This window comes from Cheilinus undulatus, linkage group 1 (genome assembly GCF_018320785.1).
Source record: "Cheilinus undulatus linkage group 1, ASM1832078v1, whole genome shotgun sequence".
Taxonomy (NCBI): Eukaryota; Metazoa; Chordata; class Actinopteri; order Labriformes; family Labridae; genus Cheilinus; species Cheilinus undulatus.
The window spans coordinates 35,974,604-36,224,148 of record NC_054865.1 but is presented as its reverse complement, the minus strand read 5'-3'; the positions used below and the strand labels follow the sequence as shown (position 1 = coordinate 36,224,148).

Genomic DNA, 249,545 nt, shown 5'->3' with positions numbered 1-249,545 from the left:
CAGCAAAACTGATTATTTTAATGTGATATTTAAAACTTTCCTGTGTGGGGAAGCCAGTTTTCCTTGTGTGGCTTTGTTTCCTGTTAGTACATTTATTACAAATTTGATTTTTTAATGTGTTATTTTAATCTGAGTTTCAGTATAACAGAAATACGTACTGTTCAAAAACTTGTAATTTTGCTTTATTTCCCAGTATAGAAACTCCTGCTCCCTGTCATGGTGTCCTGAGGCTAATTTGAGCCACCTATGGCACATCCTAGCCTGCATATCATCAAGGGAGACCATTTGACAAAGATGTATAAATAGACAGAAAAATCCTCATTGTTGATGCACCAATGACAATTCATACTCTAAGGTTTTGAGTTCTAGAAAATACAGACTAAGTTTGAAAACAAAATAACTCTATCCCCCAGTTTTAAAACTTGGCAGAGACTTTTGATACAACGTAATGATGGATGTACAGGTGCATCTAAAAGAAATTAAATGTCATGTTAAAGTTAATTTTCCTGTGATTTACTTCAGAAAATTACATTTCCACATCCTCTAGATTAATCTCATACGAAAAGAAACTTAAAGATTTTTGTTCTAATCTTGATTACAGTTCATGAAAATGGAAATCCACAAAAGCACAATATTGTGAAAAAGTCAAATTTGCAAAAGGTTTCTTAAGCCTCCACTCTCATGCTGGTTTAGTACACACAAACACAATCATGGGGAAGACTGCTGATTTGACTGTTGTCCAGAAGACAACCACTGTCATCCTCCTCAAGGAAGGCAAGCCACAGAAGATCACTGCTGAAAGGGAAGGCTGTTCTCAGAGTGCTGTATCAAAGCATATTTCTGGAAAGTTGACTGAAAGGGAAAAGTGTGGTAAGAGAAGGAGCACAAGCAATAGGGACAAGTTCAGCCTTCAGAGGATTGTAAAACAAAGCAGATTGAAGAACTTCACAAGGAGTGGACTAAGGCTGGAGTTCAAGAGCCATGGCACAGGCAGGTCCAGTATGTTAGTGTCAGACCAACTGAGAACCACAGACAACATCAAAGCTCACCTGGGCCAAGGAGAAAAAAAACTGGACCATTGCTTAGTGGTCAAAAGTTTTCTTTTCAGATGAAAGCAAATTTTGCATTTCATTGGAAATGAAGGTCCCAGGGTCTGGAGGAAGATCAAAAAGGCACAGAATCCTTCAGAGCTTGAAGTCCAGTGTTCTCAGTTTCCTAAGTTAATGATGGTTTGAGGTGCCATGTCATCTGCTGGTGATAGACCACTGAGTGTTATCAAGTCCAGAGTCAACGCTGTCAGCCATCTGCCAGGAGATTTTAGAGCACTCCATGCTGCCATCTGCTGAGAGGCTTTATGGAGATACTGATGTCCCTTTCCAGCGGGACCTGGCGTCTGCCCATAGTGAAGCCAGAACAACCAGAAACTGGTTCATTGAGCATGGTATTATTGTGTTTGATTGGCAAACCTGACCTGACCAGAACCTCTGGGAAATGTCAAGGGGAAGATGAGAGACACTAGACTCAACAGTATAGATGAGCTGAAGGATGCTATCAGGCTTCATAACACCCCGGCAGTGCCACAGACCTTTTGTTTACTGATAAAAGTTTTTTTCAACATTACATTAAGCTTCTGCCCGACAAATTTCATTCCCGCTATTGGCATTAGCCATTCAAAATAACATTTAGCTTGTTTCTCGGATTTTTCCTACCCACCATTAGCTGTTTAGCGTCAGCCATTCAAGATTATCTTGAGGTTCTTTCTTAGATTTTTCAAACCCACAGTTAGCAGTTCGGTGCGGCCGTTAAGCATTTCAGCATTCACAGCGCAGTTTCTTCAGAAATTGCATTCTTTAGTTTGAAATGTTCTTCCCCAGAAAACCTTATAAATGGAAACTTTGACCTCAGAAATAATCCATTGTAAGTCACATTAATCAGTTTGTTTCCCAAACTTTTGCGGTAGGTTTTAATGGTCAAACTTAATTGACCACCTTTATTTTTTTCTTTATATATTTCCGTTGCCCTTATTTGCAATTTTTTCCCTTTTTACTTTTTTTTTTGCCACTTTAAATCAATTTCTGCTGCTTTTAGCCCATTTTTACCACTTCTTATAGCCACTTTTCAACCATTTTTGCCATTTTTCATCAGTTTTAACCACTTTTATTCTGCTTCTTTGCAATTTTGTTAACATATAAGCTACCTTTTGCCACCTTTTTGCCCATTTTAGTTACTTTACACTCTTTGCCACTTTTTGATCACCTGTAACCCATGTTTTTGTGACTTTGCACCCATTTTTTGCCACTTTTCACCCAGTTTTGTCCATTGTATACCTATTTTGTCCGTTTTCAGACCATTTTTTGCCGCTTTTTGCCCATTTTGCCACCTTTCACTTATTTTCATTGCCACTTTAACCCATCCTTGCCACTTTTCACCATTTAGATTGTGGCTCTTGCAAAGGCATTTTTCAACAATTTGGCTCTTTGGTTGAGCAGGGTTGAGTAACACTGGTCTAGATAAAATGTAGAGGCAAAGCTTTCACATTTGAAGTCCTGGGATGAGAACTGGGATGTTTCTGTTTCCCTTGACAGGTGCAATATGAGATGTTATAACTGACCCCAGTCTCCCCTACCCCTTTATCAACTATGCTAAGCTTTTGAGGGAGTTACATTTGCCATTATTGTCACTTGTTCTGAACGACATGTGGCGCTATTTTCACACTTTACTCCCTTTACCAACAACACCGTGTTTTATGACACATTTACACAGACATAACGCATCTCAGACTCACTCACGTCTATCTACCAGACCTGTTTGGACCTTCTCACGGACAACATGAGGCTTCGTGATGAACTCCTGAAGACAATATGGCACGCCTTCACAGCACTGGACGTGGATCACCGTGGAAAAGTTTTAAAGTCTCAGTTAAAGGTGCGTTTCAGTTCTGTTTTCTTTCTGTTTTTCAGTTTAGGACAATGGACAAACTCAGACCGTCATCTATAGACGTTTTAAATACCGCGTTTCACCTTACAGGTAATTATAACTTTGTTTGGCTTGTTAACATTTTTTGCCTCACAGCAGAGAGTTAGACATTTTAGAGATACAAAATTAAAGGTACGCCAGTGAAAGCTTAGACTAGCATATTTATACCAAAGTACAGTTTTATTTTACGCCAGTGTTTTAGTAATTTATCTTTTAGAAATACATTTATGTTTAACTTTTACTTACTACATAATAACATTAAAATACATGGCCATCTTTTAGTGGCAGTGAATTCTTCACTTCAGCATATGTTAATCTACTTTAAGTAGCCTTCTTATTGTAGAATTGAAATACTACAGGAGTATAGGGGTTCAGCATCTCAAAGACAAAAAACAAGAAAACACACTGAATCACAATTTAAGACACAATCAGACAAAAAACATCACAAACCAATATTGCAATTTTAAAACAGTCAGACTTCAAGGATCCTGCAGGGTTTTTCATTCCTAAAATATGCACTGTGAACCCTGCACACCTTATATTTTGAGTGACTTATTTATGGTCTTAATTTCCCTGTGATGAACATTTTAAAGCTAACTATCCAGCAATTATCTATATTAACACTTAAGACTGACAGAGCAAAATGTTTGCAAGATGAGGTTACAGAGAAGGACCCTAGGCCATATTTATATGTAGCTATCTTTGCGTTATTATAAAAGTTAGAGTTGCATGAACATCTTTTTCTAAAAGGGGAACATCCTGCTTCTTATCAGATGAGACGCTTGGCCAGCCATGCCGATTTTAAATGATCTGCAGCTAAAAAACTAAGTCTGTTCTTTCACTCAGTGTGAACCTCCCAGTAAATTGAATTGTATTTGTTTTTTAGACCTATGTCTTCACTGAAACACTTTACCTTCAGTGCTTTTGTCCTATATTAATATTTGGAGTATTATGTTCCTTTAGGTGCTGTCTCACAATCTGTGCACAGTCATGAAGGTCCCCATTGACCATGTGGCCCTTGAACAACATTTCAAAGACGATGACGAAGGGCCTCTGTCCAACTACGGATACATGCCTTACCTCAACAGGTTTATTCTTGACAAGGTGAGGACAGAGATGCTTAAAGAGTCGCTGAATACATTTAAATTATTAGCCTAAGGACTGGCCTGGTATTGTTCCTCTTAGTCTGCAATTACTTTTAAAGTATAGCTTAAATAATGCTTGCACAGATGGGAAATAAGGCCAATTTCTAATTCTGCATTTTAATTTTAAAATGCCACTCTTGGATGTCTCTTTTTGCCCTACAGTACAGCAATAAAAGTGTAACAGACATTTTCCACATGTTTGTTCAAGTGTTGTGGCATTAACTCCACTGTCAGCTAGCAAACGGGTTCACTGAGTTTCCCTCTTTGCTCTGGGTCACTGCCTTTCCTCTGAAGGCTCTGACTTGAATTGAAATGAGGCGTTTAATGACACCAGGTTTGAACCTCACATGCTGAGGGTGTTGAAAGGAGACAAACACCAATCTCCTAGTTAGGATTTGAAAACTGATGTGTTGCTGACTACTTTGATTTGACTGAATGCTGCTTTTCTTGTTGACAGGTGCAAAAGAATTTTGATGTACTAGAGTTCAACAAGATGTGCTGGACTCTGTGTTACAAGAAAAGTATCTGCACCAAACGCCTGCTCATCTCAGATGACGATGCTTTCAAAGTCTGGTGCATTTTCAACTTTTTATCAGAGGACACATACCCGCTGGTGATCGTTACTGAAGAGGTGAGGACAATTGTTACACTTTGTTTTTCACCAAGAGGTAAATAAATAAGGGAGGGTGATTCTTTAATCACACATGACTTCAAGCCTCTGTGTCTGTCCTTAGATTGAGTACTTCCTAAGAAAGCTGACAGAGGCCATGAGGAGCGGATGGGTCGAGGAGAAGTTTGCTGAGTACAAGCTGCAGCTGCATGCAAAGAAGGAGTGCCTGACTGTCTGGGAGCTGATTGAACTAGTGGGGATAAGTTACTTTAACAAGTCCATGGACCGTCAGACCATTTCCTTGGGCATTAATGAGGTCTACCAGGAGCTCATACTGGACGTGCTTAAGCAGGTCAGACATAACGTTGATCTGACTCGTACTGTTCAAGCTGGAATCCAAAGCTAGATCCTGATAGTTCATTAAGACACAAAAACAACCTATGAAAGAAAATGCTGCTCTGATCCTGCTGACAAATCTCAAAACTTCTGAAGTCATAAACAATAACAACTCCTATGTTACTTTTTTTTAGTTTCACACTTCCATTGCCTTCAATATTTCCATCAGTTTTGAAAGCCAGAGAAATTCTTAACTCTTAAATATGTACCAGAACCAGACCTGCCTTGAGAATTGGCTAGGCTCCTGAAAAATCTGGTTTTCCTCAGTTGTGATTTATTTATGATATCAATGCATGTGAGTTGGATCAGTAGCATTGATGCTAGCTGGCTGTGTGTCAGAGTATTACTGGGTTTCAGTGTTGGAATAATTAATATGTGCTACTTTTTTATCACTTTAAACCCATTTTCACCACGGTTTCTGCCCATTTTTGCCACTTGTTTGAACTGTTAACCCATTTATTTAGATATTAACCATTTTTTTGCCACTTTTGAACCCCTTTTCACTGATTTATGTAGCCATTTTTTTTCACAACTTTCTGACATTTGTGTAACAAATTTTTGCAGCTCTAACCTTTTTTCACTACTTTTACTGCCAATTTTGCCGCTTTTAATCCATTTATGCCATTTTTAACTGACTTTTTTCAATCATTTAATCATTTTCCCCTTACAGATGGGAATGGCAATCCTGGAATGCTTTCTGAGAAGGGAAGGCCAATTTTAACATCTTTATTCCCTTGTTATGTAAAAATAATTCATGAAACGACACAGTGGTTTATTGTTCAGTAATACATCTTATTTAGTTCTTTACTAAATTCTCAGTTTTCATTTCAAAACAATAAGTAAGCAGCAGAGGTGGGCAGAGCTGAGCAGTGAGTCTCTACGCTTCATCTTTTGGTACAGTTCTGACTGACAGCCCCTTGTAATTTACACACTGTTGATGTAATAGAAAGCAGGTTACATAACGCAGAGCTAATAATAGATACATTTGTACTAAATTTTCTTATAGTGTTTGTTAAACTGTCATTATTAATGAAAATAAAATGAAATGATGTCAGATTAAAAAAAAAAAAAAACATTCAATAGAATTTCAGTTTTTAAATTTGGTATAACACAACAATTTTGCAATATTTGCTGAACCTCTCATTTGGAATAATTCATGTGTTTATTAATGTAAACACAGTCAGGAACTTCATATAAATGCATATTTTACAACAAATTATTATATATAACTTGAAAATCATGTCCTTTTGTGATGATAACTGTTTGCATGAATATTTAGCATAACTTGCTATTTTGAGTATAACACAGTGGTTATTACAGACTAGTAAAGTGTTTTTATTGACCTCCACACTGTATTTAAAGGGCTACATGATGAAAAAGGGCCACAAAAGGAAGAACTGGACAGAGCGCTGGTTTGTGCTTCAACCAAACTTTCTGTCGTACTACGTCTGTGAGGATATGATGGAGCAAAAAGGAGAAATCATCCTGGACCAAAACTGTTGTGTGGAGGTAATAACTGTTTTCTTTATCTTAGGTTAGGTTATTTATCTTAATTACACAATAAATACTTTGTACTGTAACTATGCGACTCTAGTCAGAAAGAGCTATATAACAGACATGATATTTTCTAAGATATTTCTTATCACTGAGAGATTGTTCTTCACGGCAGTGACTGGTGTTTTGCTCTACTTTAATGTGACTGAAAGTGCTGTAATTGTTCCTCTCCTGCAGTCTCTGCTGGATAAAGAGGGGAAGAAATGTCTGTTCATCATCAAGTGCAGTGATAAAAGCCTTGAGATTTGTGCATCTGATAAGAAGATGAAACAAGAATGGATTCAAGGTATCGAGAAGTTAGATGAAGAGCCTTGCCATGCTCTCTTTGTGTTTTTTCATCTGTGTTGAATTTGTAGAAGTATCTGTAGTAAGGTTGTTGTTCTCAAAAAATCGGATTCCAAACTTCTTTGGCCTCTTCCTAGCTATCCAAAATTGTATCCAGCTGCTGAGGTCGGGTCTGCTGTCTCCTCCCCGTGAGGCTCGGTTGAGGCGCAAGGAGCTTCGCCAGAGGAAGCAGGCGGAGGAGGAGGACCTGATGGAGAGGATGAAGCAACTCCAGACAGCCAATGAGCTCAAGCAGAGACAGCTGGAAGAGATGAGAGAGGTACTGTTATAGACTCAACTCTCAAAACTTAACCACACACTTATAAAAGGAGGCTGATGCACTAATACAGGTCCATTTATCATTTGTGGGCTTTAAGTTTCATAGACAACCATCTTTGTTAGGCCATGTTGCCTTCCGTAAATACACTGGTCTCCAAAACAGTGGTTCCCAATCTGGGGTCTGGGACCCCCTAGGGGGGGCGCCAAAGACCTCAGGGGGGGTGCAAGGCTTGCTCTGCTCTGAGGTTGTCATAATTAAATTTGCAGTAAAATCATGATAAAACACTTAATGAACAGTTTATACAGTGATCTTTTGGTAAGAAAAACGCATAGAGCCAGTTTCTTGGGGTTTTATCAGTGGAACTCTTCCATGGATATTTGGCGCCGATATGTTGAGAATTTTTTGTGTACGTTTTTGGGGGGCTCAGCTTTGCTTTAAATATGAGTGGGTGGGGGAGGGGCTCCAGCAAAAAATGGTTGGGAACCACTGTCCTATAGTAATGTTTATACTGTATAGATTTACAAAAGATACAATGGCAAATTTACTGATAAGTCTGAATAATTCCTCTTTGATTTTAAAATAATTTTAATGCAAACCCAGAGAAAACATTTTGGCTCTAAAATGGTGATATACGGATGTCTTTGGCAGCTCCAATGTAATATTTTGTAAATGTAAACATTAGTGATACATTGTTGACACATTTTAATCCAGCAGTGTTAATTCAACTCTGTAAAGAGTCAACTGATCTAAGCTCTGCCCACTCAGTTTTCAATGTGTGGGTATCTGTGGGCAGAGTTCCCAATCATGCCCTTGGGCATGATTACTGTTCACTGTAAGACCAAGCAGTAAGGGTTGTTAAAAATGAGTTGTGCTAATTTGAAAAATCAAAATAGCTATTTCAGCTTTATTTTTCTGAGTTTATAGTACACATTTTTTAGTTTTGAGAACTTTTTGTAATTGTTGTCAAATTATTTGACAATCATCCCTTAATCTGTAGAGTTTTCCCAGAATTCCTTTGGGCATTAGACATTTTTGCACCATGAGTGAAGTTGCTGACTCAGTTAGTCAAGTCTCGCCTGTAGGGAGTAACCACAGTACACAATGGATGCTAAACTGAACATGATGGAAGAGGACTTTCTGGTTCAGTGTGCACCTTTTAGTTAGAATCACATAAACACTAAAGTTAGCCTAGAGTAACATAAATGCTAGAGATTAAAGTATGTGACATAAATAAATAAATAAATAAATAATTCAGTGAATAAGAACATATTATTTTTACAAAAAATACCTAAACATGCTGTTTTGGAATGGATTTAGACAGAATTGTGAGAAGTGTGAGAAAGTTTCTACCGTGTAGTTTAACTTTAGTTTAGTTAAAGTTTAGTTAATCAAACATAAATGCATGAGTAAAACTGGGCTGATATAACTTTAAATGGCTAAGTACCTGCTACTGAATAAATACTGTTTTTTTCCTTGCCATTTTTTTTAAGCTAGATGAATTTTTTAGGTAATCATTTGCCTTTTATGTTTTTGTTTTTATTAACTCATCAGGGAGTACTCAAAATGTATTTCCACTACTTAAAAACTTGACGTAATCAGTTTCAATAAAAACTTTGAGTATTTTCAACTGTTCCTGTTTGTCAAAGACTTCTTCCAGGCACACACATACAGCCCACTGAACCCAGCTCCGCTTCCCACTTTTAGCTCTCAACCTAAGTATCACTTCTCTACAGGATGTTTAAGCTATCAAGGGAAGGAGCAGTGTGGCAACAAGCTATGATCTTACTTACACGGCTGTTATATCTCCATTACTAATGAAAAGTTTTGTCCCTTTATTTTTTCTATAACTTGATTTACAATAACTTTAACCACCCTAATTGAAAAAACATAATCCAGCAGAAATTTCACAGTTAAAGGGGAAATAAAGCCTGCTATGCAAACTACTAGAAATATCAGTCAGAGACACCTGCAGCTGCTTACAGGCATGTCATGCAGATGATTTTCAGGGCTGCTGCTCATCAGTAAAGGCTTCTCACTTCTCTTTTTGCTTTGCCAGATTTTTTTTTAAGTTTCAGGAACTAATTTAACTTCATGAAAACACCTCTAGAAGTATCAGTACACTTGTCATGCTTGGATCTTATTAAAAACACAGTTTTTCTCAGTTATTTGACCTATGAAAGCATAGATTCCTCTCTAACCAGCCCAAGGTTTTCTACAATGTTTTCTTTGTTGTCAAAGGAGACAACAACCCTTGTGACCCTCCATTAAAGCGAGAAAGTAATGGCTTTTTCCACTTTTGTGCTTTTCAGAAAATGGAAGAGGCTGAGGCCAAAGCCGCGGTCGAGGAGCAGAGGAGGAACAAGACTCAGTTAGACCTGCAGGATCGCTACAAAATGGACCTGGAGAGAGAGAAAATGGTAACAAATGAGTCTGAGTTTACGTCGAGCAGCCCTGATATTTTGTCCTGAATTTCTGTGGGATGATAAGTGGGACACAGCATTTGTGGTGGCACACAGTCCTGTCAGAAAACAGATGTTTTCGTTAAACTAACAGGGTCTTTTTGTTCTTTTATAAAGTCTGATGAAGTCACTATCAGTTGTTTATGGCTCTGTCCTTTCAGGAAACACATGCTAAAAGAAGTTATATAAATGATCCACATGATACTGAGTCATCTTTTGTCTGAATGTGAGCTGCACCAACTCATTAATCATCATCCCACTGTGAAGAAAGAACACATGCCATCATGAATTAATCATGTAAAGACTAAAATCTAAACCTGCACAGTATCAAACATAAAGATTTGTTGTGGATGTGTGCTTTATTGCTTACTTTAAGGTCTTAGTGTACTGCAAAATGTGTTAATGTACATGTTTGTTGTTTGTGTTTGCTGTGTCAGGTGCGTCAGCAGATGGAGGAGCAGGTGGCTCAAAAGTCAAATGAACTGGAGCAGTACCTGCAGCGTGTCCGGGAGCTGGAGGACATGTACCACCAACTGGAGGAGGCGTTAGAGGACGAGAGACAGGCCAAGCAGGACGAAGAGGCCATGCACAAACTGCAGGCCAGGTCTCAAATACTCACACAAAAACAATCAAATACAGGAAGTAAACACAGCGATATGAACATCTGTGTGATAAATCCACACCCTGTTTGAATATCTGCCAATATTTTTTAGCACTAATAGTTTCCTTTTTGCATGTAGAGCAGATTTACTTTCAGGATTTTCTCCTTTTTTGATATATTGTGTCTCCAGCTTTTCTTTTCCCACTAAGCAGGACTTAGCTGTGTAGAGAGAAAATCAGGCCAAACTTCCAGCATCACGGTGGTGTTTTTAATCCCAGGCTGCTGGAGGAGGAGGCAGCAAAGAGGGCTGAGTTGGAGCAGATCCACCTGCAGCAGCAGAGGGCGCTGTGTCAGACCGAGGCTGAGAAACAGGAGCTGGTGGCTGAGCAGCTGGCCAAGGAGAGAGACCTGCAGGCGGCCACGCTGCAGCTGGAAAGACTGGAGAAGGAGCGGAGAGGAGCACTGGAGCAATATGAGGTCAGGCAGCACATCCAAGGGTTAATGCTGATGGTAAAAAAGTCAGGCAGGGAGCTCTCAGTGTGGAAATATTCCTTTGGTCTAAGAAAAAATTTAAGTCATTATGTTGAAAAAGCTGAAGTGAGTGTTTCTGTAAACTCATAAAAAATTCTTGTCTCTTCTCAACTCACCCTCACAAGATTAGTTTTATTATTTATATGTATTTTAAAACATGAACATAATAGATAAGACTCTGCTGATCCCTCTGCTGGCCTATATGTCTCTTTAGTCTCCTTTCTCAGCTGTCTTAAATATTAAATGACCTTTTCTCTGTCTCTCTGTCTCTTATCTAGGAGGTGTCTAGAAAGCTTGAGCGAGCAGCAAACAAGACCAAAACCTGGAAGGACAAGGTGACCAAACATGAGGGGCTGGTGCGTCTCATCCAGCCAGGTATGGAAATTCCTTACTGGTGTTATTGATTCAAAAATGTTCATTCAGACAGGATTTTAAGAACTTAAAGCATCTAGTTCTTATTGATATCATATCCAGAGTCAAATAAAAAGCAAGGAGAAAAAAATTTGGCCTAAATAGGAGTGATGTTTTTGAATAAATTATGTTCTTAATCTTGTTTTTTATATGTTTAAAACATTTTGAGTAACTCTATTGATGCATTGCACTCTATAAATAATCTTACCTGACCTAGTTTTGCCTTTTTTATACAAAGAAAAAGACATTTAAATTTGTGATGTTGCTTGTCAGCACTAAGCTCTGATCTCTGCCAATCAACCACACAAAAGCATTATACGTACCAGTAGGGGAGCTAGATTCCTATGAACTTGTATAATTTGTGCTGGAAGATTCAGATGAAGTCTATAAAAGAAAAAGTCCTACTTTATTTAATCTCCTATAAACAAGTTTATTGTCTAAATTTTCTTGATTCAAGTCATCTTTGTTAGAGCTCCAGCTAGCTGGCAATCAGGACAAAAGTTCAGCAGTTCATCTTCAGCCATGTTTCCAAACATGGGCACAAATGGTTCCACAAAAAACAACCAGAAAACAGTCTAAATACCAAATTTGTGGTTTCAAAGGTAAGTCTGAACAGAGATGGTTGAAGTTAGTGCCGCTACCTTCACTTCTTGAACACTAACACAGCTGTCGTGGAATGAAATCAATGAATTAATCGTTGGATTGCTTCCCCTGGGTGTGGACTGAGTCTCTGACTCAGGTGAAGGAGTTCAATTATCTCCGGGTCTTGTTCATGACTGAGGGTAAAAGGGGGTGTGATAAAATAATCATTAAACCAAACTTTATTGATACTCAAGACATCCTTGAGGGGGCAACCCTTATTTACCACTAACTTATTTGTTTGTAAGGACCTGCATTTACTGCAAAATATCGACTGAAATTTTCATATCCATCGATACCAATATCAGTCTAACATGCATGCCTAGAGAAACTATCTAGATCAAATCAAAACTATCCAGAAATGCCTCCTAGAAGAGTGATAGCTTTTAAGGTGCAGATTGATGCCTGTGTTTTACAATCCTGCATGAATATACTCTGCCTGTGCACGTATAGTTGTAGTCAAAGAGCTGAGTTAATGCAACCATGCTTTAGTGCTTTATTTTGTTTCTGAGTATAGTTAAAAATAAATGCATGAGGATCTCAAGACTTGACGCCTTTTTTTAATATTTTTTTTTTATTAAGTCTCATTTAATTTAGGCTTGATTGAAGTAAAAACAAAAAACAGTTCGGCTAATCTATCTGTAAATGGATGTTTCATCTTAGATAAGCACATTTTTATTGTTGTTGTCTAAATTTTGCCATACAAAACAAACCATCACCCTCCCTTGCTGTTTCACCTGGTTTTTAGGTCATAAAAATCCAGTGATAATGACTAACTGGGGTCCTGCTTCTGTTACCAACACTGAACTGGAGCTGAAGAAGAAGCTGTGGCAGGAGAAGAAGAATCAGGAAGCTCAGGCTCAGACACAGTGAACATGACGGCTGGATCAGGTTGATGATGTATAATCTGATGGTTGAAAACGCCACATCTGTGGATTTGAAGAGGTTTGACACATTAGTGAAAAAGAAACCAGCAGAAAAGTGATTTAATTTGTGTTGATTTTAAAAAGTAAGTTACTAAATTTCACCACTTTGCTTCTGTAACAAAAATGCCTTTACAGTATTGAAATGTTATTTTTTTACCTGAAAATTAATCTTATGTAAGGTCGGCTTGCTGGCTTTTCTGCAGCATTTTCTCCTTCAGGACATGTGGTTTGAGTGAATTAGCTTCAACAAAAAAGAAGCAAAAGAGCCCTTACATTTTTATTGTTTAATAAACATTTCATATTTTAACAGTTTTTTATTGAGTACACATTTTACTTAATTTTCTGTGTTAAATTTAACTACTGTACTTGTTCTTCTTTATATGTCTCATAAAGATGATGTTACACAGTAAGTTTAAAGCTGTGGTTCTCAGCTGGTCAAGGATCAGGACCCACCAACAACTCCTGAAGGACACACTGTAACCTAAATTCTTTAAATTTTCCAATCAGCTTATTTTCTTCAGTGAACAGTGGGGAAGTTTAGACCTGAGATGGAAGAAGAGGTGGGACAGAGCACAGAGATGGAGACATATCCTTCAAAATAAAAGTACACATGTTTTTTCCAGGACCCACTTTTTGGTCCCATCCCACCAGTTGAGAACCAAGACCTAAAAGGTTGATAAACTTCCACTGTATTTAAGTTTACCTGCAGATATAACAGCCCTAGCTTTAATCTTAAAAATGCAATAAAAAAAACTATTTTTGTGAATGCTGATGTCTGTTTTGATTTTATACATGCACATATTTCATAGGCTGAATAGAGGCAGTTCAGGATTATAGAAAAGACATATTTACGTATACTTGATAATTGAGATTGTCCACCAGAGGTCAGCATTTAAACATGATCCTTATTTAGCACTTAACAGCAGCAGAAGCACAGTAGCAATGTTTAACAGTAAAATCCACAACATGGATAGACAGTCTCTGGTTTAAGTGCAAGAAAATATGAAAAATGGAGAACATTTTTATTCACAGGATTTTCCATTAGCATCAATGGTTTTCTTACAAAGTTGCAAGACTTCTCCATAGTCATTGGTGCTGTCATGAATGCTTTGTTACATCCAGCATTTCACAGCTCTGACCCTGATAACCCTGTCTGTTTTAATTTTATAGATCCATATTGAGCAATTACCCTAGTATCAAAGACAATAAAATTTTATTTAGACACAACTCTCACTCTAAAATAGACATTCTCACTAACTATCCCAAACACACTTTCCTACATAAACCATGTTAATATTTTATCCTGCCCTTTGTCAGAAAAACACCATCCTCTATGTTAACTTGGCTAGTATGTGTCAGAGCCACAAGGTGGCACTCCAGTATCACTTTACCTTGAAACAAGGGTTTCTACACTTTGGAGAAGCCCTCAGCAGTTTTATCAATGAAAATGTCAGTGCCCTTAATGATTCATGGATTCTCTGGAATGTCATTAAAGGTTGTATAATAAATGGGGCTGTTTACTTTTTCTCTTATCTTTATAAAACTAAAAAAAAAAAAAAAAACGTGAACAAAAGGCTACCGGGAAAACCACAGCTTCTCAGAGGATAGGAAAAAATGCATTTAATCCATCAAAAGATAATTAAACTCCCACTTGAGAGCCAGAGCAGAATTTTTGATTCTTAGATCCAAAAGAAACTATTGTTCGAATGAGCCCGGGCCAAACTGCCTCTTAGCTCTAAACCTGCAAAAATGTGAGGATTTTTCTAGTATGACATCCAGCTAACCTTACCAGAAAGTCAGGTGTGATCCTGAAGGGATACATTTTTATTACTCCACTATTAATCACATTTCTGAAACAGCTTTTGATGAAAATGTAAAAACTTGGTCATGAAACATCATCGTTTCTTTGGACAAGTCCAGGATAAATAACACTAGAAGAACTAGAAGGAGGCATTTCTGAGATGAGAGGGGTAATAAAAAACCTGGATGGGATGAAACTGCTCCAGGACTCTACTCCACAGTCGGACATCAGATTAAACAGTTTTATAGGTTATTATTGGCTGCACTATTTAGAAATGTTTTTTATGAGAGAGAAATTTAGCCCTGTTATCTACATATTATTATCTTTAATATCCCTACTAGAGTTATAGATGACCAAATTAGTGGCCAGACAGGTTTTATTAACTCATAACTGGCTTCAGTGGTGCATGTAGAAGTGAGTATACTCCTAATTTATGCCCCAAATCATTGTTTTGCAGCCAATGATCAACAGCCTGTGTTGGACTACTCCTTATTTAGCTCACCTAAAAACAGGCCTTCTGTATCGACACACATTTTCAGCTGCTTGACCTCAGATACTTCAGGGTTGTTACGAAATCATGGCGAGGGAAGCAAGCTGATAGAATGGAGTGCTGCTACTATCTTTTTTGTAGGTAGATAACTCAGCAAACTTCCAAGAAAAACCACCCTGCTCTGCCTCTGATTTGCTTACGCCTTAAATTCTTGCCCGACCAACCAAAGAAGATGATAACAAGAGGCAGAGCGATGGTGGCCTTCGTCATCTTTAAATAATGCAGCATACTACTGGACGATGTTAATCAGAGCAGATACGGGAGTGAGTGAAACTAAAGGAGACTAAAAATGCAATGGCTTCTAATCATCATGCATTCTGCCAGTGATAATATGACTCTAGTTTACTTGTGGTTATATTAGAATGATTACAATGACCCTACACTGGTGGTATTGTCCTATCTAAAATTCTGAACACATGCTGCCATTTCACTCCGTCTTTGTTTGCTTTGTTTCCTGAAACCATTTATCCATAACTCTATTTCCCTTTAACAATATTAATCACTTAATTTTCTTATATGCTTTCTTATATGCTGATGAGGTTTTCTTATATATTGACAAAGCTGCTAAATCAAGGCACTTTTAGAGATTGAGTGTCTTTTCATAATATAAATCAAATTTGAAAAAATCAGCTTTATTACCACTCAATCAACATCTGATTTAAGAGTTAATTTCTACCCAACATCCCTACTGAATAGCCTTGCAAAGCAAATGGATATGACTGTTTCTGTGTTTCTCACTGGTGAATCCATAGTACTTTCAGGCATGGCGGAGTTGTGACGTAAACAAGCAGCAACAAGAGGTCGGTGCAATTATGGTGGAAGACACTAGCATTGATGCTGCTAAAGTGCCAGTTTAATCAGAACTTGACATTTCTCCATTAAAAGAAGAACAAAGAACAGCAGTGAGTTGTTTTCTTTTCAAAAACAACAAAAGTCATGTACTGACATTTCTACAGTTGCCATGGTTTGCGTTATGCAGCTCTCTATGGAGTTTACCAGAGACGTTTTACTTCTCGGTAGCGGCTACATCACATCTTTTGTTGCTCTGATTGGCCCGTGAAGTTGTGACAGACAGAACATTCATCCAATCACCCTTTAAAGTTTTTTTTCAAAGCCTCTGCCCTTTCCCAAATGCTGTGTATGAGTGGTTTTCCAGATGGGTGTGTGAAACAAATCCACCTGGTGTGTCAGGTTACCTACTGAATGGATGGATTTATCTTCCCAAATCCTCACAGAGTAGGGCTACAAAAGTTAAGGATATCCTCAACAGGATAATCTTTTTGCATCTGTTATCCCATCCCTTGACATAACCAAAGTGACTTTTGATAACATCTTCAGTGTTATAGATTAGTTTGATCAGGAGAGACTAAAAACTAATTAAAAATGATTTTTTTTCCCCAAATTTTGATGAAAGAGAAACATTTTGACAATTAGACTCCATGGTGATGACAGAAGACGACTGTTTTTGAAAGGGTAGTGAGGCTGACGGCAGGAATAGGAACTCCTTATGGAGTCTAGACACTGGTGGTGGCATTGATGAGGGATGCAGGATCAGATGAAGACCGGGACAGCGATGAGGTGGCTTGGAGGAAGAGATGAAGAATGAGATGAGCAGAAGACCTGTGTGGATCTGCACTGGGTGATGATAAACTAGAATGGAGGTGGTTGGGGTGGAGGAGGGTTGCATTATCCACACTGAAACAACACGCATGATGATTGGTCAAACGAAGCTGTGGCAGAATCTGATTAGCTTACTACTAAAGAGAGCAAACATCCTTAATCAGCTGATCACCAGAGTGGAAAGAGAGAAAGAATGGAAGATGGGAAAGACATAAACAAGTGTTGATGAATGAATAATAAACAGTCTTCCTGCTTGAACGTTTTTGTGATCAGCTGATTCATTAGATCTCATTGAGCTGTTTTGGTGCCACAGGCCTCATGCAACTTTCCATAAATATTATCAAAATGAGTTGACCATTGAATATTTTGCTGGTTTAAATAAGTTGTAGAGAGAGAACACTGGTGTTAGTTTAATTCTGGATGTTGGGCTCTGAGTATGCGTGGCGACAGAGATAAATATTGGTCTTACGAATCCCTAGTTACCTGTCTGTTTGTTTGAAACGTGAGCATGTGCAACACAGTGTGACTTTATTCTTCCAGTAATCACAGAACAGATGAATCATCCGTCATCATTTTTGACTTCACTTTTTTGTTGCATCCCTGTGTCAAAACAAATCAGTTTGTGCAACAAAGGACCAGTGTCCTCACACGTACAGCTCACCTCTCTCCCCCCTCATGTTACAGTGAAAAATGAAACCAAGCTGCAGGAACGCTGGAACTGGGTGAAACTATCAGCTGAGGGTGCTCGTCTGTCTGGCGTCTGCCAAGCAGTCAGCCGGCACAATAAATAACTTCCTCTCAAAGCACCTTTACCTGTTCTTCTTTCAGAGAGGAGCTGGAAGGAAAGAGACGGTTCATGCTGAGTTCAGCATTGTCAGAGCAGAAGATGAGATAAGTACCAGCATTCATACACAGATCTCTTTATACCAGCGTGTTTCTGATAAGATCAGCTATAGAGATAGATTGCCCAAAACTCTGAGCTAACACTGTAACCAGGAATGTGTTAAACAAGCAAAACACATCATGCTTCTCCTTTTATGGACATCTTTCTTCGTGTGATTGACATTTCCGTAAGTGGTGCACCAAGATATCATTTAACTCTAGATAATACACCAAAAATACCCATAAAGACAAGAGTAAACTGCTAATAATCAAAAGAATTCAGGACTGTCTCAGCAGTGTTTGTCTTGAATCAGTAATTTTGTGTGTGATAAATAGATTTGCAGTCCACATTTCTTTTATAGGAGATATTTATATCCCAGAATCTGTGAAAAATGTGGCGCCTTTTTCTGTGCAGACGTTTCTCAGAATTGGGAGTTTCTAATCTCCGCAGCTAAATTGCACAAGCCCTTCGACATACCAAAAATAAGGACGTCTCTGGCAGCCTCGACCCCGCCACATGTGTTCGAAAAAGTACCCCAATGCCCCATGACCAATTCATCTGCTTCCTGTCCAAAACATCCTCATCCAAACTGATTTGAAACACTAATATTTTCTGGGATTGTCTGCTGGTGAAAAAATGTCTGGCAGACTTAGCTGTTTTCTGGGTTAGATGGCTTCCCACAGTGACCTCACTGCCCGGAGCATTTCACACGGTTGAATGGGCCGTGGGTTCAGCTGAACAGAGGGGCTGTGGGTGAAAAACATCAGGGTTTTAGACGAACAAGCACAAGTGGGCCAAGAGAAAATACGTTAAGGCAAACCTCACTACTCTACTGTCATTGGTGTAACTGCGCTGCTGTACCCCGATGTGATCATCAGCAGTCAAGTGAACTCGTGCATTCTAGCTCCTGTGCTGCGGGCAGCTGACATCACCCTGCTTTGAAGGGTGGGACTTCATAATGTGTGTCGAGCCGATGAAATTAGGGTCCATGTACTGTAAAAGCTTACATCTTGGAAAGTATATTTGTCTAATTTCAACTAAAAGAATTTTATTTGTGGAAGCTGTAGTGTATTAATCCCTCAGCTTTTACACTCTAGTACTGAACATGAAAGACGTCAGAGTGAGGGGGCTGTCCGTGAAGGAGTGCCGTCTGAGCAGATGGGGGTCTGGTGCCTTACTCTAGGCCGCATCAGCAGTACTCAGGAAGGGAACTGGCATCTCCAGCAACCAGATCAGTTTCCTGATCTGGGTCCACCTGGAACTTGAACCAAAGTCCTGACAGACCGAGCTACTGTTTGAAATTTATGCAACACTTAGGCATATTCATTTGACAGGTGAATCCTATTTTGAGGTATGACATGCTAAAAAATAAGGACCAAATTTCTTTCAATCAATAAATTACATAATTAAATACACTATATAGACAAAAGTATTCACCTGCCTGACCATCACATCAACAGGGACTGTAATGACATTGTATTCAAATACATGTACTTTAATACGAAGTTGGTCCCACGTTTGCAGCTGTAACAACCTCCACCCTGCTTGGAAGGCTTTTCACAAGATTCTGTGGGAATCAATGCCCAATCATTCTGTGTAGATATATGTAGTCAGGCACTAATGTTGGATGATAAGGCATGGCTTGTCATTTCTATTCCAATTCATCCCAAAAGTGCTCAATGAGGTTGAGGCCAGTCAAGTTCTCCCACACCAAACTCATCAAACCCTGTCTTTATAATCTTTTCTTTTTGCACTGTGGCACAGTCCTGTTGGAATAGAAAAGGGTCCACCCAAAATCGGTGTGGTTTACACTTCTTAATCCAATGCCTGGCATTTTACTTGGTGATCTGTTGCTTCCATGTAGCTTCTTTCATGAAAATCCAGTCCTTGAAGCTCCTGCTGCAGTTTCTGTGCAAATATTTATGCTAATGTAAGTTTAGAACTTTTCAGCTATGAACTCAGCAGATGTGTTGGCAACTTTTCTGCACCATGTGCTTCAGCAGTTGTGACCCCACTCCGTGACTTTACATGGTCTTCCACTTAGTGGTTAAGTTGCTGTTATTCCTAAACTCTTCCACTTTATAATAATTTCACTGACAGTTGACTGTGGAATATCATTATCAATGTCATTTAGCAGACGCATATGTCCAAAGGAACCTACATCTGAAAGTAAGTACAACTAAGCAAGGTTCTAGACAGGAGAGAACAGCATTAGTAGGTGGAACCAAACTCCTTCAAGTGCCAGGGACAATGTACCCGGCATATCAGAATGTGTAGAAGCAGGTTTCCTCTTTCCATCAGCTTGACTGCTTGTCCAGTCCAGGGTTGCAGGGGGGCTGGAGCCAATCCAGCTGTCATAGAGTGAGAGGCGGAGTACACCATGAACTGCTTACCAGTTAATAACAGCACTGACAGAGACAAACAAGCAGTCACGCTCACACCTGCGGCCAATTAAGAGTCACCAGTTAACCTAACAAGTATGTTTTTGTCTGTGGGAGGAAGCCAGAGTTCTTTGTGAGAATCCACACGTGAATTTGGAGAACATGCAAACTCAGCATGGATAGGTTCTGTCTGACAGGGATTTGAACCTGCAACTTTCTTGCTTCACAAGGACACTACATCCGTGTGAAGCAGCTACTTTTGTTTTTTACAACAAAAATCTGCTAACCACTCATTTTTGATTTGTAATTCCATTTCAAAAATAAAAATCCAGTGAAAAAAAGGTGCACAGGCTGATAAGCATTTGGAGCACCTTATTTCAAAGCAGGTGCTTTGGGGCCCCCAGCAGCAACAGTGACTCAGCTCTCCCTCCGCCGCAGAGGCACACAGGAAATAGCTCCTGCTGCACAGCTCACATTCATTTCAACTGCTGAGGCTGCATTTGGAGGATCTATAAAATAAATTGGTATCATCTGTCAATGGGGGACCACTGAGAGGCCAATCAGTTTATTTTTCAAGCTGTTTTCGTGCGCCAGAAGCATTTAGTGCATGAAGCGTGTGGGATCCAAAACCAACAGATACGTGCAAATGTTAATTTCTATGGACTGCTTTTGATTTGTTTTATTTAGGACAGCAGCAACCTAATCACACTGAACCCAGCAGAAATATTTTTCGTGGTTACACAATATCATTTACACAGCACTGATTTAAATTAAAAGGAGGCCTGTATTAGGGAAAATAGATGCCTTCATCAATAATTTGTCTTAAGAGGATAACTGTTTGCGTGGGCAGAAATGTGGCCTCATTCACGGCATGCTTATGTAACAGTGATTGTCTTTCATCTGCTTAAAGCTTTGTACGTCTCATTTGCATGATCTAGTCAGATCCAGAGGGAGGAAAACAACTGTGTGGAATCAATAATATGGCTGTTGAGGAAAGCCAATCCGGCCTTAGGAAATGATTCCTATCATGCCATTCCTCACAATCCTACTGGAGAACTTCCGCTTCAGCCCCCCTTTTGTGGGCAGATGTCCTAATCTCCATACCCAAAGTGGGAGGCTAAATATGGAGAAGACTGCCAGAGGCTCTGCCCAGATGTTGGCCTGCTGCAGCTCTGCACCTGCTGCCAGAAGAGCCAGCTGGGAGATCGTACAGAGGAACAAACACCCATGAACCAGCCCTCTCTCTGCTCCTCTTCTAACCTCCAGCTCACAGACAAGAGGGAAACTTACAGAGACCTGAGGAGATCTGTTCAACCAGGCGCCACATAGCCCGGTCACATTATATTCATTGCTGGCAAGTGTTACAGCCATGATCTACCTTTCCAGGAGTTGTTGGCTCAGACGAATAAAAAAACAGGCTTCTCATGTTACCTTTCATTGAGAGAGAGGAAAAAGACAATGTGTGGAGAGGAGGCTAAAAAAAATGCAGTTTTTACACGTGGTTTAAGCATGACCCTGTGTTTGACTCATATTAATAAGATTAATAACTACTGCTGTGCTTCAACTGTAAATATCAGTCAAAAACCTTTAGCCTAATCGTAACATTTACCAGTCCTCATTGTACTGTCATCATGGAAGTGAATGTTAAAATCGCTCACATCAGTCAATAATCATTCATTATTGTTTCTGTTTATTACCACACATACTTTTACCATTATTCCTGGCATTGTAGATATTAATCTGTGATTGTCCATCTCTTTTTCTTTCGGGCATCTTGAAGCATTTAGGAACAACAGCAACTCTGCCACAAAGTGGAAGACCACATTAAATTAGAGTGGGGTCATCGACTGCTAAGGCGCATGGTTCGTAAATGTCGCCCCCACTCTGCTGATTCCATAGCTGTAGAGTTACAAACTTAAAAACTGTGCCGTGAGCTTCATGGAAGTGATTTTCATAGCCAGGCAGTTGCGTGCAAATCTCACATCACCAAGTACAATGCCAAGCGTGGGATGGATTGGTGAAAAGCAGCATTTCCAAACTTTTTTACTGGCGACTCACTTTTCACAAGGTTCAAGCCATCATGACCCAACAACTTAGTTTTCTACTGAAAGCTGGTGCTAGCTTCATTTAAGCCAATCACAGACTTAATCTGGTCCTAAACTGGTGCTTTCTGTTTTACAAGCTAGGAGAAGCCACTTTACCTCTGTTACACAGGCCTTCTTTAAAATAATTGACCCCTTGGGCCCTCAGGAGTTGTCTGGTCTGGAACAATGCGTTTCTGTTTTTATTAGCAATCAATAACTGTGACTTTAGCTCTTTTGCATTTCAGTGGCTGGTAGAGCCTTGTTCTGTGTTTTATTATGGTGGAGAGGGTTAGTGATATAGCGTAGAGCCCCTCATGTAGCTATAATGTGTACTGCAGAAATAATTGTCTTAATGAATACTGTGGCAACGACAAAATGAAAAGTCATTTGGCAAACCAAAAAAATTTCCTGCGACCCAACTTTGGGAAAAAGTGGTGTAAAGCACACTGGCACTGGACTATGGTGCTGTGGAAAAATTGTTCTGTGGTGATGAATTACGATTCTCTGATTGGCAGTCAAATGGGTGAGTCTGGGTTTAGAGGATAGTCGGAGAGTGTTGCCTGCCTGACTGGGAGGTTTGGTGGAAGAGGGATAACGATATGAAGCTGTTTATCAGGCCCCTTATCTCCAGTGAAGGCCATTCGTAATGCTTCCGCATACCAAGACATTTTGAACAATGCTATGCTTCCAACTTTGTGGCAATAGTTTGTTGCACAAGCAAGGACTATAAAGACACAGTTTGATGAGTGTTGTGTGGAAGAACCTGACAGAACCCTGGCCTTAACCTCAAGCAACTTTGTGATGAATCAAAACGTAGATGGCGAGCCAGGCCTTTTTATCCAACATCAGTGCCCTTCCTCATAAATGCTCTACAGAATGAATGGACACAAATTCCCACAGAAACACTCCAAAATCTTATGGAAGGCCTTCCAAGAAGAGTGGAGGCAGGGGCAATTCTATATTAAATACATGTATTTGAATACAATGTCACTACAGTCCCTGTTGGTGTAATGGTCAGTCAGCAGAACACTGTTGTCCATAGGGCAGGTCCACTGAGCCAATGATTTCAATCTTGATATTCACTCCATACAACAAGAACACAAGAGACTGATAGATTCAAGTATGTTTGGTTTATTTTCCAATAAAGAAAAATTAGTGTCACCAAAAATGATGGTGAAGATAAAATAACGAGAAAGCCTCTGACATCTTCGAATAATTTCTGTGTTGTCTTCTTTTCACTGAAGCTGCAAAAATCGCACAAAGAACGGGTGACATGAGGATCTCTGAAAACCACAAAGTCTCACATGAAATAACTGTTTACTTCTTTAAAAAAAAGCCCTTAAAAGACACAGACACATGCCTGGATGATCTGAACAGTGACAAAAAAGGGTCTCTATTTCTTTTTCAGAACAATGTTTCACAAACAGGAACAGGCCACTCAGGTTTTTTTTTTTTTTTTGCACCGGTAACGACAACATAAAAAACGTAGACTTGTTGGTCACATTAGAGTTAGGTTAGAAAAGTATACTTATGTTTGGTACATACAGTATATAAAATGAAATGTCACACAGGTATTTACAGAACATACATGAAGCCACCACACTTACACTGTTACACTTTTAATAAAAAATAATAATTTACAGTACATGAGACAAATGTGTTATCCAGAGTCATTAACACTCAACTAAACAGAGAAAACATCACTTCTTTAAATAGAAAAATGTCACGCCACTCTTTTGAACTCACTGTGCAAATTCTTTTCACCGACTCTGTCTTGTTGAAACATCTTATGTACACTGTAAAGAAATGCCTTTAGCCTCTGCCTGCATCTGATAGAAAATCTATATTTGATAAGGAGTGCATACTTTAGAGCGAAGTGCAAACAAATTGCTTCTCATGTTGTGCATTAAACCTCTGAGTTTTTGGTGGTTCTTAACGTTTCTTTAAGCAGCAATAACCTTGTAGTAAAATATCTGATAGAAATTCTTTTATAGGCTATTTTCTATTTCTTTAGAGTCTAAAATTGAACCCACAGTTTGAATGGCCAGTGATATTGCTTTGATCTATTTACAGCTTAAGTAGGATAACATTTCCTGTAGTGCAGTCTCCTTAAACATCAGCTTATCTTCACTTGATCCCTGTCGGAGGCGAGGAGGCGGCTGACAGCAGAGACGAAAGTGTTCAACTCTGGCTGAAGAGGAGTGAGGTCAGCCTGGCTAGCTGCTAAGTAACAGGCAGAGAGGCGGATGAACACAATCCATCCTCTGCTACCAGGCACTTTGTTCTCTGTGGTCCCACGATTTAAGACATCTGAAAGCCGAGCACTCGTCACGCCTTTGCTCGACGCCTCCTCCACAGTTCACTATGTCGATCTCCGTGATCAGGCGTCAGAGATGCAGTTCTGGATCTTGTCCATCCACAACTGAGCGCTGGGTGCGTCTGAGGCGCAGAAGTTGTAGACTCGCTTACTTGTCTTCAGCTAGAGAAAAATCAGAAAACAAACATTAAAATGGTAAATGGACTTGAGCTTGTCACACTTACCCATTCACACATGGATGTGGAGGCTGCTACACAAAAGTGTTCATTACTAGTAACTAATGCCATTTGTGCATTTTCACCATCACCGATGGTCAAAAAGCATCTGGTTCTTTTTTACTCGTACTCTAATCTCAAAATGCTCCAAGAAAGTTTAGTTTACATTCTACAAAAAAATCGACTTGCATTTTTTTTTTCTTTTGTCACAGTCTTTTCTTACTATCAGCACGAAACATTTATGTAACTGTGTGTTTTATGTAACTGGTTAGAAATTGAAGATGTGATAGGTCTTAAAATGTATGAGGAGGATCTTTAAAAGGACCATTAAAAGTATTAAATCAAATGTCCAACACCCTGTTAGTACTAACAGCATGGTTTTTTGTATTTCAAAGGCCTAACGGGAAGAACAGCATCTAGTAAACCTAATGATGTTTTAGAACACTATCAGATCATTAAAAACCATTGTAAATAGCTGTTGTGTAACCCTGCATAAAACAATGAGTTGTTTAAAGTACACATTACAGAGGCTCTTGAGTGATTTTGGCTGATTTTGCCTCTGAAGTGGTTGCTTGGAGTAGCTCAAAGGATGTTGGTTATTTTGGTTACATAAAGGAGGATTCTTGTGAGACAAAGCAACCAAGAATCAAAGAAAACAAAGATCTACTTTCTCATTTTTGAGATTTTACGAGCATGTTAATAAATCTCACCACTTTTTCTTCCGTGATTAAGATGGAAATAATAACCTGCTGATGCATACTAATCTAAAAAATAAAGTAAATGACAGGGGTGAAGCATTCAGTTAGCTAGTTTTTCTCATGACAAACCCTTCTCTGCTATGCAGAAGGAAGTCTCTGTTTCCTTTTTGCTAGAAAACAATATTCAAAAATAAAAGCAGATAACAAAAGCTATAAAAAGCATCCAAAATCCCCACATTCCTAATGATTAAGGATGTGTTTTCAATTAACTTGTGAAACACAGACACTGCAAACAAAACAACTTAATATGTGAAATATGGCTGCAGAGGAACACATGCTCTGCTTGGGGGCAGATTGTGAACATTTTTTTGCATGAAAGCTGTGATTTGAAACTTAAGATGATTTCCCTCTCATTCATATTGACACATTTAATTCATCAAAATTAATTCCATACTTCCAACCAAAACATGGACATTTTTCAAACAACAACATGACACAGCTGTTCACAGGCACTCACGTCAAAGAAAGCCTTTTCACTGATGTGTTTGGGAGCTCCGATTGTAGGGGCGGCGATCACCACCGACTCCACCTCTGCCAGGTCAATGTGGCCTCTGCAGTTGGTGTCCTCGCCAGTGTCGTAGTACCTCAGCTGAGAGGAAACAAACGTTAACCATCAGACTGTCACTCAGACCACTGTTTGGTGTTTCTGAAGCATGAGTGTGGTAAAACTTGCTTACCTGGTGTTTGGTGATATCCAAAACGAACCAGCGAGGTTTCCAACCTTTCAGCAGCGCACCACGTTTATACAGGATTCCCTCATAAGACCTGAAAAACAACACACTGTGAGCTACAAGAGGGTTAAGATCAGGGGTGTCCAAACTTTTAACTCAAGGACCACACAGATAAAATTTAAGGACAACTGGGCCGCTTTGATCTATAGTGTATTAAGGTTTGTAAAACCAGTCCAGGATGGATGAAGGTATGCTTCATATTTGAATATGCCTCTAGAAAAACAGCTTACATCACAGATTTCCATTAAGGGCTGACAAGGCAAAAAGCCTGCCAAGGCATTATCAGTACAGTAACCACCACTGATTGGCCTTAAAAGATGGCTTCAGTAACTAAGAGACTAACTCTACTCAGGCTTCATTCCACTCTTTTTACAGCCTATGAGTTTGACTGAGTTTGTCTGTTAACATGGAGGAGGCTGAGCTGATATAATATACTGCAGCCAGTAAGCTGGGGAAGCTCTAAACATTTTGGCTTCACCTTCAGGGAGCTGTTGTGTCATCCATTTTTTTTAACCTGGTACACCCGACAGACTGTTTATATCTCCATATCTCCACTGAATAGGATTTATTTCACATTCATCTGGGAAACCTCCCATTCTCAGTAGGTTATTGGATGAAAGTTCTGTCAGTCACATTCATTACAGGCAAATCAGAGTGATGAGACAAAATGAGATGATGATGAGACAAACTGGAGCTGCCTTAGGTTATGAATGATGGAGCTTGTTGGTGGATAAAACTCGTGCTGAAGCCAGTCAGAAGAAGTGCAAAAACATCTTCTCTGCTAAGAGAAGCTTTGCTCTTTTGCTCTTGTTTTAACAAAGAAATATGACCCAGTTCTGATAAAACTGCCACTATACTATAGCTACATCTGAGCTAATCACTACATGGGAAACACCCATTGTGCATACCAGCTTACAGTCCAACTAAACCCTTAACTATTACAAACTCATGCCAAAGCAGGTTGGGAGTGAAGCAAAAACATCTTTTCCAGAATGAAAATCTTTTAGTGCTGCTCTTTTCTCCTTAAAGGAATTTGGTCCACTTCTGATAAAACTGCCGACATACTACAGCTACATCCAAGCTAATCGCTACATCAGCAGCAGATTTTGCTATTCGCTTCCAGTACAGCTAAACCCTGCCTGAAGCTCCCTCCTCGTTCTCCTCACATGACCCTAATTGGTTTGGTCTCTTCTCAGAGTGGGTGCAACTGTTTCAGACTGGAGCATTGCAAGATGGAATTTTCCAGATGACAAACATGCAAACTAGCCAATTCATCTGCTTTTGTAAGGTTTCCATCTTTTAATGGAGTGTAGGATTTAGACTGGATGTCTCTGCCATGTTAGTTTCAAATGACCCAACTAAAATACAGTGCGTTCAAAAACAACCCTAAATTTTATGTATTTATACACCGCTTTCCACATTATTAAGCAAATGACATTTTTCTCTTATTTTCCTAAATAGTAATGCAAATGACAGTCTGAGTATTTTTCAAGCCATCAGCTGTTAGAGCATAATTCAAATTTTTTTGAACAAACTTCATAATGACAAACATTGTTTTTTTTTAAATAAAAACCTCAAAATGCTCTTTTCCACATGTTCCACATTATTAAGCAGGCCACAGGTTTCAGCAATATGGGAAAGAAAAAGGATCTCTCTGCTGCCAAAAAGTGTCAAATAGTGTAATGCCTTGAACAAGGAATGAAAACATAAAATATTTCATGAAAAATTAATCGTGAAGGAATTTGTGGCCGATTCAGAGCACAGACCGGTTTGGGTAGATAAAGGCATAATGAGGAAGGTTTCTGACAGACAAATACGTCAGATTAAGAAAGCAGATGCTAAAATGCCATTACAAAGTGGCAAACAGGTATTTGAAGCTGCTTGTGCCTCTGGAGTCCCACCAACCTCAAGGTGTAGGGTCCTCCAGAGGCTTGCAGTCATGCATAAACCTACTGTTCAGCCACTCCTAACCAATGCTCACAAGCAGAAATGGTTGCAGTGGCCCAGAAACACATGAAGACTCATTTTCAAACAGTCTTGTTGACTGGTGAGTGCTGTGCAACCCTGGATGGTCCAGATGGAGGAGTAGTGTATGGTTGGTGGATGGCCACCATGTCCCAACAAGGCTGAGACATCAGCAAGGAGGAGGCGGAGTCATGTTTTGGGCCGGATTCATGAGGAGAGAGCTGGTAGGCCCCTTTAGGGTCCCTGAAGGTGTGAAAATGACCTCGGCAAAGTATATTGAGTTTCTGACTGACCACTTTCTTTCATGGTTAAAATAAAGAGCAGTTCCTTCTGTAGCAAAATTTTCTTCATGCATGACAATGCTCCATCTCATGCTGCAAAGAATCCCTCTGTGTCATTGGCTGCTATGGGCATAAAAGGAGAGAAACTCATGGTGTGGCCCCCATCCTCTCCTGACCTCAACCCTAATGAGAACCTTTGGAGCATCCTCAAGCTAAAGATCTATGAGGGTGGGAGGCAGTTCAGATCAAAACAGCAGCTCTGGGAGGATATTCTGACATCCTGCAAAGAAATTCAAGCAGAAACTCTACAAAAACTCACAAGTTCAATGGATGCAAGAATTGTGAAGGTGATATCAAAGAAGGTCTCCTATGTTAACATGTAACTTGGCCTGTTAAGATATTTTTGATTGAAATAGCTTTTGATTTCAGTAAATATGACTTCCTAATGCTGTAAATTCAAAAAATAACCATTTTCAGTTCTTTACAACCTATAAAATTTTTAAAAACTCTGTTGTGCTTAATAATGTGGAAAAGTGCATTTTGAGGTTTTTATTTTTTTAAAAATAGTGGTTATCATTATGAAGTTTGTTCAAAAACATATGAATTATGCTCTAACGGCTGATGACTTGAAAAATACTCAGACTGTCATTTGCATTATTTTTAAGAAAATAAGAGAAAAATGTCATTTGCTTAATAATGTGAAAAGCAGTGTAATTTTGATTCATTATTCTTGTTTTAAATAACAGCTTAAATGGAGCTTATCGCATCAATTTCAGCAAAGTAAGACAAACTGGCAAACAAAAACCTGCCTGGCCTATATATTCATATGTTCAAGAACAACTCTTGTGCTATCTGTACATTGTGTTCCCTTATGTGTAAAGAGGTCAGAGCAGGGATAGTTGTGTAACTCCGTGATAGTAAAGACCAGAATATTTTACATATCTTCTGTCAAAGGTCACTTACAGAGAATTCAACTTTTGTACTTTGGCATGCTTGCTGCTCTGGAAACCATTTACATGCTAAATATCTAAATCATCAGCCTCAACCCAACACAACCTTCTTAAAAACAGAAATGTGTATTGTTATTTGACTGTGGTGTGGAGAGGGAAAGTGTGAAGCTGGTTAACATTTGTGATAATTTAGAGGATTATGTATAATAGCTCACACAGATAGAATGAAACACAGATGTTGGTGCATTCAGCGGTCTTACACTTAAAATATTGTTGAAGTTAGGGTTTTTCTTTTTTAAGACTCATTTTTAGACTTTATGCTTTTATTTTGAGAGGCCAGAGCAGGAAATGAGGGCGAGAGAGTGGGGAATGATGTGGGGGAAAGTAGCTGCAGGTCAGACTTGAACCCTGGCTGCTTCTTAAGAGGACTATAAACTTTGTACATGAGGCTTGACCTAAATTACTAGGCCACTGACGCCCCCAAGTTCATTGTGTCTGATACCCAGCATCATCTGTTGAACTTTTGCCTGTCAAAACATGACTTGGAATATGAGACATGGAGAGCACGTAGAGAATAAAGTCAAAAAACATAACATACATTGAGTAGATTTATATCGCTGTTTATCTAACTTAGAGAACTTAGAGGGAAATCTCCAGACATCAGTGCCAAGAGACTGTACTTTAACCTTTGGGTAATTGTAAAATTACACGCGCCGAGTTTAGTAGAGAGCAGACAATCCTCACAAACATGACACACAGCATACCTCAGCCCTGACTCATCTTCTAGAGACTGGTCAAGCCAATCTGCAGCAGTTTCAACTGAATAAAATGTGGGTTCTTATTTGTTCCAGGGACTCAGGAAGTTCAAACCCACCTGTTCTCCTCACTCTTTGGGGTGAACTGGTTGTAAAGTGTTGCAGCTCGGCGGTTGATCCCATTGGCTGTGGTGGTGCTGCGGTCTTCACCCAGCCCGCTGTCTGGCAGGTGCAGCATGGAGCGCCGCTGGAAAGCCTGGAGGCTGGACGTGGGAATAAGGCCTGAGATTGACAACGACTGTTTACGGAGCTGCAAACACACAAGATAATAAGAGATTTAAAGAGAGACTAACAGAAAGAACAGCTTCACACATATTAGTTTTTTAGCATTACTCTAACACGCACGTTTCCTTCTATGGTGAGGTCATCCTGAATGCTGAGTCTGACCCTCTCTAAAGTTGTCTGCCACTTCTCAGGAGTCTGGTTCAGCTCACCCTCCAGCCTCTCGATGTCCTGCAGACATAAGATGAAAAACTTCATTTATGATAGGAGATCTAAATCGATTCAACCCTAAGATCTGAGTTTTACATACATTTAGGAGTTTGGTGATAGCATCAGGCTGGGCACGGCTCACACTGCTGTAACATGGCCACACAATCCTCCTCTTACTGTTGGAGAGTGTTTCTGCCTCCTCTGAGCTTTCTGATCTCACGGCCATCATTCTCCAGTCGTAACATGGCCCCGTGGACAGAGTCTCATCCGTGAAGAAGTCCCATTTATTCAGGCAGGGGATGCTGATGGACGGCTTTAGGGTCACCTGCTAAACAGGAACCTTACTTTAGAATCAGATGCAGTCATATAATGCTCTAACCTGACACGCCAGATGGATGTGTTTCACACATCCATCTGGGAAAGCTTCAATAGCAAACACTTGAGAAAAGGCAGAGGCTTTGAAAAAAACTCCAGGTGTGATTGGGTGAACGTTGTCACATCTCTACGGGTCAATCAGAGCAACAAAACACGTGATGGAGCTGCTATCGAGCTGCGCAGCTACTGAGAATGAAGGAAAACATGGCGACTATACTTTTTGAAAAGAAAACAACTCACTGCTGTTCTTTGTTCTTCTTTTAACAAAGAAATGTTGTCAAGTTCTGATAAAACTGGCGCTTTAGCAGCATCCACGCTAATCTCTTCCTCCATAACTGCACCAGCTCTTGCTGCTGCTTGTTTACGTCTCTGCTGCGCCTGAAAGTACTGCCCCTTGTTGCTGATTGGTCCTGTCACTTTCTAACTGGGCCCAATCGGTTCAGATGGGAGCTTTGCAAGATGGATTCACCAGTGAAAAACAAGGAAAGGGGCGTATCCATCTGCTTTGCAAGGTTAATAATGCTCACCATTTCAATTTTTTGATGAAGATAACAAAGTCTAAATAAAAGCTAGTTAAAAGAGTAAGAGAACATCTGATCAATAAACATGATAGACTCTTTATGATGTCTAAATTACAAAAGGAGTGTCTCATGTCTTTCTCTGTTTGGCGATGGCTTTTACCTGCTGTGACTGCAGACTAACCACTACTAGATGACTGGTGCCTGCTTACATGTTTTCTAAGAAATGTAAAATTCTCACCCAACCTTTAACAGCAAAAACTACTCCAAATTCAGGCTTTTATCATCACTATAATCTTAACAAATTCAGGGAAGAGATATAGCCAAAACAAACAAACTAACTTAATTTGGTAAAAAGAAAACCAACAATATCAGTTAAACATGTTCAATTTAAAATACATGCTTTACTTTGTTTTTGGTTTGCAACTTAAGAGCAGATTAAAAATCCAGTCATGTTCACGTCACAATTGAAGGTAAAGCGAACATACAATGATAAAGACAGCAGATGTAAAGATGGACACAAACACTTACATCACTCTCTGATGGGGTGTACAGGTAGTTCAGAAAGATGGGACTCCTCTTGTGCATCCTGTTGATGCATTCCCAGATACAGATACCTTTCCGGGCCTGTTTATCTCCTTTATCCTCAAACAACAGGCCTGTGGGACATAGCAAAAGCACAACACAATGCTCATATATGTTGTAATCTAACTAAAGGGTTTGAGTGTAGGTTCTGTATGCGGAAAGGTTAAGTCTGGATCTGTCGAAGGTGATAAAACTTTGAATCAGAGTGCATTAATGGCAAATTGATCTTTTTTATTAAAACCAGCATTACTTACCAAGTTCTTGTACAGAATTTAATTAATTCATGCCAAAAGATACTGACTTAATAGTTCTTATTAAACACTTAAAGGGATTTAAGTGAATGTAGCTGCAAAATCAAATTCATGGAAGGAAGAGGCATCAGTGATATGTTGAATTTGTTTTTTTTTAAACTTTCAATTACATTTGTTCCATATCTAGCTTCTATAAAGCAGAGAAAAAACAGAAAACTGGCATCTGCTTTTGTTAAAATAATACTTTCTGCACATTACCCTTTATAAAAGCATAGCCTACTTCTGCTTAAGTATCTTTAAGTCACTTGTAAGGCAGCATTTCCTTGGGTTAGAAGAGATTTCATAGAAAAAAAAAACCCAATCCCTTCTGATTTAAGCTGTGAAGGACACTGACCGTGCTCCAAGCGCTCGTAGTCTGAGTCCAACAGGAAGTTCTTGAAGCGGTTAGAGATGTGGTGATAGGCCAGGAACTTCAGATAATATTGATTAAACTCAAACTCCAGAGGATGTTGTTCCAAAATCTGTGAAGACATGAGGAGATGGTCAGAGATAGTCTGTGACAGAGGAGGACAGGGGGGGTCAGAGTGTATCCTTGTGCTTGGGGCTTCAAATCCCTGCAGTGAATAAAATGACTGATTAGAAACAGGAAAGACCCTCTTCTGTCCTGCTTGGGTCAAAGATGAGTGATATCATCATCACCAGACATGATCAGGGCCGCTGCTCCATTGTTCCCATCCAGCAGTGTGAGGTGGCCAACAACAGTCAAGTGTTGAATATTTGAGGCCACCTGGGTCTATTGGCAAAAACAACAGCTGTTTGGGAGATGAGGCACTTCTATTTTCAGCTCTTGTCTGAATCTCCCCCCACCTCCCTGTTTATAGCTCTCCAGACCCCTAGGACCCCCGCCAAACAGCCTACACTGCCAAGATTTCAGTTTCAAAAGACAAATGCAGAAACTATGTGTTGATGTAAGTGTATGGGAGTGGGTTTGTGAGACCCCAGGGGACACAGGAAATGACATTCTCTGCAGTTAACATTTCAGCGCGGACACTTCTCTGGACCTCAGCTGTATGAGCTTCATTTTTAACTACACTCCACCCCCCCAGCTCTGAAATCCTGAGCACACCCAAAGCCCTCCTCTATCCCCAAAACTACATACTTCCACATGCAGTTCTCCGCACACACTAGAATGACAAGGGATGCTGAAACACGCGAGCACAGAACGCTCAATACTGATCAGCAGACCATCTGGGCAGCAGCCTCCTGGGTGAAAATCCACTGTTGAAATCACACATCCAGTACTTGGAATAGAAAGTGCAAAACTAAACCAAATGTATAGACACTGACAGCTGGATTTCTCCCCTTTCCTCATCTGTACTCTTTTGAGGAATGTGATGAGCTCATAGACACAGTATAAAGATGCTAAGTCATGGAGGGAAAGCTGAGAGGAGTCACACAGCAGGGGGGCAGAGCAGCTCCACAGAACGGTGCAGCTGTGGTAGAGTATATCAGTCCTCACCTGGTGAACACAGTCCAGGAACTGCAGGAAGATGGGTGTGAACCCACTGCCCTGGCTGCTGGGACTCAGATTGCTTCGCTGGCTGAACTTGTGGCCAAAGGAGAGCCACTCTTTCTCCAGCAGCACCTGAAAACCTTCAAGAGTCCGGTAGAAAGGATCACTCAGCAGCTGCACCAAAGATACCACCTGTAGAGAAAAAGTCAGATATTAAAAAAAGAAAGATATTTCTCACAGTTTAAGTAGATTTCTCCTAGTTTTGGCATCATTTTAATCCTGTTTTAGCTGGTTTGGAAAACTAGAAATGTTGGCTACAAAGATTAGTTGTAACATTAGAATGTGTTTATCTATTTGTAAATGAGAACTTGTAATTAAGCCATGATTACGTCTATGCAGGAGGGTTTCCTCCAGTACACCTATGAATCTTCAATCGATGTGTTCAACCAATGTTACACTGTCTCCATCGCGTGTAGGTAAGAAAGAGAATGCCTTTGTGTTGGCATGGTCGGCAGAGAGAGCTAGCATGGAGGGGGGTTCCCACTTGACAACCCTGGCAAAGCGTTGGCTTCTTGCTGCTCATCGGTCAGCACAGTTGTCTTATGGAGACAATAGTCAGACGTAATTAACTGGGTTAAGCGACTTCTTCACTGAGACTTCATCCTCTCCGTAGAGCACAAGTTTCTTGCATTTACTTCAAATCTATGCTCTGTGGGGCTTATGTGCTGTATTGTATTTCCACAGCATGAATGTCATCTGGAATTCATTTTTTATTAAATTTTTGAATGTTGAATATTAGTCTTCTAACTGCAATAATACTCCAGATAGCAATCCAGATGACATAATTAAGCCATATAGCTTGTAAAATGTAAATTCAAGCTGTAAATAAAGTAAATCTAACAGTAATTTCCACTTACATATCCTGATATCCAGATCTAGAAGTAAATGACTACAACTTACTCAGATTTTCTGATGTTAAGACTTACTTTATTAATACTTGAGGAGCTTCACTCTCCATCAAGCCTCTTGGCACTACATAAGCCGTGTCCTGAATTTTCAGAGAGTAGGTTTGATGTTTTCTTTATTATTTCTCTAATGTTAAAGGGATTGTTTGTTTTTTTGTCATTTTTTCAAGTGGAGTGGAAGAAGGTACATGTCAGTAGCATGTGTAGTGTCAAGACTAGAACTAAAACAAAGTGGTTACCTATCGTCAAAGTAAAGCACTGAAAATATCTACATGTTATAACTGGTACTATCTGCAGCAATGTAAAGCCAAGACCCATTTCTCATTAAAAGGGAAATGCTGTCCACGTTGTTGTTTCTAGGCACTTACCCTAAGTCAATTTGCTGTGATTAATCTGTTGTCTGTTATGTTTGCTTCCTAAAACTTAAACTTGCTTGCCTTGGTAGCTAGTTAAATAACTATAGTAGCTACAGCAATACGCAGGCAAATACACTTTCTGACTATCCTCACACTAAAGGATTGGGAGAGCATGTTCAGACTTTTAAAAAGTTTTTGGCGTAACTATGCTTACCATCCCTTCTGATGCAACATAAAAAAGGATTTGATCTAATCCTTTCTTCTGACACCATAATGAGACACTGATCATCTGATGTCCATTACGTTTATATAACATTGTAGCACAGGTCTATAGGGACACTTGATCTCGCTCTACAAAACACCCAAAGAGAACCACTTGTCTACACATGCAGTATGCTTGGCCTGCTTCCCTGCCCGTGTCTCCTTCAACACAACTAATGAGCCCTGACGCGTGTGGAATGAGCGAGAAAAACATTTTGTGGCTTCCCCGTGGGGTTTAAGAGAACATCCAGGCCTGAGTGGTAAAGAAAGCCCCCTGCAACCTAAGCACAGAAATAAGGCCCTCAGATTATTTGGATACTTCAGCAGACTGAAAGAGGATTTCAAAAAGAAGCAAGGTATGAGAGATGATTGGACGTGAGAGGGTTAGACTGGGGATGAATAGAGGAAACAAAAAACAGGTTTTAGAAAGAAAGCAAAGTCGGTTCTGTTTCCTGTCTGCTGGGTGTCTATGGTCCGTGGACAAAGCCAGGAGAGCCAGAGCATATGGAGCCTATTTTCTTGTGCGGGCTGAGCGGGCCCTAGCTTGATGGAGCCGGTGGCCCATGGAGAGATGCTGTGGGTCCTACACGTGCCTGGCATAAGGCATGCACATAGAGGGCTTTTAAACAGCAGCCGAAGGCTCTGTAAATCCCATAAACACGTTTGGAAGACACGCGTTTGCAACAAAAACATGTGTACTTTAAGGGGACAAAATGGAAAATATTAGCTCAGAGAGCAAACATGCAGTGGACAGATTCTGAAAATTGATCAGAATTAGATTAACTTTTTGGTTACTTGACTTAAAATTAGAACCACCAACTTTAATACTTTAATGAATGAAATTAGAACCAATCAGGGATGTTGGGCTTCTATCGCCACATCATCAGGAGACTAGTGAGAGATGTAATCAAAACATGAGCAGAGACAGAGGTGCCAGATTTCTGATTCACATGTGGCCTTTGGCAGCACAGTTTGAATGAATGAATTCCTTGAAATGTCTGAAAACTTTTGAAAAAAAAATAAATTTAGTGGATGAAAGATTGCTGCTTTCAGTTTCAGTTTTAGTGTGGTCACAGCCTACAGTTTGACTACCATCCAAAGAGTGGTGCACTGTTTCATCTAAGGCCCTCTTATTAGATGGTTTACCTTACCTTAGATCCTCTTTATATGTCTTATTAAGATAATTTTGGCATTGCTGAAAGGACAGCTGAAACGAGATAGGAAATACAGAAAGGAGTGAGTTGGACGGACTTGCATTAAAGGGCTGAGGCAGCAAGTCCAACTTGTGCTTCTGTTTAAGGGCAACCTGCTCTACCAAAGGAGCTTTAACAACAACCCACAGACTTTTGAGTCTCTTTTAAAATTCTTTGTAAATTTCTCTTGTTGAGGATTTTTTTTTATGTTTTTATGTGTTAGAATAACTATGAGAAGGCCTTAGGACTGCATTTTACCTTTTAAAAGTTTTATAAACTATGTTTTGACAGTTTTTCCTTTGTTCTGTTTTTTTTTTGTACAACCACAGCTTGGCAAGTTGTCCTTACATTAAAACACATCTAGATCAGACTCGAGGACACTAAGCTTTCAGACATCTTAAAGTGTCCTCGTCATCCTCTTTACTTTGAATTTGAGTTCCTTCTCCCCAGTAGGAGGCCAACCCACTACTATATTCTAATGATGACGCAGTATGATGTATTTCTTCTGGTGATGAATGTTGGCTTTTTGCTTAATGGTTTTACCTGGCTACAAAACAAATTTCCCCTTAGGGACAATAACGTTGAAGTTCTCTCGCAAAACACATTGTTAGAAACAAATTTAAGAGTGCAAGAACAGAATCACACGAACACGAGAGAGCCTGCAACTCTGATACATCTTTAGACGTTTTATGAGGTTTTTTGTGTGTTCATTGAATGAATTCACGTGTTTCTTCCAATCCACATGTCTCTTTTTCATGAAGTCAAACGGTTATAATAGAGGTGTGTAATGTAATAAGAAGTCCATCTGGGCTTTAACTGGGAAGTTGTGGTTACATACACTTAACACCCTCTTTCTTCATATTCCTTCTTTTATGGGCTCTCAGGTACAGTGGAGGCACAAGACTGAGGGAGAAGATGTGTATACTTGCAAACATGAATATTCAAATGCAATGTATCCCTCTTTTTTTTGGTAACACAAATCAATCGAAGAACTGTACGGCATTCAATCTTTTTGTGCTCTTCTTCACATCCGTGTCTTTCAGATGCATTTATTCAGATAGCTTTTTGTGCTTTTCTCTTACTTGTGTAGTAATGTCCCAGCCGTCCTCCAGGCTGAGGAGAACAGATGAGCCACTGTCCAGAAGCTCCACCAGAATCAGTGCCAGCTGCAGGATCTTGTGAAGCTGTGGGAGAGCAACAAATGTGCATATAAAGACATGTAAACACACAGATAAACACACAATTTATCTGCTCTGTGCATGCATGACCATGTTTGGTCTACTGTTAAATTGCTTGCTTGTTGCCCATGAGGGGTTTCCCACAGATAATATTTTTATATGACATGTTCAATTAAGTCTGCAGGGGGTCAACCAGATAACCAGCATGATCAGATGGATGCTGTTATCCCGTGGCTGTGAGTCTGTTTCCCTTGGGAAAGTGGCCTCAAGAGTGGATTTATTCATTATGTGAATCTGATACAGAGGATGAGCAGAAAGAGCTGACTGCTGGGTCATTCTCACAGTGTAAAAGTCTAACTGTGATTCACTAAGTATGTTTGTGTACCTGCAGGATCCATTCAGAGTCCTCCAAGGCTCTGAGGAAGGAGTCCTCTGCGTCAGTTGAGGTGGCACTGGGAGCGCAGGCTCTCAGTAGCTTCTTAAAAGAGGCCTTTACCTGCCGCGTGTCTGCAAAATCCACTGGCACCAGTTCACAGTTCAGAGAGGAGTCCACTCTGAGACCCTGTCAGAGCAGAGAGAGGAGGAGTGGGTGGAGCGTGTCAAAATTAAAGATGGACTTAGGTTTGTTGAGGAAATTTTAATAGGATTTGCTGCTTTCTAGGAAGCAACAGAGGCAGGAAGTTAAGACTTAAAGAATCAGATATGTCCTCAGACTTTACAGTGAATGAGATAAACATTACTACTATGAGTTGAGAAAGTCTAACTTTAAAGAAAAGTTAGCATTTTGTAACCATAAAAACCCTTCAGTTTTGGATTTTCATTTGTGGGTACCTGAAACTCTACGCATTACCATTGGCTGATAAGGGAGCATAATAGCATGCTGTGAAAAACACCAAAAACACTTCAGCACCTGCTCACAGGCAATTAATTTCAGGCAAAATTTCCCTTGTATTTTGACCCAACACACTTTTTCACATACAGGAGACAACGTAGAAACACATTTACAAAACTCAGTTAAAATCCAAACATAATAATGAACAGCTTTCTGTTGCTGTTTGTCCTCGTTTCCTGCTGTTTGTCCTTTTTAAGTGCCTTTCAATAATCCTCCTCATATGTTGTAACTGTTCTGATCAGTGAGCAGTAATTAAGTCTTAATGCTGCACTGCTGTGCAGCAACACGAAAGTGTTTCATTGTTTGATTAAGTGTGGGTGCAAGAAACTGTTTATGTAGAAGCTCCTCTATTACAGGTACCGTTAAAGGCAATGATGGTTTCAGAGGATACTCAGCAAACATTATCAGCCTTGCTTTTAAATTTTGACTTTCTCTGAATGATGTTTTAAAGCTAAATGTAAAGCCGGAACTACACTCCAGACATGGCTGCTGCACTGTGTCACTCCGCCCAGTGGTTTACTCAAGAAATAGTTCAGAGTATTTGCTTCATGTGTCGTAATGTTACATAAGTATACTTTATTATTTCAAAGCATGGTGAATGTGCAGGTCACAACTTGTCCACGAGAGTGTTTTGGAGTTGTTGGATTGTGTATTTGATGAGTTTGATGAGGGAAAGCCGGAATACCGTCTGCTTACATTGAGTTGGCACAGCAGGTCCGAACTCGGCAGCGGCCGATCTAAAAACAGCTTGCACCAACAACTAAAGGTAACAAACCTATTACTAAGACTATAGGGATTATGGCAATGGGCGAATTTGCCAAAATGTTGGAGTATCCCTTTAAAATAAGGGTGGCTAACAAGAATTTTTAAGTGGGCAACCTGGTAGCCCGGATGTTAGAGCACAAGACTAGGATTTCACAACAGTACCAAGTATATTAAGTCACAGTGTGTCAGACAAAATCAGAGAGGTCCTCTTCCAAGAAATCTAGAACATCTAATACTGATTTCCTGAGTTATGGAGAATCTGTATGCAACAGTTTGTGGGGGAAGATGACTAAAATCATATGAGGTTGGCTAGAAAACAGATTGGATAAGGGCGTGTCAAAAATGCTTGCTAAAATTTAAGACTAAGATTTAAGATTTAAAACCAAATGTTTTAGGACTTTTATGCCTCAAATGTGCAATTTCAGACTATTTAAGACTTTCAAGGATTTGCAGGAATGCTGTACATACAAATTTGCATGAAGTAAAGTTAAAATGACCACATGTTTCTTGAGTCTCTTTATACAGCTTTGCATAACAGAGAAATCTGTCCTTATTCTGGAACTATTGCCATGATTTATGGTAGGTAGTGGTGGTATCAATTTCACTCACTTGAATTCCAAAAAACTTTTTAACTGAAATGCAAAAAAAAAAAAAAAAAAATCTATGGTACTAGAACAGATGTTCATAAAAATGTTCTAGACACAGAAACATTTCATAGTGTTTTTTGCTGACTCAGACATGAAACAAACTTTCACCCAAGTCACAATATGTTGTCAAAGAAATGCAGTGGGAAGTTGCTGAAGCAGCAAATTTTGTCTAAAGCTGGTGATGTACAGGAACACCTCATATTAGGAGTGTTCTCAACTTTTTGGCCTTTCCATTTATATCTACAATGAGGAGAAAGCATCATTAAATGTGAATATTCCAGGGTCTAATAACTACTCTTCATTACTTAGACATAAAACTGAATTGACCGTCTATGAATATTTTGACTAAAGTGTGATAAAACGGGCCCTATATACGGTAAGAACAGTCTATGTCAGAACAAGTCGGATTAAGTTGCAACAGATTGTGTGCATTAAATGTAGCTTTATGACTCACCACTACAATTCCTATCAAACTTTCTTCTCATCAACAACACTGGAGTTCCATCTGCATTCTTACCCTTAAATGTGATTTTTCCCCAAAGACGTATAGGGCAGCTTGCTGTTTCAGAAGCTGAGCCTGTAGACTATTACTGCCTGCAGGGGGTGCCAGATCCTTCCCTGCAAGTCTGGCACCAACGTCTCCTGTTGACGGGTGATGGCTGAGTCTGCTGCTGGAGCGCAGGCTAGCCCACATGCCTGCAAACACACAGAGGCAAACAAAATTCTAACATGCGCACTCAAATGTAGGAGCTGGCCTGTTTAAGTGACAATGATGTACACATGCTGTCAAACAAACTACAGCTGAATGATGAACAGCAAATTACATGCGGGACATATTTACATGCAGAGGTTATGTAAAGATTTTTTGTTTTTTTGTCTTACAACAAAGCAGTTGCCTCTAAAAATATGTGCTGAGCTATTAGAAGCAGAAGCTGTTGGAATGTCTTTGCAAGTTCACAAATTAAAAAGACATTTCCCTAAAAACCAGCATGCAGTACTTTCCAAACAACATGAAAGGCTATCAGGGAGGACATGATCTCACAAACTATCACTTTCAGCCCTTTGGAGTTTAATTAGCAAAGCAGCTGAATCCCAACTCTTCAATTCTTTTACTTCAGCTGTAGTTTTTTTTAATTGAAAACCTTTAAGTGGAAACTGTATAATGATAAGATAAAGCTGTTTGATACATATTTCACAGGTAGGAATAATAATCAAACTTTTTGCAACTGATGCTGCAATAAATGTCACTACTACTGTTTAAAATTAAAACAAACAGGCAGTCAAAACAGAAAACATTTAATTAAGGGTTTAAGAACATTATTTTAATTTTTAACAACTTTTGACTGGTAAATTTCCCTTTGAGTCACATTTACTGAATTTTTAAGGCTGCCGTTACAATGTTTCCGCATCAGTGGGGCCTCATTTTGTATAATTCATGACAAATAGCTTCCTTTCTTCCTGAGTCTGGACCTAGCTCTTAACTGACCACAGGCAGCCCTGCTGAGCCAACACATTAACAATGGAAATGGCCACATTAGAACAGCCACTCTGGTTTGTAAAAAAAACCCCACAGCTCCCAGGAGAGCACCCAGACAGTCAGCCATGATTAGTACCGTGTGTCTTACAAGGTCTTTGTTAAGGAGTTTGCAGCATGGTGCAGTATGTGTGGTACGTGACCTGGTTAGTAAGCAGGTTGGAGGAGAAAAAGAGGAGTTAGAAGAAATGGAGAACTTTTAGAGAAGTTACGGGGCAGAGAGACAGTTGAACTATACCTTGATGTTCCACTCTCTTCTTTGTGACAGGTTTTTGGTTTGAGTGAGTGAACAGTTTATCTCTGTACTCAAGAACTGGGTGGGTGTTTGTTCAAGAGGAAGAGAGAGAAGATGAGGATGGGGAGAGGGGTATGACAAAAATAAATCATGTCAACATCGTGTGGACAACACCACCTGCACAACTCACCACTGTAGACCAAAACAGTCATGCAAAAGAGATACAGCTGAGGGTCCAAATTAAGTGATGGAGTGAAAAATGTATTTTTTTGATAATCACTGCATGCATGAATGTTTGTTTGGGGTTATGTTTGATGATGAGGTGACAAAAAAAGCCAGATTTATGTGTTGATGAATATCCTTTGATATACACCGCTTTATAAGAAATGTGTGAATCGACAGGGGCACCCGACTGAGGAATCACAGTTTGGAATTTGTTCTCTTCTAAAGAACTGTATTTTACGGATATGAAGTACATTTCTGAAACAACTAAAACAAAGGCAAAAAAACCTTGAAATTTTCAGGGTGAGAAGCATATGTGAATGCAAACAGCTGATTTTTTTCAATAAGAATTATTTCTGCAAGCCCCCTAGTATTGGTTTGGATTTTTTTTGTCTTTGTGAAATATGAAAATTAAGTGTGATAAATATGCAAAAACATCAGGAATCAGAAAGGGGCAAATACTTTTCCATGGCACTGTAAAGCTTATAGACCCCTGGCTGTAGGGCTTATGTCAAGGCTGCTTGACTGTAGAAAAATCTTCATCCCAATGATTTCTATTAATACTGAGATCATGATTATGGTTGGTGATTTTTTTTTTTAAACAAAATCTGAGTCAAATGCTTTTATTGACCTTAGAGTGCTCTCAGTACTCAGTACAACGCATGCAGCACATTATTCATTCAATCTTGATAATCTTGTTTTCATAATGGTGGGAAGCCAAAATCATAAGTGAAGTTGATTAATTTCCATGCATTAGCTTATATTTTCATATATTTAATCTTTTAATGTCTTTTGTTGCCTAATGACCTTTTGTATTAAAGCACTTTGATTTGCTCTATTTAGGAATAGTACTTTATGAATGGGCCTTACTTGCCTAATGCATACATGTTGTGTATCATACCCTTTAAGTTAATAATTGTTGTACGGTCAGTATTTGATGACCTGCGATATACAATCCAAAACTGTCTCATCACTTTTCTAATGAGACATTTCCTTATCATCTTTTATTGGTTTCTTCACTAGTGTCTCTCCACTTGCTCCACTTCCTCTTTGTTGGATATTGAACCATGTCCATAGGTCACTAAATCCCTTTAGTCTGATGCCTCCTGCATTATTTTGGGGTCAATGTAAATAAAAACTGAATGATTATTTTTACAAAACCTTTATCATATAATTCATAAATAATGGACATTTTTTGCCCAGACAGAGTAAAATTTCAGGTTTTGAAGATACATTTGACCTTAATTAACTCAAAGAAATCAGATCTTTTTATTTACACCACTTTCTGAGTCAATCTGGCCTAAAATTAAACTTTTCTTTCCAAGAAGGTGAAGAATGCATCAGTGATAATCCCACTCAATAACTCCTCTGATTATTACTGGACCATGCTGACGTTTATAGAAAAAGTGGGGGAGAAGCTTGTTCCAAATAATCAGGAGTGATATCAGTTTTCAGCATAAAAATGGCTGAGTTAGTGTAAGTAATCTTTTCACCTTTGACCTTTATCTGAAACACTTCAGACATGTACCAAGCACAAAATCTGGCAGAGACAAAACACTCAGTGCTGGTGGTTTCCATTGATGAGTCCACATTCCAGTTTACACACTCATGATGATGTGTGGATTTAACAGTACATTAAGTTTTTATCTGTGTCATTACATTCACGGCACTGCTCATTAGCCTGAACACAAAAGGTTGAGTCTTTAAATGATTTATAACCAAGTCTATACTGTGCACATGAACAGCTAAATCACCTAAAAAAAAAAAAAAAAAAAAATCACTCCATCGAAGGAACATACAGACATACTTTACAAACTTAAAGGCTTACTAGGATAAGCGTATGTTTATAGTTTTGAGCTTATGGAAAAACAAATGAAAAGAGTAATTTACTGTTGACATTTTTTGCAGCTTTATTCCTAACTATTACCCCCAATTTCCACATACATCATACTACAGAGCACATCACTCCCTCTATTTTCCGTGCCGGCCACACCAATTCCCGTAGATGACAAAGCTCAAAGCAGGAAGTCACAAACATAGAATATCCGGTTCTTTCAAAGAACACCACATGGCACGTTAGTAAATCATCACTATATCAATGTTACGTCTCATCCTGTAACAAGAGCACAGGGTCATCGAGAGGTCAGTGGGTCAAAGAGCTACAACGGTGCCATTAGTGAGGAAAAGTTAACTTTTGAGGAAATTTAGACAAAGAATTTTACATAAAACTACAGATTCTTTAAGCAAACATTAACCCTTTAACTTCCTGATGTACTCACCCAATGGCGGAAGCAATAATATCATGGACTTATACCGGAATGGATGATAAATTAACCCCAAAAGGTAAAACAGCCTGCTGCATACGGCATACTATTCCTGCATAAACTCGCAGTTCTCCTGTGATCTCTGCCTGCTGATCAGGGCTGTGTGCCACGTCACAGTGCTCTAGACACGCTTCCAGTGGGTGAGGTCGCTAACCTTCAGTCGAAGCAAACCTGTGGCGTTTCGGTGTGTGGTGCAGTCGCTGTATGTGGAAATTGCGGGTATACAGTACCTTGGGCATTATATATATATATATATATATATATATATATGTAATTTAAGAAAGTACTTCTCTCAGAAATAAAGAAATTTTCCAAGTTTAAGAGTGCCATTCCCACATATTCATTTATTCTTGTAAAATGTGAATTTATTTTGAAACAAAAGAAAAACAGGAGAGGATGTGACGCAGGTGGACAAAAGCCAGAACGCAGAAATCCAGAGGCACTGGCAAAAGTTCTTTAATTTGCTAATTTTTGTAAAGTCTAAGTGTTTTTAGCCCTTAAATTAGCCAAAAAACTTGGTATGACCTTTTGATGCATTACTTTTCTCCAGCATCCTTTCTCATGAGTGACCAAATGCTGGGAAAAAATAATCACAATCATAACAGGACGACAGATTGTGTTACTCACCTCCTCTGGTGAAGCTGTTTGAGAATGGCAGGTCTAAGTGAACAGGAGTCATCTTTGGTATCCTGGACGTCCTTCTGTCACTGCCTGGAATAAAACATTCACACGGTACACGGGACATTAAAACAAGTGTTGGACAAGGTGACGGGTAAGGAGGGAAAAGTTCATACAGTGTTCTGTTAAATCACAAAACAAGACAACTCACAACTAATGCACCAGCCCTAAATCTGATATAACTGCTCTAGATACAAGATACATGATTGTTTGTTAAGTGACTGGAATGCGGAGACTTTCCCTGTTGTCTGTGTGACTGTGTGTATTTGAGCATCCTGCATACAGCCTCAGTTCAGTACAGTTTATTGTGCCCAGGATATAGGCGAGATTGATGTGCTGGACAGTGACCCCAGATTGTCCTGTACTTCTTACATAACCTTTTATTGTACAAATTTCCTTCAAATGTTGCCAAATATAGGATCCATCAGTCTCTGTGTCACTCACATACACATGCATGCACAAACACACACACAAAGACAAGTAGGTGAAAAATAACCGCTGGCCAGAGCAAACAGTAAACGGATGAGACTGCCTGAGGGCAGCAAAAAACAGAGCTCCAATGAACAAAAATAATTATGGAGAGTGCAAATCTACACTTTTTTCTCTTTATCAGGAGAAATGAACTCTACTTGGCCTCTCGTCCCTTTGCAAACAAACAGTATTTTCCCACGGTGAGCCAGGGCCGTCGCACAGCAAATTCAGGTCAGGCGGGAGCTTTTAGGTGATGTAGATCTGAGTAAAAGGAACTAAATCCCAGAGTTTGGCATTACAAGGGGCTCCCTGAATACTCAAACAGACTCAAAAGAAATAAAATTCAACAGTTTGCCTCAAATTTGACCAGTTTTCAGGTGTCTTTAGCTGTTTTTGGTGGCGAATAAATAAAAGTCTTTTGCATGCTCAAAAAAAGACATGGAGATGATCTAGATGTACTATAGAAAGCGTTCACTAGCAAATCTCGGTTTGATTGTTGCAATTTGATGTCAGCTCACGGTCACCAATGTTTGCGTTCTGACTTTACAGAAAGAAAACTTTCTTTCTTTTCTTTTTTGTTTTTACACAAGGATAAAAGAAAAATACTCTGAATTCAACATGATGCAATAAAGCATGAGGTCATGGTTTAGAGGGAGCAAATCCAGGTGAAGAAGTTAAGGTATGTATGCAGCCTCAGAGACTCCCCTCAGGCTAACAAAACGGTCTGCTGTGTTCTCACGCTCAACACTTTTACTTGTCAGTAAGAATGACAGGTGAAACTGATGACTGCACTCTGTTCCTGTAGTCAAATTTGAGCTGGTACTGACAGTCTATTTTTAAGAGAAGTGCTTCAAAAATAATAGCATAATAAAATAAGATGAAGAAATAATCAGTGTACCTGGGGAGAGGCCAATAAGGGAGCGGTTGGACAGGGTGTTGTTTCCGTTCATTTTGAAGTAAACAGGGATGGAGCTGAGGATGGCCTGCAGGTACTTCTCCTGTTCAAGACTACTGGACGATTCTGAGGATGATGCTGGAGCTGAAGGTAGAGTAAAACAGTGAATTTAGATGGACAAAAGCATGTTTTTTTTTTGTTTATTTATGTTTGTTATTTTCTATGACACAGAACAAAACAGCATTTAATGTCTTTTACGTAAGTAGAGACACATGGCAAATGACAAATGAAGAGAATCCTGCATCTTAAACTATAAGTTATGAATTGGTTGGAACAACAGGAATGCATCAAGTATGTTGCATTTTCTTTTGGTTTATTAAGTGTTTTTTTCTGAATATTGAGCTGCACAAGTGAGATAAATAATTTTTATAAAAACTGAGGCTGTGCTTGAGGGGTGTGATGCTCAATCAAATGCTAAACCCAAAGTCCAGTACCTGTATTTTAAAAACTCTCCAGTGGTTGTTGCATTTAATTTTAGAAAATTAAAATTGGCTTGTATCACATTTCATACTGACCCATATTGTAAAAAAAAAGTGCTTTGAGCCATCAGACCACTAGAATTGTACTACCCAACCCCTTGCTATGAATTCCAGTCAGCTCTTATTCCTCCCTGTGAGTAGTGTGATGAAGTAGAGACAGAATAAACATCTGTAGTGATAAAAAAAAAACTCTGAGATGCTGTAAATACACACCTGTTGAGGAGGGGTTCTGTGATTTAAACAATCCAACCACACTCTTGCCGTGGAAGCCTCCTGAGCGAAGCAGCACAGCTTTAGTTCGAGGATGTTTCCAACATACAACTGGCAGACGGTTGTGTCTGTAGCAGCGAGCCACTTTGTGTAAACTGCTGTCCTGCACTGCCTGGGGAACCACCAACAGCCCCGGGTAACTGAGGGACAGGCAGAAAATTAAAGTGTGGAGAAAATGAGTGCCTACCATTAATGAACATTTTCAAAACCACTTGTTTACACACTTGTGGCAGGACATGGAGCTGCAGCTGAATGAATGATCTCATGCTGAATTTACAGCCAAGCTCTGAGAGTGATTATGAATATGTTAGTCACGGCATGTGTGCCTTTATATAACCAGCTGAATTTGAATCAAGCTGTCTCAGTTGAGGTAAAGGAGAAATTCTCAACGACCTTCAGAGACACAAATGTTTAATAAAAATTTTATTGAGGCCAAAATTCGTGGAAACTTAAATTCAGTGAAGTCAGTATGAATATGCAGGTTTCTGGACTCTTTCTTTTCTGTTTGTACCTGCGGCAGAGGGAGTAGAGTCTGTTCACAGCTGTGATCCTGAATTGTTCCCCTGACTTTGTGCGAGATGAGCTAGCCGTGATTGTACCCAGGCCTAGACGCTGGTAATCACGGAAACAGGACTGCTCCACCAGCTGCTCCATGGTGGACTTCTCAGATGCACGCAGGGTGCTGCTGGGTGGCGGCTCGCCATCATCTGATACTGATACACATGGAAGCAGAGCAATTACATTCTCTTCAATTTTTTCCTCTACATCTCACTTCACATTAATACATGGTACTTCTCTCACTTGAAATGTCATCGTCTTCATGCCAGGTCATTCTGCTCCCTCTGTCATTCTTCTTCAGTGTGGTCTGGCTGCCTCGACCCATTGTGATCTTTCCAGCCCTCTTTGCTCCTTTGACAATAGTTTTGGACAAGGTTCTGTGAGAGATAAGACCAGAGTATTCTTAACATGTTCACTAAACATTTTGGCTGGAAAAAAACGAAAGGAGAAAAGCATGTATTTATTTACAGTAAATTCCTGAATCACAATTTGACTTGCACCTGTAAGCAAGATTAAGATGCAAATACACTGCAAAATTCCACGTCAGACCAACGCTTTTACCTGTCAAGCTGCATTACTGACCTGAAGCCAGTGTTTCTTTCTTTCTGCTTTGGAAGAATGAGCTGAGGTGCTGTTTGTCCTGCTGCAAATGCAAAAGAGCTGAAGATGGACTGTGGGTAGCGGATCCTCTGGAGGTGCTTCCTGAAGATCTCCACAGTCTCTGAGTTCACCTCCTCGTCAAAAGCTACTTTTATCAACTGTAACATACAGCGACAAGTGACTTAGAAGATGCACTTTTAACCTTTTTTTTAAATTTAGTTAGATGAAAATGTGATTTGAGGTGTCATTGCTTGTATTGACAACAGATAAGTAAGCACTACTAAGAATAATCAACAAAATACTAGATGCTCAAAAGGCAACAGACTGGGTAAAATAGCATCCTCTATACAGTACTCTTACAGAATTTGGGTTTAACACATTTATAAACCAGGTAAAAACAGTGTACAATAACGCCAAGAGTGCAGATCTGAAACTTCCACATCTAAAGAGAGATTGGTAAAACAGCCCACATACTGTCTCCACAACACAAACCCACACATTCCTCTGAGGAAGCACAACAAAACTAAGGAGATGTCCATGCAGGCCAAGTGACCTGCACTCCATGAACATGGACACTTTGACCATCTGTGCAAGTAAAAAGACTGACATGAACCAAAACAACTTTTACAACAGAACAACCTAAGACTAAAAACACATGTTTGGATGAAATAGCTTTTCTCTCTGATTTGTAGAATCTGTGCTATTTGTAATAAAATACAATAGTGGAATGTTTCACTCAGTTTATTGTTACTGCTTATGTGATAGTTTGTGACCCGTCTCTTCAACTGAAGAGCTAAGAAAAATCCAGTTCACAAATTCTAGATTGGTTTGTATGTGCCATGTTTAAGTGGTTACCTGAAACGATGCAGAGCGGAGCTGCAGGCCCTCCTGCATGTTCTGCTGCAGCTGATTCTGAATGCTGATCTTCTTCTCTTTGGTCAGTGTGGACACTGGAAACGCTCTGATCACTGCCTGTTCCCCCACTGCACATAGATAGGAACAGACACAGCATCACATCAATGAGATGAATGTTCAATCTGCCACTGCAATAACATTACTGATGAGATTAACACTACATTGTTATCAATTAAAAAATCACTGCAGTCAGACTTAATAGTCTGTATTTCTACCTACCCAGTGGATCATGGGGGATTCCTTTGAAAATTATGCGATATGTGGTGAGAAAGAGAGCTCCCTCTGCTGGCAGGATATGTGGGCCCCCCAAAAGGCCCCCAGTCGCCTCCTCTCTACCATCAGGGTCCAGAAGAACCCGCAACCCCTCTGACACCAGTTCTTCTCCAGGAAGAAGTGCTGGACGCAAAATCTTGGGCTGATGGGGGGAAAAAAAACCATCTGCGTCAGTGAATCAGATTCCCAAAGCCAGGAAATTAATTCATCATCATAATGTCATATCACAGCACCACAAATTCTTGGTTGAAATATTTAAGCTTAACATGCACGTCATCATCAAAAATACACATCTTGTGAGCACACAATGCACAAGATAAAATAAGGCTGTGCTCTCTGAGGACACACATTTGCCATTTTAGTTACACAAAACAAAATTCAGAACCTATTTTCAAACTAAAATCAATTAATGAAGCCGAATTTTGTTTCCTTTTTGTTGATTGAAAATGTTTGCAAACAACTTAGATATGGCTCAAAAAAGAGTTCTGTATTTTCAATTTCTCCCAGTGGGAAGAAGTCAAAGAGCAGCTTTAGCTTTTAGAATTCCATATGCTATGTTTTCTAAACATTTATGATTTTAAGATCACATTAGCATGGACTATTATGACCAATAGTCAAGCCTGCACACTATCTTACTTCAGCTCCCAAGGCAAGAAGAGAAACACTCAGTTGTTCCACTGTCCCAAATATGAATGAAGAGGGACATGAGATCATTCCCAGCATTTCCCGTTAAGGCCACAGCCAACCAGGGGGAGCTGAGAGCTGGTCAGGAGACAAAGAATTTCTCAAACCTTCCCTTGAATGGACAGCGAGATCAAGTGGAGAGTCCCAGTGCAACTCATTACGGCTGTGAGCTCAGCTCCACATCAGAGCTTCACCTTAAATGTATTTATTGTTTTACTTCTTGATGTTATTGCTACCATTACCTCATGAATCCAGGGTCAGTGTTGTTAACACACTTCTTAGTATTTTTTGGCATGCTGCTTGCAGCTAGCTGTCCAGTTCGGAAGCTTTGTCTAGTATGAAAAGTTAGGCAAAAAACAGCAGAAAATCTGCCCAGACTTCTCACCGCTGTCTGCAGGTTGCTCCAAAGGCAGCATTGGCATGGTTTTAATCTGTGTGTATAAGCGTGTGCAGGGGTATGAATATTAACAAGAGGATTCAACAGATAAAGAACAGCCATGTCTATAACATCCAGGAAAATGTAAATGTTTAAAATGAATAAATCTCCACGCTGACAGCACATGTAAAACCTAGAATTAAGGCTGTATGGCTATCAGCTTAAAGTCAAAACTGAATTCTAAAATTGCTCAACTCCAGTTTAACAGAATACCCAATATGCTGATAGGTTTATTAACTTCCCAGGGATTTAATACATCTGTTTACACTTTTAATTTTGTTTGACACTGGGGATGTTTTGGGATGTTTGAAAACTGGATTCAGGCATTCTTATGAGGTCTGCACAGAGCATATCCCTGGTTATAAAAACAAAATAGCCACGGTATTGCTTTAATTACTGTCATGAAGACAGTGCTGTGTAATGAGCACACTTTTATAGCAAATACCTTGAGGGTAAATGTCCATTTCCACCCAACAGCACCACTGCCCATGAGTGAAGATTCTTTAAAAGTGATGACAGAACTTATCTTACCTACTGCTCTAAATTGTTATTTTTTGTCATTGTCATTAGTCTGAATGTTTATGTCTGCCTTACTGTTGCTGTTTTTATGCATCTGTGTGGTTGTCCATCTATGTTTGCTGTAATTGTCACTCTTTTTTTGTCAGTTTTATTCTGTTGTATCATATGTGTCCTTCCTTAAAAGCCTACCCAGGGACAAGGACTGCAAAATAGACATGGCTGGAAGTCATGTGTACATTGCGTTGCACTGTCATCAAATGCAACAATGCCTATGTATTGTCCCCAACAAATAAACTCATAGATAAATAAATAGATCTGGAAAATGACTAATGCTCATATCGGTATCTCTGCATATATCCTCGTGCGCCATGGCATGACATGGCTGGCACCAAGGTATGGCTTTTTCTTGTCAACCATTAAAGTCAAGCTGATAAACATCTATGCACTGGCTACTATGGGATCCAAGATGACATGAGTTCAAAAACACTTTAAATATCCTTTCTGGATGTAGATGATGTAGATGTAGTGATTAGAAATGGTAAAAAAAAGAGGGCAGCTATGCTAGTAAATGGAAAAAACTGCCATGCATTTGAAAGATGGTAGCTTTTATATCATTTCAGCAGGTGTTAAAGGAAGTTTTTTATATACAGGTACATCTCAAAAAAATTTATCATGAAAAAGTTCAATATTTTTTGTCCCTCATTTCAGAAGGTGAAACCCATATATTATACAGACTCATTACACATAGAGTGAAATATTTCAAGCCTTTATTTCTTGAAATGTTGATGATTATGGCTTATAGATAAGAAAACCCAAAATTCAGTGTCTTAGAAAATTAGAATATTGTGAAAAAGTTCAATATTGGAAAGTCATGGCGTCACACCCTAATCAGCTAACTCACTCAAAACACCTGCAAAGATTTCCTGAGCCTTTAAATGGTCTCTCAGTCTGGGTCAGTAGGCTACACAATCATGGGGAAGACTGCAGACTTGACAGATGTCCAGAAGACAGTCACTGACTCCCTCCACAAGGAGGGTGAGCCACAAAAGGCCATTGCTAAAGAAGCTGGTTGTTCACAGAGTGCTGTATCCAAGCATATTCATAGAAAGTTGAGTGGAAGGAAAAAGTGTGGTAGGAAAAGGGGTAGCAGCATAAGGGATAACCGCAGCCTTGTGAGGATTGTCAAGCAAATTTCATTCAAGAATTTGGGGGAGCCACTACGCACAGACAAATCCTAGACATGGGCAATAACCGTCACATTCTTCATGTCAAGCCACTCCTGAACAAGAGACAACATCAGAAGCGTCTTACCTGGGCTGTGAAGAAAAAGAACTGGACTGTTGCTCAGTGATCCAAAGTCCTCTTTTCAGATGAAAGTAAATTTTGCATGTCATTTGGAAATCAAGGTCTCAGAGTCTGGGAAGAAGAGTGGAGAGGCACAGAATCCATGTTGTATGAAGTCCAGTGTGAAGTTTCCACGGTCAGTGATGATTTGGGCTGCCATGGCATCTGCTGGTGTTGGTACACTGTGTCTTCTGAAGTCCACAGTCAATGCAGCCATCTGCCAGGACATTTTAGAGCACTTCATGCTTCCTTCTGCTGACAAGCTTTATGGAGATGCTGATTTCATTTTCCAGCAGGACTCAGCACCTGCCCACACTGCCAAAGGTACCAAAAGCTGGTTCAATGACCATGGTGTTACTGTGCTTGATTGGCCAGCAAACTGGCCTGACCTGAACCTCATAGAGAATCTATGGGGTATTGTCAAGAGGAAGATGAGGGACACCAGACCCAACAATGCAGATGACCTGAAGGCCGCTATCAAAGCAACCTGGGCTTCCATTACACCTGAGCAGTGCCACAGGCTGATCGCCTCCATGCCACGCTATACTGATGCAGTAATTCATGTAAAAGGAGGCCTAACCAAGTACTGAGTGCATAGAAATGAACATACTTTTCAGAAGCCTGAAATTTCTGTTTAAAATATCCTTTTTATATTGATCTTATGTAATATTCAAATTTTCCGAGACACTGAATTTTGGGTTTTCATTATCTGTAAGCCATAATCATCAACAATTTCAAGAAATAAAAGCTTGAAATATTTCACTCTATGTGTAATGAGTCTATATAATATATGGGTTTTACTTACCGAAATGAGTGACAAAACATATTGAACTTTTTTATGATATTCTAATTTTTTTGAGATGTACCTATAGTAGAGGACATATTTGTAATGGCTATCTCTAAATCTAAAAACAAAATCCAGAGTTGTTGGTACATTTATCCCTTTGCAGTAAAACTTGGATTAATTCTGAGCAAGTTAATATCAAAATTATTCTAACCCTGCCTTTCAACTGATTGTATTATACATAAAGTTAAATCCCAGCACGCAAGTGTAGAGCAACACTCACCTTCTGGATGGGAGGTAACCTCCTGCTCTCCCGGTGAACAGCTTCCAGAGCTTCCATCTGCATAGCGACTATGCCTGTGGGTCACAAGTTGGGGTCAGTCAACACATGTACACACACTCAAGTTCACAGCCAGAGCTGGAACAAAGAACCACATGTACGTCCAAAACAAGAGGGTGTATTTACGGATTTTAAGGCAGTTTAACATGTCATCACTTAATCAGCTCAGAGGCTTTTGTTTACAGTTGACCTGAGCTAAGTTCACACATGTCCAACTGTGACTCTGAGGGAATTAGGACAGAGGCAGAGAATAAATGAACTCTCTAAGGACTATACCTGGGATCATGCTGTGCAGACTCTTGATGTGCTCCTGGGTTACTCCGCTTTCTGTGCAAACCTTGTCAATGAAGCGAGCCACAAACCTGACCACAGAGTTGGCCACATCGCTGTTTTCCGAGTCTTCAAAGCCGCTTTCCGTGTCAAAACTCTCTGCAACACTACCAGCGATGCTGCAAAAAAGACATGAAGACACATGACACCGACAAAGGGCAACCAGAAGGGACCTCTGATCTACGTTTTTGTGTTGACATTGTTACATATGAGAAAGCACTGTAATGAAAAGCAGTCAGAGTGTGAATGATTTGCAGCCTGGTATGTTCTAAGTGTTGATGCCAACATAAGTTGCTTGACTCTGCTTGCAACAAGAATATTTTGCATGAGACGTGATGCAACCTTTTCTTTGAGTTCACAAGCAAGTGATGACATTCAAATGTGCTCTCTGATAAACACTCAAGTGTGGTGCAAAACCAAAAAGAAAAATCCTCTCAAATACTTGGCGGCTGTATTTCTGTTGTGTCACTGAAAATACAAACAAAACAAATGGTGAAAAGTAACACTGTGTTCTTGAGGAAAATGTGGGATTTAAACTGTAAGTTAACATAAATTAAATATTCACATTGTGTTCTCTGACTATCTGGTTACATATCCTGAATAAGACTTTTTGGATGAATGCTTGTCAATTCTAAGAACAGATATACATGGAAAATTGCTGCAAAGCAGGGGAAATCACTTCCACTGATATTTGTTTGGTTTGGGCAAGTACAGTACAGTGGGTTTCAAACTTCCAAGAGAAGTAAATGAGGCTTGCTCTGTTTTGTTCAGTAGCGGTGTAAGCCCACAGGACAGATGTGGGCCGGAAACAGGAGACATTCTGTGTTTCATTTGGCTGAATAAGAAGGTATCATGTAGACCGCAAGTCATGCCACATCCACCCACATACTGATCATCACCTTATTAAGAGAGGTACACATACTCCCAAATTATGAAACCGTACCTTGAGGTTTCCTCTGAATTAGAATGATTGTTCTACCTTACAAGTATGGAACAAGTGAAAAAGGATGTTCTAGTCTACTAGAAGAGGATAGTAAGATTCCTGACCTGTTTGTGACGATGCTATTGCTGCCGCTCTCCCAGTCAGCCACAGGTGTGTTGCGGAGCAGCTTGTTCTTGCTGGTGTCTAAAGGGACGAGCAGGTAGACCATGAGGCTGGCATAGTGGATGGCCTGACTGAACACGGTACTCTCCTCATTCTTGACCAGCTCCTGTTGCTTCTCCTTGCTCAGATTGGGCCACAAACGCAGCTGCTCTGCTGCCAAGTCCATAGCTGTGTGCTCCTCATCTCTGACTGTTGTCTGTGGGGGGCATGCATCCTAGGAAGGTAGAGGAAGTACAACAAGTTGGATGGAATCTTTTAAATCTACTGTAATTGCTCACAGTTCCCTCTCTAACATTTATGTTTTTACCCCAAAAATGTTGAATGTTAAAGCGGCAACCACTTTAATTTGTGAACAATTTTACTTTACAGGTTTTGATATTTTAAATTTCAATTTTATAGTGTTATACTCTGTTTTTTTTAAATAGACAAAACAATCAACGGAAAAATCCAACGATAGATATCCATTTTCTCCTCATTCTTGGTCAAGTTGCAGTTGTAGATGCTTAAAGCCTAAACCATATCCTCATTGTTTTCTGGGTTTACCAGTTAGGTAAAAAAGACATGAAGGGAAATTGGAGGCCCAGAATTACTTGCAAAGTATATGTAGGGCCCTATGAAATCTGTTTTATTTTTTGCCAAATTCCGTTTTAATGTTTTTTTGGAATTCCATTTTTTAACCTTTCCACTAATTTTACCAGAAAAAGGAGTGTCTTGTTTATATAAATGAATCAAATGTTCACTAATTAAATAGAAATAACCCTAAATTTATTGAATAAGGGCCACAGTTGGCCCAGGAGCTGTTGTGTGGATAACCCTGATATAAAATAATTATAACCAGTGTAACAGTCAGATATTTCCAAAATTTCAAGACACATTCACGTGTATAATCACATCCTAACTGATGTTTATAATGCAAATGAAGAAATCCTTCTGTTCTCTCAGAGAGTGATAGTAACTTAATAAGAAGGTCACATTAAAGTTCAATGGTTAGAAGTAAACCTGTTACCTAAACTTTTCTTTATTCTCTCAATAGGTAACAGTGCATGCAGTTTGATTATGCATTGTGTTTTACTCCCGACTGTAACGGTTCCCTCCTCATCTCTCTCCATCCTCGCTGTCTGTCCGTCTGCCTCATATCAGAGTGCTACGTTAATCCAGACACGTGTTGGCTCGTTAAGCAACCAAAGGGAACTACAGTATCTACAGAGTGAATTATTAATCCAGACACTTGTTGGTTCGTTAAGCAACCAAAGGGAACTACAGTATCTACAGGGTGAATTATTAAGCTAACCGTTACTTGAATTTAACATCATTTAGACTACGGGACTTCATAAAGCCTCGAGTCCGTCTGACTTGATTTTGAGCCTCCGAAGGGTGAGCGGTGTGCCTCGTGTGAGGTGAGGCACACCACTCAGGTGGTGCGGTGAGGTAAAATAACTCGAAGCACGGATGAGTTTTCTTGAAGGTGCAACATTAAGTCCCACGGTACTGGCCTGTATGGGGCTACATGATGTTTACTGGTGTTTTGTGCAGCCGCTTTGACATGCTGTTATTGTTTAAGAGGGGGGGCGGGGTGAGTGAGGGAAAAGTTTTGTCCCGCTTTAGTGTTCCCCCGGGGACATATTTCTCAGATATACGTTCCTCTTTCTAAAAAAACACAGTATTTCAGTTAAATTCATTTAATTTCCGCTTTAAATTGTAAATTCCATTTTTATTGGCCAATTCTGCGATTCCGTTAGAATAATACATTAATAATACATTTTTAAGGCCTTTAAAAATTGTATTTAAGACATTTTATGAGATTTTAAGAGAATTTTAGACATTTTAAGGCCTTAAATTCAAATTATTGAATTTTAGATGTTTTAAGACTTTTTAAGACCCCGCGGACACCCAGTATATAAATCTAAGATATTATTTTCATTATTATCCTACCCAGAGGCATCCACACAAGATGCTCAATCACCCTCAACTACATTCTCAAGCCAAACCTAAGGATGTCTGAGTTCCTTCACTGTCTTTTAGAGTTAGCACAGCTTACCTATAAAATATTTTTTCACCAGTAAACAATCAGTGAGTGCAAAAGGGCCAAAGGTGGAAGAATCTTCCTTATTCATTTCAGCTACAGAGAAAAAAAACAATTGGGCTTCAGATTGAACAAAAAACACAATATTTACTTACAGCTGTTAAAGAGGACATATTTTACCCTTTTAAGACAAGTTTATATTAGTCTCAGAGGTCTCCAAAACAGGCCTGTGAAGTCTGTTGCTGAAAAAAAACCCACTAGTATTGGATTTTTGCATGTCTAAAAACCCCTCTGTTTCAGCCCTTCTCAGAATGAGCCGTTTCTGTGTCTGTGGCTTTAAATGTTACTGAGCTGCCTGACTCTGCCTCTGACCACACCCCTCTCAGGAAATGGATGGATGTGGCACTCCTGATGTTACAGTGTTACAGACACTTTTATCCAAAGTTAAGGACCTAACTGGGATTTGAACCATCAATCTCCCAGATGAAAGTCAGCAGGGTAACCCACTGAGCTATCCAGCATCTCAGCTGGCAGCTGAGACCTGGGGACGGGCACTAACTCCTCACACGAGGTCATGAGGGGAAAATCTGAGAACGGCTTGTTTCAGTACACATTTTCTTAAAAGGAGGAGAAAGGGGGGGATTTTTCTGGTATTTGAGAGTATTGTGAACAAGCCTGGGACACAAATTTTTGTTAAAAAAGCCTGAAAAAGTGATTTTTGCATAATATGTCCCTTTAAATTTGCAGTCTCACCTTTATCCTGGCAGTGATGCCTTTCTCCTCTGGGGTGTTAAGATAAAGGGCTCTTATCTGACCCTGGACCTCGCTGTAGAAAGTTGCTTCCCAGAATTGCTGGTTGGTCCAAATGGGATGGTCCTGAATGCAGGTGTAAGCAAACTGGTTCACTCCTGCTGCCAATTTCTGCAAGACAAAACATCGACCACAGAATAAGGACACAGTAGAGAGGAAACACTGAACAGCTGGCCATGTCTTTTACCAGAACAACACTGCACACTATCAAGATGAGCAAACATCTTTCTACCAACAACTTTTGCCCATGTAGTTCTTTGTAGAAATGCTCCAGTTAATTGGGAATTGATCACTATCGGCCAATTTTCAGTAAAAACACATGATCAAGAGATTGGAATCAATTGCACTAGCATTAATTAAGTGGCTAACACTGGTGTCTGTGGCTGAGAGAGCCACAGTGTGTGCAGTGTTGTGAAATTATAAAGGCTAACTGAATTGCCAGTCAATAAGGATTCAGCACATCCACATTAAATTAAACTGAAATGCAGCACCACTGACCGTTGATTTGAAAACAACTCAGTATAGTCATATGCTGCTGCAGTCAGTCAGTCATCCTCTTCATCCTCTCAAAGACACCACAGCAAGAGCCCTCAAACTTTGCAATAAGTCCCTTAGTTAAACATAATATTTAAATGTTAAAACCTGGGTTGGAACCAGCAGGATAAAAGCTAGTTGGAAACTAAATGATGAAACATAATTTTACATTATGATGTATTCAAGCTCAGGTTTGGTAAATTAACTATTAGGCGAAGGTAAATAAAATGTCAACAAGATGTGTTAGACGTCATTTCAAGGAAAGGAAATTTGGCTTTTGATGAGAAACTTGATTAAATACAACTGTTTGGAGGTGGAATTTGTTTGTTTTCTAACCAGTCTAAATTAACGGTTGCACAAGGAAACTCGTTAATGTTCTGAGACCTATTACCTATTATTTATTAGACTATTTGTACTGTTTAGCCAACTTAAGCTTATTATTTTCTTTCAGTTCGTTAATAACAGTTTTAATTAATTCACATAAACCAATGAACGGTCACATTTAGTAATTCAGTTGTCCTTACTGTGGGACACTCAAAGTGCTCATGAGAGATATTAGTAGTGCTTTGTTTAACAAAGTAAGTAAAATCATGTTTTTTAACTGAATAAGGGGGTCTTTTAAGTTACATTTAGCAGGTTACTATCACCTTTATAAGGACCCAGTACAATACCAAGATAAGCAGACTGACCAACCATAAAACAAGCTGCTATATTATGATCATATATGGATGATCAGAAAAAAAAAAATCCTGATTGGGGCATCCCTAGTGATCTGGTGTATCCTAATTCCAAGAAATCAATTGTCTATTAGCCAGCTTATTTAATATAGGATAGTTTTTAGGATCATTAAATGCCCTGCAACAAAATAAAATAAAAATAAGGATTAAGGGATGAAAACCAAAAATTACAGTCTACATCCTTGTTTTCGTATAGTTTATGTCGTCTCCTAGCCCAACAAATTGATAGCAGATGCAGACGTGTCTGCTGCTGAGCGGCAGTGACAGTGTTGTTGTTCACAGTTTAGATATTAAATAGTTTCATGTTGATGTTGAATTAAACGTATGTACCGACTTCAAAAAGTGGTTTGAATAGCAGGACATAATCAAAACTTTACACTAGTCTCTTCAGCACCAGTCAGTATAAACACATGATTTATAGCCAACTTTTCTTTCAACCCACAAAACTTTAAAAGTAAATTCTGGTGGAATCTCAGAGTTTCCAGGAATACCAAATCCTTGGACTTAGGCTGGGAGAACAAAGAAAGAATGACACATAAAACATCTAAAATATTTCCTTTTGTCTCAGAGCTTGGTTTTCAATATTTCACTTCATTAAACACCTGCAATCATACTTTTCTCTTCAATCTCTAAATTATCATTGTGATCATTTGTGAGCACTCAGAGTTTATGCAGGTTTATTTCTCATTGGGTAAGTGCATTGAAAAGTGACATGGGCTGCTGTGAGTGCCCCTTGAAAAGCAGTTTGCCATAATATAAAGAAGAAATGGGGAAAAAACAGACAGTCATGGGGGCTTTAAAGAAATCAATCATTTCTTGTAGGTTGTAACTTTTTAAACATGCAACATCTCCTAATGGAGCAACGGACCACCCCTCAGTCCGACTGTGTCTGGATGTATTTGGAGGCAGTTGTTTATCACTGAAATGTGCTAAAGAGTAAAGCACAGCCTCTGGAAAAAAAAGCTCAAGAAAGAAACGTACAGTGCTCAGCTAAAGGCATTAACACTGTAGGACCACACTGCACAGAAAAATACGTATGGTAAACACATACTGCCTAGAGAAGCTGGAGAGACATTTACACTACACATCAAAAACTCCTAACAGAAGAACAACATAGAGGCCACATGTTCAAGGCTCAAGCCTGTTACTTAATTAGCTTCTGATTTCATTCTCCTGAGTCTGACACATTACCATGGTTTCCATTATCACTTCATAGTTTGCCTTTGAGGGATAAAAGCTGAGGGGATTACTGTAATTACAACAGACACAACTAAAACAGCTCTGTTTCAAGTGTGATGGGCTGCGAGCCAAGAGACAGGAGAGCTGTGAGGACAGGCTGTGAGCAGAGCACTGATGCCCCACACAGCTTTAAAGATTTAACACTTAGAGTTAATACTGTACTCGGCATTTATGCAGTTTGATATTTTGTGCTCACACTTACACTCAGGATTTTATTCAAACTTATGGGGGCCATAAGGGTCCTGGTAAGGATTAAGTGTTGAAATTCCTTGAACAGAGCTAGCAGATGTCCAAAGATTAGTCTAAATATACATAATAATACATAATATACATAACCCAGGACAATCAAACACCTACTGTAAGCTATATTTATAATCCCTTGCTGTTCTTTTTATAACATTAGATTGGAAAAAATGAAACTACTCCCTCAGGAAATGCAACACTGCTGGCTTGAGCAGATTTTCATAAGTCTTCAGTTGTTTTGAGAGGCTAAAAAAACATCCCGTTGATAAAAAGGCCAACTAGAAAAAAATCTGAATAAAATTTAAATCCAGAATTTGTCTAAATCAGGAAATTCAATGTTCAGGTGCAGAAGCTTAAATGTTGACAACTGGCTGATTTATTTTAAGGTAAATACCAAAATTATTACACAAGAGGTCCAACAAGACACAAGGCTATTTTAAGGCTTATGTTTGGGTTCATGGCAAGTTTTTCTAACAAACCCAAGTAAATAAAAATGCCTCTATAAGCTACCCATTGATAGTTTAGGGATGCTTGTTTGTAGTTATTAGTCTGCTTAAACTCTACCCATGTTGGCTCTCCTGCAGCCTACACTCATTTAAAAGACCTTGAATAAAACTATCATTTAACGCTGAATTTTTCTGCTTTCTCTTTGTCTAAACTGCTAAAACCACCAAAAAGATTGCTGATGAAATGTACAAGAAGCCTGCTGGATCACAGCCTTAGAGTAGAACATAAGATAATGTAAGTGACATTAATGTAAGCTCCTTCCCAGAAATAGACACAATAAATTAATAATTTTGCCATCAATTAAGGAAAAAAACGAACTAGCTTGATACATCAGTACATGGGAATCAGGCCAGAGAAACGCCAATGAAAAATGCGAACCTGACAAGGACGTCTTAGCTGTGGCTGAAAAGGCTTAAATTCAAGTCATAATGTGACTAACCAGGGCACTGTCAAGGAAAACAAACTTTGAGAATAAAGAGAAAGACTGAGAAAACACGCCTGCAACTAAGACTAAAATGAAAAAGATCAAAGTCAAGCTTGTTGTAGAGTACTTCTATACCCCTCTGCTACAGAGGCGTGTTGCACATTTCTACAGGTGTTATGTGTGGGTGTTTAAGTTTGTGTAGGAGTTCTATGTGTGTTGTCTACGCTGCCTATTCTCAGCCTGGCTGTTCTTTTATGACTCGTTAGATATGTGCAGGTCATTTTGACCCAGGTTGTCTCTGCCTAATGTGATGATACACAGAGCTCCCAGAAATATTCACAAGACAGATGGTCAATGAGGAGGAGGAGGACAGGGAAGAAGAGGAGAGGAAAGGGAAGTAGGAAGTGAAGATGAAGTGGAAGGAGGGAGTAAACCACTATCACACACATCTTGCCACATGACTGATGAAGAGGAGGAATGTAGGGTTCACAAAGAGAGAGAAAGAACAAAACATAGAAGCATAAAAACCACAAGGGGAGACTGGAAGGGGAAAACACCATGCACCTGTCAAAGGAATGAGGCTATCAGGATCTGGGATCTTCTTTTGAACTTGGAGACATGATCCCAAGGTTCACAGTGTGATTGAGTACAACCTCATGTATACAGCCTTAGAGCATCACAAAGACTGAGAAATGGTGCATGTTGTCACTAAAGGGAGTGTATACTTCTAAGTGAAGGCTGCTGTGTCTGATATGTCGCTAGCCTTGAGGCAGCAGCATTATTTACAAGTGTTTTGGAAAAACCCACAGCATTCCTGAATAGTTGATAAGAGAAACACAGTCATTATTTTTGAACAAGTCATCTGTGAGAATGCACGCCTGACCTACACACAATTGATCTCTGCATTTTTGTGATTCAACATAAGTCAATACATTGTGAGGAAGAGCATCCTGAAAGACCTGAATTCAAACAGTGTATTCAAACAATGTATTTACAGTTTTCAGTCACATAGAACAAACAGAGCAAAACATGCTGAAAGTCAGACTAATAAACAAATCCATCACAACATCCATAGGCCATTACTGTGTAAAAAAACACAATGTACGAGTAACATAAATGTTTCAAAAGTAAGTAAACACAGATACGGTTAAGTCAAGAGCTGGACATTTCTCAGACACACTGGGGTCAACCAAAACGTCATTTTCCTCACAAGGACGTGGTGGAGAGCAGTTTTACACACTGAGCTGCACCCCCAATGCATAAACTATGGCTTAAGGAATGCTAACAGTCAAGTGCTCTTGTTGTGCAAGTCATCCAGTCATCTGTGTTTGGGTTGCTCACTTGCAGCTGAACAAAACCCGTGCTAGCTCAGTCAGACATTCAAATGTTAAAAAAGTAATTTTATGTGGGATGGCAAAGAGCAGAATAACACCCAGACAGAGGTGTCAATGACACCTGTTTATCTCCAGATAAACCCACCTTTCACTCGATAATGAACGACAGGGTAACCTTCCAGAGATTAGAGAATCAAAACAAAAATGCAAAGGCTCATCTCCAACAAAAAAGCCACAGTGGAAGATCTGAATGACATTTTGATAAACTTTACCTGTATGGTTCTAATCACACCATCCATGCATGACCTAGGCCAGAAGGAACTGTGCAAATGAGTTCAACCTTTCTTCTATCAGAAAAATGGACAAACATCTCTCAAATTTTGTTGTGTGGGTAAAATAAAGAAAGGTCATACAAAGGGGAAACCGAGAAGTTGGCAAGTAAAAAAAACAGCAAAAACAAAACATAGAATGTGGGTCAAACAAAAGCTGTTGAGTGTCGACATATGGTTTGAAATAAAACTAAACACTGTCTCTCTCTAACTAAAAGCAGACTGCACTACAAAAACAAGTGTTTTTGTCAAATTTCTAGTCAAAATATCTTATTACACTTATTTTAAGCCACATTCACTTGACAAGTCCAGATAGAAATCTTATTTCAAGATATGAAAAGCATAAAATAAGACCTCCAACTCTTTCAATAAGTTAAAATATTTGGCAAAGGGAAAGAAAAATGACTTGTTCAGTGTCTTGAGATTAGATGTAAGAACTAATAAAGAAAGTACACCTCATTAATGGCATTTGGGTATATTTTTTTCAGATGTTTGTACGTATTACAAGCAACACAGGCCTTAATTTAATCTAACTTTCTTAGATTAAACAACTTGCTGTGTGCCACAGTTTGGGAGAGTTCTGAGAGCTTCCCACGTTCCCTGGCCTGGAGACTAAAAGGCCATGGGGATGGCACCACTATACAACATGAACCCAAAGTAAGCTTGGCAGAGACTGACCAAGAAAACCAAACAGGAACATGACCTATGTCTTGACTCCTGGAATTGAACCAACAGTTTTTAATGTGGAGAGCCAGAAGGGAGAAACTGTTTTTATCCGGTAATTGCCCTGCAGCAGAACATTTTTTAAAAGAGAGCTTTAAGAGAAAAATATGCACTTTGGATTACAGCATGATGACGCAAACGAAAATTTCCTTAGCCCTCTCATTTATCAGAATTTAAAAGCCTTGTTGAAATGGAAAGTGTGCTGAAATTCAAAGCAAAAACACTGTTTGCTTCTGCTCATGAGACTGGTGCTACATTAAGTGGGTCAGTACAGGAAACACAGTTTTAGAGCAGGTCAGTGATTTGATTCATACTCCAAACAACTTCCAGACTTGGAAAACTTGGAATCTCAGTTTCCTGCAAGTAGCAAAGCCTGCCACACAGAAAGAAAAACTAGAACCATAGCATCATAATTTATAGCAGCACCATGTAATGCCTTCTGAAGTAGGACTCTCATGCAGTGTTAAAGGATGACATATCTCTATGACCCAATAATGTCCAGCGGAGGTTATGCTATTTAACATTAGATTTACTTGAGGATTTCATCAAAAACATGATGTTTCATTAAGAATATTTAAAGAATTCAGCATGAAAACAATATAAATCTCTGGCCCATTACACACAACTGTCTGTAGATGTGCTTATTAATGGTATATACCACAGACATGAGGGGACCAATGTGTTTTTGGTGTTTACAAGCAGTATCCTTAAAAACACCCCAAAATTTTTTTCTTCTTGGATAACGAGGACCAGAACTCAAAGATACTAAAAGTCGGGCCAAATTCAAAAAAGAAGTGATAATTTAAAGCATAAAGTATTCACAGCTGTTTGTTGCACACAAAGCTACTGTAATCTATTAGCAATGGTTGTGAGACCATGCTAGCAGTCTCTCAGAGGTTGTTACATAAGCTGTATGATAGTATTAAGATTAGGGGTGAATAGAGGCTTCTGAAGATGAGGCGGTACATCTTTCTTGCAAACACAAAGCCCTGCTGTCAAAATGTGTTACTTTGTATATGCTACAATATCGTGCTACATATTGTTCCTTGCAAAATCAAGGCATTCCTATTTGTGTTAGCCAACTTCTACGGTTGCATGTAACACAAAAACTTGGAAATGAATGAAAGGGAAAAATGCTCAGAAAAAAAGGGACAGAGTATGATAAATCAGTTGTGAGGCATCAGGATCACATAAGCTCCTCAATACACGCGATGATGTTAGCTGCTGTGATGCTCAATTACCAAGCTTTTGTTTCTCACATTTTTACTGCATGGTCCTTGAACTACTAAACCAGATATTACAGAGGAGTTCTGGCAGATTTCTGTTCTGACCTCACTTGACTTTTCACTCCTCTGGTGAGAGAGAGCTTAAGCATTTCAACAGTTCTAATTATCCTCAGTAACAAGGAAAAATCTGCTTCATTCTGGTGCTATTCTTCTTCCAATGCCAAACAAGAAGTCATCAGTAATCTTCATCCTGAGATGGCTCCAAACCAAACCAATATTTACAACAATTATGTAAAAGGGGAATCATTTGTATTGGTACATTCTTGTTACGTGGCTTAACAACCATGCACAAGCTAAGAAACACAAACATAATTTATCAATTTTAGAAGCATAAATAAGGCTTATCATGGTGAGTTACATCAGCCTGCGGCATGAGAGCTTGATGAGTCATGTGGTGGCAGAAAGCAGGCCAAGTCTCAGTCCAGCCGTTAGATTATGGTACTTGTATAAAACAGAACACCAGTGAGCAGGGGACGGTTGATCTCGTCCCCACAGCAATCAGCTAGCTGTGGGGCCATATTGTGCGCTTTTTTAATGTGGTTCCATTATATTTGACTGCATAGGTTTAAATCTGCTGATATGCCACTGTACATGCAAAGTGATCAGGAAAAGTTAAAGGTTGCGGAAGTCCTCCTTTCTCTGACTGTATCTAACATCTTTTCCAAAGTGATGTGTTAATCAAAACCCCACCAAAACTGGATTCTTTTGGTTTCCAGTATCTACAAACAAGGGGTTTTATTATTAGTTTTAGTAAGTTTAGATTTACAAAATCTGGAGAAAGTGGCATTTTTACATGAACATACTTATCTAAAAAGATATGATGCTTATAAAAAGGATTTCTTTATTTCTTTTATGGTTCTTGTGGCTAATAGGCATGGCATTTTACTTAAAAATAATTTATAATTCTCTCCTATGTCATCCTACATTGTTTGTATCCTACTTAGTGTATAGTATTTTTCGTTTAAAATTTGTAATTTTGAGTATTGTAGTTGTCCTATGCTTGCACACTGCAAACTAATTTACTGAGGGTTGAACCTAACCCTACACAGGGCAACAGCACGACTGTACCCATTAATTCCCAATTAATCAAGGTCCATAATCATTGCATTTTAAAACTGTATTATTTGCATAAATTATTTTCATAAATTTGATTCAGCACACTTTGAGTAAGGCACTGTAGCATCATCGTGCAGCCAAAGAGATGTAAAATAAGTCCAGCAATGCCCCTTAATGTCTCATTGCACTTTAAAAAATCTCACAGGTAGCTCAGTGGACAAATCACAAGTTATCTCCATCTTGTGTTGTCTTTCTACTGATCCATTATCTCCTTTCAATCAATACCAACTTCCTTCTTCTGTGGTTAAATTTATGTCACAATTTCCTTCTACCCAAAGTTTATTATTTTCTTCCGAAACAAAAGCAGGTCTGTATCCAAACAGGAAGTCCGTTTCCCCTAATTTGAGACTAAATTTAACAAAAAATGTTTTAAAAGCAAAAGAGTGTAATTTTTTAATATCCAACAAAAAGGGGAGATCAATCTAACTGTTTTACAGCCCTAGTCAACAGATGAAAACCTGCATGAATGGCACTGTGGACATGAAGGAAAATGAGAAATAAATATAAGTATTTACTACTTTTGCTGAAGTCATACTTTGAGTGCCACACTGCACTGTCCTCTTTACTATGATGTTTTTTGTATTTACGATAAAGAAAAACTAGCATGAACACAGTTGTTGTAGTTCACTTTCTTACCCTGTAAAAGGCAGTTGATAGGGGCAGCAGTGCAGCAGCCACAGTGTACTCCTCTGAGCTGGAGCAGTCCTGTGGGTCAAACAACAGAGGAGACATGAGAGCAGGGCAGGATACAGCAGGCAGCACGTTACACAGCTCTGTTACACTTTTTACCACTGGAGCCCCAAAACAAGCAGCGCTGTTTCCAACAGAGATATCACACACACAAAGGTTAAAGGTGAACCTCAGACCTCATGCTCTAATTCTTTTCAAACTGGTTATGTATGGCTATGATACAAGACATAACAATGTGACTGCTTATGATGGATGCTCTGCTGTAAATAAAAAAAAATAAGCATGGACGTGAGCTATGGTGACAGTGGGGGACAGAGAATGTATCATTAGTAAACATGACCTTCTGTTACATAAAGACTCTCCTGTTATATGTAACATGCAATGCTCAAAAAATGTCTACCAAAACCACTTGCTGTGCTGCTCCACTATCAGGACATATGCTTCCAATACTCTTATATAATCCTTTGCCTTGACACAATAGTCGAAGCGCTCCAGTTTCCAATCTATTAGTAATTTTATGCTTTCCATTCTTGAACTACATTACCATACATGTCTCATTGAAGAAAACTGCCTGAAATCCCATGATTTTGGCAATAAAGAGCCACAACTATTTATCAAGAGAGCCTGACATGCCAGGAAGAAAATGAAATTCTCCCGCTTTTTATTTTGTTTTTTAAAACAAGGCAACAGTTCCTGTTTTGACATTTACATGCCATGCCAAAGCGGATTTGTATTTGGGACTGCCTCAAGTCAAAGAGGCAGCATCTAATGGTGCTTTCCAGAGAACTCTATTACGATGAATAGTACATTAAGAGGCTTAGAGCAGGGGGGACTTGGGGGCCCAAACAAAACTTTCCTTGCACAGATCAGAGAGGATGATGAGAACAGGAGACTAAGCGAAACAGACACAAGTTGGACTGGAAAGCAGTAAATTCACAGGAAATTGGTACTTATCTCTTGTAAGCTTTGTGGGGATTTACTTGTTGAACTCTGTAAATGAGAATGGCCAGAGGAAACTTGACTTAAGGCCTTTTACAAACAGCAGCACTGCTTCTGACCTGCTGCCGCACCTAATTTCCTTCAGTGGGTCCAACTTTTTTTCCCCAGAAATTAAGGTTAAAACAAACATTTTATGCCTTTTAAGTTCCATGAATAAACCAGCTATCTTAAGTGCACGACAATGTTTGTGTGCAAGTATGCAACTTTTTATTTTTAGTCTCTAATTATGTTAGCAAAGATAGGAGGATGAGTTCTTGACTTTCAGATAGCGGTCTGTAAAAGGGCCTCTGTGACCGCCATTCCTCAAGAGGGAAAAAAAGCACAGACAAGAATGTACAGAGGGGAGAAAATGTAAAACACAAGTTCCACAGCGACGCATGAAAGCCTGGCCTCCCGTGGACTAATCAACATAGTTTCTGTTTTATTTTTCTTGTCCCAAGTGTTTTTCTTAGCAGTTATTTGGGCTGCGGTTAAAATGTTCCAGCTTGGAGCAGCACCAGAGCATTGTTTACCGGCATCCTTAACAATGCTGTGGGTCACAGGAGTTCATGGACCCCCAGTCAACACAGAACAACAAGTGGAAACGCACGGGCAGAGAAAAAAGTGTGTGAATAATTAACAAAGTAGCATTATTCAAACAAAGAGAGTCAAGTTCAGCAATTCTTATCATTGGGTCTGTGGAACAGAAACTTGTGACGACTGGCTTATTCAGCACTAAAAACGGTAGCAGTCTCACATAGGATGAGGAAAAAGTCACACTGATTTGACCAGAGGCTGTTTGAACAAGTGCTGTTTCAGTTGAAATAATGTTATCAGGTTTAATTTAGCCAGATAGACAACTGAAGGTTTAAAGTTTGAAATTAAATGTTAGAGAGGTCAGTTTACAAGTCTTGCAGATAAGTTAGACACAAGACCAAATGGAAAATTAAATCTGAAAAGTAGAACAGTGCTGTTTCTAGTCTATCAGCATCACATGAAAACCCTGACAAGGTGAAGGATTTTTTTAAAATTTAGGACTCAGTCTTATGGGGGTGAAGAGATATATTGCATCATGGGAGAAACAAGTAAGCTTATTTGCAATTAAAAGACAGGAGGGTGTTTTTTGCATCCCCACATTGCTGTTTGTGAGGACACCCTGCTGTCTCCCTTTCCTCCCATTATTTACAGCATGTCTGACCATTTCTTCCTGCTGAAGCTTCAGGAGCTGTGATGACCGTGATGAATAACACAGCTATTTGGTCTTGGACACGTATCCAGTGAGCAAAAAAAACAAGAAGCAAGAGCATGTGACAGAGACGCTACAGGATGTGAACAAACAGCAGCTTCCTGTGTATGTGTTCAGTCAAGGTACCATTTTCCTGGAAGCTGTGTGATGAAGTGACACTTTTTGTATTCTTTATGAGACTGTAGTGGCCACTGACATACTTTTGACAATTATTTGGGGCTTGAAAGACTAATGGGAGGAATTAGCCACACAGCTGACTACTAGGCTGTCCAGATGAGAAACAAACAAAGATTTTTATAGCATAGGCAAAAAAATCTGATAACTGCAGATGTTTACCTGTCTGTTTTGGTGGATATCCTAGAGAAACAGTTATCAGAACATGGGAATGATACCAAGACCAGATTCCCAGTGACCCTGTTATGCAAACCAGCCTGACAAGGCCACTGAGGCAGACAGGGGCCATGTTCTCAGAGCAAGACATTTATTTATGATCTAAACAATGTAAAAATGTAATAGTGAGTTAAAGAGATGTTCAAAGCAATCATAGTGCAGCAGGCAGTCTTAATGTCTGTGGGGGGGTTGAGGGGTGGGTCAGTCTGTGATTCAGACCAGACAGTTAGACAAAGTACCTCATCCTCTCTAGGAACATCTGTGTGTAACACGTATTCCTGCATCAGACGGTCACAGCTCCAGATCATGCGGAACTCATGGACTCCATGCCGCTGTTCCCGGCTTCCCATGGTTCTCTCACCCTAATCCCCTCTCACAGTAAAGTGCGGTCCAGAGTGTGTTTTCGAGCACCATGATGAGGCCCTGGGCCATGAGAGAGCAGAGCAGAGGGCTCATAATCCTATCTGACAGGAAATGGTTGGGATGCCAGGATACATCCACAGCAGGGCTCATTCCCCCACATGGCTTGCGCAATGTGCACTTCTCCAATCTGGAGCACTGACCAGCATGTACAACACACACAAACTAATGAATGTGCTATTAACTGAAATACCTTAATAAAGGTTGTTACTGTGTGTGCTTCATAGAAGATACAGAGTACAACAGATGTTGGGAAAGAGAAGGAAAATGCATCATTCTGAAATGCTTCGGCTCCTCCAAGAGAATTTATCGACAATTAATGAGTGATTAACAAGTAAAGACAGGAAACATTACCACAAACATTACCACCTGATTCTGATGTCCTGACATTTACTGGTTGCACATTTTTGTAAGACATATCAAACTCCCCTACAAACCTTGAAAGCCTAATATTGATTGCAACCAGACAACAGAATGGTTGCTTAACTTGAACTAGAAAATTAAAGATAAATGTTGTAAAAATGACCTCGTAATGATGATATCATAGCAAATCAATGTGTCATGTCAACATTGATGCCAGAAATCCTACTGAGGCAACATGCTGTCATTAAACAAAAAGCAAGCTACATTTTTCAATGAATAAGTCACTTTGGCTTTGTCAGGTCCTCACATGTGCGCATAAACACAGTGCTATAGCATTTGGGTGTTGACAGAAAAGGGCAGCCTGCAGAATATGAAAGTAATTACTGGCCAAGAAATTAACCATTTATATCTCTTTCACAGCCCATCTGAGACATATCCTTCTCAGCCAAACTGACATTGAGAAATAAAAGCTAGGAACAAATGTTTGGCTTTCATTCTGACTCTGCAAAAAGAGAAGAAATGACAAACAATAAACAAAAAAAGCAACAGAATATATATCTTTGAAAAGTTCTGAATATTTCTAATCCAAATTTGCAGCCAACCAAAATGCACCCACACATAAAATCTCTTTTCCATCCGTCTACTGTTGCTTTTTCCCATCCATGTTTGGCTTTTCAGTAGCATACCAGAGGAAATGAAAGGAGGCATATTAGTCTTTGCAACGAGGAGATAGCTATAGATCATATCTGCATTTCCTCAAATTTACCATCATCTTAGAGATGCATGGTATTGAATTGTTGCCGATATCCGAATCCTATATGTCCAAACTCATTTTAGCCAATAAAAATACACACATATCCATTTTGTCTCTTGTGCAAAGAGAGTCAAGCAGAGCTGAGAGATGAAGCAGGCAGTGAAGTAGACAGTCTGGTAATTGTTTTTATGCTTGAGGCTTCATTAATAATGATCAGGGATCACAGTGGGCCTCCTGGAGTGCGTGGCGCTGGAGTCAACCACCTATATGCGATGAGACACTAGTATATATGTTTTATACTGCCTACATGTAAGGCCAATATATCCGCTATAAATAGTAATTTTCATATCTGCTCATACTGATATATGACTTTTTAAGCTAACATCTGTAAATACAGATGTGCTGAAAATATTCTGCATCCCTAATTCATCTGTTCAACTTACACCACATACATACATCATATTTATCACCTCTTTATCTAAGAGGCTTGTTTCCTAGCTGTTTTTTATACTTTCTGCAACAAGTGGCTGTTTTAAGTAATGCAAGTCAAAGACAAACTACTTTCAATGCAGAGCAAAGTAATTCTTTGCTGTTTGAAAGGCAGACGGTCCGGCATTTAGGGATTACACAACAAGCCTTTCCTTTCACGTCTGCTTATGCGCGTGGAAAGCCATAAATAATAAACCTGACCAATGCAGCACTTGGCCTTTCATTTTGTTCTGTAGTAGAAATGTGGAACCAAAGACAGGCCAAATGACATAGCGTGTCCCTGGACCTGGCAGATGTTGGGATTAATTGGCTTTCTATCATTTTGGGGGGAACAAGAATGACTGGAATCTTAAGTCACTCCATAAAAGCTCAACCCTATGAGGACTGTATAAAATTATTAAAATCCCTTTAAAAGGCAGATTCAGGGCAGTAAAACATGAGGAACCTCTAATAAAGACCTGGCTGCTCTAGTTGAGTGAAGCCTCACTGACTTTTTATGAGCTGCACAAAAACACATTAGTTACTCACTTTGACAAGTAGCGGAGATTGAGGGCATCAGGAAGACAAAAACATACTGTGACAGAAACAGATCAGAGCTGATAGGACTCACGGTATTTTGTTCATGTTTATATTGTATTTAGTTTATGTCTTTTAATCCACCAACTGAATTCATAAAACTGGAAAAAAGCATTGCATTGCATTCTTAAGAATCAGCAAGAATCACTGTAATATACTAATGAAGATGAAGGGACTCGGTCAGACTTGCGTAGACAAACTTTGAAAAGAAAAATGATAAGTGGAAGGTGTGCTTTTTATTTAACACTTTTTAACTTATATCTATTGCCGTTCAAAAGTATTCACAACTTTGTCTTTCATGTTTCAACCTGGAATTCAGTACAAATCGCTTTGGCTTTTCACCATCTGATTAGCAAATCATGGAAGTCCAACAAGCAGACATATTCTAAAAACACATGTTAGCCTTAAGGTAATTGGTTGCAGCTGATCTTAGTGGGGGTGTCATATCATAGCACCTATAATTTTTGAAATTCTGTTTGCAATTAAGTTTTTATACCACGTCTCACATTTCTTCAAAATTATGCATTGTGTTGGAATGGTTTGTTACATAATACACCATAAATTTCACTTTACATTACATATAGAAAAAGAGGGAGAATACTTGTGCAAGAAACTGTACACCTTTAGTTTAATATGGGATTAATTCAAACTTGAATTGCAGAATAGATCTAAAACATTCACATAACCACAAGAAGCACAATGTAACAAAACAAAATGATAAAAACTCAAGTTATTCCTTTCTTCTAAAAAATACTGAATATATTCGAACTGGAAAAGTTCTTACAGAGGTAAGAGATTGTGCATGATCTCAACTTCCTCTATTAAAGTTTTGTTTTCTATATTTTGTGTCATGTTTAACTGTTGATGAGTTGAATTGTCTATTTGTTGTTTATTTTAGTGATTTGGTTCTCAACTGGCGGGTCAGTGGTACATGAATGTGGGCAAGGTCACAGCCCTTGCATGTGGGTGCTCCAAAGAAAATTAAGTCAGTCCTGTGGCTTTTTTTCTTGGATGTCATTTCTCATTCTCTCATCCCTGTCTCTGACCTTTTCTATTGTCTTTCTCTCTAAATAAAGGCCAAAAAGAAGCCCAAAAAGAAATCTTAAAAAAGAGAAGGTCTAGCTGTATGGGAGCCCTGGGCATACATTCATCTGTACAGTTAATTTAAACTTAATTTTTCTGTGATAAAGGGTACATTTTGATTGTTTTATCAAGATTTAGATTTTTAAAAATCTTGTTAGCTCGGGATAACAAAGCTGGTTTTCTCATGATAATGTCTTACTGTGTTGTTATAGCAGCCAGTTATCACACAAGTAGAGAAGCAGGAAAATAAATAAATGCTAAATAAACACTAACAAATATGGAAAGAGATAATTATATGCATTTACACAGACAGTGATTTAGTTTAACACAACAAATCGAGTCTAATGTAAAGAAAACCAAAATCAAAAGATAAAATTGAAAAGATAAAATGTCTAAAAACAGCGAACACAGCTGGGGGTGTCCAGTTCCATCATGTAGAACTGTTATGTGCATAGAAGTTCTAACCTCTACCCTCTACACAACATTTTTCATCAAAATTTGAAACGTAAAATTTTCAGAATTTTAGATCACAATTTCTCATAGGATTGAATAGTAGGCTTTGAGGTGAGACCAGCTGATAACCACTGTTTAAAGTATTTTAAAAGACTACAGCCAGTTGTCTTCGACTATAAGTGCTTGAGTATGTAGCATTGGTTTACTTGCTTCATGCTTGTCCCTGTATGAATAAACATTTATTAACTGTATTCATTTATTTATTAACACCTGTTGTAGCTATTGGCATCATTTCTTTTGTTTGATAATTTTACATTTATTCATTATTTGTTTGGGGAGAATTTAAGGATTAATTTTGATACAGCTAATGTTATCGTATAGAGTAATTAATTATTGATTGGGGCATTTGTTTTGATATATTTGGTAGTTTGGCACAAGGTGACGTCTATATTATGGGCAGGTAGGATAGGATGGGCGTGCACCGGGGAAGGTGAATGGGTTTTTACCAGGAAGGCATGAGTCAGACAGACTGGGAGAACGCCAATTGTTTTCGAGAAGCTTTTGTGAATAAACGCCTCAAAAGTTATATTTTTTGCATGGACATTGAAATTTTTGATCCTGCGTAAGATCTACTATCCCGGGCCACAGTGGTCGCTTTGATTTTTTGAGTTTTGAAATTGTTTGTTAATTGAAAAGAACAAATCGCCGATATACCACCATTACAATTTCATTTATTTTATAGTTGTGCCTTTACTAGGGCTGTCAATATATACAATTTTTTAATCACAATCACAAAAATTAATCACACTTCTTTGTCTGTTCTTAATGTACCTTACGGGACTATTTCTCAAGATTTAGACACCCTTGTCAACACAAGTGGACAAAATGCTTTCTTTATGCAAATGTAACTCAGTTCATGTCAACAGTAAGAGAAAATAACTTCAGTCATATCTGGCATGACCTCAAGGCTCAACCAGCCATTCAAAAGTCTCTGTCCTTTATCCTTTTCTGCTTGCTTGCACTGCATCACGACAGCGCCACTTCCTGATCTGGCAAACTACGGGATGGGTTGAGGGTCACACAGAACGTGCATGCGTTAATTGTGCGACAAAAAAATTAGTGGCGTAAAAGTAATTTAAGTTAATGCGATGTTAACTCGATTACTGTGACAGCCTTAGTCTTTACTTAGTTGTCTTGTCAAATCTTGTGAGCCTACATCTGCTGACATTTGCTGGATAAGAAAACTTGAACATATTTCATCAGTAATGTTATTATATTCTATTTTTGCCAAAAAAGGACACATTGAGTCTGATAACAGATTAAGATCCACATATGGTTTAAGCATCAGATCACAGCAGAAAGGGTCAGAGTCCAGCTTGAAGCATAAAAGCGAAATTAAGTTAAGAAATAAATAACAAGTCTGATGTTGGCTCTTAGGTAAAGACACAACTTTAATTTTAAAGACAAGCTATCCTTTAACACAGTTACTGCTGTATGATGCAATTTCACTACAACTTGTACTATGCATAAAGCAGATGTGCTTTTTGGATGCAAGACTTAAAAAACATAGAGTTGTCACCTGACAGATTTAATATCATACCAAGGTGTGAAAATTAAAAGAAAAAGGTGGGATTTGGGGCACAGGTGGCCTAGTGGTTTAAGGCGCGCCCCACGTACGCAGACGGCACGGGTTCGAATGCGGCCTGAGACCCTTCACCACATGTCTCTCCCCTGCTCTCGTCCCTGTTTCTGACTCTATCCCCCTCCTCCTCTATCAAATAAAGGCACAAAAATACCTAAAAATATATCTTTAAAAATACAAATAAGTGGAGTTTTTAACAAGATATTATGCCCCTTCATGACTGAGTTCACTGTTTCTTTTCAAAATTAAAAGCGGGATGCAGAAGAGAGGGTCTGACAATTGCTACATCACTTACCTGGAGAGCACAGTTCATCATACGGATGGTATAGTCAAACTGTTGGTGGTCCAGGATGGCACGATTCTGCTGAACATGAAGACTCAGTTCTTCAGTGAGACACTGGCGAGCTGCTTTGCCTTTCAGTGCACGCAGTGCAGCTGGGAGTGTCTGTTAAAAAAAAAAAAAAAAGATGTATAAACAGAAAAATAGCTTTAAGTGAAGCGACTGCCTTCACAAGAGAGGCTGTTTTCAAATTTGTGACAAGAAGATGAGAGTGCTAGATTGCTTTTTGAAATACTGACAAATAATATTTAAGTGATGATGTTTTCCATACTCCATTTAAAGCAACACAATGTACCAGTGCATTACGTCCAGCTACATCTACCTGCTGTTCATCCTGATTTGGCAGCAGAGGATTTACAGCCTCATGGGGGGTTCAGAGGATGCGGGCTATGCATACTTACATGTGCATACAAATGCATGCTTGGATTATATAACTCATATGTGAAGCAAGAGGGAGACATAAAGTATTTGGCAACCTTCCCATCTGAAACACATGGATGCATGTCGAGCAGACTGTTCATCTACAGCCTCACATACACATAAGGGAACTTGATTGAGGAAAGTTTGATCAGTCATCCTTTTGTAGTGTAGATGCTCATAAAGGCAACAAAAATGTGTTAGGAGAAACAATAGTGATTATTATGTGATCAAGAAAATTACAATTACTTAGATAGTGTTCAATTACAGGCCAAATCTATTTCTGTGTATGTGCATCTTTGGACCAGCTGGGAGGTATTAAGGTGATGAATGTGAGGAAGGATCTAGAGCTCTGAGCGTTCTCCTGGATGTGAGGGCCACAAAGAGCAATTTTTTCTACTTAATGAGCCTGTATCAAGGTTAATGAGCTCTCCTGATGAAAGACATTGTGCATCACCTTTTCAGTCTCCAGGGTCTTGTTGTCAAAGATGAAAGATATGCAGCTCCGTACCACCTCCAGCCTGCGAGCACTGTTAAACACGGAGCCACTTTTCCCCATGATTGATACTGCAAGACAGAAATAAGAAAAAAGCAGAGAAGTCCGATTAGATGATGATTACAAGTGCTTTAAGAAAATCTAAGCAATTTAATAAGTCATAGTGTGACTACTCCAGTTATGTTAAATCTATCACTGAGGGAGAGAGGATTAAAAATTGATTGTGAACACAGCTAGTGTGTTTCCTTTAAAAGAAATTTCAGAAATTTTCAGAAATTTCAAACTATAGCCCAAGGTCATCATAAATTTGTTGTGCATTAATACTTGTATGCAATTTGCTTTAACAATACAATCTCTATTATTTTCATTTCTATACACATTACAGTACAGAAGTTTAAAAATATAAGAATCATCAATCATACTATTCATAAAAGACTGCCAAGAGAACAAGACTAGGTTAAACCCTGGAATACGGCTGGGATGCCTGCTAAAATGCCCGACTGAATTGTGTGTTTTGTGCTGTATGTAATTTTGCTGTCCCTTATACCTCTGGATTGAGAATTGAAGGGTCTTAAAAGCTAAAAACATAAAGCCATTTCTGCAGTAAACAGCTAACCTGACATGCCAAATAGACTGTTATATCAAGTAAGAAGTGTGAGGAGTTTGGTTGCAATTTTTGGTTGTTAAAGGCAAGCAGATCCTCCAAGGCTGCTGGACTACTATTTACACTGACATGTAGCGCAGGTAAGTTGATTAATGTGCAATGTCCTTATTTAACAAACTTCAAACATAAAAAATAAATAAATAGCCCTGTTTTGTTACTAGTTACCTGGGACTTTTTATTTTGTTGGTAGTGAAACAGTTATCAAAATCATCAGATTGTTCTAGAGTAAAATCAAAGTTTAATTTTTGGTATCATGACAACCCTACTATAGCCCATTGATGATTAATAACTGCTACCTTTTTAAAACACTTGGACAACAAATTGTTTTTTAAATGTTTACCAGATACTGGAGTATAAGTGATGGTCAGTAAAACAACCTAAAAATTTATACATGAATTCGAGGGAGCTTTACACAAGTCTGCAGGTACACTGAGATAATAAAATGAAATTCAGATCATCACAGTACTATTTAAATCACTGTACATTATAGAAGCAGAAGTTAGCCATACCAACAGGTGGTCCAGCAGGTACCACACACTTCTTCTCTAGCCTTGTTGATGGAGGTGTGCTGCTGTGTTTTGCTACGCCCTCCTGTAGCATCTTTTCCACCTTTTCATCATCCAGAAGGGGAAAGGGTACCTGATGTACCCGCAAGTGAGATCCTTCTGAAGGCCGAGGCACTTTCTGGAATGCCATATGTGGATTTGGGTTCTCCTAGAGTACACACATAAGGAAACCATATGTATTAATAGAATACACAGCTGTATAAACAGTGGCTACACCACAATAAGTTGTAGAGCATGCTAAGACACAGACATCTGGTATGTATGGTACAACCTGAAGACAACAGAGAAGATGTGGTTGAGATTATTAGCATGAATCTTACATTTCGGTACAGCTGCTCTGAGAGTTCCCTGATGTGCTTCTGCAGCTTGACAGGGCTCACCTCTTCTTCCTTAAAGCTGTCAACATCTAAGGCCACCAGCTACAAAACATACAGGAAACAAGGAAAATAAACAAAAAACAAAAAAAAAATCACAGCATGAAAGCAATATAACAGAAAACATAAAAAATATATTCCCCCAGAAAAGTCAGTCATTCCTAATGTTAACTAGTTAATTAGATAACTAACTATACTGTATGTCTGTTTTCGCAGCCACCTGCAAAACAAACTGCCCTTCACAAGGACAATTAAAAAAATCTTTGAACCTTAACTGTTTGTAAACTAATTTTGCAACTTTTCGATTGTAACTTTGATTACTTTAACATAACTATAAGTGGAGCATCATGGTACAGTACCTCATCAAAGAGATCACAGGCTCGGTAAGGCGGACCCCTCTCTGAGACGAAGCCAGCAAAGGCCATACCATCCAAAACCTTGGTTAGAAAATCATTTTCGATGAGGCCACGCTGGCCCAGGAAGGCAGTCTGGATAATGTCAGAATCAGAGTGGTTACAATCCTGCACAGATGGGACCAATGTAATCTTGTTCATATGATATATTTACTGCAGACTGAGAAACAAGCACTGTGATCTCAGCCATTTCTAGTCAAATTCTAAAATGATTTAAAAAAAATCTCTGAAAGAGGGGGGTGCTGAGACCAGCATCTATTATAGCTGTAATCACAGATAAGTTCACCAGTCTGCAATAAAGGCAAATAAATCTTGTTATAAAACAGGTCATGCAAATGAATTCAATTTACTTTAAGAATAATTATTTAAGCTTGTGGGTAGAAGAGATAAAACGCTGTGCACTCAAGCCTTCCCGCCCTGTAATTCCAGGGGAATAAGCAGAGCGTTTGTTTATAATGTGATCCATGTGGGGTACTTTGTGGATGATGTGCGGATGAGGAGGTTACCACGGATACACCACAGACTCGAACAAACAAAATCCCCGGTACAAAACCAAAATGTAAACCTAATATGTTTCATATGGCTCATTGCCGGGCTTTGCCCAAGGTTACAAAGTCCCATCTGAAGCTTGCATAAACAAAAAGATAGAGCCATGGAGACTCTGCAACACATTTAAGAAAAACATGCACCAACAAACACACATACACTTTATACACCCATGATAGGTTTATCTATCAGTTCTTTGCATGTAATTTATCAGTTCTTTGCTGGACTTAAGCTAAAACATTCATGTTTTATCAAAAGAACAATGTATTTGCTAAGGAGCATTGCTAAAACAGCTTAGTCTCAGATCATACATCAGAAAATAAGGTTTGCAAAATTTTATTTCCACACAAGAAATTTCATTGTGTCACTATCGTACCTTGTGAAAGTGAATAACAGGTTCAGAATGGATGCGAATGAGCTGCAGACAAGACCTGTAGCCCTGGAAGAGTTGTGCAAACAGCCTGAGAAAGACGGCCCTCACCTCCTTGTCCTAAAAGAAGAAAAAAGAAAAAAAAAAAAAAAAACATGCACATACACACAGTAACATGAGTCATCAAGCAGCTATGCCATAAAGGCAGTTTGATTTGTCAATTTTTAAACAGACATAATAATTTGTCTTTGGGATTCGGGTTCCTCTTAGTAAGTACCCACACTTTGATGGTAACCAACAGCTTCTTCTAAAGAAAGTGATGATTTCTTCCTCATGTGGGAGCAATAGGACAATGCATCTACCTGTATAAATGGAGGGGCTAAGACAGTCAGAGTGATTTACCAACAACTTGAGGTTGGAGGGTGCTGTGCGAGGAGGAGGGAATGCATTGTCTGCTATCTCCAGATCAGGGTGCAAAACCTACAAAAGGAAACACAAAAGAGGAAAAGCAAAAAACAACTTCAGATTTAGACTCATTGCAACACATCCCAGTAAACAAAAGAAGTAGCGGTTGTAAGCAAGAAAGTAATCAAACCGTGGCCTTGTGACCGTTCTACGTACATGAGAAAAATAGAGAGAGGGATCTGTGCCTATTTTTTTGTATTGATTTTTTGTTTCATTGCTTACCTTAACATTTGTCTCCAGAAAAAATATAATGCTGACATGCAACAGATGCAGTAGTCTGAGCAGTAATATACCCATCAGCTGTTCAAAGTGTAAACTTTATAAAAATTGGTTCTTCTTATTTTTCTGGGCACTTTGAATATCATTTTATTTCTGATAATTCTAACAGTATGAACAGTTGCACCTATGTGTGTGCTTACCAGAGACAGAGCAGTCTGTGTTTGGTGTAACAAAGGTTCAGGGAGCAGGGATAAGTGGATGCACTCAGGGATCTTTATTGTTCCTCCATCCAGGTCGGCAATAATAACATCCAACTGTAGAGCACACAAAAAGAGAGACAGGTCAGGGAGGCTGAGTGCAGCTGGAGGGTGTACTGTGTGTAAAAAATGCACACCTGATGAAATTCAGCTGAAACCAGCTAAATAAAATTGTTGCTGAAGGGCAGATAACTTAATTTTCAGGTTTAAAAAAACAGCTGAAACTATTGCTGGGCGATTAATTGAAAAATAATCAAAACCAACATTTAGAGCCAATAACAGATGTAAACCTGCTGTGTTGGTTATTTAGGTTTTGTCCCCTTGTAAATCTCTCTATCAATGCACCTTAGAAGCACAATACATGAGAGGTGGTCATGTGATACCGCCACATCCAATACTACACAGAAGCACTACGGATAACACTCAAACTGCAGGGTGGTGGTGGGGGGCTCGCTTTGCGATAACGACGTACGTCGAAAGGTTATTTAACATAAAAAGGCTACTGATGGTAACACTTAAGCAGAAACACAGTTAGGGAGAGAAAGAAAGCAGAACAGGTGAGGAACAGGTGAGCTGCTGTGTGTGTAGCCTATGAAGAAAGGAGGGGGTGTGCAGGGGGGAATCAAAACGAGTTTATGTTAGTTTAATTTTTTGGAAAACACCAATAAAACAGACAGCATTAATTAAGCTATAATTAAAATAATCAACCTCGGTGATAAAGGTTTTTTAATAATAGACAGAGATAAATAATTAAATTATTATCTTTATTATTGCAACAAGGAATATGAAGGAATATGATATGAAGGAATTAAGATTTTTGTGACTTTTTCTAAAACACAACAGTCTGTGGTAGTTTTTGCTATATTATCCTTATTGATGCTTAATTGTAACTCATGTCAATGTGAGTAACTAATGTCAATTTTTAAGGAAAGAAAGTCTGTTTAATCTTAAATCTTTATCAGGAGTTCAGACCAGGAAAATTCATTTAAAAATGGCCAGTCAGCACCACTCTGGTTTAATTACTACAAGAGCACAAAACTGTTTAAAGAGAACGGCAATTTATAGATTAAGCCACATAACTTAGTTGTGGAAGTACACAAGATTGATGCATCAAACTTTAAAATATACAAAATTTCACTTATTTGTTTTAAAATTATACAAATATTTACAGCACAAACCGAGGCAGGGGGTGGAATAACTGTTCATTAACCGTAATCGAGGAAAACAGTTCAATTAATCGTGATTATGATTTTTGTCATAATCGCCTAGCCCTAGCTGAAACTGAAGGACTCTTTTATATTAGAACTTTCCTAATCAGTCCTTAAATGACTCAATTATCACATAGTGGCAACCGGGTCGGTTAAAGAGTCAATATTTGTCAGTGACTCATATGTGCTTGAATGCATGCAACATTTATAATCATTTTCTGATTAATGCTAAGCTATGACTGGATGCTTTTGGGACATCAGTACTTACCAGATCCTGGATTTCATTCTGAAACATGGAGTGAACTCCGATGATGAAGGGAGTCGGTGAGCTCAACACCTCCAGCAGCCGAGAAGGTAGAATTGGGATGTATGGGTAACTAAACGTATGAGAGGATATACAGATTATGTAGAAAGAAAACAAGGGAGAACAAAAGCTGAGTTTGTTAATAAGAAACGAAAATAAACGTCCTTGTCTGTGGTTAGAAGCAGTTCACTTGACATTATTGTGAAATTGAACCTAGCAAACCCACATCATGCAGTAAGACAGGATACAAAAACAGAAACTGCACATGGCACTTCCAGGATGTTCAGAAATTTTGCAACCGGATCAATCACAAGTTTCAGACATATGACATTTTCATCTACCAGAAATGAGAGCTGTATGTTGAAAGAGGGAAGAATTACAACAAAACTGATTTACAGCATTACTGCTTCCGCAGGATATCTGCATTTAACTGCATTTCATCATGTTCAGAACAGACAGTTTATTATAATGCAATCATTCCAAAGAAAGTTAAGAGTGATTTGCATTTCCTCTAACTGAACAACTAAGATATTCTCAAAATTTTAACAGCAATTTTTAACAATAAAAATGCAATTGTTTATTATATTAATATTAATTACTGGTACAAATATGAGATGGATTTTAAAAGTGGGGTACACTTATACAGGGGGTCGATGATTTTAATTGCCAATACACATTCACAACAATAGATAGAGCTCATTTGAATAACGAATTTACTGCTATTGTCTGAAGCCAGCTGTCGCTCACAGCTGCATTGCCAGAGGGGAGAGACAGTGTTTGTCCGAAACTAAGTCAGTGGCTCAAAAGTAGGTCAAGTTAACTGTCAAAGGGGGCAGAGTTTGAGTTTTCATGTCATTTTTTAGGAGATGGTTAAAAGAAATCTGCTGCTTCCCAATGACAGACAGGAGTGTGACTGAGAGAACAATAAATTGCGCTCTGACAGTTTACTGTCTTTTAAGGGCTACCTCCTGGATCTAAGTTCAACACAGGCAAAACACCTTCATGTTTTGAAATGCAAGAACGTCACTGTAAACAAAAACAGGTTAGAAATCAGTCTTTTTGAAGTCTACTTTAAATTAGCAAATTATGTAATTATTTATAGATTATAAAATCCAGTTTACAAGCTGCTCTGTTACTTAAGATATTGTCTGATTTTGGGGTCTCCCAGGGGAAAAAAAAAGGTTTAAACTGTACTTCTGCTTGATGATTTCCATTGCGTTCAGCAAAGCCCTCAATGTGTAGTTTCTGTACAGCTGTGCAGCACTTTTAGTACAATCTGCTTTCTCCAGTTTTTCAAACTTCCTAGCTAGCTGAAGGGTCGTTAAGATCTCAGCATACAGTGATAGTTGTGAGTTAGGGACTCACAGCTTGCTGCCCACCTTCCGAGGTCATTTGATGTTTTTCAAACCATTTCTCAACAAGATTTATTAACTCAACAGTATGCACCCATTTTCTCTACATAGCGGGTAGTGACCAATTTAGAGAGAAAAGCTGTTAAAAATGGTTGTGCCAACATGGTCTGCATCACTTTGTATCCCAGCAGGCTTTGAGCAAAGAAGCAGCTGCTTGCATTCATCATCTTGCATCTGAAATATCATTATGACTACTTAATCTCAAGATAGTGAAAACATGATTTTACTTAACAGGTGTTAAAACAGTTGCATTCTACTTTGATCTACCTTGTTTTAGTCAGTGTTTCTGTCAATTATTTTCAAACAATACCATCAAAATGTATTTCTTCACAAACCAGACCAATATCTTTAGGTTTATCATGTTTTAATTAAGCTCAAAAACATCTATTAAGAACAGGAATATGTTTTGAATGTGATAGGCAATTAAATCAAACTGCTGTTGCTGACTGTAAACAGGTAATTTAGAGTCATTGTGAAGCTCTTTTATGAGCTATGTAGTGAATGCATATATATCCCAAAAAGCCTTTTTTTACTGCTTTCTTTAAATTTCTTGACGTTTCACAAACAATTCTACCTAATCCATATAACTTTATTTCAATTTCTGACTCCCCCTTCCCCCCAATGCCAGATTAACCAGTCTGTTATGCAAACATTTTCTCTAAAAGCGAAGGAAATGCAGGGAGTGACATCACTAAAGTGACAGGGACTTTCAGAAGTGTATTTGAAAAAGAGTAGATAAAAACTTTAGTGAGTAGCAGTAGCACTTAGTAGACAAAGTTAAAGCAGGTCAAACTTTGTGATCTCAAAGGATAATCTTATCTGGTGGATATGCCTGAAGTTAAATATAACGATGAACAAAGTTAATCATCAGTCGAATCACAAGTTAAGCTGTTAAAGCTGTATGAGAATCTGTCCTGAATCTGGGGTCAGACATGAACAGTATTTACCTATATTTGAGGGGGAACATCAGGGCTTCCAGGGCGCGGCACGCCTCTCCTAGCCTCTGGTAACTGGTGGAGTGGAACAAAACCTTATGTTCTGTCAGAACCGCACAAAACAGGCTGAGAACATTTTGGATTCCTGGAGGGAGAAAAACAACAGAGAATGAAATGAATGAGGTATTTGTTGGAATGTGACTGACACATTGTTCCAGATCATTCATCAAACTTTGGGATTATTTCTTGACACATTAGAGTGCACAATATTCATTTGGGCGATCTGTTTCGTGTCCACAACAGCTTCATCACTAATAGCTGCAATTCAAAACATACGTTATCTGTAAGACTCTTATGCGATTTTGGCAGCGCTACACAAACATACTAAATAGACTGATCTTTTATCAATGGATAGTTTACTTCTTATGGATAACAGGGTTTGTCTTTTGTTGTAGTAATCCCTAATTAAGATCATCTGCCAGTTCTGAGGAAAGTTGTGCTCAACAATATGTGATGCTCACTCAAATCTGATTTTGCTCCTTACAATTTGGAAAATTCCCTGCCTCGACAGAAACATAAATAACAACATATCATTATAAGTGTTCTGCTAATGTTATGTGACACTGAATTCCAATATCATTGCCATGTTTACTGTTAACATGTCAGCAAAGAGATGCAGTTGCATCATGGTGCCCATTTCAGTTAATCTCTGCAGATGGAAAATAAAACATACTTTAACAGACAATTTAGACAGTTTTTAACAGTATTATTACGTACTCATTGTGGCATCCTGCATCTGTAAATACCCAAGTGTAAGTGCTGTTCCTGTTACTTGGTCTGAAAAAGTGGTATCGGTTCCTCTCTGCTATGCATGGAAGTACTTGTTAGTAATTCAACAGAAGTGTTTTTTTGCTGGGATGACATTATTAGATAAACGGTTATAGTTATAAGTTGGATATATGGCAGGACTAAAGCCATATATGATATCATAAGACTTCAGAATCAGAATCAGAATCAGCTTTATTGGCCAAGTATGTGTGCACATACAGGGAATTTGACTCTGGTAACTTTTGCTCTCTTGTACAAAAAAACACAGAACTTAAATAAGTGAAACAAAGATATATACATATATACAACATAAATTAGGCTTTAACATAAATTAGGCTTTAAGAAGCAAAGAGAAATTGTAAACTGAAAGTAAGAGCACATATATACAATGTTACAGGAGTATGTACATTGAGTATATACAATAGTGCAGAGTTGTTGTTATTGTTCAAGTGATGGTCTAACTCTGTGACCACCCAGAGTTCATCAGAGTGACAGCCCAGGGGAAGACACTGTCTTTGTGGCAGGTGGTTTTGGCATACAGTGCTCTGTAATGCCGGCCTGAGGGGAGGAGGCTTAAAGCAATAGTTTAAGTCTTTATATTGTTGGTGATAAATAGATTAACTCTGATTTCACATATATTTCCTTTTAACCAGTGTTAGTCTATTTCTCATCAGAAAATTAGCTGGAGCATCCATGTAAATTGCAAGTGTAAGCTAAAATAATAGAGATGATAAGAGTCTCTGCAATCAGCGCAATGCATTTTACAGCAATTTTTCAGTTGTTACTGTTTCAGCAGGAAAAAAAATGTCTACAACTTAATTGGACAGTTTGTCTTAAAGACTGAGGACAAACCATCAGAAAAACACAGTTCTAAAAAACAAAGGAAATGACACACTCTCAAACGATATCAATAATATTTCATACCAATGTGACAATCAGGAAGATTCTAAGTTTACAGTTCCTGTTATTGTTTCTCATCAAGCGACTGACAGACTAATTTATCACACACTGGAGTGATAAAGAGAGAGGAACACTGGTGGACGTATCCGTGCCGCTGGGGGCGCTGGGTCTGGATGTTTGTCTGCCTGAGTGGAGCACTTGAATGATAAACAGGAAACTCAATGCAGCCCTAAAAAAATCTACAAAGTCAGAGTTTAAACTAGAAAAATGTTGGGGAACAGGTTTGACTAAAACACCTCCGAAAAAAGTCTTTATTCATCTTAAAAAAAAGAAAACATCAAATTCTTTAAAAAGGCGCACCACTCACTATATAAATTGGACACACTGACAACAAACAACAAACAGCCGTGTTCTTATCGGCTGGTTTTATCTCCCCCCGGGGAATGTACTTCCTGTGCACAGTGACTGTTTAACACACATTCCTCTCTAGTGACTTAGGTGACCTGTGCACACAGATACAGTAGATGTGCCCATGTGCCTGTGTGTTCAGCTACATGACAGTCTTTACTCAAGACATGAGGCTCATCACATGGGTGTAGACAACAGACTTGTTTTCTAAGAAAACCTGAACTGCTGATTTATGACATTTAGTTTCATGTCAGCAAACAGAGTAACGGTTTTCAAGAAAAAAATAAAAAAGCCCAGTGAAGTAGTTGATATTTGAAAGTAAGTTATAATAAGACTTCTAATGCTTTCATTTCAAAGTTAGGTGGGTTCCTCTAACAACCCCATAGGAGCTTCTTTAGTCCCAGCTTGGCATTTTTGTATGAATATTTCAACTCCTTTCTTAGCTTATCATCCTTCTTTTGCAGAAATAAAGAACTGAATTGAAAGTTTCAAAAACCCCAGCCCCTTCTCCTCTCTCTTCCCCTCATCTCACCTTGAAGAGGACATGCTAAACGGGAACATGGGCAGAGTGCACTCTGCTAGGGCTGGCAATGAATGGAGTTTCAATTTACAATCATGACTTTGGCTCCCTGTGATTGTAAAAACAAGATAATGGTGATTTAATGATTACTGTGCCCTATACCGTGTTACACTTGTTTTGTCCATATGTTTTGCCATATGTTTCAGTGTTTGTTATTATATTTTGGCCATGAAAGTAAAACTTTTTGTGTCTTCGTTTTTATTTAGTAATATTTCTTTAATCTATGTTTTTCCACTTATCTATCCTTTACTGCTTGTTTGTCAAAGTGGTAAGAGAGTCTAGATCAGGGGTGTCAAACTAATTTTGGGTCGGGGGCCGGATTTGCTCCAATGAGATGTTCTGTGGGCCGGGAATTTTTTTTAATTTTATATATATATATATATGTATATATATATATATATATATATAAAAACACACACACAAGGGTATATGAGCTACTTTAGACAGCTTCTTGCAAGTAACCTAAACAGGTCAGGCATAAAAATGCTGTCCTTGTATCATATAAAATCTACAAAACTGGAATATTCATTATAAATATACATTCAGCATCTGTTTATGGCTTTAAAACGGCAACCTGTTCACAAAATCTGATCTGATCCTCATGTCACCTGGCCTGGGGTCAGTTGACAGAGTCCAGAGAGGAGTTGAGTGAGAGAAAAGAGGGTAGAGATGGGACAGAGAGAGAGAAAGAGAGAGAGAGAGAGAGAGAGAGAGAGAGAGAGAGAGAGAGAGAGAGAGAGAGAGAGAGAGAGAGAGAGAGAGAGAGAGAGAGAGGAGGATCCTGCGGAGATTTATTCCAGGCTGCAGCGCTATTACTGCTCAAACTGCTTCAAATCCTCACCTGCTGCGTGAAAACTTGACTTTTAAGCACATGTCTGAGCCCCAATAGTCGTTCTTCTTCACTGAATCATATGTAAGCAAATTTAGTTGATATTAGTTTGGCATCACACATTTTTATAATGAGGGACTAAATCAGGCTGGAGATGAAGCTGTGTCACTCACCGAAACAGATATGATGTCTGCGTTTGCGGCTGACGGACAGTTACGCATGGAAAGTATTTGCTATGAGAGCAGCTTCAATCCCCCACAGGGAGAAATGTTTGGTTTTACAATGCAAAAACCTCTGACATTCATTAAGGAAGGAGGAAGGAAACAGGAAAACTGAAGTGCAGACAGGACCAGACTCTGAAAGAGCGAGGTGCAGCTGTGCACGGTGGTTACATTCTTCATCTCAATCAATAAATAAATGAATAAATACATAAAAAGAAAAAATAAATCCCTCACCTTCAATCTCAAAAATCTTGCAGTCTGTATCAGACTTTTTTGGACAGCATGTTTGTGGAGCTGAGATGAAATAGGTGCTGCTGTGCGCTCTGCTGTGTGTCTTTTTTATGTACTCTAAAGAGAGTACAACGTACCATATTTACTCATTTATTGCATCATATTATGATCATTCATTTCTATATTATAGTTAGATCATGAAAAATGAGTGAAAATTTGTATTTCAGACCCAAGTTAGTAAATATTGAAAATTAATATTTTTTGAAAAATGTCCATCCTTTTCCTTAAACATCTCGCACTTGGCACATGCTGGCGGGCTGGAAGTAGGTTCAATTAACTCATGTGATGCTAACCGTGTTTCGTAATCGAGATCCCAATACCAATCACAGTAATTGTTATTATTATTTTTGCCATAATTGAGAAAACTCTACACACAGGTAGATACAAAATCAGGAAACCATGTGGGCCAAATGTACATATATAAAAGACTGTGAAAATAACTATTTTAAAATGTATGCCTAAAAAATGAATCCTGTAGTGCCAGTTTAGCTCCGCTGGTAAAGCAGGGGCCCATGCCCACAGGCTATAGTCCTTGATGCACTGGTTGCAGGATCGAACTTCGGTCTCTGTGCTGTTTGGTGCATGTTTTCCTCTATTCTATCCTGGCTTCAAGTCTAATTCAGAGATTAATGCACACATTTGTCCAACCTTAATCAACATCAAGCAGCCTATTCAGAGTTAATGAAGTGGGCTGAAGAGCAAAGCCAATATTTACAGCACTGATCATTTTTGTTACAGCAGCTATTTGCAAAGAGAGATTTCAAGTGGAAGGACACCACTGTTGTATTTGCATATCCAAGTTGATAGCTGATGCCAATAAGGGAAATTATTATAGTTTAGTCTGAAAACATGGGGGAAAAATGACTAAAGCTAAGTAAGCCCCCAACCCACCACCAGATTCTCTACTTAAAACTTTACTTAAGTATTTTTTCTTTCTTTTTGGAGTACAGTTTTTAGGACTTACTCATTCCCTGCCACTGATTGTTATGCCATGTAAACAAACTTATAGCTATAGCATACATTTAGTATAGAAACATATATGTCCTTACTGAATTCTTGCCCATTTCAATTCAACCCAGTCTCCTCTAAATGTATTTAGGGAGCATATTTTGATAAAGTGGAGGCAGTATTTAACTGATGTGCTGTAAAAAGTGAAATAAGAAAAACAAACAACTAAACAACAACAATAAACTTTCTGTCACTGACTTCTCAGCTGCATCACTTAGTCATTTAGTGTAGTCCAAAGGTTCACAAGGTCATAAACAAGTCACAAAAAAGAGAACGTGATCACACACACATATGAGTATGATGTCACTGACTGAACATCCCCACAATAAAGTACAACCATTAAACCACAGTTATGGCACATCAGTGACCAGCATGTCAGCTTTTAAATTTTACATGACTCTGTGATAATGCCATGAGTTTAACAACTTTTGAAGGCACAGCAATGCTCAATGGAAAAGTAGCACTGTACATAAATGTAAGCACAAAGCTACTGTACTGATTAATGTAAAGAGGCTTATGAAGACTGACAGGTCATGGGTGGGATTGTGTCAGGATTGTTTTGTTTTTGTGCATCTAGATTTGCTACAAATGCCTGACTCCAACATAACCCTGATCACGTGTGTTTTGTGCAAAATACCCCCATGTTTGTCCAAACAAAATAGGATGGTGTTAATACACAAGGGGCATAAAATCGGCACATGTTTTGTGGCATATTCTTCTAATCAAATGAGGCTAAACAAGGCCAACTTTCCATTACAAATCAGATATCAGGTGAACAGTATTTAATTCCAGTGCCATCTCACACAGATGTATGCCTGGAGCTGCAAATAAGGAAACTATGCCTGATTCTTGATGTCTGAAAATATAACACAGAATGACTCAATGTGTGACTGATTAAAACATGCCCTTATGAAGGCTGATGGAAATGACCCCTCATATACAATGTATGAGTATGAGTCACATTGACACAAGTATACAGTGCCTACATGGTTTGGCCGTTTTGAGCCAACACGTGAAATCAGCAAACTGCATCAAATCTTCATCATGTGCTAGTTTCACCCCAGAGAAAATCTCAAAATACACAGAGGAGACAAAGCACAGACTAAGTAATCCAGCCACACACGCATTTACTTTAGAATTTATTCAAAACCTGAATGAATTATTGCAAAAGTCTACTGTTGCTTAAATCCTACAGAGATGAAGTTTACCACCTTGTGATAAGAAAAGCCTGAAAAATGTGAGACTGAATGAATGAAAAATATGTCACACCCACAAAGCTGCTCTATTTAAGCCAAAAATTATGAACGACACCAGGAACATGATTAAGACAAATGTTCTTTGAGGAGTTACTGTCAGATTGAAATGACTCACTCCACAAAACGACCAAAACCTGAATGGGATATTTTGTAAACCTGACAACCTGCATCTGTAAACTTTTCTTGATTCAGGGGATTAACAAAAACTTGGCAGCATGAAGGAACAGGTTTGCAGTAAGTCACCAACAAGTCATGGTGTGACTCATTAAGTCTCCTCCCGTCTTTTGATGAATAGTTATCAAAGTGCATGGACTCACCCAGTTGCTGGAAGAGCAAAGCAACACTTTTGCATGTGACAGGCAGTGTGTCGTTCAGAGGCGTCTGGATGAGCTGTCGGTCTCCTGCTCCCAGGCTGAATAGCTTCTGTGAAGAGAAAGAAGTAAAAGGTCTAAAAGACACAATCATGAAAAGAAACTTGAGCCATCAGGTCTACAGGGCCCAGCAGCACTGCAACTGTCATCCTTTAGGATTTATAGCCAAGCTGAATCAAATAAAGACAACATATGTGAGTCAATGCTGCTGCTGCAGCTGTATAATTATTGAAAAACATTTCAATTGATGCGACTGACAGAGCGCAAAGACTGCTTCAGTTACATGTCCAGAAAAAAAATGTAACGTTTCATAGACGGAAATTTATTAGGGATGCTTGATACTAAATTATTGTTATCTTCTATTTGCAAATTAATTTGAGATGATTGATACTGATTTATACATGTAGTTCAGAACTTAAAACACACTATAAAATGAAGGAACAAGGATGAACCTCAGTGGAGACAGGTCTGTTGGTTCTGCTGAAACTTTCACAGACTTATCCATACACATGGGAGATATTTACAACAGATATATCGATTGTAAATATCAACAGAAATTTTTATTTTGCGGATATCAAATAAATTTCTTTTTACAATAATGTCTGCTGGTATCAAGAGATCAGTAAAATTTCAAGTCATTCATATTTGTTTAAAAAGCATTTGAAAAAAATCATCTCATACTGACCCAGTTGTCATACAGCCAAGGAAGAAAAAAAACTTGATAAAGTTTTAAGAGTAAAGACCACCCTCATACACAATATTACACAAATTCAAATAAAATAAAATATAAAACTCAAACTATTAGGGAGCAAAGATAGCGACATAGAAAGTTTATTGATAAAAGATTTGTTATATGATCAAAATAAAACTGATGCATTTATTCAGATATTTTGAATGGTTTATGATTCTGATTAACTGGGAGAGTGACTGAAGTTTGCACTGGCCTTCAATGTTTAGAAAATCACTTTCTTCCTTCAGATGAAAATCAAAGGTATTGAAAGGGTCTCCATTCATATGATTCTTTACATACCTGTGTGTTAAAAAAGGTGCTGTTTTGACAAATGAGTCTGTTCCACTGCTGAGGTCTGTGCCTAGAGGCAGACTTTACGACTTTAGATTTAAAGTGGCGTCTTGCTGGGGAGCAAGCCAAATTCTTTCTTTTTTCAGCATATAACCCACTGCTTGAAACAGAATTTCAGTCTTAACAGAACTTCTCCGTGGATGATGTAGAGACATTTTCCAACAAGACTGAGGCACACTTTGCTCCAGGCCCTCATAGAGTAATCTCTCACCTGATTTGCTGCATTTACAGCCTCAACCTCTGTCATTGGCCTCTACACGTAGCAATCAAAGTGTTTATTTTTTAAGTAACAAGGAAAATTAATGCACTGACATTTTCCCCTAAATTTTTATAAACATTCAAAGAGTTTAAGAGCCGTGCTGTCTTTTGCCCTACTCTCAGGCTAAGGTAATTTGCTCCAGACAAACATTATGGAAAAAAATGTATTAGGAAATTACTGCCTGCTACTGGTCAACAATCTCTGGCACAATCTGAGCATGACAGTCCTGATTGGCTGCACCCACTGTTCACATAAATCGTTTTTCCTGCCACACCATTGAGCCCCAGCCATTATCTCTACAAAGAATCACTGTCTGAAAGTGGAACAGGACTGACTTTAACCTTTTTTAGCTCCCTTGTCTGGTCTGGATAGGTGGGGGACAGGTCAGATGTGCAGTGCAGACTTTGCTTGTCTGGGTATGCTTTTTGTTAGAAAGGGCTCACCTGGGATCCACCAGCAATGGGAACCTGGAATGTGAAGAGGTTGGCCACTAGACCCTCTAAAGGGAAATTTAGGCTGTCAATGTACACAGTGTAGATCAGACCCAAGCACCCCTGAAAGAAGAAAATTTGAAATATGAGTGAGCTCACAGACAAAACTCAGCACTATCTGTAGTCATCAATATTAAGGCTTTAAAACCAAAAAATGTGTGCAAAAGAAAAAGTTGTTATCAATCAACACAATAGCAAAATTGACTGTGAGTCTGAAAAACCTGTGATCAAACTCATCTGGAATGAAAAGATCAGACATGCTTATGCTTCATTGCCTCATATGCTTTACTGGAGTGCGTGCAGGCTTACTCTTAAGCAAACTGGGGCCTACTTTGTAGATATTAACAAAGCAGATAACGTCACCTCAGAGCTGCAAGATGAAAGCACTGATTTGACAAAAAAATTCAGACAATCCATTACGTATGAGTGAAAACAACATTTTTTAAATGGGATCGTGTGTTGTGTTATTACCCGGAATATTTCAGGATAATCCAGCCTGGACACGAGAATGAGACTTTTGGGTGCAAATACTTGAGCTGGCTGGATCAAGCCATCCTCCTCTGTGTCTTCATCTTCATCTTCATCTCCATCAGTCTCAATGTTCTTTGATCCCTGAAACATTGGAAGAAGAGGCTATTTTAGTCAAAGAGGTCAACACAGTGCCACAGACTGCATACTTTGGACTGTTCAGTAGAACACGCCTGCTCTGCTGAGCTCCTTGTGCTTGCACCCTTTGTGTACAGCTCAGATTTTATTTGTTGCAGTAATGCATGCTAAATGTAATTTTTTGAACCAAGTAACATACAAACTGTGATAATGAACTCCCAATTTCTAACATCATTCTCACATTTATGTATGAGATGCAAAAGAGGCTTGAAAGCAAAAGGGGAAACCCAAAAAGTAATAAATATAACCCAGATAAAAATCTTGCATCAGACATGGCTTCGTCCTCCCTAAAAAATGTTAAAAATCCAACTTTGTCTTCTGGGGGAGACACAAAGTTTTGACTATTAGTTATCTGCTTTCCCAATCTGTCCCAGTGCAACATCCATGCTCATCTCACTGGAGCCATTTCATAAACACTTCAAAAATTACAACGAGGTTAAAACAAGTTCTTATTTACAAAGAGAAAAAAATGACGAGTGGGATTCCTCAGAGACGAGCCAAAAAGAGCTGAAGAGATTCATATTGCCTCCCTCCTGGAATGTAATGCATGGAATGGAAAAGACCACAGTGACAACAGAAAAAGTTAAATAATCTCAAACCAAGCGAAGTATATGAGAGGGAGTGATGCTGCTCTGAATATGATCAATGTTGTGATTCGTTCAAAGGCAATCAACTGCAGTGATGATATCCAGAGTAATAACTCAATCTCAAGTGTGATGATGCTTATGTACAAGTTCTACAAGAAGCAATAGTAGTAAAAAGTAAAGTTTAGAGCTAAAAATTTATCTTTTTAAAAATTACCATGACAACATGCAAATGTGCACAAACTCATTGCAAAAGAAACTGCAAATTGCATTTAGGTGCGCATAGTTTATAGATCCATGGGCACAGAAAAAGTTACAGAAAAGCAAACAAGCATATGAACTTTAGAGCTATTATACACATTTTAAAAAACATTTGCTCATTTAAAGGAAGCCATACCCTCATTGTAACCATGCCGTTGTGCATTACATATTTTTTCGACCTATCACTTCTCACCGGCGCTTATTGTTGCTATTTTGCAGATAAATAATTTCGCTTTCCTTGGTAGAATCTGTAACATTGTTTTAAAATAGCTCTGTGCTTCATATATATCTGTATTACAAGGAAATATCACACAGAAGGCATGCAGACAATGTAAAGGAATCCTGTCCTGCAGCTGCAGACCTAAAAACTACCCTTGAAAAAGACAGGTCAGATTTGTTTCTGTTGTGCTATCATCGGTCGTCTTACCCTTCTTGATTTTGATTGGCATGTGAGGAAACAGAGACATTGGTGACCACAGTGCTGTTCCAGGAGTTGAACGTTTTTCAAGTGAGACCGCTTTTAGCGCAATGACGAAAACAACCAACCCTGAAGGCACTTTCTGCCAGGGGCACTGATGGCTCAGAATGCTGGCTTACATTGGTTTTTAATTGAAAATTAGTACTGCCAGTGTTAGAAAAATGGCGGCTATGGCCAGAGGCCCTTATTTAACTTCACCGACTCAACTAGTTCCACAATTTAACTGAAACTAGACTGTTGCCAAGTAACCCGAATATTCTAATGCAGGGGGGGATTTACACATACAAACTAAAACCATGACAAAATTATCTTAAGCTGTATATAAATGTCTTCTGTTAAAATAAACATGTGTAGGCATACTTTCTCAGGATTTATCAATAAATTCCAATTTTGACAGCAATCACTTTTTTATTTGTAAAGGTCCCAGGGGGCCCAGCTTTTGTACATATAAGTAGGCGAGCTACAAGGAAAGAGGGTGTGTAACCACTTTTCTGCTGCAATCCTGCTACTCGGTTTATGCTTACTGTGTCACGTTGTACACCAAAGATTGCTGTTTTGGAGCATGAACATCTACTTTTATGTTAAGTCTAGTTCAGACTAAAGATACATAACAAAATGAGCTGAAACTTAAAACCGCTGGCTCTCTATGCTTCAGTTTCTGACCCTGCATCTAATTTGTAGTGTATGCTATTAATGAGGACAATAGAAGTGATTTATTTTTTACCATTGAAATTCTACTTTGATTAAAAATTCTTAAACATACCAAAAAAATAAAGACTGAAGGTGCTAACTACAATTTATGTTGAGTTTAAGGTCATTGATATTTGTTTGGGGTTTTTTTCTAATCTAAAAGGAAGTGGTGTTGCCTCTTACATGCAGAAACAAACTACGGGGACAGTAATTTAAACAGGGGCAGGCTGATAAAAATGCTGCAGGTTACAGGTGAGCCATAACTGCTGATGAATAAATACTTTCTATGTATAATGCATCCAATTTTACTGTCTTGGGAAGATAAGTTTTACTTTTCTCTAATTCATTTTGCAAAGAAAAAGTGAGAAGATTCCACAATTAAAACTGACCTGACATTATAAAATACACATATATTGCAATGTGGCATTTATATTTAAGTTGAATAAACCTTAAACGACCAGCTGACTTCTTTTCTGGACTCCCACACACTGATTGGCTGTTGGTACTCAGGGTCACACAGCTGTAGCTGTACCCTTTAACTATGTAAACAGTCTCGTTGCATTGTGAATCTTTAGTCTGAACTGCAGGTTAAAAGCAGGGAATTTTATCAGGAAAAATTTCAATTAGAGTGTCCTGTGTGTTTCTGAGGTACAAAATTAATTAAGAAAGGAAAACACTATCAGTTGTAAACATGAATGAAAAATGTGGAGTGATCCATCTTGTGAAAAGTTTCAGGGATGTTCTTTATCAACACAAAATCATCAACAAAATTATACAATACACATTGTTATCTACAAAAGGGGCTTAATATTTATCAATAAAACATTTTGAATCAAAATAAAGAACTTCTAGATTTACTGAAAATTGCTCACATGCCCAAAGAAATCCAAGCTGCTACCCATACAAGCTATTATAGAATTAATGATTTAAATTGTTATTTGTATTACGAAAAGAAATGACAGGGAAATTAAAGCTGTATGCGGGAGTAGAATAAAACTGTGCAGGCAAAAGAGCAGCAAATAAGGATAAGTGGTAACAAAAGTCTGAATTTTTAAGTGCACTTAAAGGTTGTGTTTTACTTTGATCATAAATGCCATCTTCATTTTGCCATATCAGGACAAGCTTCTTTTACAAGCAGCAGCCTCGGTCTGGTTCTAATTCTCTCCCGTGGATCCACGAGCCCTATCATCACACTGATAGTCTAACCGCTCAGCACCCATTCCTAACTAATCCTTTATCACTTTCTGGTATATTTCTCCAGGCAGTGAAAACATGCCACAAGTGCTTCAGTATCTCTGAACCACAGAGGATGGGATCAAAATAACCCAATCAAATGGAGGTCACATCTCACCTTTATTTCGAAGGATTTGGTTCAATTATCAGACAAAATACATTCCTCTGGTGCCTGTCTGGACTCTCCGCGGAATCTAACTGAGCAGATAAGGACACCAGTTTAAAGAGGACGTATTGTTAAAACACCCTCACGTTTCAAGAAGATCTTCAGGAAATCCAGGAATGTGAGTTTATTTTGCAGTAGCGTGATGTCTGGATGAAGCCAAATATAGCCCTATACAAAAATTTAAAAAGACCTGACAAAAAAGGCAAGGGGTTCTGTGATTGAGAATATGATATATTAGATACATAAAGCATCCACGTGTCTTCCTGGTATCCATAAACATCTCTGTTACTGTGTGCTATTTCAGGAACAAGGGTAAAAGAAAGTGCCTAAAACACTAATCACTTTTCTGAATGTCTCATGGAAAATTCTCTTAGCCTCCCTACAAAAATAGACAGCTCTCAGAAAAGTTTATTTAATTTAATTTCAACCTTTATTTAATCTCAATAAATCATTGATGTCATGCCCTTATTTTCATTAGATGGTTCTAATTTTGTCAGCTTCTTTTTTACAATCTGATTATCTTCTTCAAGGCATCAAAACAGTGAGTTTAGCATTTAAATTTCTTAGTTTAACTCCTGACTTCCTGTCATCTGTGCATTAATCCTTTGACTGTTATTTTGTCAGTGGTTGTGTTTAAAGCAGATTCAACCTGTCTGACAAACAAAGGCAACATAATGAAAAAGCTCCCGGCTCAAGTACAGTATAAAGAGGCCAACTTTATAATGTTTTCTTTACCAGGAGCATCATAGATGCCAAAAGTACATGTGAAAAATATGTGGTGTTTTTCATGCTTCAAAGTGTAATAAATACTATTGGGTAAATTTGGCTCTTCGTCTTTACTTTTCAGTATTTTTACTTTTCAGTAGCTTGAAACCAAATCATGCCTATAAACATCTGCTGCAAACTGATTTAACAACTGAGCTGCACTTCTACTATTTAGTCCTTGCAAGACAACAGAAACTAGATCAAAACTGCAATTTCAGCTGAAATTGTGTGGGGATGCTGAGAGCTGAAAGAACTGCTGAACTGCTGAAAATAGCCAAAAAGCACAAAAAGCTGAAAACAGCATAAATATAGCATAAAATGGCATAGAAGTAGCTGAAAATGACATTCAATGGCTAAAAAGGGATAAAAAATAGCTGCAAGTAGCTAAAAATAGCTGAAAATAACTTGATCACTGAAAGTAGCCTTAAAATAGCTGAAAATAGCATAAAAATTGCTGAAAATAGCCTAAAAGTAGCTGGATGGATTTGGCTACTAAACGATTACGGTGCCTACATAGCAACCTGGCTTTGTTCTGTCTCTGTATCAGTCATCATTTCAACCTATCAAAACTGTTTTGCTCCTGAGACAGACCGGGGGGCAGAGGGTCTCAGAGAGGACACACGACCACTGCATGATCTATGAGCTTAGCGCTGATGAACAGGTATCACATTAGTGTTGATACCCATGAACACCATGAATCTTATCATTTTCACCTCAACCCTACTAAGGAAGAAGTCAGACACTCCAGGCATGAAAAACATTATACATATGCCTAATTTCTACCCTTTTTCCTTGGCTCCACTGAGCAGTCAGTAACCCTCCTTTGTCTCTTCTTCTACCTTTCATTCTCTTAAAAACAGGAGAGGTATTTATCAGTGTAGTAAGAAGAGAAAAAAACAGTTAGGATCTGACCACTTAGAAATAGTTCACTAATAAAAGTACACCAATAACAATGATAATACTGTCAGTAACTTCTCTTTGTTTATTTGGACCTACCTACTGTGGGCACATAAAACTAAGCTCTGTTGACACAATTATGTGATTATATCTATTATCTATTACTCAACAGGCCAAAATTTGAGGACTAAATTTGGATCAGTCTCAAAAAGTGCTGGAGCTCTGCCTTACACAGGACCCAGGCTTCATCTGTGAGGAGACAGCATCAGCAGGTTCTCCTCCACCAGGCCTTCATGTCAAAGGTCAACCAACAACAAGTCAGCAAGCTGGTGGTGTCTGTCAGCAACAAAGAGAAATGTCCTCAGATGTGGATACAAGTGCAGTGGGCAACACCAGGACTCTAGTATGTCAGTGCTGCAACATAAAACAACGATGCACATCTTTCTACAAAAATAAATTCAGGACATGGTATAGGTCATAATCTACATGCTGCACAAATAATTACAACAACCAAGTGTGGTATAACACTTTTTAATTTGAATCAGAATGAAATACATATTACAGAGATTTTGTGAGAATCTTTGAAAGTTCTGTATTAAACAATACACATTAGAAAAATATGAGGTGTGGAGGTTTCTTTAGTGCTGATCATCACGGGTTGAGGTAGACTGCCAGGTCAGGCTGTGCACGTTGGATGATAGCACAGTTCCAGAAACTCTTGTTTTGGTAGGGACTGTCCTGTAGAAATTAGTAAAGAACATTACATTCACAGTTCTGACAATTTCTACATATCAAACACACCACTAATACTATCATAAAATAATATCAGATATGCGAATCAAAAAAGTTTCATTTGGCCGTATTTACACACAGTCTTTGACCTCTTTATACTGAAACTATTCACAGTTATTTGATGATTAAAAGTTGTATTGTCAACGTCAGCTTCAGTCTTCGCATTGTTTCCATTTTATTTTGTTTTGTTTTTCAGGATTGGAACTGTAACAATTATTTCTTATGAGTATAGAAAAGCATAAAAAAGTTCTATGGTGCTTGATTGAAATGATCAGTTTGTAGACATATTTTACAGCATAGTAATTAGTTTGAAGGAACGTGACAAATAGTTTGTAAACATATTTTTGATCATATTCAGTTTGGTGGTGCAGGATTAAAATGATAGGAATGTGGACTATTTTATATCATAAGTTCAAAGATGCAGGATTGAAATCATTAATTTGTAGACTACTTAATTTCATAATAGTTTGAAGGTGCATGATTGACAAAGTTTACAAACTATTTCAAAACAAAACAAAAACTTGTTCTAAGGTGCAGGATTGAAATGATTGGTGTGTAGACATATTTTACATCATAATTACTAGTTTGTAGGTGAGTGACAAATAGTTTGTAGACATACTTTATATCATAATATTAAGTCCCAAGATGGAAGATTGAAATGACGAGTTTGTAGACATAACTGAAATCAAAATAAGTAGTTTGGAGGTGAGTGACTAATAGTTTGTCTCATAACGACGAGGTTGCAGATGTAAAATCAATATTATTAGTCTGTTAACATGTTCTATATAATATCTAGTTTGGAGGTGTGAAATCGAATCAGTTTGTAGATATTTTCATATCATAATAACTAGTTTGGAGATGTTAAATTTAAAAGATTAGTTTGCCAATGTGTTTTTGACCATAATGATTAGTTTGTAGACATATTTCATATCATAATAAGCAGTTTGGAGATGTAAAAAAAAAATTAAAAGATTAGATTATAGATGTGTTTTAGACCCTAATAATTATTTTGTGTACATATTTTAAAATAAAACTTAGTAGTTTTTGTTGTTTGTAGGTGTAGAATTGTTAAAAACAGACATGACTTTGCATTTAAATTTTGATATTTCACAGAGCAGGAACTATGTACCCACCACTAAAATTACAGTGCTACATGATAACTAACCTAGCCCTCTGCTAACAAGCTGGAAGCTCCTTGTTGGTTGAGGAAGATCTCCACATGTTGATCTGGATCTTAGGGCCTTCTAATCCAGCTACGTGGCACCCCCCCAGCGGTTGACAACCCTCAGGACTGCACTGTAGACAAAATGACGTAAAATTTCAAACTCTGTGGAATAACACTAACAGTTACCATTTTTACATGAAAATTGCCCCTTTTACATGGATTTTTTTGTCTTCAGGGTTTTTTCACCCTTCTTTTTATGTCTGTGTTTTGAAAGCAGACTTCTTGTGTGTTTAAGTTTACCTGGCCAATAAAATGCTTCTGAATCAATGTAATGCATCCATCGTAATATTGCACTGCACTGAATGATAAGAGGTGTGGTATGCAGAAAAGTACAAATGACATGCTGGACTGAGCCAACTGCTCTTTGCTTAGCTGTTTCATATACATGTTATAGTTATCGTTATAGTCCAAGACAGCCAGCACAGTGTAAAAAATACAAAATAGCTTTATTTTCTGCTGGAACAATTTGATGTATAGCACAAACATATTATAACTACAGTGAGCTATTTAGCTGCAGCAAAGTCATACTAGAAATGCAGTAATCAAAACTATATTTTTTACTCTTATTACCTCTGCCAAGGAGGTTATGTGATCGGCAGGGTTTGTTAGTTAGCAACGTAACTCAAAAAGTTATGGACAGATTTTGATTACATTTTCAGGAAATGTCAGAAATGTCATAACAAAGAACTGATTAGATTTTGGGAGTGATCCGGATCACCGTCTGGATCCAGGAATTTTTTAAAGGATTGTTTACTATTGCGAAATAGGGCTTATGGCGGAGGTAAGTGCTCTCCGAGTGCTTTTCTAGTTTGTGTATATAATATATTTCAATAACATGTTAATTCAGTTGCCATATCTTGAATCCAATTGCTGAACAGCTGTTTCTTTAGCACTGCTGTTGTCCAAAAAATGTTTGTCTCTGGTACAGCTCTGGAGAAATCATCTCTGCAAAACTGACAGGGAGTAAAAACAGCTGGCTTTATACAGGAGAGACAGTAAATATTTGATGTGCCACATGTAGCAGTTATGACAGCGTTTCCTTTATCCTGATAAGACCAACTGACACAACAAAACCATGTCCTGGTATAAGGACAATTACTGCAAATCATAACAGTGGGCAGGCTAATAAATTAAAACACCAGTACAGGGAGCAAATTATTCTGGTTTTGTCATGTACTTCTGCCAAAAGGCTGTGCAGCCCCTCTGATATCAGCAAGGGATAACTGTAAGGCAAACTTTCATTCTCTTGTATTTTTTGTTCACAGAGTGTCTGTTTGTCCTGCTGTCACAACAAACTGCTGCTATTTTGTTCTCAGCGGACCGTACAATGTCCATAAAGCAAATGAGCTACTACTATGAAGCACAGATACATGCTTATAGTCCTTCAGTGAAAATAAAGGTCTAAGTAACGTTCATGTTCACACTTTACTCCAGACTGAAACTCACTGGTCAGAGCGTCCCCACAAACGGCCAAAACAGCGGGGGCTGGCGGCTTCATCCGTCTGAGTGATAGAGCCGAAACATCACCCTCTCCTCTATGAAAACACAACAATGAGCAACTTTAGCCATTCAAACACATCACCTTTACAGCAAGTAAAGAGCAACAAAATAGATATTCCCTTGAACTACATTGGCTCACAGATAACTAGAGAGAGTTTATAAGGGTTTACTGTACATTTCTGCAAAAGCACCGTAACAAAACATAACACTGAGCTAACAAACAAGCTACAGCTATGCTAATACGGATACAGGTCATTAGCTGACAGCTAGATACTGTGATAGCCCAGTGCATTGATGGCTGTGGTATGAACTCTACATGAAAAGAACGAATTTACATAAAAATAAAACAAACGACAACAAACGTTTACCATACCTTTCCTGTAGAAATACGATGATGGAGGCAAAGCGATTCAGCCCTCTCTGTCAAAGCCACTGACAAAAAGCAGACCCGGTGTTGACTTTCATTGTCCTCCAACTTTATCCAAACGCTCTTTATCATCCTCTTTTAAAAAAATGGAGTGGTAAACTTTGCTCTTTCTCTGCCTCTGTCTTCCTGTGTTCAGTAGAATACGTCATGCGTAGAACTTCGGGCACGTGCAGTTTTGTGTTTAAATATAGCGTGTTTGAGTGACAGGCAAACCTGCCAATGCCTTGAGATGAGCCGCTAGAAATCTTTTTGAGCTACAGAAGATTTACTTTAAATGATTGTTAAAGCACTGTATGTATTACCTGCTTTCAAGATGTAAAGGTTATTTCAACAACTTTGACAAAAAACTTTTCTGGGGAAAATCACCTACCCTACCTTTAAGGGGAGTGTTGATGCATTAATTTGTGTGTCTGTGTAGGGCTTCTAGGTTGATATGGTAATGAGCACCTGCATTACATCATAGCTTATCAGTCACAGCTGAGATCAAAGCTAATTAGTCACACCTGTCAAAGTTTCTGTTAAAGGCAGCTCAGGAAACTGAGTTGAATGGCCAGAACATGCACTCAAACAAGGTCAATTTAAGCCTTGGTTGTGAAACCTAGCAGAAAACCAAAGATATTGTGAGAACTGGCAAAAGTTGCTGAACGCAGTGATATGTTTTTTTATGTGTGGGAAGCGAAAAAAAACATGCTTCAAGAGCAAGTTGAAAAAGTGGTTCAGAAAGCCCAGAAAGCCAGAATCTCTAGAGGAATTTTAATATTAGCGCAGATGGACAGCTGAAGTCAGGCTGGCCCACTTTGAAGCATACTGTGCCAAAACCGTTTGTCCTTTTGACCTCAAATCTTTTTTGTGAGCAAGAGGGGATGTGTAGCTACGTTTTAAAATGTAAATTATTTCTGTAGACCAAATATTTTTCTCAGGAGAGCAGTTTGTTCCAGAAGTCTTGTTTGGAACTCTGAGCTTCGGATTACTCTAGCAGTGGTGTTATCACTCTAAGCCTCTCGATTTACTCCCATTGTAAAAGTTTGAGAGAGGCAAAGTCTTCATGATGTTTGATCAGTGATTATTAGAAATCTATAGAAGATATCAATAATGTGAATCATTCCTAAATAGCCAAAGAGTTTGTCTACGTTTTAAAGCAAGAATGAAGTCTGTATGTGGAAGTAAACTGAAGTTATAAGTGTTAGAATTTGAAAGCGTTTTAGAGGACTTGAAAAGCTGGCTCACCTGAAATAATGTTATTTTAGTTTTAGAAAGAGCCAAATAGTTGAAAAATTTTAAATAACATAAAAAAGTATTAAAAATAGCTGAAAAGAGCACAAAAAGCTGAAGAGTATGATAGAATAATAGTGAAAATAGCACAAGGAGTGCCAAAGTTATGAGGAGTTGAAGAAAGTGCAAATTTTCAGAAAAACCCCATTCATTTGAATGGGAAAAATTTTGCAGAAAAAGTTAAATATTTTTAAAATGATAAAAGTTAGAAATGAAAAAAGTCATAGCCATCATTTCCTAAAAGAGCTGAAAAGAATGATATTAGAATGATGAGTATAGCTCAAAGAGTGAAAGAGGAGATAGGGTCCAAAAAATGTATGGAACAAAGAAAATGGCAGATGCGAATATCAAAAGTGTGGATGCTTACTCAGCATCCCCACTAATAAATCAACAGTATATGTGGAAAAACAAAATTCCAAGCTGCAACATGTCACCTTGCCAGGCTCCAGACAATAACAAACAAAGACAAAGTTGAGAGAAAAAAAATCCACCAATCTAAATCTGTTATTGACAATTCAATATCCTCCCGCAGAGTTAGTGGGAGAGGACAGAAAACAGATTAAGGGCGACTGAGAATTCAGTTCTATGTGAGGATGAGGCACTGGTCTGGTTTAGTATTTACAGTTGAAGGATTTCACCAACCACTTACCAGCGCTCTGATTTAAGGCTCCTCAAAAGAGAGCTTTTAACTTTTAACAACTGGACTATTTTAGGCTATTTTCCCCCTTTTATGTGACAGTTTGCCCTGAAGTCTTCTTCCTCTGGAATTTGTGAACAAACATGGAAAAATGCACCGTGTTGTCCAAACAGAAGAATGTTTGTGATTACTAACTCAGAAAACAAGCTGAAAATGCTAAAGTAATGAGTAAATGATGCACTACTACAGTGTTTATTCTTAATATGTGACTCTGACTGAGCTGGCACATACTTCTCGGAAATGTCTTAATCTTGAACTCTGCTTGGGTTTTTCTTGCTGATGGTATGAGATTGATAACTGCCTGACACATGCAGGGTGAATGTGAAACTGCTGGGGACGGAGGTACACAATCTTTTAAAGGCAAACACAGTGAAACAATTAGCCTGGTATTCCGTGGGCTTTAGCAGGGGAGAAATTAACAATATCATTCAGAAGAGTATAAATGATTCTCCTTCAAACAAATCTGTTATAATCCGTTATTTATGGTGAGTTGAATATTTGTGCCATGACCGCTAATCTGCAATCAAACACAGTTTTTATGCATGAGTAAATCAAATGAAAAAGGCTGAAGGGGAGAAAAGGTCCATCCTCCTCTTTAAAACAGCCTTTCTTTGCCAACTCACAGTTATTATGCCTGATCAAAACAGGCTTTTGTTTTCTGCTAAAGTCTTAAATACATGAAGACACTGTGCACAACACAAGCTTCCTTCAAAGTTATGGCAAGTGCCATAGACTGTTAATGAAAACAATAAGTCTTAATTAAATTGGAAAGGGAAGGCTTCCACATCTCCCAACAATTTATCCCCATGGATTGTAAGAGTAATGCAGGACACATGACAATGAATGTGACCTCATACTAATTCTTAGAGTCCAAGAAATTAAAGCTTATCACTATGGTGATCTTTTATGAAGCCTAACGGGAAAAACAGAAATCTACAGGCATTTGATAAATCTAATAGTGTATGAGCTTTTTGCAAACTTTTGTGGGTTTTCTCATGGTGCTCCATGGTCCAGAAACTCCAGGACAGGTTGTTATTGTGATTTCTTTTAAAATCCCTCTGATGTGACTAAAAACTTCATGAATTCTGGGATAAGCAACAGCTTAACTGTGACGCTCAAAAAGATCAAACTGTTAGCAAAATATAAACACATAAGTCAAAACATAAATTAAAAAAGCACATCAAGTTCTCAAAACCCACACACGAAGATGTAAAAGGACGGTTCGATGTGTGTGAGTGGAAGCACGTGTGTGTGTTTTACCTGAAGATTAACCTCAGCCTCATAAAAGGTCAGGCAAGAACAGTAGTGTCGGTCTGAATCGATATCTGTCAGCACAACAGTGAAGAAGGTGGGTGGTTTTCTATCGCGGGACAGCCTCCAACCTCCAGGCTGGCAGAACTGAAAAGGAAAAAAACATAACACATTTTGTATGAGTTTATGATGGTGGGTAATTCACACAAGGTGTCATGGGAAACTTAATATTAGTAATTTAAAGAGTAAAACTGCAAGTGCTACATTTTTAATTTGTTTCTTAAAATCCTAGTGCATAAAGGTCAGAGGTTTCTATGCTTACAGAGACATTCTGCTGGTAACCAGTTCTCCACTAGACAGAGAATCAGTATATCACTCAAATCAGTCTAATCCTAATACCCCCATAGAGAATGTAGGCAGGATGTCCTGCTTCTGTGTAAAGTTACATCTCCTAAGCAGAGCGGGAAGTGGCATGTTTAGTTTTTAATTCTTTACTGAAAGTCATCAGCAAAGGTGCTGAGCTAATGACCGTTGGATAGGATGGAAATACCCAGGAATTATTAATCGACATACAAGCTGATTTCACTCTGTGTTACTTTGTTTACATGCTGTTTGCCTAATTCAAAGGCTACCCTGAACTTTATCGGCTGACTTCTAATCGAAGTGACTAGGCAACAACTTGTATTTTGGAGTATTTAGAATCTCCAATTGATAGTAAAGCTCTTCCAAAATATTCCTGGAATAACTTATTATTTGTATTTCCAAACACAAGTCTCCAATTTTCAATGCATGACAGTACAGAGCATATTTTTAGTAAAATGTGGGCGCTAAAACTCAGAAACAATGTTAGCATAATAAAAAGCATATCCAACAGGTTTTCACAGTGTGAGTCATAACCAAAGCTGATAGAAAACATCTGCAAAGTGTGGAAAAACAATCTTTTTTTCTGACAGTGTTTTAATAGACATGCATGGTTTACTGGTAAGCTGATTTTATAGTTTGAGAAGTTTGTCCCAACAATATGTCCTTTTGCAGCAACAAAACTGACAAGAATGTCAGTTATAAGTCAGTAAATGAAACAAAACAGTGCAGTTTGACTCACTGGACTTAAATTAAATGCTACTATCTCAAACAAACAAAAATGATGGGTTATTAATAGTTGTGGAGAAACCATTATTTGCAAGACAAACTTGAGGGCCAAAATATGTGAGGCAGGCGGGCATTTAGTCCAAGAGTCGGGTGTTTGTGTCTGCTCTCTCTCTGTTTTTGCTAGAGGCCAAACCAGCTCTGGCTCTGAAAACACTGTTTAGACTGCTCCTCAGGGGTTACATGGGGGATCACTGGACACATGGAGGAAGAGAGAGGTCTGGGCATATGAGGGGTGGGCTATGCAATAAAATAAAGATGGATGGATGGATGGATGGTTCCACATATAGCTAAAGAGAATTATATGAGCAAACAAATGAAGAAAAAGAATGACTAAAAAGGAGTGAGGGTTTAAGTCAGGAATGAAAGTAGGAAGAAGAGAGGAAAAGAGGAAAAGGAGGGGAGGAGGTTTGGATCAGGATGCCACCATCTTCCAGCAGATACAATAGCTCACAGGATATCTGTTAAACCTGCTTTGTAGTGAGATGTGTGTTTGTGTTTGTGCAGATGTAGGGACAAGTGCCGATAGCTGTGATCCTGCCTTAAACTATTCCAAGTATGCCATTCATTGTCAAAAAAGAGATAAACACCTTTGGGCCCGCATAGCTCAGAGAATGACGGGAGATATGACATCCTGAGTGTGTTTATATGCGTGTGTCCAGTATGCATGTGTGAAAGAGGGACCAACTGTACAATGTAGAGAGCACGTGTGAAGGAGAGAGCATGAATGGACTTCCCTGATGTTAAGTCAGTGTTTCCTTTGCACTGTTATCTCGCCTGGAGGTCTGCAGAGAGACACTCTAGGGGCTGGCGTGGCTTCAAAGGCACTTCAGGGAGTTCAGTGTTTAGATTCAGAGGCCATGACATCATCACAAATAGAACCTATGACTTTCTACCAAAAAATGTTGAATTATTATTTTACTTTAATGATTCTGGATGCAATTGGTACTTTACAAAAGGGACAGTTCAATGTCAATAGTAAGACAAAGTTCATTCCAGATAGTGTTTCTATTTTCAGTTGCTCAAGTATGAATGTGTTATCATGAAAGAAAATGTGTTTTTAACTGTTACATTATTATCGTCTACAAAGATATAATCATACACATACTCCAATTGTACGCTACACAAAGGTCGTGTGTTTGTTGATTGCTTGTAAATCATCATTTAAGAATCCGCCCCAATATCCTGGAACTTTTGCAAAAGCCAGGAAGGGGGGTGTATAGGCAAAGCCTTCCCCCACAGTTTCAAAAAATCCTGGAAGAAACCCTGTATCTCATCCCTCCAGTGAGTCCTTGTCTACCCTAGGGTCTTCTCCCAGTAGAGCATGTCCAGAAGACCTCCACAGGAAACATCCAAACCAGGTACCCGGACCACCTCTGCTGGCTTGAAGAGCAGCAGCTCTTCTTCAGGCTCCATCCTCCTGTCTGATCTCAAAGGCTGAACCCAGCTCCCCTTCTGAGGAATCTCATTTTGACTTCTTGAATTCGCAATCCCATTTTTTCTGTCATTGCCCAGAGTTCATGACCATAGGTGAGGGTTGGGACGAAGATCAACTGGTAAATCAAGAGCTTTGCCTTCTGGCTCAGCTCTCTCTTAACCACAATGGTCCAGTACAACCTCACAGTCTATTCTACCCTCACTCGTGACAAGGACTCGCCCTTCCCACCAAGAGGGAGCAATCTACCTAACAGGGATCCCTGGACTTCCCGGACCTTAGATATGCCAATATTTCCAAACTCATGCTAGCCGATATGATATATTCACATCTTTTTTATTGTACAGGGTCCGACATTAATGGTTGCCCGAATGCCCAGGGCAACTTCAAAAGGCTGACGGGCAAGCAAAACTTGTAAGGACTTGCCCGATTGGGCAAGCACAACTCTGAACTTTTCTATACATTAATTTTATTATTTTCCTCTCTCGTTTCTGTTACCCCCAAGCAGCCAGATGCAGTGTGTTGTTGCCTCCATTGGCTGAGCGTGTCTTCTGATGTGCAGACAGCTGCAAAAACTTTAACTAAAAACCTCTATGAAGGTAAACACTGTCATCAGTAACAATTCATGGCAGGTCACATCAATAAATCTGTTACCCACATAAAGAAGTCAGGCTTTAACTTCCAAATTTAAACGTTTATTATTTTAAATCCGTATTTTATTACCAGATGCGCTCGACGGAGGAGCGTGTGTAAGAGAAGAGAGCAGAGGAAGTCGGTGGTGTGTCTCTTCAGTTTGCTCATTCATTGAGGAGTGCTGTCGTGTTTAATCTGAAGCTTCCCATTTCCTCGTTTTAATTTTTTTCTCCAGCCACACCCTACCGACGCTCTCTCACACCCAGATCTTATGACAATTGTGCTGATGATCATCATCACTGAGCATAACTCACACGGATCACACGTGGAGATAATGTCATATCTAGAGAAAGTTGTCCAAACGTGTGTTTTACTTGATCTTTACTGCACTAATGATCATAAATATTGTCAAAGAGCAGAAATATGAAACCAAAGCTCCAAAATGAGGCAGGGTGTTAGGATGTGTCTGGAGAGCTGCAGGTGTGAGGCAGGGCTGGTTTTAGCCATTTGGAGGCCCAGGATAAAGACCAATAAGAGGCCCCTCCCCCTTTAACTAAAGGATTAATAATGAGTGGAAAAAATGAGAAAGCAACTCTTCTATGTTAACAAAGTCACAGAACTCGAGTAAACGCCCAAATGTGAGATATAAATAACCAAATAGCCAACCATAATTCTTCATTTTCTTTGAAAAGCAACTCAGAGCTCAAACTCAGCACAGTCTAATATCTTAAAAAATCTTTAGGCCAGGTGAAACTTTCATAGAGCTGGTGTTGGGCCAAAGATTGGTATCTCCAAAATGACCACTTTTCAGGGAATGAAAAGTTTATAATTTATAAAAATGATATAAAAATGATTTATAAAAACAAATTAAAATAATGAAAAATTGAGATACAAGGTTTTAGCCTGATGTCAGTGATAAATAAATATATGGTCATTGTCAATGACATATTGGTTTTTCTGACTCTATATAGACATTTTTATCCCATTTAACCTCATAATTATCCACCAATCCACTGTTTTATTTCATTTCAACTGCACATTAACTGATCTATTATCTACCTTACATTCCGGGTTTGTATTGTGGCTCTCGCTGAAGTATTTTTTAGACAGTGTGGCTCTTTGGTAGAACAAGGTTGAGTACCACTGGTCTAACTGTTGCAGTTACAGGGTGGAACTGTGAAATATCACTTTAAAGGGGCACTATGTAGTTTTTGGGAAGATATTTTTAATCAAACAAGAAAAATCTTAATTGGTTGATTTTCACGTGTCGGCAAAATTTCTTCAGTTTCATGATGAATAAACCAAATAAAAACAGAAGAAAAGCACCATTTTATACTTGGTGCATGTGTAGCAGACCCCATCACCTCATTTTATTCTGAGAATAGTTGGTTTCATCAATTACGAAAAAAATATTTTGAGTTTGTATTATTACCTTATTAGTATTATAAATATGAAATTCCTGTTTGAATTTCTTTGGAAAACAACCTGGTGCAGCTTTCACATCGCACTGATCTGTACAAATGATAATTTTCAGTGGGCTAACACATAGCTGATAAATACAGTTTCTAAGAAAGAAGTGTTGTGTATTGCTTTCCACAGTCGACAGGCAATGGATTTTAGTTCTAGGTATGTTGTGAACAAAATGTATGCACTTGACAGCCAGAAAAAGTACCTCCTGGACAGGGCAAGTAGGAATTTAGATGGGGCAAGTAGATTTGGGAAGCACTTGCCCTGAAGAGCAAGTAGGCAAAAACCTTAACGTCGGACCCTGTTGTGCCATGTGTGTCCTATGTTAAGAGAGGCTGAGTCAAGCAGAGCTTAGAGAGGAGCAGAAAGAAGACAGTCAGGGAGCTGCTATAAAGTTGGGGGTTCATCTCTGCCAATATCAGCATTTAACTTTTTAAGCGATCATCTGCTGATACCGATATCATGCTGGTAATACTGCGTATCCTTATTGTAAACTTTTTTTTGTATCATGGGACCCAATTGGCATTCCTGGACTTCTGCTGCCAGTCTCAAATGGATACTTGAGCAACGGCAGATTTTTGCACTACCACTTCTTTTTCAACACCTGAGGTTCTTGACTGTAATACAGGGTCATCTGTCAAAATTTAAAAAAAGAAAAAAAAAATCAAATCCTTTGTTGACCTACCAGGATGGATATCTTGTTAGTGACAGAACTTAAGGCAGAAAAAAGTGTATGACTGACAAACTCTATGAGACGTGAGCATGACACAGAAACCCACAGCAGTCCAACAGTTGCAAAGGTCAATGTGTAGCAAACCTAGCCTATATAAACTACACATATACACAAATACACACATGCACACAAAGCCACACACATCTCCCATTCCCAAATTAGACCACAGTCAAGTGACAAAGGAACTCCGGGGCACATTTAGCGCATTAATGTCAACGCTAAGTTAATTGCTGCCCTACCACAACACTCTCTGCAGGGCATCATGTGCTGCAGCCTGGTATGACCGACACCAACCTCAATGTACTTTCACCCACCCAGTCGCTGACACTGGAGCTGCAGTCTGACCTGCTAAGCATGGTCACGACAAAGTGCATAAGCAGCAACACCATCAGAAAGGAAAAAACACACACTCATGCTATGCTTGATTAGCACAGGACCGCATTCTTATAGTGTGACATGACATTGAAGCAGAGTTAGGCCAGCACAGGCCAGATATAACTAGAACAGCAGCCATTGCGAAAGATGAGTCAGGAGAAAGACACTGAGAGAACTGAGTCAGCTTTGGCTTCTTGCTGCAGCTGAAACAAAACCATTGTACATTATAAAGATTTCATTATGACCCGAGCTAAAGTCCAAACAAAGGTTGAGAAGAGTTCCTGTGACCAAAAAGGTGCTCAGTCCTGCAAATCCTTTTGGAAAGGAAAAAGTTGAATGACTTGGTTTTGTTACAGATGCAAATAAAATCAGGCACCAAAGAGATTAAAAGTTCTATCTCAACAGCAATAACATGCCTTAGGACCTGGATTTTTGAAAATAAAGTCAAACTTTGACTCATCTGACAACAGGGCAGTTTTCCACTATGCCTCAGTCCATCTTAAATGACCTTAGGTCCTGAAAACTCAGCAAGATCTCTGGTTATGTTTTATAAATGGCCTTGGATTTGCACAGAATAGTTTCAGCATGCATTTATGGATGTAGAGAAAAACAAGTTCACAGACAGTGGCTGCAAGTATTCCAGAAAGTTCTTGAGCCCAATTAATGACCTCCAGAACAGAAATTTTGCCCATTTTAAATGCAGTAATAAAATATGACACAAAAGTTACACACATTTAAAGAGGACAGTCTGAGAGAAAAGATATCTGCAAAGACTTGTAGACTAGTGATCTAACATTCAACTCTGTCAAATCAACCACCACTGTGTTTTGGTTTCTGCAAATCCTTGTGCTTAAGTAATTTTCTGTTGTGTGTTTATGCAAACCACATCTTTAACATTGCCATGGTAACTTGGGTTTGATTCTAGTCAAAATCATTCCTTCTTTATGAGTATACCATTCAAAAGTTAATGGATCTGTCCCTGGCACTGACTACATCCCCCCTGAAGTTTCATGATAATTGGGATGGAACTTTTTTTAACAAGTCTGCCAACAAAAAAAGCCAACTTCATCAAAAACACAACCACTTTGGTGGAAATGATAAACAAAAATGGCTGCCAGATAATTTCAAAGCTTAGAGATGGTGATATATCATTGAACATGTATAAAAAAGACATCCCTTATCTGCTGAACTTTCACACAACATTGACTTAATGTTGAATCTGATGATGTGACCAAGGCTGTGTGGTCAGGAAAACTGTACAACAGATGAGCTGTACACAGTGCTCCTCAATCATCCTCATCCTGCTACCTTTCTCCATTCATGTTTTCAAGTCGCATGCCAGGAAGACAACACAATGACGGAAAGCGATGTGAGGAGGTCACCAGCTTTATCATGTCTGCAGGATGAGCAGCGGACAAAACATTCTGCAGACGGCCACTGCAGTCGTGCGGTTTGGCGCAAAAACATGCAGCACCCCCCAGCCTCAACAATCCTCTTAGCTCAAGGTCAGCTTGTTGAATTCAATAAACAAAACTGTCAACAAAGTGACCATAATAGTGCTGTTATCCAAATACTATTTAGTGGTTGGAGTGAGTCAATTTACTGTCAAAGCCCTGCTGAGGTGGCATCTCTCCTCCACTTCACTCCTTGACTCTGCCTCCCTGCTGTCACCAATGCTCCTTGTTGCATTTGCTCATCTGTTATGCAATATGCAGCACATATGGTTCATTTTAGAGATAGATATTTTTAGATCATGATTGACCACATAAATGTCTAGTCAGGCAGGATAGGACGAATCACCTAACAAATGCCAAAAACTATCTTGTATACAAAATTACACATTTTATAAATGCCTTATGTGCAGGAAATGTAACACCAGAAAGGAACCTACTAGGAGGTGTATTTTTAGCACAAATTTAAGTTTTTTTTTTAACCACATAGCCCAGAAACAAGATCATAAGGACAACTCAGCCGACCCCCTAATGTCTCCAGAGAAGATTTGTTAACTTCAGGCAAATACTTGTGTTTATTTCAAAACACAGCATAAATTAAAAACACACGACTGGTTCTCCACATGCAACTTGAAACAAAAATGCATCAAGAGATGGATAAAAATGGCCCTTTAGAGAATCAGACATTCCAGTGCCTGAATCAATCTACTGTCTGATTAATTCATCTTGTTTTTTAGACTTGCTCTTTAAAAGTCAAACTGTCAACGACTGCCTAATGGTAATGATAAGCTTGAAGGTCCCAAAAGTTGAATTAAACATAATATTGGTAGAATTTTTTTTGTTCAAATTTCAAATTGGTAAACAAATCCCATATCTTGACAGAATGAACTGGTTAAATTATTGCAAAAGTGTTGTCAGAAGTACAAAATATCCCTTTCATTATCCAAGAAAAGTCCATGGATTTCCCTGGCACTCTTATATAGCAGCTTATAGCAGTAAAACAAATATTAAAAACACTGGGGTGGTATGAAAACAAGAGTAATCTAATAAATCTTCAAATACTGTGAGGGTAACCAAAGCAAATAAGACTTTAGAAGTAACAGTGTCAAGATTAAAGCAAAATTAATCAGTGACTTCAGCTTAAGAAGCAGCCAGCCCGTCATGTATCAGCATGTCTGCTTAAACACAACTGGGTTACTCAGAGTCTGACAGTGTGTTATCACACTGAGCTTTTTAGACAAGTTACAAAAACCAGGTCAATTTCAAAGCCATGTTTGGTATATGAGACTTCTATAGTGGCCCTGTGAGCCCAGCAGAGTCATGAATTTATCAAAAATTACAAGCTAGCTTCTGAAAAAGTCCAATTACACAAACACATTTCCAAAGTTTTGGTAACTAATCATTTCTGACATATCAGTGCAGCTGTTGCATCCTCCTGCACAGTTTAGTTCTTGTTGTTTCACCCTCTTTGACGTAGAGTTGTCTTGTATTAAACAGAAATCCTGTTGCATTACACAGTCAGCTGCTCAGTAAACCATTATGAATTGAGCAAAAGTTGGTAGATTATTAACATAGACTGCATAATATATCTTGTTGCATGTGGAATTGAAGACTTTGGAGCATGTAAAATGACCAATTCCAGCCAGAAAGCTGTGAAAGTGTTACAGTGTAAAATTTCTCCAGACTCTAGCATCACAGAACCAAATCTGAACAGATGCCAAAAGACCAATTTTTTTGTTTTAGGCACTTACGCCATGGTAAAAAACACAAACATGACTGTCCTACTTAGGCTCTACGCAGCATGGCTTGAACATCAAGAGGAGCCAGAAGTGTATGACGGAGATTGTAAGAGGAATGGCTGGTTTGCTTGGCATAAATATTTATGAAACAACTGTTTTGGCTTTATCAAAGTGATGTCAACTGATGGAGTGCTGCAACCTGTTCTTCTACAAATACTCATTACTGACCCTCTCCCTTACATAAGGGACTCTCTAGTAAACAGACAGGAAGCAGATGATTCCATTGACCAGTTTTGTGCTTTCCATCAGTGCAAACAAAAGTATAACCACTTCTTAGTTATCATCATCTGTGCTTGTTTCTTTACATCTAGCTGGCTTTTTTGACAGGGACATAAGTGCTGCCTGATTTAAACTGCCCTTTAGACCTTGCCAAGAGCCCTGATGTCTCCTTGGGACTTGTTTCCATCTGGCCTCCAAACCTTGACTCCCTGCATATGTGTACTTGGCTTACAAGCACCAAACCTGCATCTGTTAGACTGTGACCAGGTGGCAGATTTATATTATGGGTTGCAATATAGTAAGAGGCATTCACATTTGTGTTCAGGCAAAAAGCAGTATCAAGGCAGTGGTTGCAGGGATTGGCATTCAAGTCTGCATGATGTCTCTTTTTAGTGTAAACAGGTTTTTAATGGTCAAGTACATAAAGTTAATATTTATGAGACTTTAAGTTATTCTTAAGCATCATTGAGGTTACTAGTCTTTTATAATCAGTGCTGCATTGCTTAAGTCTTTGTTGTTTCTTTTTGTATCAGGATCAGCTGACTATAAGTAAACATGGTTGTTTTTTATTCCAGCTGTACGAAAAAAAAAATTAAACATCAAAACCCAGTTATGAGCACATGTGGTGATGACAAAAAGCATGGGGTAAACAGCTTTGTCCTGAGATTGTAATTCAGTACAATGGCTGCCCTGCCAGACCCAGCCTTTACGGCACACTAAGATAATGGCTGATAATGACCTAGCGGAGGAACAGGTGCTTCCTCCACTGCTTTGTAGGGCCTGAGCTAAGTTACAGCCTTCAGTGTCAGCTTCAGTCTCACTTCTGGTCTTAAAAAACTCAGGTGGGTTAAGGCTTCATTAATCTCCTTTTGAAAGTATTTAAGTTTAAGGTACACGTTTATGTAACAGGACACAGTAAATCAAGAGAAAAGAGAATTGGTTAGGCATACTGTGAGTGATCACTTCCTGGTACTGGACGCTGGTCTGAGACTGACTCAAATAAGTAGACCGGGTATTGTTGACAGTGTGCCAATCCATAGGGCTGATCTTTGAAAGAGATCCACGCAGCTAAGTTCTACACTATTGTATGACTGCAGCAAGCATGAGCATATGTTATGGCACTGCCTTCAGTTCTCTTGTGTGCCTGTGCATAGCAATAAGGAAGCTAGCAACAATGGTTAAAAGGAACCCTGCATGATCAGACAAGTTCATCTTGTTGGATAGATATTTGTATCTCTCAAATGTATATTGAACTAAAAAACTATGAAAAAACGTCTACAAGTACAAGTAATTTATGTGCAACTCATTTTAGGGGTTAAGTTTAACTACAAGGTTAATATATATCAATCTGTAAATAATTACCCTTTGTTCCACCTTATGCCTTTGGTTCATAAGTTAGTCTAATTGTACTACAATCACTTGAGACATAGTCACTGCACTTAGGTGATTCTTATTTCACTAATTGTGAGACTACTAGCACCAACTGACTGGACCTCTGTTGAATTAGGCCACTTGCTATAAAGGAGGAGAATATTGAAGCAATTACTTATTTTACTGTATATAATTTAGACTGACATTAATTTGTAGAAATCTGTTTTCACTTTGCCGTAAAAGAGTTAAAAAAAAAAAAAACTAATTTATCGACCATGATTTCTTTACAAAATCAATAAAAGGGTAAGTATTTCTATCTGGGTTTTTTGTTTGTTTTTTGTACTTTGATACTTTTATGTCTCAATTAACATAAACACTATGGACATTTCATTGCTTAGAGCTTGTTACAGAAAAAATATTAAAATATGAAAAAAGTGTAAAACTTTTAGATGACAACACTTAAAAAATATTGAATCTGGAAAATCTTGCATTGAATTATAACGTAGTTATTTTTTACATTGCCAGTATGTCATATTGTAAACATCTGCATGGTTGAAGAAATGATAACAAGTTGAAATGTTTGAAATGTGTCGGTATGTTAGACATTATGAACCAGGCTCATCATTGAGTGGACCATGGACTAACAAAGGTTAGCCTTAAACTTAATATTGATCAATTATACGATAAATGACACTAATGATAACAATGCCAAACATGTAAATCAGACATTAGAAAGTGAAATGAAGAAGTAATAAGATGATATCAGGCTGATCAGAGATGAATGTTAGGTCTCTAATCTAAGGTGCTTTACAAAATGGAGTTGGAGGTTAAACTCAAACTGCGTAATGATACCAAAAGTTAAAGATAGCGTCAGGAATCTCAATTTTAGTGGTATCTGCAAACAAAATGATGCATCTTGTTCTGTAATTGCACACTGTGGATAAGCAGTGATCTCAAACTGAGTGAAAGCATTGTAAACAGGTTAGACTTCTGATAACCACATATCACTCACTTTGAATCCTATCTCTGGAAATTGTTATCAAGGCACTTTTGGTCTGTGTAGTAAATATTCATTTGGCACACTGGCAGAGATAACAAGCATTTTAATATAGATACAGAAATAATCAATAATCCTTAGATGGATTTGTTTGCTTTTAAAGGTCAACATTATATAAGTCTGTTTTCTTTCACAAAAAGATAAAAACTCATTGGTGTATGTTTGACCCTGAAATACTGGTTGGTGCATCAGGACACCAGAGTCAGAGAAAGCCTTTTTATAACTGGGGCAGCCAAATTGGGGAACTGACGTATGCAGGGCTGGTTTAAAGTGCGAATGTGTACAACGTTTTCCAGATAAAATATAAATAATAAAAATAATAAAATAATATAATAAAATATAATATACTCCTGTCATTTTTAGCATTCTAAACCAACAGTTACAGTTAGACTTTTTATATCTAATTTGGGGCTTTTATGTCTCTGTTAGGACAGGTCAGTGAACAGAGTCAGAAACAGGAGAAAGTGGAGAATGAAATGTACAAAAGGAGCCACAAGCTAGATGGAACCTGGGTCAGCCGCTTTAGGGCAAACAGTCTCTGTACTCAGGGTGAGAGGACATAATCACAAGGCTACGTACCGACACCTCCTTATAGTTAATTTTTTTTAACACAAGTCCTACCTCTAAAAAGGCAAAAACTAAAATCATGGCAAAGTGGGTGAATGATGATAGCCAATAGTTTCCATGATTATTGCTCCTAAAATCAGAAGACACTTAAAAGATTTGGGAAATAACCAATATGCCATCCTTGGAGCCAAATAAAAAAAAACCCTCCAGATTTGAAATTTGAAGCATTGCATATGCGTGCATTGATGTAGGTATGCAGAGGAAAAATTTTCAAGTAGCCCCTTGTGCCACTGTGACTGGTTTCCGCAACAGTAAGTAGAGTTTTTACAACACTCTGGCATTCACTTGTAGCAGTGAGAGGAATGCCTGAAGCTAGCCAACTCTTTAGATGGGAGTAAATGCACAGAATAGCTAGGGTGTCCCAAAATCCTGTATGTAGACCTTTCTTAACCTGCCTACTGGCACCATTTTACAACATCATGTTTCTGGTCAGCTCCATGCTGACCACACAGCTGGTCAGTTTTTTTCCTGCTGTTCATGTTTAGGAGGTAAGCTTAAATTTGTAACCTGCACACTCACAGTTACTGGAAATAACTGTTTCTGTGTGAGTCTATGACAAAATAAGGGGGGAAACACTTCCTTACAAAAACAACTGTAAATATTGACAATCAACCATTAAGTTTTTACTGTATTTGATCAAATAATGTTATTGTCTGTGCTCTCTACCGTGCTGAAGTTCAATTTCATCCTGTGTATTCCCATTTCCTGGTGAGCTCACAGCATTTAGCAGCATGGAAAGTCCTGCTTGCCTGACAGGTCCAGCTTTGTTTCCTTAGCTTCACTGGCACACCAAGCATTGATTACTCATGTGTGGATCTTCCTGACAAACACATGATCCCATTCCCCCCCCCTAGCTGGAGCGGCATCCTGCTATGTGGAATGCACTGTTTAGCTTTTCTGTCAAAGTTTTTACAAACATCAGAGCACCGACGTGCAGCATGACATGTCAACTTCTGGTCACTCAAGTCAATCCATCAAGTGATACAATTAGTTGCATTCTTTCATCGGTCTGATCTGGCAGGGAATCTGACACTGACTAACCAAGGCTGCAGGTTAAGGACAATGCTTTTAAGCTTTGTCATGATTCTTTCATGAAGCCTGCTGGGGGAACAAGTCCAGATAAATGACGTCTATTTCCAATAAGGCTGATTCTCTTCTCAACAAAACTGAATGTGCTGTAAGCTCAGAGGCTCAGGTCACACTGGAGTCACACCCTGAAGTATCTACACAATACACACAGTATTGCTGTTAAATTTCTAGTAAATTATGTCCAGACATCACATCAAGTAGAGCACAAGAAGTACAAGTCACAAGAAGTAGACACATTTTTCTGAACAACTTGAGTATCCTTCCCGGAAGTGTGAGCCACGTTCCTCATTACAGCAGGGATTTCTGGCAAAAAAGGAGGAGTTCATCAGGTCAAAGTTCTAGACAAGAGAAATGGCATAAATATTTACAGTCTGGTCAAGCTGGGTCAAATTCCTGTATTTGAGGAAGTTGGGCCCCGAGAGAAAATTATTCAAACTTTATCTCTACACATTTTTGACAGAGGAAAACAAGTAATGGTGTAAGATAGAACTACATATAAAATACATGTGTCTGTTGTGATGCAACAGGCTTGATGTTGAAACTGCAGTTCAATTAATTATCAAGTAGTTTACTTATCAATGTTTCTACTTTACTAAGAAGTTGTAAAGCTACCTTTTTTTTTTTAATATTAGACAATAGGGGGTCACTGATGTGGAGCTGGAAATGTCAACATAGTCTTGGACAATTAAAGACTATATTGGGCATTACCTCTAGCTATTGTCTTGGCAATTATCCAGGTTAACAAATTCAGTTTGGGAACAGAATGGAGAATATTTTGGAAGAGCTCTGCAGAGACAAGAAAGCAAACAAATAAACAAAAAACATCAGTCTATGTATGACAGAATGACAAGCACCTTCTTCAGTCTTGTAAATTTTAGCACACTCTGCCCTGAAACTTACTGGCCTGCCTGTTTACATTTGTCCCTCACAGCAGGAGACTTTCCCTGTCAGACAGAAAGCAAGACATGAAATACAAGAGAAGATTTGGATATGGGGGTCATAGCATCCCTGTCCAAAGCCATACTGACAGTTTTCGCCTTCCTAGCAGTACTATGTGTAACTGGACATAGCATCAACAATCAATGGTAAAGAATACATTTTCTTGCAGGAAAGAGTAGGAGGGAGCTTGTTCACATACAAATTGGCCCTACTGGTTACATGATGTAAAAATGTAATCACACCCTACTGCGTGCTCACAGTGAATTTTAGCTTAATATTCTGTGCTGTTTTACCACATCAGCTCACGATGACTTCACATCGATATTTTATACAGGGCTGTGAGGAATGTCCAAGTTTACATGGGGTAAACAACTGGCAGCCCTAATGTTTTTTGTAAGAATAAAATAGGGATGCATGGGGCACAGATGGCCTAGTAGTTAGGCTTTGCCCCATGCATGCTCGCAGCCCAGGTTTAAGTATGGCCAGCGGATCCTTTCCTGCATGCCTAGTCTCTCACCCCTGCTTCAGACTCTATCCACTTTCCTTCTCTCTAAAATAAAGACATGAGAAGCCCAAAAATATACATCTTAAAAATAGGGATGCATAAGATTATCTGCATGACACCAGTATTGGTAGATATTAGCCTAAAATATTATCACTATTGGCAGATATGAAAATTTTTGCAGATAATTACATCCTATATATTAGATGTAATCATGGGCCTGTGTCTGCAGTAAATATCACCCCAACATATTAATGCGTTTGTGGAGTTTTAAATGCATACATGTTAAAATGTGTTGTAAAGACAAAAGTTTTAGATCAGATGACCTTTATATATCGGTGCTGACATCAGTATTGGCAAAACCTAATTTATAAATATTGGTGTGTCATATACTGGCAAAAATCCAACATCACTGGTATAAAACACCAAAACAACAAAAGAAACTGAAGAATCTAACAGACAATATTAATGTTGGCACCTTTTCATTGTCATGGCAAACTGTGAGAATGTCCCCCTCCACCCTTTTCATGGCTACGAGTATCTCTCTGACCAAGCAGTGGAACAAATAACCGAATGACCGGAGTGGCATGTGGTCAGAGGAACAACTCTGCTGGCCTGGCTAACTGACAGGAACAGAAAGCCCACACAGCATACTGAGTGCTAGACTGGACCAGTATAGGATGACTATTGTTCAGTGTCACAGCATCTCACCCACAGCCATATCACTGTTTGCACCCACTGAAGAAGACCTGAGGTTAAATGCTATTGGTCTTTAAAAAGGTGAGGACGGGTCACTCTCAGACTTTAAAAACAAACTAAGAAATACGTCAGGGACAGACATTGTGCGACAAATGGAAAGGGGAACGTTTTGGAATCAACAAACAGTCTGAAGATTGAGCTACAGTGATGCCAAAGGTCACTTTCACAACGCTGACCAAGGAGTTTTTCTAAAACTTCTGACCCATAAAACCAGATTAAGTTCATTTATTATCAAAACTGAAATTTAAACTAGTGCTGAGAATGCAAACGATAGCTTGCTTCAGTTATTAAATAATAACTTATCAACCTATTCAAAGTTTTTAGTATCTGATTTGTTTTAAATTGCTTTGATTGTTGGCAAAAAACACAAGTACCAAATTTAAGACAGTTCTGCAAGTGACAGTAGTTAAATCTTTGGAGTTTAGCTACTATTGTTTAGTGCTAGTTACAACCTGCAGGTAATAAAAGCACCCTAAATCAAGTTTTCCAAAATGTTCAGAATGATGTCATGGGTGAGGACTTTTGTTTTCCTGCTTGGAAACAGGACTGTAGTGGAGACAGCAAGAGGTGAGTTTGTTGTCAGACAGTTGTCTGCAGGCTGCATGTAATGGACTGACCCTCGTGTTCAACAGTGAACTTTACGGTGCTTTGGAATGTGTTTGACCTCCCGAGCAAAGTCATCAAGACATCTCACTTCACCAAATACACACACACACACACACACACACACCCACACACCCACACACAGAGTGAAAGTCAAGTCTAGAATAAACAGCTTTACATGTCCATTCAGAACATGCTGTCATAATGTTTATTGTGGTTAATACAACATGAAATAACATATTCCTTTTAAGAAATAAAGGTTTGTTCCATAATAATTCTATTTTTAATTTGGAAATTGGATGAAAAGGAATGTATGTAATTGTTGTGCAAAAATGTGGCTCTGTTGATAGTTTACTGAGTGCAGTATAGGTTCTTGTTTGCTCAACCTGAAGTTTTTCTATGCTCAAGTTTAATCTATCCTCAAAATGTGATGTGTGCTTGCACAGTATATTTTTCTGTGCTCAAATTTTCACTCCATAAAGGATAAGACATTCATCAGATATGCTTAAATATAGCGAAAAGGCAGAAAGAAGCTATTTAAGTATATCTGGTAAAGAATATCAGGTAAACTGTTTTTCTATATCAAAAACAAAGCACACCTGTAGAATGTATTTCATCACTGTTCAAATGTCTGGAAAAATTATAACATATTAAGCTAGAAACAACAATGAAAACACTGTTTACTATGATGAATGTAACTACTGAGCTCATGTAATATAATATACTATGTTTAGCTAATAAATAGGTAAAATTAAAACCTTTTAAAGATAAACTCAGAGTAGTAACATCTGTGAAGTATTTGAGTGTTTTGCAAAGTCTATAAAAAACTAAAGGCCCATTTGAATAAACTTATAAACATACACTCAATTTGTTTTATATAATCTGCTATTTCATACAAAAAAAGCACAGAACAAAACAACCCATGAGGTGAAGTCATACTAGTTGCACTTTGTTATAACTCAAAGCATGAAAGTTTAATTTGGTTAAAGTTTGCAATAAAAATTTACAGCTTTGTCTGCTGGCAGACACTGTAACCTGAAAAAGCTGGTTGGACTATGTTTTGTTTTGTTTTTTTTACTCCAATGAACCCTATAAGAAAGATTTAAAAGCTAATTGTCCATCTGTCTTTCTGTTATTGTTGACTTCAAAAGCCTTCAGTCAATACAGTCCACTAAAAAAAGAATAGCATGTTAAAATGTGGAGAATAAAAAGTGTTCATGTGAAAGAACAACTTGCAAATTTATATGTGATGCTCATATAATGACTCTAAGAAGCAATATCATACTACCCATGCTTCCAGCATTTATCAAATAATTTAACTCCGAACTCAGCTACATAACAGAATTACAAAATGCAAGTTGTTACTGTGGATCTAAAATTTATGTAACTAAACATAACAGTGATGACTAAAGTCACTTGACCCTGAGGATGTTGGTGTTGCGGTTGGGTTGCCATGTTTGCTATTCAAACTAAAAATGTTGTAATGTGGCATACACAAACAGATTCAGCTGACAACCTGTTCTTAAGAAATAACAAACTTGCTCTCATAAAGGTGGGGGAGAGCTCTGTTTTATTATGAAATGATGACACAAATTAATTTTAACATGCAGTAAGCTGTTATTTAACAGTCATGTGATCTTTAAATTCAAGTCAACCATGTTATTATCTTGTTATCAGTAAAACAATCACAGCTCAGCTACTTTTGGCTGTTACTTTCTCTGTGGTCAGGTTCACCATTTGTGTTTTCTGGCAGATGTATTCCTCACTCTTTCGTCAGAAAAACTCTGCATGCTTTCGTTAACAGATGTCACTTTAGCATGGCGGGCTTCATGGCTTCATTTGCAAACACATGAAGACTCACAACACATTTTGGTCTTCTGTCGCTGTTCTCAATAAAACCAAACTCGAGATAGGTGTCAACATATTTTCTCAGTTTAGCTGGTTTGGGCCTAGCATCACTTGGTGTAGTGGACACGCTAAAATATTTATCCATTGTTGCTCAATGGACCTGCACACCAAATGCGTCCTGAGCAAAGTGACTGATGACTACGACAAGTGATAGATTTACAGTTGCAAGAAAAAGTATGTGAACCCTTTGGGATTTCTTGGATTTCTGCATAAATTGGTCATAAGATGTGTTCTGATCTTCATCTAAGTCACAACAATAGACAAATACAGTCTGCTTAAACTAATACCGCACAAAAAATGATATGTTTTCATGTTTTTATTGAACAAAACATATAAGCATTCACAGTGCAGGGTGGAAAAAGTATGTGAACCTTTGGATTTAATAACTGGTTGACCCTCCTTTGGCAGCAATAACCTCAACCAAATGTTTCCTGTAGTTGCAGATCAGACCTGCACAACAGTCAGGAGGAATTTTGGACCATTCCTCTTCACAAACCTGTTTCAGTTCAGCAATATTATTGGGATGTCTGATGTGAATCGCTCTCTTGAGGTCATGCCACAGCATCTCAATATGGTTGAGGTCAGAACTCTGACTGGGCCACTCCAGAAGGCGTATTTTCTTCTGTTGAAGCCATTCTGTTGTTGATATACTTCTATGCTTTGGGTTGTTGTCCTGTTGCATCACTCATCCTCTGTTAAGCTTCAGTTGGCGGACAGATGGTCTTAAGTTTTCCTGCAAAATGTCTTGATAAACTTGGGAATTCATTTTTCCGTCAATGACAGCAATCTGTCCATGCCCTGAGGCAGCAAAGCAGCCCCAAACCATGATGGCCCCTCCACCATATTTCACAGTTGGGATGAGGTTCTGATGTTGGTGTGCTGTGCCTTTTTATCTCCGCACATAGTGTTGTGTGTTCCTTCCAAACAACTCAATTTTGGTTTCATCTGTCCTCAGAATATTTTGCCAGTAGTGCTGTGAAACATCCAGGTGCTCTTTCGCAAACTTCCTCTGTGGTGTCCTCCCATGAACTCCATTCTTGTTTAATGTTTTACTTATGGTAGATTTGTCAACAAAAATGTTAGCATGTGCCAGAGATTTCTGTAAGTCTTTAGCTGACACTCTAGGATTCTTCTTCACCTCACTGAGCATTCTGCGCTGTGCTCTTGCAGTCATCTTTACAGGACGACCACGCCTAGGGAGAGTAGCAACAGTGCTGAACTTTCTCCATTTGTAGACAGTCTGTCTTACCGTGGACACATGAACATCAAGGCTTTTAGAGATACTTTTGTAACCCTTTCCAGCTTCATGCAAGTCAACAATTCTTGATCGTTGGTCTTCCGAGAGCTCTTTTGTGCGAGGCATGGTTCCCATCAGGCAATGCTTCTTGAGAACAGCAAACTTAAAACTAGTGTGTTTTTTATAGGGCAGGGCAACTTTAACCAACACATCCAACATTTTCCACCCTGTACTGTGAATGTTTACATGTTTTGTTCAATAAAAACATGAAAACATATCATTTTTTGTGTGGTATTAGTTTAAGCAGACTGTGTTTGTCTATTTTTGTAACTTAGATGAAGATCAGAACACATTCCAAGACCAATTTATGCAGAAATCCAAGAAACCCGCATACTTTTCTTGCAACTGTATATGACATGTCACAATCATATTTGAGTGTACAGTACTGTGCAGAAGTTTTAGGCATGTAGAGTGCTAACAGTTCTACACAGGTCCTAAAGTTACCGTTCTTTATTTTCACCACATAAATAATAAAACAACATCTAATCTAAGCTGTCTTGGGATATCTGCTTTGGTGTCATTATGAGCAGCCAGCAAGGCAGCAAGCTGTCCTACATGTCATTCTAAACATGAAATGAATGAATCTGGGCCGAAGAAGAAGGCAAGCCAAAAAGATAATGAGAAACTCTGATGTGTCACCATGGTTACACAGACGCCAAGCAAGGTACCCACAGGTATTTGAGTGTATTAAATGACATAAATGTAACTGTAAATCATAATACATATGCCTCAATCTGCATTTGGTTCACAAGTTTTTTTGAAGAAGAGCTTAAGTTACTCCAGGAGGACGATGTTTTTGTCTCATCCCAACTGTCCCAGATTTGACACCCCCCACACACACTAAACAAACTACCACCTTGCAGGAAACACTGGTGTTAACCACTGTTTTGACAGAAATGTGAAAATGCAAAACTACTCTATCTGACAGAAGGCAATATTTCTTAGAGCTGATGAAAGTGATTCAGAGGTTTTCCTTTTCTTTGTGAAATTTGAAGGGATTTTTAACCCTCTGCGTCAATCTACATTGACCTCTAGAACCTCTGACCGTTTACAGTACACTATGCCTTTTTCGTGAAGGGCAGAGCGGTGGAAATGTACTAGGTTAGCACCGTGCTGACCTCCATCCACAAACCTGGTTCATCCATAACAGATGAGGACGTGTACTGGTTCCTGTCATCATCACTTGCCTGAAAAGATTAGAAACACATTTTTCCTTGCACAAGTTGTAAACGCTTTGTCTTGGTGCATTCCTCATCTGCTGTTGTTTAGTTCGCTGGGGGCCTGTTGTGACCGCAAAAAGCCTTTCGTGCTCAGCCTCATCTCTGGTCTCTACAGATGTGTTGCTGAAGTGTTTGTAAATGAGTCATTTGCTTTTTCATGGAGAGGAGGAAATCTGCAAATAATAAGGGTTTACATACCAGCGTTAAACAGAGCCAAAATGCAAATTGCTTAGTGGGTCTGTAAAACACTTTGGTGTATCCTCATTAAAGCTTCAAAGTTGGAATTTCAGTCATTTGGCTTTTTACTAATGCTTGCACAAAGTAGGAAATAACCTCTTCTATTCTGTCCATGTGCTCTGCTTTCTGAGTACTTTTTATACACCGTACTGAAAATGGCAGCATATGAATCTTATTTAGCTTGAAATACTTAGTCCTAAATGAATACATACTTTTACTGTAAGGGAACCCGATCTGTCCAAGTTTCAGCAAACATGTGGAGAATTTGCCAAAAATAGGCTTCACATTGAATGTATCCTGTTGTGTCAGCTCTGAATTACTACCTTCAATGAGAAACATCATGCCTTTTTTTTTTTTTTTTTCTTGCACACTGGGGACTGTGGTATGTCTTGATTTCAGTCCAGGCTGACACATAATGAAGAAGCATTAGGGGATCACTTCAGCCACATGGAATACAAAAAATGTACACACACCCACAAGACCGGAAAAAATGGTCCACAGGTCCTAAGTGACATCTGGAAACACTAAGCTAATAGAATTAGCTAAACTTGCTGGGTGTGTTTCTATATATAACTGTGAAACCATGTCAGGATACTTGAGGGATGATGCTAGGAGGACGAACACATCCTAATTCATCCCTCAGAGTCACTGAGAGGTTAAAGACTGGGCTCAGGTTTCAAGCTCTTATCGACAAAAAAGTCAACCTTTAAAACTCTAATGGCACTCTGTCTGGACAGGAAATACTTTTATTTTTAGTTTTTTGGGGGGAGTTTCATTAGTCAATGTTAACACTAGTCCGCTGTCAGGACCCCTATGGTTTTCTTTATGACACACAACTATTTGTCTCTGAGCAACAACTCAGCTTGATGACCACCAACAGAGCCAGTAAATTACACAGGAAGACGCCTACATACTGTTCAAACCACCCGTTAACAATATGACTATTTTGGCAGGATAAATAGCTACACTTGTCCTCAATTGCCCTAAATCTACCATTACAGTAAGCTACATCAATGTTGTATCTGTTGTATCTTTGAGAAAAGCTGCAGCTATCATCATTTACCAATCATAAAAGGCAAACTAAGCATAAATTAGCTACTGTTATCTAAAAAAGCAAAATAAGGTGATTCCAATCCCCACACTATTTTAGAAGTTGAATGTTTAACTCTAGAGAAAACTGCAATTTCTCCATCTGAATTGTAAGCTTTGAAGAGTTTCACATCAAGTTCAGTTATCTCTGGCTTCACCCTGAAAGCAAACCTAGAGAGAATGATAATAGTGGCATATTTAAAGGAAAAAGGACTCGAAAAAATAAATAAATAAACAAAAACCTCATGCTGAATTTGAGGAATTTGGGATGTTTACTTGAACTCTGTCTTCTTGAACACTTTTCATCTTAGCTACAATATCCAACCCATATTATGCAACTTGCTGGCCTCCATACACCTGCTGCTCCTAATTTGTATCATTTTTCTCCTGGAAGCCATGCCTCAGGCCATGATGATGACATAAAGCTTTAACCTTAACACTAGATGCTATACCTTTAACTACAAACATGAAACATCCATTTTGACAAAACTTGTGAAATCTTTAAATCCTTCCTGTTTTAAAGAAGGCTTTATATTTACTTCATGTATCTAAAATTGGCAGATGACTCTTCAAAAAGACCAAAACACAAAGATACATCACATATCTGTTACATGCTTGAGTTATCAGGCATCATTTTTCACACAAAATATATAGTACATCTGACACTAATGCTTTATGGTGGCACAGCAATTTTGGGGCTACTTAGTAGCTTGTAGGTGAAAATTTTGGCTTCTTCTGCACCCACAAACACAGGTGAGCTGAAACACCAAGCAAAGTTGGCAGTAATGCTTCAACAGAAGATTAAAAAATATTCATTATTATACTAGTTCTGGATTTAAGGGACCAGAAAGAAAGCTTAAGAATACAAAAATACTTGCCAAACAGTTCTGTCATTTAATCATTTCTGAGATAGAGACAATTTGCTGTTTTCACTCATTAAAAGCTTATCTGCAGCAACTAATATGAGCGGAAACAGATATAACACAGGCACAAATGCCCACTTGTTAATGTTTGACTAGAGACAGTTCATCCCTGTCCTGATAAGGAAACATTGTCCCTCTGCTGCGTTGTCCATGTAAGGGTAGACCCCCTGCAGAGGGTCCCCACCGCCACTGACTATGATGAAAGAGGTTTACCAATTAGTGAATGTGGATGGATTTAAAAACCTCTGGGTAAACAATCATTATGGATTTATCTGAAACAGGAAATGCTGCACATACCCCAAAGGGCAGCCATGCTTAAGAAACAAAAAAAGAAAAATAATGTTTTGACACCAAAAATGCTGCATTTTTTTAAAAAAAATCATCAAATCATAGAGATGGAAATAAATGAGGCACCTCAGAACAAGGACACTAACTAACTAGAAAACACTGTACAACTAGAGCACATGACACATTAACTTTTCCAGAGGGGGTGTCTGCTCTCCTGTTATGAACTATGAACTTGTAATATCTGTTTGCACTGTAGACACTGCAGGCTGCAGTCACAACAATGATGCAAGCACTCAGACACAAGAGTTTCAGCCATACTCAGAGACTTTTAACTGATTATTACTAGACAAAAATAATGCACAGGTGAGGAATAATAAATTTTTAGAGACAAAGAAGACAGAGTGTTAAAGTTTTAAGAGAGACTTTTTACAAGTGTTCCTGATTGATTTTTTTTAAGTAGACCCTGATTATAGTTGTATTTCCCTATTCATTCATGGCTACAGTGAGGCCAAATTAAGATAGTCTGGTGTTTGGTGTCCATCTGAATAATAAACTACTAAAACAATTTGCATCTTATTGTTTCTGAGTTTCACTTTGATTCGTGTTCATAAAGGATGATATGACCATGTTTATTTGAAGTCATTTTATATTTATAGAAGCTGTTGGCACCTACCATCTCCACGCCCTGAGGAAAGGCCGTTCCCTCCCAGTCCTTCTTGGGGAATCGTTGAATGATCTTTCCACATCCCTCTCCTGAACCTGTAGATACAATGATACAAAGAAGAGTAAATCACTGCAGAGGATGGCATGGTGCAGTTTAATGCTAAATTTAGAAATAATGCCCCAGCCATAAAACATCTGGTTTGAGGAAGATATCACAGTTTTTCACTTTTTTTTTCATAAAAAACAACACTGACTTTAAGTAATCAAACTCGCATTTAAAGAGTTAAAATCCTCAAAATAATTGAATGTTTGGTAGTTTTGAGCACAGCTGAAGTTTTTTAAGAGATGCAAAAAAAAGCAGAAAAAAGATCAATCTGTTAAGTTTTTATAACAGTTTTTTGGAAGTGGACATTTTTGTCTTTAATGGCTTTAAAGGGTAGTAAATTAAAGTGATGCCTGAGGGTTAAACACAGATCTGAAAATGGTATTACTTTAACTGGCATTGAGCTGAAGCTATTTTCAATACTGACCCATCGAGTATATGTGTGGTCCTTCATCAATGAAATCAGGGGTCTCAATTGTGAAGCTCAAAAGTAATACCTAAAATTTGGGACACCCAAGCACCCCTGAAATTTGGATAATTGTATGATTCTTGATCAAATTACTGGGCGTTACCTCTGCCACACAAGTTTTGATATAACTTTATTCAATCTATCAAAAGCTGTTTTCGGGACATCTATGGGCAACATCTGGAACAAATAAAGTAATCTTAGTAAAACATTTATGCTCACTGATTCAATACGGCCCAACAAAGTTAGAAGTAGAGCAGACCAACGCTCCAGATCTTGGTTAATACTCTTAATGATTATGTTATAGTTTGCTTCATATAACTGATCTAGTAAATGTGAAATGGTGATGCCTAAATATACCACACTCTTGTGCCACTTAAACCCACTTCTGACCTCTATTTTCTCAGAAATTTACAACTGAGATCCATCACTTCTGTTTTTTCTATGTTGACTTCATAACCACACCTGATTCTAATGAATAATGTATGCTTTTAAGAGGAGTGATATTATTTCTTTTAGAACTTTATAAAACTCATTAGCATAGCCCTCTGGTCCAGGACTTCTATTATTTTTCAGCATTGAAATGGTTTCCATAATCACATGCTCTTTAATTGGTTCTTCCAATTCTTTTGTCATTGTATCTGTCAAGTCAGTCTATTTTCTATCTCAAAAATGATGACAAGGCAGTATCATCTGTGCACGTGTCTGAATTCTTGTAAAGGGATTTATAAAATTCAGCAAATGATTCTGTGATTTCATCAGGCTTGGTAAGTAATTTTCTGGAGATATCAGATTTTATTTTCTGTACAGTCTTTGAGGATTGTTGCTTTTTAGCCATATTGCCAAAAGTTGACTAGCCCTGTCGCTGTGTTCATTGTATTTCTAAGAAATCTTAGATTGCCTTCAATCTTTTCACCAATGAGACTATTACATTCTCTACGGGCATCTTTTTTTTTTGGTTAACAATACTGGGTTATGGTTTTCCTTGCTGTCGTTTCAAATTCTGAATTGTTTGTTCAAGTTCTAGCCTTCTTGCTTCTCTTTTCTTCTTCCTGTCAGTTGTAAATTAAATAATCCTACCTCTGAGGTAAGCTTTTGCACAGTCCCATAGTATAAGAGATGAGGTTTTTACCATATCATTTATATTCAAATAAAATTTAAGCTCATTTGTAATACAGGTGGTAAATTCTTTGTCATTAACTTTGTCATTGACTTGTGAAGAGGAATAATGAAAAGGAAGAAGCCTGAATGTGCTGACAGAGCAAGAAATAGTGACACTGATGACAATCTCAAATGACCAGTGAAATTTATAACCAGCCAAAATTCACATTTACACACACACAATACAGAGTTACAAAGGCGGACAACTTTCATGTTATGAACTGTGGAAAAGAAGCTCTATTACTGCAGACATGCACGGGGAAAACATAGAAACTCCACATAGAAATGCCCAGTTACAGAGCTAATTGCCCTACAAGGAGACACTTCTTTTAAACTCTGACTGATTAACTCAGGAGTTTTCGGGAGGAATGTGGTCTAAAGTGTGAAATATGAAACTTACATAACACAAAGTAAATCAAAAAAGTGACAAGGTCGACTATATTTTAAGTGATAATGCTCTGACAAGCTAAAATTTATATTCAGTCCCAACAACAGAGCTGACAACATGCTATAGCCACAGCTTCTGTGTCTTGGTATGAGAGGTAAGACTGAAATGTCAGCATATTTCTTGTTCATAAGGATCAAATATAAAACACAAAACTCTTTACACAGGGAAACACCATATTTTTCTTTTTTGTTTTCAGCAGTTCTGACTGAGCATTACTCACTGATTATGAACAGCCTTATCTTTGATGTTTTGTAGACAGCATTTCCCACAGAATCATGATATACCCAAATCTGACCCATTAAAACTACATGCAATCTCTACACTTACATAAAAGGTATTTCTTCATAGATGGATCCATTCATCAATGTTTGTGCAGCCACAGCTTAAGTATGTACTCAGTGCTAAGAGAGACAGATGAATCCTGTTCTATAGCAGGTGCTGTGTAGTTCACATATAGCTGCATACATTTGTATGTATAGAAAGCGGTACAATCGTGTGTGTGTGTGTGTGTGTGTGTGTGTGTGGGTGTGTGTGTGTGTGGGTGTGTGGGTGGGTTTAAAAACTCGCTAACAGATTTCCCAAAGGGCCACATATGGCTTGGTCTTGCAAAACTTGGAAAGCTAATTTAGATGTAATAATTATTCTTGCCAACATGACAGCAAACATAACATACTATGTATTTAGGATTTGATACATGACTACAACATTCTTGTTTAGCAATCAGTAAAGCTAATAAATGGGAATTGGATCCAAGTGAAGAATTTTTCTCATATAAAATGCCAGAAACAGCAACTGAAGTTTCACAATATGCTCTTTGTCACACTGTGCTGTCTGACCCTATGACTTCATCTCAAAGTTGTTTTAAACTCTTAGTCACTCTTTGACAGAGGAGCACACTTTCTATTTATCGGCCAACTTCATTTCCAAATCATTTCATTTCACTTCTTACCAAGGGAAAAGGGAAAACATGTTGTATACATATGGTGCATTTGGTATTTTTCTAAGAACTTTATTTAAAAATCCTAATAATAAGAATGAAGAGGTAGCAGTGCATACAGCTAAGACAAAACTACTGATACAAAGCATTCAGGCGAATACAGTATGCTGAAAGTGAGTCGTTTTTCAGAGACTGATTTTTAAGTCAAAAATCAACGAAAATCCACAACAAAAAGTGACAGCCTGAAATGTTTTTTGAATTAGAACAGGCCAGCAATCACACCATGACAAATTGCTGAAATGGTCCAAAAATATCTAAAATGACATAACACAAGTTATGCTTTATTACTTTCTTTGGTCCCAAACTTCCATTTTGACTAAAATATGGTGAACTGAGGGTTTTTGAGGACACAGAGAACCACTCAGTGTAGCATGAGCAGCAGTTTACAGTCGCACTATGCTGTTAGCACTTGAAAGGTTCTTTCGGTGTTTCCACTGAAGGGACAAGGAGGGGTGTCAACACCAACAGCAACGCTAAACTTAAATATAAAATAGAAATCAATGGTAAAACATCATATTTCAGAACTTTCCAAACTCGATGCATTGTTATTCTATATCTGTTTCTCATGACTGCATATTTTTTATAGAAATCAAGTATATTGAAAAGGGAAAAAAAATTATGCCTGTCTTTTTTGGTGACATAAAAGGTAAGCCTGTGTCTGTCCTCTGCCTTGCAGCCAATCAGCTCCAAGCACATTCAGTTGTGGAAGCCTGCTATAATTTGTAATCTGGCCATTTATACATCAGACAGGTAATTTCATTAACAGCAAAACTCATGTATTTAAAGAAAAAAAGAAAAAAAAAAGATGTCATTGGTCCTTTTACATCTAAATTATCATCTCGTACTTTCAAGTCCAAACAATGCTTATTAAGCCTGTTGTGGCTAGGTGCTTCTCGTTGTATAATTAGGACCCGAGCATTAAGGGTGCAAGGACCCTATGGAAATTGAAGGCGCTGTTTTTCTTTTCTTTTTTTTTTTTTTTTTTTTTTTGCATTTTCTATCTAATTTCATGAAAACTTGTTGGCAAGAACTGAGCGAAGAATCAAAGATGGATGTTTTCCTGGAATAAAAAATGGGCTAGTGTTGCAGTACTAGATTGTTAAACTTTTATTGACTCTGATTGTTTATGGGAAAAATCAAACTATATCAATACCAGTTTTAACACTACAACAACAAAAACAGAATCCCAAAATTCAGTTATTTCTTATTTTTGACAAGAATTTTAACAAATTTCTGCAATGTTGAAATCAAAACATTTTCAATATTATTGAAATTCCAACAACACTCTTTCTTTAACTTACAGTAGTTTTGAGTCAAAAGCATGACTGAATATTTTCTGTACCTGTAGACACTGCTGATGATCATTAACATTAAAATACTTGCTACCGTATCAATTCAAAGCACCCTGTATGGAAAATTATCAAGTATTAAAAATTTTGACATTCTTACAGTAAAAGACTTTGTTCGCCTCCTGACATGAAAAGCAACTATGCCTTTAAATACTTCAGTCAGCAAGAGAGGGAGAATGCTGGTGGAGGAAGCGGCAACAGAGCATAAATAAATCAATTTCTGTATATTTCAATGGGACTGTGAGAACACAGACAAACTCCATGAATCAGCAAAATAGTGAGTAGACTGGTCTTGCAGCCCACAAGTCACATTTAGGCCAGGGGTTAGGCATGAGAGGAGGGAGACTGCCTGAGAATGAACTGCTGCACATTATTATGTTGACATGAGGCAAGTCGCAGCCATCCTGCACTGAGGGCCTTGTGCCTGCAGTCAACAACTGAGGGCGGTTCAACATTCAGGACACAGACCCAGGTCTGAGTACACTTGAGTCTTACCACAAAGTCCAGTTCAGATCAGTATAAACACTGTACAGCATGAACACTGTATTTGGGCACCGTACTCTAGTTTACTTGACGGGTGGTTTTTGGGATGATCCAGGTGTACTTGGGTGCTCTCTGTGGGAGATGTTAACACAACCATGCCTAAGTACGGGGTACTCATCAGCAAGCAGAGTTGTAAAAGCAATTTTAAAGGTCTCCAGACTTCAAACACTGCTGCATGTGCGCATGGTGGACCAACTTCATCCTCTGAGCTACTCATTAAGTAGCTGGAAGAGGGTCATTGCTGGCATCTCAAAATAAAATAAAAAAATCCATAGTAGCAGGATGGACTTTATCCCCCATATAAACATAAATAAATGTCAGCTCAAGTGGTTGTCTTGATTGTATCTTTACTCCTTCTTGGCAAATTTGCAAGCCAACTACATGTGTTCAGAGACCTTCTACATCGGACTGTGTACACACGTCAGTGTGCTCAGGTACAAAATGGTCTAATGGGAAAGCCCACCAGCAATGGAGATGGACAGGGGGAGTAATGGTGCTGGGCAAGATAGTAAACACTCATTCCTTATGTGAACGTGCCCTAAATGAGGAAAGGGGGCTTTGTTGTGGACTGTGTGGAACCAAAGGTTATTATAGTTAACTAAAACTAACTAAATAACTAAAACTAAAATTCAAAAAACATTCTAGTTAACTGAAACTAAACAAAAACCATGCTTTACCAAAAATAAACTGTATAGTACACTTACAAAACTACACTAGAATAAAAATAGAGACAAAATATCCTTAGTTTTAATCTTCAACACAACCATTCTGAGTGGTACCTACACCCAGGTCTGGGGAGTGTAAAATTGCCTAAACTGATTGGTTAAGTATTCACACAGTGGCAGTTTTATGTCTGGAGTTGTATTCAAACACTGTCTTTAAATAAATAAACTGATACAAAGAGTTGCCTGTTTGAATATGTTTTTAAAAATGTATGACATTAACTCAGCCCTGACATCTACCCAAAAAAAACAACAACATAAAACTAATAAAATCTAAACTAAAAGGAAGCATTTTTGCAAAATAAAAACTAAACTAACAAACCAGCAGTTAAAACCAATTAAATGTAAACTGAAATTTAACACAGAAAGTGAAAACGAAATTAAAATAAAAACTAATCAACAATCCAAAACTATTATAACCTTAATTGGAATACAAGTTATATTGTTGGCTTTGTTCACCTGTACCAGGAGGCAAGCAGAACATGTTCAGACACGTCATAAGAGTGGTGCTATCAGAACACGTCTGACCGTTACGTGTCTATGGGTCTTTACAGCTCCTCTAATTGAATTCACATGCTTTGAGTGCTCCGAGTTTGAATTTTTAACCACGGATGAAAATAAATAACAGAATTCTTCACATTCCATGAGGCTGCACTCTTGTATTAAAACGAGCCATGCTTTTCAAATACTACCCCCCTGACAACTATAAAGAACCCCCATCAGTGTGGATAATAGAACCCAGGCCTGAAAAGGAACACGCTAATTTTAACATCCGCTCGCGGAATGTTAGACGGATGAAGTCCAAACTCAAGTTTATTTATTTATTTTTCTGGCAGAAGCTGTTTAAACAACAAAAACCAAACCTGTATGGGCTTATGGCACGCGTGTGCATGTTTAAGAGTGTGGCTCATTTCCAGCTTGGTTTAACACAATCTGTGTGTGGTACAGCTGGAAAGCATGACCCAAAAAACATGAAGATGCTTTCAGTTTTCCGATGAAATAAAACACATTCATATATTTCTTATAAAATGGCTTTTACAGTGTATCTATTGGAACTTGAATAGCTTTTGTATAAAGTGTCATTAGCGATTCCCCATAGTGATTCACACATTGGTCATCTTTTATGTAAGACGAGACTTTCTTCGTGCACACACGTACAATTTTAGTGAGCGTCTGATGGATTTATCTGTTTTCTTTTTACCAAAATGGGAAAGAAAAATTTATGAGTGGTCAGAAGAGACTAATAAACTAACCATGGAACCCACAAACAATTCAAGAATTAAATTCTAGGAAACTAAAGCAGCTGATTAAAACAGAAATTAGGGGTAATATCAATCATATGTATAATAAAATAACTGTTTATAGTTTTTAACACTTTTCAATTTTCGCTGGTGTTCATCTTTCTGAAAGCAACCAGCAGTTTTTCCTTAAAAGGCAAATGTTGATGGGGGGCATTAGACAAAGACATTTTGTATACTAATGGTTGAAATAACTGCCATAATAAATTAATTTAAACATTAAAGTGATATCCAGCTGACCTTACATTCAATGCTCAGAGCTGTGCTGAGCCAGTGTCCATTTTTATGCACTGACACGAATCAGATTCTTTGATCCCTGACACCTCAGGGCTGTCACAGTAGTGCTCCAAAAACAGAGACAAACTCTCAGCCTATTAAGAAGATTTCATTTCTACTATTAAAGGGACAGTTTGTGACCATGCCTGAAGTGGTGTATTGCTTCCCTAGAGGTACATCTGCCAACTTCTTCAAACAAGGACCAGCTGCACACTCAGTAGCTCAAGCAACCTTGCTTGAAAAAAAAAAACCACAAACTATTCCTTCAAGTACAACAAAAGTGCCCACTCAACATTTTAGCCAAATAAAATCAAAAGAAAATGTCACTGTAATACAATGGGTTTATAAAGCTGGCATCAATTTGTAGAAAATTACTTGGTCAAACATGATATTCCATGAATTAAAATTACCTTGACATATTTAACGGAGACATTCAGGGATAAAACTTCACATTCCTATCCTCATCCATCCAACTAGGATCTGAGCCATCACTGCAAGTCAGATAAATATCTGACTTCAACAGATCAGGAAGATTGAATGAGCACTTATGATTTATTACTAATTTGCGTGATTTTTGCAGTCTCAACAACTTGAGGAAAGCATTGGTGAAAAATGTCTTGTCCTGATTAGAGCAGATGTTTCTCCTCATGGAAATATGGAACTCAATTTGTCTTTGTGATTTATCTTACTTCTGTAAGTGTTGATAAACTGACTAAATGTGTATTTTACCATGTATGGATGAACCACTGGTGGACTCAGAAGTCAGGTTATGCAACATTCTCGTCAATTCAAACCTGACTTAGGTCCACTCATGCAAGCAGGTGGGCTGTATTGGAAATAGATCACAGGTATCACTTTCACTTTCCTAGACTAAACCAGGATCCTAATAAAAGATGGAAAAATGCACTCAACATAAGAATGCATTGTAAGTTCTTTATTAATTGCGAGATTGAGGATTTTTCTGTAACTGCTAATACTATTATGTTGTTGTGACATCAATACTAGCAGGTTTGCTGAGCTGTCTCTGTTGTTTGATGGATGTAAAAGCCACCATGTATCAGGTAACATCTGAAATGATACTGACAAACAACTCTGAGCGGGATTTTTTAACAGTGATGAGAAAATCTGAAGGCACCACCTACCTCTATTTGAGAAATCAGAACACTGAGAGCAAATCTAGCCTTTCATTTAATTAATCTCACACTAAATTCTTCCATGTCTGGTATTTATAATGCAAGTGAATCTCAAACTAATTTTCCATGATGTTCAAAATGTTACTATATGGCACTCAGCACAGGTTTTTATGATTGTGTAAAGAACAAATTGACCAGTGACACCACATTAATCCTGATCAGAAAACCTAATATTAAAATGGTGGCTATTAACACACTACATCTAAAGTTTCACCATCTTGTGTGTCAAAATGTAGACAACAAGAAAGTCTAACCCAGCCTCTGATAATCTGTTTTCACACTCGTTATCCCCATAAATTCAAGTTCAGGTGTGAAAACTTTTACTGGAGAGGAAAAAATGGCATCTTAACATGTCACGTACTAAGTAAGGTTCAGGTTCTGTGGGATCAGACCTGCTACAAGTATACAAATCAAAGCACAGCAGCTGTAGAGTAATTTAAAAAATTTTACATAAATAAGATCCATAACAGAGGCTTTAGGACAAATGTCAGTCAAAGGAAAACCCAGCTTGATCATCAGTAACCACCATCAGGAAACTTCCCAGTTCTGTGTGAATGATATGCAAAAGCAAAAGGGTATCAGAGATAAGGACGAGTGTTGATGTCACAAATATCAAATTCAGGAAGCTTGACAGTCTCCACAGACAGGTGCAGGACAGGAACAGTATGTAAAAACATGGAGAGACTGTCTAAAGGTTATACACAGGTCAGAATATTAGGAGAGAAGAGACACACAGTTAAAAACACAACATGTGCCTTCTTTGTGAGAAAACTTTGATGTTAAGGATGCACAGTACTGGTTTGTTTGGTATGTTGTTATTCAGAACTCAATTTAGCCAATACAATACATAAACACATTTGTTTAGTTGTTAACATCAGATAGACCTAGGATTGACCTGTTTAGCCTGCCACACACATAAAGATTTTTAAAAATCTTAACCCATTTTTCCAATGTGAGAGACCCCACACATGGTGACAAATATCAATAACTGCTACTTTGTTAAGCTAGTCTCTTTAACAATATAATGTCCCTAACATTGAGAGAGAGATGGGGTCTTGAACTTATGGAAAGAAATGACCTAATGCACCAAAGTATTTTATTTCCAACTTTTTCACTTGTCATATTTAATTTACTGTAAATATTACAAGTAATGTTTCTGACATGAACTTAAAAATAATATGCATGACCACAAAATTCACAAAGCTCTGAACACCTTATCACACACTAAGAGCAGGATGACGTAAGCCAGTGGAGTTTCCCTTCAAATCAGTTCAAACCTCAACAACAGAGAGGAAGGAACTCCTCCATTGTGGTCAGGAATCCTTTCACCACAAAGTCCGAATCCAAATGAGAGTCTGCCAAATGTGGAGTTACAAAGAAAAAAAATCAACGGAGGAAAACATATCCAAGAAGTAAACTAGAAGCAAAACAATCTGACATCTCACCACTGGCCCCCGACATTAAATGTTAACCACAAGCAGACTGTAGGTGCTGAAATAACCCAAAGACTGGCATTTGTTACAAAGTGATTCTGTCAGGGCTAAAGGAGAGAGCTGGCAAAACAGGCAAACTTAATGCAGGAGGGGATGTTTCTTTTACTTTCATTAAGTGAAAGTGGCGTTTTATCGACAATATTAAAAAAAAAAAATCAGTAGTATTGCACAGTATACCATAATTTCTGCAGTTTTTCTTCATGGTTTATTAAAAACAGAACAAAACTAGAATTTCCCGAAGTGTGGAACTAATTGTAGGTGTATTCTTGGCTCTGGTCTAAGTGACTGATAGAGTATTAGACAGGCAGCCAGGGAGAATAAAAAAGATATTATCCAGATTTCCAACAGGCAGGCAATGTGAGCAACAAAGTCCAATTGTCAACAGTAAAGTAGACCGCTCCAGTCAGTTCTTAAGTTCTCTACAACACAAGCTTCAGCTTTGAGAGAAAAGTACATCCGCTACCAATGACATCAACATCAAGTCATCCACCTTAAAAGCTCTGTGTCCTCTACAAGAGAATAACTTACCCTAATATACATGACATTGGATATTAAAGATCTCTCTGAAAATGTACTTCAAAAACTCTGAGTCTCTTTGCAGGATATTTGAATAAAGACTAGAAATAAGAAAAAAAAACATTAAATAACTAAGAGTATCATCCGGTAGCACATGCTGTGTGGAGATGCAAGTATATTTCCAATTAGTCTCGTGAAGCAACTGAAAAACTACATCACTGGCCTCAGTGTTTGTGTGCAAGCCATGAAACTTGCAGTTGATATGTGTTCTTATCAGAAATATTCGAGAGGGCCAGCCAGTCACTGATCAGGGCCGAACAGGTAAAAATATCTTAATCTGTTCAACGGACAGACAGCTGGTGCATCTCTGAATGTAAGACACAGAAAAATTAAAACCAATGGATAATTTCTGTATTTCTAATCATTGTAAAACAACAATTAATCATCATTTAAATAAATGACTACAAGTGTGCCACTGAAACCTCAACATTTTGCTGTTTCAATATGTTGGCAAAAGCTGGTTTTCTGTGTATTATGGATTAACAGCAAAGCTTTTAATGTTACCCAGCATGCACTGAGAATACTCTTTTTTCAAGATGTGTTAGTGTTACCTCTAATAAAACCAAACAGACGACACAACTTGACTTGACCTGAATAACTAATGTTTAGAAAAGAAACCACAACACATGGCAGCACTTCAAGATCTGGCACCTACAAACTCAGATCAACATCTGCAGATGTTTGAGAAGCAAGACTACCATCAGTGTATCCAAACAGCATTCACTTTACAGCTTTATTAAGCCAAATTTACCGCTAACTAAATTAACACATGGCTTTCAGCCAGCACCACAGTGAAAACAAACAACTGTCAAGTACAATCCAAGACTGATAATTGGAGTTAATACTTTGTTTATTTGACTTATTTAGGATAAAGGTTCTCAAGAGTTCATAAAAGCAACAGAGCCTCTTGATAAAGAATCCAAGCAACTTACCAAACAACATTCTGATCTTAAAAATGTTCTCTTTTAAACCAAACCTTTGTTATGAAATGCATATAATCAATCAAGCTGAAGAAATTACAAAATTTTTCATCTTGCGGAATTTCTGGGTCAGGAAGTGAGGAACCCTAGATTACATTTCATGATGCAATCAGCCAGTGTTACAAGAATAAGCACAATTTCACATAATCTGCAAAATACAGCTAAAGAGTGCATGGGGTCTTTGAAATAATAAGTCCATCATTAAGTTCAGAGGCCACCACAGTGTTAGTCAATTGGAAAATGAAGCTAAGCAAAGGGATCCGCTGAATGAAAGCAACTCAGGGGTACAAACCAAAACAAGCTTTAAACCCCACTTTATGGCCTTGAGTGAAATGCAAGAAATAAACTAATTACAGAGCAAAGCTCATAAGTTGAGGCAGACAACGAACAAGAGAAACCACAGGAACACTAACATAGGCTTTTTTCCTATAGTTTCTAACAACAAAAAAAGCTTAAGCAAAAATAGATAAAAGAATGAACAGCATGAACATTTTATAGCCACACTGATCTCCTTGTAGTTGTGCCAACAGAGCCATTACAAAAACACTCTTTGAGAAGGTCCAACACAGAGACAATTCAACAAAGGGCCTGAGGATGAAACCTAACATAGTCCCCCTTAGTTTAACTATCGTGCAGCTTCACAGTGCATGCTGATTAATAGATTGCATGCTTGCATCTCTATACTAGATTAAGGACAAATACCAAATATTCAAAATATCTGCACATGGAATTGTTTTGCTCTAAAGCATTTGGAAGTATTTTTTGGTTATGTTGCATGATCAGGCCATGTTACATAAGGCATTCCCAAGTCCAGACTGGATAGTCACAGAGTGGGGGGTTTGGTACCGTGAGATGCTTTCCAAAGCAGTTTGATTCAATAAATCTTGATTTTATTTATCTGGATTTTTCATATTCAACAGTTTGAGAAAAGCAGCTGGGCAAATTCCTCTTCTTTACAAGGCAATTTAGAGTTTATGATGCACTATAGCCAGATGATGTATAAACCCTTGCTGATGGAGAAAAGCAGCATCCACATACAGCATACACAATGCAAGTTCAACTGAGATCTTGAACAGTATTCCACATTTCCAAATCCTGGAAATAATTCTGACATTTGTGGCTCATGAAACTGGCCCTCAGGGAGGCATACTCTAGGACAATTCCTGATGGAGGAATCAGCCTCTCCGGCCATATTCCCTTTTATCATACTTACCACTGCATACATAACACTTGAGACTTTGAGGTCAACTATAGATCAGGAGTTGCCCTACTTAGATTTTTTTTTTATTTAATCACTTCAGTCTGCTGAAGCACAATGATTTGAACATTAGTTATGTGACTTTGGTAAATGTTTCTATATAGGTCACCTGTCACACAATGAAAAAATCACAGACATGAACCCAGGATTTATAGTCATTCTAAATGGGGCAAAAGTTTGGGAAATTAAAGACCAGCATAATCAAGTCAATGAAACTGGGTCATGCCACCAGGTGAGAACTTAAACTAAACTGTATCTTTTTCTTTGCTCCACTTTGCTCTTTTAAGTAACCATCTTTCCAGAAAAAGAAGTTTTGCACTATCAAGCGTGCACTGTATGCCTGTGAGGCTGGAGATACACCTGTTGCTAACCATACATGTGCACCATGGCTGCCACACGTCCTCTGCATTCATTTGACTTGTTGATGTGCACATGCACATGCAAAATACCATATACACGTCTGATAGACGAAGTGAAGAGGCAGAGGAGATGTGACAGCAACAGAAACAACAACTAAAAGTCTTGAAGACAAACTGACACTCACAGTCGCACCTCATATTCATCATGTGTCATTGTCACAGACATGCCTGTTACAGATGGAAAATTATGTAGGGCTGCAGTCAACCAAAGTAAAACTTGTTTGACTGAAAAAACACCAACAATACGGTCACTTAAAAAACTGCCTGTACTGTATCTCTAGCTCAAATGTATTAATGACAGAGCTCTTTGCACACTCCCATGTAGTCCAATGAACTAAAGATAAAAACAAGCTTTTGCTTTGCATTGCATTAACTATTTTTACCTCATTATGTTGTTCTGAAACCACAACTGATCCAGTTACAAGTGTGCAACTGCCCATATTCATATTTCTGTGATTACAACACAATAGCTTTTTGGTATTACATAACAAATAACTTTAGATTAAGCTTTTCGTGTTATTTTATAACAGTGACAGTGGACTGGGCTCACTCGTTCCATGCAGTGTCTATTTACCGAGCTGCACTGAAAGTATGTCCACTGGTTGGGATGTAAAGGAAGACTTTCCAGGACAGACACTGACATTAATGTGTGGGATGATATAAGTGCTTGATAAAATGTATATGCAGAAAAGTGAATAAACAGGAAGCAGGGGTAAAGGCTGTGACAGGGGGTTATGCAGAGACACTTGTAGCATTCTTTTAATACAAAAAAAAATCATGCACCTTCCAGTATATCAATGTCATTCCGTTAATAGTTTTCAAAGTTCTTTAGCGCGTAACTGTTGTGAAACCATCAGGAAATAAAGACCTATTTCGCTCCATCACTGCAACGTTTGAAACTTCTGGCATTTTCAACTTCTCTCTCCCTACTTGATCACCCACTGCTGTCCAGAGCTCTTTTCCAACCAAACTTTGGTCGCACAAGAGCTCATTGACCAACCAATTGAAAGACCAGCTGGAGGGTTTCAGCCCAACAATTCTGATATATGAATCAAAGTTTAAACCTGTAAAAACAATGAAAATAAGATCAGTGCTGTAGTTCAACAAGTGACCCTGTAAACTGGTGACTTTCAGACGAGTGTCTCAGTGGCTGTACTTGTGTCAGTCTTGTTTTTCATTAGATACATAACCGAGTAATACATTTAGATAGTATGATGGAAAACTAAACAAAGAGACAGTTTTCTGGCAAAAAAAAAAAAAAAACAATACATGCAGCTCACTGAAAGTCATACATTACACAGTCACTTATTAAACTGAAACACCAAGATTGTTACAACCATTTGTGGAGGAAAATACCACTGAATGGGGTGGAGATTGTGTATCATGACCACTGGTCTGATCTGATATTACTCTTATTGATGTTTCTATGAAGCAAGCTCTAATCTTAGGACTGATTTTAAAATGCATAAGTGTTGTCATAGGTGTTTTCAAAAAGCATTTCCACAACAGCAACGTAATGAAGCTACACTTTGGGACATTCATACAGATACTGTAATGCCACTGGCTCCACTGATCCTATTTCCACCTCTGTTACTACCTCTGAAGACAGCACAGAAGGGGAATTAACTTGTACCCTCTTTACACATCTGTGATGTTCATAGCGAAGGTGAAATGTCACAGGGGCCTTAATAACACAACTTAAACAGCACGGTGAATTGATCTTATGTTTATAGTTGACATCTCACAATCAGGTAGTTGTGTACGCCTGAGCTCTCTTGCATTCCCTCTAGAGGTTTCCTCCACATGCATAGTGTATGCAAAAATATTTACATGAACATTTATCATGCACGGTGAAAGAGCAAGTCTATCTCTGGCCGAATCCTTCCTTTTACATGAGCCTGAGTCAAGTAGACAGAAGCTTCATCACCAGATTTACACCACACTGAAACTACAAATGGCTTTCTCCAATAGTGCTGCTTTCTGTGTTTTGTACATTTTAAAATGTTATGGTAAAACAGTCCCTTTCTGTTGTCATTGAAAACTTTTAAAACTTAAGTGAGATAATTTATAGTGATATAGTTTTAACAGTGCATTTCTAATTATTCAACACATGCTGGAACCAGAACATTCCTTACTGACTAGCATGCTTAGCCATATTTCCAACTGATCCATCCATAGTACACTAGCAATGAGAATTGGGTCAGACCAGTAGAGCACCAGCCAGCTCAGTGCAGCAGGCTCTGTGATGACCCACGTTGGGATCCTCGGTTTGAATTAATGAGCAAGGTGGACAGGAAAAATCTGCTGTCTAGACAGGCAACTGACTGCACATACTGTGACCAAACTGTCTTCTATGAGCCAACTTCCCTAGGCAAAGGAACAGCTCTAAATAGTTAGAGAAATAAACAGCCATAATTTTATTTTCGTCTGTCATTTTGATATTTTTATTTTAATGTTCTGAGAGAAGTAATCCCACTTGCAAACAAGAGCATCTATGGTGCATTTCATATCAAAACTTCATAAAAGCAAACAGAAAAATACAACTCAATCAAGTGAATGAGACTCAGGCAAGCACCCTAAACACCCTCTTTGTAAGCTTCCAGGGGTGACAAAGTTAAACTCGCAGTCTCTTTCTTCTCCTGTGGCAGGACCATTTTAATGTGAATCTATTCACTCCTCTGATGAAGCCAGGAACATTAAGTTCCAGGAGCACAAAAAATCATTTGTCAATTGGCGCTGCGATGCATAGAGCTGATGCAAAGAGCTGATGCCAGACACTGTTTACTTATTGTGCACAGCAAATAAGCTATGGTGACTGGGAGGATTCAACTGCTCTGGACTGTCTTTTACATACAAGGCAGTGGATGGATGCTGCTGATTTTTTTTTTTCCTTTGAGGCAGATTTTCTGAATAGCTTCACTTTCTCTGGGCTACATACTGAGAAACAGTTGGATCGCACAAGCCATGAGATGCCAAAGATTGCAGAAGGTTGATGGACTGATCTGACAAAGAAAGCACCACTTATAATTTGGGAAGTTTGGATATGGTGAAAACATTTCTCTTTATCCGTGTGTCTGCAAATACTTAAAAAAAAGTGTGCAAAGTTGATTTCTGTCATGGATGACAAGAACGTGAGACTGGCCTGCAGTCAATGTGTCAATGGAAGCATTCTGGTTGGGAGGCCTCTCTATCCCTCTGCAGAGCAACAGTGGAGGTGGGAGAGGGAAGAGGAGCAGACTGAGCAGAAGGACTGCCTTTCCACGCAGCTGTATAACGTTACGCCCATCATGAAAAAGTTGAGCACTCTTCCGGCGAAAACAAATAAGAACACAACAAACCATTGACAAGCTGCAGAGGATAAAAATAGACTCGAAACAGCGTTTGCAGGACAGGCATGAAGCGAGACCATCGCCAATTAACATCTATGTAAACATCGCGCAACAAAAACACAAAACATGGATGCAGCGGCTGGGTAACAGTACCAACCTAACATATGCAGAGCCAACGCAACGATATTTTATCTAGTAGAAGTTGTAGAGTTAACACGGCGTCCCATGAGTATTACACACCGCGTATTCCATTAGCTGGCAGTGAAAGCAGCCCCCTAACCTGACAGGCGGGCGACCAACAGGGACAGGATGTGACAGATTTTGAATCCATGAAAAGTTTCGATTGATCCAAGTCAATTATCCCAACGCTTCGTGTGGAAATATCCACTGGTGACCTGCCAGGAGGCGTGTACCTGATCTTTAAATACACATCAGTCGGATAAACCCAGTACATGGCGGGTAAAGGGAATAAAGAAAGTGTTTCTAGTCTCGCTTTGTAGCAGTGTAGCTAACGTTTAGCTAAGCGCAAAGCTATCTAGCATCAACATCATCACACACAGACTGACGGCCTGGACACAAACCTGAGCTTTACAGCTCAATCTGCAATCAAACTTACCGGCTTTCTCTTTGTCGTATCCCACCACAGTAAAATAGTCAGCCAATCTAGCCATGTCTGCTGCTTTTCCCGATAAATATCAACACAATTCAGCATTTTTCCTTCTTCCAAAGCACAGCCATGTTTGACAGAAGGAGAGTTACTGCGCCTGCGTACAGGAACGGGAGACATCCATGGGCGTGGGCCCTGGAGTTTACAAATACAGCTCTGTGTCCCCAACAGTGACTCTTTTAGGCTTTAATGTGGGGGTCTCTGCACTATTTATAACACAGCCAAACACAGCATTATTATAGTTCTATACTATCTATCATACTATTATAGTTCTATTCTATCTGACTACACATTTGCAGAATTACCAAGTACTCAGAGAGAATATTTATTTAGCTAATGGAAATCTAACACTATCATGTGAAACCTCTTACTCAACATACGTAAATCATGTATACACATATGTAATGGTAGGAATGATAAGAGTAATTTGCTGTGATTTTATCAGGTCTTGATGGGATTAATATTCTTAGCTGGCTATAAAACAGACTAAAATGAATACAGATGTCTTTTTAGGAGCTACAAAAGCAAAGGAGATCATTAGTGACATGCGTTATAATTTTGTAAAGCTGTTTTTTAACATCGAAAACCACTGCTAGAGGTAGGTGTCAGACACAGCGACTAACTGCACACTGCAGACAGCTGTTTTTCAAAGACATTTTTCACTACAAAGATTCAAAATGAATGGCAAACCTGTTAAAAAGGATCCAGAAATTAAAAAATACAAATGTACAAGACCAGTAAAAAGATAAGATTTAACGCTTTGTCCATAGGTAGCTCTGAAACTGACAAGACAAACTGATAATGACTTCATTGTGTGCCAGGCCCAGGGCCACTTCATTTGGTATTTTTTTTTTAAACATTACAGGTTTCACAAAAGCTCTCCACTCCAGCTTTTTATCAACCACAAGTACACTGAAATAGAAACCATATTAAGACATCCAACAATTTCTTTTAACACGAAAGATCTGCTCGGATTGCAACACTTAAATAACTAGGGGTTATCCCATGGACTTGTGTATTTGTGTTTAACCCAGTTTCACTTGTGCATCTAGTTTGTTGTGAGTCATCCAATAGAAGAATCATTCTTGGAGCTGTAATTTAATTTTTGTTACAAAGTTGGTCTTTTGAGCTGAAATATGTTGTGTTTTGACAGGGAAAAAGTATGCAGTTATAGCAAAAATATTAAATATGAAGACAGGAATGCTATAAAAGGCAGTAACATATGGAAATCAGCATGACAAATTATGTGTGAGAGGGACACATAAACCGCAACCACTGTCAACAATAGCAGGAACACAGCAAGCAAATCCTCATGAATCTTCATCTTTTCTCACTCTCTCTCTCCCTGTTTGCTTGTATGAGGAGGGTGAAGCCAGAGGTAGTAAAATAGTTGAATCCGAGCCAAACCATGAGGGGAAAAAGGTGTTTGTTATTACACAAGCATGATTGGAAATTATGGGATTTGAAACAAAACACTTTTCCAGGTGACAAGCACATCCAGGTACAACACGGCATTGTAATAATTATGAATCATATTTAAGGTTTGTGCCTCTGGGGCTGACACCCTTTTCTTCCTGGCACATGTGATGCTACCTGTTCAGGTTTCCTGCGACACGTACCTGCTCAAACATGTAACCTATACTGTAAGGTCACGCAAAAAAATGTCATTTATCCAATGACAGGAAGTCCATCAAGGACGGGCAAAAGATTTCTATATAAGGAGCCAAAAAGGAACAGCAGAATTTGTTGTCAAGATTGCACAATCTCCTGTTGTAAACTCCGCTGAAGAGATTAGTTGTCTGCTGCAGACAATTATCATTACAGGGTGCAGCACATGTGTTAGACATCTATGTAGTTTTCTAAGGGGAAGTTTTCTGAATATGACACAATGTGTGGAACGAGGTCACATGAGATATAAATAAACTCTGTCAAGGACTAAAAGCAATAAGATATAAATTATAGTAGGCTGATATGCTACAGAGGAATGTCATATGTGAACTTCGCCCAAAATTATGTTTATTGGACCTAAGGGCTTGTTTTCATTTTATCAAGATTGGAACAGAAATCAAAACTGAAAGTATTTTTAGACCTCCTCTATCAACCTCATTGATACACATTTGGGAAATTTCTGCACTGGAATTTCTGCACTATTATACCTAATTTTTCTCTTGTTTGTACAGCATTTCATTTTACAACAGGGCGTATGATTTAAATCTTTTTTGGAATCACAGAAACAGAATTTCTGAGGTTTGGATTATCCTCTCTGTGCAACATAGGCTTACTTTAGACCTGCACTAGCTGTGGTTTAGAAGACACACTAAAAGTTACCTAACACGTGTCATTTCAGAGGGGATGTGTGTGTTTCCCATTGAGGGCTTAGTCCACATGTGTCTCAAACCTCACTGACTTAAGTGTTTGGAGCCTAACAGAATATTTTTCAGCGCTGGGATTTGAAACACCTTTGTTGCTTCACATATTTAACAAAGAAGTAGGCACAGACTTATGATGTAAAAGGAGATGAATGCAGGTAAAAAGTGACTCAGTGTAAACCGTACCCCATGGAGTCCAGTCATATGAGCAATTGTATCCTCCCCAGTAGACTTGGTGGCTCTCCCATTAGCTCTTAAAACAATCCTGTGTTTAAATTCCTGGGAAGAAAAAAAACAAGACATGATACATATAAAACTTTACAGCTAAATAATCAGAATTATTTAAGAAAATGTCTCAGCTAATATTGTTCCTTCACCATAGATTGTTGTTCAAATACATTTTTTCAGACTCTGACTTTATTTTTGGGTAATTGTAAAATTCCACTTCGCATTTGTCCAAATATCATAATAAAGTACATGGTAAGTCAAATATTTAACTTGAACAAACAAACACATTGAGTTTATTGTGTTTATAGATGGTGAAACTAGCTATATTTAATCAGTTACTCAATGCCGGTCTCAAATTCCTCATCTGAAATTCATCATTCAGCGTACTTGAAGCTGACATGGAACTTCACTGAGTCAAGGAGTGCCCTGAAAAATGACAGTGGAGACATTCCTAATAATTTATTATCTTAAAATTAAAAATCTGAACTGAAAGGAAGGTGACAAGAAAATATGTTTAACTGACCTTTAAGTTCAAATACAAGAAGATGAATGTTTAAACCCTTTCTTCTGTAATTATTTGGACTTCTTATACCGCCTATAGAAAACAGCCAGCTGATGATGAACATGCTGTCCTCTTACTTACATAACTGATAACACTGACTTTATGCCTTTAAAACGCTTACTGAAAAGAAAAAGTGTCATGGTACAAAGCTATTGCATCGTTTATAAGAAGTTGTCAAAATGTTACTTTTTGATACTGGGAAGAGAAAAAATACAGGATACATCTGCAGCACTTAACTTTTATGTTATCCTAAAATAACTTCCCTAATTGTTTTTTAAGTTTAAAATCTTAATTTTTGATCTTTTTACCCTTTTTATTGTAGTACCATACAAGCAGCAGCACAGCAGCTCTGTTCTGGATGGGGTGGGGGAAAAGGATGAGAGCGTGTGTGTGTCAGTCAATGAGAGCCCCTCCTACCTTCTCTATAAAGCCAGCCTGTCTGGTGTGTACGAGCTATTAGCAGAGTGACACAGCTGCCTTACAGAGAGAACCAGTGGCAATTTCAAGAAACCTGTGGAGTACTCCTTCGTAACTACAAGAGGAGCTTTTTAACCAGCTGAATAAAAACATCACTACAGGTATGTGCATTGAATTTAAGAGTAGATATTAGCTCTGCAACCTGCTGATGGCTTTATCCTTGCTTTTTTGAGGTCAGGGCACAAGTGTAGAGGCAAGGACAGGTTATCTGTCTGGTTATATAAGCAGCTCTTAGCGTGTGCGTCTGTTGAGGAATTGCCTTTAAGGTGTAAAGCATCTGACAGAGGCAAAACATCATAAATAGTTTTTAAGATGAAATTAATCTTAGTTGTTTTTGTTCATGTGCTGGGTTAGATAGCACTTTAGTTTTTCTTTGACTTTTGAGCCAAGCCTATTTTGGACCCCTTCAGCGGTAGACTGTCCTTCGCATTATTGGCCAGGGGCCCAAAGCATGGTTGTAGGTTTACTTAACCGAGCAAAATCTGACCTTAGCTTAACTTTTTAAATAAATGAATGGTAGTGCAAATAACTTGGCTTTTGGACTTCAGTGTAACCACTCACCAATGTGCATTCTTACGAGGAAGTTATACATGCATTTATACAGCTAAACATTACTTTAGAGCATGAATTAACAACTTAATGTTTTTTTTCTGCTCTTCACAGAAGTCAAAATGCAGTTGATCTTCCAGTCCATCCTCTATTGCTGTCTGCTGGTGACAGTAGGACACTGTTCGGAACTTGAAGTGAATCCAGAGTCCAAAAAGAGGTGAGTTATTCATTCAGTGTTTGAAATATTTGTCCTTTGACTGTCTGTCAAGCCTTTGACAGCAGACACCTGTCCACTGAATTATCTTCTTGAGACTAATGGGCATTTTTCCCTCTCTTGCCCAGACTAAGCATATGGCTCGGGAACAGATTGAGACGGGATCTTGACAGTGTATCAGTAGAGAAGACAGCAGAGTCTGAGCACTTTGTCAGACCAGAAGACATCAGGGATACTTTGCTGCCACATTCCAGGTAAGACACTAACCACAAAGTCCTGGAAACATACAGTCTTATTATTTTTTATAAATTATTTTCCCCTTTCTAATAAAAGGAGTACTTTCCAGTTCAGTATTGGATATGAATTAAATTTGATCCTTCTTTCTGTTCTCCAGCACTGACATCAATGTGCGAACCAAGAGGTCCAAAAACTCAGCTAATCAGTCCAGGAGACAAGGCTGCTCACTGGGCACTTGCACAGTGCACGACCTGGCGCACCGCCTGCACCAACTCAACAACAAGCTGAAGATCGGGAGTGCCCCCGTAGACAAGATCAGCCCACAGGGATATGGCCGCAGGCGTCGATCTCTCCCCACACACAGAGTCACACTGAGGCTGGAGCAGGGCAGGCTGAGGCCCACGTGGACCACAAGTGACTCACAAGTTCACAAGCTGGAAGCTCTCCTCAGACGGACATGAGCAGCACTTTGTGCAAGAGGAGATGAGAACAAAAGTGAGGGAGGTAGTGTCCTCTCTGCTCTGTTCTAAAACACATTCTCGAAATGCTTCAGACTCTTGCCAAGTTTTCTCCAGCACCTCTTTTTCCAAGGCAGGAGGACTGAGTCAGAGCAAGATGGGCTGCACCTTGGCTGAATTTCTGTAAAAGGCTGCAGCTCAGAGATGGAGAGAAACTAGAAGCTGGCTAACAGACACTGGATGGCATGGCTTGGAGCAAAGTGCAGGTGTTACTCTCTGGGAGAAATGCAGAGTGGTAATACTCCGTCCAAGTGGACACATCCTCTGGCTTAAAGAGGGAACTTTATTCTTACATTCTGGGACTTAAACACATTTCTTCCTCAAGGCCAGGACTTTGATAAGTACTATCCTCCAAGGATTAAGCCACCATGTTCTAAACTGTCAGTACTTGTATGCACTTTTCCATGTGGACTTTGAGTCAGATGAAACATCAGAAAAAGATGTCTTCATCAAAATGCCAACAAGACCATGGGCTATGGAGTTTATTAAAAAAAAAGTTTTGGACACTGTATAAGGGAAGATGCCTTAGATTCTGTGAGATATGTGCCAGTCCACAATGGATTGAAATATACTTGAAATTGTTATTGTTTGTATAAAACATGTGCAATCTATGTTTGTTTTTATTGCAGATATATGTATATATGAATTCCTTATTTAAAATATTATATAAAAGTTACATTAAAGTACTTTTGCAGATAGAACTATTTTTGTACAGGAAGAAATATATGGGCATTGTAGCTATTTGTCATTTATTCTTTTGCAAACTGTGGTAATAGGATATCTGTTTTATAGGATATTATATATTTTTTAAATGTGCTCTATTTTATTTGTTTCAAAGCAATAACATTGTCATTCAATAAAAATTTTGCAAAAAATCAAGAGCTTGTTCAGATCTCCTTCACTCCTGTCTCTTGTAAATTAAAGGTGGCTTTCTATTGTCTGGAGTGCGCTTCTGCAGAAAAGACACACAGCACCTGGTCTCTGTTAAGTGATTACAGGGTCTCATTAGAGCCCCCCCCTGCATTCCCATAGTTATGACCCCCCTACATACACACAAAAAAGGGGCAGACAGGGTGCCAGGCGCATTCCTGCTTGGTTCAGCTCATATTCGTTGGCTCAGTCCATACCGCAGAGCAGCCCTTAAGCCATCAGAAGAGGCTGAGGCTTTAGCTCCATCTGTGTTCAATGCTAGACGATTGGGACACAAGAAGGCTGATGGCGGGGGTTCAGGGAGAACATTCCTATGATAGCATCACAAAAAGCCTCCAAAACAGCACTGATAATGACCTTAACATTCAAACGCACCTCTGAGACTGACTGACACTGAAAGTCTGCAGCCTGCCTTACTTGTCACATTATCACTCCCTCTTTCACAACTTTAGGGAGTATAGATAAGAGTATTGATTTCTGTCTTGGCTCCCCCAAGACAACTTATTCCCTATTTTTTTCTTTATCGGAAATACAAACACATGGCAACAGATATGGTTGAGAGTTCACTGAATGATATAAAGTCAGACAGAATCAGTAGAGTTATATCTTTAATGCTTGACACAGCTTTTATGTTTGACACCCCCTGCATTTAATTTCCTTTAAGCATTAACTGGAGGTTTCTGTATGATGATTCTTAGTGAAGTCATACAGGATATCAAAGATTAATGCTTGACTGAAAAAGATCATGTGCTACTTTATTTTTAGTGGAATGTTCTTTCAAAGCCACATCATTATAATATACGTTTCTGCTTTTGTTAAAGTCACCAAGGAAAGCATATTACAACCATTAAATACTTAAAAGTGCTATTTCAATAGTTCAAAGAAAAGCAGAGTCAGGGTCAAGTATGAGATATATTCTTTGCTGCCATCTAGTGAATTGAAGGGGTAAAGCCACAAATTTAGTGTCAAATAATAAACATTGCAAGGTATGATGTTCATAAATTAAAGTTTTATTGCTGTAAGTTCTAGTTACTTTAAAAATCATTATAATGCATTCACAATAGCAAAAACTGCAATACGAAAACTTTATGGATGTATGGAATTTTTCTTGTTTTTCACATGAAAGCTGATGAGACTGGAACAAATAGTGATAGAGATCGTGGCCATGACATGCATCAGTTGGCTAAGGCCTGGGTCCTAGCCCAGGGTCAATGCAACAGAGCTAAACATGCTTCCTCAAATTAATGAAGTTCAAATTTCAGATGTACATTAACTCAGTAACTTAAAACGGATGCTTCTTTTTTGCAGAGTTAACTGAAGTCATTAATTGTCACATACCCTTGGTAAGAAAGGGGGTTTATATTACTAAATAATTCTGAATTAGTTCTTTTCCAGAAGTATAGTTTATTACTTTAGGAGAAAACAAACATAGTAGCTGCAAGCCAATAACAACAGACCTAACCCCAAAATGACTACATGAGCCCATTAACAATTACCTTTAAAAAAATGTTTTAAAAGTCCATTGAATCTAGTGGCTGTATAATCAAATAGAATTCTGAATTGTGGTTGAAATGAAATTCTTCACAAAAGCATCAAAACAAAATTAAAAATAGGAGCAATCTGTTCTGTTTCTCACCACAGTCAAAGCAATCTAAGAATAGAGTGAATGGATCTAGATCTGGTCCACTAAGTGTACTCTAACTGTGTGAGGATGTCACTACTGCAGTAAGCCAATCAGCTGCTGACGCCACTGACGTGATGATGGCATCAAGAAACCTATCAGTGTAGGTCAACAGGTAAAAAATAATACCCACTTCCTCAGGACTTAGAGTATAATAAGCTCAGAGGCTTTAATTTTGTTTTAAATGTGTTCAGAATGCTTCTATAAGTGTTGCATTCAGGATTTTATTTTCATTTCCAACAGGATGTTAACCAAGACATCTACTGGTTTTGATCAACCAAAATGCAAGTTTACCAAAATGAAAGTCAGCAAAAATTGTGACATCAACAGAAGATCATCCCGATAAACAGTTTGTTGTACTGCCCTTTACATTATCATCAATTGCCTATTTAAGACAGCATAAGATGAGTAGATAAGATGTACAGAATGGAAATGAATGATCAGCCTGTTAATACCGCCATCAATCAAAATGATTCAGGCCAAGGGCTGTGAATCAGCTCTTTGCAGCCAGCACTAAAAGTACACTGATAGCGTAAGCTGAGAGGATTAGCCTCATAATCTCAAACGCTGTCAGGCTAAATCAGGGAGTGTGGGGCTCTGGGTCCTCCTTCTTCACATGCTGTGTGAGGAGTTCATTCATGACAATGCTTACCCTGCTCGGAAAATGTGTCAGAGAAAATATTTGGCAGTGGCGCACTCATAGATTCATGTTTAATTGGACAAGGCAGCTTGAATTTTCTATTTCCTTTTAACATAAGAAACATGATGCATTCATCTGTGGATATACTTACTGTCTTAACACGCTCTGATGACGCATGTCCAGGTAAATGTTCTGTGATTTTTTTATATCTTGGTTGAGTAGATGTACTGAAGAGACAGAAATGGGATCAGTGTTTAGAGCTTTGAAATAATTAGTCTATAAGTGAACCATGTTATATCACTTTTGCATCACTAATGGATCAAACATGCACCCTTACCTTGCTGTTAGCACTTGCTAGATTTCTGTTCTGCATGTTAGAAAAATATCCACAAGAGGACACTGTTTGTCCCTATGCAAGAAGAAATAAATCAGGAATTACACAAAAAAATTGCATGATTACAAATCTGGACGCCTACTGTTTGAAAAAAGTCGATTAACAGTTAAATATCCATAATGGCAGACTGCAGAATCCATTCAGCCAATGTTACTGCACAAAGCTGTGGCAATGAAAGAGTTAAGGATGGAGAGATGTGCACTGCGGAGTGGTGGGTGTGATATCATACACTCCCCACAACAGGAGCACAGCATGACTTGGATGTTTCTCTGAAGGAACTTGTGCACACTTCACAGACAGGCGAAGCTGGGGAGGTGAGTGGACTCATATGTTGAATTAAAAGGATCATAGAATTAGATTCTCCATAGCTAGAAACTGCGACGTCTTGTTATACTTTTTTAGATATTCAGCTGGTTTATATGTATCTGTATTCATATTTAAACCCATTCATTCAGACCATAAAAAATGCACTTACAATAAGTCTCTGAAGAGCTTCAGAGAACAGCTGAGCGAGGATGTTTTATATTCATGGGTGAGTGCACTTCCTTCACTTTATCTTTTGTCCTCTCCAGGCTCCTGGCTGCTGGAAAAGATGAGAAGAGGAGACTCACCTCTGAAAAAGCAGAAGTCAAGTCCTTGCTTGGGAAAGAGTAAGCTTTTTTTTCCATCTCATCACCTTCTCTCTGCATTTTAAATAGCTCCCATGTTGTTGACCTCTCTCTCAGATATGACTTTGACCGAGAGAGCCATCTTGGGGGCTCAGCCAGTAAAAGCACTGAGGTGTGTGAGAACGAGCAAAATGAGATGAGATAAAGGCAGCAGAATGTAGGGAGCTGGCTCTGGGATACAACAGAGTGCCGGAGTAATGGCCTCAGGATGCCTCCTGTGGGATTCACACAGTGAAAGAATGAATGATCTTATTCTCCAAAGTAACTGTAGAGATGACATATGGTTCACTCAATTTTCCACATTCACAGTACATTGAAGGAAGCCCACAAACACAAGGGCACACACATTCACATCAGCACAGCCCAGAGTTAGCACCATTAAGATTCTCCCAACATTAGTCACTAATAGAGTTTTCCAGAGAGACACAGCAGCCATATGATCTTCTATTTCCTAAAGCAGGAATTGCAATCAATATGAAAACAGATCCAATGATGCAGAGTAAATTATGTGTGCTTAGTGTAATTTCATTCCATGTTTTTTCTGGTGGAAGTCGGCTTGCTCATTGATGTGACACTTTATAACCCCCCTGAAATTACAAATTTTGAGTCAGTATTATGGCAGTCAAAGGATTTGCCCTATATACGTGTATGTTAAAGCACAATATTCTGCAGGGAGTAAATGTTGATGGGTGTTAAAAACAGTGCTCTAGAAAAGATAAAAGCATAAATGACTGGTGCATCCATGGGGAATTGCAGCATGCAGATGCATAGCATTTTTGCTCGACTCCCCATATTGCTGTTACTTCCTGAAGACCAGAAAATAAAGAAAAAATTCTGCTGGTTCAGCAGAGTTTTTCAGGCCCTGTTGGCAGACATTGAGCATGTTTATTTTAGTCTAACATTGTCTATTCTGCAACTCTCATCATCAATGGAAGTCAGGTGCTCGAAGGACAAAGGTGAGCAGGAAGTTTTTGTTAAGCATAGGCAGTAGGAGCGCACTGTTCACTGCAAGCTCCACATAACACACATAACCACATACACACAAAGCCAAACAATTAAGCGGGATTATATACCATTCAGGGTCAGTTGTGTTGTCTCTCATCCACAAGGTTGTTTCTTTTCCTTTAAGTGCATAACTATGCTAGAAAACTTGGGGAAAAAACAGCAGTTAAAACATTCTCCAGATTCTTGAGATTTAAAATGTTAAATTGCATTTTAATTCAAAACAATATCTCTTGTTGCAGCTCTTTTTATCCAACCATCATCCATTGGTCCAGGCAGTTGCAAGAGCAGGTTAAGCAGAATAATTATTTATTACTGTGATTAAACAGCACAAGAACCATATCATAATGATTATTTTACAAAAGTAGCCACTGGAAGGCTATTTTTCACAGCTGGTATGATAATCTGCTCAGTTTTAAATAGCAATGACAGAATGTACGCAAATACAAAAACACATCATGATGCCTTATGTCATTATGGGAGTTGTGGTCAGTCAGTCTTTACAGATTTCTAAGTGGACGTCTGAGATTGTTAGGTAGCAGTAAGACCACAGGATTACTTTACCAAAAATCTTATTTAACCAAGGCTGAACCTGGGCAAAAATGTTGCTATTAAGAGAGACACCAATAAAATGATCAAACTGTTCCCAGACTGAAGAAAATGGTTTAAGCAGCTTGTGGCTTTCAGACTGAAAAAGGCACTTACTCCACCAACCTGGCTGTGACTCCTTGGGCCACAAAGTGCTGTTTGTGCCTGAGAGAAACACAAATAGAGAGATAAATACAAGAAGGCTTACTATGTTTACGGTGAGTGTGGCCCTGTCTTTGTTGACAGCCTGTTTACACACTGTCAGGACTAAAAGTTCTGCCACCACGGTGACACCGGCAGCTTAAGAGAGAAGGGAGTCAGAGTAAAAAAATTGTAGGTGTGTGCACCTTCAAATCATAACTTTACCGGCCAAGATAGATACAGACTGAAGTTAGCAATGACTCTGAGTACAAGCATGGACAGGAGCAGCATTGAAGGTAAGAGCAGAACAGCATCCAAATGTAAATAAAAAGGTAATATCGCCGTGAAGTCTCCATTATAGGCTACTGTCTACATCACGACATATCTGCTGTAATACCAGGCAGTTTTACGATTAGACCTGTTTTTACCAGACCAAAATGTTCATTACAGGTTGAATACAAAATTAAAATATTGAGGAAAATTAACTTAGATATAACTTAAAAGAGAATTGCAGGTCCAAATGAAAGTATTACTAAAACACAAACTTGTTGTTTGCTGTGCACTGAAGCTAACCTTTTTTACTGGTTCTGGCGATGAACCTCTTTGGTTAATCTTAATTTGTTTTTATCAGTCTTTGTCTACGTACCAGAACAGATGCGAATCCATTTTAACAAACACTCACAACTGGTTTTTAACTTTGCAAGTCATTCTTACGGTAAGCGATGCAAGTCCGAAGGGACGTCCTGGACAGGGCCAACCGTTAGCTTAACTGGCATGCAGCTCTTCGTAACGTTAGACCTTTAATGCTTAATTGGCCAACCAGACTCGGGTATTTAACATGTATGGTAATAAAAAACAGTGCCCTAAGATGCAGGCTAGCGAACACTGAAATACTGAATACTGAAGCTAGCGTCGTCTCGGGGTTAATTTGGAGAATTTGGTCAGACTATGTTCCAGTTTTTGTGTTTTTTAAACTTAAAGACAGTTTATTTATATATATTTTTTTGCAATTTTGGGAAGAAAAATAGTTTACTGTTGATGTCTGCGAGGAAGAGTGTCGACTTTTGCGAATTAGCATGCCCCTCTGCTTTTTGTTGTAAACGTTTGCCTTTCTATCATTTGTTGCATTTGCTTGTGTAAAAAATGTGTTTGTTTCGCCTTCATTTTATTGTGAAGTGAGGTGATAAGAAAGCAATGTTGTTTATAAATGCTATTCTCACTTGAAACACTTGGTGAAGCCTCGGCTTTTAACTCAGAAAGCAAATGCTGCAGGTGAGAGGAGCCAGGTATGTGAAAGTACTGTAAACGTTTAGACCAGCACCTCAGAATATTCTCTGGTTTAGATAATTCAGTTGAATTGTTCCTTAAATAAACGATGCACAAAAAGTAAGGAAAGTTGAGTTCAGTAGATTATTTATCATAACAATGCTTCTTGTCAATAAATCTTATACCGTTTATATTACTTGTAAGCGGTGCCACATTTGTAAAGAACACTAGTTTGTGGGATGAGCAGCAGAGCTAAGTATGTGGGTTGAGCCCATGGCAAAACTGCCAAATCTTCTCTGCCTGTTCCAAAAAGCTTATTCTGCCTTACTGGTGGATTAAATGTTTGAAATCTGAAGAAACAAGACATACTGGCATTTCAAAGGGGACATGCAGTGCTTAACAAATTTATTAGACCACCTGTCATATTTGTCTCGAAGACCATCCAGCATCATGAAGAGCTATAATGCAGACTCTTTCATTTTCAGTGAGCTCTCCATATTTTACCATTTTGAACAGGAATGAGGAATTTCAAACTTAATTCACCCAGATTTGAGCCTGCTCACTGGGCTTCTCTGAGAAGTCAGAAATTAATCAAGCATAACATTCAACTACTAAAACTCATTTTCTGTTCAGGAATGCAAGTAAATAACTATAATTTGACATATTAATAAAGAAATATTAATGTGCTTTACTATTTTTTCATTTCATTAATCAGTACATTTGAAAATTCATGGATAACAATAATAATGATATTTTAGCATTAAAAATATCATTTGGATTAAAGAGCTTCTACATATTGGTGTATTAACCATTGCAGAAACATAAAAAATGATTTTGGTAATTACCAATGCTGTTAATTTAGGGCAGCTGTGGCATAAACCTTACTTTGGTTAGGGTTAGGGTGGTCTAATAATTTTTTTAAGCACTGTATTTTACCATTTTAAGACAAGTTTATTTTGGTCTCAGAGGTCCCTAAAACATGCACCTGAAGTTGATTGCTGAAAAAACACTCCAGTATTGGATTTTTGTATGTCTAAAAACCCCTCTGTTTGCCCTTCTCAGAACAAGCTGTTTCTGTGTCTGTGGCTTTAAATGGTAATTAGCTGTCTGACCCCGCCCCTGACCACACCCCTCTCAGGAAATGGATGCAGCACTCCTGATGTTACAGACACTTTTTTTCCCCAAAGGTTAGACAGGGATTCAAACCATCAATCTCCCAGACCGTAGTCAGCAGGGTAACCCATTGAGCTATCCGGCATCTCAGCTCCTAGCTGAGAGGATCAGTAGAGCAGGGCAGAACTTTCCTCCAAGTGGGGGAGGGCCAAACACACCTGGGGGTGGGTGCTTAGACCTCTGGTGAGGTCATTGGATGTAAAATCTGAGAACGGCTTGTTTTAGCACACATTTTCTGAAAGGTGGAGAAAGAGAGGGGGAGAGGGAATGGATTTTTCTGGTACTTGAGGGGATTGTAGATAGGCCAGGGGCACATATTTGTGTTAGAAAAACCTGAAAAAGGGATTTTTGCATAATATGTCCCCTTTATCACTTTGTCATTTAACAAACAGGAGCCTCAGTAGGGAGTGGAAGAACTACAAATCTGTAGAAGAAGGCTTATGAATACCAAGTGCTGACAGGGTGAGGACACAGTCTTCTTGGGGTGTTGTCTTCTTGGGAGATTTTACCGCTTGTCTCTGATGTCCCTTGTCAGTTAGAACTTGGCCGTGTGTTTAGAGATGGCACCAGGGCTCACTCCAAATAATGCCGCGACTTGGTTCCACATAAACACCAGTTCTCCCATCACACAGGCCCTACCCAGAGCAGTAAAAATGACACCTACTGACCACTGTAACAGGACCCATGCTCACAGGTGCTGAGCATGGGTCCTTTACTTTTGGTGCAAAATCTTTTTGGCTCTTGATATTATGGGACTTTGCGTTGAGTATAGGATAATTATAATTGAACTGTAAATGAATGGATCAACACATCTAGAAAAAGAATTGCACATTGTTCATATTGTTTAAGTAGAACAAAAAATCTAACTAATTGGGCACCTAATACCCCTGGGACATATTTAAGACATAGGCTATTGAGTTTGCTGGAGATGGGTCAATACAGTTCTAAAGAAGTAAAATAAAATTCTTGTCTCAGCAAAATTATTACTGGTTACATTAGAGTGAATAATTAATGAGACCATTATTTTCAGATCAATATAAGAGCCTTGTAATCCACATTTGGCATGTGGTACCATAGAGCTACACATCAGCAGCAATACTCAAAGCTGATGTTGGGATAGTGTTGTGTGTCTGGGAGGATGATACTCCAGGAAGCACTCTTGCAGGGTGGAAAACTGGCTCAACTGTATTACAGTAGACAACATGGCGTGTCTATTGTTGCTTTAGCACCCTGATAACCAGAACCTGTATTGCTGAAGACTTGCAGTTTCTAATTTTAGTGTCTATCTCATTGCTGGGTTAGCTGAGAATAATGCAGTTTGTTTTAACTTAAAGTATGGATTTATTAGCTACTTTTAACTGAAAACCATTCCCTCAAAGAAAAGTATAACTAAGAATGAAAAAGAGTAAATGTGAAGTCATGATAACATAAAGGTAATCCTTGACAATAAGCTAAGCACTGTAATAAAGATGACAAAGTCAGTAGAGATTGTGGGAAGCTGCGGGGGAATGTAAATAGATTTAGATGGAAATGACACTACTGCATTACCTGAAATCTTCAATTTGTGACGAATTGAGAGTAATTTATAGGTCTCATTTTGAGTCTGGAGGAACAAACAAAAGGCAGATTGAGGTTTAAGTAAGTTTTTTAAAAAGTGATACTGTAAGACAAGAGGATCTTTAACAGCTTTAATAATGTTAAAGGAAAAAGAAAGTGTTCACACAGACCTCTGCAGGTGGTGATACCATTTAGCTCTTGAATGTTCACAACCAAACCCTCCTACAGGCCGATTAGCTTGTTTACAAAACAGAACAAACTGGTCAGAGCAAGAAGAGCTCTCATGAGGAGGGTAGTGCCTCTCTGAATGCTATATCACCACCACTGGTCTTTTAAACCGTTTCTTATTTCTTCCCACAGACATGCCTCGACAATTCCCGAAGGTGATTCTGAGTGAAGAGGAGAAAGAGACACAACTGCGAGCAGAGAAAGTATACGCATCAGCACTGAAAGAAGAGGACAACAAGGATGCCCTATCAATGTTCACCGTGCCGGAGGACTGCCCGATTGGCCTCCAGCAAGCCAAGGACCATGAACTGCTGAAGGAGCTGGCAGAGCAGAAATCGGAGCAAAGCACCAAGAGGTAGGCCTTGCTTAGACCATGATAATCAAATATAGAGTAATGACTTAGGGGAAAGGTCTGTTTGATATTGATCACACTGCTAATTTTGCAGGAGACAAAGCTTGATGATGATCCGGTCTCAGTCAATGTCTCTGCAGATCCCAGTGAATACAGACTGGGCACGATCAGTGACGCCATTCATGTCTCCAAGCTCCACCTGCTCCTCAGTGCCAGAAAATTTCCCTGATTATCAAAGAGTCACTATCAGTGGTGATTATTGTGCTGGAGTAAGTACTACAAACTAGAGCAGAATGCACCAACAGAACAGTTTCCCTAAAATCATATTAATGCCAGGGTGTGAGGGTCAGTGCCTCAAAAATATAGTGCATTCAGGCCACTGGTAGTCATTTACATTAAAGACATAAAATGCTCTTATTTTTTTATAGAGTTATTATTTGTACATTTACTTGTGCACACATTTTGTTGCTTGTTTGGGATGTGTTTTTGGTACTATATTGTAATTGGCCAGCTTTAGGCAGAATATTTCTCTTTCTTAAATCAAAATTTGTTAGGAAATATCTCATCATGGTAGCAAGTGTTGACTCAAATCATGTGCCTCAGAACATTTTCAGATTTGAAATTGGGGTACAGTTTATTTGAATTGAGATTCACTTGTCAGTAATTTTATCGGCAACTTTTAAAGTGTCCTTTCTATTCTTTATTCAGATCACTGTGGAGGATTATGAGCAGGCAGCCAAAAGTCTTTTAAAGGCTTTGCTTATTCGTGAAAAATACTCAAAGCTCGCCTATCACCGATTATGCAGAACCACGGCTCAGTTCCTGCGATCTGCTGAGAGCACACGATGGAGCGAAAATGATGAGGTTATACCAGGTTTGCATTGTGTGACTTAAGAGCTACAATTTCATATTTTAGTTTTACTTTTATGACAGTAACAGAACAATGTCATGTTCTGCAGATATGTGCCCCCATCCAAAAGAAGGAGAGGATCCATACAGCATGGAGAACATCCCTGACAACCTGAACTATGAGCTTAAGATGAAGGACGGGATAGTGTATGTGTATGACAGTGCTGAGGCTTTGAGAGAAAACAAACCCCACGACCTTCCTTATCCAGACCTTGAGACTTTTGCCATAGATCTTAGTCATGTGCTGGCAATGATTGCAGATGGACCCACGTAAGTTTCCAAAACAAAATATATTAGAGATATGATAGCAGAGTAAACAACTCTGATTTTAAACCTGCTCCTTCCAGATATGTAGTCCTGAAATCAGTGTATTCACATATGTGCCATTGTCCTCTGATATCACAATCAGGGTGCTGCTAAAATACTGATATGGTGTTGTGTCTGATATGTGTCTTTTAGTTGTAATTTCTATAACAGCAGACATTTAAAAGATGTCATCATGTCTTTTTTGTAGCATTTAGCTGAATATCAACATTCGCTGTCATCTGAGCATTTCTACCGGGCTATCAATACGGATGCGTGATATTATCAGCATGATATTGGTATTGGCAGGTATTAGCTTAAAAAGTTTATCATCCGTATTGACAGATACACGCATGACCACTTTATTAGGTACACCTTATTAAATACGGCTGGATCCCCTATTGCCTTCAGAACTGCCTTAATCCTTCGTAGCATAGTTTCAACAAGGTGTTGCAGCCATTCCTCCCACATTTTGGTCCATATTGACTTGATAGCATCACGCAATTGCTGCAGATTTATCAGCTGCACATCCATGATACAAATCTCCCATTCCACCACACTCCAGAGGTGCTCTGGGGACTATGGAGGCCATTGGAGTACAGTGAACTCATTGTCATGTTCAAGAAACCAGTTTGATGTGATATGAGCTTTGTGACATGGTGCATTATCCTGCTACGTAGAAGTAGCCATCAGAAGTTACAGACCGATCCGTCTGGCACCATGCCTCGTTCAAAGTCACTTATATCCCCTTTCTTCCCCCCTTCTGATGCTTGGTTTGAAAATCAGCAAGTCATGTTGCCTAAATGCATTGAGTTGCTGCCGTGTGATTGGCTGATTAGCTATGTATGTTAACAAGCAATTGTACAGGTGTACCTATTAAAGTGGCCTGTGAGTGTATAAATTAATTTCTGCCTACATTTACAGTCAGTACATCAGCTGTTAATATCAGCCTTTTGTACAAATAAGTTTGTGGAGTTTTGTCCAGACCAGCAGACGATCAGTTGAAGTCTTTTTTTATTCATCTTTATTCCTTTAACTTTAAAGTGTGTTTTAAGGACTGAAGTTTTAGGTCTGTACTACATTTATATATGGGTATTGAGATTGGTATTAACTTGAATGAATTTGTAAATATCACCATCTGGAATATCATCAGAAATCCAATTTTATGTATCCCTAGCTATCAAAGATGTTTTATCAAAGATGGCCCACTTCCAGATTTCCAGTATTTTTTGTTGTCCTCAGCTAAAAATTAATGACATCATAAAGATTTTCTAAATGGTGCCAAAGAGAAATTGCCGCTTTATGAACCAACACATGACCAACACGGATAAAAAAACTGTCATCCTTTTTTTTCATTAGGAAGACCTACTGTCACAGACGACTAAACTTCTTGAGTTCAAAGTTCTACCTTCATGAGATGCTCAACGAGATGGCTGAGCTGAAGGAACTGAAGAGCGTGCCTCACAGAGATTTCTACAATGTTAGAAAAGTAAGTTATCCCAAAGACTAATATTTTTTAACCTTCTTTTTAACAGTTTGTTACAAAATAGGACTAGGAAAAGCAAGGTGCATGTCTTTTAACACTCAGTTGTAAAGTAACAAATGTAACATCTATCACTCAGGTGGACACACACATTCATGCAGCTGCCTGCATGTCTCAGAAACACCTGCTGACCTTCATTCAGAAAACATACGAGACCGATGCTGACCGTGTGGTGTTGGAAAATGCGGGGCAAAAGATGACTCTGCAGCAGGTTTTCCACAGCCTTAACAAGGACCCTTATGACCTCACTGTGGACTCTCTTGACGTGCATGCTGTACGTATGATCAAAAATTTGAAATATTTTAGCAATATGCAAAATGCTGTTTCAGAACTACATTGTCAAGATGACAACTGAAAAGAGTACATTGTGCATCTCTTTTAATTTAACTTATTCTCTCTGCTTTTATCTAGTCACTTAATTTTAACAGTAATTACTAGTATCATTATAAGTATCTTTATGACTGGGTTCACTTTTATTCTCTACAGGGGAGACAAACCTTTCATCGATTTGACAAGTTTAATTCGAAGTATAACCCAGTGGGAGCTAGTGAACTTCGGGAAATCTTCCTGAAAACAGACAACCTCATTAATGGAGAGTACTTTGCTCGTATCATAAAGGTATCATTTTAAGTAATCACACATTTTAAAAAAGAGCTGATGCAGAGACAGCTTAGTACACACTTCTTATTATCTTTAACAGGAGGTAGCCCATGACCTAGAGGAGAGCAAGTACCAGCATGCAGAGCCACGTCTCTCCATCTATGGACGCTCTCCCAAGGAGTGGGACAGTCTGTCCACGTGGTTCATTAACCATAAAGTTTACTCTCCAAACATGAGATGGATCATTCAAGTGCCCAGAATATAGTGAGTACAGCAACTTTAACAAAAAATGAACTCTTACATCTCTATTTTCTTGTGATATTAAATCTTCAAAAAAACATAAGACAATATTTTAATGTGTTTCAGTGATATTTTCAAGTCCAAGAAGCTGGTACATAATTTTGCAAAGATGCTGGAGAACATTTTCCTCCCTTTGTTTGAGGCCACGGTTAACCCGCAGAAGCACAAAGAACTCCATGTCTTCCTCAAATATGTATGATTTATTTTTAAGCTCTCTTCAACTAGAACTAAACTGACTTATTTGGAATAATATTTGAATTTGTATGAATCTATTGTTCATACCATTAGACAAGTAAAGGTTAGTTCAAAGAAGTTGAAGTGTCCTGAAGTTGTCTTATATTTACTTTACATACGGTGAAAACTGAGGTTAGAGTTTGGTCAGGAGATTCCTCATGAACATTTTGGGTTAGAGTCAAATAAGTTAAAGTCATCAGATTTGGGTACCAAATTTACCAGTAAGCAACTAGGGGGGGTTAAAGCTGTCTTTTGCTTGAGAGAATTACCAAAGGTTATATTTTAATTACAAAAAAAAAAGGTTTATTTTGATACCTGTGGAGCCATTGAACCATCATACGTGTAGATAATGTCTGTGTGTTCAGGTGTCAGGTTTTGACAGCGTGGATGATGAGTCCAAACACAGCGATCACATGTTCTCCTTCAGGAGCCCGAAGCCTGAGCAGTGGACTACAGACGACAATCCACCATACAGTTACTACGTCTTCCACATGTATGCAAACATCATGGTCCTCAACAACCTCCGGAAGTAAGATCTAAAGATGTCCTTTTATGTCAAAAGACACATTTTTTGTTCAGACAAAATGTACAATTATGTGCAAAACGGACAAATGTATGGACATTTTGTCATCTGTAGAGAGCGAGGATTAAGTACCTTCCAGTTCCGTCCTCACTGCGGAGAAGCCGGATCAATCACACATTTAGTCTCTGCTTTTCTGGCAGCAGACAACATCTCCCATGGACTCAACTTGAAAAAGGTATTTTGGACTCTTGATATGGCCATTTTTTAAACCTTCTTTCACAAGGCTTTTTTTTTTTTTAATTCAGATTTTGCAGAATTTAGAAGGACCACACAGAGCTGCTGCAGTCTGAGCAAAAGATCACTCTTTTGATTATGTGACACATTCCTTTTGGCCATGCAATACAGCAACCAAAATGTGACATTTTGTTTTATTGATTCTTAACTTTGGACCAATCGCTATATACATTCATATCCTAAATTTAGTTAACTTTCTTGTTATAGGCACTGTGGATCATAAGAGGACACTGAAAAGAGCTGTATGAAAAAGAGGACAAATGTAAAATTTGGACAAAATCCTCAAAAAACAGGCTAGAAAGAGAGCCGTGACAAAAAAAAAAAAGACTTTATATTTATTTACCACCCAGACTGCAGAGATAGATAATTTTTGGTAATTTGTTCAGTAATGTATGAATTAATCATTCCTTTTAAATCCAAACTACCTGACTTTAAGTCTGGACATTGCAGGATAAGGTTTAAGAACTGTATTCTTTCATAGCATTGGCCAAAACTCCTATCCTGATTTTTCATGATTTTTATTTTCATTTGTAAATCATTGTTATTGGTCACACTTAACTTATGGGAGTGGGTTTTTACAAATTGTAAACTAATAAAAAATTGTCAACTTTAATACGGACTATGAGGATTCAGTATTAAAAATGTGGAAAAATACAGTTGTTGTTTTTTTTTTTCCATTTCTTGATTTTGTAGATAGGAGCTATTGGCTAGACACTGATGATAAGTTGTGTTTGTTATGAGGACCATGAACAAAATTGAAGAACAATTCAGTACTTGTGAGTCTTTGAACCACCAGAGGGAGCTGTTAAATAGCACAACTCACTACATCTTTACAGACAGTTTAAACTCTTAAATAGTTAGGTAGCACTGACATAAGAAACCTTGTAATAAATTCATCAAGTTCCAAAAGTGTATTTAAGCTTTTGTGCTGTATAAGTGTGTGTCTGTATTTTATTTTAAATTTTTTTGTTTGCCATTTTTCCCTCAGAGCCCTGTGCTGCAGTACCTGTACTACCTGGCCCAGGTTCCAATTGCCATGTCTCCACTGAGTAACAACAGTCTGTTTCTGGAGTACTCCAAAAATCCTCTCAGAGAGTTTCTGCATAAAGGTCTTTGTGTGTCCCTGTCCACAGATGATCCAATGCAGTTCCACTACACCAAGGTAACATACAGGAAGTAAACACTTTCAAGGCTGCTTTATAGTTTATCATATTTATTCAGTAAACAAATCCCTGATATACCTCCTAATAATAACATTTTATCAGCTGGTATGTGCTACTGCAGGTTTATGTGTATTGTGTGTTTACATTTTTCTTATTTATTACTGTAGTAGCAGCTATATGCATACAGCACGTGGAATTGTATCATAACTGTTTGTGTATCCTTATTATAGGAGCCTTTAATGGAAGAGTACGCTATAGCAGCTCAGCTGTGGAAGCTCAGCACCTGTGATGTGTGTGAAATAGCCAGAAACAGTGTGCTGCAGAGTGGACTGGCTCACCAGGTACGAAGACAAGGGATGAAAGTTAACTGCTGTAATAATTCTGGTATATATTTATTTTACATTTGATGCATGTGGTTCAAATGTTGATTAGTAGTTTAATAAATTTAATAAAAAGGACACCTCTGTGTCTCTTTGTTTTCTTCTGTCATTGATGCTAGGAAGAGCCAACTCTCCATTACATCTCATCTCATCTTTCCGTCTGCTTTGTTGTTTTCTGAAACAGGATAAGAAGCACTTCCTGGGAATGAATTATCTGAAAGATGGACCTGAAGGAAATGATATCAGACGGACCAACGTTGCACAGATCCGCATGGCCTACAGACATGAGACGCTGTGTAATGAACTCAGCTTTATAGTGGATGCAGTGAAGTCTGAAGCCATGAATTCTCTATTTGAATAAAATGGACCATACGTAAGACAGAATCCAGGCATGTTGAGCTCTCAGTAATCACCATTTAGAGGGAGGGACTAAAGAATTTAAGAAATACATTATCCTGTCAGTTAAGAAGAAATGCAAGCTATGCAGTGCTTAGCTACTCACAAAGTGATAACTGGTGACTTTGATGAAGAACAGACCTGGATAACTGATGTCACTTTTGCTTTGAGGTTTGAGAAAAGCTATGGAGGGCTATTTGTGTTTAATGTCAGGCTTACAAATTTGTCATCATATGAACCCACTTTTCAGTGGTTTTGCAAATATTTTTGGGTGTCTGGAGTATCTACCAACCCACACAAATATGAACTAAGCCAACCCAGCCCTTTGCTTGTGCCCAGCTTATGTCTGAAAACATGACATCTGACAGTCTGATCAGAACCTGTGCCCATTTTGACATCACGATGAGTGTCAACATAATAATGCATGCCCCTCTCCTGGCTTCCCCAATGGCTGTAGAAGTGTGAGGCTGTAAACGTGGGCATGGAAAAAGAAGCTAATTTGCATTTAAAGAGACACACACCTAAGCTGAGCTCTGTATAGGCCGTTTAGAGCTGGTTCGTACAGCATGAAAAACTTTCCCTGGTGTTTGTTCATATTGTATTTTGACCAAAGCATGGCACAGATGTTTCATTCAGACCAGGGGTTTTCAAAGTGTGGGAAAGTGAGCCTCCCCCAAGGGAAAATAATTTGTTTTTTTCTTTTAATTTTTACATGTATAGTATCTACATTAACTGTAAATCTGTCCAATTTACAGCACACCCAGCAGAAGTTAGCAAAGAAACTCTACAACTTTTTTTTTTTTTCAAATTTATGATTCTGTGCCTCCCCTGAAGTCCTGTAGCGCCCCCCCGGGAGGCACACCTCACACTTCGAAAACCACTCATTAAGACCACAAGGAACTGTTAAAAAGTGGAAAAGGGGTATTTGTCACCTTTAATAGTTGTACCCCCAGAAAGAAGCTTGTTGAAACCATGGTTAAAACAAGCTTTTTATGTCTCTGTGAGCACTTAACATCAGATGTAAACGTATACTTTTGCAAAAGCTGTCTTGATGTACTGAAGTTTCATTGAATTTTGAACACATATGTCCCGTTCTTTAAAGATTTTGGAGAATAACAATTGCTCATAATGACATGTGCCTTTTAATAGCTTTTAAATTACTGTAGAAAACATTATTTACATTAAAAACAAAGCATTGAACAGTATCAGTAGAGGTCATCAGTCCTTTAAAAGAATGTATTGCACACAGTGCCATCTAGTGGCCAAACTGCATCATGTAACTAAAAATACTATCAAACACATGTAACATACAAAAAATAAAAGTGATTTACAACCTTATGTTACATTACTGTCATACAGAAATGGGACACAACAGACCCCTGCTTCCTTAAAACAATTATTGATCAGTACGCGTCCATGGGAGAATGTTTAGCTTGAATTATCGTCCTCTTCTGTGCTTTCATCCTCCTGAGTTGCAGTCTGTGTATCTTGTATAACCTTCACACATGTCCACTCTTCTGTCTCGACATATTCTTCCTGATGCTGTAGCTTTATGTCAGACCGATGCCTTTTTGTGGAGAGAAAGGAAAATGTTCAACCTTGGTCAGTAAATCCAAACCAAAGGAGAATTTGCTTTAATATGCAATATCTATGCATTCAAATACCAACTTGAAGCCTTTTACACTTTCTTCTGATATGAAAATCCACTTACAGTGTCAAGTAAGCGAAGATTATTATTGCAATAAGGAGAAGGGCACAAGTTGTGATGATGAGAATGGCCTTTCCTAAAAAATAAAATAAAGGTAAGACATCAGACTCCCAATCACCATATAAAAAAAAACACTCAGAATAAAAGACCTTTAAATTATTTTTAACGTTTTCTTTTAGTTTAATTTGCTTGTAAATACAATTTCATACCTCCAGAGGAGCCTTGTACCCTGCTGGCAATCTGAGCTGGTTTGGCCTGATTGTCTGAGAGTTCAGGGGTGAGGGAGGAGGTCGGAGAGGTGGAGGAGGTCGGAGAGGTTTGAGTGGAGGGAGACTGAGTGTGCTTCGCAGAGCTATCAGTTGTTGTATCCTTCAATTGTATGGCTGCATCTGCACAAAAATGGCCATGCAAGATTAGATAAGAGCTATATAAAGCACATGCTATTTGATGAATGTATGTTTATATTGCTCATGTTTTCAGAGTTAAAAAGGAAAAGTGTCTGCCTCCCAGGATGCCCTTATAAAGCTCTCTTAGCCGAAAAGTTTATCTTTGTACAGCCATATAAAATAAACATTATACTGGACGAGCTTTAGAAAACATAGAGCGGTCGTTGTCAACTGATGGGTATGGAACCAAAAGTGGCTTGTGGAGCCATTTTGATTGGGTTGCAAATGAGTGCCTGTTAAATTGTAGAAAATCTCTATGGGGCTTTTTAAACATATCTAATATTTTCTGTCTACCATATGTTTAGTACTGTCTAAGGTCTGACTAGTGAAAAATATCACAAATCAGGGTCATAATTTCTGATTAAGGAGGGGGTGATGGGTCCTGAGGCTAGACCAGCTGAGAACCACTACCATAGAGTATAATGAAAATGAAGCTGAATCCAGTTTTAGTTATGTAATATAATACAACACCTTATATCTTCTCTTTGGAGCTTACATGTTTTCAGGGCTGTGTTAAAACTATATGCTTCATTATGGATGGTGTTAAACACCAGAAAAACAATCTACATTAAAAAAAAACATACCAGTTTCATTAAAGCAAAACACATCAAACTTTGTGGTAACAGATGCCCTCCATGGCACCAAGCCTTTCTGGTTCTGGCCACAGTTAGAAAGAGCCTTAATGCGAGGAATGACTGCAAAGTGCTCATCAATCCACCCAAACCTGAACAAACACAACACACAAGATCAGGCATGTTTTCAAAAATCAAACTACATGACGATAGGTGAGATGATGGTACGCATTTCCTCCTTGGTCTTACCTGCATGTTTCTAACCCTCTGGAGAGAGCTGTCAGCACTTCTGATTTTGAGGCGATCATCACACCAAGAGACAAGCAGAGCTTGCGAGCTTCAGAGGCATTGTAAGCATACTGAGGCTGATTGAGATCGTTCATGTAGCTGACATGGAAAACTCCAGCAATGCTTTGATTTTGTCCTGGGAAAACTGGAAACAGAATGAAATTAAATGATATCCTGCACTGTACAAATCAACCTAGAAAACAACTTGGGAAGTAGCTCATGACACAGCAGAGAACATGTAGAAGATATTCTTCACATTCTTGAGTGTTATTTGAGTCTCAGAAACACTTGTGCCTGTGTGGACAAGGGTGAAGAGATCTATTTTTTGACCACAGAAGGGAAAATGTCAGAGAAGAAATGATGTATAACTTACAGGTGTGAGTTTAAGTTTGGTGACTAGGTATGAAAAGCAGACATGAGAAAGTCAGATCACTTTGTGTCTTGTTGTGGCCACTTGAAATGTTACAGTGAAATCAAACTAATCAAAAGCCATATAGCCTGTAGTCATGCTTCCTGGTGTTTCTTATTTGTGCTGCAGAAACACATTTATTTTAAAACACATTTAAGCCTCAGTACATGCTTGCATTTTCAGAACAGTTTTTAAAAAAGTTGGAATAACCTACCTCTGATGCGGCTCATGTCAATGTTTTGACCAGAGATGACTGAAGTAAGAGACAGCAACCACGTTGTGCAGAGCCAGATCATATTCATGCTGATCAGAGCAGAGTGAATGAGTGCTGAGGATGACCGGTGCCGCAAGGTTTCTGTGTCTGAAAGCCAAATGCCCGGGTTAAAATAGAGGGGATTCTGTTGACTGGGATGTGTGCACACTGTCATTGCCAGAAAAAAAGAGGAAAAGGAAGAGGGAAGTACTGCTCACAGGTCAGATCAAGAGTGATCATATGTGCTAGAAGTAGGTCCCAGGAGAGAGATAAACTCACTTGACATCAACAGGAGACAGACACAGAAATTCTGCAGAAGGAAGTGAAAAAAGAATAAAGGATACCAAAAGGATAACTACAGATTCCAAAAACTAAGATCTCATGACCATTAATATTGCACAGAATTAACTTTTAATCAATCTAAATGTACAAATGGTTCAAATAAAGTAACCTCTGCCTTATTTTAAAACCATGTTATTGTGCATGTACTCCAGTAAATGTTACTATTATTACCAATAAAAATCTTTCTTTTTTGTTTCAAACTCTAATTAGATTCAAGTTTAAAAAAGCACTTTAGAACACATGAATAAAGCACATAAAAAACTCCAGACCCTAAAATGAACTCTTATTCATCAAAAAGCTGTCCTCAGTGACTTGCACTATAACTGACATCTGACTGGAGGTCTCTGTCCAAATGACTTCCTCCCGGGGGGCGTTATTCAATCCCGAAAGTGCTTATGATCTCTGGCATCCTCTGATGAGCCTCTAGCACACGACCACATCCCACTTCCACAAAAACATCTCAACACAAGCTCCGCTTGCAGGAAATGACGCAAAGAGTGCTGATGAGCACGCAGATGTGAGGTGTCAATGAGGTCTGTGGCACAATGGTACATTAACATCATAAGCTATGGAAAAGAACAGGTATTTAACTTCTCACAGAAGTCTTTGACAGTCAATTGTGGTCAGAAGAAATAAGATTGAACTAAGGTTATATTGCACTCACTGGCCTTACTTATTAATTGAGCGACTAATGAGAGCATGGCACAGCTTAGATGTGTTGGACAGAGGCAGATGATTGGCTTGTGATGGTAGAAAATGCACAAGGGGCACTTACCAATCATGAAAATTAAGTGCTCAGACTTATGTGCCTTGTCAGAAGGCTTACTGTGATAAAGATGTACTGAAAAAATCTTTTAAATGCGTTTTAGGTTTATACTTTCAGCCGGAAAATATATGACTATTTTATTCAGTTATGTTATTTGAACAAGATTTTTGACGGGTTAATGGAGCAAAAGTGTCTCACAATGATGCTCATACAGATAATTATCACCTGAAGAAGAGTCAGATTGAGTTTCAGCCTCTGATGGTGCTCCCCTGCTTTGTCCAGGACATGTGTGCTTGCTGCTTACTACTGCCTGTATAAGCCCATCTTTAGAGCTTAAACAAATTTAGAGGCAGATTAATGTAGCACTTAGAGTTCAAGACAAATTTCTCACATTTACCCTTAAGCATAGAATATTTTGACTAGACTTTTTATCATATTGTATTGTATCATATTGTATCGCTCCACATCACATCATACCAGGTCTCATCAAACCATATCATATTCATGATATTGTGTTATATCATGGTTTATCAAATCATACCATCATTTCCTTTCATATCATTTCACTTTGCATGGTTTCATTTTGTTGTGTTGTGCCATGTCACATCGTATTGTATTGCATAGGACAGCATGGTATAGTATCCAGTTGGCTTTTATTAAATCTCGTTATTTATCATATGGTATAGTACCATATCATATCATATCAACCATATCAAACCATACAATATCCTTCATATCGTACTGTATCATATCATGGTTTATCAAATCATACCATATAGCGTGTTTCATAAACTGATATCATATGGAATTTTATGTAATATTGTATCGTATTGTTCCACTCTGCATCACTTCCTATTGTTGTATTGTACTCTCATATTGTATGTGCCGTGACGTGCCATATTGTATCGCACAGCATGGCATTGCATCCAACTGGCTTTTATCAAATCTCATCATATCATATTGTGTCGTATTGTTACGTATCGTATCCTATTGTAATGTTTTGTATCGTCTCACATTGCATCACATCGTAGTGAAACCTCACTGATTAGTTCACTCTTACCGTCATTATCTAAACTAGAAATAATACCAACAAAATCTTGTACATGTCCAATCGTAATTGTGATACTTTGCAAGTCTATGTATTTTTGTATTTAATGTGTAATTAAATAGGGGGGGCAAACTGAAGCAAAAAAACAGCAATTTTGGAGTTTTATACAAAATCTAGACATATTTGTGAAGTTGTTATGGTTCCAGTCTCGAACCAGTATACCCAAGAAGTCCTCTGAGAGGTATGAATAAAAATTAGAGCAACAGGGAGGTTTGCAAGTCGAGACAGACACATCCAGACAGCTCTCCAATTATAGTAGTAAGATAAGTATCTTGTTTCAGCGTATTTTTCACTACCTGATCAACAAAATGCAGACAGAGTTAGAGACAAGACTGAATTGTAAAGAAAATGTAGTTTAGTTAAGAGAGAACAAATCATTTCCCTCAGGAGACTAAAATGACTGAAACCAAAATAACTGAATTTATGTTGTGGTACCAGGTATGACTACAAAGATATCAAAATGTTGCTTGATAATTGCTGGATGTAAAATATGCTATTACAAGGTGATAATATGTCAATGCTATCCTCACAGCTTGTCTTCATGTCATTGTGAGTAACAACAGTTTGTTTTCAGGCACCTTTATTTTAAAGGTGGAGTGTCAGAACATAAAATCTACAGAAAACAAACAACACAAAAAGGCACACATATGCTACAAAGATAAAAAATATCCATCTTAATAGTGCTCTTATACATAAGGGAAATGTCTCAGTGCTCTGAAAACACAAACCAAAACAACACAAACAAGAACCATCAACTGCAAATTATTGCACTTAAGGAACTACCATGGAATGTGCTCATATTTCAAAGTATTTAAATACATGTAGAAAATACACATTTTTCTTTATCTTTAAATATGATTTTTAAATCTCTTAAAGACTTAAACTTCATATGGACCTGAGAGGTTATATTCTTATATTAGAGTGTAGATAAATTTACACTTTTCTATTGTGTCTTTCAAATTTAAGTGTTGGTCCCACAAAAACTTTCACACTGTAGCAAACAATTTGCCAATTTTCCAAACCCAACAAAATGATGTTATTGCTGTTGACCAAGAGAAAGGCAACGTTTTTCAGAAAGCCTCCAAAACATCCTAGACACTCAGGAGTCGAGGTCACAGATTTGAGGGAGTCTTAGTGGGATGTTTGGTAAGCCAACAGAGGGGCTCATGTCATCTTTTTTTGTATTCTTGGGACTCTTGGTTTTACACTTCAGTCCAAACGTCTTCATCGCCCCTCCCACAAACTCATCCTCTGCTTACGTGTCCTCACGTCTGTTGTATTTGTCACTGAAGAAGGTAAAAATACTGATGATCAGACACATCACCACAAACAGTGTCAGGGCGATCCAGAGGAGCCGCCGACTCACAGGAATCTTGGGACAAACTCGACCAAGAAGAAAGATAAACTCCTCCATCCTCCTGTGGAGATAAGAACATCAGAGAGTAACAATCTGATGATTTCATCATTAATGGTGTGAAATATGTTTACATGAAAAGAGTTTCCTTAAATAGCAGATATGCAGGGTGCCAAGTGCCAGAATCCCAAATTCTGTTCCATTCGGCATGTAAATGTGATCAGCCTTTTTATATTGCTCCACAAGAACCAGCAACCACACAACACTGTTTACTATATGGGACATAAGCCCACCTTCTGCAGGTTGTCTGCTGCTAGCTGGTAGCAGGGCAAGGCTAACTAAATAGCTAGTATCGGCAGTATTTACAAGAAGTCCACCAACCATCCAAACAACATTATTTCAACTGGTAGGAAAAAATATGCTTGACTGGCAGGTTTTTTTTGCTCCTGCCCTGAACCTTGGCTGATGAGATGGTGTTACAGTGCATTTAAAAGTATTCAGACCCCCTTCACATTTTTCAATTTTCTTATGTAGCATCCTAAAAAAACATTCACAGGTGGACTCTAATCAAGGTGAAGAAACATCTCATAACAGACTGAGAGAAATGGGAGGCATTTTAGATACATTTCAAATGTTTCTGCAAAATATTCAATATGATATTCAAGTTTTTTATTTTTATAAAAAATTCCAAATTGTAGTTATCACTTTGTCATGATAGGGGGGTAGATTAATGAGAATAAAAATGATGATATTTGATTGTAGCATCAAGCTGCAACTAAGAAAAATGAAATTGTGAAGGGGGCCTGAATACTTTCTGAATGCACCGTAAAAAAGGTTAAAGGCCATATAATTAACTTAGTTAAAAGTCTGACTCTCTCATCTTCAATAAGAGCGTTCTTTTGCCATTGTCTTAACAAAGGTAGATCATAGAAAGTCACTGCAAGATTTGCTGTCTGTAACATGTGCCGTGTCAATGTCAGGGCCAAGGTACACACTTGTCCTTTCTTCAGTTTTTTTAATGATATAAAACCAGTTTTCTTTTACAACAATAACACAAGCAGACATTTAAAAAAGATCATGGAAATCTACATTTATTCCTTTCTACAACTTAATTTCTTTTCATAGAAGAGCTTCTTGGTGTATTTAAACTAATGCAGTCAGGTAAAACTTTTTGATTGAAAAGACAGAAAAAGGATTTGTGACATTGTACTCTTGTGCTGTTCAGGGGTGTTAACTGTGCTTACACTTCCAAACTTCACATACAAAACTGCAGCACTTTTCTTTCTTCTTTCATATCAGCAGATTCAGTTTACCTGCTCGTCTTTATCTTCTTTCCACTCTCTTCATCCTTGTTTTTCATATCCAGCATTTTCTCTATAGTACTTTCTTCTTCTCGTTTCTTTTCCTGTATTTCTTTACTTTGCTTCAGTCCCTCTTGGAAGCTGCAAATGAAATGTTGGGATAAACAAGCAAGAACAAACTTCAACAAATTAGACTCAGTCATTGTAGTGTGTAAAGTTTCTCTATACTAAACACTTTATACAAGAGAATATAAATCCTTCTGACAATATCACTGCTGTCATCATACAGTCTGTGTTGTGTTTGTGTGTAGTTAAATAATTGTAGAGAAGACCTTACCCTTTATTATACGCCTCCTCCTCGATCTTTGCCTTCAGCTCAGCTCTGATCTCGGCCCTGATCTCCTCTAAGTTGACCGCAGGTTTCGCTGGCTCGCTTTCCTGCTCCGACACACTCTTTCCACTGCATTGTTTCAGATGGGAAAGTACAGTCAGCCTTCCACAAAAACCATTGTCAAAGTAGAAGTTATAAAACCAACACAACCCAGTGGCCTTGTCACATGATGAAGACCTGCAACTTGAAAGACACACAGGCCAGTCTAGTGCAAACAGGCACTTCTCTTTGCATAGGTGTTATGTGTAGTCTCATCTCCTCAGAGAACATAAAGCTCAGACCCTCAAGATCTCCACTTAGGCTCACTTTTTAACCAGGATATGATCCGAGTCTTGTGCCTGGACTTTGTCAAACTCTTACACAAATGTTTAGATTACAACCCAGAATAACATCCATCAACTGCAGCAGGGTTTGATTATTTTCATGCATTCAGGCTTATTTTCACCTAAATGGGGCTTTCTCTGCACTGTAAAACACACCCTGAAGGTCAAACAAACAAGATGAAGGTCACACTGCAGCATAAAAACATTTGATAAGGACAACTGCAGGTTCAGGCTTGTCTCGGCCCATTGTTTCAGGGACTGAGGCGTGACCTTGGAAAACATACAATGGTACACATACCTACTGTACATGCATTCATATACATGTCTGTGGACGTGTGGAAACAAGCCATATAACCTACATAAAACATACCTTTCTGCTGCTGGTTGTTCTGATTCTGTTGGAGTGCTGCCTTTTGCATCATTTGCTTCACACTATAAAGGAAAATGCTGAGTATTTTTAATACAGCCTTACAAGCAGTTTTCACATTGACAAAAGCAACAGTAGCAAAAAAATTATTCAAAAATAATCTTAATTTTGAGTTGAAAGTCTTACATTCAAATAAAAGTAAGTGAATATACAGAGGTGTCGTGGGTTTGATGTTACAAAACAACAAATTCATGACAGTAACAGAGTATTGGTGCTTATGAATTATGTTTTTTAGCTCCTGTGGGGAGGTTTTAGTTGGTTACAGTGCCTATAAAAAGAATTTAACCGGTTTGAGTGTCGATCAGGCTTGCACATTAAGACACTGCAATTTTACTCCATTCTTCTTTGAAAACTTCTCAAGCTCTGTCAGGTTGCACAGGGATCTGCATTAACAGCCCTTTTTCAAGTCCAGCCTTAAATTCTCTGTTGGATTGAGGTCTGGGCTTTGACTCGGCCATTCCAGAACATTAACCTTGTTGTCTTTAGCTTTTTCTGAATGCGTCGGGTCATTGGCTTGCTCAAAATAAATCTTCTTACAAGCTTTAGTTTGCCTGGAGACTGAATAAGATTTTCCTTCAAGATTTTCCATATTTTGCCACATTCATTTCACCCTCCACCTATTTGTGAAGTTTCCATAAAAAGATTCATAGTGACTGATACCATTGACTATGAAAAGACAAATGGATGAGCCACTTACAACAAAATCCGCAAAGAGCTATGAGGTTTTGCTTAGAACAAGAAGCTACATAGAATCAACCTAATCAGAACTTCATTATTCAGATAAATCTAGTGGATTAAAACACAAAATTTGTTCGAAACAGCAAGGTATGTATAAAACTGCATAATCCTAAAATGATCAAACTAAGCAAAAGAATCTCAGTTTTATACTTTATCAACATTATAAGGTTACCATAGCACTTAAATGCACTTCGTATGTAATTGTCATTCATATAACCTGAAGCAGGATATAAATCTCATACAGTGTGAGTATATTTCAGCAGTGTGGGACACTGGGTTAGAAAAATATGAAATCAAAAACCGCATGTCCTCAAACTGAACTTTTTCAGATGCTAGTGTCCTGGGGTAAATGGTGATTCATTAAATACTTTGCATGTTATCCTCCATTATTTCCTGACAGGACAGGAAGACATACCAGGACAGGAAGAGCAGCACCAGCTGTGGGTCCTGCGTTTGGTCCCGTGCTTGGTCCTGTGTTGGGGCCAGGGCCGGCTGTGGCTGGGGTCTGACCTGGGATATTCAGGAGGTTAAACTTTGGTACCACTGCTACGCTCACCCTACGCCTGGGCAGAGCCTGGAGAGGACACAGAATGTCCAAAAGTGTTTAAAAAAACTGGAGAGCATATAGATATTCAAACAGGTACTTAATAACCTTCTGACAATGCCTATAGTACCATCATTATGTTGCATTTTCATAGCACTAGCACACTTATTAACTTCATCTTCACTTGATAGCAATGCTTAGCATGCTAACATAGACTAAGATGTCCATACTTATTTGGACATCTAGCTGAATGTCTCTCAAACATCCCAGAGACTTTAAGATGATGAACAGAAAGTGCTAAAATGCTAACTTATTTTACGGCTAATTACTGCAGCAATAATTATCATAACAGCTTTGGTCATGTTAAGTTAAAGGCTTTTTTTTAAACCGTGTTTTAGCACTAAAACCATCCTTCAGAAACAATGCCTACCTTTCCAAGAGTGAGTGACATCGATCTTGAAGGCCTTGGAACACCATCATCTTAATGGGGATGGATAGAAAACACAGAGTAAAGCAGAAAAAAAATGAGTCAGTTCATTTCCATATCTGCTAAAAAGCGGCCCAGTATTAGAACTTTATTAAAGTGCAAAGCAGCAGTGATCTTTAAGGTTCATGCTTAGCCAAAACCCCATCCTTGATAATACATTTCAGAACTATTCTCCATGATGAACTTTTTAGTACAGATACAAAGTAAAAGTTTGGTTTCATTCCATGAGTCTTCCTGTATATGATTGATGAGTGGTCACAGTCTTACCTCCTGTGTCTACAGATCCTCCATAACAGCGGTTTGAGTTCTGGTTGGCCAGCTTCTTAAACTCCATTAGCTCTGCATGGTCCTTCTCATATGTCCTCTTCAGGTTTTCCACATACTGCATCATGACCTCAGTGGCCTTGCTCATACGTTTCTCCTGTTGCATAATAAAAGGTCAGTCAGTAACATTCACAAAACTAAATATATGCATAGATATGGTAACTTTCTTAAGTAACCAAAAGTGTAAAACGTTATAACAAGAGAGAGGTTGTACTGTGAAAAGTTAAGTTATACTATGAAGAAGTTAATAGAGTCTGGCATGGATAAATATCTGGGCTATGAAATCAGCTTATTGATTTCCAAGGAAATTTTGTGCAAGATGCAAAGCTGCAAAGTTTCTCCCTGTAGGGGCACTAATGCAACCATTCTACAAAATAAGACATGTTGACTTTACTAAATTAACATCAGTATTTTTTTATGATGTATAAAGAAACACTAAATTTAGTCATTTTTGAGTACATTTAAAAATAGAATTCCAAGTAGGCTTCTATTTTGTGCAATGCATTCTTTGAAGTCATCTGGCTGCTTTCTTCTTCTTCCATCATCTTTTGGACTGTACTCACCTTAACACACATTACAGCTACTTTTTAATGCTCTCTTTGCTAAAACTAAACTTGGTCTTAGAATTCAAAACCCTTTCATGGATGAAACTCCACCAGAAGAAGAACATTACAGCTGTATTTAAAGCCTTGGTGATTCTGGGCAACATTCATTTATTTTGAAAGACTGACTTCCGGTTATTCCCTGCTGCTGCTGTCTAACTTTGCTTTTCCTGAGGCCGCCCTTTTCCCCTCTCTACAGCGCTGAGGCTGATTCCCTGCACCTGTGGCAAATTACCTCGTCAAGCGGTCTACTTCACTGCTGCAGACTCGCCTCTCTGCGCCAGTGTATTGCCTGCCACGTTCAGTGGTGCAAGGCTCCTGAACTTCTTCAGTACTTCAGAACTTCTTCCATATAAAATTCAAAGCTTATAATGTGCGCTCAAACTGATGTTTGCTTTGGCCAGTAAGTTCAGCTGAGACATCAGGTAAAATCCTTTACTGACTTTTTTCTGTCATTGCCTGTTTATTGTCTTATTTGTGTAGCTATACCTGCCGAACTGCTCCCACTATCTCCGCTCTGCTGGAGAGCCGTGTTGCTAGTCGATGCAGCACAGCCAGAGTCTCTATGAGGCGCTGGTAGGCCTCACGCTGCTCCAGGTTCTGCCACTGTGGTGCAGTCATCTGCAAACATCAACAAACAATTCCCTATGACTCTCTTAGGACAAGAAATATGAAGATACATGTTCCTATTGTACCTGGGGTTGGAGTCAGACCAGATAAATATTTACTGTTGGACATATCCAGGAAACACAGAGCAGATGAACGAGCACTAAAGAGCCAGAGGGAGAGCTCTTTTTTTCTACTGAGTAAATCTCATAACAGCTGATGTTTTCCAGGACTGACCTTCAGAGCTCCTTTGAACTCCTCTAGCTCTTTCTCTGTGTCTTCCTCTGTCAGGTTCCTCTCCCTCTCTGCTTGTTTGAGCCGCATCTCCAGAGTGTAGTTGTCGTTCCGAAATGCCAGAGACAGCTGCACGAAGGCATTCTGGGGGAAGGAAAAAAAAAAGTGAAATTACACACGGAATGGCACATTGAACAGCACTTTAAATACTGGTGACAGAAACACATCAGCTCAGTGGTAGCTATGGTAAACTCTCCCACAGTGCAGCACAAAAACACATACACACGTGGGTAATTACACAATGATGACAGAGTCAGACATCCCTGGGAACAAACAGTGATTCTGATGTTTGACCTCTTGATGTTCGCCTGAGTTGATCAAAGCCAGCCTACGCAGTTTTTTGACATACACAGTCCACAGCTCAGAGGAAATATACGACCTCTCTGACTGTCCTGATGCAAACACACACACCCGAGGGAGCAGCAAGAGGGGCTTCAGCCCGAGCCTGATAGCGTCACTAATGTTTACATTTTCTCCACAGGAAATCACTCTGAGTCCCTATCGTCCAATCAGAAACAAAAACAATTTTTACGACTGAGTAATTAACCTGAGTAACAACACAGGTTACTACGAACACAGATCTGCACAATGTGCAGCATGGAGGGGGACAATAAACCAGGCAGTAATGTTTGAGCTCAATATACTGTTGGAGGTCTGTTTTATAATTCATTGTATGATGACTCCTGCACACAGCTAATTACAGGGTAGTGTTGAGAACAAGAAAATGAGAATACCTGATTAAATATGTTTTGTTTAGGAAGCAGAACAGGCCAAGAAGACATGGAGTATGTATACATGATAATCTCATGACTAGCAACAATAAGGTATAATCTAATTAAAAGAGTTTACATGCACCTTAATAATGCATTAATGGGAAAAAATGTATTTAAATGCTTCTGCCAGTAGCTGCATTTCTTTCCACAGGTAGATGACATAAACAAAGGGCTGCTGAGCTAGCTTTAGTGTTTGCAATGAACAGTACAGCTAAGGCTTTTCTCTTAGCCTTGTAGTGAGATATTCTTAGTGTTTTCTAGCAGCAACAAATCTGTTTTACGCTTCATTTCAACCATTTCTGGAGACATCTTTTATAGTTCTTCCTATGAAGAAAGTAAAGGATATTCATATCCTTCATTTTGCTGAACATGAAAACAATTTCAGCTTCACCTTTTAAAATGCTGCTCCCCAATGCCCATGCTACAGGACGGTATGTTTAGCATACCTCTAACCCTAACCCTTTCTTTTCTGCTACCGTACTTTACGCATGCAGAGATATAATAGAATTAAAGAAACTGAATTAAAAGGTGTGTTTTTTTTTTTGTTTTTTTTTTACACCTTTATTTGTGCTTTTAAGTTTGTACATTGTGGAGACATGATATATAATGCATACCTATTACCATGTGAAAAAAAAACAAAAAGACAAAAGAAAAGAAAGAGATATAAAGAATAACAAAAATAAATAAAATTTTAAAAAACAAATGATCAAAAAATACATACAAATAGAACAGGACATTACATGACAAGACTAAGTGGACGAGACTTGGAGCATGGGACTAGAAGATCACACAAGACAAGACTGGGCAAATAGGACAAATTTGGACAGACAGGACAAGACTAAACAAGCACGATAATGCAAGTAGTTTGAAGCTTAAAATACATGCTGCATATTGTGAAACAAATGGCTCTTAAACAAGAAAAGTAGGACACAAAAATGATTGGTAATGGTAAGATGGAGGAGAAACAGGAATGAAAATAGAAACCAACAAGGACAAAAAGGACCTTGCATGGGCAAAAGCATAAATATAAATAGATGTAAATAAATAAATACAACAAAGAGAATTTCTATATATCAACACACATCTCAGTTCATAAATTCAGGTATTATTAAACACATATATAACAGTTATAGGAACACAGAGGAATCATTCTTTTAGGTAATGCAGAAAGGGGGACCAGGTTTTCTCAAATGATGGGATATTGTTTTTTATGGAGGCTGTTAATTTTTCCAGATTTGAGTGGTCTGTGAGTAAACTGAACCAGTGGGTTATGGATATTTTAGTTCGGACTTTCCAGTCTAAGAGTATGACTTTCTTTGCAATAGTTAGTGATATTAATATAAATGGTATATGGGGATTTGGAATGGTTAATGATGAGATGTCATCAAGTAGTGCAGCAAAGGGGCAGAGAGGGATGCTGAGGCTGAGGATCTCAGACAGCCTGCTCATGACCTCCGACCAAAAGTTTTGGATGTATGGGCAGATCCAGAGTGCATGAAGTAGTCGTCAGTTCTGGTTGGACAGTGGGAACATGTGTTGGTTTTGCTGAAGCCCATTTGGAAGAGTTTGTGAGTAGTCATGTGTGCTCTGTGGAGGACTTTGTATTGTGTTAGTTGGAGTTTGGAGTTAACGAACATAGAGAAGGTATTGTTAGATAGGGTTTACCAGTTGAAATCTGTAGGGATGTTGCTGATGTCTGTGGTCCATTTATCTGTGGGGATTGATGTTGTTAGGTCTGTGGAAGTCAGGATTTTGTAAATCTGGATTTCCACCATGCAGAAAGAACTGTGTTGATTGTGGTGTTATTTTTGTAGCAGCTATGAGTAGTGATGGATTTATCTATGAATGGGAGGGTATGAATTTCCAGGTCTTGCGATTAACTGTTTTCTACATCTAACCAGGGTGGATTGCTGTTGTCTGTCCATTGTTTGATGTACTGCAGTTGATGTGAGAGGAAATAGTGAAGAAAATGTGGAGCTCCAAGTCCTCCATATTGTTTGGGTTTTTGGATGGTGTATAGTTTTATTCATAGTTTTTGTTTTTTCAAGTAAAAGCTAGTGACTGCGGTGTTGAGAGAGGAGAACCAGCCTGGGGTCATGGCAAACAGGTAGTTGATTAGTGGGAGAATTTTCATTTTAACTGTCGAGATTCAGCCAATCAAGGATATGGGTAATTTGTTCCTTCTTTCTAGACTGTCTTTTATTTCTTGCAGCAAGGGGATGTGATTGAGCTTAAATAGTTCATTCAAATTTGATGATATATGGATTCTAGGGTATGTGATAGATTTAGTGATCTTTATTCGTTTCAGGAGGGGATCCTCAGCCCCAGCATCCCATTGTGGTTTGTTTATAGGCAGAATCTGGGATTTTGACCAGTTGATGGAGTAGCCAGATATCTTACTGTAACTGTTGATCAGATTATGGACTGATGGAAGTGAAGTTGAAGGGTTTGTGATGTAGAGTAAAATGTCATTGGCATACAGACTTAATTTGTGGTGGTATGATTTGGTTTGGATGCCTGAAATATGGTCACATTGTTGGATGGAAGCTGCCAGGGGTTCAATGAAAAGTGAAAAGTGCAGTGGAGATAATGGGCATCCTTGTCTAGTACCTCTAAGTAGTTGAAATTGTTTTGATATTAGTCCGTTGGCTATGACAGATGCAGCGGGTGTATTGTACAGAGTTTTGATCCAAGTAATGAAATATGGTGGGAAACCAAAATGTTTGAGGGAGGAGAAGAGAAAGCACCAGTCTACCCTGTCAAACGCCTTCTCAGCATCAAGGGTTGCTACGATGAATGGTGGGCTATTTGAGGAGGCTGTGTTTTTATGGAGATTGATGAGGTTGAACAGTCTTCTTGTGTTTTCTGAGGAATGCCTCCCTTTAAACTGGTTTGGTCAGAGATGCGATTACTGATTCAAGTCTGATAGATAATGCTTTACTGATGATTTTTGAGTCTGAGTTGATCAATGATATGGGGCGGCAGTTGGTGCATTGAGTGGGATCTTTATTTGGTTGAAGGATCAGTGTGATATAGGCAGAGTTCAAATGATGGAGTATGGTGGAGTTTTGGTGGATTTCAGCGACTACTTTGAAGATCAGAGGAGAGAGGAGGGACCAAAAATGTTTACAAAATTCTGCTGGGTAATCGTCGGGGCCAGGTGATTTGTTGTTGGGCATGCGGTGGAGTGCTTTGGTGATTTCTTCTAAGGTGAGAGGAGTTTCTAGGGATTCTGGTTGTGTTTCAGCTAGTCTGGGTAGGGAGGCATTCCTCAGAAAGATTTCTGTATCTTCTGCTGAGGTTTCTTGGTCCAGGGTGTAAAGCTTGGAGTAGAAGGAACGGAATAAGTCATTGATTATTGAAATGTCTTGGGTTATGTTTCCAGAAGAGTCCTTAATGGTTGTAATAAGTGATTTTTCTGTTTGCTGTTTTAGTTGATTTGCTAAAAATTTACTTGTTTTATTTCCAAATTTAAAGTTTCAAATTCAAAGGTGTGTATGTCAAAATGATTTGGCTTTTCTGACCAAAAATACAAAAAAAAAATCTTGTTAATGTCAAAGTGAAAACAGAATTCTACAAGGTAATGCAAATTAAACTCCAGAACATTCACCTTGTTGTCTTTAAACCATCTTTAGCTGTATACTTTGGGTCATTGTCTGGCTGGAAAAAAAATCTTCCCAAGCCTGATTATCCTCCAGGAGTTTCCTGTATTTTGCTGCATTCATTTTACTCTGTAACTTTTGGGCCTTCCAGGGCTAGCTTCCAAGAAGCATCCCAACAGCATGACGCTGCAACCACTGTGCTTCACAGTTGGGATGATGTGTGTGTGTTGACGTGCAGTGTTTGGTGTCAGGCAAACATAGTGTCTTGCCTGATGGCCAAAAAAACACCGTTTTGGTCTCATCAAACAAAACTTTCTTCCACTTGACCATGGAGTCTCCCACATGCCAATAAGTGAACTCTAGTCCAGATTTAATGACATTTTATTGATGAAAGTTTTCTTTCTACACTGGCTTTCTCTTTGCCACTTTCCCATAAGGCTTTGACTGGTGAAGAACTGGCCAGCAGTTGATGTATGCAGTGTCTCTCCCATCTCAGCTGCTGAAGCTTGTAGCTCCTTCAGAGTAGTTATAGGTGTCTTGGTGGACTCTCTCACAAGTGTCCTTCTTTCATGGTCACTCAGTTTGCGAGGACAGCATAACTAGGCAGATTTACACATGTGCCATATTCCTTCTATTTTGCGGTGATGGATTCAAGTGATCTACAGCATGCTTGCGGTATTTTTTTGTCTTCATGGCGTAATGGTAGCCAGGAATACAGATCAACCAGTGGCTGGATCTTGCATACACAGGTGTCTTTATCCTGCAATCACTGCACTCAGGTGATCCCCATTTCAATAATTGTGAGACTTCTAGCACCAATTGGCTGAAACTCAGTTCTATTTAGTCAGTCACTTTAAAGGGGTGAATATTCATGCAATCACTTATTTTATGTTAGATATCTTTATTCACATGACATTACTTTAAAGATTTCTGCATTCACTTTGACATTAAAAAAGATTATTTGGGGGGGGGGGGGTCAGATTCATTGTCCATGATTGATCTATAAAATCAATAAAAGGGTAAATCATCCTAGGAGGTGAATACTTTTTATAGGTACTGTACCTATTAGAAAACATTAGGTAATGTTGTTTTACATGATTAATTATATAATTTGTTTTTCTAGATGTCATATAATCACTTTATTAGTGTGCATGTGAACTTAGCCATTGCTTTTATTTAATTTCTTTTATTTAACAATTTCATTTGTGCTTGAGCTTTCTATGACATGTTTCCGTTCATGAGTAACCTTGCTAGTCATGCTCTACTATTCCATCAAATTACCTTAAAACTTCTCACTTTTATACCTCATTTATAGTGATATAGTTCGCTATTTTGGTGACAATTTTTTGCATTCTTGTCAAGAGTAACATGAGAAAAATTAACCTAAAGATGAATAAGTCTTACATTTGAATTCCGCAAAACAGAATGCGAGACTTTTTGAAATGATGCATACCACCATAAGCAAATTACCTCAGGAAACACAATCAACATTTGCATGCACAAACAAGATACTGAACTCAGAAAAACATTCAGCTAGAGCAGGACTATTTTTAAAAACCAGATACCAACCTCAACTTCTTTTTCAGTGAATGGGGGTGCACTGGAATAAAATCAAAGAGGAGCTGTTAGTACGGTCAGTGATGAGCATGTATGATTTTCAAGCAGTTAAGTTAAGATGCAAGAAAGGTTATTTTTGAGAGGAGAGTTAAGAAACAAAAATGTTTAAAATTAATGTTAGCAGCAGCTGGTTGGTTACACACCAGCCTGGTAGACCTCGGTGAAGTTTGAGTTTCCTTAGCATCACATCTGAAATGTTTGGCATGGCGTCAGACTTCTCCTTTATTTCCTCTGCAGTTGTAGATGACGGAGAACCTGAAAAAACATTGTGGCATAAATCAGACCATAAGACAGTTACCTGGCTGAAGTACATTTTTTCAAGTCAACTTAAAACCACATATCTTTAAAGTATGTCTACTGAACTTTGCATTAATCACTGAGCGTACACCGTAACTGTGGAGTAACTCCAATATCTTGAGTAAGTAAGGACCACCTTAAGTAAACTCATTCAGTTACAAACTTATAGAACTGGAGATACTACAAAGTTCAAAATAAATTATATACACTTTGCAAGTATTTGCAACAACTCAGATCTGTCGAAGTTTATTAGTAGCATCAAAATCCCTGAGTAAATTGATTTGATTTAGCTAGTATATTCTGCTTTTATTTGTAAGGAGGTGTTACATGTCATTTAAAGTTTGGCTTTGTGGTCTGTAAAGGCTGAATTTCAAAAGAAATTGCTACACATGCCTATGTCTAGTGGGAAACAGATTCAAGCAGTTGAACACTGCTTTTTAACAGTTTTGCTGTCTTCGATATAAAGTCTTAACAGTCATGACCAAGTAAGGATAAGTTAAGTCCTTATCCCTGTGACTGAACTCGCAATTTAATCAAACTTGGTTCTTGCCTCAAATGTTTTGACAATCATGCCACCTACTGATGGAAAAGTTAAACAGCATTTCTCTCTCTGTCTAGAGATTGCAAGTAAATGGGTGGCACTGAGAAAAAACACAAGAACATCTCATCATCATTTTGTGACTGTTACAGATTTTCCCTGAGATCCAGGAAGTGCACACCCTTGCAGTGTTTCTGAATGTGCTGCTGAGTCTCACAGGGGCAGAGAGGACAAACAAGAGCTGTTACCTTTTTCCTGTTCAGCAGCTTCACTCAAGTCTGGTAACTTGGATCCCACAATGCTTTGGTTACGCATTAATGTACGCTCCTGTAAATGGAAAAACAAAAACATAATGACATTTGTGGTCTCTCATAGCCAGGGCATTTGACTGCCAATTCACTAATACTTCACCTCTTTTAGTTTGGAGAGTTTATGTATACTCCCAGACTGAACAGGGAGGTCCTTGTACCCTGACGGCTTTAACACAGCATCTCTGGGTTTTTCTGAGAAGTTTTCCTCTAGTGTAGGAGGGAAACTTGGAGCTCCATTTCTAGAGTTAAGGCTGCCTACAGAATCCCAGGAAACAGCTCTCATTAGTGGAGGGAAGGCCCCAATCGTCTTGATCTCTGCTGTGCAGGGAGCCAGTTGAGTAGGGGGTCGAGGGACAGGCTTGGCCACCCCTGTGGCGGGGGCCTGGTTGAGATTTCGTCCTGGGCCAGCTCCTTCATCTGCTTTACTGAGAGCTGGAGGACTCTTTGTTAAAGAAGGATCACAGTTCTCCTTTTGAACAGCAAAACGGGGCGTTAGAGTCCCAGATGAAACTTTTCTCTTCTCAGACGGCTTCCAGTCCACCAACAGTCTGTTTCCCTGAGGCTTGATAGAAAACAATCATTATTAACGGCCTGCTGTTATCATATACTGAATATTTTATTCTTATGAACAAGACTGTAAACTCCTCCACACTGTTAACACCTTTATCAGACACTAATGTTTAAGTTGCTGATGAGGTCAAGTAGCTGGTTTTGGATTTTTGGCTAAATCACAATCCTTACAATAAGATTTTGCTTGAGTAAAAGTCAAAGGAAAAGTAAATGTTACTGCCAAAATTAATGGAAATAAACAACTGTTGATGTTTATTTCTTATTTCCCTCCAGTGGCATGAACGTAAACAAATGTTAAAAATATGTAGTTTTTTCATATTGTCAGTCAAAGTCTGATAAAGTTCTCTAACAAAGTTAGACTGATAGAGTTCAGGAGTTTATCATGTGCTTTAATAAAAATAAATTTGGTGAATGGATCAATCAATCTGACCTCTTTATCCTGGGATGTTAAGTCATGCTGTTCTCGCCCTGAAGGAACCCCAAGGTGCTGCAAGAGAGAATGTGGATCAAATTATTCATGCTAAGAAGTTTTACCCAGACTAAAAAGTGCTAAGAATATACAATACAGTACAATAATACAAACACTTTTTTTTGTTTCTTTTGGAGAGGTAAAGTAGCACACAAACAAATTGGAGCTTAAGTCATGGACACAATAAAAATCAAAAAATACAATCATTGAAAGAAATGTTTTTAGACTTATTTTTGGGCTCCTATGCCTTTGTTAGAAGTTGGAAACTATGAAGATTGAAAAGGGAATAATATGGTGGGAAAGGAGCTGAAGTGCCTATTAAAAGTATTCAATGCCTTGGATATCTTACACTTATTGATTTTACAAATCAATCATGTTCAATATGATATGACCCCCCCAAAAAACATTTTAATGTCAAAGTGAAAACAGTTCAGTTAAATCCATAATCAAGAAATGGAAGGAATATGGAACATTAAACAAATATGCCTAGATCAGGACATCCTCACAAACTGAGTGACTGTGCAAGGAGACTAGTGGGAGAGGCCACCAAGCATCCCTTGACTACTCTGAAGCAGTTACAAGCTTCAGCAGCTGAGATGGGAGAAACTCTGCATACATCAACTGTTGCCTGGGTTCTTCACGAGTCAAAGATTTCTGGGAGAGGGGCAAGAGAAAGCCACTGTTAAAGAAAACTCATCAGATCTTGAATGAAGTTTGCTGAAAGGCATGTGGGAGACTCCATGATCAAGTGAAAGAAAGTTTTTTGGTCTGATGAGACCAAAATGGTGTTTTTCGGCCATCAGACTAGATTTGGCAGACACTAAACACTGCACATGACCACAAATACACCATCCCCATTGTGAAGCACAGTGGTGGCAGCGTCATGTTGTGGGGATGCTTCTTGGCAGCCGACCCTGAAAGGCTTTTAAAGAGAGAGGGTAATGTGAGAGTGGCAAAATACAGTGCTATGAATGCAGCCAAAGGTGCATCTACTAAATACTGATTTGGAGGGAGCAAATACTTATGCAATCACTTATTTTACATTACATATTTTTATTTAATTGACATGACTATGTAGAAATCTATTTTCACGTTGACAATTTAGAGTGTCTTTTGTATTTTTGAGGTGTAAAAAAATAATATCTACATTGACAAAGATTTAGTTGTAAACTTAACAAAAATGGCAAACATCCAAGAGGGTGAACACTTTTTATAGGCCCTGTAGATTCACCCCAAGATATATATTTTTTGTATTCATTTGTTTAAAAGCCCCCCAGGCCTATCTGAAATCTAGCACCAATCTATTACTAATATAAAGAAAGATTAAAGTCAGTGTTAGCTGTAGAGATTGAGCATGTACAGAAATATCCACATAACATTTTCCCCCTGTGACCGCTGTTTTAACATTTTTCTTTACCTGTCCAACTGGCTGTGAGTTGACACTGGCCGCCTCTGTGGGAAAGACCAGTAAACAAACAGCACTGTGTGTTTATGCAAGATCCACAGACCCCCCCAAAAATGAAATGGTTGGAAAAAAAAACACATTTGCTCTTTTAAACAGGGTTAAACAAGCCATGTAGTTACCGGGCTGGGGACCCACAGTCAGTGAGCTGCTTCTGGATTGGCATGGTGAGGCTGATGGAGTTGGGGTTGGAGAAAGAGCTAAGAAACAATTTTTAATTAGTATTTAACTTTATTATTTTCAAATGTCTCATTTAATTCAGTTAAAGTGGCAATCTAAATCCAACTACAGGTGTGCAAATTCTGTGCATACTGCTCAGAACCCCTCACAAAAAAACAAAAATAGAAATAAATCAAGTTCAACTCTACAAGATATTCTCTTACCATTAAACTAATGCTACATAATCTATCAGTCATCTACATTGTTTCTGTCTGTGTGTGAGTTGTGTATTATTTACCTATTGGGGACTCCGAGAGGCTACCAGTAGAGCGGCGGCCACGACGTGTCAGGAAGCGGTCGCTGACCTTCTTGGCCTGTTCAAGCAGCTCCAGATTCTTTTGTCGGTCCTCCTCAGAGAGCTGCAGCTCTGGCAGCGGATCCTTCACCAGGTCAATCACATGACCTGTGCTGTCTATGAAAGAATACACACCTATTACAACTAGCAACATACATACACCTACACACTTATCTGATGTTATTCTGCATATTTACGACTGAACACGTCTATAAATGTCAAAATAAAGGCACACAGAATAGCTACAGATTCACAGTAATCTTAATTTATAGTGCTTATTTTTGGCAAATGATCAGATAACAGGGCTTTAAAAGCAAAAATATGTTGTGTCAGAGCTTTTTGAGGGAGATATGTGTGTGTGTGTGTGGTGTGTGGGTCTTGGTATAAAGTCTCAGGTTAGGGAATAATTCACAGATGCATGTGAGCCTCCAATAGATCAGGTGATGAGGGTTGGCCAAGTCAACAATGTTTTTATTTCCCCCTCCATTATAAAAAACAACCAGCAGCATGGAAGTTAATCAAAGCAGAAAAAACATGTGGGAGGACAAATCAGTAGATTCAAGACTCAGGACATGTTTGACCAAACTTAGTCCAAATCACACAGCATGAGTGCATTTTTATGCTTTCCTGTAAAAACAAATCTTCAGACTGAACAAAATCCCAGCTGCTTTACATTAAAGTAAAAGTTTGCTGCTGTAGACGTAAATAAAATAACTCTGTAGGTGTCTGTATTCATGCCATTACTCACCAACAGTTGTGATGGGTCCTGAAGATGATTTCCTTGCCAGGCGTGCTCTGGGACTGTGTGGCCTGACAGAGGGAACAGAGATTCTTAGACATTAATTATCTATAAATGACAGCTAAGAGAAAAACTCTTTTCTAGTGTTTACAATTACCTGGCCTGTTCGAGTGGACGCCCATCTTGTTGGATGATAGTGGTCTGCTGTGGGTAAACGATAGTGGGGGCGGCCATGACGACGGCTCGACTTTCACTGTGTGTAGACTGAGCAAAACAACAAAACAAGATTGGAGAGTAACTGGGAAACATGAAAGATGCATGTGTGCTTTCATCAGATCTGAGAATTATAGACAAATCCATATGCACATAAAATTGCAAATTACAATTCTTGTACCATAAAATTGCAACTATGGAAGTCCAGCATGCAGGTAAAGCACAGACTAAAATTAAATACAGATTCTCTGAGAGTTCCTCACAGTTCTTGTCTTTGCACGAGAGTCCAAATAAAAGGATCCCCTCTGACAGTTTAGCTGCAGAAAGACCATGGCTGCACAGGTTCAAACATGGATTTTGTTTTAGTGTTGGCAATGGTCCTGAAGATTGGATTACACAGCTTTATTGTGTTGTGCAGAGATGTCTAATCTAGCCTGTTTGGTAATGAGAGCCTACAGTGATAGAGATGTTCTCTGGAGACTGCTGAGCTCTTCATATTGCTGTGATACTGCAGTAAAAGCTATAAACCTAAACATTTAAAATGGTTATGATTTCGAGAGATGTCAAAAATGATTTTGAATACATTAATTTCTACTGCTCCTGAGCCATACAAAATGTTATTATTATCATTCTCCTGAAGGTTAAGTGGAAAACAATATAAGATATAACTTGTAAAGAAAAAATCAAATCAACAACCTCAGTAGACATACATGCAGTTTGATTGAAGGGAAAAACTGACACTGGGAGTGCTCACCTCGGCTGAGGTTCAGCTTCAATTTAGAATGAATATAATGATTTTAAATGAGGCTGTGATCATAAAGGAATACATGATGTTCAATGTTCAACCCCCCAAAACTTTTCAGATATTTTTAAGACTTCAGGGGTGGCTCCACTTCAGATGATTTACAACAACAACAAGCAAAGTGCACAACAGAGAGCCATAAAACCTTCACAAATTACAGATAAACTTGTGAATGTATTCAGAGAAACCATGGAAATATGAAAAACAAGTCCAAATAAGTTCAAACGAACCAAGTTAATGTTTTAAGGGTTTGCAGAATTATAGCTGTGATGAAGATTATTCAAATACCGCTCGTTTTTAACTGAACAGGATCAAAAACTACAGACAACTGTATGCTAAGGCTCCTTGATTTTGGCAAATGTCAAAGTCATGTTTTTTTTTGTGATATTTGAGATCATGGTTTTAAAGCAAGATTACGCACTGATTTTACAACATCTAGATCACATGCATTTATTTACTTAAACATTTGTAACACTTGTTATAACAACAATAAATAAAACAAAAACAGTCTTATGGCAAAAATATAACATCATACACCAAAACATTTACCGTATGATTAACCCTATAGACAAAAGAAGCCCACTCTTGATTAAAATTGCAACTTGATTAAGTGCCCAGCACTACGACATTCAACACATGCAAATATAATAGCCTTAACATGGCTAAACAGGAGGTGCAGATGGTCAAGTTGTTAGGTTTCACTCCATGTACGCAGGCAGTCTGGGTTCAAGTCCAGCCTGTAGCTCTATAACTGCATGTCTTTCCCCACTTTCTCATCCCTACTCCTGACTCCATCCACTGTCCTAGCTCTCCAAAAAGCCCCAAAATAAATAAATCTTAAAAAAAAAAAAAAACATATGGTCCAAACAGATAGCTGTCTCAATTTGTATGGCCTCAAACGCCTTTTTGAAAAATAAAGTTTATGAGATACTTAGGGCTACAGGAAAAGAGGGGCAAGCCCTGCATAATTAGTCAACGTCAAAAATTGTAATAATCACAAACCTTTGATCAAACAGTCTTTTTTTTTTAATGAAAATTGGGGCAACAACCTTATGTACAGATTTGGTCATACATGCAAACATGCAGTGTACATCTCTTACTCATTTTTAAATCTTTTTATGTAATGCAGAGTTTTATATACAGTGTACAGTACACCCATTAACACTATAACTGCCATTGGATTATATATACCCAAGGCTGATTTTTAAATGTATCTGACTTTGTATTCATAACATTTTAAAGTCTGTCAGTCTTTGATTTTGAGCTGTGTAGCAATTTACCCCATAAGAATGCTTTCCCTCCTTTGCATTCAACGCTAGCACATAAACAATATACACGTGCCATGGAAATACCCTCTGTCTTTTGCTGTACTGCCTAATCAGAAATCACAGATCAACCTTATACATGGATACCACAGGCAAAAAATAAGTTTCATTACTGTTAAGTGTCATTAGGTGTGATCATGAGTCTGGTGGTGGAGAAGTTTCAGGACTGAACGATCAGTCCTAGGTGGACTTTTGAGTGCAACGGATCATCATCTGCAAGTGATCTGGCACTCTTTCTGTGGTTAATCAGCAGTTCACTGTCCAGTATTATGAAAGTCAGTGCACTTTCATAATGGGTAAATTTTATCTGCTGGTAGAGACCCTTGCTGTTTCTAGTGTTTATAGTGTGCAAATCTTCATGTATGGTGTGCACCCTGCAAATTCGCACTGTGTGCACCCATCATTGGTTTTCAAATCTATTCAAACTTCTTTCTACCCCTTTTTGCATACTGTAAACCAACCATTGAGTGTCTCAAAATCTTGCACTACATTATAACATTATGCTTATTTGTTTGCATCTTTTCACTTTCTTTTGACATGTTTGGAAAAAGAATTCAATTCAACTGAATTTAGTGGTGATTGACTATGGGTGTGCAAATCTTCATATAAGGTGTACAACCATTATTGTAGTGCAAGTCCAAATATGTTGTTGTCCATTGTTGGTGTGTAAATCTACTGTATATGTGGCCCCTTAATTGTAGCTGCTGCTAGTTAACTGCTCTACACCCATGCGATGTGTGTCTAATCATTCTCCTTGTAAATAAAGTTACACTCACCGTGCTTGGAGAGCTGGAGGAACTGTCCAGCTCCTCAGGTGAGTCCTCCTCTTCCTCAGGCAGTGTGGGCATGCTGGGGGGCTGGGAAGGGCGTGAACGGGTGTGAGGGAAAATAAAAGGTCTCTCAGCAGGACAGGGGGCGTCACAGGGCTCTCTGAAGGTCTGATCACTTTGTTTAATAGGAGAACCCCGAAGTACGTTTTTCTCCTCAATCTGGACCTAAGAGATCACAAAAACAGGTCTGAATGAGTGAATGTGTGATTTTGATGAGTAAATGATTAGGACATAGAGTGTGAAATGTCTAAGAACATGACTTATGCAAGTATGATGATACTTTAAAGGAAGTCTTCTGGCTAACCACGGCTAAAAAAGATACAGCAGAGCTAACAAACCATCACTTCATAAACAAAGCCCAAAATAGCTTCATTCCACATTGACTGGAACAGCAGCATTAGCACATTTTCCCACCAGGCTGTCATATTAAAAACAGAAGCTTAATCTATAAATTGCCTCTGGATATTCCTGTGACTCCATTTTAAGGTCTCTGAACCCTAACAACAGAGTTCATTCATTTCCAGTGAATATAAAGCATGCAGTCACCACAATAGTGGAAAAAATGTACTCAACTGTTAACCAGACAAACTATCAGTAAGCTTAAATGACTGAAACTATAGAGTAGAATAAAAAAATCAATATTTTGTTTCATTCATCCATTTAAAAGTAAATGTTTTAAGTCAACCTGCTACCAAACACAGCATCAAGCACTTTGTGTTCCCATTGAACACCTCTTCACTATTCACCATTAAGTACCTGCAGCACTCTTTTAACATAGTTATGTTTGTTAGAAAAGCACTTGTGCATCAGTTTAGCACTGGTATAGTTAATATCAGCCCTTCTCACAAACATCTGCCAGCTTATAATGTGGCATTAACAGATATCAGAAGCCAGTGTTCATCTGTTGTGTCCAATCAGTTCAGTTCTGACATCTTATATACTTTACTGCTGATTTAAAGACATGTTTTTTTCTAGTGAGCAGAAGTCAATGGACAATTGGACGATTTCTGACATGTTTTCTTGGCCAGATATGAGATAAAATGTTGGCATAGTGGGAGTCTTACAAAAAATAGGTAATGAAATACACTGGTATCTGCATCAGCTAAATAGTTACTTTAAACATTGGCCCTAATTTCATAATCTATTCATCTCCTAATGTTTTTAATATGTGGGTTAGATGTTGAGTTTTAACCCTGTTTAATGCTTTTTAAATGTGTCATATTGTTTACACGTGTAACCTTGTGTTTATATGGTTACATGTCTATGCAAGAGAGAAAAAGTATTGCTAAACTCTATTCTTAAATGAACTCTTTAAAGTTTCCGGCAAAAGAGAAATCTTTGTGAAGTCAGTCCCCTGATGGTTTATGTTGTGGATGTACTCAAGAATGCAGATATTCAAGAATGCAGCACAAACACCCTGCTCTTGGTTTCTTGTTAATGTCCTTATCTGAAGGTGTATGCAACTCACCAAGAATAAAATTATCAGTTGTAGGTCCTTTAGTGATCTTAATGTGACTGCTAATTTGAAAAGTAATTACGGAAACATTTAACTTCTGTGGATTAAGTTTTCATTTTTTAAGCATGAGTATACAGCCTCTTGTACTTTAAAGAGCTTGCTGAGTAAAAAGCCAAAATACCTTAGTGAAATGCTGATACATACAGTTACAGACTTTCAGAGCTAGTCTACAGTTTGACTTGTAATATGTAAAAAAAGTTTCAATTTTTTGCTAAATCAAAGCCATCCACTGAATTTTATACATGTAATGTGTATGGATAAGATCTTGTACTCTGGATCAAAGGGACCCTTTCAGTGAAGAAAGACTGTGTTTGTTGGAATATCATGATGACGAAAGGTACGGCAGAACTTCTGATGGTAAATTTAATTATTCTATAAATAGTTTGTGGGCAGTCTGACTGATTTTTAATTGTGGCTCCTTTGTTGGTTGGATCTTTAAATGTTTGGAATCACAAGAATTTTCATTTTCCACATTTGAAGATCGAACAGTTGAAGGTTGTTTTAAAAGAACTGTGTTAACTTAAAAAGCCAAAATGGCTATTTTAGCTCCGGGAGTTAAAATAAATGTTTAATCACAGTATCAGAGGAAAAACACAACATGATGGATGAGTGTTTTTCTTGTTTGGCTAAATTCAGCAGCACATTGATCAATGCTGTTGAAGCATCAGCTGAATATTTAATCAAGCAGTACTCTCTATTCCATATAACTATCTTAATTAACAACAACTTGTTCTGTACATTATTGTTTGGATTATGCAAAAAAAAAGTGGAAGTGTTTCTTGAAGATAAGTCCTTGTATAGTTCTTGTTTTGTTTTATCAGCTTTCCTAAGGAACAGAGAACTCAGTCCTGTGTTCAGACAAATATTGCATCTGCTTTAAAGCACTACTTGCCTTTTGAATAAATAAATAAAACAAGAAGAAAAAAGAAAATGTGTTTAAAAAATATAGACAAAAATATAGGCAATTATTTTTATGGATGCTTTGTTGCTTTATTTTGTTTATTCGGTCATTAGTTTCTGCAGTGTTTAATTTTTGCAGACATTTGTCTTTTTGGCAGGTAAAGTAACCTGGCATCCCAAAAATAAACCCAACCTATTTAGCTAAATATTATGGATGCTACTTGTTTGAACCATTGTGTGTACTCACAGCTCTTTCCTTTTCAGAAACAAATTTATGCAAATCTAAACGCAGAGCAGATTTTACCCTCTGAAGGAGCACAGAGTGCTCAGACTCTGCACAAGCTACTGTAAGGAGGTTACCAATGTAGTCCTCATTCATGTGGTTTACCCAGAAAAATGTCCTTTTACATGTTCATCATGTGTTGATGTTGTCATTGATTAACCTGACACAACCACTCATACACAGTGTTTAGGAAAGGGCAGAAGCTTTGAAAAAAAACTTGGGAGGGTGGCTGGATGAATGTTCTGTCTGTCACATCTTTACGGGCCAATCAGAGCAACAAAAGACGTGACGTAGCCGCTACCGAGGAGCAAAACGGCTCTGGTAAACTCCATAGAGAACTGCATAACGCGAATCATGGCAACTGTAGATGTTTCAGTACACTTTTGAAAAGAAAACAACTCAATGCTGTTCTTTGTTCTTCTTTTAATGAAGAAATGTTGTCAAGTTCTGATAAAACTGGCGCTGTAGCAACATCCACGCTAATGTCTTCAGCCATATCTGCACCGACCTCCTGTTGCTGCTTGCTTACGTCACGACTTGATTACGCCAGTAAGTACTGCCTCTCGTTGCTGATTGGTCCTGTCACTTTCTAACTGGGCCCAAATGGTTCAGATGGGAGCTTAAAAGATGGATTTGCTGGTGAGAAACACAGGAACAGGCATATCCATCTGCTTTGCAAGGTTAGTCATTGATACTATAACTTGTAGTCATTTTCACCAGAGTGTGAGTTAAATGTCTGATGAATCGTCAGCTTTAAAGAGGTCTTCTGTGGACTTAATCCAGAACTCTTTAGGTGATTTGAGCCAGAAAGTGTGGTGTTCTGCTCAGTGTCATCAGCAAAAGGACAACTTCTTGAGAACATAAAATGATAGAAAGGCTGTGAGTCAGAGAAAAGGAAATGGTTTGTTTAACTAAATCCCAGTGAGCTACAAGGATATTTCCTGACTACAGGAAAACTGTCACACAGGATTATGAACACTACTCTTTCCAGTCCTGACGTCTATGTAACACAGATTCACATCATTATTTTCTTATGCATCTGCACCAGGGATAGCCAAAGGCTGAAGGCATTATGTTATCAGGTTGTTTATCCTTTTGGATTATTATTGTCAATGCAATGTCTCAAAAACACATCAGTGGATTTTCTTAAAACTTTGCACAAATGCTCAACCTGGCTCGGGGATGATTGGATTAGATTTTAGAGGTCACAGGTTAAAGGTTAAAGTCATGGAACCTAATGTCTATTCCTTGTTTTCTAGGCCATTCTTGTGAACACAGTTTCTTTAAAATAATCTGAGGGATTTTCTTAGAATTTTGCACACATGTCCACTTTGGGTCTACTTGATAAGTAAAATTAAAGACTTGTCCACTTTTCCTTGACCTTGATGAAAAACGTCACAGGGTAAAGGAAAGATGTGAGTAAGAGGATAGGTGGTTCTGTTGGCTTCCTCAGCTGGGGACCTCCAGCAGGCATTGGGATGGTTTGCAGCTGAGTGTGAAGCGTTCGAGATGAAAGTCAGCACCTCCAAGTCCGAGGCCATGGCTCTCTGCCGGAGAATGGTGGATTGCCCCCTCCGGGTTCGGGAGTGAGTCTTTGCCTCGGGTGAAGGAGTTCAAGCATCTTGGGGTCTTGTTCATGAGTGAGGGTATGAGTGAGCGTGAGATCAAGTGGATTAGTGAGGCGTTAGCAGTTCTGGGTGCGCTGTGGAGCCGAAAGGCAAAGCTTTCAATTAACCAGTCAATCTATCTTCCAACCTTCACTTGTGGGCATGAACTCTGGGTAGTGACCAAATGAATGAGACTGAGTATATAAGCGGCGGAGGTTCATCAGATCCAGACGTAAATACCTGGAAATAAAAGCTGAAATGTTGATCTCATGTCTCAAATTCATCTTTTGATGTTAAACCCAAACGTTTGTAGTCTACAGCAAAAATACAGGAATTGGGCTAACATTTCTAATACTTTTGGGGGGACTGTATGAGAGTGAATTGTAAAATATTTACAACATCATTATTCTGATTTTTATGCAGTTTGGTGTGGCTTTAGTAACATAACATCCAGTGATAACATCCACCTGCCTGACGTGCAGGTGGATGTTATCACTGTTTCACAACTTTACCAGAAGTGATAGGTGAAAATTAAGAGAAAACATTTTTTTGTCTCCGTCATCAGATAATCATGTCGGGTTTTTCCAGCTTACTAAAACTTACAACTTTAGAACAGAAAAACAAAACAAACTTTCAAAAAACTGCTCAAAAAGCTTAGGATTCCCTTTGGTAGCAGAATTTAGTTTTTAAGCAAATGAAAAAAGAGACCATAACACAAGTGCTAAAGAAAGTATTGCATCTAATAAATGACTCAGCAAAAACAAAGCTGCCAACCTGCCCTGCAGGAGGCTCAACAGTGCAGACTGTTTCCCTGCAGAGCACGAGACTGAGATAAATATTGCAGAGTAATTGAATCACTCAGATTATTTCCTGTTGAGCAGGAACAGGACAGGACAAAACATACAAGTCTGAAAACACCCCACAACACAACTCCTCAAGGATGCAATACTGCAGTTCACACACCTCTTATTAAAGAAACTTTTCTGTCCATTAGACTCAGAATTAAGTTCTCACTGCAGCCAGGCTAAGCTCTCTCTTTTCTCAAGGGACTACAAGGCGACCCTCCCCTCCTCTGTTACATAAGTCTGCTCTCTCTTGCCAGATTTGTTTAAAATTTGGTTGTGTGAAGCAGAGCTGCAGAGGAAGTGCTACAATCAGAGATAACAAGCAGAGAGGAAGTGTGAGAGGGAAAAAGAAACAGTTCAGGTGAGGGGGCAGATAAATGCTCCTGTTTCTAAAATGCATGATCATAAAGCAAAAAGGCAAAAAGATGACAGTTCCACTTGATTATGTAAACTCACCCTGGAAGTTTCACATCAGAGCAACAAGTGCCACAAAGTCCAAAAACACAACCTCGTGCAAAAGCCAGCAGAGAAGTCAACATAGAGCTGCAACACCTGACGCTGCACATGTCCAACTACAACAATCACCCGCTACAGATCCCACATCTCTGTGTGAATCTGCCCACAGAGATCATACGCGTTACCTGAGTCAACTCGCTGATCTCTCCAACGCAGACTGACTTCTCCACAGCAAAACTGTCACTCCTAAGCTTTTCCTCAGAAAACTCCTCTATCCTAGGGGCTTCTCCTTCCTTCTCCCGTCCCCTCTGTTCCCTTTCTTTTTTCAGCACTAGCAGCAGCAGCCTCTCTTTCACTCCCTGGGAGCTTTGACCATTTAAGGAGAAGGGATCTGAATGCCTCTTTAGACTGCTGTGGAGTGTGTGTATGTGTGTGTGAGATTTCTGCCGCTGCTCCAAGTGATTGCCCCACAAAAAACTGAAACAAGACAGAGAAGCCTCTTATTTTGTTCTAGCATGGTTTGTTTTGTTTCTCTAATCGTGGTGTGGGAACAGTAGGTGACTATCTGGAGTTGTTGTATGGGAGGGCTTGTTTATTAGAGATTGATAGATAGATAGCCTGTGTCCGCGCTGATCTGTGTTTACTTTGCAGCCAGAGAGGAATCCCTGCATCCACTTCCGAGCTCTCCAAGACAACGTCTGTATGGTCAAATGATCCCAGTTAAACCTTCTACAATGTAAGCTGCTAGAAATCAAAGTTTTAGGCATCGTATTTATCCTAGAGTATTTCTGGACAAAAAAAGAACAGAAGTCACATTGCTTGTGGGAGCACAGCTGACTTTCACAGTGAATTACAACAACACGGTGGATAATTTTCAGTGTTACTTTATGAGCAAAAACTTTTTATCAAACGGGCAATCTGTTGAAAAAAGTCAGATGTTCTTATTCAGTCTAATGAACATTGTGATGGTCTCTTAGCTAATAATATAGTATAGTTTTACCAAAAGTTATTAGGGGAAGAAACGTGTTGATTCTTCATCAAAGTAATTTCTAGTCAAAAATTTTAAAATTCTTTCTTGTAAGTAAAACCCTCCCTTCATTTGATATTTGCTCTTTGAAAGTGGAGCAATATGATCAAAAGTTGCCAAAAGCATCAAAGACAAAAACTTATTCAGCTGGAAAATGGTTACTGCTGCGACTAAAAAATCAGTATTTATATCTTCATTTACCCATTAACACAGTAGCATCTAATGAAGCTGAATGAGGGATTCAGTGGCATCTAGTGGTGAGGTTGCAGATAACATCAAAGTAAGGAGAGGAGAAAAGTGGCTGTAAAGTGAAGGAGTAATGCCGCTTAAACAATTTAAATCAGGTGCCCCAAAAAAGAAAAGAACAAAAGGTGGCAGACTGAGGAGAAACAACTCCTCACAAAGTTCTTTTCAAAAAGAGGTGAGAGCACTCGATGGTTTAATTAATGGCTTCCAGCCAGTCAATGAGTTAGTCAATAAATGTAATTTCAGTTTAGGTCCTCCTGATTTTCTTACTGTTGTTGAGTAAAATTGGCTTTAAAAGGATCATTTAATGCTTTACTGTAACAGGATTAGGTGATCAAGTTGTTAAAGATGATAGCAACACTAAAATCATGGAGCCTCATGAGCCTCTTTTATGGTATGTTAGGCTATAATCAAGCTGGAGGCAAATATCAGTCCTATATGCTTCATGGTTTTAGAGAGGGTCCTGTCCTTGTAGAAGATGGGGAGAAAGAAGATGTGGAGGACTGAGAAGAAAGCAGGGATAGGGAGCAAGATCCGGATGATGGAGGAGAAGAAAGCAGAGACAGAGAGCAAGATGAAGATGATGGAGGAGAAGAAATCAGTGACAATAAGCAAGATGAAGATGATGGAGGTGAAGAAAGCAGAGACAGAGAGCAAGATGAGGATGATAGAGGAGAAGAAAGCAGAGACATGGAGCAACATGAGTATGTTGGAGCAGAAGAAAGCAGAGATAGAGTTCAAGATGAGGATGATAGAGGATAAGTAAACAGGGGCAGAGAACAAGATAAAGATAATGGAAAAGAAGAAAGCAGAAAGAAAGGTGAAATGAGGAGGTTTAGGAGAAGAAGAAGAGGATGATGGAAGAGAAGAAAGCAGAGATAAAGCGCAAGATTGGGATGATGGAGGAGAAAGCAAATATTGCTCATTAATATAGGGAAATTAAAGTTAAAAAATAAATTAAAATGAGTAGATATTCATTAAACAACGTAACATTTTCTGCTTGGCTGAACAGCCAAGACGGGCTCATAATCCCTAGCCACGCCCTGCCCCTGGGGTCAAATATAGTTTCCAAAGCATGGCAAACTTGGTGAGAAAACTTCCAGGTAAATATAGGGCCAACAATAGAGCTACAGCAGACATCACAACTACTGAAACAATGAAGAAAATATGGTGAGTCATATCTCACCCTCAATTTTACCTGCATGACAGTGGGTGATAATGAGAGCCACACTACTTCCTTTAACACATCCTACCTGTAGTGTGTTTTTCAACTTACATTTATGTGTTTGTGTGTACAGTGAGGGGTTGCAGGGGGCTTTAAACACTTAGATCTGCCAAAGAGGTCCCAGCAGACAAAGACTGCACAACCTTATCTGCTGTCTGAATGAGTAATGTAAAACCTGAGTCAGATTCCTTGCATGTCTGCACATACTTGCCAATATTCATGAGTGAGAGGAGTATTATTTTTGTGTATTTATAGATTTATTCTAGTTAAAAAGACCGGAAACCACTGGGTAAAAGCATATTATTAGATACATGTAAATTCTAAGGAACTTTTTAACGCTAATCATACTATTTTTAAATACAGTGTTTTAAATAATGGTAACCTTTATCTTCTGCTCCATAAACTATGTCACTCTATAATTAAGTTTTTATTTAAGAAGTAAAGTGTTTCTTAAAAAAAAGCCAGTTCAGAAGGCACAAAAGACATAAAATATGTAAACACACTCTACTGAAATAACACCATAAATAGAGAAGTAAAGTAGAAGAGAGTCTTACCTTGCTGCAGCTGCCTTGTCCTGTGTCACCTGTTGAAGCCAGAGCAGAGCACACACAGTGAACACTGATGGTTTGCATTTAACAGGAAAGCATGTGCAATGCAAATCAAGTGAGATGGCTTAAAAAGAGAAGAGTGTGTACATGAGTGTGAAACACATACACACAGAAAAACAAACATGACAGGAAGTATTAAATTGAGTTTTCTATCCTCTGGGGCTGAAACTGGCAGTGTGATGTTCATCTGATTGGTAGAAAACTACACCAACTCTTGTTTCAGGAAGTATCTCGCTCCTTCCACTCTCCACCTATATAACCATGGGCAACAATCACCTGGCAACCATTTCCATTTGCATGTGGTGCTTGATCCTCTGGTTGACAGCTCTCAGCCTGAGTGTAGGCTATTGTGTTGTCTGCTTTAGGTGCTCTCAGGAGAGTGTTTCTAATATTGTTCTAGACATGAGACAGACATGCCAAAGCCTGAACATAACTCCAAAGCAATACTGTACGAAAGGTAACTAAAGAGCTGCAAGTGAGCCTCTAAACTAAATCATGAGATGATGCAGTTAAAGTACAATTAACTGCTTTTGTGTTGCTAATTGATAGTGACACTTCTGAGGACTTACTCTTTAATCATTTAAGGGATACAGAATTTCACAACCAGGCTCATTAAATTTCACAGCAAAAAGGGGGAAAACTATCCATAAATGAAGGTGATGAATTACAACCCTGTTTCCAAATGTAGCCTCATTTTCACCTCAGAAACTGTCAGCTACTCCTGTTTTTCTTTCTGTCCTGAAAACTTTAAGCTTCAAACTCTTTCACATTCCAACTAAAGTGATTTTGGTATTTCTACCTTTCCCTCATCAAAGAGCCAATGGTTTATAGCTGCCAAACACAGAGCTTTAAACACCCACCACTTTTCTAAATTATTTACATTTAGCCTCCAGTGGATCTTTGTTCGTCACACAACCTCACTGTCTCGCTTTTACCAGCAACACAACACCTAAAAAGAGGCCTTTGTAATGTTACAGGAACATTCCTGCAGTTGATTTAATATCTCATATTTGTGTTTTATTAGCATACGGTTGATAAGGGAGAAGCTGGTGTAGTTTTAAAAGCATTAATGGATGCAGAATACTGCACTGTCTTGATGGTATCAGGAATTAAAAAACAGCACAAGCAGAACAGAAAAGACAACTAAAGTCACAGAAAGAATCACGGTTAGCAGTACTGGTTTCTACAGTTTCAGCTTGATCAGATTGTGTCTAAGGCTACGTTCACACTGCAGGCCTAAACGCTCAATTCTGATCTTTTCTCAGATCTGATTTTTTTGTTTGCCTGTTCACACTGCAGCCAACTTCCAAAAGATCAGATATGTATCTGATTGAGAACCACATACGAAAGTGGCCTGAATCTGATTTGAAAAGGTCAAATTAAATGTGACTTGCGCTGTTCACACAGTCAGAAAAAAATCAGGTACGAGTCACATGTGAGCAAAAAAATCAGATTCAGGTCACTTTTAACTGCAGTGTGAACGTAGCCTAAGGTCATCCAACAGCTTTGGACACTTTATGTTTGATTCATGAATGTTAAAGTTAGCGCTAAACTAATGTTTCAGCTGTATACCCATTGTTTGAATTACAGGAGTGTTTTAACCGTAACTGTTTGACATGTGGAGTGATTAGTTTTTACATTGTTGCTTGTGTCTGTTTGTCTTCTAGTGTCTTGTTAGCCCATGTCAGCTTGACACTCCTGAAAGAAAAACAAAAGTATGTACCAGTGTTCATAATGGTACACCCCAAAAACTATAAGATAGATAATAGTGAAAATTTGGAGAGCTATTAAAGGTTCCTAGGCAGGACTGTCTGTAAGGGGGGCTTACTTTAATCCAGCAGAATGTGGGTGCCCATGGAATTTAGTAAAACACATTGCAAAATCTAAATATTCAAAAATCAAGTATGAATCATTATCTTTTTATTTACTGATTCACAGAATGAGTTCATCATTACTGTCAGCCCAGTAATTTCAGTAGCCATACCAGAAATGATAAGTAAATCATTGGCTAAGGCCCTGGATCCCAACGATAGTCTGTTTAAAAATTTGTTTATAACAAGTTCAAGAGCTAAGAGGAAACGACCAAAGAGTCAACTGTTAAAAACACAAGTGATTCGTAAACACTGATATTAGTAAGTCACTTCGGGAAGGCCCCACTACTGGGCTTTTAGGAGCCAAGCCATTTTTGTGGGCACTGTAGATCCCTGGAGAATAAACAGTGCATTTGGAAAGTATTCTTTGACCTCATGGCTAGTTTTTTGCTCTAATATGCATTGTCAGCTGTGAGGCCTTCTGTAGAGGGGTGTGTGTCTTTCAAAATCATGTTCAATCAATTTAATTTAGCCACAGGTAGACTCCAGTCAAGGTACAGAAATATCTCAGCAACGATCCAGAAGAATGGGAGACACCTGAGCTAAATTTCAAGTGTTTTTGCAAAGGGTCTCAATACTTAAGTCAATGTGATACTAAAGTTTTTTTAAATTTTTAATACATTTTCAAAAAAATCTACAATTCTGTTTCCACTTTGTCATGATGGGGTATTGACTGTAAATTGATCAAAATAAAAATGATATTGTTTGTCTGTAGAATTAGAGGGCAACATAAAATTGAAAAAAGTGAAGGTGGTTTGAATACTATCCGAATTCACTGAACAATGATAACTTTAGTGATCTCTTGCATCACCCTTTGCTGTCACCTTACAGTAAACATTTGTTGTTTTTACCAAATGTAGTTAAGAGGACAGCGGGAGAGTGCAGGCTACACCATGGACAAAAGTCCCGTTTTTCAGAATGTGCAAATCCATTAGTCAGCTCTCTTAGACTTCGTTATGAGTTTGTTTGAGTCATAAATTAAACACGTTCTTTCGTTCTTGGCCAGTGTTCCACCTGTCCACTAAATTTCACAAAACTCATGCCAGTGGTTTGTCTAAAGTCCAATCATACTAATGCTTTTCCTCGACACCCTCGTACCTCGTCTGTTGTTGTAAATATTAGCCCTTTACTGGTCTTCTGTCAGCCTTTTCACTTTGTTTTTTATTCTCATAATACTTAGAGATCATTCAGATCAGATCATGTAAATTATATATCTACCACCAAAGAAAGATCAGTAAAAAAAACTTGCATCTAACTATGAGCAGATTAAAAGACTTCTTTAACAGTAACAAGACTTTATTATAAACCACTGACATCCTGAACCAAAGTAACATCAAACAAGCACCATGAGATTTGTTTAAAATACAATGTCTGCTTTAAATAAAACAACTTATCATTATTAGCAGGGCTCATTTCAAGTTTCATAAAAGCAATACCAACCATAAAATGTGTATTATTCATTACTGCAGCTATATAAATTTGAATCTAGCTTCATTTGGTAAGCAAAAGTTTTTATTATGCCAGCACGGCTCCTGACAATGTAAACTTTAGACTGAGGTGCTAATAAAACAAACAAACAAGCTGACATACAGATGTCTACAGTTTGTCCGTTCTGAGGTCAGTGACTACTCGCAGAAAATGGCTTCAAATGCTCCAGACTTCCCTCTACATCACTAATAAACTGAACACTTGGCCATCAAGCCTTATCAGGTCTAAGGCAGTTTAGCTGCTCTTTCCTTGGTCAAAGCATTTTTAAGCAAAATTAGAAATAATGTTAGACATAGAGATTTGGGCTTTCTCTGCTAATCAAAAAGAAAATAATGAGGGTTTTTCATGTGGGATTTTGAGATATAAATTCCTTCTCTTGTTAAGAAATGAGATGTGATCCTCTCTTAGGTGTGAAAGATACAAACAACCTTAGCCCTTACAATAAAGGGCTAAGGACTAAAGACTGGAAAGAGGTGGGAACTGGTAGCATAACCCAGCCTTAAAGTCCCTGTAAAGTGATGATAAATCTGTATTGTATGACAGGCCACAGTGTTATGAACCTCCAGGCCAAATTGGAGTAATGAAAACCATATCTAAGTTCATAAAATAAGCTTCAAAATCATGAAAATGAGGGTGTAAAATCTGTTCTAGGATGGTGTGGGCATGTCGGTATAATGGGCTGAAGCCACATCCACTAATGAGAAAACGATCAATGAGACACAATAGTTGGGAATTAGATTTACTGTTTTCTGGCACAAATCTCTCTGTTATGATACTTTCAATGACCTTTAGTTCACCATAGTTGATACATTTGGGAAATTTACCTCACAATGAACAAAAACACAGCAGCTAGCTGGCTGTTAACTTTCAAAGGCCCAAATGAGGACCAGAGTAAAATGGAAATTAGCAATAGCTATGAACTCACTTTGTAGCATATCAGCTTCATGCTCTGTTATGTTACTGTCAAACTGCATCATCTCTATTAAATAAAAATAAGCTGATTCTATAAACTAGATATACTGTGCCAGTGAGAAATGCTTTAAGCTGGTTTTAAAAGTTCTGAACCAAACAACTTGCCCGTATTCATGTTTCTAGTCTTTATGCAGAGCTAAGCTAGACAGCTGTAAGCTCGTTATTTACAGAAGAGACATTAAAAGTGATGCTGACCAGCTCCTTTGACTTTCAAAAAGAAGTCAGACATGTATTTCTAAAAAAGTTTAACCGCTTCTCTACTGCTCTTCATAATAAATTTGCCTAAAGCTTTCAGTTCTTGTGAAAAAGCCTTTTTCTTTGACTCTGATCTGTAGTGTTCCTCTTTTGTTTCAGTAAGTTTTATTTACCAAAAAAGCCTGTAATGTGGTTTTTGTAAGTAGCACCGCTTAAACACAGAATGTGAAATGTGCTCAATCAGGCACTGAAACTTTATAAACACTGGAACAAAATTTTGAGCCCACTTTAAAAAGTTTTGTTGAATACAAATGTGGCTAAATGTACTTATTCCTCTCTGTTTTCATAAAAAGATTAAATGGGACCTCCTCTTATCTCCTCCACATTTGCTTTAATCGATAGCTTGAATCACTGAGAGCTAACTCTGTCCCCCTCCTTACTGTACCAGCAGTTGTTTGCAATGAAAATATATTCTGCGTCTATTTTCAGACGTCCCCAGGGATTACCATCAGAGAAGGAAGTGGCTTTGATTTATCAGTGCCTCACGTGTATCCCATAACCACGGTAACAGAGCAGCCATCATACCATTCATGGGAAGCTGTGGAGGCTCGCTGACTTGTGGGAGAAGAGGAGGAGATGGAGGAGGAGGAGGAGGAGGACTCTTGGTTTGGTCTCCATCTTTAGGCTCCACATGAGACTCATCTGTGACATTTGCTGTCACTGTTCCAGGATCGGCCTGCAGAGCTGGGCCTCGAGACTTCAGTATGAGAAGTGAAGAAGACGAGAATTAACTTTGTGTGTCGTATTGTTTTTTTTTTTAATTTAATGTAAAGCAAAACTGTTATCCAAGTTATTTAACTGCCGTTTGCTACCACTGTTATTTTAATGTGATGTTGTTTTAATGTTCATTATTCAGTGTGTGAACATAAAAGACTCATTAAAAGCTCTACACGTCCAAACATCTTCGTAACACTGCCACAACATGTAGGAATATTTTTTGATTTACAACTAATGACAATCACAGATAAAACATCTCTTTTATCAGTGGTTCCCAACTGTTTTTTCCTTGGAGACCCTTCAACTTGTATCCAAGAAAGGCTGGCCTCCCCTAAGACCCACGCAAATAAAAAAGTTACCGATTAATGTCAAAAATCAACAGCAATTCAGAATGTTTCAGAGACAAATCCTAAAAAAATAGGCCTTCATATGTTTACCATATCAACAGTCATTTTTATAAACAATTCAAGAACATTTTTGTCATGATCTTAGTTAGTATATTGCAATCTAATTTTGACAACCTTAGAGCAAAGATTTTGTGAGCAAAGCCTTTCAAGATCTTTAGCACCCCCCCTAGGGGGTCCTGGACCCATGGTGGGGGGCCAATGTCCAAGATGATTATGTTGCATGGCACAAAATAGATGCACACTGATGCACACTGCATTCCTATGTCATGGTTACAGTAGATATTTCTGCTTTGCAATCACCACTAGGGGTCAGCATTGCCTCAAACTGGTCATTTGATAAAAGTGCAGCACATGAAAGTGCAGAGCATATTTAAAATATGGAGAACAGATTGTTTCCTTTTTTGGGCATTTTATACTTGTCTTATCTATTTCTTAATACTAGAAATTTATTTCTTCAGGTCATTACAAACACTTCAAAGGAGAAGTCTGAAAAAGAGCAGTACTTAAGTTTCAAATGAGAAACATTTACCTTAGAAGTTTTGTGTTTTAATAAAAGATTGAAACATTCCTAAGCTTTGATTAAAAGGCTTAATTAAGGTTTTATATGCATGATTTTACTCCATTTTACATTATACAGGTGCTATCATTGCGTCTGTGTATTCTGAGTGAAAATAAAGTCTTAGCTTCCACTGTTTGTTTAGTTCAGTTTACTTGTTTATATGACAGAAGCCACGAAGAGCACAACTGCTGAACCAGAGTTAGATATAAAGCTAAATTACATCTGTGATCCCTTTGCAGGAAAGATAACCTTTAATTCCACTGAAAACCCTTAAATCCAGCCGGGACTGTCGACTGAATTGGCTAAGACCCTGAAAAACCCAGTGAATGATCTTCAAACATTATTTTCTCCACATAATTTTAAGTAATTAAGTGAACAGCTTCCTGTACACTAAATCTACAGCTGCAGTTACTCTCCTGTAATACAAACCTGTGTTGGACTTAGTTCTGTGATCCTTGCCTCCATCATAGTCAGCTGCAGGTCGGTGTTGGCTGCTCGTCCCAGAGCCTCCTCCACCCTCTGAGTGATGCTCTCCATCCTCACCCTCACCTGGCCCACCCTCTGCTCGCTCTCTCTCACCAACTCAGCCGTCTCCAGGGCGCTGTTCACCATCTCTTCCATCCTCCTGAGAGTCGCCAAGAGGCCGTCTGCACTCACCCAAGGCTTGGTCTGCTCCTGCTCTGAGGCTGCTCCACCTGTAGTCTCTGTGGCCACTGCTGCATCTCTCTGATCCTTTCGAACCTTCTCCACCACAGCGCTGTCTGATTCCTCTCTCTCAGTGTTGGTTGTCTTGTCAATACAGCAAGCTCTGGTTGTGTTTTTTGCAGTGACACGCTCCTGGGCGGATGTTAATGAGGTTTGCAGGTGGAGGACCTGCTCCCTCATATCAGTGATTGTCTGCTCGGCCTTCCGGAGCTTGGCTTGTGTTTCAGAAAGATCCTGAAGTGGCTGGGTTTCTTTTGTCCGGGCCCTTGATCCGTCTAGGCTGCAGGCTTTCCACCAGTTCACCACAGCCACTTTTTTGGCATCCTGGTTCAGAGTCTGACTCGGACTTTGCTTTTGCTCCTTTTGCTCCTTATTCCTCAGGCGCTCCTCCACCTTCTCTCCTTTCTCCTCCCACATACACTTGTGCAGTTCCAGCTCCTGCAGCCTAAAACCATCACCACAGATTTATAAACATCTCCTGTTATGTCTGTAAGGGCACTAAAACTGCACTTAGCACTGATAGGGTCTAACACAGAAGATAGTTACTCCTATAGGTTACGTAATGGGGATGCCCGTAAATTCACTGTCACCACCAGACACCCCTTTTACTGGCCACAGGAAGCCTCTCAGAAAGTCTAACATCAAACAAATCCAGACCGTTACCATAAGAGGACAAAAGGAGGTAAAAAACCCACATACACATTGACAAGCTGCTGCTTGATGCTTGCCTGTTGCTGCAGACGGTGAGGAAAAGGCCTCTCCTGTGTTTCTACAGAAGCGCAGTCCTGAGTGTGAGACAAAATACAAGACAGATTTACACACGCACTCTACTGCATGCCATAGCTGTCATCCACTGTCTGCTATCTCCTCACCCTCTCAGGACACTTATTGAGCAGAAGATGAGCAATCTCTGCAGACTTGATCCTGTGGATGATGCTCTGAATGTCATCGCTGTGCAGGGAGGGGAGGCTTATGTCATCCAGAGCTCTGTGATACTGCAGCACACAGAGATGACTGAGAGTGAATGGTCAACATTAAAGTGAAAATAACATGAAAGATGATTAGACAGCAAGCATTTCCTACCTGCTGCATATCCTGCATCTCACTCTGCAGAGAGCGATGGTTTGGAGGATCTTGGCTGCAAAGATTCTGAGGACCAATACAGTGTCTGTCATATCTGCACAAGGGAGTAAAAGGAAATTGAGCCCACAATACTTGTGTGATTTCCCTCACTGTTTCTTAACATGCTCATAAGCTTGCACTCATGTTGATTTGCTTAAAATAGTCAAAACCTTAAAACTTTGGGGTTTTGAAACATGAAGGAATTTGGGAGGCAGAACATATTTTATGAAGAAGAAGATAGTTTTCCCACTGGGAAAAGTAGGGCAGGCCAACCCACAGAATTGTGGGGGGCTGGGCCCCTAAAAATCCCAGAGAATTGGCCCTCCCCAATTGTGATTTATTAATGTGTCAATGTGTGAAGGATCAGTAGCACTGGTGCTAGCAGCCTGGCTAACAGCTACCTCATTTTGGAGCTGAAAAGAGTTTTCATGATGTTAGTATAATTTATTCAATCTATTTTATCCTGTTTCACCACTTTTAACCCATTGTTGCTACTTTTTTTGCCGCACGTTTTTGCTACTTCTGCCCATTTTTGTGACTTCTTATTGTCACTTTTACCCCTTTCATGCCACCTTTTTTGGAACTTTTTTGCCACATTTAACCCATTTTTGCAACATTTTTCTGCTACTAGTTGCCCATTTTTGCTACTTTTAACCCTGTTTTGCCCTTTTTTAATGAATAATGAATTTTTGGCAGCCTTTAGGTAATTTATTTCATTTTTAACTTTTTTTTAGCCACTTTTAACCCATTTTGTCACGTTTTGCTGCTTTCTTCCATTTCTTACATCTTTTTACCAATCTTGCCACCTTTTTCTTCTTACATAATTTTCCCACTATCTGCTGGAATATTGCCACATATTACTGTTTTTGCCACTTTTAGCCCATTTTTGCCTCTCTTTTGCCCATTTTTTACTGTTTTTTTCCCAATTTTGCCACTTTTTGAATATTGTTTTGCCATTTTTACACATTTTTGCCACTTTTTTTAGCCATTTTTTGTCTCTTTTTAGAATCATTCAGTTCTCTATTCTGTCATCTTGACTGTTTTGCACATCATGGCTTAGCTATGAAGTCTGACATTGCTTTTCTAATCGTTTAGTTCAGTGTGCCCATCCACATTTTAACCAAAAAAAGCTAAGAAAAGGGGTTTACATTTTAAAAAAGGTCTATATTGTGCTACAGCATAAATAAAATTCATTTTTGTTGCTTTGTTAATAGCAGTAATAGTTTACCTATTAAGCATCATTATCACAGATTAACTTTACATGGACCAAATTTTTCCTGACCTCCATGGGCCCACAATTTGGCTGGGTCCAAGAAAGCTCTCCTCTTTATTCTCCTTCGAATATTTTGTATATGCTTTAATTTTTCAATCTGCCACTCATAAATAACCTAAATGTATCTTAGCAACATTTCTGCCAGGAAAAGAATACCAAATAATCCCTCACAAATAACTCAAAAAGTAAAGTGAATACTGTAACGTGAATTTTGATGTTTCATATTTTCTGATTTAGTCATGTACAAAGTGATACACTGTAACTACAGTGGATAGGAAAGAAGAATTTCATACATCAGCGCAGTAGAACTCAGCTGAAAGTGAAAGCATGCCACAGGTGGCATTAAATTAGTTTACCTCAAAAGAATCTGATGTGAATGTTCTTGTAACCTCCTCAGCTCTGACTGCAGACCCTGCATCACCAAAGCAGTTCAGTTGTCAAACAATAACTTAAAAATCATTTAACAAACACAACATTAACGTGGTTCAAGTCTACAGCTTTCTAAAGAGTTACTTTATCATTGTGAAGTTGATTATTGTTTTAACACTATAAATACTTTCATTCTTTTCACATCATGTAGAAATGTGTCTAGTTTCATGACTTAGTGTAATGTTATTGGCTTATGCTTCCTCAGTCCCTAAAATCTAATGTAAAATGATTCATTCTAATTTAGCAAAAAGCAGTTTTCAGATACTAAGAGTTGTCTGTGCTTGGTGTCAAACGAACCTCAATCATGTTATGATTCTCCACGTGGGAATTCTTCATTTTATCCAGGATTATTTCCTTCTACAAAAGAACAAATGCAAAATTTATTTGACAAAGTTCAAATAAAATCATGAAGCTCATTTTCTAATTCAATGAAAAGAAGACCAACCTTTGTGATTTCTCTGTCTTTCATCGTCAACATTACGAGGGTTTCTTCAAGCTCAGCCTAAAACATTATGATGTAAATTTCTTTATTCAAACTCCAAAAGGCAGAATCACAAATGTGTTTCTCTGATTGTTTCTTACCCTCAACTCAGCATTGACCTTCCTCAATTTACTGATGCTATCTTCAGAACACGTTCTCTCAAAGGTCAGCTTTTCATTCTGTGAGGCCACAATTATTATTATTTTTATATGAAAGAACAACTTTGATTCTTGGAAGAAAACAAATTTTATTGTTTAAAGGAGGGCTGTCAAACCATTAAAACTTTTGTAGTTAATTGCGATCAATCTCATCTTTGGTCACATTTTGAAATTCTACTATTTTGCATTTAAAACAATTTTTGCTTCATTTTAAAATGCTTGTACTGTATTAAACCAAGCATGCTTCCAATTTGAATACACACCTTCTTTGATTTTGAAATAAAATAAACTTTTGGCAGATCGAAAAAAAAAAATTATGGCATGAACTTAACCACTAAAAAAGTAAATAAGGGAACAGTAAAAAGGTACATTTTAAATAGGTGCAGATGACTTTTGACTCATCTTCAGAGCTGTCTGTGATTTTTTTCAAGTGAGATGAGACATTAAGGAACAGTAGTGAACTTATTTTACATCACTGGGGCTGCAGAAATGCTGCTGTGGTCTCACCAAAGTGTGCTGAAAGGGACAAAAAAGCATGTGATTAATGTAATTAAAGAAATTAATGCACTAATCATGGACCTTAATTAATCGCAATTAATGCATTAATGCTGACAGCCCTAATCTAAATCAATTAACCAAAACGTCAATACCTTGTCTTCAAGCCTCCCAATGTGAAGCTTTAGGCTTTCAACCTCATTGTTCTAAAGACAAAAGGTGAACAGGTTAATAGCTGCCTTAAAAAAATCAGAGGATATGCATTAAGAGTCTAATTTACTAGTTTAGTGCAGCTGGTTTGGGCGCGGCTGGCTCTCTCGTGAGCCTCTTTGAATGCCCGACGGGTCTCCTCAAGTTCTTCTGTCAGGGATCTAGCTCTTGATGTTGACCGCTGAGCACTATTTACACAAGAATAAAATATAGAAATAGAATAAAATCAATTAATGCACACCTACAGAAAAATAATAGATGAATAATTAATTCAATAAACACCAACCATCAGGGGTCTCAGTGTGGCAATCTGTACTGACAAAACAGCCAGGAAATAAGAAATGTATATTTAATTATTTTCTTAAATCCAGGAGTGTACAGTCTTTTGTTTTGGTCCCAATGATTGTGTGAATGTTTGAATTATTGTTATTTGTTTTTTTTCTTCATTTTCTGCCTAAAAAATTTTACACTTTTAGAGTAAATATCCCCTATGTCACTGGCATGAAATGTAAAAGTATTGAGGGTGCCTTGTTTGCAGCAAAGTATTGTGTTTAGAGGAACTGTATTTTTTTCTTTACATCTTTTCATTCTACTGGTAGTGAGTTGTGTTTTGTTTAGGTGGAAAATGTTGTGCTTGTTAGTTTGCAGCGATCTGTGGGCTTCAAACGGTGTGTGAGAGGACTCTATTCATGGACTCTAAGACTGCCTTTTAAAGGTTCTCTTCAGAGGAGAGCTAGCCCCAGATATGGGGGTTCGAGGGATGAAAGGGTTTAATGGAGAGAACAGTAAGTCATCCTTCACCTTGCCAGCTTTGCTCTCAGCTCAGTGATCTCCAGTGTGAGCTGCAGGTTGACGTCTTCACACTGAGCCACCGTCCTCAACAAGCCGCTGTTCTGCTCACTGAGTTTACGGTGAGCGTGCTTCAGCTCGGCCACAGTGCCTAATAAATCTTTCCCGTCACTGAAGTCAAACAAATAGTTAGAGGTAAAGTGTTAAAATAGTTGACATTAAAGGGGGTAAACATATGCTGTGTTAAAAAGAGGAGAAATAACTAACCAGGAGCATTGGAGACTTTCTGAGGAAGCAGCTTTGGTTTCAGAGGTTGAGAAATCCAGTCCTGAAAGAGTAGCAGGTTTTATGAGTTGCTGTCTGGTATGATTAAGACATGACTCAGAAATTAAGATAAAACTAGAAAACACATACCGTTCACAAGAACTCTGGAGGAGTCTGGCCAAGATACTTGACTGCCATCCACATCAGCACTGAAACACAGAACAAGGCATTAATTTTCACAACATACAGAAAACAGCAAAAACCTTTAGACCAATACACTGCTGAATGATCAACACCAAATATTATGCTTTAAAGGGAATTTCATTTACTCTTAATACTGAACAGTTTCTTAAGACTACTCTACCATGACTACACATAAGTAATGTTTCTGCTACTGCTGATGAGCAGAAATCTTAGAAGTTTGGGGTCTTTTATCAAGTAAAGAAGGAAAAATATATCACTTTAGTGAAAGCACAGAGGTATTATAGGAAGATGCACTTGAAAAAGTGCTTACAGCCTTTATTCCATGAGAGGGACTAGATGAAGAAGAGCAAAAAATAGATATTTGATGACTAGAACTGACAAAAGTAAGTTTAGTCTTCATCAGTGTGACTAAAACTAGACTAAAATGTACTTTAGTTTTTGTCTGACATTCAAAATCCATGATATTTTTCCACTGTGGGAAAATCTGTGGGCATAGTCAAGCTTGACACATGTATACAGCTTAGCAGCCAAGGTCAAGCCCAATGGCATCTCTTTGTCCAGGCCTTTTCACCCCTGATAATACCCCTGGGGACCACTTATGGGTTTCAGATTCTTGGGACATCCACATCATTACCAGTGGCACATAGCAATCACCACGGGCCTCCTGGATGTTACACTAGGCTAGGGCATGTTTACTCGCACCATCCAACCCTTAATCTGCCTTAAAGGTGGGGACTTTGTTATTTTTTCCACAGATGATTTTCTCATGCCCCCTGGTAATATGCAAGGACATCCAGAGCACAACTGGGGTTGTCCCAATCCTCCTCCCTGCCTGATGGTGCCCTCAGGTGGGCTTACTCGCCACATCTACGCCTTACTTCAGCTTAAATTTTTGGCCCAAACATGCCTAAAACTTCTGCACAGTACTGTAAAAATGTCATTTACTGTTTTTATGATGTATTTACATATAATCAACTTAAATGATGTCTATTTGGAGCTAATATAACTTAATGTTGGGTGGTTTGAACTAGAAAAATCTACATTCAATTGAAGGTTACAAGTTTCTAAAGTTCCTAAATAAAGGTAGTGAAATAAGTTTCCCTCTAAATAAGCCATGACATCCAGAGTGATGGTAGTTTAATCTCACCTGTCCTCGCTGCACTGTGCGATCCACTCCCTCATGGTGATATGAAAAGTCTCCCTGCTCACATGTGGGTCAAGACCATCAGGGTCCAGCAGCCGCCGTAGGGCGGCCAGTCTGTCCTGCTCTGGACTCTGATGCGTCATGGTCTGTAAGTACTGAACAATGGCAGAGGCCAGCACCTCACCTGAAGATAAGAGAGATGCAGGAACAACAAAAAAAGATTCATAGGATCATCTTAATTCATCTTGTTGAAATCAACAGCTTTAGTACCTGTGCTGGAGGTGTTACATGTCTCATACATCATGTTGAGAAGATCATGTTCAGAGAATCCGCTTGATTCTTTAGTGCCCTCCTGCCTCTCCTTTGACCCACATCCAGATGAGTCCCATACTACAGAGAAAATGAGAGTATAAAGTCACGCAGGGAGCACGTTTAAAACAAGCTTAAAAGGTAGATCATATTTTATTGATACTAAGATAAAAACTTTTTCACTTACCATCATTGTTGTCAGACATTGCACTTATTTCTCCTAAATCCTCAAATATCGGCCACTCCTACATGACCTGATATTCAAACAAGCATCACATACATCTTTAGGCTTACTCAATCATCAAATTAGCTATAACATATCAAAAGAAATACATAAAAATGAACACTATCAGAACAATACCGTGAAGCCAACCATTTTCAAGTTTTAGAGCTTTTCACTTTATTTGACAGATAATGCTTAAATGGTGTAGCGGGATCAAATCACAGAGCTACACTGTGTATTTCTCTAAATCTTCAGTTTAGACAGAAAATTCTGAAGTTAACTGTCACCCCAGGGAAACATTTGACATGATTTTTTTGATAGAAGACAGCAAAACTGCCCACCAAAATGTCATACCTGATATCTTTATATGCAGATGCAAACACAGACTGGAGAATAATATTGTCATAATGACAAATAAAGGTAGCACTTTTAACAGAGAAACTAGTCATTAAAATGTATTCTTTACCGCTCTCATGCTTGGTCAGTTTCCCGTAACGAGAGAAGAGGTTGTCAAATAAAAATCCAGAGCTCCATTTTCATTACTGCTCTTCTGATTTTCCTCTTCATTCACTGTGATGCTGGCACAACAAGTCATCAAGATGTCCTTGTGCTTGTTTTCACTGCTTCACATCAAAACCAGCTGACATCCCCAAGTCCCCCTCTCTCCCACCCCTTCTCCCTCATCCTTTCCACCCACCTCACTGCTGCCAAAGTGCTCCCCTGCTGAGGTGACAGTGTGACAATGGTGCAGTTCATGGATTTCAATATATATTCAAGGCCACAAGGCCACCCATAAGGGCAGATAAAGGGGGAAGCTTTTCTGGGGCCCAGCAAAATGGGGGGGGGGGCATGGAACTGAGTAAAATCATGGTCCACTTCAAAGTTAATCCATGATAATCAATCAAACAAAACTTTATTACAGACTCTAGGGCCAGAAAAACATAATAAAACCATAAAACACATAAAAGGACAGAACAATACTTGCATACTTTCATAAAGGCACTGTAAAAGATAAATTAAATGCAACCATATTTGATATTATACCTGAACAATAACCAATCTTATCAATGCGGATGGGCAGATTGACTAATATGCGTCAAAAAGGCAAAAACTTGTTACAAGTGGAAAAAATATCAAAAATTAGGAGTGATGAAGATGGGCTAGAAAGTTGCATGAATAAATAATTTGAACACCAGAACACATAAATAGCATGGTGCACTTTTCGACTCCATAATGAAGTAACCGTTAATCAGGACGTGAGCTCCAGTTCTACTTCTCATGCATTGATATCAATAAATCACAACTCTGGAGGGCCCATCCCAGAGTTAGGCCAACTCTGAAGGCAGGCCGGTTCACTGGTTATACAGTACTGAAGTCGAAGCTGTTTAAACTTCAGTAACGTGTAGTTTTAAGTGCCGTCGAGGTGTCAAAAAATTAAAATATTCTCAATATATTTAAATGCCCAACGGATCAACTGAACCTAACGTTTGTCTCTACCTTGAGCTTCGTTCCATACAAGACGAGAGTACTTCTGTAAAATGTTCAAAACATATATTCTAAAGTATTTTACCGTGTTCAACTTACCTTGTAAATCTGAAATGTACACTGAAGCATTTTTGGTTGTTCTAGCAAATTTTACCTTGTCGCTTTCATCGCGAAGTCAACGGATCAACTGAACGAGGAACGTTAGTTGTTTTCCTCAATCCGGTCGGGCACATTTTTCAGTGACACAGTTTCTGTGTTTGTTTCCTATCGGACGCATGTAGTAGCTGCTATCAGACAACGGGAAGAGATTTTGTAATTTTTATAAATCTAACTTCAAGTGGACGCCCCCCCATCAAGATGTCTCGGGGCTCTATTGAGATTCCCCTACGGGACACAGATGAGGTAATAATATAGAGTTATTGTGGATGTTTTAGTAGCTAACGGAAGTCCACTGAACAAATACTCGTTAATGCTAACCCATGTTAGCATTAGCTAATGTTCTGAACAGCATAGCGGAGCTTTCACATTAACGTCAGCGTAAAGTAGCTTTTTGTAAATAAGTCCCTAAATGTACTTTAAATATAAGTGATATTTGGGCAGCACATGTGGACGTGAAAACAAAAACAAGCCTAGAACTTCATCGGCACTGTTAATGCATCATGTCTGTGCTGAGGAATATAAAACTCATTATAACCGAATGCTTACTTCATTTTGTGTTGACCTTTGTATGTTTATTTGTTGATGATCTCTGTCACTGCCGCTCTCAGGAAAGTTGTCCAGATTAAATCGAACAGTTGGAGTGTTTTTTCGTGAAATGCAGACTCGATGGAATTAAACTTTCACGCCTATCTTTTATTGTGAAGTTTAAGCCACAAAGTATCTGTTAAGCTTAGCTTTACTGCGGTATTTTTGTTTGAATTTCAAAATTAAATATCAAACAATGTCAAACATCTTGAGTTTTAACTGTTATTACCAGTGATTGTTGTGGTCTAATAATATTCTGTCAAGTTTAAAATATCTTGATATTGTAGTAGTTGTAAGTAGGGATATAACACGATATTTTAATCACAACAAAGCCTGATTAAAGAATAAATAATTTTTATTTATTATTTTTAGATAGTTGAAATAAAAAATACCCAGTATGTAACAATGGATCTCAATCTCAGGCCTTTCTTTGTGAGGATATTTACAGATGCTATGTCTGTTTTTTTTCACGCTATGGGGATAGCTGTGTCAAATATTTAGGTCAGCATTACTGATGGGCAAAATATTAGAAGACAAAACCTGTGTTAACTAAAAATAAAAAAAAATTACTACCTTTATGTTGCCCAGATTTATTGCACTTGTTAAGTTATATTAAAACACTCACATATAGTCAAAGAATTACAACATTTAAAAAATACAAAACTTAGAATATTATAATTTTATTATTGTTTTACTATTCGACCCTCTTGTTGATGTGTCCTTTGTGAACAAGCTGTTTCAAAGAGCTGAGAACCATTTCATATAATAGTTATTTTTCAAATGTATATATATTTTGTATGTGTCTCTGTGTTATGTGATTGGCTATTGGGGATGGTTTTTTTTCTCCGAACTGCTCAACCACAGACACACCATGCGTAAAAGACTCATGCTTGATGGTGTAACATTATTGTTTATATCAGTTGTGTAAAACAGCCCAGCAAGGGAGCAGATTTCATTTTACCAAAAGTGGAGATACTGTATTTAGAAAAATAATTAGATGACGTTTTCATCACTTAAAAAAATGTAGGCTTGATTGGAGTAAAATACCATCACAGATATAAGTCATAGGTCATGACATTGCTTGAAATAGCAGGCCAAACTAATCCAAGCTTGTACCCAAATAAAGAGCTGAAAGAGCTGTCTCTTCTTGAGTTGAACCAAATGACCTGGGTCACTTAAAAAAGTCACAATTCCCATCACTATGACCTACATCCATTACATGATTATGAGGTGATGAGTTTTATAATGTGTTGATGCATATTGGTACTTAAATAAATTGATCCTTGCAGGTTATTGAGCTTGACTTTGACCAGCTGCCAGAAGGAGATGAGGTCATCAGTATCCTGAAGCAGGAACACACACAGCTGCACATATGGATTGCTTTAGCGGTAAGTCCTTAGAGTTACATTAGCTCCTGTAACGTTGTCTCGATTAATCAACCATGAGTCTAAACTTCATGTATGCCCTGACGTGTCTTCCAGTTGGAGTACTACAAACAGGGCAAAACAGAGGACTTTGTCAAGCTCTTGGAGGCAGCTCGTATCGATGGAAACCTGGACTACAGAGACCATGAGAAGGATCAGATGACCTGTCTGGACACACTGGCAGCTTACTACGTCCAGCAAGCACGTAAAGAGAAAAACAAAGATGCCAAGAAAGAGCTCATCACGCAGGCCACGCTGCTCTACACTATGGCAGACAAGATCATCATGTATGATCAGGTAAAATAAAAACTATCTGAGGAGAAAAACTGGTGAATCTGGCAACATTAATGGCTTCAGTTAGATTAACCATTTCATGCACTTCGCTCACCCAGAACCATCTGTTGGGAAGAGCCTGTTTCTGCCTGCTGGAAGGAGACAAGATGGACCAGGCTGATGCTCAGTTCCACTTTGTCCTCAATCAGTCCACCAACAACATCCCTGCTTTACTTGGTAAGATGGATGTAAAATCTAACTCTTATTTTAACTAGTTTGAATGATTAACTGGATTAATGAAACTGTTTTTATTTCATTTCAACAGGTAAGGCCTGCATCTCCTTCAATAAGAAGGATTACCGAGGAGCTCTGGCGTATTACAAAAAGGCTCTACGTACAAACCCTGGCTGTCCAGGTAAACATTCTTTCTTAGAGCTGAACCATGTATTATCAGTTACAACTGTGACTTTAGTACCATTTATTAATGTTACTTTAATGTGATCAATACAAGAAATCAATATTTTAGTGTTTTAAAAAATTGTTCTTATGCATCTAAAAATTGATGTTTTACACTGACAAATGGTGCAAAAAAGACACTTCATGTTTTATCCATTCCAAAATCTATTCGTTGATTGATATTTTTTGATAATCTTGATTTTTTTTTAAGTATCAGAAAACAGAGAAAACCGCCAAACCCTTTAATAAGACAAGCTGCCTCTAAAGTACAACTGGCAATTTTATAATTTTTTTTAATGAATGGTATGAATGGTAGACCGATGGTCAAAAATGCTGCTGATAAATTTTTATATCAGATTCATGGATTAATAAATAAACATGGTTGAAGCTGAGAAAAGCATTTATAGCACTATAGTTCCTCCTTACTAAAACTTACTAAAGTACTAAAACTAAAATGTAAAAAATCATTTTAGTTAACTGAAACTAAATAGAAACTTAGCTTTACAAAAAAACCAAAAACTAACTGAAACATAATTCTGTGCTTAACTCAAATAAGATAAAATAAGAGACAAAATCTCCTTAGCCTTAGTCTTTGACAGCAGCAGACTGACTAACACGGACACCCATGCCTGGAGAGTGTAAAATTACCTGATTTTGATCCGAAATACTTTATACAATGGTAATTTTGGGTCTTGAGTTGTATACAAACATAAAAATTTAATAAATAAAGAGAAAAGTGAAGAGTCCCTTTGAGTCTCAGCGCTGAAAAGTTCCCCATATTGCCGATAGAACTAAAACCGACACTTAAACTAATGAAAACTAAACTAAATCGGAGCATTTTTGCAAAATAGAAACTGGACTACACCAACAAAACACCAGTTATTGACTTGTATATCAGTTTGAAGCCATGTCCAGCTCCTGTTGTTATTGTAATTTAAACACAAACAGGTTACTAACCATCTATTTTCTCTCTCATTTCCACACTGTTGTCTGCAGCTGAGGTGAGGTTGGGGATGGGCCACTGTTTTGTGAAGCTTAACAAACTGGAGAAGGCTCGCCTGGCTTTTGGTCGAGCCCTGGAGCTCAATTCAAAGTGTGTGGGGGCTCTCGTTGGCTTAGCGGTCTTAGAGCTCAACAACAAGGAGGCAGATTCCATCAAGAATGGGGTGCAGCTCCTGTCCCGGGCCTACACTATCGACCCCAGCAATCCCATGGTGCTCAACCATCTCGCCAACCACTTCTTCTTCAAAAAGGTAGTTTGTTTGTCTCTTAAATATAGACATAAATACAAAGAAGACTGCTATTAAACTATTTATTGCACCCTTTTACTTTTATTTCCTGTGTAGGATTACAGTAAAGTGCAGCATCTGGCCCTCCATGCTTTCCATAACACTGAGGTGGAGGCCATGCAGGCTGAGAGCTGCTACCAATTAGCTCGCTCATTTCATGTGCAGGTAAAAAGCCTAACTAATCCTGAAGCGGCACACTTTTTTCACTCTTTTATCATGTAACATCACTAATGTCTCTGTTCTTGTACACTTTGCAGGAGGACTACGACCAAGCATTTCAGTATTACTACCAGGCCACTCAGTTCGCCTCATCTACCTTTGTGTTGCCCTTCTTCGGCCTCGGACAGATGTACGTGTATCGAAGAGACAAGGAGAACGCAGCACAGTGCTTTGAAAAAGTTTTAAAGGCTTATCCCAACAACTATGAGACAATGAAAATTCTGGGGTCTCTGTATGCAACATCTGATGATCAGGAAAAGAGAGACATTGCCAAAGTAAGTGCCCTGATTCAGATCATTTGGTCAGGAGAGTTCAAATACTTGCTGATCCCGTTCCCCTTTTAGCTCAAAATCATGTCTGTAATTAGCTGAGAGATTTGCTGAATGATAATATAGAGCGATGCACTTGGTCCATAGGGTCATTTGAAGAAGGTTACTGAGCAATACCCAGACGATGTAGAGGCGTGGATTGAGCTGGCTCAGATCCTGGAGCAGACTGACATTCAGGGTGCATTGTCTGCATACGGCACAGCGACTCGCATCCTGCAAGAGAAGGTGCAGGCTGACGTTCCCCCTGAGATTCTCAACAACCTTGGGGCTCTTCACTTCAGACTGGGAAATCTTGGCGAGGCAAAGGTAGCTTAAATTACATTAAATATCATCATTAAAGTGTATTACATACCATGAAAGCTTGATTTTACTAGTTAGTCCCGCCTTCTTTTCTATAGAAATATTTCCTTGCATCTCTGGACCGGGCCAAGGCTGAGGGAGAGCACGATGAGCATTACTATAACGCCATTTCTGTCACCACCTCCTACAATCTGGCCCGTTTGTATGAGGCAATGTGCGAATTCCATGAAGCTGAGAAGCTCTACAAAAACATCCTGAGAGAGCATCCCAACTATGTTGACTGTAAGCGTCAAACACTGAAATAAGCAAGAAGAAGAATGTTGTTTACTGTGAGTTGATCTCCTGAATTTTTTCTGCAGGTTATTTGCGTCTTGGAGCAATGGCTCGTGACAAAGGAAATTTCTATGAAGCTTCAGACTGGTTCAAAGAGGCTCTGCAGATTAACCAGGTTCTTTTTTTTTTATATATATTTTAGAGTCGTCATGATACAGTCAGAATTCGGCGAACCCCATCAGAAACTCTTTTTTTCCCCTGCAGGATCACCCAGATGCCTGGTCCCTGATTGGAAACCTTCACTTGGCCAAACAGGAATGGGGTCCGGGTCAGAAGAAGTTTGAGCGTATTTTGAAGCAGCCATCCACACAGAACGACACATACTCCATGCTGGCTCTGGGTAACGTGTGGCTGCAGACTCTACACCAGCCAACCAGAGACAGAGAAAAGGTACAGACTGATTTGAATTTTTGATAAACTGAGAGAAAGGAATGACAAATACTTGCAGTTCATGAATCGACTCAGATTCAGACTTTTTTGATGGAAAACGTCCTAGTGGTACAGGTTGGCTTAAAAAGACAAATTATTACTCCCCCGATTGGTGCGTTTCACTTTTTTCTTACTTTTGTTTATTTTTATATTTATACTTGTCTGGAGTTTTATTTATCTGTTTCATTTATAAATGTGCCACTGTGTTGCAAGTACTATTTTTGAAGTGTGGAAGAAGTTTTTTTTTTTGTTTTATTTCAAAATTATTAAATCTAAAATATCATAAACCATATATAGATGAGGGCAAAGCTATTAGCCCCCCTATGAAAATATCAGTTTTCCCCTGTATTTCCTTGTGCTGTGAAACAGTGCAAGGATTTTTTAACACAGCTTTTTCAAACATCCTAGTTTTATCTTGGAGGCTTAATTTTTTTTCTTTGCACACAGATACAAACTTATTTCACAAAAAAAACAAAACTTACCATGGTCAAAATTATTAGCCCTCCTTTAGAACTGACCTTTTTGTGGAGCAGTAGCTCAAACCACTGTTGTGCAATGATGTGTTTTAACTTTGTAATGCTCACGGATTGTAGAGTAAGTTAAAACTAAGAGTTATCTTCCAACTTTTATACATTGTAAAAGCATCAGAAAGGATTTGAGCTGTCACTTGAGGACGCATCATGGCAGAAACAAAATTAATCACTTTATACTTCAGTAAAAGGATTCTTGATGCTCACGAAGCAGAAGAAGTATATACAAAGTTATCACAGTATTTGTAAGTGTTGAGAACTGGAGTGAGAACTATCATCAAGAAAGTCAAAGAGAGCCACACAGTACAGAGCAAACCTAGCAGAGATAAGGCGAGAAATGTTTCAAAGACTTAGGAAAGAAAAGTAGTGAGAGAGCCAAGATACTAATGAATGACTTAGCCAAGTTGAGAACTATAGTCTCAAAGAAGACCATCACTAGAGCCCTGCACAGGAATGACTTAGAGGTTGCAGACCAAGAAAAACACTTCTGAAGAAGATACACCTTCAAGCCAGAATGAAGTATGCTGAAGACAACCTGGAGAAAGATCATACATACTGGAAGCATGTCCTTTGGTCAGATGGGACCAAACTAGAGCTCTTTGGCCATAGAGACAAGATGCTTCAGGAACTGGGAATCTTGCAAAGATGGAGGGAATCATGAAAAAAAGAAGGATGCATGAAGATTTTGAAAGAAAAACCTGAAGCAGTCAGCAGCAGAATTAAGTTCAGTTCAGACAACTTTATTAATCCCCAAAGGGCAATTAAGTTTACAGTTTACCCGGCCTTATTTAAACAATTTAAACAATTAGGAGAACAAAAACAAACAAATGCCAAACATTCACAGCAGCATATAGACAACCACATTCACATGTCAGTGCCAACCGATCAGCAGGATCATTAATAAATGCACTGTCAAAGATGCATTAAGAAGTAAGATACACCTGAGACTTCATATTTAGCATGAGCCACAAGTCAATTTCAGTTTACCTCTCAGCATTTAGCAGCCTGATAGCTGAAGGGATAAATGAGTTTGAGTATCTGTTTGTTTTCCTTGGGGGTGCATGATAGCGCCACCCAGAGGGCATTAGAGAAATTCAGAGGAGAGAATGTGGCCAGGCTGATCTATTATTCCCCTGGCCTTCTGGACCACACGTTTCTTCCAGAAATTTGGGTCGGGGTCATCACTTTATCTTCCAACACAACAACAACCCCAAAACATACATGGCTCCTGGTGAAGAACTACCTCCAGAAGACCAAAGTGAACGTTATTGAGGGGTCTTCACAAAGCCCTGACTTGAATCCTATTGAAAGTCAGTGGGGTGAACTGAAGATGAATGTCCATGCCAGAAGACCATCACATCTGGAGGAGCTTGAGAGATTCACTAAAGCAGAATGGGCTGTGAATGAGAGAATGGGAGGCGTGTCAGAGTTGTTGAAAACTACAACAAGCAACTGCAGGCTGTTATCCAGCAAAAAGGAGATGATATTGACTATTACTGCCAGGGGGGCTAATGACTAGTTTTTTGTTTTTTGTGGAATATTTTCATTTCTGTGTGCAAAGTAAATTAATTTCAGCATCCAAAATAAAACTAGGATGTTTTAAAGGGCTGTGTTAAAATTCCTTGCTCTGCTTGAAATGTTTTAAGGAAAATGAAAGTTTCATCGAGAAACCAGTTGCGTGAAAAAAAGGGGTAAAAATGGAGAAACAAGGTTCCTGCAAGTCTTTCAAAATACTACTAATCAAAGGCTTTAATCATTATTTTGTAATTCAAGGCTACACTTTATTCTAAAAAGAGTTTGGATTTTACTTGTGAGCAGTCTTCAGTTGTAGATCATGCTTTGACTGGGACATTTCCAGATAATCAAATGTACACTGTTCTGTAAGCAGTGTTTTTTATTTCATGACAGGAAAAGAGGCATCAAGATCGAGCCTTGGCAATTTATAAACAAGTCCTGCGAAATGACGCCAAGAATCTCTATGCTGCTAACGGCATTGGTCAGTTGAACTTACTTTGTTGTTTTTTTTTTTCAAAATTGTTCCATCAATCTTTTTAAGTGTATATATTATTTATTTATTTATCAATGTCTTTCTGCAGGTGCTGTCCTGGCCCACAAAGGTTATTTCAGAGAGGCTCGTGATGTGTTTGCCCAGGTGAGGGAGGCCACAGCAGACATCAGTGACGTCTGGCTGAATCTGGCACACATCTATGTCGAACAGAAGCAGTACATCAGCGCTGTGCAGATGGTGAGGGCTAGACATGTAATTCCATAACAAATTTTTTTTATTAATGCATTTTCTCTTTAAGGTTGAGTATTTTGTTGTGCTCCACAGTATGAGAACTGCTTGAAGAAATTTTACAAATATCAGAACACTGAGGTGCTGCTGTACCTCGCGAGGGCGCTCTTCAAGTGCGGGAAGCTCCAAGAGTGCAAGCAGATGCTTCTGAAGGTAACAACAAGCAAAATAAAATACTTTTCTATGCTGCAGTGGAGAAAGTATAACTTTTCTTGTTTTTCTGTTTTATTAACAAGGCCCGACACGTGGCACCCAGTGACACAGTGCTGATGTTCAATGTGGCTCTAGTGCTGCAGAGACTGGCTACTCTGGTGCTGAAAGATGAGAAGAGCAACCTGAAGGCTGTGCTGAGTGCTGTCAAAGAGCTTGAACTGGCCCACAGGTAGAGTGATAAAATGTTTTTTTTTTCCTCACAATGCTTTTCTCACTATCCTTTGGCTAATCCTGCTATTGTCCTTTATCTGCTTATAGGTATTTCAGCTACCTCAGCAAGGCTGGAGACAAGATGAGGTTTGACCTCGCTCTTGCTGCATCTGAGGCCAGGTCAGTCTAAATGCAATATTTTCAACACAGATAAATACACACTGAGGGTAGACTTAAGTCTGGCAATGCTTTCCTAATGGTTAAGTTCAATATGCCCATCCAGATTGTTAACTTCACCAATAAAGAGGTAATTTGTAAAGCAAAAGAGTTCACATTTTGAAAAAGGCTTTGTTGCTTTGATAGGAGGAGTTATTATTCAGGTTAAGTATAGTTACCAAAGCTTTACAGTGGCCCTCATTTGGCTGGGCCCCAGAAACCTCTCCCCTTTATCCACCTGTGTAGGCAGCCTTGTATAGCTGTTACTACTTTGGACTGCTACTTTACTGGAAGTAAAATAAGCAAAAAAAAAAATCAGACCTTTCATTGACATGTTTTTTCCTCATAGTTTGATTTCAAAATGCTCATAGACAGCATTAGAAAGCTTAATTTACGTGCTACTACAAGAAATACTCCTGGCATTTTTTTCTGTGATGTCATATTTTATCTAACAGTCAGCACACAAGTATTAAAATTAATGATAGATTTTCTGTATATACCTTGAATGAGCCTTGCAGGATATGCAAAATAGTGGTATAGTTTTTACAGTGCCTTTAGAGGCTTTGAAATGTAGAACCAGCATCTTTCCCATGATCTATCTGCGCATACATCAGGGTTAAATGATAATGTATCATCACTGCTCATGCTGTTGAATTGTTCAAATGATTGCATACATAAAAATAAAGCATTTTCATCCACCTTTGAGTAGTTTCTTATTTTCTAATGAAGTAGTGTAATAGTGTTCGCTCAGTGTAGGTTGTTGAATGACTGTGTGTGTGTGCATTGTGGGCTTACAGGCAGTGCTCTGACCTTCTGAGTCAGGCTCAGTACCATGTGGCGAGGGCCAGAAAGCAGGATGAGGAGGAGAAGGAGCTCCGGGCCAAACAAGAACAAGAGAGGGATTTGCTGCGCCAGCAAATGTTGAAAGAACAGGTACTTATAGGGCAGCCATTAATCAGCTTTGACACTTTTTGCTAATAACTGATTAATACATTTTTCATTTTTAAATAAATCTGACCTATTGCGTGAAAAGCTTGACATGTTACTCTTTAACCTCTCCAGGAGGAAAAGAAGAGCAGAGAGATAGAGGAGCAGAAGAAGCTCCTGGAGCAGAGAGCTCTCTTTGTGGAGAAGACCAAGAACCTGCTTACCTTCGCAGAGGGAGCAAAGGACATGCCGAAGGAGAAGAAAAAAGGAGGTGGAGGAGGAGGGCGTGTGAGTATCACAACTGACTGCAAACTTATCAGCAGACTCTTACGATTCTGAATGATGTCTTTATAACACATTTAATTAATTTATTAGCGCAAGAAAGGAGGCGACGTGGATGAATTTGTCAACGACGACTCTGACGAGGACCTGCCAGTGAGGAAGAAGAAGAAGAGGAAGGGTGGCAGTGACAGCGAGCAGGAAGAGGGGGGTGAGGAGGGAGAGAAGAAGCCTCGCAAGAAGAGGAAGAAGTAAGTCTGCTGTTCATCTTGGTATTTGAACATGTCATAGTAAGATGCTGACAGATAATGTTGTATTTCAGGCTGGTTAAAGGAGGAGATGACAGTGATGATGAGGAAGGAGCATCTCGACCCAAGAAGCAGCGGAAACCCAAAGAACGCAAGAAGATTGAAAAGGTTCTTTTCACATCTTTGCCATAACTGTTGAAGTCCTATTTAAAGAGCTTGTTTCACTAAATCGAACTTCTTTTTACAGCCTCAACCTGAACGTCTGCCACCGTCTCTCAAAGGAAAGATTAAGTCAAAGGCCATCATCTCTTCCTCCGAGTCGTCTTCAGATGAAGATGGGCTGAAAATCGCTGAAGACAGGTAAGAGCAAGGACAAAGAGCTTAAACAATAAAAAGTGTGGAGTCTTTAATAGATGCTTAATACAGTCTCTTCTCCCACACAGACAACCAAGAGACAGTGGCTCAGGATCTGATGACGATGGCGGCCACAGGAAGCGCATTGCATCCGACAGCGACTCAGATGGTGGAAGGAACCGGTCTGGCAGTGAAGCGGGCAGCCCTCGACGCTCTGCAGGCTCAGAGGATGATGACTCCGGCAGCGACCGTCCGGTGAAAAAGCGGAGGGTTCAGCGGCAGTCCGACTCTGAGCAGTCAGACAACGAAAGCAAAAGGAGCCGATCAGGATCAGACGACGAGTCCAGGCCTGGATCACCCGCAGCAGCATCTGATAGAGGATCAGACCGGGGATCTGACGCAGGGTCCGACAACGAGGGCTCCCCACGCCGTCAGAGCGGCTCTGAACCTGAAGGCTCCAACAATGATGACGACGACAGCGATTAAATCTGAAATCTGTGTCAAAGACTTATCCCACGTAATACTGAGAGATTCTTTATGTCTGCATTTTTATTGTTTTCTATTCAAATCAAAAATCTCTGTATGATCTGTTTGACTCAGACCAGTGAGGTGTAGGTCCTCCATCACAGTGCAAAGCTCTTTTCCTCACGTCTTAGTGGAGATGTTTCACAGAAGCTGTGGTTAGTTAAAAATGGATATAGTTTGATGTGGAATTAAAAGGTCAATGCATCATCCTTTAATTTTTTTAAAATCACAGATCAGAAAAGATACTGAAAATGGGAAGCTGCATCAACACAAGGTTGAATAAAAAAAGAAAAAGATGATTGTCTGGACAATGTTTTTCATTGAACAATCAAGGCAATTAAAAAACAAGCCTACAAAAAAGCACAAGACATCAGTGACAGTTTGTTTATCCTTACCTATTCTTCAATATCTTTATAAGTAAGCTGAAAAGGTAAATGGTTATGTAAATGTGCGGTTTTATTACACCAATGTAAAGCTTAGAGAGACTTTTGGAGATGCTGTAGACGAAGTGGTGCATCTTATCTCTGTTTATTTTTCTCTGCACATGTCCAAGTAGTGTTTTCTATGATTTTCAGTCTGCTATCTATTAATTGGTGTTAATTTAGTCAGCTATCATGAATTCAATCTTAGCCTTTAGATTAAAATGTTCTTTTTTGTCACAATTTAGTCACTTTAACTTTTCCAGAGTGAAGTCTAGTATAGTTTAGTCAATGATAATTCAAAAATACATTAGTCTTGTTCGAGCAAAAAGTGATTACATTTAATACTATTCACTATAAATGTTATCTCTTTAAATCACTTAAATCCGCCATACTTTAAAATGAATATTAAAGTTAAACACTTATGTTAGGGTACCTGTAATACTTTGATTAATAAGCTGATAAAAATATTGACTATAAACACTGTGGAGAAATAAGTTTTGAGCATTCAAGAGTCTAAAACGGACATATTAGTCACATTTTAGTCTCCTTGATGAAAACTACATTTGCTTTTATCAGAGTTTTTACTATCAAATACATATTTATTGCTTGTATCGCTCATTATTCTACATGTAAAAAAATGATTCAATGAACATTTTTAATCTACATCAATGAAATTTCCTTTAGTCTTTGTGGTTCAAAGTGTAAACAAACAAAAATAAAAAAGCCTGTCTGCAGAGTGCTGTAAATAATTTTGTCTGAACCTCCATCACAGCAACATTTTCAGAAATTAAAAACTTTATATAATAATACCAACTATTTATGCTACTGGCTTTGTTTGCTTTTTCAGCTCATTAAGAGGCATTAGTGCTGATTTCAGTCCTTAGCATTGCCAGCTAAAGACTCTTCACAGCAGCTGTAATAGCACATTTACCACAGTGTGTGTCAAGATCATTTGTGCAATAGATAAATAGTGCATTTATGATCTTTAAGTCTGATAAATTCAAAACAATATATCTAATTATTAATATTTTGCAAGAAATAAACAGTGGTAGAAAGCAATACATTCACTGAAATAACTATAATTGAGCAGCTTCTGTTTAATTGTACTTTTCTGAGTAAATTTTGAAATTAATAATTTACTTAAGTATATTCTGAGAGTAGTATTGTACTTCATTACATTTTATAACATTTTAAAAGTACTGAGTAGAAAAAACTGCTTTAGCTTTTATTACACACAACATTCAGTGATTCCACATTACATAAAACAGGATTTCTCTTCATTACAAAGGTTGTCTTTACCTAAAAATGTGGTTGGAGATTCATCTTCTCAAGTTGTTGATGCCATTAAGGAAAGATCAGTACTGTACATAAGTCCACAGTAGCTACTCAGTACTCACTACTTTAAGTACATTTTGAATTACATTTGAAATACTTACTTAAGAATTTATGGGCTAGCATTTTAACTTCCACTTTTAAACAAAAGTGACTGTACTTTTACCTGATTACAATAGTCTTTTACTCTTTCAACCCCTGGCAGTAAGTACTTGTCAAAGAATTTTAAATTCCTCCAAATCAGTGGTTCCCAACAAAGGTAGGGAGTCCTGAGATCCAAAAAACAAAATTAGAATTTTTTAATGATTTTTAAAATTCATTTTTACTTGAAAGAACCTCAATGAAGTGACAATTTTCATTTCCAAGATTTCAGTTGTTATATTTTCAAGATAGTCTGGCTGCAGACCTCCACTATCAGGCCCTGTGTGAAACTCTACTACGCAACAGATGAAGGCAGTAATGGGACAAAACTTTTGTTTGCCTGATAACATCTAGTGTTGATTAAAAAAAAAAAAACTCAGAGTTAGGGTTAGTCATAAATGCATAGGCAATATGCCAAGGGAGCATGACATATAAAAGTATGAGGTGAGAGGTCTTAGGGCTGCAGTAGTACAGGTAGCCTGGAGGGAGACAAGACAGTGGAGAGGTGGCACATTATTGCCATTAACTGCAGTATGGAGTGCGAAAGATTCCCTTCAGGCCTGGAGAGGGGCATAAAAGTGGACATCAGCAGCTGAACTTGAAGCTTTTATTTAATATTGTAAAAATAAAAGCTTCAAGTTCAGCTAAGAATAAAAGCTCAGTCATTAAGTGAGATTTATTTGGCTATTAAGGTGTTGAGAAATTACTTAAAATTTAAGTTTCATATGACAGCAGTGATGCACACAGGCAGTTATGTCCACACAGAGCTGCAGTCTGCACAGGAAGATTACTCATATTCTGCTTCCAGCTTTCCAGAAAACACTCATTAGTAAATTGCTGTCAAATAGCAAATGGTTTAACCACCTCCAGGTACTGTTGGGGTCCCCAGTCTCTCACAGTTACTATGGGGGTCACAGGAAAAGTTTTGTTCTTTTGCTCTAGATATCACAAATATGGATTTATTGTTTAGATTGACTAGGAAATAAGGAGTTTCAAGTTAAAGCTCTATACATAAATACTTTCTCTATATCCAAAACCTTGTAATCTAAAAGATCCCTGCTTCAGTTTAGAGAGGAACTCCATACACTCATTAAACACACCTAACCAAATAAACATCCAAGGAGTATAATTTGGGTTAGTTATGTCAAGGAAATTTTCTGTCTTGTAGGAAACAAAGCAGTCAGAAATGGCCCGTTTAAGTGAAGAATCCACCCAAACATCTGCATTTAGAGACAAATTTAAATTGTTAGATTTAATAATCAAATGTGTCATTTTAAGGTTTTTACTCATCGGCTACCTCTGGAATCCAGAAAGCAAGCTAAAACAAGTTGAGAGAGAAAGAACTCACAGAACAAAGATATAAACCGTTAAACTTTATTAAAGCTTGCTCTGTAGTTGTACACACGACTTCTGCACTTATACATAACAGTGACACTCCTAGTAAAGTTTTAGGTGTACACATACAGGGCACTGTGTATAATTTCATGAAGATAATAAAAGACCATTTAAAAACTTGACAAATATGGCAAACAGACATAAAATCTCCACATGTAGTGGTGATTAACTGTAGCACGGGAAACCAAGCTTTGGCTGTCTCAAAGTTTATAATCGAGACATTCAAGTATAGTCCGAGATACATTAGAGGTATATCCATATGAATCGATAAATTAAAAAAAAGGCCACACAGATTCACTCTTAACAGCACAAAAGTTTTCTACATTAAAAAAAGCTCTTGATTCATTAAACAAAATGCAGGTAACTGAAATCACACTGCAAATAAAACCAGGCCACTATTGTTCGACACCTTCAAATCCAGATTATGAATGATCAAACAATAAAGTCTGCTTTTAAGTGCAAGAAAAACCGCAACTTAGGATTGTTCCAACAAATCAAAGAAAGTGTGTCTTACTATTGCAACGACTCATGATGTAGAGCAAAGTGCATTTAAAAACTGATAAACAAATGCAGATTAAAAAATGAGACAAGGCTCTTTGCAATACATTTGAGCCTTTTGTCTTTTGTAAACAGTTTTTAGGTTAATGGCAGCACTTGGTGACTCTTACCAGATGTACAAAGTGAAACGACGTGTCAGGTTTAGGTGCTGGTACAGTTTTCCTGTCCTACTGTTAAAAAAAAAAATACATGACCGAAGATGATTGAAATGCATAAAACACCTGCTGCAGAATTATCAATAAGGACTGAAAATTAGAAAGTAAAGCATGAATACGGTGGGATAGTGATGCTGGCAGAACCGTTCAAAGTGGAATGAACTGTAACAGTGGTTGAAAAGTTTAACAAGGGAAGAAGGGAGTTTCTTTAAGACAAGGGAGGGCAAAAGGAGAAAAAGAAAATTACAAAAAACAAGACAAAAAAAAAAAAACATTGCATCCTGATAAATGGCTTTGGCCTTTCCCTCAGTAATCTTCACCATCTGACTCTTCTTCTTCTGCAGTCTCCAGCCAAGTCAGCCACTGGTTCACCTGTACCAGGGAAAAAAGTCATAATGCTGAGTCCAAAATTTCTCTCTACACAAGCATATCAATTTACAGACATTTATTTTCCTCCCTCTTATAAATATTTTAACTTTTTTTTTTAATCTGTAGCAATCTGTCCATGACAAATAAACAACTGAAATATCTCCCCGAACTTCTATTACATCACTGAAATTGTGTAAGTCACCTGCAGCTGAAGAGAGAGAAAGTCCCCCCCAGTTAAAGTATGCTAAAGGGAGGTGTCTAACGTTAAATATGACGCCCCCTCCCATTGCTTTAACAGTTTTTATGCAGGCGATGCTATTGATGTTATTCTGTGCTCTATATATTTGGGATCATTACACATTTACAACAGCCTTCCTTGCATGGATCAGCTGCTGCAGCCTAACCACTGAATGTTGAACGACACATTTTAAATTGTTAATTGTGTTATGTATGAAATGTACAGCTTAATAGCATCCAAGACTCACAAATAGGAGTTGGTATGTAGAACATCATTAGATCACTTCTCACTAATGCAGTATATGGCTTTGGATAAGCTTGTTTGACTGACAGCTCAACTACATTGTTTGTAGAACCAGTTTTGGTAGAAGGACTCGTTCACCTGTTATTACTTCTGTTGGTGCTGAGAATTTCTTACAAATTCTCACCATAATGCCACCCCTTTTCAATCTCTCCTAACCTTATCAACTAGTGATCGAAAACACATGTGCATGTGTCCAGAGCGTTTGAAATGTACACTTCGTTCAAAAATGCAAAGTATTTGGAAGTACAGACAACTTTGTGGCAGACACGGACTATACTTATATGTAAAGTTCAAAGTTTCTTTGTAAGAGGGATGATAACCAGGACTCTGTGGAAAACTTTAAAGCTAAAATGCATGCTGGCTGTGCACATTAATGTACCTGAAATAATGCTTTTCCCTTCCCTGGATACTCTTGGGTGACATCTTCCTTCCATGAAATAAAGGCTTCCTCTTCAATTATTTCCATGTCGTAAAAGTTGACAAAGTAGCGCAGTAACATGCCTGAAAAAGAGAGCAACTGTTAAGCTTCTGCACTGAGTGACCTGGACAAAGGCTGCTTTATCACAAGACTGTGCATACCTTTAGGAAAGCCCTTGGCATTGCAGTGGACCTGCAGAGCATACAGCGCGCTGACTTGCAGATCTATGTGATCGTGTAGAAACTTCAGCATCACTGGTTTGAAAGACTGAAGCAACTGCTTCTCCTCATCCAGCTGCTCCTTGCTGGGTGCTGCAAGCTGCTCTTCATCATCATCAGGGTTGATCTCATAAGCAATATACTGCAAAAAGCTGGTTGAAAAAGATATTGACATTACCTTTAGTGACAGGAGTCATTTTGGGTAAAATTATTTCACCGCTGCCAATAATGCCTGTTGTACCTGGTCATAAGGATGTTGACAAAGCCTTTGTCAACATGCAGTTTAGGAGAGATGTTGTCTTTGATCCACTTGTATATGGACTGTGGAGAGGGGTCCACTTTAATTTGCTTCAGCAGCTCCTTCTCCAGTTTCATGAGAGGGAACAAAAAGCTGAGACCTTTGCCCTCCAGGATCTCCAGCATTCTGTCCTTGTTCTGGTCGATTTCTGTCAGAGCATTAAAATATTACAGTTAAGCTGTAGCAAAAGGCCGTCATGCAGACACTTAATTTGACCACATAGTGTTTGGACGTACCAGGTAGCATCTTCTGCATGTTAACCTTGCTCTGCTGGAACAGGTCAGTCAGCCACTCACGATCATTCAGTTTGACCATCTGCTGCAGGCAGAGCAAAAACAGGGGGAAATGTGCTCCGTTCTCCAGCTGGTGGGCCAGGTCTGCGATGCTGACCAAGTCTGCAATGATTGCCCGTGCTGCAAACTGGGCCAGGTAAGACTTCACCAGTGGGACTTCTTCCTCAATCTTAGGACACTGGTCCAGGACACTCAAAAAAGCCTATCAAATAAAGACATCATAGAGTTGAAAGAAACCCCAAACTCATAAATCTAACACATTTCATTAAAAATAATACAATAACTTTATTTATCCCCGAAGGGAAATTCGTTAACATGAGGGGTACTAAACCAACCTGCATCAGGTTTTCACTGGAGACAAGGCCTTCTGTGCAGAGAGTGTGGACCAGGGTGCTTGTATGCTCCTTATCCTCATCTGATCGATCGAGGGAAAAGACCACGATCTTGTTCAGCATCTCAGATAAGAAGTGTTTAGGAGCCTTCATCTCTTTCACAGCATTCACTGCCTCTTTAATGTTCTTGTTGTTCAGGTAATCTGCAATCACTGTTTCCTACAAAAAATAGGATGCATTGTTATAGAATCACTGGCACACAGTACGGTTTACATAAAGGAAGCAGAGTGAGAGAAACTTACTGTCATTTTGCGCAACTCTTCCTTTGTGGGAGGAGCTTTTTTGTTTGACTTGGCAGGTTTTTCCTGAATAGGAGGAGGGTTGATTTTCAAGCCAAGCTGTGGAGCCTAAACAAAGACAGCATGATTAAAACATATTTGAGGAAACTTTGATCATCACTGTCAACTTATCAGTCTGACTAAAATATGTCACCTGTCCCAGTAAGGGGCCTTGGGCACTTGGAGGAATCATAGTCATTTGCGGCTGCAGCTTCGGCACTTGTTTCTTATTTAAAATGAAGGACTGTGCTGGTCTCAGACTGATCTGGAGGAGAGATGACTGGGATTTTAATACGGCATATTTTTATAAAACATAATCAACAGTATTAGATACAGTTCTCTAGATATACAAGTTCTTATAATGTAAGCGGGCTCACCTCATCAGCGTTGACCTTCCCTTTCTTGCTGAATCGTGGAGCCATATCTTTAGACTGCATCTGCACTGAGTGATTCTGCTTATGACTGAAAACAGGTGAATGCTGCCCCTGTGAATAAGATTTCAACAGTTTAGTAGAGGAAATCTCAATAACAATGCACTGAATGAATATTTCGTGGATGTGAGGCAGGTACCTGGTTTTGCTTGATGAATGGCTTGCTGCCTGATTCAAACTGAGGCTGGTGTGCACCATTACCATTCACAATGTGACCATTGTAGTGTGGGTTGGTGCGATGACGTCCCATGGTAGGGGAGTAGTGGTCTTGGATAACCCCTGGACCTGTACCTATGCCTGAGCCTGTGGGGAAAAATGTGCTACATTATGCTTTTGCAGAAAATATTGATCTTCATTAATATTTTCAGACTTAAATGTTACTCTCATCAGTTGGCTGTTACATACCAGGCATTTGTCCAAACATATCAGCCAGTCCACCAAGAGTTTCTCTGTCAAACTTGATCCTTGTGGGCAGGAAAGAAGAATTCTCCATGAAGAACTCATTTCTCATCCCATCATTTGGAGGTGGAATGAAAACCCCTAAATCCTGCCATGGGCAGTAAGAGTGTAAGGATACGGGTTAACTAAGGACTGCAGATGTACACGCTTATATTATCAGCAAAGATAAGAGATGCAACGAGTTGGACCAACCTTAATTGCTTCCTGACGGACTTGACTGATAGTCTTTGGTCCATTGTCCACCTGAGCTTTGCGAGGTGCCCAGTTGTTTTCTCTCAGCTCAACTATGTTCTGCAGCAGAAAGCGAATCCTAGCTGGCAGTTCCTTATTGTTTGCCAGGGAATGCATTCGTGAAAAATACTGATCCATCAAAGACTAGAGAGTGAGAAAGTTTACAGTTATTAAATTAAAACAAATTTTAAATATCTATATATATTCATTTTTTTGTCAAAATACTCACTTTAGCCTTGTCATGATCAAGTTTAGGTCCGACTGTTCTCATTATCTGACAGAGGCATTCCAGATCTTCACCCATATCCTTGAGTAGGATTCTTTTCTTTTTATCCAGCAGCTAAAAAGATGAAACAAAACCTGTAATACGCTTTAAAACGACTTCAGAGAGCAACTCTGAGAGCAGCAGTATGATCTGATTTAGAAAAAAAAGGCTGTTGATTTCAGTCAGCAATATAAATCTTATCTAACAACTTACTGTTTTGATGCACTTATGAAGGATAGATTCGTGGATGAGGTTAAGTTTCCCAAGTTCTCCAATGAATTTGATGTTACCCAGCATCTTGATCTTTGCAATAGCACGCTGCTCCTCCTCGTCTGGGGTGAGTGGGCTTTCATGCTTCTCAAAGACTACAGAAGTGGGAAACAAATAAAAATGATTCATTTGAGACACGCATAATTGGGTAAATGACCACAGATATCAATATTTTTTCACTTACGTTCAACACTCTTGGAGCGGTTCTCAAACTCATCTTGAAGCTTAGAAATCAAAAGCCTTCTGAAGGTCTGTAAAGAAAGAAGAATGTGCTCAAATACCAGGAGACAACCCAGGAAAAAAACGTACAATCAGACCACGACCAAAAAACACACTTGATATACTTTAAATCTTACATTATTCTGCTTTTGTGCTGCTTGCTTTTCTGTTGATGAGCCTTCAAAGTTTGGTGCATCCTCTGCCAAGCGTTGACATAACTGAGCATACAGCTGGCTGTACTTGGGCTCTTCGAGGGCTTTGTCAACAATCTAAAGTACAGAAAATGCATTTACAAATAAGATGCTTGTTCTGGTGGATTGAACCTACATTAGAATAAAACATGCAAAATTAAAGGAGGACACCCACCAACAGGATGATTCCTGTCAGGACACGTTTTGAATCCAAGCCCACATTGAGAAGCTCCAGGCATAGTTTGTCAAACTTCTCAGGTGTCAGCTTATTGAGTATGCTAAGAAAAGGAAGGCAAAACAAGAGTTTATGAAAAAATTCACACTCAGTTATATTAACCGAAAATATCAATTCAAACTATCTCCAGTTTCTACATGGCATTACTGGATTAAAATCAGAAACATACCCTCTCACTTTTCTGAAGACTGCATCATTTTGCCCTTTCTCATTGGAGGAGCTCGCATCTCGTCTAGTGCTTCGAGAAGGTACCCATCTCTGAACGCCAGAACCTGGGGTTTTCCCCAGGAACTCGCTGTTGTGGACACAAAACAAAGCAAGGGTTACAATAGAGCAATACTTATGGTCCTATGCTGCCAGTATTCAGCCTTTATTTACAATAGCTGAGTCACAAGGCCCTGTAGCAAATAAAGACCTATAACATCAGACATAATACTGGGCATTTTAAGTCATTATAAAGACATCAGAACCTAATGACATCTGATTTTTCAATAACAAAAGCTCTAGGGCAAATATTTAAATGTGCCAAGCTGCCCCAAGCTGAAAATAAAGTAATTTTCATAACAGATCAATGAAGTGTGTTGTCAAGTGTAATGTCTATTCCTGTCACAACTTCTGCACTAGTGTAATTACTGTCTAAAATGCACAACTCAACACAGCAGGAGAAATCTTGCTATATTCTTAAAGTGAGGAAAAATATGGTGACAGCAGCCTTTTATATAGTGAAAATTCTTGAACCAAAATATTAATGACAAAAACACCTGAAATGGTAACAGGTCCTGAAATTCCCAAGATTACAGTGCCATAGCGGTCATTTCCAAAATATGATGTTTATTCCGATTAACAAATTAACACCTCTGTTAATGTGCAGAGCCACAGAGTTTGTGTATTTACATAATGAAAGACGCTTTAATGTACAAAACTCTTGCCTTAAAAATTATTTCAAAGTATTTCAAAGCCCAGTAAAGTAGCACATGGATATAATATGTTATCAAGACAAGCAACTACTTGTTCCATGTTGAAGTAAAGTATTTTAAAATCACCTGTTGCCGACAGTCTTGGGATAGTGCTGAGGTGCACCCCCACCTCCTCCCCCTACACTGTGATATAAAAAAAGGAAAATGTTTGAACTTAACATAAGTAAAGGTGCTCGTTAGGCTTTAAGTGGGCTGTTAATTATGCTTCCTGATCTCAACTGACAAAGTGTGAGAACAGTAATGAGTTTAATACCTGAAACGAGAAGGACCCCCTGGTGCAACGACACTCTCCACTTTGGCGGCTTGACTAATAATATCTGAAAAGAATAATAATCCAGGAGCAGGGCAGGAAAAACGACCTAGAGAAGAGAGATGAAGACACGAATTAGCTTACAGTTTATGGCTCTAGGGTGGCATCAACCCCATGCCAGATGGTGAATGCATATGTTACAATAAAGAGGTAGTACCTGCAGGCACAATAGTAACACTTTTGAAAGATGTTTAAAACTATACCGACCAAATGGCTGAGCACATGCAAACCTAACATACACGTGTCCCTGCCAGGAAGACTGGGTTGGTGCTAGCATAGCATGCTAACGTGTAAGGGTTACGCTAGCTGGGTTGTGCCGAGAATTGTTTCCCAATCGCTTTGTTTGTGTTTCCTTTTTTCTTTGTCTAGGCCTGAGCTGTAATCGGCCGTCTTCTGAGAGACCGGGGATATCTGTTACATTAACCCAAGTAACCCAAGTTTACCTTACCTAACCTGACCCAAATAACTCGGGACAGCACGCACTTCAGCGTTTGGAGGGGAAACCCGATTATCGCTCATTTCTAATCGTAGACAGACGCGACATTTGTGTTATTCTGTCGTACTAGCGCCGATAATTTTCAAATTATTGGGGAAAAAACCCATCAACAAACACCATCGAAAACAATAGTTTCTCATACACTGAGAAAAATAGACTGCCCCCCCCCCAAAAAAAAACAAGCACAATGTTAAAACCTTCTTTTAAACTAGTTAATCAAGAAAATTATCACTTTGTTCGATGATCAAACAACTCAGTTAGGTGTTCGTTACAAAAGGGTTATATTTTCCGTGAAAAGCCCCCCAATCAGCTGATTTCACAGGGTCTTTGTTCAGACACCGGATGTCCACACACAGCGACATCTTGAGAGGTTTTGTTCTCTAGGCCGCCGGTAAGCTAACAGCTAACGAGCTGTTAATTACCCTTGAAACCTGACGATAATTTTCTTTACACAGACTCAACTTCGGTTAAACTGGGGATGTTGTCTATATTAGTTTTCGGTTAACCTAGAAATAATAATAAAAAAAAATCACATAAGATAGTAAAGCTAATTGGAACTTCTACCTAGACCAGCCGGTTAGCTAACGTTAGCCAGACAAGAAAAACACCGATATATCTTACCTTTACGAAAGGACCGTCAGCGTAGTAGCTTTACTGTCTACAAAAGATGAAAATAAGAAGAAAACAGAAAAAAGGAGCCTCAAATGTCGTGTAAAAACCTTAAAGGTTCGTCAGTTTCGTTGAAAAACGACGCCTAAGCGGTGGAGGCTACCGGCTCCTGGGAAGAAAGAATGCTGACTGTTCGTCTACGTCATGCGGAAACGGCTTTTTGTGAGGAGGCCGTCATCGTCCCACCTAGCCGACGTCACATACAGAAAATAAAATCACGCTCATTTCGCAATCCTCTGAAATGTCCTCATTTGTACCAAGAGGCATATTCTCTGACATGATGTATGAGAAACAATTGGATAAGTTATGGTTATTTGCCGAGTACCATAGGCCTCTTTTGACATTTGATACACTTCGACTTCTGATAAACACAGTCAGAACAAACTCCACCCCATCACGTTTCTCTAAAGAAGAAACAGTTCAAAGGGCAGCTACTGCCATTTCATTCCACAGTCTGAACTACAGGCTTAACACATGCTTAAACGGGATAAACGTGATTTATGCTCATTATTAATTAAAAATAATAGTGAGTTAAAATCCTAGTCCCGGATTTCACTGAGCACTCTAGTTTTTATTTGATCTTTTTATACTTCTGATTTTACACATCTTTATTCATGAATCTCAATTTTTTGAAATCTGACTTTTCAGCTCATAGGGGTTTGCCAGAATTTAACATAATCATTTCCTTATTTCTATTGTAAAAATGTGTTATTCTTAAATATACTGTGACTGCTAATTAAAATAGGTTTCCAATTTTTCCATCTATTGTCTTAGTATTCACTTTTTGCATTGATCATCGATTACATTTGTCCATCATAGCAGAACAGGACAGGCTGGATTGTAAATCCTTCACTGAAACTGTATTGATCCTTTCAAGCAGACTTAATTTTCTTGCCCTCTTCCACATTGACGTCTAATCACTGGGTTATCTACAGGGCATCGACTCAGGAGCCAGCAGGGATTCAGTGTTTTTGCTCACATGAGATTTGGCAGTTGGTGACTTAGGACTTAAGAAACAGTATGCCACACTGGTGCCAAAGTACTTCATGAGTCACTAGAGAGCTTAATTTTAAAACATGTCTACATGATTACAAAATATGTATGTGGAGTCTGACTTCACACTTCTTTTTAGGAGACTGGGAAAATGGGTAACCTGGAAGGTGGCACATCATGGTCCTATTATTATTATGTGACCTTTCAAAAACTAAACATTGAATATATTTCAGTGTTTAAGGTAATGTCTCAGCCTTGTGTGTAGAACCCTGGTAAGGACATAATCTGAGCTGTCTCTCTTCTATCAGTAAGTTTTTATTTACTTTCTCAGCTCTGAGCTCAGAGCAGACAACACTATCTAATCTGACTTAGTTTACACTTTATTTCATGACCTCATCTTGCTGATTCAGGCTATTTTACCATGGGGTACAACTTCTCTGGTATAAAAGTTTCACAATAAGTGTGAGGATTGTGTGTATTAGAAAAAAAACTAATAACACTTGTGTTGTTGTGCACACTGACTTTGTAAAATGAGTCACTTCCGCCATCTGCTCGTAAATGACTGGGCAAGACCAGACCGGTAACACCTCCCTCTGTGCCAGGTTACACTGCTCCGCCCATTTCTGAAGATAAGCAGTCATGATGATTTACAATATGTAGGAAACAGACATTAAATTAAGTTTGGTAAATTGTCTACCCTTATATTATGAACTTCTGTAGTTCCTAGAGTAACAAAAGTTCAAAGTATTTGTATTTTTCAATGTTTTTCTTTTTTTTCTTCAAACCAGCAAGTCTCATTCAAGGGCATATCCAGGAGTCAGCCACCCTATCCAACTGGTCGCCCCAAAATTATATACTGCCACTGGCTCTGTGCTTTGTCAGAGGTAAGACTATGCTAACTAAGACTAAGGCTGCTTGTAGATTTCTTTACAGGTCATGTTAGCTTTTACAGGTACTTGAAATTGTAAATTCTGCCATCTTCTTGTAAAATCCTTTGACATGAAGCTGAAATGACTGACAGTCTAGTTGTCACTCTATTGTGTCACTTCTAAAATAATACAGTTTACACAGGAATAAAATATTTGTAGGCTGTAGGATACTTTACTAGGGTTGTTTAATGTGAGGTGAAATTAGCGTAAATACATTGTATCTGAGTGAACACTCAAGGCGACCCATGCATAAGTCACTGCCACAGTTGAAAAAAGTCTGGCTACCAAACCATTCTCTGACAAAATGACAGGCATATTTTTAAAAAAAGAACGTGTCCAACATAACATAAAAAAGCACAGCTTTTTAAATCTGTGAGTAGTGTTCTTTCAAGAGAGAGAAGTAAAACACACGCCTTTTTCACCACATTCTTTTAGACAGTGATATCAATTACTCTTATTTGAGATCTTTGAATGAGTCCAATCCCAAGGTGTATTGTAGGAAAAGTCAATTTTTACAGATCTGTTAAAATAAGGGGGAAGGTAGAGAGATATATCTGAACATTATAAATGTTACTACTTAGCAGGCCTATCCACAGAAATAGCTTAGCCATAAATTTGTCTTCCATTTGTTGTTTGTTGTTTCTCTTGTCCCTCTTTCTGTATCTCTCTCTTCTCTCATTCATACTTTTTCCCTATCTCCCTACCCTTTCCAACACCAGCGTGGCTCTGGTAGATGGCTTTTGACATGAGTCTGGTTCTACATCCCTGTAAAGAGGCTCACAGTGATTAATGCAAGTCTTCATAATAATAGGCTACATCAGAGAGTATGGTCTAGACCTGCCCTCTTGGTTAAGTGTGTTGAGATAACTTTGGTTATGAACTGGCACGATGGCATTTTAGCCTGTCTCCGATCAGCTTTTGGAGTTTGTAGTAAACAAGTTATGGTTGGAGTCAATGCCTTAGCCTATGATTTCCTTGTACTCTCTTTTAGGCATCTCTACTTTTGTGCAGGTTCTGGCATGGCTAGCAATCTGGCGTTACTAGACCTCAAGTGCTGTCCCTAGCACACACTGGCAACAACTCGTCACTGGTCAAAATCCCCTCCAGCCACTGCTGGGTCAGGTGATTCCAGAAGGAAAAGCCTGCTCAGGGCTTGTTTGACTGGGTAAGTGGGAAAAAAAACAGTAGTAGGGGTATCCTACCAGCAGCCAGGTCTCCTATTTATTCTATGCCTTGAATGGAGCATGATGCTAAGTTTCTTCTTCTGGGCTCTCAAAAAGAGCTGCTACTTGGCAGCTGAGATGGACAAAACAGCTGTTCTCTCAGGGTGACAGTCAGCCAGCCACACTGGGAGTAGGGCAGTGGCGTAAAGTGCAGCGTTGTGTTGGACCGGTGTGGGTTCCTTTGTAGAAAATTACAATTTTGTCTCACCTGGACTTACTGTCTTAAAAAGTTGTAAAACACAAACCTTGTGGTGCACAGTTAAGCTTTAAACATTTTTCTAGGACAACCTGAGTTTTAAGTATATGTTGTAATGCTGTAATGCCACTTTAATTCTTAAAAAATATAGGACTTTAAAGACTAAAGAAAGAACTAAACAGAATTTACATATCAAAGATTTTCATGTTTTACAAACAGTAACAATAAGGCTTTTTTTTTGCGTAAACTTGTTCACATATCTTTTGGAGACAAAAAAGTGAAAAACAAAATAACTCTGTAACAAAATTTGCTTCTTTGTATTGGCTCTATTTGTGCCATTATTCAAAGCAGTTCCTGTATGCAGATACACAGAAGGCCACACCACAGGGTTTCTGTTTTCTTTTCTTTTTCCTCTCCATTATCCTATTCAGGCCGTCTCCTCCAGGATCTGTGCAGTATAGAGTTACACTGTTTGACAAAGCATGATGCAATGACAACCTATCACAAAGCATTGTTGGATAAAAAAAAATGGCATTTAGCATTATCTGCAGTATTGCATTTACTGTTGTGCATTTAATCTGTAAAGACCCCTGAAAGTCACCCAAGTTCCAGGCTTGCTAGAAAAGCTTCTGTAAGGAATTCAAAAGCATGGATAGCATCATCAGAGCGGCAAAATGTCTAGTTCTGCGAGGGGAAAGAAGCGAGAAGCAACGATTTATGATTCAAAAGTTATTCAGGCTTCTATAAACTGTGTCTCTTCTTGTTGTATACGACAACACTGGTCTCAGAGGGTGAAAGAGACATGAAGTGGTTTTGAAACAGAAAACAATAAATACAATTTTTTTTTGTTTCTAATAAGTAATAGAAAATATTCAGGTTTGCAGTACAATTTTGCTAGCACTGCTTGAATTTAGGATGGGCCATGTTATACTAACCTCTATAGACCCCCTCCTCCTGCTGGGACACAGAAGGCTTTCATATTCTACCCTGTTTGTCTTAAGGAGGGAAAAATAATTAAATCTGAACTGAAAAAAGGTACATTTCTTTCTAAATATCATCAAAATAAAACTAAATGTGTGTTATATCATACACATGGAAAGTCTATACTATGACATGAAGTGCAGAAGGCCTGCTTATTTAGACGGACTTGCTTTGAAGTGGTTAAACCTGCAGAATCAGTACCTCTGGGTCTTTTAAGATCAACATTCTGTTTGAAACTAACAGGATAAAACACTGTGTACAAAACACTGAACACTGAAGTAGCAGTGATTTACGATCTGTTTTATAATGTTTGTACTATTGCAGCAGTATCTCTCATATTTGTTGTCCTCTCTCAGGTTGTTTTTTTGGATATTGTCTTTAAAACAAGAGCCTTTACCACACAAAAGAGACAAATTCTTTAATAATGATCTTTAAGTTACATGTTTTTTTTTCATAGTTAATATATTTAAAAGTGTAGCCTAGGCTGTATTTCTTGTTCTTATGCATTGTTTACCCTGATTGACTGCCTGGTTTTCTTCAGTTTTTACAAAGACAGGTTTTCTGGCGTCTGTTGGATAGTTGATCTGAGGATAGCGTGAAGACTTAAAGAGTAAAATGATGATACTAAAGAATGTCTCGTTTGTTCACTTGCATGTTCTGTACATGATCTAATCATTGAGTGAATCTTCAAGGTATCATTAATGACACGCGCTGTTTATCCAGTCCCTCTCAAAGCAGTTGTTTCATCTTATTTATTTGGCAACTCTCCATGATAGTCTGGAGAGCATTAGACCTTTTCCCCATGCCTGCACTCATTTGCTGCCTCTCTCCAGAGGGCCATCAATCATTCATCAAAAGCAAAATGAAGCCAGTTGTCAGACAGTAAACACTCCTCTCTAGGCTAATTAAGCCCAGTGTGCCGATAAAACCAGCAAAGGCTAGCAGTGCACAAAAGGAGTAACAGCGCAGTTCCAGTGTGAAGATGGTTA

General features: G+C 38.5%; 8 protein-coding genes and 3 long non-coding RNA genes across 16 annotated transcripts; 4 read left to right on the top strand and 7 right to left on the bottom strand.

The window, feature by feature from the left end:
• Positions 1 to 2,674: 2,674 nt before the first annotated feature.
• Positions 2,675 to 13,618, top strand: swap70a (switching B cell complex subunit SWAP70a). Of its 2 annotated transcripts, none has more exons than XM_041790468.1 (12): positions 2,675 to 2,925; positions 3,940 to 4,080; positions 4,579 to 4,752; positions 4,856 to 5,083; positions 6,490 to 6,636; positions 6,859 to 6,967; positions 7,104 to 7,285; positions 9,595 to 9,702; positions 10,182 to 10,348; positions 10,624 to 10,822; positions 11,155 to 11,251; positions 12,675 to 13,618. In XM_041790468.1, the coding sequence occupies exons 1-12, from the start codon at positions 2,830 to 2,832 to the stop codon at positions 12,797 to 12,799; spliced, it is 1,773 nt and encodes a 590-aa protein (XP_041646402.1). In that variant the 5' UTR covers positions 2,675 to 2,829; the 3' UTR covers positions 12,800 to 13,618. The 2 variants fall into 2 exon arrangements, with proteins under 2 accessions (XP_041646402.1, XP_041646468.1); XM_041790534.1 differs by having other exon boundaries at positions 2,905 to 3,027.
• A 9,664-nt stretch (positions 13,619 to 23,282) lies between these two features.
• Positions 23,283 to 155,860, bottom strand: sbf2 (SET binding factor 2). 4 transcript variants are annotated; one of them, XM_041790842.1, is made up of 44 exons: positions 155,843 to 155,860; positions 155,657 to 155,732; positions 149,656 to 149,748; positions 129,833 to 129,918; positions 106,002 to 106,139; positions 93,560 to 93,700; positions 93,041 to 93,151; positions 91,204 to 91,309; positions 84,578 to 84,710; positions 82,183 to 82,291; positions 80,650 to 80,763; positions 80,168 to 80,245; positions 79,772 to 79,885; positions 78,796 to 78,924; positions 78,383 to 78,481; positions 78,006 to 78,210; positions 76,794 to 76,903; positions 75,875 to 76,024; positions 67,132 to 67,200; positions 57,967 to 58,134; positions 55,133 to 55,404; positions 54,032 to 54,204; positions 53,699 to 53,772; positions 49,595 to 49,790; positions 49,316 to 49,443; positions 48,443 to 48,618; positions 48,104 to 48,237; positions 47,814 to 48,015; positions 47,246 to 47,442; positions 46,497 to 46,637; positions 45,077 to 45,160; positions 41,907 to 41,981; positions 40,652 to 40,830; positions 38,216 to 38,392; positions 37,735 to 37,836; positions 33,884 to 34,069; positions 32,759 to 32,885; positions 32,060 to 32,187; positions 30,736 to 30,963; positions 30,549 to 30,656; positions 30,263 to 30,453; positions 26,139 to 26,226; positions 25,919 to 26,050; positions 23,283 to 24,650 (listed from the first exon to the last, which is right to left on the bottom strand). In XM_041790842.1, the coding sequence occupies exons 4-44, from the start codon at positions 129,833 to 129,835 to the stop codon at positions 24,552 to 24,554; spliced, it is 5,574 nt and encodes a 1,857-aa protein (XP_041646776.1). In that variant the 5' UTR covers positions 129,836 to 129,918; positions 149,656 to 149,748; positions 155,657 to 155,732; positions 155,843 to 155,860; the 3' UTR covers positions 23,283 to 24,551. The 4 variants fall into 4 exon arrangements, with proteins under 4 accessions (XP_041646776.1, XP_041646750.1, XP_041646759.1 ...); XM_041790816.1 differs by lacking the exons at positions 149,656 to 149,748; positions 155,657 to 155,732; positions 155,843 to 155,860 and adding an exon at positions 147,050 to 147,192; XM_041790825.1 differs by lacking the exons at positions 41,907 to 41,981; positions 149,656 to 149,748; positions 155,657 to 155,732; positions 155,843 to 155,860 and adding an exon at positions 147,050 to 147,192.
• Positions 99,457 to 104,890, bottom strand: LOC121511982. Of its 2 annotated transcripts, XR_005992079.1 has the most exons (4): positions 102,719 to 104,890; positions 102,292 to 102,380; positions 100,786 to 100,916; positions 99,457 to 99,566 (listed from the first exon to the last, which is right to left on the bottom strand). It is a non-coding gene; the product is annotated as an uncharacterized LOC121511982 (long non-coding RNA). The 2 variants fall into 2 exon arrangements; XR_005992078.1 differs by having other exon boundaries at positions 102,292 to 104,890.
• adma (adrenomedullin a) lies at positions 150,720 to 153,133 on the top strand. Its single transcript, XM_041790867.1, has 4 exons — positions 150,720 to 150,837; positions 151,400 to 151,502; positions 151,628 to 151,753; positions 151,894 to 153,133. The coding sequence occupies exons 2-4, from the start codon at positions 151,408 to 151,410 to the stop codon at positions 152,195 to 152,197; spliced, it is 525 nt and encodes a 174-aa protein (XP_041646801.1). The 5' UTR covers positions 150,720 to 150,837; positions 151,400 to 151,407; the 3' UTR covers positions 152,198 to 153,133.
• A 279-nt stretch (positions 155,861 to 156,139) lies between the features above and the next one.
• Positions 156,140 to 170,724, top strand: ampd3a (adenosine monophosphate deaminase 3a). The gene is made up of 16 exons (XM_041790880.1): positions 156,140 to 156,213; positions 156,472 to 156,549; positions 162,655 to 162,877; positions 162,969 to 163,143; positions 163,583 to 163,748; positions 163,834 to 164,053; positions 165,446 to 165,575; positions 165,709 to 165,903; positions 166,116 to 166,247; positions 166,330 to 166,493; positions 166,596 to 166,722; positions 167,129 to 167,292; positions 167,401 to 167,521; positions 168,569 to 168,742; positions 168,974 to 169,084; positions 169,308 to 170,724. Exons 2-16 carry the CDS (start codon positions 156,492 to 156,494, stop codon positions 169,482 to 169,484), a joined length of 2,337 nt encoding a protein of 778 aa, XP_041646814.1. The 5' UTR covers positions 156,140 to 156,213; positions 156,472 to 156,491; the 3' UTR covers positions 169,485 to 170,724.
• Positions 157,640 to 159,049, bottom strand: LOC121511991. The gene is made up of 3 exons (XR_005992081.1): positions 159,013 to 159,049; positions 158,275 to 158,322; positions 157,640 to 157,716 (listed from the first exon to the last, which is right to left on the bottom strand). It is a non-coding gene; the product is annotated as an uncharacterized LOC121511991 (long non-coding RNA).
• On the bottom strand, positions 170,643 to 173,313 carry lyve1a (lymphatic vessel endothelial hyaluronic receptor 1a). Its single transcript, XM_041790854.1, has 6 exons — positions 173,157 to 173,313; positions 172,495 to 172,678; positions 172,258 to 172,397; positions 171,437 to 171,616; positions 171,231 to 171,303; positions 170,643 to 171,086 (listed from the first exon to the last, which is right to left on the bottom strand). The coding sequence occupies exons 1-6, from the start codon at positions 173,242 to 173,244 to the stop codon at positions 170,948 to 170,950; spliced, it is 804 nt and encodes a 267-aa protein (XP_041646788.1). The 5' UTR covers positions 173,245 to 173,313; the 3' UTR covers positions 170,643 to 170,947.
• Positions 173,314 to 174,948: 1,635 nt separating this feature from the next.
• On the bottom strand, positions 174,949 to 215,977 carry mrvi1 (murine retrovirus integration site 1 homolog). Its single transcript, XM_041787212.1, has 30 exons — positions 215,958 to 215,977; positions 215,821 to 215,877; positions 215,673 to 215,732; positions 215,303 to 215,358; positions 213,635 to 213,728; positions 213,424 to 213,546; positions 213,251 to 213,336; positions 212,276 to 212,996; positions 210,689 to 210,860; positions 205,524 to 205,552; positions 196,811 to 197,029; positions 193,852 to 193,958; positions 193,704 to 193,765; positions 192,899 to 193,072; positions 192,564 to 192,641; positions 192,397 to 192,431; positions 190,941 to 190,997; positions 190,041 to 190,502; positions 189,878 to 189,956; positions 188,938 to 189,049; positions 188,747 to 188,777; positions 182,746 to 182,886; positions 182,392 to 182,523; positions 181,244 to 181,397; positions 180,920 to 180,969; positions 180,361 to 180,519; positions 179,151 to 179,212; positions 178,404 to 178,526; positions 178,079 to 178,207; positions 174,949 to 176,829 (listed from the first exon to the last, which is right to left on the bottom strand). Exons 2-30 carry the CDS (start codon positions 215,851 to 215,853, stop codon positions 176,667 to 176,669), a joined length of 3,903 nt encoding a protein of 1,300 aa, XP_041643146.1. The 5' UTR covers positions 215,854 to 215,877; positions 215,958 to 215,977; the 3' UTR covers positions 174,949 to 176,666.
• Positions 215,978 to 219,403: 3,426 nt separating this feature from the next.
• On the bottom strand, positions 219,404 to 221,317 carry LOC121520500. Its single transcript, XR_005992778.1, has 3 exons — positions 221,237 to 221,317; positions 219,617 to 219,683; positions 219,404 to 219,510 (listed from the first exon to the last, which is right to left on the bottom strand). It is a non-coding gene; the product is annotated as an uncharacterized LOC121520500 (long non-coding RNA).
• Positions 221,318 to 221,396: 79 nt separating this feature from the next.
• Positions 221,397 to 232,967, top strand: ctr9 (CTR9 homolog, Paf1/RNA polymerase II complex component). The gene is made up of 23 exons (XM_041791764.1): positions 221,397 to 221,539; positions 223,171 to 223,269; positions 223,363 to 223,602; positions 223,698 to 223,815; positions 223,904 to 223,993; positions 225,031 to 225,287; positions 225,381 to 225,488; positions 225,581 to 225,817; positions 225,959 to 226,177; positions 226,270 to 226,453; positions 226,531 to 226,619; positions 226,709 to 226,894; positions 229,372 to 229,459; positions 229,560 to 229,708; positions 229,796 to 229,912; positions 229,996 to 230,141; positions 230,231 to 230,302; positions 231,136 to 231,271; positions 231,401 to 231,553; positions 231,641 to 231,795; positions 231,867 to 231,960; positions 232,040 to 232,152; positions 232,236 to 232,967. Exons 1-23 carry the CDS (start codon positions 221,495 to 221,497, stop codon positions 232,630 to 232,632), a joined length of 3,492 nt encoding a protein of 1,163 aa, XP_041647698.1. The 5' UTR covers positions 221,397 to 221,494; the 3' UTR covers positions 232,633 to 232,967.
• A 2,959-nt stretch (positions 232,968 to 235,926) lies between these two features.
• Positions 235,927 to 243,114, bottom strand: LOC121509622 (eukaryotic translation initiation factor 4 gamma 2-like). Its single transcript, XM_041787125.1, has 19 exons — positions 243,013 to 243,114; positions 241,952 to 242,077; positions 241,723 to 241,825; positions 241,494 to 241,625; positions 241,322 to 241,388; positions 241,081 to 241,232; positions 240,832 to 240,942; positions 240,564 to 240,746; positions 240,318 to 240,459; positions 240,052 to 240,215; positions 239,859 to 239,966; positions 239,636 to 239,746; positions 239,446 to 239,550; positions 239,147 to 239,362; positions 238,755 to 239,013; positions 238,462 to 238,666; positions 238,164 to 238,372; positions 237,964 to 238,085; positions 235,927 to 237,046 (listed from the first exon to the last, which is right to left on the bottom strand). The coding sequence occupies exons 6-19, from the start codon at positions 241,162 to 241,164 to the stop codon at positions 236,981 to 236,983; spliced, it is 2,085 nt and encodes a 694-aa protein (XP_041643059.1). The 5' UTR covers positions 241,165 to 241,232; positions 241,322 to 241,388; positions 241,494 to 241,625; positions 241,723 to 241,825; positions 241,952 to 242,077; positions 243,013 to 243,114; the 3' UTR covers positions 235,927 to 236,980.
• Between the last annotated feature and the right edge of the window lie 6,431 nt (positions 243,115 to 249,545).

Excerpts from the sequence above, each read along its gene's own strand:
- swap70a (XM_041790468.1), top strand. The coding sequence starts at position 2,830 with ATGAGGCTTCGTGATGAACTCCTGAAGACAATATGGCACGCCTTCACA. Across the intron at positions 4,753-4,855 it reads TGGTGATCGTTACTGAAGAG|ATTGAGTACTTCCTAAGAAA; the intron begins GTGAGGACAATT and ends GTCTGTCCTTAG. Across the intron at positions 9,703-10,181 it reads ACCTGGAGAGAGAGAAAATG|GTGCGTCAGCAGATGGAGGA; the intron begins GTAACAAATGAG and ends TTGCTGTGTCAG.
- sbf2 (XM_041790816.1), bottom strand. The coding sequence starts at position 147,104 with ATGGCTAGATTGGCTGACTATTTTACTGTGGTGGGATACGACAAAGAG. Across the intron at positions 78,925-79,771 it reads CTGTTATTCACTTTCACAAG|ACTGCCTTCCTGGGCCAGCG; the intron begins GTACGATAGTGA and ends GACATTATCCAG. Across the intron at positions 53,773-54,031 it reads TCTGCACAGCATGATCCCAG|GCATAGTCGCTATGCAGATG; the intron begins GTATAGTCCTTA and ends TGTGACCCACAG.
- adma (XM_041790867.1), top strand. The coding sequence starts at position 151,408 with ATGCAGTTGATCTTCCAGTCCATCCTCTATTGCTGTCTGCTGGTGACA. Across the intron at positions 151,503-151,627 it reads AATCCAGAGTCCAAAAAGAG|ACTAAGCATATGGCTCGGGA; the intron begins GTGAGTTATTCA and ends TCTCTTGCCCAG. Across the intron at positions 151,754-151,893 it reads ACTTTGCTGCCACATTCCAG|CACTGACATCAATGTGCGAA; the intron begins GTAAGACACTAA and ends TCTGTTCTCCAG.
- ampd3a (XM_041790880.1), top strand. The coding sequence starts at position 156,492 with ATGAGAAGAGGAGACTCACCTCTGAAAAAGCAGAAGTCAAGTCCTTGC. Across the intron at positions 168,743-168,973 it reads TGCAGTTCCACTACACCAAG|GAGCCTTTAATGGAAGAGTA; the intron begins GTAACATACAGG and ends TCCTTATTATAG. Across the intron at positions 169,085-169,307 it reads AGAGTGGACTGGCTCACCAG|GATAAGAAGCACTTCCTGGG; the intron begins GTACGAAGACAA and ends TTTCTGAAACAG.
- lyve1a (XM_041790854.1), bottom strand. The coding sequence starts at position 173,244 with ATGAATATGATCTGGCTCTGCACAACGTGGTTGCTGTCTCTTACTTCA. Across the intron at positions 172,398-172,494 it reads AGAGGGTTAGAAACATGCAG|GTTTGGGTGGATTGATGAGC; the intron begins GTAAGACCAAGG and ends GTGTTTGTTCAG. Across the intron at positions 171,617-172,257 it reads GTTTTGCTTTAATGAAACTG|ATGCAGCCATACAATTGAAG; the intron begins GTATGTTTTTTT and ends ATTTTTGTGCAG.
- mrvi1 (XM_041787212.1), bottom strand. The coding sequence starts at position 215,853 with ATGTTGACGATGAAAGACAGAGAAATCACAAAG. Across the intron at positions 182,887-188,746 it reads TCACTGAAAAAGAAGTTGAG|AATGCCTTCGTGCAGCTGTC; the intron begins GTTGGTATCTGG and ends TCCTTCCCCCAG. Across the intron at positions 180,970-181,243 it reads AGGATCTGTAGACACAGGAG|ATGATGGTGTTCCAAGGCCT; the intron begins GTAAGACTGTGA and ends ATCCCCATTAAG.
- ctr9 (XM_041791764.1), top strand. The coding sequence starts at position 221,495 with ATGTCTCGGGGCTCTATTGAGATTCCCCTACGGGACACAGATGAG. Across the intron at positions 223,816-223,903 it reads CAACATCCCTGCTTTACTTG|GTAAGGCCTGCATCTCCTTC; the intron begins GTAAGATGGATG and ends TCATTTCAACAG. Across the intron at positions 230,142-230,230 it reads GAGCTTGAACTGGCCCACAG|GTATTTCAGCTACCTCAGCA; the intron begins GTAGAGTGATAA and ends ATCTGCTTATAG.
- LOC121509622 (XM_041787125.1), bottom strand. The coding sequence starts at position 241,164 with ATGCTGGGTAACATCAAATTCATTGGAGAACTTGGGAAACTTAACCTC. Across the intron at positions 238,667-238,754 it reads CATGCAGAAGATGCTACCTG|AAATCGACCAGAACAAGGAC; the intron begins GTACGTCCAAAC and ends ATGCTCTGACAG. Across the intron at positions 237,047-237,963 it reads AGGGAAAAGCATTATTTCAG|GTGAACCAGTGGCTGACTTG; the intron begins GTACATTAATGT and ends TCCCTGGTACAG.